This window comes from Pinus tabuliformis, chromosome 2_2 (genome assembly GCF_031772625.1).
Source record: "Pinus tabuliformis cultivar Carrire ecotype Pingquan chromosome 2_2, CPIR1, whole genome shotgun sequence".
NCBI lineage: Eukaryota > Viridiplantae > Streptophyta > Pinopsida > Pinales > Pinaceae > Pinus > Pinus tabuliformis.
Window position 1 is genome coordinate 411587428 of NC_142300.1, and position 288358 is coordinate 411875785.

The 288358-nt window shown below is 39.3% G+C and overlaps 1 pseudogene; it reads right to left on the reverse strand.

Moving 5' to 3' along the window:
* Positions 1–37098: 37098 nt before the first annotated feature.
* LOC149193020 (C2 and GRAM domain-containing protein At1g03370-like) lies at positions 37099–168072 on the reverse strand (annotated as a pseudogene).
* Positions 168073–288358: the final 120286 nt, after the last annotated feature.

The window sequence follows — 288358 nt, forward strand, 5'->3', positions numbered from 1 at the left end:
AATTATAGAACAAGCATATGTTATCCTCCTCAAGCTTGACAAAAATAAAGAGGTACTGGTCAGCAATGACTGGGGAAAAATTGGGAAGAAACTCAAAGAACTTTTATTGGTAGCAAGTCGCTCTTGAACATGACACTTCCGCTCCGTGCCTGAGTCGGGTTGGGTTGTTTCATTCACCGGTCACATCACCATGGTCTCGCCATACCATCCACCTTTGGGGTAAATGCTACCAATCCATCACATAAGTGTCGCCGATATGTTCAAAAGAAGTCATCCAGAGAAGTCAACCGTGTCCCATCCACTACCATACATTATCCTTCATTCTTTCATGACCGCCACCCTGAACCATATATCATCAGATCATTTTCACCTCCATCAAAATCATTTGCTCCGTTGCATGTCACTGATGTGGGATACCTTAAGGCCCTCCTTTAACGGATCGCTTTTGTCGACATCAGCTCATTATCCAAGAAGTTGATCTAGGAACACCCCCTTCAGTACTTTGAAGCTTGCATGCCTCAATGGCAAGTTTCTCACTTCCGGCGACAGGTATACATCAATGACCTTCGACCGAAAGATTTTGCGTGGTGTTCGACGCCAAGTCCTTTATTCACACCACGTGAATTGTACTGCAGTACCTTGAGGGTCATCATCCTTATCGGTGATTCCTCTCGTGCTTGTTAACAGTTTACATCATTGACTGGTAATCAAGCGATGTCTTTCCATGTTCGACTTCAAAACATTTCTCACATGGATCGACTTGTACTTCGAGTGAAGATCAGACGAGATTGAAGACCCCGGATCTAGTTTCATCCATCCGGGCTGCGATATATATTCAGGAAAAATAAAGAAATTGACATGTACAGCACTACAGAACAGATAATCATCCTACCAAAAGGATGATGATTTCATCAGAATCATCAGTCTACCATCAGACGATTGTCTATCCTATGTACATGAAAATGAATTTATAAAGCTGAGCATGGGAATGCCCGCCTCAGCTAGATCATGAAAACAAAATGAAAAATAATGTATTGTATTATATCTTATTACAGGTCTCCTCCCAGCATTGAATGAACTTCAGATCCTCCTAATAAAGCATTTCACCCGATAAATGACCTCATACTTTAGGGGGCAACTGTTATAGACATTTTTGTGCCTTACAGCTATAAGCATGAAATGTCCATAATCCAAGGGATCCAAAGTCCCTAAAGATGTTGTTACAGCTCCTAAAGGAACAAGGTCAACCAATGACAGCTTCTCCCAAAAGTTCTCCACCAAAACCCACTCAGAAACAGTCAATTCAGGATCAATTCAGAAGCTCCACTAGCTGCCTGCGTTGTAAAGCACCCAAATGCACTGGCTAGGTGCATTGCAACGCACTTGGATACACTACCCAGGTGCGCTGAGCGGGAAATGATAAGTGGCAGAGTCATTCAACGAGGTGGAGAGACCATGGAAGCTTCCAGAATCTTCTCCAATGACACTTGCCTCACTGAATTCGACCAAGTGATGAGTAAGAGGCTCTCAGTCTCCAAGTGGAAGAAAGAACTGATAGAGAGAAGCCACAAGTCAAAACATAAGCTGACTCATCCTCTCTGCTTACATCTATATATGGATCCCTCATCCTAGAGATCCTAGGGCTGGAATTTTGTACTTTGCAGAGAATTGCTGTTGGTTTGAGATTGAGATTAGTACATTGGGTGATTTATGCTTTGTTGGAGGAGAGGAAGGGATTCCTTTGCTAGGAGGTAGATGCTGGATCGGAACTCACTTGGTTGTATCTCCTCTTGGACTTTCTTATTCTATCAATAAACTATTTGATTTTCTCCTACATGCTGTGTATCAATGATGTTTTGTTATATTTGCATGTTTAGCTTAATCTGATCTTGAGCTTTTTATGAATGTATATCTATATCTTCGTGTTTTTTCTCTCTTTTGTGATATTGCAGGAATTCGACGAAGCTGGGCCGGTAAGGGAGCTGGGAGCTGGGAGCTACTGAAGAGAGGAGTGATTGGATCAACAAACTAGCGAAAGACACAGGTTAGTTACATCCTTCCTCCTCATTTACATTTCATAAAGAAGAATACTCAATTAGTTTTCCTTGTTTGTTGCTAAGGCACTATCACACCTTAGAGTGGGATAGGGGCATTCTGAATAGATACTTTTCCCAACAACACCATTTCTTCTCGTTCCTCGTGCATCCTTGCTACTAATATTTGGGTGCGCACCTCTGGTGGTGCTTTTGCTAGGATGGTTAGTTCAAGGACCATCTGGCAGGCTTCGTCGAGTATCTGCACCATCTACCTGTTCTAAGACACCACCTCATCGTGCTGCAAGCTCAGCTACTCCATGTTGATCTTCTTCTCACTCAACACCTTCAATGCATAGCTCTCCCGAGCCTGCAGTTCTGTAGTAATCCCATCCTGTAGAACATAGAGTGTCTCTCGTGGCAGGCGCAGCACAACCATGTTGATCCCTATCCCCTTCAGTGTACTAACCATAAGCCAGTCAGCCTCATTTTCTGTAGCTAGTGCCCCTTCTGGCAGCACTATTGTGTTAGTTGTGTGAGCGCACAACATTTCTTCAGTTGTGGCTGTTCCTACTGCTAGGCTGTCGAGAGGGTACTAGCCTAAGAAGCGCACACCTGCAACTCTTGAATTTGTGCTCGGAGGGCCCCCAACACAATTTGAATTTCCTCCATGAAGTTATGGAGGGCCTATGTGGTGATGTCAAGCATCATCTCTCCTATATTGTGTAGATCCCCCTCAGTAAGGGTGATCGGGTCGATAGAAAACTTGGACGCTTTTACGTTCTTGCGCGGTCCCATCCGCTCACTTGGGCGCTGGTGCTTCAATTCTATTGACGTTGTTTGTGGGTCTGCGCCACCCACCTCTTCCTCTGTTTCCATCTCTTTCTCCTACTCAGGCGAAGGTGACTTCTGGCCCTCGCGCACCTTCTCTGCTGCCTTCTGTGCTACTGTTGTTGTGGCCTTTTTTTGTTTTTCTGCTATTTACACAGCGTCCCGCACTTCTAGATCTTTTGTTGCTGCTACTTCCTTCCTTCTTTTTTCCACCAACTGTGCCACACATAGTTTTTCCTCCTCCTTCTTCTTCTGCGTAGTATATTTTTCCAGTGTAGAGATGTTCGCAGCGTGCCACTCTGACAGCCACATCTCAAGCATGTTGAAGATCACATCATCTGTGGCTATATATTGCAGTTTGTTCCACTTCTTTGCAGGGTACTTGTGTGCCCTGAGTTAGATGTGATGAAATTCTACTTTAAATTCTGCAAAACTTTGCAGTTTGTTTTAGATAGTGGGTTATAACTATGGCTTGCGGTTAATCCCCATTCTGATGTTGATCTCCATGAACACCCATAATATTTTACTGTCGCGGATCCGGTTCGCATCCTTAGTGGCCCACAACAAGGCATGCTTCGCGACCTCTGGGAGATCCCTTGCAATTGTGGGGAACTAGCTATCCTCCGGTAATTCTCTAGCCACCAGTACTATGGACAGTAGAAGCCATGCATAGTGGAAAGTTTTTCCTTGTTCCTGTGCCTCGCGGAAATTTTCTAGGAAATCCTTTGACAAGAATTCAAACTAGTTAAACTGGACTCCTTGTGCACACCTTTCAGCAAGTGCCACCCCCAGTGCCGGTAACTCGTTCACGTGGCACTTTCACATGACCTTACCTGCCATTTCCTGAGTCACCACTCTGACTGATTTGTTGTTGATATTGGAGATTTTGTAGCCCTCTTCTTCTTTTCCAGTTTTTATTTCATTTTCATGGCCTCTGCAATGGCAAAATCACTGCTCTTCCCCTCTGAAATGTCTGTTGGGTCCTCTCCTATACATAAGAGCTGGGTAATTCGATGAATTAGGTGGAGCACCAGGTAGAGAAATTGCCTGATGACGAAGATAGTCACTAGGGCGTTATGGTAATGCAACACCTAAAGTAGGATCAAAAACCCTGCCTTTTCAACTTCGCGTAACCACTTGCACAACTTCAATTCTATAATTCCCACCGTAGTGTTCTACTTTTGCTTCATGAGCTGCATGGTTTCTAAGTGAGGGAATTTCTCATGGTCGGTGAGATTCCAGTCTTTGAACTTCAAAATGGGAACCCGTCCCAGGTGCGTGCCTTCAAAAATGATATCATCCGAGAGGAGAGGAGTCTGCAGAGATCTCTTGCTCTCATCGAGGTCCTTGGGAACCTTTGCCTTCCTTTTCTGCGGGGGTACATACGTGGGCAACTTTGTTGGAGGGTGCGCAGCCTCGGTTTCTTCCTCCATGTCCTCATCCTCATCTTCTTCAATTATGAGATCCTCAAGGTCTTATTCCTCCTCATCGGTTTCCACGTCAGCTTCTTTCCCTTTTCCTTCCATTGTTAATTTGGTTTGTAGCGGGTTTCGAGTGGACACACGCATAGGAATCATTGGTTGTTTGTCTTTCTTCGGTCTCGGCATGAGCAGAGATTTAGGGATTTTTGCAACAATCCTAGCGCTCTCAGGGGTATCTTCTATGGTCATGGCCTGCATAGCTTCTTCGTCGGTCATCTCTGAAATTTCCCTAGCTTCCTCAGATTTTGTCATCTTGTTCATCCTGAAATCTCTCAACCCTTCACTCGGGTGCTCAACCAATGCTCTCCATAGGGTAAACAGTTCTCGGTTCGGAATACGCGAGGCGCACGACAACTCAATTCACAAATGACCAAGTGTTGTTTGCTAGGAAACCCTTTGTATTTTATAGAACCTCTTGAATTTGAATTCGAGCATTCCCCCCAAATCTAGTCCATTAATGCTCCCTTGGCGGCAGATTTTCCCAAATGTTGCCCATAAAGCTCATCTTAAATGCCTGCCACCCACTCCATTTGGTCTCAAGTCAACCATCACATTGTGAATAGTGACTAAAACGGTCACTTTCTAGCCAACCCGCTTGACAGTTCAGTCCCCCTTGCACGGTCGCGGACCTTGTGACACTTTGCTTCTGCATGCACCCTCGACATCACGCAGCTCTCAGGAAAAGTAGTTTATAGTCCCACGCCTCCTTTCAATTGTTGGGAGCACTAAGACTGTACTTCCCAGGGTTAGTTAGGTGGCCACGCCACTGGTATAGGGTTTCAACCGGTCATCCATTGCTTTCCCTGGAAAAAATCCATTTTTTATTTTTACTCTCACGCACTTTACCATCTGTAGCATTCCACCATGGGTGATCCCTTTAATAATATGTGGTCTAATCCAGGGCATCAGGCTGATCAACTCTTGGTAGTAGTCCCCAAATTCGTCATTGTAATCATGTGCACCCTATTTTATTGTATTAATTTTCTTATCAAGAAAATCCTTCTTTATTTCTTCCTGAAGCTTCTTGACTTTCATTTCCACCAGAGCGCTTTTCTCCCTTAATAACACCCTTTCTTTCATAAGCTCTTGGAGCCTAAGATCACCCTGTCAGATTTCTTCCTCAGGTCCCAATTGTTCTGCTTTGTTAAGTTGTGTGATCCCTTCTTCCAAGGCTTTGGGAACCATCATATCTACTGGTGTTGCTATTCGCGGTCTAGGCTTACTGTGTGCTATTGGAACTACAATGTTTGCTTCAAAGGCCAACGTAGAAGGCATCTTCCCTGTCAGTTTCTTTCACGTTGTCCTATAAGCCCATAGAACTATTGGTACGCACAGGTACCAATCACTCTGCTACTCATTATATACCCTGTTCATTACTTTGCACACTCTGTTAAAGGCTTCTGCATGGGTAACCTTCTACACATGCGTTCTTTCCAGACTTCGTAATCCCAACTAGAGGGATCGTTCACGCAATTGCCTTGCCAATACCTACTTATTGACCATGTTTTTGAATGTGAAGTCCATGTGCATCCATGCAGGTTGTTTACCATATACATGTACCCACTTGGACAAATGTTTGTGTGGATCATCCCATCCGTCATACTTGTCTTTTAGATGCATCTGAGGCTTCCCAAAATGCATGCGCATCATTCTCCTGCATTTGTGCCAGTCCTCAAAGCTTCCTTGGTGCGTACCCCACCACCTCGCAAGAGTAGTGTAGTACCCATTTCAAATTCTCGAAAGGTTGTTGTTTCGACACCTGTCTTTCAAATCTATTCATGAAGGCATCGAGCTCACTTAACCCATCATACGTAGGGAGATCCCTTACTTTTTTTGATACGCAGTGCAACGATCTTGTCATCATGTTGTAGTTAAGCGTCTTTACCTTGTGTAACCAGTTCTTCCATCGCTCTATCTCTTCATCTGAATCCGACGTACAAGAGATTTTTCGCTCCCGTGAGATTCATCCATCTGCGGTGGGATTTACCCAGTCTTGCTCTCACACAGTTATCTTGTAGATGCACTCTAAGTCATTGTTGCTTTCATAGTCGCGCATTGGCTCTGTGTGACGTGATCCTTCTGCAGGGTCCAAAGGTATGATTATGCGTAGATACTTTTTCTCAAAAATTATCTTGCGCTTCTTTAGATTTATCACCCCATTCATGTCAATGGCCCAATCTATTCCTAATAGTGTAGGGTATGGATTGCTTTCATCATCAATCTCTATCACTTAAAAATCTACCAGTGTGCTTTATCCTTCAATATCTACGGTGATTCCCTGCAATCTTCCCACAGGTAGGATCTTTTGTTGGTTCACCATTCACAGTTGGATAGGAGACCATTGCAATGTAGGCCTTCCCATGTGCTCCCATGTCTATTTCGGTAGAATGTTCGCGTCCGATCCTAAATCTAGAATCACTTGGTCCATCTCATATTCTCTAATCTATGCGGTCAATCTCATTTCTCTTCTCGTCCTTGTCGCATTCTTTCCAATCTTTCGGATTATGAGTTCCTGCAATCCCTTTATAGCCTTGCTTTCACGTAGTAGCTTCATGCATCTTTCTAGGAACGTCCTGAGCATTGATGGGTCCATTTCTAGATCCGGTCTGTCTTTTCTTTCTGAAGTGGAGGCATCAATGAAGCTCTCCGTAGATTCCATGAAGGTTTCCTTGGTGCACTCCAAATCAAACTCTGGTTCTTTCGTCGGAGCCTTGTGAACCCAAGTACTATCTTCAGGCTGCTTGCCTTTATCATCCCCTATCGTAATTCCTCTTTGGAGCACAATGTTCATTTTAGGGTCTTCTTCGCATGGCTCAGACATCATCATTTGCAGGTTCTGAGCAGGGGGAGGTTGGAATGCTCCCTCGTTGCACAATCGTGCTATCAGTGTGGGACAATCCTTCGTCTCATGATCAAACAAAGTACAATACAAGCATGATGGGCATGTTGGATTCATACAATCATGGGCATATTGTCCTAACCCCTCACAATTGTAACATATTAGTTGTATGCGACCTCTTCTAGGTCCTCCTCCACCTCAGCCTCGTCTGCGCCCTTGAAATCTGATTCACGCCACTCCTGTGTTCTGGTCAAGGGGTCGCGTTTCAGCCTGAACTCTGTAGGTGGGAGTCCTATCCATCATCAGCTCATAGCTTCTACAGGTGCACTCATCATGTCCCACTGACCTACAGAAATTACAGAACAACTGTTGCAAATTCTGCATGTACTTCTACAACAAATGGCAGTTGTCTGTAGCATGCTTTCCTCCTATTTGACAAATCGCACACCAAAAAGCAAGCGCCATGCTAGGTCCTGCTTGGGCCTCCGATCTTAATTGTATTGGTCCTCCTCCTGCAAGGTAATTTGTGAACACTGGGCAGTGGCCCTTGTGATGACCCTAACCCTTACATTTAACACACCATACCTCTTCGCACACCTCCGGGCGAGTTATCCTATTGATCAGAAAATGATCCTAGGTGACTTTTCACTCAAAAATGAAAGTCAAAGGATGCTTATGAAAATAGTCCCATTACATAGATCTTTTCAATCTGAATCTAATGTAATTTGAATGGGATAAAATGAACTTCGGATGAAGAAGTTATCACAGAAAGAAGATTGCCATCGTCCTTTGAAAAGGAGGAAAATTATTATAAAAATGAGCTTAAGGCCTTATATGAAAAAATCACATAGGAGATGTTAAAAGGAGGACTTAAAGCAAAGGTGGAAGGACCTTCGATTAGCCATCTCCAACTTATAGCATCGGAGGTAGGCCTTTGCCCGATATCGGTACCCCAGGTAGAGCAATATGCGATATGCGATTAAAGCGATAAGCCGATTGCGATTAAAGCAAAGAGATGATTGCAATATGCGATGATCAGATTGGTGAATTAGCATCGGTGATATATATCTGGTTGGCACAGTCCATGGTATATGGAAAGAACCCCCGAGCTGTTGCGATAGCGATATTTGATGTACAATATCGATCGCCAGATTGAGGAGCAGAATCAATGGTCAAGATCTGATTAGAGTGATCGGCAGTCAGGAGATTGGCAAATCCCCGACACAAAGGGCCAATGCACATTGCAATTTGTGACTACGATATGCCAATAGAAGGTGGACCCGATGGGAATTATGGATGTGAATTCATAATATTTGAAATTTGGAAATGCGGGATTTCTTTGTATTTCTTGTGTATTGGGTTTTTGACCTTCTGCCTATGCGATTGCGATTTGTGATAGAATGGCGGACCCGATGGGTTTATAGATGCGATTTCATATATTTGAGTTCTGGTTAAATGCTCCAATGATGTGTTTTTTCCAGTTTCCTTGCGTATTGTGTTACGTGTTCGAATGCGGGCTTTCTATGGGAGGAATGCCGAACAATTGGGTTTCCTGTGCCCCCCGATTCATTACAATGGGAAGCTGATTCTTTTGTGGAAATGTGTGGTTCCTCAATGATGGAGGACTCTAACTGATGTGTTACAAAAACAAAAAGAGCACAATTGACCGAGGGCTGCTGAAGGTTACTGTGATTCACAGAGGCTGAGAGATAACACAGAGAGTAGAGTTGACAGAGGGTCGCTTGGAGGTCGAGCAAACCCATAAGCTCGTAAGAGCCAAGAGTCGAGAGCTAGAGCCAGAGCTAGAGCCATTCAGAACAACAAAGGGTCAAAATGATCAAGTTGTTGCTAGTGTCCAGATTGTGCTAAAGACAGAAGAAGGAGTTCCAGAGATGGTTAAGAGAATTCTGAGGGAGTAAGAGAAGCTAGAAGCTCAAGAAGCTCAGAGCACTGACTAAAGGAGTCAAGTCTAGAGAAGCCTTAATCTATTTGCGGAGTGAGGACAACCAGGCGTAAGATGGCATTCTAAACCCATAGGGTCAGTGTAAACCAACGGAGTTGAGTGTGGAGCTTGTAAAAGATTTCAGCCATAATCCTAAAGAGCCTAATCGAGTTGATTAGAGCTCAAGGAGACATAGCCCAAGATATCAGGGTGAACTCCATATTAATATTGTTGTCTCCTGTGGTTTTTTAATCTGCTGCATCTTATTGTTATTCTGTGTATGATGCTTATTTGCTGCATTGTTTACTATTGTAAGTTTTATTTCCGGCATAAGCAAATGAACCTACAACACATAAATAGTTAAAAACAAACACAATACATACACCTATTTTCAAGCACTTTTTAATTCCGCAATTGGTTAATCATAATATCTGGGAAATATTTAAACTTTCGAAGTGGGATAGGTTCTTGTAAGCTGAAAAGAAGCCTTTTAGTGCCCCATTTCAGATCAGGTGGTATCATAGCTTAAGCTTGATTAGCCCCACCTTCAAAGAAGGTGATATCAAAGCTGGTTATACCAGAGCAAGTGGTATCAGATCAGAATGCTTGATTGACAGAGAAAAGATTTCTTGTCTAAAAGGTGTTTAAATAGTCAGAGGTTGATTGTATTCTTGTTTGCAGACTAACTATTGTTTGATTTTTCAGAGGTGAAGGGAAAGCTATTGATAGCTTAGTCTAGGAGAGGACAAAAAGGAAGAAGGGCTGAAGGTATTCTTCTTATCCCAAAGACCTCAAGGCAATCCTTGAAGCACAAGACGTTTGTTGCAAAAGATTTCATTCAGGTGGAATGCAATAGCTTGAAAGATCATTGGCAGGATGTAGATGTTCATAAGCATGCACTTGAACCAGAGAGTTGTGGAAACTCTGAAAGCCTTGAAGAGATTGTTGATGTTCCAAAGGGAGCCACTTCTTCATACAATTCACCTCCTCAGGAAGGCAATAAAGGTGAAAGAGAAAGGTGTAAATCTGGTTCTAACCATATTCCTTTTGATTATAATAACCATGATAAATTTCCATGTAAACATTGGAAAAGAGTTGCATGTTCCTTTTGTGGTTTGGGTAACCATATTGTTTCTAGATGTTGGAAGATAATGGCCACATACATGAAACTTTGGAAGGAAAGGAAGCAAGAAGCCAAAGGTCCATTGGACAAGGCAAATCATGTTGTTAAGAGGATGAACATGTGTTGGAATTACTGTCATAAGAAAGGACATATTGCTGCAAACTGTTGGACTCTGAATCCAACAACGCTTCCATGAAACTTGAAGAAGGTGGAAAGAGAAAATGGCAGGAATGGAAAGAAAGATTCCATGATTGATGTGTTTCAAGATGATTCACATGTTGATTCTGATGTGCAGACAAAGGTAGCACCTTTCAAATGGATTGGTAAGAAATGGTTATAGTTCTTATCCAATTAAGATTGCATGTCTTTCTGCATCTATTTGCATTTCTTTGTTAATGGGATGCAAGTTGCAGGATTTTACCAAGAAGGTGAATGAACAATTTGAGTAGGAGACTCACTTTATTTCTGCAACATTATATTCATTTTAGCTTCGAAAGTACAACGTGCTTAAGCGAAATTTGAAGGATGAAATGCATGCATGAGAATGATGTGCTTGAACACAGGGATGTTGATGATTTCCTTGTATTTGAACATGTATGTGTAATTAACTTGCAGGGTTGATTGCTTTGTTGTAAACATGCATGTAATATTGACTTGAGAAATGTTGATGTGGTCTCCAAGATGGAGATAAAGATGAACTGTTTCATCTTTTGAAAAGAATCCTTGAGATACTTTCTACATACTTGACTTGAAGGGTCATTTGTTTTAAAGGCATGTTTTGGGGGCTTGTTATCTAGTCCATAATTTGTATGCAGATGTAAGACATGTAGGTGTTCACAAGATGTGAAAATCTATTTCTTTTAATGAAGCGGGGGCCATCCAGTGGTTATCTGTATTTTTGTTATTGTTAATAGTTGTTGTTGACAGTATATCAAACAGGTACAAATGAAAATTTTGTGAAGTAGATGTAACTTCACATTGGTTTGAGCCTCCTTGGATCGATGATCAAGGAAGAGAAGTTCAAACTACCTTCTGTAACCTTCTCAGTAGGAGTTATGCATGTCAAAGTCAACAAGGAAAACAGTTCTTCCCAAGAGGACTGGCACATCCAAGAAGGAGAGTGGTTAAAGGCTTTGGTTTAGAGGCACTATGTGAGGCAAGTGTATGGAGGTTGAAAGAAGAGGGTACTGCTTAGATCAATATGTCAGTCTTTTTGAGACCAAAAGCTTTTTAGTGGGAAGGAATGATCAGAAAATGATCCTAGATGACTTTTCACTCAAACATGAAAGTCAAAGGATGCTTTTGAAAATAGTCCCATTACATAGATCTTTTCAATCTAAATCTAATGCAATTTGAATGGGCTAAAACGGACGTCGGATAAAGAAGTTATTGCAAAAGGAAGATTGCCATTTTCCTTTGAAAAGGAGGCAAATTCTTATAAAAATGAGCTTAAGGCCTTATATGCAAAAATCACATCGGAGATGTTAAAAGGAGGAATTAAAGCAAAGGTGGAAGGACCCCCGATTAGTGATCTCCAACTTATCGCATCGAAGGTAGGCCTTCACCTGATATCGAGACCCCAGGTAGAGTAATATGCGATATGTGATTAATGAGATAAGCCGATTGTAATTAAAGCAATGAGCTGATTGCGATATGTGATGATCGGATCGGCGAATCAACATTGGAGATATATATCGGGTTGGAATAGTCCATGGTATATGGAAAGAACCCACGGGCTGTTGTGATAGCGATATGCGATGTGTAATATTGACTGTTGGATCGAGGAGCAGAATCAACGGTGAGGATCTGATAAGATTGATCGGCGATCAGGAGATCAACGAATCCTCAATACACAGGGCCAATGCACATTGTGACTTGCGACTGTGATAGGCTGATAGAAGGTGGACTCGATGGGAATTATGGATGTGATTTCATAATATTTGAAATATGGAAATGCAATATTTCTTTGTATTTCCTGTGTATTGGGTTTTTTGACCTCCTGCCTATGTGATTGTGATTTGTGATAGAATGGCAGACCCGATGGGTTTATAGATGCGATTTGATATATTTTAGTTCCAATTAAATGCTCCAATCATCCGTTTTTGCTAGTTTCCCTGTGTATCGCGTTATGTGTTCGAACGCGGGCTTTCTGTGGGAGGAAGGCCGAATAGTTGGGTTTCCTGTGCCCACCGGTTCATTGCAATGGGAAACTGATTCTTTTGTAGAAACGCGTGGTTCCTCAATGATGGAGGACTATAACTAATGTGTTACAAAAACACAGAGAGCACAATTGACCGAGGGCTATTGAAGGTTGCTGCGATTCACAGAGGTTGAGAGATAACACGGAGAGCAGAATTGACAGAGGGTTGCTTGGAGGTTGAGCGAACCTAGAAGCTCGTAAGAGCCAAGAGCCATTTAGAATATCAAAGGGTTGAAATTATCAAGCTATTGCTAGTGTCTAGAGTGTGCTAAGGACATAAGAAGGAGTTCCAGAGATAGTTAAGAGAATTCTGAGGGAATCAGAGAAGCTAGAAGCTCAAGAAGCTCAGAGCACTAATTGAAGAATTCAAGTCTAGAGAAGCCTAGATCTGTCTACAGAGTCAGGAAAACTAGGGGTAAGATGGCATTCTAAACCCATAGGTTCAGCGTAAACCAATGGAGTTGAGGATGGAGCTTGTAAAAGATTTCAGCCATAATCCCAAAGAGCCTAATCGAGTTGATTAGAGCTCAAGGAGACGTAGCCCAAGATATCATGGTGAACTCCATATTAATATTGCTGTCTCCTTTGGTTTGTTTATATGCTGCATCTTGTTGCTATTGTCTGTATGATGCTTATTTGCTACATTGTTTATTATTGTGAGTTTTATTTCCGCATAAGCAAATGGACCTACAACACATAAACAGTTAAAAACAAACACAAGACATACACCTATTTTCAAGAACTTTTTAATTCCACAATTGGTTAATCATATGATTTGGGAAATATTTAATCTTTCAAAGTGGGAGAGGTTAGTATAAGCTGACAAGAAGCCTTTAGTGCCCCATTTCAGATCACCTGTCCTCTTTCAAACTCTGCATCTCAAGGCACAAGTTTTTCAAGTATGTGTGGATCTGCTGAAATACCAGGTTAGGATCCTGTATCGGGGTCTCATGCAGCCTCATCACGATCTCTAAGGCCTCTGCCTAAGTTTTTAACCTTTGTTGTGATAGCGTGTTCCTTAAATGCGGTGTTAGTGATGCTACAAACCATTCGCAGTATTTTCCATCCGTCAAAGTCATGTTAGCTTCGCGAATCATGCACTTCAGTCTCTGATCTAATTCCCAGGGATTTTTGCCTGGTAACATCGTGATCTCCTTGAACCCAATGATCAACTGGGCCTTTGACTTCAGGCTGCTAAATTCTCCGTTCAACACAATTTGGATATCCGTGATCCCTGGATTCAGATTGTCATTAGAATGCTTAATATACCAGGTCAGCACGTGATCCTGCAGAGCGCTGACCAATGTCGCCTTCTTTATATTGTCATTTGTAACTCCCTGCGCTTCCCATACAATGTATATCACGAACCAAAACTGGTCCAAATCTTCATTTACTACTCCCTTGAACACCAACAACTTTATCGCACTTGCGTTATTGACTCGCGGTGGTGGTGGAGGTGGTACAAGCGAATATGGGGGTGAAGGTAGTGAAGTTAGTGGTGTTGTGGGTGGGGGTGGTATGTGCAGAATCCTCTGCCTTATCAAATTGATCACACCTTTTGGTGAGACCTTCACGAGCTCTTCCTCATCCCCTCATGGAGGCGAAATCAAGGGGCTAGTTTCTAGTTATGCACTACGTTCGTTTATGTAAATTCTCCCACTTCGCGTAGCCCCAAACATCAATGTATTCACATAATCCACTTTTCACACAGTAGCATTTTAATCCAAGTGTTCAGAGACTTAACGTACTTACCTCACGGTCCTTTGAGGAAGCGTCACTTTGCCTCGCTATAGCTGATTGAAGTATCTACCGCGAACTTAGTAATGAATCCTCCTATAATTCGGTCGAGCCAGTGATCAACAGCAAGTGCGATCTTATCCTCTAATGCTTCCAATGTGTGCACCAACTTTGGGGTCCACACAATAGGACTGTCGAGCTTGCACCTTCCTTGGCTATATGTTAGCTTCGTGATCCACTCCTATAGCTTAGTAAGGAAATATGCGAAGAAGATTTCATGGATCTATGTGTACAAGTAGCAGTCTAACCACTCTTATTTTGATAGCAGCAGATTCCTATTCTCCTACACCGTGAACACGTGAATTCTCCTGTCCAACCAACCTTCAATTTCTTTCTTAGTTGGATTCCAATGATACAACATCAGACATCTCTATGCCGATTCTGGTCCTGGCAATGGAACCATTTGTTGGCTTGTTGGGGCTTGACCTAGGTTTAGAGTTAATTAGCCAAACAAATCCTTATACTACTGGCTCTTTTAGCAACATTCCGTGGAGCACGGATTGAGGTCCCACCCGAAGCAGTATGGGGGTGATGTTGGAACTAGGTTTCTACACCCTTCATATGTCTGAGGGGTTGGTTTAGTCTAACAATGAATACCTTCACACAGGTTACTTCACGCACTTCCTTGCCATGCAATGTCTTTGTGCCCTATTATATTCGCCTTTGCGTAGCCCTAACCAGGGGCTGTGGGGCTTTCGTGCTGCTGGAGCAGCGATTTGCACTCATTCCCCAAATCACATTATGGATCTTACTTATATCCTTGTAACAGTTAGTTATCTTCGCATAAACATATATCTTGTATTATATTCACTTACTCAACACATTTATATACGTTCATGCAGTAAATAAACACTAAACTTGCAATTCATACCCAATAATACATAGAACAGGAAAAGATACATAGAAATATGGTAAAACTTCTCTTTATTAATGCTTGCAACAGTTATGAACTCGACCTGCCCTGCGCACTTAGCTGTAGGGGTCCGCTCAGTCAACTACGGACTACTAGGCCTCTACACACTCAGCTGCAGAGCCTTCTCCTACTCTACGACCGAAAGACACAACTCTACACTTCAACTTACTGCTTCATTGATTTCTTTCTATACTTATATGATCTTATTCCTCTCTTTACACTTAGAGCCTCACTCTATTTATACGATCCCATGGTTCGCAGACCATGGGTAGATCTCTCAACCTAACACTACATTTACAAAAGTAAGGTTGGACAACCCTATGACTCTATTACAACTTTGTGCTTTGCGCCCGCAACTCACGGAGTCTTTACAATGGACTTAGTCAAAACTTGGGCTTTAAGCCCCAAAACTTGCCTTGGGGGGATCCCACACCCAATAGAAGTCAAACTTTCCAGAAGTGTAACAACTATCCTGTTGCAAGTGTAGTTTGGGGATTTCTCTCAAATCATAATACCTGTGCATAAATTGAATGAGGTTTTTGTTCCTTGGCCTATCATTGACATAAACCTCTTTCAACTTTGTAAAATTCTTCTTCATTTGTGCAGAAACATATTTTGAAGCAAAAATGGACCTATGAGAAATGATGAGACGAGATAGTGTATTGCAACATTGTCTTATTTGAAATAAAACATTACCTTTACCTTTATTTTTATTTCCCTAAGCTGCTAACTCCCTTTACCCACTGAATTACATGATGGACATGGTTTTGTTTTGACATATGGTATCATGATGATACATGGAGTGAAACCCTAGACCATGACCTAAAATGAGGAATTTAACCATTTCATGACCCAAGAGACTTAAATGAAGATATGATACCTCGAAGAAGAAAACGACCATGATGAGTGATGAATACCATGACTAAGTGAAGGGAGCAACAATGACCAAGACATCAATAGCCAGTGATCAAATTTTTATTTGAAGATTCATTGAAATGACAAAAAATTGACTTAACACCCTAACAACACCTTGTAAGAGCATATTTGATCACTGGTGACATGCTGAACTAACTGAAACTAAAAGAGACAACTCTACTAATCCTGTGAAAGGCTTTGGGTCTGTCTAATTTTAGTTAAATTCTAGGAAATTAGTTCTGGTGCATGATGTTATGTATGTACCAAGAATAATGAAGAATCTAGTATCTATATTCACATTAGAAGATAAAGGGATGAGGCTTGCCTTCATCAAGGGTAAAGTTCTAACTTGGCTTTCCTATTCACCTATGAGGGATGCCTTCACACTAGAATTGTGATTTGAAGGATTCTATAGGGTTACTAGAATATCTCTCCTAGCACTAGTCCATAATACCAATCATTTGAGAGAATTATGGCACTGAAGGCTGGCACATATTCACTATGATGCGCTTCTGAAATTAAAGAAATTGGTCTCTGGTATTCCCGACGTTCCGGCTCATCATGATGGAGTTTGTCCAAGTTATGAAAGTGGAAAGAAAACAAGGGGACCATTTCCCTCTAGTAAGAACAAAACCCTTGACATCCTCCATCTCATTCATTCTGATATATGTGGTCCAATGCTTGTACATTTTGTTGGTGGTCATCTATACTACATTACCTTTATTGACTACTTCTCAAGAAATACATGTATATACTATCTTAAGCACAAGGATGAAGCCTTTAAAGATTTCAAGGAATTCAAAGCCTTGATAGAAAATCAATCAAGAAAGAGAATTAGAGTCTTCAGGTCTGACAATGGAGGAGAATACATGTCAATAGAATTCACATCATTTTGCAAGAAATATAGAATCTAGAAGGAAATGATTGTTCCATATACTCCTCAACATAATGGTCTAGCCGAAAGAAAGAGAAAATATATATTAGAAGGTTCCTATGCTATGCTCAATGATCAAAAGGTGTCAAAGTTTCTTTGGGCCTAAGCTACATCAATTGTTGTATACATTCAGAACCGGGTGCCTCATCAAGCATTAAAAAACAAGGCTCTTTAAGAAATATTCACAGGAATTAACCCTGATATCAGCAATATTTTTGTATTTGGATGCCAGTTTATTTTCATATGCTAAAAGGCAAAATGAACAAATTGGAAGCTAGTGGCACAAAATATATTTTTGTGGGTTATTGTGAAAATTATAAAGCATATAGAATTTATATTCTTGGCCAGAGGAAGGTCAAAATTATTAGGGATGTAACATATGATGAATGGGAAACTCTTGAGAAAGCAAGAGATATTCCTCCACCTCCTCCTCCCAAGGAAGAGAATGATGACTAGGATATTTTGGATGGTTCATCTGTACGTGAGTCTAACATGGTTGATGATCCCATAGAACCTATGGATCTGTTAGATCCTCCTCCAAGTGATCCTCCCTCTAAGAATAAACCACTTTGGCTTCACTATAATTTAGAGGATTATGAAAGAAATGTCCCCATTCATAGATCATTTAGATAAAGAAAACAACCACACAATTATCAGGGATATGTTGCTTGTATGAGTACTATGATTCACACTTAACCATCCACATTTGAAGAAGAAGTAAAAGAACAAGGTTTTTAGGATGCTATGGTCGAAGCATATGAATCAATTATGAAAAATGATTTATGGGATATTGTACCTAGACCGAAAGAGAAGTCTATTGTGACTTCAAAATGGCTATTTAAAATCAAACATGGAATTGATGGAAACATTCAGAAATATAAAGCAAGGTTCATAGCTTGAGGCTTCTCTTAGAAAGAGGGAGAATATTATGTTGACATATTTTCTCCTGTAGCTCGATATACAACCATCCATTCTATAGTTTCCCTTGCTGCGAGTTAGGGATGGAATCCTCATCAGATGGATGTAAATACCACATTCCTTCATGGCATGTTATAGGAAGAGGTATATGTTGAACAACTAAAAGGATTTGAAGTGGAAGATCGAAGAACACATGTTTGCAGGTTGAATACTGTATTGTATGGATTGAAGAAAGCTCCCTGAGCTTGGTATGCACGTATTGAAAGTTAGTTAGTGAAGCTGGGATTCACAAGAAGCAATGCCGATCCCAACCTCTGCTTCAAGGTAGCCCAATGTATGCCACTGATTTTGGTTTTATATTTTGATGATATATTTTTAATAGTTAGTGAGTCCCTGATGATCGAATGTAAGAGGAAGCTAGCCTCTGAGTTTGAGATGAAAGACCTTGGTATCATGCACTACGTTTTGGGCCTTGAAGTATGGCAAAATCTTGGTGAGATTCTACATACATTGTAAATTTGTTGGAAATATTTGGAATGAATGAATGTAAATCTGTGGTTACACCAATGGAAATGAACTTAAAGAAGTTATATGGAGATGTTGCAGAACCATACTTAGAAAAACCATCCCATTATAGACAACTGATTGGGGCTTTGATGTTTCTTGTGAACACCCATCTAGACATATGCTATGTAGTAAACACATTGAGTCAATTCATGACCAAGCCCTGCCACTCACATTGGATAGCTACCAAACACATATTGAGATATTTGCATGGGTTGATCACACTTGGCCTGAGATATTATGCAGGAAATGTTCAACTTCATGGATACTCTGATGATGATTGGGTCAGAAATGTTATCGATAGGAAATGTACATCTAGATGTTGTTTTAGCCTTGGATTTGCCATGATATCCTGGATGAGAACAAAACAAAAGTCTGTACATTGAGAACAACCGAAGCATAATATATTGCTGCTATCATGGCTAGATGCAAGGCAATATGGTTAAGAAATGTCTTTGGAGAGTTATTTGAGTAGGTCCTTTATACAATAGTGATATATTGTGAAAACAAGAGTGGAATCTGTTTGGTATAAAATCCTGTGTTTCATGAAAATTACAAGCATATTGAGATTCGATATCACTTCATTCGAGACATGGTGTAGAAAGGAGCTGTCAAGCTCCATCATATATCAACAAGAGAACAAATTGCAAATATTCTCACCAAAGCATTACCAAAGAAAAAATTCTTGATTTTTAGAGAACATCCTGGACTGATGGATGTATCTCCTCCAGATAAGAGGCAACATTGATCGAGGACACTAAGCATACTCTTACCACCCTGCTTGAGCTCCCAGGTTGAGAAGTTGAGATAGAGGGCTCCTGGGGTTGAGGGAACATTGGAAAATATGGTGCTACCCTATATGTTACCCAGGGTAGAAGAATTATTCTCCCTTATCTTCATAGGGTTGGAGAATGTTGTTCCCCTCTTGGTCTTTGCAGAGTATAACCTAGTTGGCATCATACCCTCAAGCAAGCTAGATTGATACGAATATCTCTCCTCATTTTCGCCAACGAGTTGAGAGTGTAATTGGGGTGTAAAACCCAAGTTGATTACGATGCATGTGTTCTACCACATGACTACTCAGGGTCATTGTTGGGAAGATTAGTAGGCAATATGATTGAGCTGGAGATGTGCTCCCCTGTATCATATATAATCCTATTTCTAGGTATGGGTGGAAGATATTTCTCCTTGATTCGTCTTCTTCTAGATCCGGGAAAGTTTCAAAAAATAGAGTTGAGCAGAGACAATCAAATCATTATAGGATGATGTGGAGATCAAATAACATAAATTGAAAGGTGGAATTCTTCCTAGTTGAGAGGGAGTGTTAATTTTTGAAACTAGGGTAAAATTGCACATTGAACAACTAAGATGAGCAAGATGATTCTTTTATTAAATTCCTCTTTTCGAGAGGACCAAAATCAACTCAAATATCACCTAATTTGGTTAAGCGGAGGATACGTTTTGAATTATTTTATTCATTCATTCATTATGGAACAGGTTGGCCCTAACCACTTGGGTAACTGCTTGGGTCAATCTCAATCCCAAGTAAACCCTCAAGAAATTCTATAAAAGGAAGTGGCCTCAAGTTCATTTTAACACACCTTATCAAGATATGTTTCTATTCTTCTATTTTTTTTTGGCTCGCATAGGTTAGGGATTTTTGGATCTCAGTCACTGGCACAAAATAATATTTTTTCGTCCCTAGTCATAGGAATAGAGTAGGTAAGAGAGCTATTCTTGCTCTCAGGTTGCTCAGAGATAGTTTAGTGGGAGCGAATCTAGGTTTAGAGGTAGATCAAAAGGTTCTAGTCCCCAGTTGCTCGCACAAGGTAGCCCTGGGAGTGACCCTGCCATCTGAGTCACTCGCACAAATTCAGTAAGGGAGAGACCCTCCCATCTCTATTGCTCACACAAAAATGATAAGAGAGCAGCTTTCGGTTTTAGTTGTTTAGTGCCACAGTCGCTCTCATCAAGACCTCCCAAGAGCCATGCTGTAGTCATAGTTTCTCCTATACAGTGACAAAGAGAGAGACCAAGGAGTTTCAGTCGCACACAGCCAGTCGTGATGAGGGAAACTAAAGTTTAGATCTAAAATTTGACATATTGGATTCAATTGACTTCAATTATGTTGTAGATTTGGGTTTCTCTTTGTTGTTATAACATATTTGGAGATATGTATATCTAAATTATTATTATTCACCACAAATCATATGTATTGGGCTCATTGTACTCACTACTGAAATATTTTTATGACAACCTACTAAAGAAGAAGATTTGAAAGGGTTCCCCCTTGTGGGGTTTTTGCTTGGTCTTGGACCAATATGTTGTCTCTTATGGTTGTGCTATTGTCTTATCTATCACTGCATATATTGTTCTTTCTTCACTTATGTTTATAATTGATTATATTGCTAATAATTGGATGCATTGTTAATAAAAAGATAAACTGGGCTAAAGTAACTGATACATCATATAACAATAAAAAAATTTAATAAGTCTGATAACAAACAATATCAATTAGATTGAGGAACAACACCGTGAATCTTTTCCCATCTTTCGTCTATCATAAGCTATTAAGTCCTGGAATTTTTGTGAAATTTCACTTCATGGGTGCTTTAATTAGTCCCTATGACCGGGACTATAGTTTTTAGCTAGTGGTCAAGGTCTCTTTACTATGTATTAGTTAATTAAATTTTTATGTTTTTAGAAAGGGCTATTAATTTTATTTTTGTTATAAAGATTTATCCTAACCACGAATCTAGCAATAGTCGAGATGGATCAAATTTCTTGATATGCAAATCTTTTTATAGTGCAAAACTTAAAAAAATTGCACTTCCAAAGATTGCATCCCTCTAAGAACTTGATACATGATGAATCTTTCTCTCTATAATTTTTCATCTTTCAAATTGCATTTTTAATAAATGGATTGAACCCATTGCAAATCTCTTGAATAAATGGAATAAGATAGCTTAAACATGCAATTCCAACAAATATTTGCCCTATTCGATATTAACCCTTAATAAAATGGTCAAAATATAAAATAATGCTATTTGAAATTCTATAACAATAGAAATTTATTTTTTCAATTACTTTATATAGTATGTAGACATTTTATTATTGTTATTATTATTTTAAACCATATACCACATGTTAATTATTGACATTAAAATAATTTAATTAACATGAGTAAGAAGATATTTTATTTATGGATTACATTTTCCACATTAAAACTTTTTTTTCTTTCTATTTTCAAATGCACTATAATATTACTTAATTCTATATATTGAAATATTTTATTTATGTTGTATGTTGAATTTTTTAATTACTATTAATATTTTTTTAAATGTCACATATTATTTTTATATCAAGAATTGAATTAATTATATATCTCCCTCTTATAATTGTTGTGAGGAAGGAATTGAAACTTTTTACTTTGGATTACTTTGCACATTGAAATATTTTATGACGTTTCATACATACATATCTACATACATACATACATACACACACAAAGATATGTGTGTGTGTGTGTGTTCGAAAGCTGGTATTAAAACAAATTAGTTAACATGGATATTAAAATAGTTTATTTATGTATCTAATTGAAATATGAAAATATAAATAATATCAACTTTATTTACTTTTTATTTTAATTACGTTAAAAGAATTCTGAAGTCGATATAAAATTATCCTATTTCATATGGACATGGAAATATTTTATTTATAACTAAGAGTGAGAGTGTAATACTTTGATCATATCTCCTTTGTATTGGGTTGCAATATCAACAACCAATAAAGAAAGAACAATTAGAGTGGGGCTACATTTTACAATACTTTTAAGTAAAACTAACCAAATATGTATATTTGTTTTCTATTTTGATTATAACTAACATTATTTTTTAATTTAAAGATATATATATATATATATATATATATATATATATTAAATTTTAAAAGGGGTATGTGTAAACTCCACATCGAGCACAGACGAAATTACACATCACCCTCATATTGGGATGTAATATGAGCCTCTTGGCTCAATTACAAATTATATTTTTAAATGTTTAAATTTGTATTTTTATTTTTATTTTTCGATTATTTTAGTGAACTTTGATGTGACATAATGTCCCTACTAAGAACAACTTAATTTGATCATTTTTAGAGATTAAAAATTGTTTTGAAATATGGAAAAAGGAATTATGTTATTAGTCCATGCATAGGATTTGACATTTTCTAATGAATGCTTTGAATCTCTATGTAATCTGACAATGGTTGACAGGAAGGTTTAGGGTACCATGCTCTACAATTTGACAATTCTTGAAGGAAGGCATAGGGACCCAAGATTTTTGATTGTGTTATCCCCCACAATACTGCTACAACCAAGGGTTATGAAGCTCAAAGGCATTTGTGTATGTTCATTGCATTTGAGTCCTCATCACCTCTCCACCATAACTGAGTCTCATCACCTTATCACTATTTTACCACTCTTCTCCATAATGGATATGATAATTCACATAACAAATGATCGATCAATATTTATCACATGATGAATCCATGGAAACTTGGATGGAATGTTAATTGTAACATTCTCTTTTTAATGGTTGTAAACATCTATTTTCCCCTACCATAAAAGGTGTAAGAGGAGGGCACCTTTATTTCATCAATTGGATCAAAAGATGGCTCTAAAAAAGGCTAGGTAAAAAGAAATTGAATCAACCCTAGCCATAAAATAGTACTACTTCAAGTGGCAACATCTTCCAACACCCATAGTTGTGATGTTCAATGCCACTCTAGTAATTATTCCCAACAATTCACTTACAAAAATTAACCAATGCTCATAGTGCCGAAGTAGATTACTTCTCTAATTCAGAACACCGATTTGATCAGCAAATCTCCGGATTAGAAGCGATCATTCTCTGCCCTGTAAGAATTCCCCTGTTCTCTGTCTTGGAAGCTCAAGAATTGTAATAGCACGCGGTAGCTGGTTTACCGCCCATTTAAATCTAACCGTTACTGTCCAAAAAAAAAAAACAAATGTAGATCGATTTTGAATGATGAATCTATTTTACTATCTTAACTAAAATTTAAATCTTAAATAGAGTTTCATGAATACGTACCTATCTTACTATCTTTCATCTCACCCTTGATGCTCTTTAGCATGATCTCTATACTACTTAATTGTGAATTTCTCTAATATAAATCCTCAATTATGCTCCTATTCATTGACACTTCATCTCTTCTCCATTTTCTCATGGCCACCCTATCATGGAAAATTTTATTTTGATTTCCCTTAGCTAGAGGTCATAGGGGCCAAACCCTAATCCCATTCACCATATTCCAAATTTGAAAATCCTCACCTTTAGTTTCAAAGTCCCTTGTTTTCCCTTGAGCCTGGAAAGCATAACCCATATTTTCCCTGTAGAAGCCAAATATAAAGCCAAAACATTCACCAATAATATTATTGGAAACATAATCCTCTTGGTATCAAATGTTTCTCTATGTGCGATAAATTCTAAGCTCATAAGACCAAATTACCAACTGGATTTGCCTACCATCTTTGCTTCCTAGTTAGACCTACCATGTTTGTAAAGTTTCTATTCCCCTGCCACATACAACTATGAAAGACATTCCCTACAATGGAACTATCATTCACAATTTTATTTTGTATATATATTTCCTTGAAATGGATACCTATTTAGGATTTCGAGCTAGTTCCATATACAAGAACATAGGCCACTTCATTTTCTAATCATAAAAATGGTATCAGAGAAGGCTAGGCTAGAAATTTTCTAGAGCCTTTCAACTCAGCATCTTTTCCAGGGCCCATTAGTTCTACATATACCATTTCCTTGTTTAGCCTATCAATTCTAGAGATATATTTTCTTTTCTTGACCTAAGTGCTTGTTTCACAAACCATTTCTTTTCACTGTGTACCATTCTACTAAAGATTCATCTACCTCTGCAATGTGTTGAGTGCTTCGGTTTCTCTCCATGAGTTGTAATGCTCTCTCTCTCTCTCTCTCTCTCTCTCTCTCTCTCTCTCTCTCTCTCTCTCTCTCTCTCTCACTGCATGTAAGGTTTACTATTCTTGAATTAGTGTTTCTTATCTTAGTTACCAATAATGTTTATGTTGGCCTGAGTGCTTCTCTTAGTTTCACGCTCTATGAATTATTCAATACAATAATATCCAGAGCATCAGTAGAGCATGAGAAACAATTTACTCAATGTTGTCCCTTAAGCATTTTGAGTGAACCCATGAATCTGTCAGCACTCATTGAAGTGGTTTGTGTTATTGAAACTGTGGTGCATTCTTCTGCCAACATAAAGAGGTTATTTTCGTTGGTGGAAGCTTATCCCTAACCAAGACATTATCACTATTAGAGGTAGTTCAATTTTCCATCACTCTCATAGTGTTATTAATAGTGGTTACAACACACCTTATGCAACTACAATATTCAATAGTAGTAGGAACATTATGAGGGCCCTTGACTTACACAAACTATGGTCAAATCAAACAAATTCGTTTCCTTATAATGGGAGGTGTTGGATAGATGTAGCCCACTAAAAAATAGTAATCATAGTAGGTTCAATGTTGCGAAGTGTAGATGAAAGTGTGCATGACACATAATCCATATTTTATGACTAAAGTTTTGGGTTGATAAAACCCATGCAAAGAGCATTGGAAAAAAACTAATGGAAGATGGTGTGACAATCAATCTAATCTTCCTTATGTGGAAGATTGAGAGAGTTTAAATGAATACAATCAAAATACATATTTCAAGAAAACGAATCTCCTTATGATCAATCCTCCTCACATCACCTTTTTCCATGTAGCGGTTCACAACTGAGGTGTTTGCATAATTTTAAATTATTTTTTCATTGTAATATAAGTGAGAATATAAGTAAGGGTGATGAGATGGTTGTGATTTCCATAGTTCAAGGCCAACCCAAAAGGTATGGATTCATTGTATTTTGTCATAAAGGAGGGGGGTGTCATATTTCAAGCTAGGAACCAACATGCATAGGATATATATAGTAGGCATCCCTCCCTCCATGAGATTACATGACTAGTTGCAAGGGTGCATTCTCTTGCATTGGAATTGGAAGTGATGTGGCAAGGACCTACTTTTTCTTCTACCATCATTAGCTTCTATATACTGAAGGGATGCACTGGCACATGGACTAGTCAACTTGTGGGTGAGTACTGATCTTTATTCCTATTCAAAATTCATAAAACCCTATTCAAATGTCCATGCTCTCAAGATTTGAATTAGTATCTAAGCCACTAGTGTTTTTTGATCAATCATCGATGCAATCTTTAGAGGTTAGTGGTGTAAAATATTTTTTTAAAGTATGATCTTTTCAAGGCTCTCCTAGGACAAGAAATTCTATCACTTCAATAGTTATTGTAAAGAATTTAGCCAAGCAAGGCAATGGCAGTTTTCAGGCTATGTGCAAAGTCAAGGGAGGTAGTGATTTCTACATTTTAATGATGGGTGAATGTTGTTATCATTTTTAGTTGTGGATATAACATACACTCCATGTTTTTTCTAATGGAATTAAGGCTCCATGTTGCATATAATGGAATTAAAATTTGAATTGAGCCATTTACAAATTGATTTGGCAAAGATTGAAATTATCAAATGTAGATGTAAGAATTCTGATGAACCCGTATATAGAGAACAATTAGTCAATGTAGAAAATATTATGCTGAGGTGGTAGCTTCATCAACAAGTTGATATTCATATACCTAAATTGGTTTTTATATTACAATCCTGTTGTGGAAATTAATTTCTTAATAAAAAACAACTAATCACCTGAACACTAATTATCAATCCGAGGAACGAATTTTTGTTTCAAGGAAGTCTCCAAAATATATCCAAGTAGCTACCAACAACTAACACTAGTTCTACATGATTGGGGTTTACACTATCAAGCTCATTCGATCAAAAATAAAATGTAAGACTTGAAAAATAATTCTAAATTAAAAAAAAAAAATGAAAAGTAAATGTGAGGAAAATAATTGTGCTAATCAAACAGTTTGAATGAATACTAAAAAATACCACACCTTGCTGAGTTGGAAATTTAACCAATTGCATCCTACAAAATTTAAATACTAATCTAGAGTAGCAAATTAAATGAAATCTAGAAATTGCAAGAAACAACAAATCAGGAAAATGTAGCAACAAACAAATTACTTGAAAAAAAAGAAATTTACTTTAAGGAACATAAAATAAAATTCAAAGAAACAAGCACACAACTAAACTACATTAGATGTTCAAGGAAACACCTGATCCATGGTAATGGGTTGAACTGCCCAAGAGTTATTTCTACCTTGAAAAATAACTCAAATCAGATTACGAATAGGAGAGGTGGAAGTCAATGGATAACTTCTTTCATTAAAATATCTCAGAGAAATAATTACACCAGAATGAAGTTCTTAGGTTTGCCTCAAATTCAACAATTTTCCATCCTCCTCTCTAATTTTTGTCTTCATTTAAATATATAGAGAGCAAGGGAAAATTATAACTAAATTGATTAAAAAATGATTTCCATTACAATTGTAGATTTTCCACAACAAATTGATCAACAAGATCATATCTGAAATATCTCTCCATCATGATTTAGCTAGAATAAGTCGAATTTGGTATTGCAATTGGGAGAATTTGGAAAACAACCACAACAACAAATATGAGAAAATCGCCTTTAGAGAACATTGCATTTCTCTCAATGTAGACAAAATTTTGGAAAAATACTCATAGAAAACTAATTTGGTCCATTATGCACAAAACCCGTCTTAAATTTCCAAGATTTATCTTCAGTTGCCTGAAAATTCCAACGCAAAATTGTCACCTTTTTTCCCAGTGAACTTCTGAGTTGGAATATATGATTGAGTTGAAGATCAATTTTGTAATTTGGAAGAGATCGTGGAGGTTAAAATCGTGAGTAAAGTTATAAAAAATTCGTTAATAAACCATAAAGGAGAATAAACATCACCACAAGAGCATGAATAATTATAAAATAGAATCAAATGATAAATTATGATAAATAACGTGATAAAAGGATGGTGGAAATGGATGAAATATATGTGAAGAAATGGTAATAATAATGACAATTTAGCGGCCCAACATCTCTCCCAAATTGAACATATTGCATGTCCTCATGCAGCCCAATGTCTCTATATTCACCATTAATCAAAATGCTCACCCAAACACATGATATTGATGGAACATAAGAATTCTTCCCAAAGGCTTCTTCAAAAAAATGGTTATTCAATTCTAGCAACACTGGAGAACATATAGTAATTTCACATTAACTTTCAATAATATGTGTATGAAGTTGCAACAAAATATGATACAAGTAACATCAAACTTCATTAACTATTTTCTCGAAAAGTATAAACCAAATCTTGCTAAAATTTTGTAAGAATATTTATACTATATTAATGATTCTCCACTCTAAAATTGAAAGTCATCTGATCCACAGATCACAAGATATAAGAAAAATTGTTGTAGGTGACAGCGAATGATTTATGGAGTCTTACAAACCGGTTTAGCTTGAAAGTTTCTGGGTTTGTGTATTTTAATGATACCTCTTTGATGTCCAAAAATCACAAGAATCCAGTTCATAGTTTTAACGATATATGCAAATAAATTTCTGTACAGTATGAAAATGAAATTGTATACCTTAAATGAGAAATAAAAGAGAAAACATCCATCATGCATAGAAAATCCTCCCCCAACTAGCAAATTTACATGCCCTCATGCTATAATAGAAAACAATATGAGGTTGTTGCTAGAAATGTGATGAAATCTCTACTTGGTGTAAAACAACATGGAATAAGGGAGGTTTTGCAAATGAATACTGATATCGATGGATGATAAAGAGTATTAATGGCATGGTCATGATAAATAAATTAATAAAAAGATAAACTCCCCCAAACTGAAATCTTTTGTGTCTTTAAAAAAAGGGAAGTAGTCACTATTACAAAATGACTAATTAGTTACTAAAAAAATGACTAAAATTTTTATATAAATGACCATTTTTCAGTCGGTGAGCAATAGTAGCTAATTTATAGTATCTTATAACGAGACCAACTTTTAGTTGTTTTTAGCTTAGTTATTAATTGCTTGTCTCAATTTTATCACCTAGTAGTATATTTAGTCATAAGTTTGGTCATTAATTTAATCATTTATTTAGTCATTAATTGCCACAATTAATGACCAAATATACAACAAAATATACTACTATATGATAACCCGTGAAAATCAATTAATGACCAAAGAAATATCACCAAAATGTTCTTCATGTTATAAGATATTGTAAATTACCTACTAATAGTCATATATATGCAAATTTTAGTCATCGTTTGAAACCAATTAATGACCAAACAAATATGACTGAATTTGGTCTTGTTATAAGATATTATAAGTTAGCTACTAATAGTCGTATATATGCAAAATCTATTTGTCATTTGTAATCACAAATTTATCATTTGCAGTTATCATTTATCTCTTTTTAGTGGTTTCATATTCATTATATAAATGATTACTTTAGTAGTTTATATTTATTTCAATTACTTTCATTAATAATGATTATAAATGACTAATTTAGTCAAATATTATTTTTATTTATGTTCATCATTAATCAGTGTAAACTAATCATTTAGTACTTATACATTCATTTTATTTGTTCATTATTAATCAACATAAATTAATTAGTATGATTTTGTGATTAAATAAAAAAATGTCATACAATGTGCATGTTCATTTAATATGAAAACGCAAAGTTAGATATGTTAATTACTAATTACAATACTAAACAATATCAAGTGCAACTATAAATAATTTTAACCACATAAATTATATTATATGAAATTTCAAGTATTACAATATGAGTTTCGAACTTAATATTAGTTGGACTACAATTTACACACGAAATGTTGTTTCATCGCTTCAAAACATTATCATTGTGTTACCAATGCATTGTGGGTGAATTCACCAACTCGAAAGACTTGACCATCAACCTCTATATGTTTGTCTTATGTGGGATATTGGATCTAAGGGTATCACTAGACCAGTTATTTTATCTCTCTCTTTTTCCATTTGTCACTCCAATGTTATTGTTCTCCTTTTTCTTCAATTATTGCTTCTTACCATCAATACTGAGTTCGTTTTCTGAAAACAAAAGAAGATATAGTATAGAGCGTAAGACATGAAAGACGATGAATACTAGAATATAAACTAAAGTAGACAATAATATATTTATACAACATATACCTCAACATCAGCAATGTCAAAGCCATTTTTCCCCATAAAAGAAAGAAAAACGAATAAGTTTTCTTTAGTTGGGTGATAGTGGTCACTACATGGCCATATGACCTATATAAACAAAGAAAATAAAATGTCACTATAGAAAATAATGTCTTAGTAGCTTAATATTCAACCTCTGGGGAAAGCTTAGGCACAATCATGCCAACTAAGTTACATGTTAGAAAGATAAAGGTGTAGATAACTTGTGAAAACAAATAATCAGAGGTGTGATGTCTAATCCTTGTCATTTTATTTGCAACAACATTTAATTCTATAACACATGAACTTGGTCAAATATATAAACAACATGTGCTCAAATAAAATGAAAGTGATTTTTTCTAATAGTCATGATTTTTTTTAACACAAAATAGTTAAAAGGATTTCAATCAATATCGTGTAATAATAATTTCATCTTCAAGCTTTCGTTGTTGTTTAAATGGACTTTCATAGTTTAAAGACAACAAAATAAAAAAATGTTCAAAATACAATCAAACAATAAAGACAAGATATCATGGAATAGACATTGCAATTATAAAAGATTGTTTACCTATCCATTGATGTCTTGTTTGGAATTACTAAAACATTTTCTTGCTCAAAATAACCATGAGGTGAAAGAATCATATCCAAGACATGCTCGACATTGTCTCCCCATCCTTTTTCCTATCACATTTCATGTAACCTACCCATACCAAAGTACAGTAATAATCAAATGAAGGCATTGACATTTGTTTTTATATTTTATATCTATAAACCGTGAATTTGATTTGTTTCAAGAACATATTAATTCATATTTAAAGCCTTCCCTGTCACGAGAAGGTATCAATCAAGTAGGACATCAGAAAAATTGACCTCAATGAGGTGCTCAAACAATTTCTACAATATCAATATTTTTATTTTGTGATATCTTGGGTAGAAAAATAACATATCTATAAAATAAAAATGCATATATTACTTATTTTCAAACTCTGTATATGGTGTATTCTTAGGCATCTTTTCAAAATGTTCCTTTGCCTTTACCAAAGTAGATAGTAACTTTGTTAAACTCTATATCCTTTCATTTAGCATCATTTTCTGCAAGATAAATGTCACACATTATTCTTTCCCATTTCTCAACATGCTACATATGATAAATTGAAAGTCACATAAAACTAAGAGAAAACCCTTTTCTAACAAAAATAAATAGACAAACAATGCCTCTAATATAATTTCACACCTCATAAATTACTCTACCATGTGCTTAGGCTAAAGGTGAGATTCTTTGAATGACCTTTATGTCATATTTAATGGGATATGCGTATGTTTACAGTGATTTCAATTTGGTGTTAAAACAAATATATAAATCCAAGTTATTATCAGAAATTCAAGCATAATTCAGAAAAATAGCATGATTGCAAGGTAGTGGGGAGAGAAACATCTTCATAATTAAGTGAGACTACAAAGTGTTGAAAGACCAAGCCAAAACTTCAAAGCCAACATGTGTGGGATGCCAAATGCAAAAATAATACAAAAAATTCTTGTAATTATAATGCAATAAAGTAACTTCTTTATGACCTCATTGTTGTATAATGTATATATTTCCTGTACACAAATAAACCTAATAGAAGCACTCATAATCTGTTATTTGCAGGTCATTTCAATGTTTCCATTCACTTTAAAGAGAAATTAATCTATGGAAGTTTCTTTTGCTTACTTTCCACTTCCCTAACATGTTTGTCATTAATGCTAGAATTCTTCATTTAATATGACGTGTAATTTTATGTTGAATCATGCTATCCATGTAAAGGGACATAAGTGATGTTATTTTAACCATAAGCAATACCCTTATAGGTTCTAATGGAATTCCTAGGTAAGCATGTAGTTAAATATCCTAATCCATAAGGGTGGAGTTGGGAAAAGATCTTTGGAATCCCTCGAATATTTGGTGATCTAGTCATTGGGACATGCTTCTTTTACTAGGGGGTGAAAATTGTATATTTGAATAGTATGACAGTGGTTGGGAGGAGATTCTAAAACCTGATCCCAATGCTCATTTTAAGTCACATTTTGTTGAATGTCTTATTAACTATCTAGGTAAGGTACAAACTACAATGATTCTTTCACCTCATGGTTATTTTGAGCAAGAAAATGTGTAGTATACCTAGGGGGGATAATATGGGGTACAGAAGGAGGTACCCAAGGGAATAATGTAATAATGGGATGGGCCATAGTAATAAATAAGGTGGTTAACCCGTATCATGTAAGGGACCAAAAATAGTTAACAATAATGTAATAAGCCCATGGTATTAGATAGATGGTACTGAGGGAACCATGGTAATGACCCATGGTATCATATGTATGAGGCCTGTATAGAGGCTAGAGACTCCCCATTGAGATGTCAAGGATTATTGTATGAACAAGGATATGGCTTGTGGAGTGTTCTCCTTCCTTAAGGAGTGAATATATGGTGCTGCCCTATCTTAAGGGTTTGATTAATAAAGTGAAACATTTCTATCTATTTCTATCTTATTATTTCTTAGCATATTTTTATTATCATATATTTTCATATTAGATCTATAACAAGTGGTATCAAAGCACTTTCTTGGGCAAAGCAAAGATTTTTTATTTTTATTTCTTGTAGGAACTTTTTGGGGCGGCGAGTTTGTAGATCAGTTCTATACATTTTGGAGAAAAATTTGTAGAATCTCATTGTATATCTAGGTTACTTGCAAAAAAAATACCCAATTCGAGAAAAAAATCAGCCGAATCAGAGTCCGGATGAGGGAGATATCCCTGATTTAAAAATTAGTTGTGCGCAGACATTTTTTGGGGCAGCGAGTTTGCAGATCATATATGTAGATTTTGGGGCAAAATTTGTAGAATCTAATTGCAGATCTTGGTTCTTTGTGAAAATATACCCAATTGAAAAAAAATTAGTCGAATCAGAGTCCGGATGAGGGAGATATCGTTGATTTAAAAATCAACTGTGTTGCAGAAATTTTTTGGGGCGATGAGTTTTTAGATCAGTTTTGTATGTTTGGGTGCAAAATATATATAATATAATTGCATATTTTTTTTTTGGCGAAAAAATACCAAATTTGAAAAAAAAAATCAGCTGAATCAGAGTCCGGATGAGGGAGATATTGCTGATTTAAAAATTAGCTATGTTGCAAATATTTTTTGGGGTGGCAAGATTGCAGATCAGATCTGTACATTCTATAGCAACATTTGCAGAATATAATTGTAGATCTGGGTTATTTGCAAAAAAGTACCCAATTTCAAAAAAAAAAATAGTCAAATCAGAGCCCAGATGAGGGAAATCTCTCTAATTTAAAATCAACTCCTTTTTAAGAAATTTTTGTGACGACGAGAAAGCTAAGGAGCGAACCTGAAATTCTAGTGTGTAGATCGGAATTTGATGAAGATGTACAAATTGGATGGCTCTGATCCAGAAATATGGGTAGCACAAATGCAACAATATTTCTCTCTGAATCACATCGTAGATGATGAAACTAAACTGTGTGTGGGAGACCTTTACTTGGACCAAGAAAGATGGCAATGGTGGCAATCACATTCTAAATGCTATCCAAGGACAATTACTTGGCAGATGTTCACAAAATCCATTTGTGCCCACTTTGACCGTAAATCTATTTTTTGGGCCCTCTTACTAAGCTCAGACAGACAGGCACACAACTGGCAAAGATTTTATTTTACAAGAAAGAAAGAAACCAAGAAACCTAAAGGGTTATTTTCTGCTGGTATCCCCTTACTACAGGTTCATGGATTGATTCAGAAGGAGAAGATCATTGTGTCTGTAAATCCTAGTTGCAAGCATAATTTTATCAATGTTAATTTAGCAAAAAATTGCAAGTTCCAGCAAAACACATTGAAAACACACAAGTTGATAATAAGGATGTTCAAGTTTACAAAGATTTGAAGCTTTCTATGGATAAGTATGTGTTGCATTGTGATTTATAATTTAGATATGGATAACATGGATGTTGTTTTGGGATATCCTTGGATGGAATCTATGGGTACTGTCAATATTAATGTGCAAAAGAAATTCCTGAAGCTCTGGTATAAAAAGAAGAAAATTACATTGCAGGATATTTCCATTAAGACCCAAGCAGAGACTATGGAGGTAGAAGCACAAAGATCTAATGACACTGACACATTATATGATGAGCCTGTGATGGTCGACAATCAAACACAAACATCAAACCAAGTACCAGAAAAATAGGTAGTGTCTAAGGAGGTTGAAACAGAAAATGTTATAGGTACTGATACATTAGATAGAGGACTCAATGGTTGAAGTAATATTTGAAGATAAGAAACAACAACAGGCACACAACAACATGCACTGGATACCAATCAGCCTCCATTAGGTGGTGAATTAAAGAAAGATATACCATTGGTTAACACTTCAGCATATGACCACCCACATCACCCCGCAAGAAAACAACCAATAAGATGACAACCAATTAGCCACAATGAAAACAACCCCCGCATGATAGATAGAGAAGGGAAATGATCTACCTACTACACATCAACATAGAAGAGCCACCGGGGTCAACTTCCATCTCAGGTGAGTGACGCACCAGCTAGATCGAGAGTTCACCTTTCTCTGGGACGGCTAGATGCATGCGCATGGTACCAATGGACTACTCTTTTGAGATCTTATTATTTGTGTTCTTCTTATGTTTTGGGGATGGAACATGTTTAAGGGGGGTGGAATGTAGTATACCTACGGGTGATAATATGGGGTACAGAGGGAGGTACCTAAGGGAATAATGTAATAATGGGATGGGCCATAGTAATAAATAAGGCGGTTAACCCGTATCATGTAATGGACCACAAGTAGTTAGCAATAATGTAATAAGCCCATGGTATTAGATAGATGGTATTGAGGGAACCATGGTAATGATCCATGGTATTGTATGTATGAGGCCTATATAGAGGCTAGAGACTCCCCATTGAGAGATGTCAAGGATTATTGTATGAACAAGCATATGGCTTGTGGAGTGTTCTCCTTCCTTAAGGAGTGAATGTATGGTGTTGCCCTACCTTAAGGGTTTTGATATCAATAAAGAAGAATTTCTATCTATATTCAGATCTTGTTATTTCTTGGGTATATTTATATTTCTCATATATTTTCAGGTCAGATCTATATCAAAATGTTTTAGGAATGCAAGACAAGACATTTATATGCAACTTTTTAGTCACTTTTTTAGTAACTAATTATCCTCTTCCCTAGACCTTGGAAATCCCATGTCAACCATCATAGAAATGGTAGCCTCATCAAGTTGATGACCTCTAAAATGTTGACCTGTGCTTCTAGGAATATCAATTCTTCTTCCTTTAACATCAGCTATGGCAATGTATTCATGTGCAATAATGGAAACAACATAGGTAATCAAACATGGACTATAGTGATAAAGCATTGAATTGCACTAGATAGATAGAACGACATTGAGAACTTGATCCTGTAGGGTGCGAACAAAAATATATGGATCCCTTAGAACATTGATAGAGCCTCCAACAACTAGTTTCACTAAAAACTATTATGCAGAGGGAAAAATTAATAGGAAATAAGAATTCACAAGGTACTCCAAAATCCTGAAATAGCTTCATAATGTCTCTAATAACAGAGTTGCATGCTCTAGCTTGTCATTTTCAATACCTTAGTCATTTCTTGTTTCCACTCCTCATTGTGACATAATGGTACTGTCCATGATAAATGACCTGTTGCTTCAAAAATATTCAAAATACTTTTAATTGTACCATGATCATAGAAACAATTCACCGTTGTTATATTGCACATTTCCTTTCAGTTAACATATATAATTGTTTTCATGTCATCCACAACCTTCCCTGAGTAGAGAAACTTTGAAGAAAGTGATGACTCAAACTTAGACGAGCTATAATTCTCATCGACATGAAGATTGTCATGAAAATATTTGGCAAGAAAAACCACCAAACTCTTGGCTACTGCACTAAGAAGTCCTCTATCATCACAATGTTGATTGAGTACTACCAAAACCTTCAGAAGATTCACATAGAACGATGCATTACAGACTCAACCTTATTCATATTTTCTAATTCTAGGAGATCAGGAGACTTCCTTTTAACATTTTTCCTTGAGATGTCAACCATGGATGCATCTGCATGTATCCCAAGCTGACCAAGGCGCATTCTTGAAATCCCTTTGATACCATGGTCACTTCTTCTATGGCAATGAACTCTTGTTTGTATAATAGAAAGATATTTAGGTTCAATGGACTAATGAGAAACAAGTCCATTCCTCATAGACACTGGGTTCATTTACTGAGAAACTTAAACTATGTTAGTATCACTATCAGCTTTTGTACTTACTGAATTTGGTGCCAAATTTCTAGCTGCGGGTTCTTGTTCAAACTCTTTCTTTACATCTACGTTTGAATCACTAACAAGAGATATATGCAAAACTATTTCTTTGTACACCCTTCCTACATCCTTCAATATTTGCATCCCCAGAACCAATTTTAGGCATCATTGTTGTTGTGTTTTTTAGTAGATGTGTTGAAAAGGATAAACACCATCTAGACTTGAAAGGCATCTCAAAATTATCATGTGTTGTGCTACCTCAATATCATGTCAGCTTTGTTCCAACCAGCAAATCCATGAATTCAATTCTAGGTTTCATGTATCCTCTCAGAGTAGTACAAACAATCCTTGTGAGAGGAGATGAGTGCTACAATGAAAAATTCTTAAATGCAACAACAATATGTTGGACACTTAAAAATGATAATGGTTAGAGGGGTAAACCAAATATTTATAACATGACCTCTATAACCGTTTTCTTAGCAAAAACCCCCATATGTATCTATGTTATGCAAATTATTCTCTAAGAGACGTGCATTATTTCTTATACAATCTCGAAAAAGGATTCAATGTTTGAAGACAAATTTTCAGCAAAAGTATCAACCACCCAACTCAGATTTTTCCCTCGATGATTCATCTACATCCACTGAACTAACTCTTTTATTTTCTAAATTCATTTCCATGACAAGAGCAAAATAGATGGCATATTCTTGCAGCGGGGAAGACACTTCATCACTAGATCCAAGTTTTGCAATAGAATTTAAAATTTCTATCAATACATCCAACCCAAGATCCCTCAAAGAAGCATAATTTCACATAAGCTCATCCAAGGCAGATGATAAGGACCCAAGAGTGTCACTTTCCAAATCCAGTAAGTAGGTATTTGATGTAAAAAAATTCACAAAACATCTTAGAGAAACACAATCATTTTTTTTTAACAATGTGGTGAATCGGTAACTGTGAGGCCTAATCTAAGGAAGACCCAGGATCAACCCTCATAGCTTGAATACCAAGTTTATTAAGACACAAATCATCCAAACATTGTGGTATACAAGCTACTGCATTTGCAGAAGGGAGGACACCAACCATGATGGCGTCCAAAAAGACATTAGGAAGACCAACAACATCTAGAACAAAATAGAAAGTTGGATCTTTGTTAATAAGATCACTCATGACTGTAGCTGCAAGTGAAAATACTCCACCACCGAATTCCTTTAATATTCTGAATATAGTGCACAAGAAAAAATGGCAAAGAACTCCCTTTAGATCCATATAGGTAACAAAATTGTCTGGGTAACATACATCACTCATACGCATTTTCTTGCTAGACATAAATTCCAGGGATCCATGAGTTTCAAAATTAAATACATGATCAACCTTAAATATTTTCTCCAAAAATGAGTAATAAGCAGCAAATCCATGGTGTGGACTTGCTGATTTTGCAAAAATAAGGCTCATTGGATCGCCTTCATATATGAAAGTTGGTTGCACTCCAATGAAAATATTGCCAATTTTTTTTCCATATACAAGTAGGTTCTCCCCATAGTAATTAAGGTTCCCTAGAGGTTTGCCCCTATTTTCTTCCAAAGCCTTAGCATAAGGTGTGAGTTGTTAGCACTCTCTCGCATTAATTTTGTAAGAAATATTAAGATTTGGGTTGTTGAAATTAACTTCTTTGCCATGAATTGTGTCTTCAATCAGTGCTTCAAAAGTATCTAGCAAACCTTCTACATTATATCCATCTATCTTTAGTTCATGTAATACACTGAAAATTGAAGAGAATACATTGAGGTAGGTTGCAGTGCCAACATTGGATTTATTAGGTGGGAAGTTAAATACATATACAACTATTTTCTTGTTCTCCTACAAACATGCAAGTAATAATATATTGCATCAAAGAAAACTGTTGTTATACCTAACTTCAATTATCTCAATTAGGTTGTAACATGCAAAACAAATTGAAATGAAATTTTGACATGATCACCTTTGTTATTTTATTTAGCTGAGCCCACTTGATATCCCTTGTACAAAATTGTTCAAAACACTTATGAAGTGCATGGGACTTGCCTACACATCAATATAAAGAAGTTAGAAACAAATTTTTATGGCCACTTCAAAAGAACCCTGCAATGGCTCAAGAGAAACTTTGATCCTACATATGTGTATGGTACCATGACCCCTATTTTGGTATTCTGACATTGATGTAATGATAATTTGAGTTTCACAACAAGTTCAACAATTTTAGATAGATTATATTGTTAAAAAATTATCTAATTGATGAACTTGCAGAAATAATGTTGAGAAAAACAATGAAACCTACCCATTCTTGCATTGCAACCTGAGAAAACAATCGACTCCAAAACACCATCAAGCTCAGGAAGAGAAATCTTCCATGCAACCTGAATTGGATGCAATCCCAAATTGTTTATAAGCCATTCCTTTGTAGTCTGGAACACTAGTGGCAAGGCCACAATGTAGGGAACATCAAGATTGGACAAAGCTTGTATAGAGCGAAGATGATCCTATCTAGGAAACCAAAACATCTACAAGAGATTTCCTTGTTATTGAATCATACAATAAATTCTCCACAGGGGTGGAAAAATCTAATCCACCTAAGAATATTGGCAAAACCTTTGCACCCCTAACTTCCAATTCCATCACAACAATAACATAGTGACTATCATCACCAATAATAATGCGGCTTCATTGCAAGGTGATACCACTGACTGGTGCATTTAGGTTTTTGAGTTTCTTATTTTCATAATTTCTAGTGTCATACAAATTCTAATACTCTTTAACATCATCATACATGCAAGGAGGTAGAGGGTGCCATATTCTTGTGTCCAAATAGACAATTAGATCAAAAAAATCTAGTTGTGTTTTATTGAGAGCGGTCACACACTACCCAACTATCATCTTAAAGAAGTTTTAATATTCTCTAGGGATCCACCTATCAAAAACTGCAAACTCATGATACAGGCTCTATCATCTTGAGCCTTGTTCCTTGGAAAATACTTCAGGACTTTGGGTATGGTCCTAACAAGCTTAAGAATGCTTTACTCAAAGCCCGATGACTTCTTATTTCTTTTAAACATTTGAAAGAAAGGACTTTTGGATTGGCCCAAATAATACATACTAAGCATAGTTACCAGGTATTTGATGCCTTAGAAGGTAGGATTACTATTTTGGATCCTCAAAGATAGAAAATGGCCTTGACTGACTATGATCATGTTGAGTGTGGAGCCTAATTATCTTCTGCATTCAAAGGTATCACCACATTGGACCCCAGTTCGTAACGTGGCGGCAACTCCACCTATAAAATGTGTGCCGCCAGGGGTGTCCAGGGGGGATGATGACGATTATTTGGAGCCCCCCCTGTAGTGGGGGATCGGAGGCAGATACCTGTATACAGAGATCCACGAGATCTTTTTCTTCTCCTTCCCTATTGAGCTATACGAGTGGATCACGAAGCTAGCAGATAGCTAAGGAAGGTGGAAACTTGACAGTCCTATTGTGTGGAGCCCGGAGCTAATACAAAAATTGGAAGTATCAGAAGATAATGTCATCCACGCTATCGATCATTGGCTCAATAGCGTCACAAGAGGATTTGTGACAGGATTCGTAGTTGACACCTCAGTCAGCTACAGTGAGGCTTTGCGACACTTTCTCAAAGGATTGCGAGGTAAGTACGTAAAATCTTTGAATGCCTGGATTAAAATTCTATTGTGCAAAAAATGGGTTATGCAGCTACCTTGATGTTCGGGACTACAAGAATTGAAAAAACTTACACGAACAAAGGAAAAAAGGGTCTGAAGTACAATCCATTAGTTTCACCTCCATGAGGTGACAAGGAAGAAATAGTGAAGGCTTCTTCGCGAAGTGCTATTCAGTTAATAAGACAATGATTCCCACGAATACCACCTCCACCCACACCACCTCCAAATTCACCACCATTGACTCCAACTTCACCTGTACCACCTCCACCTCCACCACAGGTCATTATGGCAAATAAAGTGAAGCTGCCTTTGTTCAAAGGCTTGGAAAATGAGGACCGAGACAAATTCTGGTTCATTGTAAGGGCTGTATGGGAAGCTCAAGGTGTTAAAGATGATCATACAAAGAAGGTGACACTTGCTAGTGCTCTACAAGATTGCGCACTAACTTAGTATATTAAGTACTCTAACAATATCCTGAATGCTGGAGTGGCAAACATCAAGATATCATTGAATAGAGAATTCAGGATGCCTAAATATGAGGCACAGTCAATTGTGCTATTCAAAGAAATCACGATGCAAATAGGCGAGATGCCTTGGGAACTAGATTAGAGGTTGAAATATACAATATGTGAAGCCAACATGAACCTAACAGATGGACAACATCGTGAGTGGATTGTTGCTTCGCTCCTACCACACTTAAGTGCTGCACTATCATAGCAGAAGATAACCACTTAGGCGGAGGCCTTGGATATTGCCATGAGACTACATGAAACTCCAATGCAAGATCCAAATCTACGAGTTTAGCAGATCCATGCACAGTTGAAGAATCTATGCCTTGAGATGCACAGTCTAAAGCAGGACAAGACTGTTCAACCAGAGGTGCACGAGGAGGTATGGTGCTTGAAATGTAAGAGTCAGGGGCATGAAAAGGACCATTGCGAACTATATTGCAGGAGGCAGACTGATGCCTTTAAGGCTAGAAGCTCAAGCAGGACCTAGAGTGGGGCCTGCATTATGGTGTGCTATCTATCAGGTAGCTGGAAAACATGCCATGGATAACTTTCACTTGCTACAGAGGTTTGTATAGACACCGCAACAACTGTTCTGCAGCTTTTGTAGGTCGATAAGGCATGATGAGCATACTTGAAGGAGATATGAATTGATGATGGATAGAACTCCCACCTATAGGGTTCAGACCGAAACACGACCCCCTGACCAGAGTGCAGGGATGGTGTGGATAGGATTTCAGGGGCATGGAAGAGGCTGAGGCAGAGGAAGACCTAGAAGAGGTCAAGGATAGTTTATTTTCTACAATTGCGGAGGACAAGGACACTATGCCCATGATTTCACTAATCCAATGCATTCGTCGTGCAAGTATTACACATTGTTTGATCATGAAACGAAAGACTATCCTACGCTGATAGCTAGGATACGTGACAAAGGGGCACTACCACCTCCGTCGACTCAGAACCTGCAGATGATGAGGTCTGTGCCACGCGAAGAGGATCCAAATGTAAATATAGTGCTCAGAAGTGGAATCACAATAGGAGATTACAAGGGGAAACAACTAGAAGATAGTACATGGATTCGCAAATATCTTGCAAAGGAGGCTGAGTTTGATTTGGAGCACGCATGTGAAACCATCATGGGAGCTAAGAAGAGCTTCACTGAGGCCTCCACCTCAGGATGCAAGGATATGGCCGAGCAGGAGATGGACCCCTCTATGCTCACAACTTTCCTGGAGACCTATATGAAGTTACTACGCGATAGTAAGGATGTGAAAGGGTTACAAGAGCTTATCAATAGATGCATTGGAACTGCATCGGGTGAACCACATGTAGTACGAAAGATTGGAAAGCATAAAACAAGGATAGGATGGGAGATGAGACTAACAGTGCAGATAGGAGAGTATGAGATGGATTAGGTTATTTTGGACCTAGGGTCAGACACGAACGTCCTGCCGAAGCAGATTTTGGAATGAATGGGGATACCCACTTTGCAATGGTCTCAGATTCAACTAAGAATGGTCAATCAACAAAAGATCATCCCCATGGGGTGGTTGTAGGGGGTGACCGTGGATATTGAGGGAGAAAACACGCTAGCTGATTTTGAAGTAATAAAGATAGTGGATGACAGTAATCCCTATCTTGTGCTCTTAGGAATTGACTGGCCCACCGATATGAATGGGGTAATCAATTTGAAGAATTAGAAGCTGATCTTTGAGAAGAAATCACTGTGCATAATAGTACCTGTAGATCCTGCTGAGGGATTGTGCTATATGGAACCATTCCACGATTATGAGAGCGATGACGATTTGAATTGTATGTATAAGATAATGGCGCGAGATCAATATTGGGTGAATCCCACCATGAATGGACAAATTACATGCGATCATGAGAGTTCTAGCACATCAGACTCCAATGAAGAGTTAGAGCGCTGGCAGAACTGGTTACATGAAGTGAATACATTGAACTGCAACATGATGACCCGATTGCTGCGTTGTGTGTCCTTGGAGGTAAGAAATATTTCTACTTGTGATGGTCTGAATGAGGTAGATATCTTTTTGGATGCATTTGAAAGGGAGGTACTAGAAAAGCAGTGCTTCCAGGCATTGGACTAGGTCCATCGCACTATGCCCGCAAGATGGTGGGGTACACATAAGGGAAGATTTGATGACTGGGGCGAATGCAAGAGAATGATGAGAACTCGCTTTGGGAAGCTAAATATGTGAATGATAGACAAGTATGATGGGAAAGATGATCCGTGACCTCATTTGGAAAAAGGACTGAGGCTTATGGAGAAAAGCCTCAACCTGAATCGGTGCATTTGTTCTGTCACACCCTAGATATTGTCCTGATGAACTAGTATGTAGAAATTGAGCTCCACCATGGGATAGGCGAATGGGATATCCTTCGCAAGGGATTCATGATGACATTCAGTTTTGAGGAAGGGTTTGACAGTATTGATGAAGCGCTACAAGAAGTGAAAGTAGCAATCTTTAGGATACCATAGGATCCTTTAGACCTAATTCATCCTGAATGGGATACTCAGTTAATTCGTGAGCTAGAATTTTATCATGTAACTACTAAAGAAGAGAATGAGGATCTGCTGAAGATTAACATTCCAGAAACAGAAGTTCACTGTGAGGTTCAAGGACCGTAGATTGAGAACCCTGATATAACCACGCCACTGAAAACAAAACAAGTAAACATTGGTATGGAGGCAGAACCCAAATTCGTGAATATTGGAGACTACTGGGATGACACGACGATGGAGAAGGTCACTGAATTTCTCCGTGAATACTAGGATTTATTCCCTACCAAGTTTACAGATCTAAAAGAGATAATCGGGGACCTAGGAATGATGAAGATTATGTTGAATCCCGATGCGAAGCCGGTTAAGCAAAGGCCTTACCATCTCAATCCAAAATATAAGGAAAAGGTCTGCTTAGAGCTGGACAAGACACTTGCAGTAGGCATCATTGAGCTTGTGGAAGAATCTGACTAGGTAAGACCAATGGTGGTACAGGAAAATAAGTAGAAGGATGAAATAAGGATATGCATGGATCTTAGAAAGTTGAATGATGCCTGTGTACATTACCCTTTCTCGACTCCGTTCACCGATGAAGTGTTCGAAAATGTAGGTGGCCATGAAGCATATTCCTTCACTGATGGGCTCTCTAGGTACCACCAGATCAAAATCGCACTAGAGGATAGGAGTAAGATAACCTTCACGACCAAGTGGGGTCGTTTTTAGTACACTGTAATGCCATTTGGATTAAAAAATGCGCCTGCGATCTTCTCACACGTAGTTGTTGCTGCATTCAAGGAATTTATTCAGAAGTTCTTGGAGGTATAATTTTGATGATTAGACTATGTTTGGGCTGGTTAAATGCCATGTAGCAAGCTTGTGCCTAATGCTAGATACCTGTCGAAGATACTAGATCACACTCAATCTCAAGAAGTCTCTATTTTGTGTTCCTTTTGGGAACTTGTTCGGGCATGTGGTTTGCAGACAGGCACTGATGGTATGCCCTACAAAGATCGCAGTGATACTAAAATTGGAAGCGCCGAGGAGTTGTGAAATAGCTGCATGTTGCCTTGGGACATACGAGATACTACAAAAACCTTATTAAAGGCTATGCCTAGATAAATGTGCCTATGGAAAAAAATTTCAAGAGGGATGTCACATTCTGTTGGAATGATGACTGTAAGAAGATCTTAGATATACTGAAAGAAAAGATGGTCACCGTGCCAATTCTAGTCTTCCCGGATTGGAAGAAAGAGTTTCATGTACATGTCAATGTGTCATGTATAGCGCTAGGAGCAATACTAACACAAGCTAGTGGAGAAGGCTTGGACCATCCTATCACGTTTGCAAGTGGAAGATTATCCAAAGTGGAGAAGAACTATTCCACTAGCGAGTGCAAGGGGCTAGCCATGGTGCATGTGCTCTAGAAGTATAGGAACTACTTGCTGGGAGGCCATTTTAAGATGTATAACAATCACTCCGCATTGAAGTACTTGGTCAAAAATCCTGTGTTGGGGGGGAGAATCTATAGGTGGCTCTTATTGTTCCAAGAGTATGATTTTGAAGTTGTCGTGAAGCTTAGATGACTGAATGCCAGCCCAGACCATCTGTCACATATCGAAATAGGAAAGGAACCCACTAGCTTGGAAGAAGGATTGCCTGACGCACAACTATTTGCAGTGCACCTCGTGGATGGTAATTTTGAGGATATAGTACATTTCCTAATGGCAGGTGCTGCACTGGAAGGATACACTGTCCAACAGAAAAGGGAATTAGTGGTTCGCGCAGTAGATTTCTTTGTCATTGTTGGGCATCTGTACAAGATGGGGACTAATGTGATATTGTGATAGTATGTACGTGAGCTCGAAAGAAGTAGCATCCTCATGGCCACTCATGGGGGTTATGCGGGAGGAAATTATGTAGGGAGAGTGACCGTGCAGAAGATTCTGCGTGCAGGGTTGTGGTGGCCAACCCTCCATCATGACTCAAAATAATACTGCAAGGCGTGTGATGTGTGTTAAAGGACTGGCAGACCATTGTAGAGGGATGAGATGCCTTTGAATCCACAAATGACGTTGCAACCCTTCGAGAAGTGGGCGATATATTTTGTGGGACACATTCAGCCCCAAGGAAATATGGGAGGAAGGTACATTATCACCGCGATGGAGTATTTGGCTCGTTGGGAAGAGGCGCAGCCGGTGAAGGATTGCATGGGTGTGACTTCCACGAAGTTCCTATTTGAGCATGTACTAATGCAATATGGCTGTCCAAAGATCTTGATGAGTGATCATGGTATGCGCTTCTTGAATGAGATGATCAGTACGCTGACAGAGGAATTTCAGGTATACCACCAGAAGAGCATGCCTTATCACCTATAGGCTAATGGGACGGTGGAAGCGTTCAACATAGTGCTCAAAAATGTGTTAACCAAGGTTTTCAATGCTCAATGAAGTGATTGGGACCGATGCCTACCTATAGTATTGTGGGCTTATCGAACGATATGCAAGAAGTTGACTGGACAAAACCCTTTTAAGCTTGCTTATGGCATTGAAGCAGTAATGCCTATGGAATACATTGTGCCTAGTCTGCACATAGCAGCACTCATAGGTATGACGGTTCACGCAGCCCTCGAGGAGAGGCTTGCATAGATGGATGAGCTCCAAGAAGAGAGATTTTTGGTTGGATTTCACCAGTAGGTCCAAAAGCAGCGTGAATAGGCATGGCATGGTTGACACATTAAGTTGCACTCATTTAAGGTAAATGAACTAGTTTTGTTATATGATAGTAAGTTTGATAAATTTCCAGGGAAGTTCAGGATGCACTGGTTAGAGCCCTATGTTATTAAGGATATTACTGACGGAGGAGTGGTACAACTGGTCAAGTTGATTGGAGAACCCTTCCGCGGAAAAGTGAATGGAAGCCGCTTGGAGCCATACACTAGCAGACCAACCATGTTACTAAATGAAGGTAGAATAGTCTTAGCGCTCTAGCAACTGAAAGGAGGCATGGGACTATAAACTACACTGCCCGAGTTGGGGAGTTGCACGATTGGAAGATGGTGCGAAGCAAGGGATTGTCACTAGGTCCACGACAGCGTAGAGGGAGTTGCGCTACCTAGGGATAAATTGCTCAGGTTGGTCGGAAAGTGACTATTACGGTCACTGTTCATGAAAATACGAAAGAAATAAAGCCAAATGGAGTGGGCGACTAGCATTTAAGATGAAATTTATGGCTTAGATCCTTGAAAATCTTCTGCCAATCTGGCTTTAATGAACTGATTTTGGGGGGAACGGTCGGATTTGAATTCAAAATGCCCTATAAGCTACAAGTGGTTGTCTAGAAAGAAACACTTGGCATTTTGATTATTCAGTTGTTGAGCTCTCAGAAACCTATGGACCCAGAGTTCTTCGAGGATCTCAAATAGACTCTTGCATTTGTGAACTTGCCTAAGACATTGCGAGCACTGATGGAGAGTGTTACGTCAGCACCCCCAGAAGTTATACATACAGAGCAAGTAGTAGAAGAGCCAACACAAGAAATGAAAAAATAGGAAGAAGTAGCTGCTCCCAACGTAGCTACTCCAGAAGTAGCTGAAGTATGGGAGGAGGTCCCTAAATCCTCGAGAACACCAAGGCTGAAGCCAACCCCAACCAAGGAAACCGTGAAGGACAAGAAGGGCAAGCAACCTATCATACTGGTGCATGCCTCACCAAGGTGAAACCCACCAAAGCCCACTACATAAGAGAAAGACAAGGCTATAGACCTAGAAGCCGAGGAGGAAGATATCAAAGACATCCCACTGGATGATGAGGATGTGGGAATGGAAGTAGAGGAGGTTGAAGCCCAGGGTGCAGACCCTATTACACAGTTGCCGGAGTATGTCCCTCTGTGCAAGCCTAAGTCCAATGTCCCAAAGGAAATTGATGAGAATAAGACTTCCCTACAAATCTTTATGCTACTGGACAAAATTGCTTTCGACGGTCTGTGCTTGGCCAGAGTGCCGATACTAAAGCTTGAACACTGGGACTTGGCAAACGATGAGAAGTTCCCACACCTGGAAACCAAGCACTTGATGCACCACATCATAGACATGAATACGGGGATGACTGCATTGGAGCCATGGAAGTGGCTTAGGGGAGTAGAGAAGGCAAGATTTCTCACCCTGCTCTAGGTGCCACACTATAATCGCACCCCAGTGACAGTTTTGGTCATCAAGCAGTTGTTGTGCTTGGTGCATGATGGGTTTCTATGGATGGAGGAGCCAATATCCATCATATATATGTTAATTCACCGAATAACGTGCGTGCTATATACAGGTGAGAATCTAGCGATGATCTTCGAGAACAAGGGCAAAGAGCATGCTCTCACAGATTAAATGAAGGATAAATTCAAGCTAGTGAAGAAGCTGCGTGGGTATGCTATCTCCAGCATGTGAGACCCCGCTGTGAAGGTAGCAATGTAGATCCTTGCAGGGAAGGTGATGTGGAAGTACCGCGCTGATGAGGTGTCAGCACCTGTCATCGTGCTCTCATAATAGTGCGCAAAAGGAGTCCAGTTTAATTGGTTGAACTACCTTCATGGAGAGTTCCTGGCAAACTATCATGAAGCATAAGAGAAAAGAAAGACATTCCACTACGTGTGGCTCTTGCTGTCGATTGTGCTGGAAGCATGGAAGCTACTAGAGGAGAGCCAATTCCCTTCGGTCATGCTAGACCTTCCTGAAGCAGTGAAGTACACTTAGCTGTGGGCGACCAAGGATGCATAGCGAGTTCAGGACAACAAGATCTTCTAGATCTTGATGGAAATGAATATCAAGATGGCCATCAATCGTAAGCCGAAATTGTTACCCATAGTGTATGCCAACCTGCAGGGCTATGCCAAGTTTAAAGCTGATTTCCATTGAATATCAATTAGTGCATGGAAGGAACCTGTGCAAAAGTGGTATGACTTGCCGTATCTGGCCACAGATGATGCCATCGATGCAGTGCTTGATCAATGGCTAGTGGAGTGGCACACTACCATCGACTTGGTGGTGGGTGGAAGCAAGTTTGTTGCATAGAAGAAGAAGGGGGAGGTCAATCTGAAGATGGCGTAGCTGGTCAAAAAGAGGAAAAATGAGGCCGCTGAGAAGGCCCAGGCAAAGCAAGTAGGAAAGGAGGTAGGAAAACATACAAGTGGCATAGAGCATGGCTCTGACAAAGGTGCGTGGTCGCCTTCACTTGGGACCAAAGAGGAAGACATAGAACAACATGGTGAGGACCCTCAGGAGACATCTGCCCACATTAAGTGCTCGAGAGAGCTGGAAAAGGGAGGGTCTAGAAAGAAATCCAAGGAAACCAAGACCTTGTTGGACCCTATCACATTGATGGAGGGTGACTTACATGATATCAATGACACAGTTAGAGATGTCACCGCGGAGGCCCTGCAGCAATTTGAACAATAACAATAGATCATACTAGGGGCTATCTAGACTAGGTTGTAGGAGTTGCAGACCCATGCGTCATAGGCTGGTACAGTGTCTACCAACTCGGCCATCGACACTTCAGAGGCTGCCGATATGCTGTGCACGAAGACTTCTAGTGCAATAGTGCTACCGGATGGAGCACTGACCATGAAAAATGAGGCTGACAGGCCCACTGTTAGTGCCTTGAAGGGAGTTGGGCTAAACCTGGTAGCACTTCCATGTGAATCACTCCACCTCTTGTAGGATGGAGTAATTGCAGAAATGAGGGTGTGAGAGCACCATGCCCTTCAGGTGATCAACGAATAGTGGATCAACAATGAACAAATGACCCTACAAAGAAATGCTTCCATTGCGGCTGAGACTAAGGCGACCAACCAGAGCAAGAAGATCATGCAAGTCACTGAGGAGGCATGTAGAATGGTTGTAGAGTTGGCCATTCTGGAGGAGGATCCATTCGAGGTCCGCATGCGCAAATTGGCCACACGGGTGCGCAACACTCGGACTGAGATGGCGTGGGTTTAGCTGGAGTTAAACCTCTAGATTACAGAGCTGTAGTTGAGGGACCAGCCTTCAACACCATCAGAACTAAAGGAAAAATGGGCAACTGATGTCACATAGGCAGTTGTGATGGTGGAAAGTGCAATAGCAAACTACACGTAGTTGTTTGAGCAATCATTTGAGGTCCTGACAAGCTTACAGGAGGACCCAAATATATAGAGGCTAGAGATGGAAGCACACAAGCTACAATAGCACTATGATGAATTTAAGGGCACAATGCTATCGACGCACTAACACAGAGGCTAGCTAAGCTACAGAAGGCCAAGCAACTGAAGGAACAGGTGGATGCACCACTGCACAAGGAAGCAGTGCTGAAGGCGCAACTAAAGCCCTGGCTGGAGGAAGCTTTCTAAGTCATAGGAAATATTGAAGGAAAGCTTGTGACTTTCCAAGTGACACAAAAAAGTCTTTAGCCTGATAGCGCAGGAGCAATGAATGAGAAGACAGTGGAAGATGCGAAGCAGGCGATAGCTTAGTGCACGACAGAGGTAGCAGTCATATGGGTTGAGTTGGATGGGCTTCGCGCAAAGATCTTCACACCTACGGAGTGACTCGAGTGTGTGTCATGATGTTTGTGTTGGGGGTCTGTTGGGAGTGAGATACCCCAAGGGTAGTTTTGGGGCTAAAAGCCCATGTTTGAGTTAAATTTTGGAATAAAATGGTAAAGTATCCACATTTTGTAGTCACGGTGTGCGAAGGTGTTAGGTGTTATAAGCGCTAGTCCGCCCTTAGTTTTGAAAAGTAAAGTCAGCTGTAAGAGATCTAGAGCTAAGCTCTAAGTAGTTTTGGAGACATGGAATGATGAATAATGTAAGAGAGTCATAGTTCTAAAGTAAGAAGTCTAAGTCTTGGGTTGTAACATAGGTAAAGGCTCTACAGCTAAGTGCGCGGACCCCTACAACTATGTGTGTAGGGTGGATAGAGTCTGTAAACATTTGGAAGATATTAATAAAGAGAGATATTTTGAAATTTCTTTGTCTTTGTTCTGTTGGTGCATTTGATACTTTATGTATCAATTTCCCTTATTTTTCTTATATGATGTGCGAATGACCACAATTACATTGAATAATTGAATGCATATACGAATATCTGTTTAAATTGTGTTAACTATAATTGTCTGATAAGATAAGAAAATCACTTAGATTAATTAGGGAATTTGTAGGGCACGCTTCCATAGCAGCTCAAAAGTACCTGAGCAGTAGGCTAAGGCTGCTCAAAGGCCGATCGTACCCTTTTGCGGGGGTACTGAAGGCTGGAATAGAGGGCTCATCTCGTAGGCCCTAGAACGAAGCAACCTACGTGAAGGAAGGGGTAGAGGGAATGAAACGACATCAAAACCATCTCAGGTTGTGGAAACTTGGTTCCAACATCCCTCTATACTGCATCGGGTGAGATTTCGGTTTGCGCTCCATGGGCTGATGCCAAAAGGTCCAGTAGTGTAAGGATTTATTTGGCTAATTATAGCTGAACTTGGGTCAGGCCCCCTCAAGCCAACACTTACCATTAAGTGCAAAGACAAAGAAGTTGACGAGTATAACAGACACAGAATGGGATATTCTTGATAGAAAGGAACTTGGAACAATATGGCTATGACCAGTGGCATCGGTAGCCTTTAATATTTCGAAGGAAATGGAAACATAGGGTTTAATGTCAGCATTGGAAAAATTATATGAAAAACCCTCTACCTCAAATAAGGTAATTCTTATGAAGCATTTATTTAATATGAAGATGTCAGAAGGTGGATATCTACCTGATCATTTAAATGAATTTAATACAATTACCAGTCAGTTAAGTTTTGTAGGGGTAACTTTTGATGATGAAGTCAGGCCTTTGTTATTTCTATGATCATTGCCAAAAAGTTGGAATGGTTTAGTTACGGAAATTAGTAACTCTCTCTCTCCATCTTGTACTTTAAAGTTTGATGATTTTGTAGGTGCAATCCTTAGCAAGAAAATGTGACAGAAAAGCTCTGATGAGACATCGAGTAATGCTTTGACAATAGAGACTAGGGGAAGAAAAATGGAAAGAGGAAAGAGCCCATGATATCATAGTAAGTCAAGGAAAGGTAGATCCAATTCCAAATCGAGGATAGCGTGCTGGAAATGCACGAAGAAAGAACACCTGAAGAAAGACTACAAGTCTCGAAAGGGAAAAGAAGGAGACACACAACAAGAAAACAATCATGAAGCGAATGTGACAGGTGATGTGCTGCAAGATGATTTGATTCTCTCATTAGAAAATATTATTAATGCCTGGGTGGTAGATTCAGGGGCCTCATTCCATGCCACACCTAATAGGAAATATTTTCAAATAGGTTCGATTAGGTGATGATAAACCCTGTAAAATCATTGGAATGGACACAATTTTCATAAAACGGCAAAATGGAAATCAATGAATATTGAAGGAGGTAAGGAATGTTCCATATCTGAAGAAAAATCTGATTTCAATAGGGCAGTTGGGAGGTGAAGGTTGTGTAACTACTTTTACAAATAAAACTTGGAAGGTCACTAAAGGAGCCATGGTAATAGCAAAAGCAGAAAAGGTTGGTACATTATATTTATGCAATGGTATATCTAATTTTGTTAATGCTTTATCCTCTATAGGAGAAGATATGACATTGTGGAATCATAGGCTCAGGCACATGAGTGAGAAGGGGATGTAGATTATTCACTCAAGGAATTCATTGCCAAGTTTGAAGCATCTTGATTTAAAATTCTGTGAGAATTGTGTTTATGGAAAAAAGAAGAGAGTTAGATTCCTCAGAGTTGGGAAAGAAAAGAAGAGTGAAAAATTAGATCTGGTGCATACAGATGTATGGGGACCTGCTCAGGTATCATCTCTCGGTGGCTCTTGATATTTTGTTACTTTTATTGATGATGCAACAAGAAAAACCTAGATTTATTGTATTCGAAATAAATATGATGTATTTGATACTTTCAGGAAATGGAAAGCTTTGGTGAAACATGAGACAGGAAAAAGGTTGAAGTGTGTTAGATCAGAACATGGAGGTGAATATTGCAGTGAAGAGTTTGATAGGTATTATTTAGAGAATGGAATTCACAAAGAGGAGACAGTTCCAGGAACAACACAAGAAAATGGTGTGTTAGAAAGGATGAACAGGACAATCATGGAGTGTGCAAGGTGCATGAGATTGCATGCAGGATTGCCTTTACAATTTTGGGTAGATGTTGTAGATACTATTATTTATCTAATAAATAGAGGGTCTTCAAGTTCCTTGGATGGTGGTATTCTAGAGGAGGTATGGACAAGTAGAAAGGTAAACTACTCATTTTTAAACACATTTGACTGTGAAGCCTTTCTCCACATTAATAAAGAAAATAGAATAAAGCTTGAGGCAAAATAAAAGAAATGTACTTTTATTGGATATGGTGTTAATGATTTTGGTTGTTTCTTTTATGATTATGAAAAAAAAAATCATTAGGAGCATAGATGTCATATTCAATGAAAAGGTATTGTATAAGGATTAGATGCAGGAAAATAAATAGGAAAAAGAAAACATAGAATACATAGTGCTTGATGATATCACAGAAAAAGTGAAGGTGCCTAGAAATCATAATGACCAATGGACAGAACAAAAACAACAACAAGAAGCACCTCAAACACTTGAAAGTGGTATTAGAAGATCTACCAGGATAAGTAGACCCCCTAAACGATAGTCTCCTTCATTATATTATGTATTGTTGACTGATTTTGGTGAAACCAGAATGTTATGAAGAAGCAGTGCAAGTATAAACTAGGACAAAGTGAGAGAAAGCCATGAAAGAAGAGATGGACTCCTTAGCACATAACCAGACTCAGGACTTAGTCAGGTTTCTTGCAGGTAAAACAACATTGCAGAATAAATTAGTTTACAGGTTGAAGGAAGAAGATGGAGGTAGAAAAAGGTATAAAGCTAGACTTGTGGTGAAGGGGTTTGCATAGAAAAAGGGCATAGACTTTGATGAAATGTTTTCTCCTGCTGTTAAAATGACTTCAATCAGAACTATTTTAAGTCTAGTAGTAACTGAATATTTGCATCTTGAGAAATTAGATGTAAAGAAAACCTTTCTCCATGGGGATTTGGAGGAAGAGATATATATGCATCATCCACAAGGATATGAGGTAAAAGGGAAGGAGAAACTAGTGTGTAGGTTGAAGAAGAGCTTGCATGGCTTAAAATAGGCTCCAAGGCAGTGGTATCTAAAATTTGATAGGTTTATGTCTGAACAAGGTTATAATATATGTCACTCTGATCATTATGTTTATCTCAAAAGGAAAAATTATGGCAGCTATATTATATTGTTATTGTGTGTAGATGACATGCTTGTTGCAGTTTCTAACATGTAGGAAATAAATGTGCTCAAAAGAAAATTGGAAAACTCATTTTCAATGAAGGATTTGGGTGATGCAAAACAAATCCCTGGTATGAGAATAACTAGAGATAGGAAGAATAAAAAATTAACATTGTCTCAGAGTGAGTACATAGAAAAGGTGTTGAAAAGATTGAATATGCAGAATGCAAAACTAGCTAGTATACCTTTGGATAGCCATTTCAAACTAAGTAAGGAGGTGTGTCCCAAGACTCAAGAAGAAATGGATTATATGTCTAAAGTTCCATATGCATTAGCAGTTTGAAGTTTAATGTATGGAATGGTTTGTTGGCTTGTTGGGGCCTGACCCAGGTTTAGAGGTGATTTAGCCAAACAAATCTTGGTACTACTAGCCTTTTCGGCAATAGTCCGTGAAGCACAGAATGAGGTTTCAAGTGAAGTAGTGTGGGAGGGTTCTAGAACCATGTTTCCACACCATGGAGATGTCTAATGGGTTCAAGTGGTTTGTGGTTTGACCCTATGTGCATGTCGCTATGCGCACTTACCCATACCTCGCAGCCTGAGATGTTACATTCGTGTAGCCCTACTCGGGGGCCGAACACTGTTATTACCCAAGTCCTTACTACTATTCCACCATTAGTTGATTAAATTAGCTTACTTGCATGTGTAAAGTATACTTAGCAATATAAATCATTCATACAAGTGCGCATAGTAAATAAATAGTATATTTGCAATTGATATGAAACATGTAATAACTCAAGAATAGATACACAAAATTTGGATAAAACTTCTTTTTATTATTCTCTTATTCGATTACAAACTTGACTCTACCCTGTGCACTCAGCTACAGGGGTCTACGCACTCAACTACGGATAACTAGGCCTCTGTGCACTCAGCTATAGAGCCTTCTGCTACTCTATGACCTAACGACACACTTAGACACTTACGACTCAATCCCTTAGACTTGTTACCTCTTTACACTTAGAGCCTCACTCTATTTATACAATCCCATGGTCTGTAGACCATGGGTAGGTCGATATTACATTACAACCTAGGGCAGATAACCCTATGACTCTAACATACTTCCGCGCCTGCAATTTGCGGGGCTTTACAACATTATTCAATCAAAACATGGGCTTTGAACCCCAAAACATGTGTTGGGGGGATTCCATGCCCAAAAAGCCCCCAACACAAATATCGTGACTTGCCCTCGAGTCACTCTATCAGCGCGGTGATCTTGGCATGGAGTTCCTCCAACTATCCTCGAACTGTACTGATGTCGGCAACGCATTACGCCACTGCTTGCTGAATCTGTTGCATCCTTTATTTTGAGACCTCCAAGTCTAAGGAGCTTCTCCACATTAACATGTGCATCCCTTGTATGTGCATGAGCTTTCCTTCGATTTTTTCTATGATAGTGAAAGCCTCGTCAATCCATGGCTAGACGTGCACTTTGATAACTACCTCCTTATGTCACGTTGTGTCCACCTGCTCCTTCAATGCCTCTGCTTGCTGCATCCTTGCAAGCCACTAAGTGAGGACTACTATCTACGTAGTTCCTATGACACTGTCATATTGTTGTTGAAGTTCTCGCACTCTGTCTCCAAGCACTGGATGTTGGGGTCCTCTTGCAGAGTTGTGTGGACCTCAAGTTCTTGCTCCAACAAAGTGGTACAGTCTTGCACTACACCTCCAATTTCTTCCAATCTCGTTGCGATAGTGCTATCACGCTATTCTCATGCCTTCAGAGGAGTGGAAGGCTGTGCCATTAACCGCAGCTCGGCGATCTGAAGATTCAACTCCAACTAAACCTTTGTCATTTCTTCTTTAGCCTTGCAAATTCTAGTTGTAAACCTGTGGATCTTCACCTCTACTGGTAGATCTGCTAGGATGGACAACTCCGGGATGCATCAACAAGTGTCGTCTACCACCTGCACCAATTGTTGGTTATGCAACACCAATTCATCACGTTGCAGACTGAGTTGTTCCATGTTTATCTTTTGTTCGCTGAGAACTTGGATCGTGCGGCTCTCCCTAGCACGCAGTTCAGCCGTTATCCCATCCTGTAGTAGATACAGTGTCTCTTGTAGAAGGGCAACCAAATTAAGGCCAAGGCCTTTGATCATGTTAACCGCAAATCTGTCGGTCTCAGTTGCTGCTTCTAGGGCCCCTTTCAGTAACACTATTGTGTTTTCCATCCGTGCGTAGAGCATATACTCTATTGCTGAGGATCCTACTGTGAGGTGGGTCGAAAGGGTAGCCACATGAGGGGGCCACACCTGTAACTCTTGTAGCTGCACCCTGAAGGACCCCAATGGGCAACTTCGAGGCCTTGACCTTCTTCCTCGGTCCTGCTCTCTCTATCATGTGTGGGCGCTTCAGCTGCATGGATGTGGTCCCTGGGTCCGCACTCCATTCTGTTGTTTCTGCTTCCTCTGCCTCCTGCCCTTGTGAGGACGTTGCTTGGTCCTCATCTACCTTCGTTGTTGCTTCTTTTTCCGCCTGTGATGTTGTTGCTGCTTCTGCAGCCTTTTTCTACTTGGAGGCTTTTTGTGTCCCTTCCCATGTTGCCCTTTCCTTAGATACTGCTATTTCCTTCCACCTTTTCTCTACCAATTGTGTGACACATAGCTTGGCATCGTCCTTCTTATTTTGTGTTGCCACATTCTCAAGTTCTGTTAGATCTAGGGTGCGCCATTCCGAAGGCCATGTCTTCAAGATAGTAAAAATAGCATCATCAGTGGCTACAAAAGGTAGCTTCTTCCAATGCTTCGCCGGATCCTTAAACACCCTGATAAAAATGTTGTGCATATCAACTTTAAAGTCTGCAAAACTCTGCAGATTATTGTACACCATGGGCAACAAGCGTAGCTTCTGATTGATCCACATCCAGATGCTCATCTCCATGATCACCTAGAATATTTTTGTGTTGCGTATCGTTTCACGTCCTTTGTGGCCCAGAGTGAAGCATACTTTGTGGCCTTCGGTAATTCTCTATCAATGTTGGGGAATTAACTGTTCTCTGGCGATTCCCCTGCTACAAGCATTATGGATAACAATAACCACGCATAGTGTAAGGTTTTACCTTTCTCCTGGGCTTCACTACAGTTCTTCAAAAATTCTTCGCAAAGGAATTTAGACCAGTTGAACTGGACCCCTTTCGCACACTGCTCGGCTAGTGTGACCACCAACACCAATACCTCATCAGTGCAACAATTCCTCATAACTTTACCAACCAGGATTTGGGTTGCTACGCGTACCCCTTTTTCCTTGATGTTGGAGATGACGTAGCCCCTCTTCTTCTTCTCTAGCTTCTATTTTGTCTTCATGGCTTTTGCAAGGGCCAAATCACTGCCATTTCCTTCGGCTATGGTTGCGGGGTCCTTTCCTTTCCCAGGGAGTTGAGAAATGCAGTGGATTAGGTCTACCGTGATGGGGATAGGCTCTTCTAGCCATAGATACCCATCATGCACTAGGCAAAGCAGCGGCCTGATGATGAAAATGGTTATGGGTGCATGGTGGAAATGCGGTACCCATAGTAAGTGCAACAACCCAGCCTTTTCCACACTGCGCAGCCACTTCTGCGGCTCTAACATTGTCACCACCCCCTCAGTGTTCTGCTTCATGAGGTTCTTGGTCTCTAGGTGAGGGAACTTTTCACGGTTAGTGAGGTCCCAATCTTCAAACTTAATGGTTGGCACGTGGCCCAGGTGCATGCCTTCAAACACTATGCCATCCGAGAGGAGCGGGGTCTGTAGTGAGCTCTTGGTTTTGTCTAGGTCCTTTGGCGCTTAGGTCTTCCCTTTTCACGGAGGGACATATGCGGGAAGTTTTGTTGTAGAGCGTGTAGGTAGAATATCTTCTTCCATGCCTTCTTCTTCTTCCTCTACAATGGTCAGGGCCTCCAAATCTTCTTCTTCCTCATTTGCATCGATCGTGACATCTTTCCCTTTTTTTGCCATTGATAGATTGCTACCTAGTGGGTTCCTTGGGGACACACGTACAAGGTCCATTGCTTGTTTATCTTTCTTGGGCCTCGGCATTCGCAGTGATTTCAGGATTTCTGCCACAACCCTGGCACCTTCTGGAACATCCTCCACCATTGGGGTCGCGCGGCCTCGCCGACGGTTACCTCTTCAATTCCCAACCAATCCTTAGTTGTTGTCATCCTATATAGGCTGTATTCTGTTATTCGCGAACTTAGGGGCTCAATTATTTATCGACTCTCAATGCTTAGTGGTCTACCCAATCGCTCAATTCTCAATTGACCAAGTGTTGTTTTCTGGGTAGCCATTTGTGTTTTATAGCGCCTTTTGAATTTGAATTCGACCATTCCCCCCAATTTTGGTCCTTTAATTCTTTCTTGGTAGCAGAGTTTCCCAAATCTTGCCCATAAATCACGTCTTAAATTCCCTCTACCTACTCCATTTGGCCTCAAGTCGCACATCCCATCGTGAATAGTGACCTCAATGGTTACTTTCTGGCCAATCCTTGTGGCAGCGCAACTCTTCATGCATGGACATGGACCCTGTGACGCTTTGCTTCTGCATGCATTCCCAATATTGCGCAGCTCCTGGGTAGAATAGTTTATAGTCCCACGCTCCCTTTCAATTTCCTGGAGTGCTAAGACTATCCTTCCCGTAGCTATTCAGGTGGTCGCACCACCCATGTGGGGCTCCATCCCATCCTCCATGACGGTTCACAGAGAATCCCCACCTTCCATTGTTGTGGTCGGCCTCACGCACTTTACTACTTGCAACGCACTACCCTGGCCACTACATTTGGCGATATGCGGTCCAAGCCAAGGTAGCAGACTAACCAATCCATGGTGAAAGTGCTCAAACTTGTCAATATGATCGCATGCACCTTGCCTTACCATCCTAGGTTTTTCAATGAGAAATGCTTCCTATATTTCATCTTCTAGGTTTTTGACCTCTGCGTTCATCATAACGCTTTTCTTCCTTAATCATACCATTTATTTTACAAGCTCGTAGAGTCTAAAGTTTCCCCATCAGATTTCTTCCTCAAGTCTAATGTGTTATGTTTCTTACGTCTATGTGATTCCTTCGTTTCGAGCTTCGCGGACCGTTGTATCTAAGGGTGTTGCTATGCATGGACTAAGCTTTGCATGCTCCCTAGGAATTACTGCCCCTGATTCATACTTCAGCTTCGGAAGTGCTCGAGCAGTCAGGATTTTGCACATGGTCCTATAAGCCCATAGAACCACTGGTACGCGCAGGTCCGAGCTAGTGCATCTCACATGGTGGACCGTGTTTAGCACTTCGCACACCTTGTCAGATGCTTACCTATGGATAATCTTTGGCGCGCTTAGTCTTAGCATAATTCGTCATTCGTGCCCTCGTCTTACCCAATCCTACTTGTTCTTGTTTACTATCATGAGGATGGTGTGCATTTGTGCAAGCTGCGTACCATACGCCTGTACCCATCTGGAGAGGTGGGCGCACAGGCTGTTTCGTCCATCATGCCCTACTTCCATCTGTAGCTGAGGCGTTCCAAATTGTATAAGCATCACGCTTCTGCATTTGCTTCATTCGTTAAAATGTTGTTGTCGCGTACCCCACCACCTTGTGGATGTAACGAACAGTGCCCATTTCAGAGCACTGAAACGTTGTTGTTCAAGTACTTCTCTTTCAAACTTTTTCAGGAAATCATCCACCTCAGTCAACCCATCATACATAGGCAGATCCATTACCTCTGTTGTCACGCAGTGTAGTGATATTACCATCATGTTGAAATTGAGCGTGGTTACCTCGTGTAACCAGTTTTGCCATCGTTCTATTTCCTCATCTAAATCTGAGGTGCAGGAGCTTTTGTGCTCCCACGAAATCCTGCCATCCGCTATTAGATTCACCCAATCCTATTCCTGAGCAGTTATCTTGTAGATATAGTCTATATTGTCATCGCTCTCGTTATCACGCACTGGCTCTATGTAGCACGATGCTTCTGGAGGGTCTAAAGGTACCACTACATGCAGTGACTTTTTCTCAAAAATGATTTTGCGCTTCTTCATATTTATCACCCTGTTCATATTAGTGGCCCGATCTATTCCCAGTAGTGCGGGATAGGGATTGTTGTCATCGATAATCTCTATTAATTCAAAATCCGCAAGTGCACTCGCACCTTCGATATCGACCATTATTCCCTGCAATCTCCCCATCGGTAGGATCTTTTGCTGGTTTGCCATTCTCAATTGAATAGGAGAACATTGCAGTGCGGGCCTACCCATGCGCTCCCATGTTTGTTTTAGTAGAACGTTCGCGTCCGATCCTAGATCCAAAATCACTTTATCCATTTCATTTTCCCTAATTTGCATAGTCAATCTCATCTCCGTTCCTGTTTGCGTGGTGTGCTTCCCAAGATTCCGGACTACGTGCAGTTCTCCTGACCCAGTGCACCTAGTGATGAGTTCTTGCAGTCCCTTCACAACCTTGCTGTTGCGCGGTAGCTTCATGCATGTCTCCAGAAAGCTAGTAAGCATTGATGGGTCCATCTCCAGTTCTAGTTTGTCTTTAGTACCTAAAGTGGAGGCCTCCGTGAAGCTCTTCTTAGCTTCCATGAATGTCTTCTTTGCACACTCCAGATCGAACTCTGGTTCCTTTGTAGGAGCCTTGTGAACCCAAGAACTCTCTTCGGGTTGCTTGCCCTTGTCACCTCCTGTCATGATACCTCTTCGGAGCACGATGTTTACATTTAGGTCCTCTTCGCATGGCTCAGACCTCATCATTTGTAGGTTTTGAGTTAGGGGAGGTTGGAGTATTCCTTTATCGCGCAACCTCACTATTAGTGTAGGGAAGTCCTCCATCTCATGATCAAACTAGGTACAATATAAACATGATTCTCTCGTCGGATTTGTACAATCGTGGGCATAATGCCCTAGCCCTCTGCAATTGTAACAAATCAGCTGTCGTGACCCCTTCCTGGTCCCATTCCACCTCGACCTCATCTGTGCCCCTGAGATCGACATCCCTGGATTTGATCGAGGGCTCACATTTCGATCTGAACTCTGTAGGTAGTAGTTCGATCCATCATCAGTTCATAACTTCTACAAGTACGCTCATCATGGCCTATTAACCTGCAGAAATTACATAATAACTACTGGGACATCTGTGTATATTTCTGTAATATATGTAAGTTATCTGTAGTGTGCTTCCCTCCTATTGGACAAATCACGCACCATAATGTAGAACCATGCTCATTCTTGCTTGTGCCTATGGTCTCAATGGCATTGGCCCTCCTCCCGCCAAGTAGTTCATGAAGATTGGACAATGGTTCTTGTCATGTCCCTGGACTTTGCATTTTATGCACCATATCTCCTCATGTGCCTCTGGGTCAGTTGTCCTGTCTTGTTTCAAACTTTGCATCTCAAGACACAAGTTTTTCAATTGCTCGTGGATTTGTTGTACTCCCAGGCCAGGATCTATATTGGGGTCTCGTGTGGTCTCATTGCAATCTCCAAAGCTTCAGCCTGGGTGGATAACTTCTGCTGCGATAGTGTCGTCCTTAGATGCAGCATTAGTGATGCTACAAACCATGTGCAATGTTTCCCATCCGTCAAGGTCATGTTAGCTTCACGAATCGTGCCCTTTAGTCTCTAATCCATTTCTTAGGGGGTCTTGCCTGGAAGCATCATGATTTCCTTAAACTCGATAATCGACTGTGTCTTCAATTTTCACCTGCTAAATTCCCTATTCAACGCTGCTTGGATATCCATGATCCCTGTGTTTTGATTATTGTTGGAATGCTTAATGTACCATGTCAGTGTGTGATCCTACAACACGCTTACCTGTGTTTCCTTCTTAATGTTGTCATATGTGATTACTTGCGCTTCCATACCACTAACCAAAATTGGTTTGGATCTTTGTTCCCTACTCCTTTGAACACTAGCAACTTTATTTCACTCGCCATTTTGAACTGTAGTGGTGGCGAAGGTGGTGTGGGCAGAGATGGGGGTGAAGATGGTGAAACTGGTGGTGGTGTAGGTGGAAGTGGTATATGTAGAACTCACTGCCTTATCAAACTGATCACACTTCTTGGTGAAACTTTCGTGAGCTCTTCCTCACTTTCTCGTCGAGGTGAAATCAAGGGGATATTCTCTATCTCTGCGCTACCTTTGTTTCTATAGATCCTCCCACTTTGCGTGGTCCCAAACATCAATTTATTCTCATAACCTGCTTTTCACACAACAACATTTTAATCCAAGTGTTCAAATATTTAACGTAATTACCTCGCAGTCCTTTGAGGAAGCATCGTTCCACCTCGATGTAGCTGACTGAAGTATCTACCCCGAACTCGATGATAAACCATCCTATAATTTGATCAAGCGAATGGTCCATAGCGTGCATGACCTTATCTTCAGAGGCTTCTAGTATGCGCACCAACTCTGGAGTCCACACAATCAGTTTGTCGAGCCTACACCTTCCCTAATTGTCTGCTAGCTTCGCGATCCACTCAAACAACTCAAAGGGGAAGGATGCAAAGAAAATTTTGTGGGTTTCCGTATATATAAGTAGCACTCTAACCATTGTTACTTCGATACTCATGGATTCCTATTTTCTTGTGCCCCGAACTCGTGAATCTTTCTGTACAACCACCCTTCAATTTCTTTCTTTGTCAGATTCCAGTGACACGACATCAGACATCTCTTATCCAGATCCGTGTCTCGACAATGTAACCATTTTTTGGCTTGTTGGGGCATGACCCAGGTTCAGAGGTGATTTAGCCAAACAAATCCCAATACTACTAGCCCTTTTGGAAACAGTCCATGGAGCGCACACTGAGGTCTCACCCAAAGTAGTAAGTGAGGGTGCTAGAACTAGGTTTCCGGCACCCTGGAGATGTCTGATGGGTTCAAGTGGTTCACGATTTAACCCTGTGTGCACATTGTTATGCACACTTACCTATACATCGCAGCCTGAGATGTTGCCTTTGCACAGCCCTACTCGGGGGTGAACACTATTATTACTCAAGTCCTTACTAGTATTCCACCGTTAGTTGATTGACTTAGCTTCCTTGCATGTGTGAAGTATACTTATCAATATAAATCATTCATACAAGTGTGTACAGTAAATAAACAATATATTTGCAATTGATATCAAACATGTAATAACTCAAGAACAAATACACAGAATTTGCATAAAACTTCTCTTTATTATTCTCTTCTTCAGTTACAGACTCGACTCTGCCCTGCTCACTCAGTTGTAGGGGTCTGTACACTTAGCTGTGGAAAATTAGGCCTCTGTACACTCAGCTGCAGAGCCTTCTCCTACACTACGACTCAAAGACAGACTTAGACACTTACTACTCAATCCCTTAGACATGTTATCTCTTTACACTTAGAGCATCGCTCTATTTATACAATCCCATGGTCTGTGGACCATGGGTAGGCCGACATTACATTACAAACTAGGGCGGACAATCCTATGACTCTAACATACTTCCGTGCCCACAATTCATAGGGCTTTATAACATTATCTGGTCACAACATGGGCTTTGAGCCCCAAAACATGCCTCAGGGGGGATTCCATGCCCAACATGGTCTGCACAAGGCCTGATATTGTACATGCAGTGGGAGTTGTAAGTAGGTACATGAATAATCCAGGAAAACATTGGATGGTAGTGAAGTGGATTCTCAGGTATTTGAGAGGTTCCACAAATAAAAAATTATGCTTTGGTGGTTCAAACATTGCTCTATAGGGATATGTTGATTTAGATATGGCGGGTGATATAGATAACAGGAGGAGCACAATAGGGTATGTGTTTATTGTAGGTGGAACAATTTTTAGTTGGGTTTCGAAAATGCAAAGTGTTGTTTCTCTCTCAACATCAAAAGTAGAGTATGTTGTTGCTTTAGAGGCTAGTAAAGAAATGATTTGGTTACAAAGGTTTCTAGATGAATTGGATAAGAAGCAGTAGTTGGGCACGTTATACAGTGATAGCCAGAGTGCCATACATCTTGCAAAGAAATCTGCATTTCGTTCCAAGTCTAATCAAGTACCATTTCATACGGTTAGCGTTGGAAGATGGACAGTTGAAGCTGGAAAGGATACACACTAGCTAAAATCCTACAGATATGTTAACAAAAGTTGTAACCAGGGAGAAACTGAGATTCTACTCAGTTTCAGTTGGTATTCAAGTATGATGAAGAAGATGAGAAACAACCAGGTCCAAAGTAGTGTCCTTGTCCAGCAAATGAAGCAGCGGTGGAGTTGCTATAATAAATCTCTAAGTGGGAGATTGTTGGGTGTGGAGCCTGATTATATTTTGTATTCAAAGGTAGCACCGCATTGGACCCTAGTTCCTAATGTGGTAGCAACACCACCCATAAAATGTGTACTGCTAGGGGGGTCCAGGGGGGGCGACGATGATTATTTGGAGCCCCCTCGGCGGTGGACTAGGGGCACTACCCCAAAGCTAAAAATAGATGTAAAATTTCCTTGTAAAATGTTGTAATTTCGTAGTCAATGTGGCTCGTTCATTAAGCAGAGATCTGACGGTAGAAGTTATGTTTAATTTAGGGTATTTTTCCCTAGAAGGTAACCCCTCGCTATATATGAGGAAATTGTATTGCATCCATGTAGATCTATATTCTGAGTGAGAAAGAGAGAGCATATTGTGTGAGATCAAAGAGGGAATTACAACGGATCTGTTGTAGGTTGTATCTCTTCATTTTGATGGATAATATAAAAGGAATGACTGGTTGATTCTTCGTGGACGTAGCCCAAATTGGGTGAACCATGTATATCTGTGTATCTATTGTTTTATGTTTTTATATTTCTGAAATATATTTTATGTGTTCCATTGCTCTGTAATATATAATTTTCTAACAACTAGTATCAGAGATGAAGGACTATTTTGTTAATAAAATCACAAGAGAGAAGGGTTCCTGGCTCGAGTGGGAGCAATGGCGGAATATGGTAGATTTAGTTTAAAAACATTTAATGGACAAAACTACCAACTGTGGAAGATGTAGATGGAAGATTATCTGTATCAGAAAGATCTGTACCTACCATTAAGCAGAAAGAAAAAGAAGACGATGAGTATGACAGACAAAAAATGGGATACTATCGACAGAAAGGCACTTGGAACAATACAGTTGTGCCTGGCGGTGCCGGTAGCCTTTAATATTTCAAAGGAAATGACAACAGAGGGTTTAATGTTGGCATTGGAAAAATTATATGAAAAACCCTCAGCCTCAAATAAGGTATTTCTTATGAAGCATTTATTTAATATGAAGATGTCAGAAGGTCGATCTCTTGCTAATCATTTAAATGAATTTAATACCGTTACCAGCAGTGAAGTTCTGTAGGGGTAACTTTTGATGATGAAGTTAGGCCTTTGCTATTTCTATGCTCATTGCCAGAAAGTTGGAAGGGTTTAGTTATGGCCATTAGTAACTCTATCTCTCGATCTAGTAGTTTAAAGTTTGATGATGTTGCCGGTGCAATCCTTAGCGAGGAAATGCGACAGAAAAGCTCCGGTGAGACATCAAGCAATGCTTTGAGTATAGAGACTAGGGGAAGAAAAATGGAAAGAGGAAGGAGCCCATGATATCATAGTAAGCCAAGTAAAGGTAGATCCAAGTCTAGTTCAGGGATAGTGTGTTGGAAATGCAGGAAGAAAGGACACCTAAAGAAAGATTGCAAGTCTCGAAAGTGGAAAGAAGGAGACATGCAACAAGAAAACAATCATGAAGTGAATTTGATAAGTGATGTGTTGCAAGATGCTTTGATTCTTTCATTAGAAAATATTATTGATGCCTGGGTGGTAGAGTTAGGGGCCTCATTCCATTCCACACTTGATAGGAAACATTTTCATGATTTTGTTCAAGGAGATTTTGGACAGGTTCGATTAGGTGATGATAAACCTTGTAAAATCATTGGAATGGGTACAATTTCCATAAAATAGAAGAATGGAAATCAATGGCTATTGAAGGAGGTAATGAAAGTTCCATATCTAAAGAAAAATCTGATTTCAATAAGGCAGTTGGGAGGTGAATGTTGTGTAACTACTTTTACAGATAAAACCTGGAAGGTCACTAAAGGAGCCTTGGCAATAGAAAAAAAGAGAAAAGGTTGGTACATTGTATTTATGCAATGGTATTTCTAATTCTATAATTGATTTATCCTCTATAGGAGAAGATACAACATTTTGGCATCAGACGTTTGGGCACATGAGTGAGAAGGGGATGCAGATTCTTCACTCAAGAAATTTGTTGCCAGGTTTGAAGCATGTTGATTTAAAATTATGTGAGAATTGTGTTTATGGAAAATGGAAGAGAGACAGATTCCTCAGAGTTGGGAAAGAAAAGAAGAGCGAACAATTAGATCTTGTGCAGACAAATGTATGGGGACCTGCTTAGGTATCATCTCTTGGCTGCTCTTGTTATTATGTTACTTTTATTGATGATGAAACTAGAAAAACCTGGATTTATTGTATTCAAAATAAATCTGATGTATTTGATACATTCAAGAAATGGAAAGCATTGGTTGAAAATAAGATAGGAAAAAGGTTGAAGTGCCTCAGATCAGACAATCGAGGTGAATATTGAAGCAAAGAGTTTAATAGGTACTGTTCAGAGAATGGAATTCACAGAGAGAAGATAGTTCCAGGAACACTACAAGATAATGGTATGTCAGAAAGGATGAACAAGACAATCATGGAGTGTGCAAGGTGCATGAGATTGCATGCATGATTGACTTCACACTTTTGGGTAGATGATGTAGATACTATTGTTTATATAATAAATAGAGGGCCTTCAAGTTCCTTGGATGGTGGCATTCCAGAGGAGGCATGGACATGTAAAAAGGTAAACTAATTTTAAAAAAAATTGGTTGTGAAGCCTTTGTCCACATTGATAAAGAGAATAGAACAAAGCTTGAGGCAAAATCAAAGAAATTTATCTTTATTGGATATGGTGTTAATGATTTTGGTTATCGCTTTTATCATTATGAAAAACACAAAATCATTAGGAGCAGATATGTCATATTCAATGAAAAGGTTTTATGTAAGGATTAGATGCAGGAAAAGAAATAAGAAAAATAAAACAGAGAATACAGAGTGCTTGATGAGATCACAGAAAAAGTGAAGGTGCCTAGAAATCATAATGACCAATGACCAGAACAACAACAACAATAAGCACCTCAAACACTAGAAACTGGTGTTAGAATATCTACTAGGATATGTGGACCCCCTAAATGATACTCTCCTTCATTATATTATGTATTTTTGATTGATTTTGGTGAAACCAAAATGTTATGAAGAAGCAGTGCAAGCAGAAACTAGAAAGAAGTGGAAGAAATCCATGAAAGAAGAGATGGACTCCTTAGCACATAACCAGACTTGGGACTTAGTCAGGTTTCCTGTAAGTAAAACAACATTACAGAATAAATGGGTTTACAGGTTGAAGGAAGAAGATGGAGGTAGAAAAAGGTATAAAGCTAGACTTGTGGTGAAGAAATTTTCACAAAAAAGGGTATAGACTTTGATGAGATATTATCTCCTGTTGTTAAAATGACTTCAATCAGAACTATTTTAAGTATAGTAGCAACTAAAGATTTGCATTTTCAGAAATTAGATGTAAAGACAACCTTTCTTCATTGGGATTTGGAGGAAGAGATATATATGCAACATCGACAAGGATATGAGGTAAAAGGGAAGGAGAAACTAATGTGTAGGTTGAAGAAGAGATTGTATGACTTAAAACAGGCTCCAAGGTAGCGATATCTAAAATTTGGCAGGTTTATGTCTGAATAAGGTTATATTATATGTCACTCTGATCAACGTGTTTATCTTAAAAGGAAAAATTATGGCAGCTATATTATATTGTTATTGTGTGTAGATGACATGCTTGTTGTAGGTTCTAACATGTAGGAAGTAAATGTGATCCAAAGAAAATTGGCAAACTCATTTGCAATGAAGGATTTGGGTGTTGCAAAACAAATCCTTGGTATGAGAATAAATAGAGACAGGAAGAATTGAAAACTAACATTGTCTCGGAGTGAGTACATAGAAAAGGTGTTGAAAAGATTTAATATGCAGAATAAAAAACTAGTTACTATAGATTTGGCTAGCCATTTCAAACTAAGTAAGGACGTGTGTCCCAAAACTCAGGAATAAATGGCTTATATGTCTAAAGTTCCACATGCATTAGCAGTTGGAAGCTTAATGTATGAAATGGTTTGCACAAGGCTTGATATTGCACATGCATTGGGAGTTGTAAGCAAGTACATCAACAATCTAGGAAAAGAACATTGGATGGCAGTGAAGTGGATTCTTAGGTATTTGAGAGGTACTACAAATCAAGCGTTATGCTTTGGTCGTTCAAACGTTTCTCTACAGGAATATCTTAATGCAAATATGGTGGGTGATAGAGATAATAAGAGGAGCACAACAGGCTATGTGTTTACTATAGGTGGAACAACTATTAGTTGGGTTTCAAAAATGGAATTTTTTGTTGTGCTCTCAATAATAGAAGCAGAGTATGTTGCTGCTATAGAGGCTAGAAAAGAAATGATTTGGTTACAAATATTTTTGGATGAATTGGGTAAGAAGTAGGAGTTGGGCAAGTTATACAATGACAGCTAGAGTGCCATACATCTTTCAAAGAACTATGCATTTCATTCCAAGACTAAACATATACAACTCTAGTACCATTTCATATGATTAGCATTGGAAGATGGACAGTTGAAGCTGGAAAAGATACACACTAGCCAGAATCATGCAGATATTTTAACAAAAGTTGTAATCGGGGAGAAACTGAGATTCTTCTCAGTTTCAATTTGTCTTCAAGTATGCTGAAGAAGAGGAGAAATAGCTAGGTCCAAAGTGGAGTCATTGTCTAGAAAATGAAGCAATGGTTGAGTTACTATAATCAGTCTCTAAGTCAGAGATTGTTTGGTGTGGAGCCTGATTATCTTTTGTATTCAAAGGTATCGCCACATTGGACCCCAGTTTGTAATGTGGTGGCAACGTCTCTTGTAAAATGTGCACCACCAAGGGGGGCCACAATGATTATTTGGAGCCCCCCCCCAGCGGGTGATCAAGGGAAGCACCCTCGAAGATAAAAATAGATGTAAAATTGCCTTGTAAAATGTTGTAATTTCGTAGTCAATCTGGGCCGTTCATTAGGCAAAGATCTAACGGTAGAAATTATGTTTAATTTAGGGTATTTTTCCCTAGAAGGAAACCCCTCGCTATATATGAGGAAATTTTATTGCATCCATGTAGATTTATATTCTGAGTGAGAAAGAGATAGGAGATTGTTAGAGAGTGAAGAGGGAATTAAAGCGAATCTGTTGTAGGTTGTATGTCTTCATTTTGCTGGATAATATGAAAGGAAGGATTGGTTGTTTCTCCATGGATGTAACTCAAATTGGGTGAACCACATATATCTGTATCTCTCTTGCTTTATGTGTTTTCTATTTTTATATTTCTGCAATATATTTTCTGTGTTCCATTGCTTTGTAATATAAAATTTTCTAACAGATTACACTTCAGCTAGTGAAACCTTTGCAAAGAGAGATATCTCTGGAGATCTTCACCAAAAGGAAGGTACATTGAAATTCAACAATGACTCTAAAGGCATCCATCCTATTGATGATGAAGAGGCTACACCCTATCATACTATGGGCACTAAGAATGTATGTGATATCTCGAGATTTCTTTTCCTGATTGTAAGGCTGAACTATCTTCTAGGTCCCTTGATTCATTCAGGAGCTCTAGTAGAAAATCAAATGATAATTTGCAAGACTTGTTGGAAAATAGTTTCAAATCCAATTATTTAAATGGTAATGATTATTGTCTTTAAGGATCTTGGAATGGGTGCAATATAAGACATGAGGAAGCACCTGAAATGGTCTCCAAAAGGCACACCATGAAGGGTAAGAACTTCGTCAATAATCCAGCCATTCCTAGGTAAAAGATTTGACTTTTTGATGGATACTTGTGATCTCTACACTAAACCCAGAAAAATTTCTATTGAACTTGTACTAGATCTGCCTTTGGTATAATTTTTGTTTGTAAATTTCCCATGTTGTGGTTTTGTAGTTCAGACAACCAGATTTCTCCATTATCTCTTTGTCTAAGTGACCCTCATCATATAACTCCATGAGTGACTCAACCTATCATTAGGAATTGCAAAAAAAAATTAGTAGGGATGTCTTTCTGATCAATAAGTAATACTGAATTAGTAAGAGCCACTTTCTGTAGGTTGTTGAGTTTCATTGTTTATTATATCAATGATGTAGCATGATCTTACCAAAACAAACCATCAACACAACAATTTGAACTTTGTCCGAAACAACCTAAATATCAGAACGATAACTTCACAAGAATGTAGAATAGGGTAATGCCTCATGAATTGAGATACTTACACTAAATGGTAATGTTTGTGAATGGACCTTGGTCATGCTTGCTTCCTCGACACCCAAAAAATATCCAAAATCTTCATTTTGGAGATCCCTTGAATCTGTCGGTTCTTCATCCTCTACTATTTTCATATTTTTCTCAAGACTCAGTGCCCTATTCCTCCATAGTGCCATGATTGTCCTATTTGACATATAAATTGTAGTTTCTTAGGAATCAGACAAGAAATATATTTCAAGCTTTGTTCAAAATTCCAAACTAGCTTGTCTCAAATTCATGCACATCCACTCTTTATTTTCAATTTTCTTTATTGGAATTCATGCAAATCAATCCTCTTTCATTGATCCAATATTACTTCTGCCATTTTTACAAGTGACAGAGGACAATGTATGGTTTCTACGATGAGAAAATAACTCAATGTGTACCTTCATGCAACATTGTAGGAAACAAAGGATTGAAAATGGAACTGGAGTCTTCCTCTGTCATTTGTGTACTTTGCATCGTGGCTAGAATAAAGGCCTTTGACTCTGTGAAGGAATATGACTAGAGATGGGCTACCCATTGATGCTAAGGAAGGAGGAAACTCCATTATTTCCTCTATATCTTCCCACAGGAAGGAAAATTTGGTTTTATGTCCAAAGAGATTTGCATAGAAACCTAACATCCTTGCAGATAAGAATAAGCGACCCTACAAAACATAAATTCACTTGAGACCCATGTTTTGTTCTGTTATTTGAAACAACTCATGAAAATGTATCTAGGTGAGGCATAGATACCCAAAGGGTCATTTTACATTTCAAGTAGCAAGAAAAATCATTAACCATTTTACGTTGAATTTTCTTGAGGTGAGCATCTGACAATCTTCATAGAATTATTTCTCATTCTCATGATGTCTATGAAAATAGGGAAATCCATTGAACTATATGTATGTCAAGGAAAAAAAAAGTATCTACTTGAGATTTGATATCGAAATATGAATAAATTTTTCCAACTTCCTTTTCAATCTTTGTTATGTACTGAGTAACAACATCAAGACCCTTTGTATCTGTTAGGAATATCCTAAGGTGCAACTTCGATTGGCAAGTTTGTGGCAGTCTTCCCTAAAGTGGGATGTACAAATCAGCCAACTCCTATGAAGTAAATTTCAGAAAATTGATCTCAACATAGCCTAGAGATGTAGCCTTAGCAAAATGCCCATCAAATTCAAATACTTATACATCCATCACAGAAGGAGGTTGTTGTGTCACATCATATTCAAATATTTCTACAAAATTATTTGGAGAATGAAAGTTAGAATTAAAATCATGAAACAGAAGCATGGAGAAGCATATAATCTCAAGCACAAAATATCTGGATAGTTTTATGACATTTTAGCATGCCATTGAGGATCAAGTGTCTATAGTTTGATTTAACTTGCTCGGGGTTTCCAATTACAAGTAAATAACAATATGGATCTGAATAACCAGTAACATCTACAACAGAGAAATTATCTCCTTCAACTAGGGCAAATGTCAATAGCCATCCATCTACCTATGCTTTAATTCCATGATCACCATTTGTAATCAAGCCATGAATAAGTTTGAGAAACCAAAATATTTTTTAACAATTGTAAGTCTTAATTTTAACTAAATAAGAGCTCTAGGAACTAAAGTGACTCGGAGGATGAATGGCATATTGTCGTATCCTTTTGGAACTGTGCATGCATGAAATGTGAAATCATCTTGAATATATGCTCCACTTGGAGAACAACCCAGATGTAATAACTTCTCTCAAAATCGAGTAAATCCAGCCCACCAAATTCCAAGCCCTGTATCACACTGGGATTAGCCAGGAAGATGTGAAAAAGGAGATATGCCAAAGAAAATAATGTACATACCAAGGTAAAAACCCCAACATAACTAAAAATAAGCTTTCATTCTAATTGGGGATCCATTTGCAAATATAACCTTGGTTGTTCTTGCTCAGAGGCCAAGGATGAAACATCCAGTGGTGTAACATACTAAGAAAGAAACTTGGAAAAATGTTGGTAGTTGTCCTTCAGTCCTTGTCTCACCCCACCTTCAATCATGATTTTCATCATTGTACTTTGAATAAAATTCATTCTCCAGGAAATAGAAAGATGGGAGGATTCCTCTTTGGTTGGTACTTTTGGCCCTGGTGTGATGCAGAAAAGTAATCCACATCTGGTGTTGTTATACTTGCTAATACTGAAAAGACACTCCCATCTCCTATGAGATAAGTTTGTCCTTTTGTAGCTTTGATGGCCTTCACTAGTTTAGTTGCAACTTTGGTGTATGTGACCACTCTTTTCATGGGTTCCCCCACTGCTTTTCTCCAAGGTCCTTCAACAAGGTCAGTTGTCCCCTCTAGTTGTGCTAGCTCATGCTTGAAATCATTGTTGGGCCCAAAGAGAATGGCATTTAGATTTCTAGGACTAGTAGCATAGGTTTGGTCTAAAAGAATTCCTCCTGGTAGAGGGCTAGGAATTTCCTGTTCACCTGAATCTGTGCTATCAAAGCCTTCTTCAAAAAACCCATCTGACTACTCTTCCTTTGAATTATCTTCACAATCATGGTAATTTTCTGACAATTCTGACTCAACACTTTCAATTTGGTTGGTAGTTTCGGTAGTTTTCTTGGTAATTTCTGTAATTTTGTTGGTAGTTTCTATATTTTTGTTCATGAACATTGCAAAGAAACTGCCTGTGAGGGATGGGGTATTCATTTTATCTTCTTGTACAGATGATGCTTCTTCTGATGCTCCAAATCAAAAGGAGGACAGTGAAATGTTGGAAATTATTGCCAATGTTTCCATTAGTTTTGTTGATTCCCTTGTGCTAAGGCTTTCTGCATTAACATATCTAGTCAACCCAGACTCTTGATGAAGAAATATGTTGTAATTCTCTCTACCATATAGAGATACAGTGAGAAGAATCTCCCTTGAATTGCAAACATCACTGAGTGTTTGTTTTTGAGTTTTGGTAATGAAGTATCTGACTAGGTAATCGAATGCATTCTTGAGTCTACCCCCTTACAATCAACTCTATTCCAAACTACAACTAAAAGAGACAAATTAGGGTGCAGAGAAGAATGGATTCAAAAAAACCCTTTCAAGTTCAGGAGTCAAATCAAATCATAGGTGAATGATAGCCTCAATCAAATTTCTGCAAGTGCAAATTATCTTATGTCATTCTTCAGAAATTGGTTTTTAAGCCAAATAAACATTTAAAGAGTGGATACAGATAATTTAACCAGTAAAGTGAACTTAGAAATGTTTTCTTTCTTGAATCCTAGAGAAGATAACAACATGCGTCAAGCTTAGGATTTTAGTGAAGATATCGTTGATGATAGTGTTCATTCATTTGCTGATTTTGTTGGGGAGACATGTAGTATAAAATCCAAGACATTAGATAATTCTTTTACTGAAACTAAAGGTAGAACAATTGGACATCAAGGTGAATAGTTAGAGACATATTCAGGGAAATATTTGGTTTACCTCTACAAGGTATCTCATTGGGTGTTCAAACAGATGAGGAACTGATTGTTGAAGTTGGATCAGAAAGGGTAACTCAAGAATCAAACTAGATATTAAAACACATGCAAAGGTTGGAAATTTGGGATCAGAGGTATAACTTCCTTGAAGACCCTGAATTGTTTGAGAATTATGGGTGTCAATTTTCTGAGGACATGGTTAATGCAGTAATAAAAGCATTGTTAGGACCACCTCAACAGGAAAAAGAGTGCAGACTTGGTCATGAATATTTTGTTACAATTGGAATGAGGGATTTTGTACAAGCTTCAGATATTATTGAAATGTAAAATGAGAATACAAGCATAAAAGAAAGTGAGTTGTGTGACTCCAAAAAAGAAAGTGAAATTAATTCCAAAATTGAGTATGTGCCATTCAGTGCCAGTCCAAACAGTTTGGGGACAGACACAGAGCTTTGTGAAACATCAAAAGGGTGGAAGAGTAATGATACAGATAATTTACATCTTCTTCCAGAATGTGACAATGCCCAACAGACTCATGTTTTTCAAGGTATGCCTTAGTTTGTGTTTACCTTTCACTGCTTAAAATGTTGTTAGACCATTGTAACTTCCAATTATTTTCTTTTTAGTCATGCTATTTTGCAATGAGAAAAAAAAAGTATACCAATTTGTAGCCTTAGAATCCAAACCAAAAATCAGTTTGACAGATCACAAGAATAAGTATTCATGAAAAATACAAACCATGTCTAGCTTGTACATAGACTCACATGCACCATAAAGTGACTTTGCAGTAGTACCATCCACAACAAAGTCCTTTTCCAGTTCCCTGTGAACTAAACATAGTCAGCAAGATCTATAAAAGGAATCCAAATCTAGCATTCAATATTTTCTGAGTCAAGAACATATATCTCTCAATAACACAAAGTAAGCTCCTACGTGTTTCCAAAAGATCCAAAAGTTACTTCATTTAACCCCCTGAATTTAATAAAAATAAATGAAAATGTTGAATCAAAGTCAACAATTCACAGATAAGGAAATAATTTCTTAAGAAGCATATCTAGGTTCCATTTATAATTATCATGAAAGAAATTTACTTGGGGAATTGTACCTTTTCAAAGAAGAGTAAATTCTATTCAAAGAAGCACCTATTTGGTCATGAGACTCATGAACTGTCTCAAACAAGGAAAGAAATTGTTTAAAAAGGTTTCATCATTTCTAGGATATATTCTACTGGAATCAATAATTTCTTTACAGTTGGGAATGATATTTGTAATGGAGTAAAACAGATGACCAATCATAGGGAGTGCCAACAGACTGCCATAAGAATTCAGTAGGTAGTAGCATACATGGCCATGATAGCCCCCTCCTACTCAATAAACAGTTTTTCATGCTCCATTAGACAACCCTAGCTATAGATGTTACAGTTAGAAGCACATTTGTAGTCATCAAGAAGGATCTTGATGAAAGTTGCCCATGCAGATTAATATTTCAACATAGAATGTTAGGAGAACCACTGGTGATGATAGATAGACCAATGTTAGAAGTTAGAACCCTCATGGCCAATTTGTTGCTTGCATAAAGATTTTCTCTTCGTTCAAGAGGTAAAAGGTCCTGGCTTCAAGTTTCCCTTGAAGATATGTGATTGGAATGGTGAATATGTTGCTGCTACTTGTAAGGAAGTCTCTGTGTGTGTGGGTGGGAATTTCTATTTTCATAGTTAGCTCTAGACTAGTTCCTTATATTATAGATAAGGAGCAAGATCCCATGTCTTCGTATTGCAACCATCATACTAGCTGGCACGGTGCAAGGATTTTTTAAGAGCATGCCCCAAATGATCCCATTGGTATAAAACACCTTTAGCAATGGATGGCCCAATCTTTGCCTAATGCTGAGAGGATCTTTGGAGGGGACATTCAACATGTTTGAGTGGGAAGGGGACCATGTGGGAAGGAGTGAAATGACTCTCCACTCAGATGAACAACAAAATTGGAATGATTGCAAATGGATGCTTAGTGTGTCTGACTGAGTGTGGGGAAAATAAGAATCATGCTTCTGCAAGGTGGCACACTAGGTCAAAAATACAAATTCCTCTCCACTTGGACAAACAAAAAACTTGGAATGATTGCAAATGTATTCTTGGTGTGTCTGACATAGTGTGTAGAAAGAAGAACCATGCTGCAACAAGGTGGTACACTTGGTCAAATAGACAAGGTGGAAATCATAGGACCAATCATAGGGAATGCCAATAGACTGCCATAAGAATTTAGTAGGTAGAAATAGATATGCCCCTGATAGCTTCCCTCCTACTCAATAAACAATTTTTCATGCTCCATTAGACAACCCTAGCTATAGATGTTACAATTAGATGCACATTTGTAGTCATCAATGTTGTGGGTGGGAACACCCTAGGGTCTTGGGTTGAAAACCCCAATAGAGTGGAGGGCAATCAACACCAATAAATGCATGAACAAATGATTTAAATGCTTATACTACTGAGCTAGAAAGAAGTGACCTTACCCAAAGGTCCTACATTTGGGTAGATCCCACAAGGTTCAAACCCTCTTCTTCCTCCAATGCCTTTGAAACCTATAAATTATCCAAGAAAAGCATATACAACAGGAGTAACATAAATCATATTTGTGATATATACGTTACATCATAGAAGAAAATGAACAATTACACATTAATACAATATTTATAAACAAATCACAACATGGATCAATGCATAAACATGATAAATGTCAGGAACAAAACAAAATTTCTTTATTGATGTAGGCTATAAGAAAGGTGGAAAACTACAACCTGAGTCTTCCTCTAGCTCCAAGTGAAACCATCCTTCAGATCCATCTTGTCTTGAACTTAGCAATATTCCTCCATCAACATACACAAGGATATCACAAGAGGGATGAAGGATATCTCAAAAGAGGAAATAAGAGTTTCCTAAAGATTGGGGAGTGCAGGAGGCATAGGGATTTCTTTAGACTGGATGAGGGATCAATTAACTATAATATGAATATCTCATCTCTTCTCCCCTTAGGCCTTCCCATGAAGGTTTATTTATACTTCTCCAAATTAGTTTCTTTAGTTTAGAAACATTTTGGCCAAAGGCTATAGTATGTGTCTAACAGGTAAAACTCATAAACCCCACTTGAAATTAAGGAGATTTATTATTTTTAAGTGTTTTAACACATATACACAGGTTGGATATATGCTAACCCACATGTACATGCTTTTAACACAGGGAAAAGTAGCATATAGGAAATAAAACACTATTTTTTATATTTTGTACCAAGTCTAGAAAGGAAGGGTTGCCTTAGGCCATAACCAAAGCATCAAATCTAGAAAGAGTGGTAAATGGTGTTATAACAAATTCCCCCTAATATATGAGGTTAGAAGGGGTACATGATGGCCGAAATGTATTAAGTGTATAGAAGGAATCATGCTGAGACTGAGGAGGAGTTCACTAGAATTTAGCCTGTCATGCCAATGAAAGAGATCAGAAAGAAACTATTGTCTGAGGTGGGGATACCCATGCTCAAAGATAGTAAAGCATGTCTGCATGTCAAGTACAAAAGTGGATCCAATATGCATATAAGTATAAAGGAACTGATAATACATAATGGATCATCTGATCATATCCAAGCAAGTACATGTCTGAATGTCACATACAAAGAACTGATCAATGATTCTAAAGTATGAAGCTTATCATTGAAGTCATAAAGCTGATCCAAAAAGTACCTAGTCAAATGGTGGAATAAATGGTACTACATTGCATCCCAGGTGCCAACATATAGGATGTCGCCGTATGGAACTCCAACATATAAGGTGGATGGTGTCAACTAGCAGTAATAGGAGCAACTGACAAGTGAACCAAGAAATGATGATGCAAACTCGGGGTCTTCACCGACCACCGTGGTACATTTCTACATAATGGGAATAAATGACCTAAAGTTGACCATGTGAGAAATCATTTGATTACTGGTCATTGATGTATACTATTAACAAACATGAGACTACTAACTGATAATGATGATGACAGCCAAGGTATCCAATACAATCTAATAAGTGCGAATCAATGAGTTGTAGTCGAAAACATGGAAGAATCTATCAATCGGGAGACAATGATGTTTTCCCATTATCGATAGCAAAGGAGTCTTCCAGTAATCACCGTAAATCCTAAGGTACTGCCAAATGGAATCTAGATCTCATTCCCAAAGCAATGAGCTGAAGTCTATGGGAAAAGATCTGCTAGAAGGAAGCATTAAGGCATCCTTCATCAATCTAGCGTGAGTGTAACCCGTAGGCCAATAATGTGGAAGGAATCAAACGAATAAATATGTAGTAACCCAATCGAAGCACATTTCTGATGTACACAAGATGTAGTTAGCACATGATAGAAACTGTCTAAACCAACCAGTAATGAAAGCTGACATAGAGGCGAGGAATCCACCAATAGGGCTAAATGTAAACCAAGGTATTGCACAAGTCCCAATGTGTGATAATGAAAGCTGATGTCGAACACAAGGGAAACCACTTAGTTAAAGACCCATGATACTGATCGATGTTGAGCACAAGGTGACCTATCAATAATGAAAATAGGGCCAGGGTGTAGTTCTATATCTGCTCTCAGAGAAATTTGTTGTAGTCGATAAGATCAAGACCCACCGGTAAGAAGTCAATGGAGAATGTCTCAAACCAGCATGAGCAAAGGACCAAATAGCTGATGTGAAAACGAACATGACTCTAACAACTAGGGATGTCCGCGTGAAAAATAGGTCAAGAGACACTGCAGAGAGGCTGACTCAAGTTTACTTCCTTTGAACAAAAGCATGACTTAACTGTGACTAAATGGAAGGATATGATAACTTTTCTACAAGTTTCTCATGCAGGAGGCATAAGAAAACTCTCCATATAATTAGAAGAGATAACCAATTAGAGGAGTACTGACTCAATAACAAGGTTAAGACTCTCTTAAGTCAAACTAAGGCCCATCCAATGGAGCAAAGACTTATTTTTTGAGTGTTTTTTTTAAGGGCGGTGTAATTGACTCGAGCTGCCATCAAATATGGAAATAATGTCCCATTCCCACTCTTTTTAGGGATATATAATTTTTTTGTCTTTTTCATATTTATGAAGCCTGAAAAAGAATAAAATAATGTTATAGTACAGTGGAAAGAACGAGTTTCGAACAAGCAGATTCTCTAGTTCCTGGAAGGGGAACATTCCTATGCTCAATGCAAGGTGGCGAAACTGGTCAATGAAACTCAAAGGAATGTTCTTTCCACGAGTAAAAGGTGATGTCAAGTTGCAGAGGCTAAGTGATTGCAAGGTTGATTTAACAAAAGACATGGTCAATAGATGGCTTAAACACAAGTCCAAGTGAAACCAGCTCAAGGCCAAAAGGTGCAAATGGTGAACATGCAATGCAACATTACAACTCAACACAAAGGAGCCTCTAGGGTATAAAGCTAGAAAAAAGTGAAGTAGAGAGAGAATGAGTCTCCAATGCATAAGTCATGGCGAGAATATAAAGGACTCTTGAGCCTACTCAATATAACAGCATGTGATACAAATTTCAGCAAGGATCTAACTAAGATTCTCATGTAAAGATTGGCTCTACCATCACATCATGATTTATAAGTCGATGAATGAAAATGGTTTGTGAATCAAGACATGATGGGGTTGACCTTGCAGTAAAAAATATCACAGTATGGAGGCTAGCATGGGAAATGTAGTGGAGAGTGATATTCCCTAACATATATTCCAGTAAGAAAGCGATACCTTCCATGATGGGTTTGCAGTCATGGGACCGAAGCAATTTCTAAAAAAAGTATCCAAAATATCATTTAAAAACAACCCATTCCTAACACTCCAAGCCAAAAGGTCAAAAAGTCCATAAGATAAAAATCAACTTTAGAAAAAATAAATTTCATTTTTCAACCTATATAAGGACTTTTGGACTCACAATTTTCTCATTTGTGTTTTGAGCAAGGAACTATGGAGAAAAGCTCAAGCAAGCTCCCTCTGTCAAATTCAACTGTTCAAATCACTTCAAATCTTCCAGGTAACCGTCTAATCATACTTGTTATAATTTTTGATGCTTTTTAGACTTTTTTTCATAAATTTGACCGTAGGAAATTATTCTTAAAATTTCAACTCTGCACACATGCGGGTTGGATACAGGTAACCTATGTATACGAAGGCCCTATAGGCGACTCTATAAAAAACGAACCCGCGTGTGCACAAGTTTAAAATTTTAATCATGGATTTAATAATATGAAACATATTTTTTTGCAGGATGACAATTACCTGGCATGAAAGAGAGCATAGTGCCATTGATAACTAAGTGATGGAGGATCAAAACATATTAGATGGTTTGAGATAGGATGTGGTTTGTTAAAATTCTTCAAAATGCCAAAAATAAAGGTGAATACTCAATTTCTTGAGCTGTTGATTCACTACTGAAGTGCAGAAGAAGATGCATTCTTGATTGATCATATGCGCCAAGGATCGAGATAGAAGACATTTGTTTCATTACAGGTCTTTCCTGAAGGGGGGAGAGAGTGCACTCAACTGGTAGGATGAGAGGTAGTCTCAGTGTAGAAGATTATGTCCATATATACTGTCTTGGAAACCCTAAAAAGGTTGGAAGTTAGATTCCAATTAAGTATGTAGAGAGTTTATCATTGAGAATCCTATTATTTACCATAGCCAGGGTAAACAGTTCTGCTATTCTACATCAAGGTTCACGTGTTTCCATGAACATCACAGTGGATTTCCTCACTATGGTCCTTGATTTTTGTACACCTCTACTAATCAACATGAAGAAACATCTCACTTCCATTTAGAAGGGTTGGATGAAGAATTTTGGATACGAAACTATCTTATGTTCCTTCTTTTTTGAGAGAGTGTTTGGGCTTCATCCCAAGGTGTTATAGACATATTTGGGCACTGTAAACCCAAACTCATATGTCCATAAACCAAGGGCTCTTTAGTCCCTAAAAGTTTTGTTTCGTACCCTAAAGGATCATAGTCAACTGATTACATCATTTCCCAGAAGTTCCACCTGAAAAACTACTCAGAACTAGCCAAATTTGGACCATACTGATCGCTCCATGGTCAGGGTGCAATGCATCTCACTTTCTACACATGGGGGGTGCGATGCATACTGAAAAGGCCTTCTGTAGGGTGTGATGAGTGAGAATAGACAAATGGCAGAGATAGTTTACGAAGTGGATGATCATGGAATCTTCCAGAAACTTCTCATTTGACACTTGCCTCTTTGAATTTGCTCAGGGATGAGTAAGAGATCAATGAAATCTCCAAGTGGAACCAAGAACTATCAATGGGATCACAGTAATAAAAAACCCAGAGCTAACTGACACCCTTGCAAGACATCTATAAATGGATCCCTCATCTGAGAGATCTAGAGGCTAGAATTTTGTATTTCTAAGCAAGTGTTGTTGGTTTGTTGGTGAGAAGAGACTTTGCATTGTTGGGTGATTTGCTTGTTCATGAGGTGAAGAGGGCTTCTACAATTGGGAGGATGATGTTGGATCAGACAGTTAGGTTGTAATCCTCTCTTACATTACTATTAATAAAGTTCTTAGTTTTCCTCCATATAATTGTGTATTTGTGAATCTTATTGTTTATGAATGCAATTGTATGGTCAATGTGTTTCTGATTGTGCATTGTTTATGATGTTTTAGATGGAGATGATTTGATGGTTTTTTGTTACTTTGACTCTATAGGTACTCTTTGAAGAGGAAAAGTAGGAGAGGAGTGACAAGTTCTATCAAGGAAAGGAGAAATCAAGCTAGGATCAAAGCGAAAGATCCAGGTTGGTCCTCTTTTCTTCCCTCTATTCTATCACACTTAAAGGAACTCTTGAAAAGCTTTCATTTTTTGTTTCTAAGATAGCTACCCATCTTAGTGGGACTAGAAGTTCGAATCAACACTAGCTTTCCCTGAAACACAAGGTATTATCTATCAACAATAGCCGGAGAGATCCACGAATGGGCAGGTGAGCTAACTTGATGAAATGACTAGGGGGTGGTGAGGTCCCTTAGACGACTTTGATGATGAGTATTTCCTTTGGTGGGAAAAATAGGTAATCGCAATCCAAGACTACCCTCATTTAAGAATGGATTTTCGAGGAGATTTCGATCTAGTATTTCCACCAGATGCAGCATGGGGTGCCATAGGTATAAATTATTTTTTAATTTTTGAATTTTAAGATTTTCTGGATTTTCAATATAAATGAATTAAAAATATTTTTTATGAGACAAGACACTTACAAAATTATTGATCATGTTTCAGATGTGGGACCAGTGAGACCTGATGGACTTCCTCAACATAGCATCTTGGAAGAGATGTCAAAGGGGCCACAAATGAGATTGAGAGAGTCCTCCATGCTGTCTAGAGAAAATTGGTGAAACTCACCAGGTACCCATGGTCGCCATAGAGGACTTACCAGAGGAGATGCAATAGTGCGTGGTAGGAGTACCACGGGACTGGGTGCGACTATTTCGTTGGGTGGCTAATGTCATCATTTTCTTTCTAGCTGCTTATTGTGAGAAGGATTGTTAGATAAATGATCAAATCTTTTCATGATTAGACATGATGATGGGAATAAGCCCAAATTTGTAGGGCATTTTGTCCCAATTTTTGTATATTATTTTGGACACAAAACTCTATCTATATATAGACGGTTTTATGATGATCATATATACAAATGATACTTCTATTATTTTTTATGTTTTAATGTGATGAATGATTTATGTACCAATCTAATGCTTGATTAGCAATAGAATTTGCTAAGGAATTTTCTGATCGTGGAATGTGAACAAATGTGATGTAAATAAATGATCTTTGCAATAAGTACACTCTCAGAAATTGGCGATACAAATAAGGATCTTGTACCCGATAGATGTTATTAAGTTGTGTTACCACCAGTTGTGAATCCAAATAAACTATTAACGAATCAATATCAAGAAATATCACCTATGATAGTAAATTAATAACAACAATATATTCAGAAATATTATTTGAAGCAGTACTAATACATACTCCTCTAGAAACCATCAACTGGCCAAATGGATAATAAATCACCCAAGCTATGGAGACAAGGTTTCGAGTGTGTCCACTGGCACCATTGGTGAACCCTATGTATATCAAATCGTCCATCAATACCTGCCGAAGCAGATCAAAAAATATCGATATCACTAAAACTGATAGATATATATGTACAATTATGTAATATATACACACAAGTAAATGCTCGAATGAAGCCTACAAAAAGTACTTCTTAAGGTGGAGACCATTTCTGGGCTCTACCAACTTGTTTCCTTCAAAATCAATCAATTCATAGGCTCCCTTTTTTAAAAACTCATTTGACAATGAAGGGATTGTACCACATAGACTTAAACTTGCCTGCCCCCAAGGCATCTTTGTCTTGATCATAGACCAAGACAAGGTTGCCTTCAAAAAAATTTCTAGGACAGAGAACTTTATCGTATTGAGTTTTTACCCTCTTTTTATGAGCTTCCTTTATTGTGGTAGCATCTCGACACTGCTCATCTAGATGTTCCAAATGAACGAGGTGTTCTTCGAGACTAGAAGTCTCAAGAAGAAGTTCAACAACCAGTTTAAGGGAAGGAATTTCACATTCTATAGGAATAATAAATTCTAACCCATAAACCAATTGAAAGAGAGTAAAACTAGTGGCAGTCTTAACTGACATTCTGTATGACCAAAGTGTTGAATATAACATGATGTGCCAATTGGATCTAGCTTTGTTGATCATCCTTTGTAGGATGATTTTAAGGGATTTGTTCATGAATTCGATCTTCCCATTGTCCTCAGGTTAATATGGAGATGAATGCTCCTATCGAAAACCCAACTTAAGAGCCAATTCAGGCATTAGTTGATTTTGGAGATGACTACCATGGTCAGTGACAATATCTTTAGGAATACTAAACTAGGAAAGAACTTGATCAAAGATAAACAAGGTTGTTGTTTCATTGTCATTCTTGAAAATAGCAATAGCCTCAACCCACTTAGTCAAGTAGTCTACGGCCATGATGATATACATGTAATTTCTCGCTAAAGGCAGATTACAAGCAGTAAAATCAATGCCCCACTTTGTGAAAGGACCGACGGTGATCACAAAGAAAAGAGGATTTGGATGTGCATGCATTTTCCGAGTATAAACCTATTAAGGATGGCATCTCTTGACCGCTTCAATGCAATCTTTGGATCTAAGGCCAAAAGTAGCCTGCTCGCAAATTTTTTTGGGTTGTAGCAAGCCCAAATAAATGACCACCACAAGCTCCATGGTGGCAATCATTAAGCACTAACTCGACTTCTTCCAAGGATAAACAACGTCTGAGGATTGAATCAATATTGTGATGATATAAAGTGTCACCTATAATAATATAATTTTTAGTGAGGTGATGCAATTTTCTGTGCTCGTCCTTGGAAAAAGTGGGCAGAAACTTTGAAGTCTGGAGATATATAATGATATCTCCATGCCAAGGATCTTGCAAGGAAATAAGAAATAGATGTTCATTAGGAAAATTTTCTTCGTGAACGATTTCTTCCTCACAAGGTAGCTTTGAGATCAACTCTGCAAATAATAAATATTTCTTAGATTTAGCTGACAGGAATTCAAGGTCGAATTCTTGTAAAGTAAAAATCCATCTATTATATTTGCCCATAATCACTCACCTATTGTGGACAAACTGAAATGGATTGATAGCTACTAAGACGAAAGTTTTTCAAAGCAAAATATAACTTTGAAGCCACTGGATAGCATGAATAGCTTCCAAAGCTAATTTCTCAATGGGAGAATAGCGCGTTTCAGGACCAACCAAGCCTCAACTCAGATAGTAGATTACATGCTCACACAAGGCATTATCTTCTTGAACTACAACCATACCAATAGTTGATTCTATTGCAGCGGGATACAAGAGGAAATATCTGCTATAATCAGGTGGACTCAACAAAGGAGAAGAGGTTAATTCTTTTTTCAAAGCATCAAAAGATTGTTGCGCGAAATCATTCCATAAAAATGGGACGCCTTTCTTAAGAAATCACATAAATCCTTTTTTGGTCTTGACATAATTGGCTATAAATATCCTCAAGAAATTTGCTTTTCCTTGGAGACTCTGAAGTTTACATATAGAAGACAAGGGGGGAAACTGAAGTATTTCCTCAACCTTGAAGGGATCTACACGAATCCCCTTTGTTGACACAATGAATCCCAACAACCGAGTGGATGTGACCATGAAAATGCACTTATTTGGATTCAATCAAATTTTATAAAAGCGACATCGTTCAAAAATCAATTGAAGATGTTTAGGATGATGAATTCTCTTTCAAGAATGAGCAGCTAAATCATCCAGATATGCTTTGATAATGTGCTTTATGTCATGAAAAACATATGACATGGCCCGCTGAAAACTAGCCCCAAAATTTTTGAGGCCAAAAGGCATATTTTTGTACGCAAATGTACCCCAAGGACAAACAAAATCCATCTTGTGATGATCTTCTTAATGAATAGTAATTTGATTATAACCAGAGAATCCGTCCATAAATGAAAAAATCTCATTACCTACACATTCATCAATAATCTGATCAATAAAGGGTGTTGGGTAATTGTCCTTACAGCAAGCCTTATTGAGGTCCCTAAAGTCAATGCATACATGAATTGTTCCTTGATTTTTGTCTACGGGGACTGAATTAGAGACTCACTCAGTTAAAGGAACGGGGTATATAAAACCCACCTTAAGAAACTTCTCAACCTCAGCTTTGATAGTTGCTGCTTTCCTAGGGTTAACTAGTCGAAGTTTTTGACGAATATGTTTTACATTCTCGTACATCTTGATCTCATGCTTGACTATAGATGGATCTATTCCAAGCATTTCCCCATATGACCAAGCGAATACATCACGAAACTCTTTAAAGAGATCGGTATAAGTTTGAATTTCTTCAGGGGAACAGTCAACTCCAATGAACACATTTTCAATAACGTTGGGATTCTTAGAGATGTTCACTGGTATAGTATGTGAGATAATAGACATGTTACCTTTGGTAGAAAATAGTGCTGGGGCAAAGGGTTTTAAACTACATGAACATCACTAGCAGAAGGACTAGAAAAACTTGACTCTACTTCCCGCAAACGAGGGAGGAAATACGAACAATGATGCAAATCATTCCAAGGTCTTTCAACACCCATCATTGCTTCTAGAATTTCTTCTTCAGATGGCAAGATAATATGTAAGAAATCCTGAGAAGAAGTTGAATCTAGAGTCCAAGCCATAACTACATCTCCATCGATCTCCTTTGGTGAAAAATGAGTAGGATTGGAGTCTGCAGAGTTAACAATAGATTGATGAGCAATTCTAGCTGCAAATATAGGACATGTAATTCCACCTACTTTCCCTTCATCTAATGTGGTGGTAGATGCAGGTAAGGGCCAAGGGTTCGAAAAATAACGAGTTCTAGAGAACTCTCTTCGAGAAGGTTCCTTGGAGGATGAAATTGCATTAATTATAGCTATAGGAGTAGGAAGATCAAAAGTACCTATGAAGGAGATTACATTCACACTCCCAAATTCTCTATAGGCTGCTTGGGATTGTCCACTAATGGAACAGTAGAGTCAAAAGGTGGGAGTCTCCTGGAGAATAATCCATCTGATCAACCTTTACAATTCTCCCTTCATGAGGAAAAAAAGGATGCGAAATAATGATGATACAATAGCATCCATCTCATAAATACAATTCCTGCCTAAAGGGAGGTTGTAATCTAGATTCAAATTGACTATATCTACTTCAATATTCACCGCCTTTCCCCCAACATCGGTGGGAAAGGCTAGGATAATCTCATGCGACCTATAAGGATGACCATCAAATGCTATCAACAAAGTTGGTGAAGGAACAACTCGAGGTGATCCAATAGCCTTCCAACATGACATGGACATTACACATGTGGAAGTTCCCTCATCAATTACAGTTCAAAAGATATTGGTCTTTCGATATGTAGACTTTATCTAGACAACCATATGATGTGGGAGTATTTTCTTGGTGTTTAATATATCGAATGTAAGCACAAGATAATTTTTTGGATCAATTTCTCCGATCATAGTGAGTAATGCACTCCTTTGTGCAGGGCATGACTAGAGTACCTCTAACAACAACATAGCATAAGGAATTTAAGCTAGATCTTCTACAATCGAGTAGTTCTGGGCTACCCTAGCATTAGGGTTAGTGGTCGAGTGTTATGTGGAGCCTTTCAGCATTCGCAGTATAGACTTAACAGAGGGCCTCTCAAGATGGCGTGCCTCTGGAGCATTGAAATCAGACTTAGACTTAGATGACTATGATTCACGATAATCACTTGATTGCGTAGCAACGTTGATATGTGAACTCATCATGTAGGCATTTGATGTATTATCCCCTTCCTAGTTGCCCCATGCAGGGGTACCAGTACTAGAGTTCACGCCGGCAAGTAATTGTTTCCCTTGGAGAAAAGGGTTAGTGAGGACAGCTTAGGGGCTAGAAGACCCCTACTGAACTAATAAGCACTGAGCATCTTGCATCTTAGGGAAAATATGAGTCAAATTATCTCCATTGCACAACTTGCATGGAAGTTTTACTTTTTCCTTAGACTCTTTCCTAGTCCCTCCAACATCATTGTTAGGCTTGTTTGCATTACTCTTCCCATCCTGGTTCTTTTTTGTTGGTTTCCTTTGGGGTTTGAGGTTTGGATGACATTTATAGACGTAGGTTGAGAAGGCATAGGTGTTGATTGTGATGCCTGCATAGAAGAAGCAGTTTGTAAAGACAACTGTTGTAATTGATTTAGCAGGTTAGCTGTGTTAGCATCGATCGATATGACTAGCCCGTCGGCATGGGGACCTAGATTTCGCTTGGCTATATCAATGTTGGACCTAAGAGCATCAGGCATAATTTTTTGAAGAACCCCAACTTGAGAATATATAGGTTCTAATTGTTGGGCCCTAAAAATAGCATGTTCTTCGGTGAACACACCGGAGAGTGACACATCCTTAGAGATCTCGGGTTCTAAATATTTAAGAAACCATTCAAGAAGGAATTGTTGTGGAATATCAATTTTAATGAGCCTCTTCTTTCTCCTCCATTCCTAGATGTGATGCAAAATGTGGGTTGCCTGATCCTGGTGAAAATTAGCCAATAGCTCAGTTCCGACATCATAGCATATAGGCAACTAAAAATGGTTCAGAAATATTCTAGCCAAATCACCGAAATAAGCAAAGGTACCCCCCGAAGTTCAATGTATCACTTAGTCACATTTCCCATTAGGGTACATTGAAATAATCTCAAGCTGATTGAATCATCTATCAGGGAGTTTGACAAACACCATAAGTAAAAAGTGGTTACATAGTCACATTTCCCATTAGGGTACGTTGAAATAATCTCAAGCTGATTGAATCATCTATCAGGGAGTTTGACGAACACCATAAGTAAAAAGTGGTTACATGGTCACCTGGATCTTCACCAGTCTTCCCTTCAAATTTAGGTATTTCTGAGGGAATTTTGGTCAAAACCAGAGGCCAATCCGAGTTATATCTAATCAGATCATTAGTCAATTTAGAAATATCTAGCAAGTTTAACGTTGCCAAAAAAGGTAGTCGTGGAGGACCTTAAGGATTCCACTCACTGTGGGTGGAATTCCCAACATTCTAAAAAGAATTCCATGGATTTGTGAAGGCACTAGATTGCCTAAAGTAATTTGTAGACCCACCTGAACCATAAGGAGCTCCTCGTGGTCTAGAAAAAATTGGATTTTGACCAACTCTTGCTGAAAAATTTCCGTACCCAGTGAAATTGCCCCATAGAGAGGTGTTAAAAGGAGCAAAGAGCCCTTGGTAAGGGTTCCATGCATGAGCATAGGGAGAAATGTTATGGAATGAATTGATAGAAGAATACAACATATTCCCCTGTTGGTCGAAGTAAGATTGGTTCTCGGCTTTAAGTCCACTAAATGCAACATTCGTCCAACCTTGAAAAGGATTATAACTTTGACCCGTAGAGGGAAAAGGTACTAATCTTAAATATGGGTTGGAATGTGGTATATGATCACTCCCAAAAGGGAAACCCTAAAAATAAGCTCACCCACTTGCCATGGAAGTCATGGATGTCGAGGAAGCTGATGGAGTACTTAACGAAACTAAAGGAATAACGCTGGTCAGCATTCCAAAAGGGAAAAAACCAATGCTAGAGGCAAAAGCTTGAGTAGCTCCACTCAAATATGGAATGGAAGTAGAGCCAAATATAGTAGTGCTACGAGGAAGGAAGGTATGAAAATCATTCCTCCTCCTTGTGCAGATACAGGAGTTTTCATACTAGCAGCACTCATGGTGGACGCCATGCTTCCAGTAGTGCTCATCGAAGGAAAATATTGAAAGAAACATGGGCTTGAAGGCCTATTGGTCAGAGTCCTAATGTATAATAAAAAATCTCGGTGATTGGGAGAAAGAGGAGAATTAGGACCAAAAGAGACTCTTGAAGCTCCTCGACCTCAATAATGTCTTTCGACTAGAAGAGGACTTTTGACAGAACTGGAGTGCTCCTCTCCAACTCTGTACTTGTACCAGGTCTATCTTGTAAATCAATAACTCCAACCAGAGGATCAATCTCCGATGCATCTACTGCCACTGATTAAAAATCACTGGAATAATTTCTCCTATGCCTTCAAGGAGAAGGCTCAAGACTCATAGGTGAAATACCACAAAGCCTCCTAGACCGATGAAATGGTGGATAAACCACTTTTAATTATTTTTAAGAAATCTTATTAAAGACTAAAAAAAATTGCATAGCTAGGCCAACTAGGAGCAAAGAGAAATCTCTAAAAATCCCTAAAGATAGAATCAATCAAACTACTTGCCAGTATTTTCGCTCCTAGTGATGAGGACTAGACACCAAAATACAAGAAAGTGAAATTCAAGGACCTTCTGAAAATAGTCTGGGGTAATGATGACCCAGGCCTATTGGCAAAGGTAACATAAACAATTATGCTAACCTCCAGACAACAGCCTTTGCCGGTGCAAGCGCCCAAGCTTTGCAGGGGTACCCTCCATATCTACTGATGAATGTGATGCAACATCTGCCTCAGGTGCCACATGATTCCCCTCTGCAGCCACCTATGTGATCCTTGGGAAAGGAAATTGTGGGCACCAATTTGTATCAAAAGCTGAGAGGAATAGTCGTGAGGTAGGATCCAACAAGTAGGAGAGGCAGTATCTCTCTTCCTTGTCTTCATTCTCCCTCGTGCTTAACTCCCCGTCACAGAGCTTTCCCAGTCTTTCTAACGATATTGGATTTCACTCGTTATTCAACTTCTATGTTTTGATAATTTGAGCGGTCTTGGAGAGTTAACTCTCCACTCACCTTTTCCAAGGCCCTAAAGAAAATAAACTTGTTGGTGTTCATTAATGAAAAAATAGAAAAGTTCTAGTTCTTTTTATTAGATTGTTTGATTTTAGATGGTTATTCTTTAAGTCAAGGGTATAACGAGAGTGAAACTGATGATGTTTTTGATGAAAAAGAAACCAATAGAAAGTTAAATATATGCATGCAGTTATTTTCTTTCGGTGAAGAGGGATTCCTACTTGGTTCTACAGAAAAGTTATATAAGAAAAATAAATTTTCTTTTCTTTTCATAAACACTCCACACACAGTCAAAATCTAAAAACACTTAGAATGCTTATGATGCAAACTAACCTAATGAAAATTTAAATGACGATGCAAGATCCTATGAATACTCACAACATAAGTGAAAGTTTTTCTTTATAAGGTCAATAATCCAACTTGACAATGAAGGGGGAACAAAATTTAAAAACAAATTTCCCTCAAACTAAGAAAAACAAATTGACGAAAAGATTACAACTATTCAGAAAACAATACCAAAAGAAACGAAAAAAACCAAAATCTTGGAAAGAAAAAGAAAGGAAAAAGCTATGCTTTTGTCTTTTTTATTTTAAAGAAATTAAAGAAACTTTTGAGGTCACAACAATAACTACTAAATTCCAAAGATCAAGAAACAAGCACAAGGAGCCCTTATACCTTGCAAGTTATAAAACTCATCAATAAATGAAACTTCAAACAGGAAGGACCACAAACTCACACAAAATGACCTGAAAAGTAGTAAAATACTTCAGCAAACTGACAAAATGTCAAGAAAGAAAAACTCTCAAGATTTCCAAAGAGACACCCAAAAATCATGAAAAGCAACAAGGACAAACAAAAAGGAAAGAAAAGCAACACAATTTTAAATCTGGGTTATAAATGAAATCAAAACCAATTTCTTGTTCTGGAAAACTAGAACATCCAAGAACTTTAGACAGAAGCCTTGAACCCAAGACACAAACCAAAAACTTGCTACAAAATCAATCCCAGGACAACTAGGCTTTTCACTGAGAAAGAGATTTGAAAATGAGAACTTGCAAGAGAACTGAATTCTACAGACAGTGGAGGACCAAAAAATAGCAGAATTTACCAGACAACAGACCTAACTGAGAAAAATATTTTGAAAAAACAATCCAAAATTATGTATACATGTCTATGTAAAGACACATAGGCATGAAAACGTGTTTCAAACACGGGAAAATCATGTATACACGATTGTAATTGAGGAAAATAGCTTGTATATGTGACTGTACTCCAAGAAAAAAGTGTATAAAAGACTCAATCAAGAAAAAAGAAAATCAAGGCCTGATCTAGAAGATGAAACTTGATGCCGGGGAAGCTAATAAGTCAAATACATTGTAAAAGCAAGAAATCAAGAAAACAAACCCTGATTGAGAACAAACTACCCAAACTAGGAAAAAAAAGAATGCTTTCCCCAGCTGGGTCGATAATTCTGTTGTAGACGGGAACACCGTAGGGTCTTGGGTTGAAGCCCCAACAGAGTCAAGGGAAAACAATAGAAAGAAATGATAGGAAAACGATTTAAATGCTTATACTACTGAAATGGGAAGAAGTGACCTTACCTGAAGGTCCTATGTTTGGGTAGATCCCATAGGGTTCAAACCCTTTGCATCCTCCAATGCCTTTGAAACTTGTAAATTATGCAAGTAAAGCATCTACAAAAACATTAACATAAAGCATATTCATGATATATACATTAGATCATATAATAAAATGAACAACTACTCATTAATACAATATTTATAAACAAATCACAACATGGATCAATGCATAAAAATGATTAATATCAGGAACATAACAACATTTCTTTATTAATGTAAGCTACAAGAGAGGTGGAAAAATACAACCTGAGTCTTCCTCTAGCTCCAAGTGGAACCGTCCTCTGGATCCATCCTATCCCGGCCTCAACAATCTTCCTCCATTAACATACACGAGGATATCACAAGAGGTGTTGGCTTGAGGGGGCTGACCCAGGTTTAGCATTAATTAGCCAAACAAATCCCTACACTACTGGACCTTTTGGCATCATCCGCAGAGCGTGGACCGAAGTCTCACCCAAAGTAGTATGGGGGGATGTTGGAACCAAGTTTCCGCACCCTGATATGGTTGTGATGTCATTTGATTCCCTCTATTCCTGCCTTCGCGCAGGTAACTTTTCTCTAGGGCTTGCAAGGTGAGCCCTTTTTTATGTCCTTTAATACTTCCACAAAACGGTATAATCAACCTTCACGCATCCCTAGCCTGCTACTCAGGAACTTTTGTGCTGATATGGCAGTGTGTTGTGTAGATTCCCAAATTACTCTAAGTGACTCGCTTATCTTATCCAATAATTAAAGTTATCACCAAATAAACAGATAATCATAATTGCATTCAATTGTTCAATGTAATTGTAGTCATTTGCGCATCATATGAGCATAATAAAGGAAATTCATACATAAAGTATCAGATGCATCAATAGAACAAAGACAAAGAAATTGCAGAATATCTCTCTTTATTAATATCTTCCAAATGTTTACAGACTCTTTCCACCCTACGCACCCAGCTGCAGGGGTCCACGCACTCAGCTATGGACTTCTACCCTAGGCCTCTGTGCACTCAGCTGCAGAGCCTTTACCTATGCTACTACCCAAGACTTAGACTTCTTACTTAAGAGTTACGATTCCCTTATCTTAGTTATCATTCTATATCCCTCTCCAAAACTAGTTAGAGCTTAGCCCTTTTAATACAATCCCATGGTCTACGGACCATGGGTAGATCTCTTACAACTGACCTTAGTTTACAAAACTAAGGGACCACTAGCTTTTATGAAACATAATACCTTGACACTCCATGACCACAAAATGTAGAGTCTTTACATTTTTATTAGAAAATTTGACTCAAACATGGGATTTTAGCCCCAAAACTGCCCTTGGGGGATCCCGCTCCCAATTGTCCCCCAACATAAACATTGTGACTCACCCTTGAGTCACTCGATAGGCACAAAAATCTTTACGTAAAGCCCATCTAGCTCAACTCCTATGACCGCTACCTCGGCCGTGCACTGAGCTGCTTCCTGCTTCGCATCTTCCACTGTCTTTTCAATCACCGCTCGTGCGTTGTCAGCCTGAAACTTTTGTTGCGTCACTTGCAGAGTCACAAGCTTTCCTTCAATATTTTCTATGATAGAGTAAGCTTCCTCTAGCTTGGGCTTTAGTCATCCCTATTATCACTATCAAAGTTTTAACAAATTTGGATAGCCCGTATGGTTCCAAAGTTTTTATGTCAGTCTTGGTCAAGTCATTTCTATTGTTTTGTTTAAGGAGCCTAAAACATAGGATAGAGTCTTGTTCCCATTGTTAAATAAGGTCAAAAATCTTGTTTTAACTATCATTAGTCCCACATTGGCTCATAGCATGTGGATAAGCCATCAAAAAATACCAAAAAATGAAAAAAAAAACTGTGTTCTTGAATCACACAACAGTTTTGTAGCATGCTACGAAACTGCTAAAAATGACATATAATGCACAACAGTTCCATAGTGCATTACAAAACTACTGAAGCTGCCAGGTTTCTTTTTTGAATCAATTTTGAAATGAAAAGGGGGAACCATTATGAAAGAATGCTGTTGTAGAAGATACAAAAGGGCCACCTCAGAAGTTTTGAATACTAGGAAAAAGAAAACTCAAAGAATGAGAGGCATTTAATTACTCCAAACTCTGCGCTACGAAAACAACAATCATTTGGTAGCTCAGATAGTTGTCATACTTCAACCAGCATGTAAGGGGTTTTGTCTTGGCACGAGTATATGAGCTGGACCTTTGGTCTAATTCAAGGCATCACATGTTATTAAAAGGGATAAAATGGTTAGCAAAATTTGAGGAACCACTTGGGAGACCAAAGCAGAAAAAACAGGGGCAGTTTTCCTAGTATCCAGGGACAGTTAAAGGACAAGCAATCAAAGGCCAGCATTAAGTTTAAAGTCATCACTCAAGCCAAAGACGAAGAGGGACAGATGTCAAAGAATGAGTTTGTTTTCATAACTAAGGTTGTTGTCAGCATAGATAAGGAGTTACACTCCTAGTCAAATTAGGTCTCTAAGATTGTTAGTTTACAATCAGTTGTAAGTAATAGATTGTTTAAAGTCCAATAGGTGCCAGGTCTAGAGAAATTTGAATTCCCCTCTTGCTGGAGGAAGGAATTCAAGCTTGTAAGGAAACTCTATATATGACAAGAGATGTAATGCACAAGGGATTAGAAAATGTTATAGAAAAAGACTACTTTTGTAAATGCTATGCAGGGACTGATATATACAGAAGCAGTTGGACTTTTTTGAAGCTGAGATTCATGGTTACTTTAGTGAGCTTTATCTTTTATCTTTGATATGTTTTACTTCCATATCCTTAATGCTTATTACTCAGAATTCATGGAGGAACATGCTCTGACTTCCTTGAAGTGTTAAACTATGGTGAATTGAGTTCTTGGGTCCTATCTTTGGATGTTTTTCTTCAATGTTTTAATACTTATTACTCAGAATTCATGGTTACTAATGCTCTGACTTCCTTTAGGTATTAAACTCTGATCAATCACTTTAAATTCATTCCTTTTGAATACCTTGATGTATCATTACTCAGAATTCATGCCCACATGCTCTGACTTCTAAGAAATTCAAGTTATTGAGAGTTTCCTGAATGTGTCACTTTTTCATTGAAGTATATACAAGCCTCAGCTTTATAAGAAGAGATATTTGTTATCCTTATCTCTGTCACTGACTCCATAGCCCAATGGTATCAAGTCTCCATCTTTCAACCTATAAACATACAAAATCACAAACCATAGAGTTAGCCATCTATCCATATCTTTAATCAATATCATTAACCCTTTGAGAGAGCCCTCTCAGGCTGAGGAGGCTAAGCCCTAGCTAAAAGATTGGTTTGAAATAGTTACACTGAGATAGTCTGATCAACAGCCTATCAGGGTCTTATTTTGTGATAACACTTTGGTGCATCTACTAGGAGTCTGAAGATTACTCATTCCTGAAATCAAGAAGCTGAACTTCTAAAGGTAGCAAGAGCTCAGAAAGTTTTCGAGGCTGTAATCTATCTTGGCAACTCCACACATAAAATAACAAATTGGAAGGTGACTCCACTGCTAGAAGATCAGTAGCTTGATGAAGTTCCAAGATGAGTGACATTGCAAGAATGAATGCCAGGTATGCCCCTATGAATCAGTCTCACATCCCTGGCTTTCCAAATCCTATGCCAAAGGTTGATTGGTTAGATGATCTTCCAATATTCAAAGATGAAAAGAAAGACAATGTTGCTCTTCATTTTGTTAGGTTCCATATGCATGTACATAGTCTTAAGGTTCATTTCCCTGAAGATTATCTCATGAAGATGTTTATCACCACTTTAAAAGGAAAAGAATGGCCTTGGTATAAAAGCTTGGAAAATGGTTCATTATATTCTCTTGTTGATTTCCATCATGTATTCTATGACATGTATAAAGAGTGTCATCCCTCCTTATTGCTGGTCAAAGATAGCTGTAAACATTCTGTGAGTTTTATTCAATATTTGGAGGATTGTTATGATGATGATGAATTCATGGATGAAGAAATTTTAGAGGCTCTTCATAACAATACATTTCAACAACTAGAAGAAAGGATAACATCCCATGACATGCAACATGAAAATCAGTAGGGGTTTACTTATGAAAATCATATTACATCCTCCGAGTTTGATGTAGAGATGCAACCCTACCTTCTCTACTCCTTTGAGGCACCTCTGTAGCTTCGATGCGGTCATTCATGTATTTGTGTCTATGACACGACACATCAGCTGCTTGGTTTCCAAGTACGAGAACTTCTCGTGGTCCACCAAGTCCCAATCTTCAAGCTTCAGTATCATCACCTGTGCCAAATGTGGACCATCAAAAGTAATTTCATCCAGTAGCAGAGGGTTTTGTAGGGGAGTCTTACTCTCATCAATTTTCTTTGGGACCTTAGACAAAGGCTTGTGTGGAGGGCCATACTTTAGCAACCTTATAATAGTGTCCGCACCGTGAGTTTCAACCTCCTCTACTTCAACCCTCACATCCTCATTGTCCATTGGGATGTCTTCGATGTCCTCATCCTCTGCCTCTAAGTTTATGGCCTTGCCCTTCTCCTCTGCAGTGGGTTTTACCTTGGCGAGGAACGCACCAGTATGGTAGGTTGCTTGCCCTTATTGTCCTTCATTGTCTCCTTGGTGGTGGTTGGCTTTGGTCTCAGTGTTCTCAGTGACTTAGGGACCTCTACCAATACTTAAGCAACCTTTGGGGTAGCTTCTTCGACCTCCATATTAATTTCCTGCACATTCTCCTCGGTTGCCACTTCTTTGGTGTCCATAGCTTTTGCGCATGTTGACATGACACCATTCACTACTTCCTATGTCTCCTTTGACAATTTTTCAAACACCAGACTCACTATCAGATCTTGAAAGAATTCACGGTTCATGTGCACCTGAGAGCACAACAACTTAGTTCTCAAAATGCCAAGTGTTTTTTGTTCGACAACCACTTGTAATTTATAGGGCATTTCGAATACAAATCCGATTGTTTCCTACAAAATCGGTTCATTAATGCCGAATTTGCAGCAAATTTTCAAGGATCTAAGTCATAAATTTCATCAGAAATGCAAGCTGACCATTCCATTTGGCCTTACTTCTACTGTCTTTTCATGAAAAATGAGCATAATGGTCACTTTCCAGCTGACCTGCGTGATTTCTCCCTGGGTAGTGCAACTCCCTCTGCACTGCCACAAACCTAGTGACACTTCCTTGCTTCGCATCATTCACCAATCATGTATCTCCCCAACCTGGGTAGTGTAGTTTATATTCTTGTGCCTCCTTTCAGCTACCTGGAGTGCTAAGACTGTGCTACCTTCATTTAGTCACATGGGTGGATTTTCGGTGTATGGCTTCAAGTGACTGCCATTCACCTTTCCTAGGAAGGGTTCTCCATTCAATTTGACTGGTTGTATCGCTCCTCCATTGGTAATCTCCTCAATTACATAAGGCCTCAATGAAATAAGGTCCTAACCAGTGCATCTTGAGCTTCCCTGGAAATTTCTCAAACTTACTATCATATAACAAAACCAGGTCATTTACCTTAAATGAGTGCAACTTAATGTATCGATCATGCCATGCCTCTACTTTTGGACAATATCTTTCTTCCTCCAGTTCATTTAGCTGTGTGAGCCTCTCCTCTAGGACTCCATGATCTGTCATACCTATGAGTGTTTCTATGCACATAATAGGCATAATATACTCCATAGGCATTACTGCTTCAACCCCATAGACGAGCCTAAAGGGGGTTTGTCTAGTCAACTTATTGCATGTTGTTCGATAAGCCCATAATATTGCAGGTATGCATAGGTCCCAATCATTTCACTGAGCATTAAAAACCTTGGTCAGTGCATTTTCAATCACTTTGTTGAATGCTTCCACTATCCCAATAGCCTGCGGGTGATAAGGTGTGCTCTTCTTATGGCATACCTAAAATTCCTCCATTAGCGCGCTGATTGTCTCATTCAAGAAGTGCGTACCGCGATCACTCATTAAGATCCTGAGACAACCAAATTGCTTTAGTACATGCTTAAAGAGGAATTATTCAGTGGTCGTGCCTAAGCAAACCTTCATTGGCTCTGCCTCCACCCAACGAGTCAAATAATCCGTCATGATGATAACGTACCTTGCTCCTGTCTTTCCTTGTGGCTGAATGGATCCTACAAAATCTACTGCCCATTTCTCAAAGGGTTGCAACATCATCTGAGGATTCAAAGGAATCTCATCCCTCTGTGATGGTCTACCAGTCCTTTGACACACATCACATGCCTTGCAATATGCTTTTGAGTCTTGATGGAGGGTTGGCCACCACAACCTTGTGCGTAGAATCTTCTGTACGATCGCTCTCCCTGCATAATGTCCTCCCGTAGTGCCCCCATTAGCATCCGTGAGGATTCTTCTTCTTTCGAACTCTAGTACATACCATCACAATATCTCATTACTTCCCATCTTGTATAGATGCACAAAAATGATGGAGAAATCTATCTTGCGCAACACTAATTCCTTCTTCTACTGGACAGTGTATCCTTCCAGTGCAGTACCTATCGTTAGGAAGTGTATTATATCCTCAAAATGACCATCTGCGATGCACACTACAAATAGCTACTCATCAGAAAATCTCTCCTCCAAATTAGTGGGTTCCTCCCCTTTTTCGATGCACAACAAATGGTATGGTCCCACATTCAATCGTCTAGGCTTCACAACAACTTCAAAATCATACTCCTGGAACAATAAGAGCCACCTACAGATTCTCCCTTGCAACATAGGCTTATTGAACAGGTACTTCAGCATAGAGTGATCTGTATACATCTTAAATGGCCTCCTAGCAAGTAGTGCCTATAATTCTGTAGCACATACACCATGGCTAGCCCTTCGCACCCAGTGGTGTAATAGTTCTTCTCTGCTTTTGATAATCATCAGCTTATGAATGCAATAGGATGGTCCAAGCCTTCTCTGCCAGCTTGTGTCAATACTACTCCCAATGCTATACATGACACATTGACATGTACATGGAACTCTTTCTTTCAGTCCGAGAAGACTAGAATCGATGCGGTGACCATCTTTTCTTTCAATATATCCAAGCCATTCTTGCAGTTATCGTTCCAGCAAAATGTGACATCCTTCTTCAACAATTTCTCCATAGGCGTAGTGATCTGAGCATAGCCTTTGGTAAACTTTCTGTAATATTCTGTATGCCCCAGAGTAGCACACAACTAATTCACATCCCGCAGTGCTTCCAAGTTTAGTATCACCATGATCTTTGCAGGGTCTACCATTAGTCCCTGTGTACAAACCACATGCCCCAACAGGTTTCCAAAAGGAACACAAAACAGACACTTCTTGAGATTGAGCGTGATCTGGTATCTTCAGCAGCTATCCAACATTAGGTGTAAGCTTGCTACATGGCACTTAACAAACCTAAACTTAGTCCAGTCATAAAAATATACCTCCAGCAACTTATGAATAAATTCATTGAATGCAACAAAAACTACACGCGAGAATATTGTAGATGCATTCTTCAATCCGAACGGCATTATGGTGTACTGAAAACAACCCCACTTAGTTGTGAAGGTTGTCTTCCTCTTGTCCTCCAGCGCGATTTTGGTCTAGTGGTACCTAGAGAACCCATCAGTGAAGGAGTATGCTTCCTGACCACCAACATTGTCCAACACTTCATCAGTGAATGGAGTCGGGAAATGATCATGTATACAAGCTTCATTCAACTTTCTGAGATCCACACATATCCTTGTTTCATCCTTCTGCTTATTTTCTTGTACCAACATTGGACTTACCCAGTCAAATTCTTCCATGGGCTTAATGATTCCTACCACGAGCATCTTGTCTAGTTCTAAGCGGACCTTCTCCTTATATTTCATATTGAGATGGTAAGGTCTTTGCTTAACTGGCTTTGCGTAGGGCTTCAACATAATCTTGATAATTACTAGGTCCCCAATTATCCCCTTCAGATCCATGAACTTGGTAGGCGATAAATATTGGTATTCGCGGAGAAATTCAACGACCTTATCCACCATCGCGTCATCCCAGTAGTCTTCAATCTTTGCAAATTTGGGTTCTGCCTCCGTACCAATGTTTAATTGTTTTGTTTTTAATGGTGTAGTTATATCAGGGTTCTCAATATGTGGTCCTTGAACCTCGAAATGACCTTCTGTTTCTGGAATGTTAATCTTTCGCGGAATCTCATCCTCTTCTTCAGTAGTTACATTATAACATTCTAGTGCGTGACTTAGTTGAGTAGCCCATTTAGGCTGAATCAGGTCTAAAGGATCCTATGGTATCCTAAATATTTCTGCTTTCACTTCTTGTAGCACTTCATAGATACTGTCAAACCCATCCTCCAAATTGAATTTCATCGTGAATCCATCCACAGGATATCCCATTTTCCTATCCCATGGCGGAACTCGATTTCTACATACCAGTTCATCGGGACGGTATCCAGGGTGTGACAGAACAAGCGCACCCATTCAAGTTGGGGCTTTTCTCCATAACCCTGGGTCCATTTGGCCAAAGGCATGCGCGGATCATCCTACCCATCATATTTGTCTGTCATTCGCATCTTCGGCTTCCCAAAGTGAGTTCTCATCATTCTCTTGCATTTGCACCAATCGTCAAAGCTTCCAACACCTATAAGCGCTACTTTTCTGGTACCTCCCTTTCAAATGAATCCAAAACGATATCTACCTCATTCAGACCATCATAAGTAGGAAGATTTCTTACCTCTTAGGACACACAGTGCAACGATCAGGTAATCATGTTGCAGTTCAGCATAGTCACTTCATGTAATCGGTTCTGCCAGTGCTCTAACTCTTCATTGGAGTCTGAAGTGCAGGAACTCTTGCAATCCCATGTAATCCATCCATCTGTGGTGGGATTCACCCAATCTTGATCTCACGCCATTATCTTATAGATACAGTCGAAATCGTCATCACTCTCATAATCACAAACTGGTTCTGTATAGCATAATCCCTCAGCAGGATCTAGAGGTACTATTATGCGTAGAAATTTCTTCTCAAAGATCATATTTCACTTCTTCAGATTGATTACCCCATTCATATAAGTGGTCCAGTCAATTCCTAGGAGCGCAGGATAGGGATTGTTGTCATCCACTATCTCTATTACTTCAAAATCAGCCAACGCGCTTGCTCCATCAATATCCATGGTCACCCCCTACAACCACCCCATGGGGATGATCTTCTACTGATTGGCCATCCTTAGCTGAATCAAAGACCATTGCAGTACGGGTCTCCCCATTCATTCCTAGGTTTGCTTCGGTATGACCTTTGCGTCTGACCCCGGGTCCAAAATAATCTGATCCACCTCATACTCTCCTATCTATGCAGCTAGTCTCATCTCCCATCTTGTCCTTATTTTATGCTTGCCAATCTTTCGTACTACATGCAGCTCACCTGGCGTAGTTCCAATGCATCTATTGATGAGCTCTTGTAACCCTTTCACAACCTTACTATCGCGCAGTAACTCCATACAGGTTTCTAGGAAAGTTGTGAGCATAGAGGGATCCATCTCCTCCTCAGGCTTATCCTTGCTTCCTGAGGTGGAGGCCTCAGCGAAGCTCTTCTTAGCTTCCATGCAGGTTTCACTTGCATGCTCCAAATCGAACTCAGCCTCCTTCACCAGAGCTTTGCAAACCCATGTATTGTCTTCTGGATGTTTCCCCTTGTCATCTCTTGTCGCGATTCCACTTCTGAGAACTATATTTACATTTGGATCCCGTTCGCGCGACTCAGACCTCATCATCTATAGGTTCTGAGTTGGCGGAGGTGGTAGTGCCCCTTTGTCACATATCCTAGCTATCAGCATAGGACAATCTTCCATTTCATGATCAAACAACATGCAATACATGCACGATGGAGGTGTTGGGTTAGTGCAATCGCAGGCATAGTGTCCTTGCCCTCTACAATTGTAGCAAATTAACTTTCTTCGACCTCTACCAGGTCCTCCTCTTCCTCATCCTCATCCGTGCCATCCTTATGCTCTGGTCAGAGGGCCGCACTTTGATCTAAACCCTATAGGTGGGAGTTCTATCCATCATCAATTCATAGCTCCTGCAAGTATGCTCATCATGCCCTTTCGACCAACAAAAGTTGTAGAATAGCTATTGTGGTGTCTGTACAAACCTCTGTAGCAAGTGATAGTTATCTCTGGCATGTTTTCCAGCTACCTAACAGATAGTGCACCATAATGCAAGCCCCGCGCTAGGTCCTTCTTGAGCTTCTGGACTTAAAGGCATCGCTTCCCCTCCTGCGATATAGTTTGCAAAGACCAGGCAATGGTCCTTGTCATGTCCCCGACTCTTGCATTTCAAGCACTATACCTCGTAACACACCTCTGGTTGAACCATCCTCTGTTGCTTCAAACTTTTCATCTCAAGGCATAGATTCTTCAACTGCGCATGGATTTTTTGAACTCCTAGATTTGGATCTTTCATCAGAGTTTCATGTAGTCTCATGGAAATCTCCAAGGCCTTAGCCTGAGTGGTTATCTTTTGCTGTGACAGCGCAACCCTTAAGTGTGGCAGGAGCGAAGCTACAAACCACTCACAATGCTTCCCATCTATTAGGTTCATGTTGGCTTCGTGGATTGTACATTTCAAGCTATGATCTTGTTCCCAAGGCATCTCGCATGGTTACATCACAATTTATTTAAATCCCACAATCGACTACGCTTATGATTTAGGCCTACTGAATTCTTTATTCAGTGTTGTCTAGATGTCTACCACTCCAGCATTCGGGTTATCATTAGAGTACTTAATATACCAAGTTAGCACACGATCTTGCAAAGCACTGACCAGCGATGCCTTCTTTATATGATCATCTATAACACCTTGAGCTTCCTATACATCCCTCAGAATGAACCAAAATTGGTTTGGGTCCTCATTTCCCAAGCCTTTGAACAAAGGAAACTTCACTGTGTTTTCCATACTAAACTGTGGTGGAGGTGGAGGTGGTACGGGTAAAGTTGGAGGCGATGGTGGTGAAGTCGAAGGTGGTGTGGGTGGAGGTGGTATTCATGGGAATCCTTTTCTTATTAACTGAATAACACTTCACAGAGAAACCTTCTCTATTTCTTCCCCGTCACCTCACAGAGGTGGAATCAATGGACTGTACTTCAAACCCTTTTTTCCTTCGTTCATGTGAGTTTTTCCACTTCGCATAGTCCCGATCATCAAGGTAGTTGCATAACCGATTTTTTCCACAATAGAATTTTAATCTAGGTATTCAAATATTTTACATACTTACCTCGCAGTCCTGTGAAAAAGCACCGCTTCGCCTCACCGTAGCTGACTGAGGTTTCGACCACGAATTTAATCACAAATCCTCCTATGATGTGATCAAGCCAATGATCGACAGTGCAGGCGATCTTATCCTCCGATGCTTCCAATTTCTGTATTATCTCTAGGGTCCACACAATAGGATTATCAAGTTTCCACCTTCCTTGGCTATCTGCTAGCTTCGCAATCCACTAATATAGCTCAATAGGGAAGGAGAAGAAAAAGATCTCGAGGATCTTTGTATACAGGTATTTGTGCAACCACTGTTCCTTTGTTAGTTTCAGGTTCCTATTCTCCTGTGCTGCAAATTCATGGATCTTCTTATCCAGCCAGTTTCCGATCTCCTTTTTAGTTGGATTCCAGTGATACAAAATCACACATCCCTTATGAAGATTATGGTCCCGGCAATGAAACCATTAGTTGGCTTGAGGGGGCATGACCCAGGTTTAACGTTAATTAACCAAAAAAATCCCTACACTACTGGCCCTTTCGGCATCAGCCCGTGGAGCGCGGACCGAAGTCTCACCCGAAGCAGTATGGGGGGATGCTGGAACCACGTTTCCACACCCTGAGATGGTTGTGATGTCATTTGATTCCCTCTATTCCTACCTTCGCACAAGTCACTTCGCTCTAGGGCTTGCAAGACAAGCCCTTTATTTTGTCCTTTAATACTTCCGCGAAAGGGTATGATCGACCTTCGTGCAGCCCTAGCCTACTACTCAGGTACTTTTGCACTGCTATGGTAGCGTGCTGTGTAGATTCCCAAATTATTCTAAGTGACTTGCTTATCTTATCCAATAATTATAGTTATTACCCCGTAAACATATAATCGTAATTTCGTTGAATTATTCAATGTAATTTTAGTCATTCGTGCATCATATAAGCACAAGAAAGGAAATTCATACATGAAGTATCAAATGCATCAACAGAACAAAGACAAAGAAATTCTGGAATATGTATCTTTATTAATATCTTCCAAATGTTTATAGACCCTGTCCACCTTGCACACACAGCTGCAGGTGTCCGCGCACTCAGCTGCGGACTTCTACCCTAGGCCTCTGTGCACTCAGTTGTAGAGCGTCTACCTACGCTACTACCTAAGACTTAGAATTCTTACTTTAGAGCTACGACTCTCTTACCTTAGTCATCATTCTATATCACTCTCCAAAACTACTTAGAGCTTAGCTCTTTTTATACAATCCCATGGTCCACGGACCATGGGTAGATCTCTTATAGCTGACTCTAGTTTACAAAACTAAGGGAGGACTATCCTTTATGACACATAATACCTTTGTGCTCTGCAGCCACAAAATGCAGAGTCTTTACATTTTTATTACAAAATTTGATTCAAACATGGCCTTTTAGCCCCAAAACTGCCCTTGTGGGATCCTACTCCCAACAAAAGGGATGAAGGATATCTCAAAAGAGGAAACGAAAGTCTCCTAAATCTTGTTGAGTGTAGGAAGCACTGGGATTTCTTCAAAATCGATCAGGGATCAATTAAATATAATATCAATATCTAATCTCTTCTCCCCTTAGGCCTTCCCATGGAGGTTTATTTATACTTCTCCAAATTATTATTATTATTATTTATTTATTTATTTTATTTTATTTTATTTTTATTTTTATTTTTTATTTTTTTTTCAGCTGGGCCACGAGCTATAGTAGGTGAGTAATAGGTAAAACCCATAAAATCCACCAAAAATTAAGGATATTTATTATTTTTATGTTTTTTTACACATATACGCTGGTTGGATATATGTTGACCCGCGCGTACACACTTTTAACACAGGGAAAAGTAGCATATAGGAAATCAAAACATTGTTTTTTATGTTTTGGACCAAGTCCTAAAAGCAAGGGTTACCCTAGGCCATAACCAGAGCATCAAATCTACCAAGAGTGGTAAATGGTGCTATAACAATCAAGAATTATCTTGATGAAATTTTCCCATGTAGATTAATATTTTAGCATAGAATGTTAGGAGAACCACTAGTGATGATAGATAGACCAATGTTAGAAGTTAGAACCCTCATGGCCAATCTGTTGCCTACATAGAGATGTGCTCTTCCTTCAAGAGGTAAAAGGTCTCGGTTTCAAGTTTCACTTTCTGATATATGATTGGAATGGTGAATACGTTGAAGCCACTTGTGATTAAGGCCATGTGTATGTGTGTGTGGGGGGGGGGGAGGGTGGACCCTGCTATTTGCAGAGTTGGCTCTAGAATAGTTTCCTTATATTCTAGATAAGGATCAATATCCCATGTCTTGGTACTGCAACCATCATACCATCTAGCACGGTGCAAGGTGTTTTTAAGAGCATGCCCCAAAATGATTGCATTGGTATAAAACACCTTTAGTAATGTATGTCTCAATCTCTACCTAATGCTGAGAGAATATTTAGAGGGTAACTTCAACATGTTTGAGTGGGAAGGGGACCATGTGGGAAGGAGTGAAATTACTCTCCACTTAGATGAACAACAAAATTGGAATGATTGAAAATGGATGTTCATTGTGTATGACTGAGTGTGGGAAATATAAGAATCATGCTTCTGCAAGGTGACACACTAGGTAAAAATGACAAATACCTCTCCACTTGGACAAAAAGCAAATTTGGAATGATTGCAAATCTACGCTTGGTGTGTCTGATGTAGTGTGTAGAAAGAAGAACCATGCTGCAACAAGGTGGTATACTTGGTCAAATAGACAAGGTGGGAATCATATGATCCAGGCTAGGCTTCATCTGTCTGTGGCATTAAACTTTAACTATAACTTGAGAACATGCAATCCAAAACTACTCATAATGCAATGACACAAATTAAGAAAACCATAGAATATGTGATGACAAGGAGAATTTTTCACCTACAACAAGGAACACCTCCAACCCATCAATACGTCTAGTGACATAATTGTTGTCTTATCAGCCAACATTCTGAATGCAACTACCACAAAGAGGAAATGTTAAATAAAACAAGAATTCAAAATATAAGAATCATGTAAAAAACCTAGACTAGAGTGCAAAATCAATATTCTTTTGTTTGTTGTTATCCTAGTTGCAGATGAAATTTTCATATTGAATTTGTAACTGGTTATGGAAAGCTAAATGAGAGTGACACTAGTATGATAATTATAACAACTTGCTAGTTATGATAATTATAACAACTTTCTTGGTGAAAATAATATGAAAGATGCAAATGACTGGACAAATGTTAAGTTGTCAATGAATAGGAATGTAGAAAGTTTGGCTAGTAATATAAGCAGCAGTGAGTCTGACAATTTTCAACATGGTCACATTAGGCATCCTAAGCATGGTTACTAGGTATCTGATGCCTTAGAAGGCAGGATTACTATTTTGGATCCTCAAAGATAGAAAATGGCCTCGACTGACTGTCATCACACTTCAGCTAGTGACACCTTTGAAAAGAAGGAAATCTTTGGAGATCTTCACCAGAAAGAAGGTATATTGAAATTCAAAAATGACTCTCAAGGTAGCCATCCTACTAGTGATGACGAGATAACTTCCTCTCATACTATGGGCACTAAGAATGTATGTGATATCTTAGGCAAATATTTTCCAGATTTTACGGCTGAACTGTCTTCCAGGTCCCTTGATTCATTCAAGTGCTCTAGTAGAAAATAAAATGATAATAGACAAGAATTTTAGGTAAAGGCTTTCATATCAAATTATTTACCTAGTATGATTATTGTTTTGAAGGATATTGGAATGGTTTGAAGAATGATATAAGACATGATGAAAATATTCCAATTTCAGTGACTAATAATGCAAACTCTTCCAATTCAAAAGCTAGTTTTTAAGCCAAACAAACATTAAAAGAGTGGATACAGAGACATCAACCAGTAAAGTGAACTCAGAAATGTTTTCTGCCTTTACTCCTGGAGAAGATAGCAACATGCATCAAGCTCAAGTTCTTAGTGAATATTCTATTGATGATAGTGTTCATTCATTTGTTGATGTTCTTGGGGAGAGATGCAGTTTGAAATCCAAGACATTAGATAATTCTTTTACTAAAACTAAAGGTAGAACAATTGGACATCAAGGTGGATATTTAGAGACATATTCAGGGAAAGATGTTGGTTTACCTCTGCAAAATATCTCATTGGGTGGTCAAAGGGATGAGGAATTGATTGTTGAAGTTGGATTGGAAAGGGTAACTCAAGAATCAAACTAGTTGTTAAAACACATGCCAAGGTTGGAAATTCAAGATCAGAGGTATAGCTTCCCTGAAGACCCTAAATTGTCTGAGAATTATGGGTGTGCCTTTTCTAAGAAGGACATGATTAATGCAGTAATAGAAGCATTTTCAGGACCACCTCAATAAGAAAAAGAGTGCAGACTTGGCGATGAATATTTTGTTACAATTGGAATGGGGGATTCTATACAAGCTTTAAATATTCTTGAAATGTCAAATGAGTATACAAGAAAAAAAGAAAGTGAGTTGTGTGACTCCAAAAAAGAAAGTGAAATTCTAAGAGCCCTCTTTTTCCTGTGTTTCCTTCGGTACTATATTTTTCTCCTATGGCACAGATGATGGTGGTAGAAATTTCTCATTGGGTTCCCCAAAGGTAGTTCCAGGGATATCATTGGCATACTCTACAGTAATAGGATTATCAACAGCTTCCCTCCAGAACATCATTTCGACCACCATAGGAGCAGCATCCCTAGATGATTTTAGTCTAGACAACTTCACCTTGGCCTCAAATTGTTCCAGTGTGTAGGTATCCCCACTCTCATATACTGATTTTTGGACCACGATCTATAGAGTTCCTGTGGTTTTCTTGGGAATCTATCCTATATGTTGTTAGTTAGTAGTGAATTTTGCAATATTGGTGCCTTTGTTCAACTCATTGGCATATTTATAAGCATTGGACCCTTGATAATTTAAAGGTGCTCCTACAACACAACTATATCATTTTTTTTGCTAGCAAAAGAAGAGGAAAGTTTATAAAGACTACATGCCCTATTCCATAAGGGAAAAATTTAGGATGAGAACATTCCTCACTATTAAAAAATGGTTTGGTATGATATCCATCACTAGCTACAATGTCCATATTGAAGGAAATCACTGACTGCAAGCATTTGCTGCTATGGCCAAGAGAAAAGAAAAGTAGCAAGCATTAGTTGATATGGCCAAGAGAAAAGGAAAATTTGGCTAGTTTAGTCCACAGAGAAGGGGAAAAAGAGATATGTCCAAAGTCCAATGCTTTGGATGTCAAGTGTATGGAAACTATAAGAGTGATTGTCCTAAATTCAAGAAGGACAACAATAAGAGGAAATGGGAAGAAGCCCACATTACCCTAGAAGTAAAAGAAGGGGATAAGAATTTGAAGAAGGAAGATCCATTGGATCTCTGCTATGACTAAGAGAAAACTCTTCACATAAGTCTTCTTTAAAGTTTTGGGTATCATAGGAACATGTAGAAGTATAATAGAATGCATGAGAATGGAATATTTAGGAATATAGGAGAATTATGTAGAGATAGCTTAGATAAATATATTCATTTAGGAAAGATGTAGCCATCCAATGATCTCATGAATAAGGAATGATCATGACTAGGAAGAATCATCTTAGAAAGCCACTATCATCCACAGGAAGGAGCATTTGCAGGATGAGGACTACAAGGATCCTCTGGTGAAATCTTCAATAGAGGGTTCATGACTTTCAGGAAAAGCCAATGTTGTGATAGGAATTCCACTCATGGGGATTGAAGAAAGGATGATATGTAGGAAAAGGAAGATGTAGTAGAGCAAAGAAGATTGAAGGTAATTTCAATCAAGGAAGCTATTAAAGGAAGTTGAAATGATAAGGGAAATACCTAAAATCAGGTATGTATGCATCTATGCTTTTTAGTTAAGTCATGTCATCGTTTGTATTAATGAGCATGGGAAATTTCTCTGGAAGCATGGTCAAGAAAAAGATAAGATCTCTTTCATTAAGATATACATGAAGGCATGGTTCACACACTGAGAAAGGTAAACATGAGAAATATCCTCATATGAAGTATGAGGTGGTTGACAAGAGAACCTATAAAGAAGCATATGGGAAAAGAGATCAGGAATAAAAGGACACCATGGACACTAGGAATCAACATCCAATGATATGTTGAAGACATCTCCCCAAAGAAGGCACAAGAATTCTGACAAAGGAATAAAAAGATCAAAGGACCCTTGACACCTGGAAAGGCCTTAGAGATATGAACATGCAGGATCTTGATGACTCAAGCCAATAAGATGTCATGATGAGAAGCCATCTCATAAGGTACTATTTGATTTAATGTTATATTTTTTATTTCTATAATAATATCTAGATGAGTTCATGTAGGGCTACTAGAACAAGGGTTGTAAGTACAAGTACAACTAGCACTCATGTGGTGGATGGAAATTACTGTAACAAGCATGATGAGAAAGAAGTAGCCATGTGACAAAGGTTCTATATATGTATCAAGAAGGCCACTTTCCATTAAGAAAGGAATGACATGACGAACTAAGAAGGAAAGTGATCAATGGTTGATGCCCTACAAGGAAGAAGCTCGAATGAATTTCATGAAATCAAGGAAATAAAGTGATTAAGCAACTTAAGGACCCACAAGAAGAAGTTGTTGATGAAAAGGAGAGTGTCTAGTTGAGAGTGAGCTCTGACAAGTCCTTAATTAAGAGGGAGCTTGGGTACATTCCTTAATAGGAATGGGATTATCTTCCATAATTGAGAGGGAGAGATAGAAACTACATTCTTTTCTTCACTTGGGAAGAAAGAATGGAAGGATTGGGTAATAATCTGGCATTCAATGCTCTTTCAGGATGTGTAGGGCATCCAAGGTAAGAGTAGGAAAGAGGAATAATATTCTTTGAGGGCTAGGAACCCAAGATAAGAATAGTCTTAGAAGGTCATAATCAATGAACACCTGGGTGGGTACGTACCTTGAGAGATAATGATGAAGGTGTCTATAGGAATTGGTCTTGCAAACATTATGCTCTAATATAATGAGAGATAGATTTGTCAATCAAGGTGTTGTTATGGAAATAATGTTGGTTACTATGACACTATAACAAATGGCCAGAATTCAATCTAAAATAAACATTTTCTGATATCATTGGATCTAATGTTTTGTGATCTATAAATTCAAATTTTTTTGAACATTTGCAGGATATATATTTAGGTAATGGGTAACTATAAAAACTTGGATGATGATGAAAAATATTTTTGTAATGAGGAGTAAGATCCACACATCATAGACATTTCTAGGTATTTCTAGAGGCATTGTAATTGGAATGGTAACCACTTTCTTTCTTCTTCACCGTGGGCATTGTATGTTCCCTTCTTGGCAACTCCATTGCCATTTTCTATTTGAGGACACACAAAGCTCATTCCTTAATAATAGTCTAAGAAGGACCACCTCGTGTCTCCTTGAGATGCTCACATCACCTTTCTTGTTCATTTACCCCAACCAAATCTCATCGTTTTATCATCTTTTCCTAATTCGAACTATCTATTTGACATTGTAACAAGGAGGAGGATACAACCTTGTGACTTGCCAATCTGTTCACACACAAACATATTCTTTGAAAGCTCTAAAATAAATTCCACAACTTTCGAACCCTCTCCAATGTCATGTGCAAGGAACAACAAAATCAATATCATGATCCACCTTAGCTATTTTCACCTTAGTATGATTGTTGTCCTTTATCAGGCTACAAAGTAATGCTAGCATTTTGTTCCTAATCAATGGCTTATTTCGTCACAGAAGGCCAACCAAAATATGAATCTAACCTTCTGATCCTATCCATTGTTTGTGCTTTTCTTTCTCCTTGCTTAACCTTAGTAATTCATTAAGAGCATACAACGCAATCTTCTCCTCATCAAAATCCAGATTAGGTTTCTATGAAGCAATTTTGACCATTGTATTTCTATCCTTCCACTTTTCTATAGACCTTCGAAGAATGATATTCAGTCAGAGCTCTTTTTTGATTAGCATCTGATTAGTCATGGAAAAAGTAGTGTTCCCCTCTGCAAACCATATTTCAATATAACTTCTATCAAATGTTTTACAAGAATAACTCTCAACAAGATCTTCCATTACCTCTCGAAAAATTGGATAGTAAAAGGATTGTAAGGGAGGCAATGAATGACTTCCAAAAAACAGTTTTTTCTTGTAATATATCTTATCCCTCTCTTTGGCAGAAGACGTCACATCTACACAACTAATAAATCCAATGATTTTTTCCATTGGCAAAGCCTATGTTTCATTTTTTTTCTCAATATGGTATCTTCCATATCCCTTTTAAAGTCTTCATATTCATGTTTCAAATTCGATGTATTAGTGGAAACTCCCACTACTTTGGAAATATAGAGATTAATTTATTTGTGTAAACACTATCAATATGCCTTTCTCTGATCTCATATTTAATTTTATCAACTATCCAATGCACTATCTAGAGAGTGTTAATTGAATTGAATGAATTTTAATGACGTTCACAAGCCTAGCAGTATAGGGGACCTAGAACTCCAAACAAAAAAAATCATGTTTTCAAGTTTCTCTCTATTATTATAAGCCCTCTTGCCATTAATCTTGATCAAGAAGTTCACAGTTTTGTGAAGCCCTGCTTCCTCAAACAACTCATTCAAATTGTCCACCTTCAGATTGCTTTCAAACTAATTATTGAATGCAAAGAAATATTTTTTAAGGTAGCTAAAAACATTAAATAACTCACAAAATATGTGAAGAATGAAAATAGTCACCAAAAAGGAAGTTAAGTTATTCAATGGAGGAAAAAAATCAAAATTACTTGAAAATTTAAAAACTATAAATATTTTGGTAGGTAGTGATGATCCAAATAGGGTTTTTACTAGACATGGAAATATAAGAGAATTTAGCAGTTGGGTGTGTGTAATCCATTAATAGATTTTTTCAAACAGTCTGCAATATATATATGATTAATAATTAATGGGTTAGCAGAATAATTGAAAAAACAAACCTGGTAGCATGATAAGAACAAAGATGGGCCAATAAGGGTGCATTTGCTTCTAAGGCACCAAGGAGACTGTAATGTCAACATGTATGATAATACAAATGAAGAATGGGAACCATGATGCTTTTTCTTCTTGGCCACTGAACTGTATACATAGAGAAAGAGGCAAGGGAGGGATGGAAGATACGTTGTAGCATGCAATCAACACTCAAAGCAACAAGTTGGGTAGATTTGAATCCCATGTAATGCATTATGATGTCTATAGATGATGATATTGCTTACGTTGAGAATAAAAGCTGCATCCATGCCCAACAATGAAAAAAATGAATTAGGTAATCTCATTTTTAAATTTCAAGGATTATCATAAGGTTTAAGAGGAATTGAACATTCTATGGCAACATTTGTAGGAACTGAAGGTTGTGTGGTAGAATTGGAAGCAATTAAAGATTTTTTTATCCTACAAAAGCATATAAGAAGTTGAATAATTAAGTTTCTAGGTTGGGCATATTGCAGCAGGTTGGTGTTTCACTCTCTATCTAGGGATGCACACAAGAAAATCCATGAGACACTTATAAATAGGACTGAATAAGAGAATTTTCTTATGTGTTATAAAACAATTTCTTCAACTGGCCTCTAACATTCCATAAATATAAAAGGCAACATTTTGTAGAGTACCTAGACTATTCACGGTAGATAAAAGGGTAATCCATTACCAAAATATACAATTTTTATCTTGTGGTATCAATCAATTAACTGTCTATAAGTGGGACCATCTCCAAATAGTTGTGCTTCCAAAATCGTAGGTACTGCGAACATGAAAAATCAAGCCAAGGCTCAACTCTCTCAAAGAGGATCAAATGATCAAAAGCTTTAGACTTTTAGACTCGTGGGTATAAAATGGCTCATGCTTTGGCTATGTAAAGGCTCTTCTTGCAATTGTGCTCTCTATTTTGCTGTTAACATAAGTTTATCTGCCTATTTGCCCACCAATCCTCCTTGCCGTACAATCTATTTCGCTATAACCTAATGTTTTTTGCTTGGTTTTTCCCTCAATATTCCTTGGCCATGCCTTCTTAAATCTCCCCGCCAATCCTCCTTGGTCTTGCCTTCTAAAATCTCCCTGCCAATGATCCTTAGCCATACCATCTTAAACCTTAAATTTGATGAGTGGGAAAATGAAACTCCAAATGAAAAGCCCCAAAAATTTTACCATAATATAAAAAAATATTTTTCAAATATAATAAATATTTTAATTTTTTAAAAAGTTATCCAATGTTATAAATGTTTTAATATTTTTCTACAAGAAAGGTTGTTGAATTTACAAGTTTTTTTATGTTTTTATTTTTTCATGTTTGCACCTTATGAAATATTTGATTCCTCCATCTTGGCATTTGGTAGATCCAAAGTTAAGATGGATATAGATCAGTTTAATTATTAATTACAGTTATAATTATAATTTTTATTTTATTTTTTACGGAGTCAAAATGTTAAAGAGGACATCAAAACATCTCTACCATGGGATAGGAATTCTATAATTATGGAGAAACCCTATAGACCCATGGAAAATTTGGAGGTAAAGAAAGGGGTGTGGAGTTTCTGACTAGAGCGAAGGGTAGTTTTGATGAAGAGTGAATGGGCTCTGGACAATGCCAGGCTCTAATATCCTTGTCAAAATGAAAAATAAGATTAAATGATAACCATGAGAATTTTATTCACATGGTATATATATTTTAAGTACAAATATTGTTGTCGTGATAAACCATTTGAAGACACACAAATACTCATGAGATGTTGGTTTCCTACTATCAAACCCACATGAAGGAGGAGGAGTTGGTAGATTATGCATTGGAGGAGGGGGTTTTCACAAAATTTGGCCTAGCACAAGGATTTTATCCATTCAAATTTGGTAATTAGATCAAAAGGTCACAATGCCTTAGATTTTAGGCCTACCAGGTCTTTAGAAATAAAAGTTAATAAATTGATAGGTCAATCATCTAGCGATTTAGAAGCCCTAACCCCTACTCCAATTGTGCAATGTTCAGTTCCTCTAGTTTTGGACAACCCAGGGCTCGAGGTCATTTGTGAGGGGATGAAATTTTTTTACTAGAGTTGTTTAGCTTTGAGTTTGGTTTCCCTTTCATCCTAGAGATCCGAGAAAGACATGCAATGTATTATGACTTTCTTAGGGTTTTTATAAGTTTCAAAATTTACGACCTTCTCCGGGTGTTTTTTTGCTTGTCCTTCATCTCAAGTGCCATTGGCCTTGCCCTCCTTGGATGAATTGGTGAAGGAGAGGCTTGCTCCAAAAGTGAAGGAAGTTCAAACTAATGTTGATAATATCTGAATCCATTTGCAGTCTTAAAATTTAAAGACAAAAGGGTATTTAGAATTTTTACATTGTAAATGGATTCAAAGACACCTTTTTCTCTAAATTTTAACACTACAGATGGATTCAGAGACACCTATAGTGAAATGAAACACTTTAGTATCAAAATTGCAATTTTCCATTTCTCGAGTGACAAAATTAAAATTACTAACATAAATCACTAACTCATATACTTGTTGTACTTATTATTTGGTCATGTTTTTATTCTTGGACTATAATAATAATTTACGTTAATCATTATTAATTTTGTCACTTATTATCTAGTCATATATTTTAGTCCTGGACTAAATTAGTAATTTTAGTTAGTCGCTTTTAATTTGCTCACTTATTATCTAGTCATATATTTTATCCCTAAACTAAATGAGTCGTTTAAGTCGGTCATTTTTAGTTCGTTCACTTAAAATTGCTCAAATTTAGTAGTAATTCACTTGAAATAATTGTGGTGACTAACTTTTTTAGTCACCTAGTCACTAATTTCATCATTTTCTACTAGTGGGTGAAGAAGTGGAACTAATGATTTGAAAATATGAGTAAATAATGCTCAATGGTTTTTCATGACGTTCTCCTAAAATTTTAATAAATCAAAAACTTATGTTATTTTACCTCAATTTTTACATGCATGAAAGCATGGAATGACATGAATGGACTAATATTTGTTGAAGCTGATGTAGGTTGAGCTGATGTTGAAAGTGATATGGAAGGTGGAAGCCATGCACACTGAAAGAAAGTAATCGTAAAGTGTAGCAGGGCTTCCTTCCCCCAAACTGATTAGTTTCCCTTCCATCAAGGTTTCTATAACACATCTCATGAGTAGCCTCAATCAGTAATTAATCGACTGAATTGCCTCATTATATACAAAAGTGACATAATCATGTTATGAAAGCCATGGGATAATAATGGATAAAAAGGGAATATAAAAGAGGGTAAAAATGATGAGAAAAATATGCATTTCATATACCCATCAACTTTGGTTTCTATGGGCACAAAAATGGTGAGAATTAGTTATCTCAATATTTGCTTCTCAAGAGCTGACCAATTACCTGATGTTCACAATCAAAATTATGCCTCTTTATTCCACCCCAGAATAATAGTAGTGTTGTTAATCTACAAATAACTGGCAACTGATTGGGTAAAGAAACTATCTTTGATTAAAGATATGAAACTTGTAGAATAAAGGAACGATAGGTTAGATGATACAAAATGTAAAATATAAAATATCCTAAAAGTTTCATCCTAGACATGTAAAGTGAATATTTATAACTCAATAATAGATATAAACCATAACCATGATCATCTAAGAAATAATTAAATATTTCCCCATGAACCATGAGTTCCAACAAACCTTATATATGCAACTATAGGCTTTATCGACAATTAGTTTTGAGAAAACAAGGTAACCAAGCATATCATAGTATTGAACTAACTTCTATACTATAGGCATGGTCGCTACTGCCAGCAGGCGTCCATACCCTCGATAGGGATGCATTTTTAACCCGTTGAGATGCTAGTGTCTCATCTTTTAGAAATATAGACATGGTTACAAGAGAATTTCATTTTACTTAGATGTCTACTAAAGATCATTGTTCTAGATTGGTAACTATTTAATAGCAATTCCATTCATGGGAGCTAACAAAAGTGAACAAGCTGACTAATGATGAGACCTCTTATCATTCAATTTTACAATCGAAGGCCATTACCTTGGCTTCATGACCAGTAGTGGTAATGTCACTTTATTAGGACCTATGATCATGGTAGGTCAACTTGTGATGAGACCTCCTATCCTTCAATTTACTATTTTTATTTACAATTCAACTATGATTACTGTAAATCAACAAAAGATTACTTAATAGATGGGGTGGTAGGTCAACTCCATAAGAGCTATGGATGGCATAAAAAGTTTTGTAACAACTATTTTCAAATTGGTTAGTCTTGCTTCTTGAAAACTAATAACCTTAAAATGACTGTTGATAAATATATTGTGCTTTGTTAAGATTGGGGTTGAGGAAAAACTTGTTATATAGTGACAGAAAGATTTAACTACAGTTTTTTGGTAATCATCATAAATTTTACAAGATTAGGGACTTGAAAAATTAAGAAAGTTGAAAATTTACATGATGAAATCATATTTGCATAATTATTCCATAAAAATAAGATTATGTTTATACATAAACAAATATAAATTGACTACCCAATAATTATGTCAAAGAGGACCTAGAACATTAAATGTATTTCCCATTCACCCAGGAGAAAAAAAATAGAAATACCTACAAGTGTTGAATCAAAAGTGTGGAAATGGGCTAATAACAATAGTTTTGACTAAGGTAACAATGATCGTGACTTAGGTAACAACAAGCATGACTTATATAACAACAACTATAGTAGGGGGAACAATACTTGTGACCTAGGAAACAAAAGTTGTAACCGAGGGAACAATAGTTGTGACTTAGGAAACAAAATTTGTGACTAAGGGAATAGCAACTGTGAGTTAGGAAACAATAGATGTGAGTGAAGGAATAACAATTGTGAGTCAGGAAACAATAGTTGTCACTGAGGAAATAACAACTGTGACTTAGGAAACAATAACTATGACTGAGGGAATAACTGTTGTGATTGAGGAACAATAACTGTGACTGAGGGAACAACAATTGCGAGTCAAGAAACAATAGCTATAACTGACAAAATAACAATTTTGACTTAGGAGACATCAAATGTAGTTGTGGTAGTAATAATTGTGATTCGATCATTATTTATCCAACAATACCATTATTACATGTTACAATATCAAAACTACCCATACCATTTTAAGCTTGTGTACATGAAGTATCAAGCATGACTGTGGAAATCCCTCCAAAAACTAACTTAATGTGCGATCCTAGCAAGATGACATGGAAAATGATTAGTCATACAACAGCCATAGACACTTTACAAAACAATGAGGAATTAAGAGTAAATAATTCCTAAAAAGGCTTACCATAAGTGTGTTTAATATTAGATATGAGGCAACCATATACTTGATAACGCTGGGGAACAAATGGATAGATGTGGAGCAACAATATGAAATTGAAGAACATTCTTATTTTATTTTTATGAAGGAAAAAAAGCTACGAATTTGAAGTAAAAAACACCTGAAACATAAACTCATAAGAGAAATCATAAAAGAAACAAAACTTTATTGAAAAATAATAAATAAATTAATATCTTAAGTTATAACAACTGTGATTTCAGTTGCAACAATGTTGTTTCTTAAGGGAAAAACAATCTTCCAATGGTGAATGAATGTAAACAAAAGATATTTTGGAAAAATACTTTGGTAGAAATGACTTGGATCTTCAAATCAATTCTTCATTTCTATTGTTATGAATCCATCAAGTAATAAAGAAAAGTCTTCACGTTGTTTTCTTCATGTTGGTGGGCAATAGTGGGAATAATTTTGCACCAATCTCTTAGGATCCAAAATATTTTTAGATTTTGGCACCTAGAAAGACTCAATATCATATGATATTAAATTTCTTAATATATGCTTAAATGAAATTCCCTTATTTCATTAACATTTCCTTCAAGTATCACTCACTCATAAATTGATCTTATTTATTCTCCTGGGACTTGTAAGAAAACGAGTGTCTACCACCAATAAAGAAAGAAATCATGGAAGAAGAGAGGTGATAGAGCTCTATTAATCTAATACATATGAAAAAACTAATAAGTAGTTACTCTGTAAAATAAATCCATAGAAATATAAATAAAATGCATTTGTTACCTATGAAGAGTGGTGGCCAACCATACTAACCAATAGTGTTTTAATCATAACTTCTTCGTTTTTTGTCTGATATATATATAGATATATAAATGAAATTTAATTCAAATATTTATATCTAATAGAAACAAGTTTTAAAAATCCCATGAGAGGATGTGTCAAATTTACTTAGAACAACCTGCATGACAAAGTCATTTTCAATTTACCAACTTAGACCAACAATTGATATTTTAAGCATAACTTTTTGATTTTATAACGGATTGAACTGATTAAAATTGGATATTAAATTATATTCATGTATATATCTCCAATATAAATACGTTTTTAAGGAAAGAAGAATTGATGGGTCAAATATGCCAATGAAAAACTGTCAAAATTGGGGTTTTAAGAATGTTGATTTGTGATATGTAGTCAACGTTTTGGCCATAAATTCCTCATATGATGAAAAAATTTGAGTGATTAAAATTTCTTATAAACTATATTCATAATGAAGTATACCATAGATTTTTTTTTTCAAAATATAGTCATTTAGTCCTCCAAACGATGACTGCCCCAAATTTGTTCTTGCGTTTCCTACTATACATGCTGTCAATGTTCTGGTCATCACATTTTCATTTCAAATCCAAATTGAGCGATTCAAATTGAGTTAGAAATTATATATAAATGGATAATTAAGAAATAAAAATGCTTTTAAAATATTCCTATTTGGTCCCTCAAAACATCACTATCTTGGCAATTTTTTCAGAAATTTGATCAAGGTCGCATGGTATAAAATATGATAAACAAACAATTTTTTCCAAATTGGTGATCAAAATGGATATAAGTATTTGTAGAAATGTTATTTTCAATATAATACATCTACATACATAAATAAATTAAAATATTTATCACCAGTGTGAATTTTCACAGCATGTTGCAACAAAAACAACTATTTTTACAAATAAATAAATTTATTTATTTATCTCCTTATTTATTCTATTTTCTACACTAACCTACTCTACTTTGAAAAATAAAACATGCTTATGTATAAGAGTACTTACAGTGGAGACATTTTCGAAATAATGCCTCAAGTATGTACATACCCAAATATGAAAACATGCATGTTAATAAATACTAAGGTATGAGAGACCAACTTCCTTGTTAAGGATAGTGCCAAGAATTACTAAAGTATGAAGTGATGTTGCAAGAAAATAACAGAGTGAAACCAATATTCAATATAGACTTTACTTTATTGATTTACCATAGTTGTCATATCGTGAAGTTTTTGAGTTTCTAATGTCTTATTTATCTTGACAACATGTTGATGAAAACTAGAGGAAACCTCATTTTCTTCCATAACTTCTGCAATTTTTGGATTGGAAACCTTCCCAATCTCAATATATGTTTTGTGCAATGGTGCAAGTGAGATAGAATGGGTGAGAAGGGTGGGTAAATTTTTCAGTTCAACATTGTAAGCATGTTGTACTTGTTTATTATTGTGAGGATGTGTAATTAATTGAACAAGAAATTGTGTAGGGCATGGAGGATTTTGATGATGTAGTTGATTGGGGTTTGTGGCTAATCTTGATAGACAAGAAATTTGTTGTTGCAAAGATGGTAAAGAATATGGATGGTGTGTTTGTGCTACAATATGATGGAGAGTAGTCATGTAAACATAAAATGAGGCCTACCAAGCTTGTGGACAAGATTGGTGGGGGTTATATTGAGATTGTCATGGTTGCCCTCACATAAGAGTATTCCATAATGGATTATCCAAGTAATAACATGGAGAGGAAGTGTTTTGAATCATACATGTAGGCCATAGTTTCTATGGTTGTGATCTTGTTGCAACTTCTCGATCTCTTTGATATGTTGTTTTCATCCCAGGTAAGAAAGAGCAACTATCCATGGGACGCACCTTTCAGCATTGAGGGAAAAAAACTTCTTCAATTTTTTCTTGATTTTTGTTAACCTATAAAACATCCAATTATGAATTAATAATTTTAAAATGTTCAAATAAATCATTGATTTCAACTCCTATATGTAGGTTTTAACCCCATACAGAAATTACCTACATACAAATTCTAAGAACAGAAAATAAACAATGTGAGAGCATAACACATAAAACACATATACACAGATATTTTCCCCTGGATCCCAAAACTGAGACTACCAGCTTGATTTTTCATTATGTTCCTTTCAATGTTACAATACATATTTATACATGTTGAAGCATCCAATACCATGGATGAAAAACCATCGCGTCCAAAACCATGTGCAAAAACCATGCGCAAAACCATAGGTAGGTCTGCCCACCCTATGACCCCCACGCTGTGCAATTGGTGCAATGATGGGGGGGCTTTGGCCCCCTTCTAACTCCCTGGTTAACTAGGGAATCTACTGGTGGAAAGTATATAATACAACCCAACATTCTCCCACTTGTTGTTTTCTTTCCATAGGGGGCCACAGGAGAGCTTAGTCATTTATCCAGCCCTGCAATGCCCATTGTTTCTCTACACCAAGAGAAATTCTCAAAACTCACAGATTTTGTTAATGCATCTACATGTCCACCTTTACCAGCAACACCCTTTTGTCTTCTATAATATCCCTCACAAAGTGATATTGAACATCAATATGCTTTTTCTTTGAATGATAAGGAGGGTTCTTTGTCAATAAAATTGCACTTTGGATGTCACAGTCTATCCTTATAGCTCCCTGCACTAACTCGATACTTTAACACAATCTCTCCAACCAAACTGCTTCCTTGCTTGCATGAGTGGCTGCCATGTATTCTACCTCTGTAGTTGATAGTACCACTACAGATTGTTGCTTACTGATCCAACTGACTGCACCTCCAAATAGGTTAAACATATACCCACTTGTAGGTGTTCCTTAATCCAGATCTCTAGCCCAGTCTGCATCAACAAAGCCACGAATATCCAACACTCTGTCGAATCTTAGTCTTCCTTGGTAGCACAAACCATAATCACTAGTGCCACGCAAATACCTGAAAACCTGCTTCACTACTGTCTATTGCTCCTTCCCTGCTTTTGACATAATCCTTCTCAATACTCCCACCGCATGTGGAATGTCTGGTCTAGTACAAACAATTGCATACATCAGGCTACTAACTACACTTGCATATGGAACACGGGACATGTCCTCTTCCTCTTCTTGTGTCTTGGGACATTGTTCAGTAGATAAATTCACACCTACGGGAATAGGAATCTTCACCAGTTTACTATCCTGCATACTAAACCTCTGTAGTATTGTCTCGAAATACTTCCTCTAGTTTAACCAGGGCTTCCTCTTTTCCTGATCTCTTTTAATTTCCATGCCCAAAATATAGTTTGCAGCACCAAGATCTTTCATTTTGAATTTGGAGGAAAATTGGGTCTTCAAATCCTGGATAATTTCTTTGTCATTTCCAACCAGCAACATATCATCCACATACAAGACTAGATAAATAACATGTTCACCAATTAATTTAAAATACACATAGTGATCTGCTTTGCTTCTGGTGAAGCCAAGTCCTTGTATAAATGTATCAAATTTCTAATACCACATCCTTGGTGACTGTTTTAGCCCATACAGAGACTTATTTAACTTGCATACCAGTTCTTTCTTACCCTTCACCACATAGCCTTCAGGTTGCTTCATGTAGATCTCCTCTTCCAGATCCCCCTAAAGAAATGTTGTCTTCACATCCATCTATTCTACCTCAAAATCAAAAGCAGCAGCAATAGATAAAAGTAATCTAATAGAAGTTACCTTGGCATCAAGAGAAAAAATATCACCAAAATCAATTTCCAACACCTGGGAATAACCTTTTGCTACCAACCGAGCTTTGTATTTCTCCACCTTTCCTTTTGCATTCATTTACTTCTTGAACACCCATTTCCTGCCAATGGGTTTCCTTCCATCCAGCAACTCCACTAGATCCCATGCCTCATTTTTGTGCAAAGATGCCATTTCATCAACCATGGCCTCTTTTGAGAGTTTGCCATCCTCTAAATCTGATGCTTCCTTCATAGTTCTAGGATCATCATTAGTAATAGATAAAGAAAAAATTGAACAGAAATCAGATGGAATATACCTTTCTGGCTGCGTTCTTTCTCGAACTGATCTTCTCACAACTAGAGTTTGTGGCTCTTCATCTTCTGATTCCTCTTCTATTGTAGAGTCTGATTCTTCCTCCTTTAGCTCAAACTCTATATTCTCAGGTTCCTTTGATGGAACCTCATGTTTAATAACATCTTTCACCTCTCTAAACACCACATCTCGGTTGTACACAACCTTCCTTGTTACTGGGTTCCAAATCTTATAACCCTTTAAACCATCCTTATGCCCAATAAATATGCACTTTTCAGATTTACTATCCAACTTTGTTCTTTTATCCTTTGGAACGTGTACATATGCATCACATCCAAATATCCTAAGATGTGAAAGAGATGGTTTCTTACCAGTCGATACCTCTTATGGAGTCTTATCCTCCAACGCTGATGAAGGTGATCTATTGACCAGGTAACATACCATATCCATCGCCTCTACCCAAAATTATTGTCCTAACCTGACACCATCGAGCATGCTTCTTACCCTTTCCATTAACGTCTTCTTCATTCTTTCTGCAACTTCATTTTTATTAGGTGTGTATGGAGTAGTCTTCTGCTGTGCTATACCACACTTGTTATAGAATTCTTCAAATTCCTTCTTGTAAAACTTCCCACCATTATCTGTCCTTGGCACCTTTTTCTTCTTCTCTGTCTGGTTTTCCACAAGAGCCTTAAATTCTTTAAACCTGTCAAAGACTTAAAATTTCCTCTTGAGGAAATATATCCATGTATTCCTTGAGAAGTCATCTATAAATGATATATAGTATATAGACTTACCTAGTGATGGAACCTTCACAGGTCCAAACACATCATTGTGCACAAGCTCTAATATCTGTTTCGCCCTCTTACCACTAGAGGGGAAACTCACCCGATTCTTCTTCCCATATATGGAATTTTCATAGAAATCAAAATCGAGAGAGCTATTACTCATACCTTCTACCATACCTTTACCATGAATTATTCGAAGGCCCTTCTCTCCAATATGTCCGAGCCTTTGATGCCACAACATGGTCTTCTCTGTAGAGACCACCAAATTTTCTGCTCCATTTTCAGGAACCACAGAACTGTTGCACCCATCAACAACAGTGCTACCTTGTAGCTTGTACAGAGTTCCAATATGAACTCCCCACATAAATATCAATGCTCCCCGAACCATCTTGCAGGTATCTTTCTCGAACACTATTTTTACACCTACATCATCTAGCTTGCTTACAGAAATCAGATTTTTGGCCAATGCAGGAATATGGAGAACACCCGGAAGTGTTCTAATCCTTCCACCTTGCAACTTCAACTTTACTTTTCTACGACCAATGATTCTAGCCTTCCTTTCATCCCCCAAGAAGACATCACCACCATTATATTTCTCATACTCGCAAAACCATTCTTTATAGGGAGTGAAGTGAAATGATGCAGCTGAGTCAATAACCATGCCTCATGATCTATATGTGTACTTGAAGAAGCCAAGTACACATCTCCATCTTCATTTGAGGTGGTTTTCACCTCTGTAGAAGGAGCATCATCAAATCCCTTTCCATTATCAGGAGCTTTATATTTATAGTCCCTTTTGTAGTGCCCTTCCTTTCCTCATTTCCAGCACACCACCTTTACAGGTTTTCCTAGAGATTTAGATCTTCCACTCGATGACTTATTTTTGATTTTGTTCTGGGAACTTCCTTTTATAAACAAGGCATCACCATTATGGCTCTCCATATTTTTCCATCTCATCTCCTCCGTCAGCAAGGATGAGACTATTTCATCAAACTGCAAGGAAGTTGCATTGCTACCTATTGCAATAACCAGACTATCCCACGAATCTATAAGAGAACACAACAAACTGATGCACTTATCTTCATCTAAATTGTTAATATCAACAGACAATAATTGACTTAGCACAATATTAAATGCATTCAGATGCTTTGTCACCGAGTCTTCATCTTTCATCCTCCAGTTATACAACTTTTTCCATAGGAACAATTTATTCAGCAGAGACTTAGATTGGTACAAAGTCCCTAACTTGACCCACAAATCCTTAGCCATAGCTTCCCCTGATACATTTAATAATATTGAATCTAAAACACACAAGCATATTGTGCTCTTTGCCTTATGATCCAACTTCTTCCATTCTTCATCGGACACTCTCGTTGATTTAGTACCCAGATCTACCACGATCCACTGATCTTTATCTACCAACAGATCCTCCATCTTGAGTTTCCATAACTCAAAAATTTGACCATTAAATTTCTCGATCTCTATCTTTCCACTACTCGCCATCTTCTTTCCCCACCAGAATTGATCCCGCAAATATCCCACTGAACAGGGTCTAACAGAAGCCCAAGCGAAACCCCTCAGCAACAAAGGCATCCTCTTGAAGCCAAAATAACTCTCATACCAACTGTAGGTTTTAACCTCATACATAAATTACCTACATACGAATTATAAGAACTAAAAATAAATAATGCAAGAGCATAAGACATAAAATACATATACACAAAGATTTCCCCTGGATCCCAAAACCGAGACTACCAGCTTGATTTTTCATTATGTTCCTTTCAATATTACAATACATATTTATACATGCCGAAGCATCCAATACCATGGACTGAAAACCATTACGTCCAAAACCATGTGCAAAAACCATGCACAAAACCATAGGTAGGTCCACCCAACCTAATATAGGGTCCAAAAAAATTTTCCCTAGGGCACTTCCCTGGACCTTGTAGAGGGCGGCTACTCGCCCCCCTCAAACCCCCTGGACAATGGGTGTTTCCGCCCCCCCTATGAGCCCCCCCGTTGTGTAATCAGTGCAATGAAGGGGGCCTCCACCCCCCCTATAATCCCCCGGTTAACTAGGGACTCTAGTCGTGGAAAGAATTTAACATAACCCAACATTATATCTCATGTTCTTATAACAGATTTGGAAACGAAAGAAAAAATTTCTCTAGAATTCCTACCAGCCTTAGAGATTCCTCTTAAATACCTTACGCATAAATCACAAAGATCATCATATGATAGTTGAAAAACATCACATTTTCTTATCAGATTTAAGATTTCTAAAAATTTGTCTTTGATTCCTTTGAGTGTGCATGTTTTCAAGGCCTCTTTTTCCAAATTTTTATACATTGATTTTTGAAGGTTGTATTGAAATCACTCCACACAGTCCTCTAAGTTTTCATATTCCCCTTGTGCCATTCTGAAGATATCTTCATTGGCCTTGCAGTCGTCTTGGTACTTCTTCAAAAATGCATTCTTCATGTCTTCCCATGTTTGAATGGAATTCCCACCAAGGCTCATAAACCATCGGAGAGATGCTCCTTTTAGAGTAAGAGGAAACACTTTCAAGTTTTAAGCATCAATACAATAAACATATCCTCTACAAAGTACTTCAAAATCAAATAATAATGTATTTGGGTCTTCGTTTTCCAAACCATGAAAATTTGGTAGAGTAGATGCAGGAATGATGTGCATTTTTGTCACTCCTCCTAGATCTCTCATAGGGAATTAAAAAGTAGAAATGTGTGCCATTTCTTACAAAATAGCAGATGTTATTCATGTTCTCCTTAAAGGATCATCCTTCGAATGTTCCTGCCAATTGGTTAGTGAAATGGGTAGTGCTTACAACATTACTTGAGTGAAATCCTAAAACACAAATTATTTTTCAAAAGTATACCTATAAACTGCCTACTTTTATCCATGCATGATATATGACCTGGAGCTACCTATAGAGGGAAAGCCTCAACATAAGTTATCTAGGATGCATGCATCGGTTCTTACCTTCCTTCTTTAATATCCAACCCTCTCGGAGACAGAAATGCATCTACAACCAGATATTAGTGTGGTAGTGCTATTTGACTTCCTCCCCGGCAACGACACAAAAATGTTTGGTAAATTAATTGCTTAATAAAAAAACTAATCACCTCAACACTAATTATCAATCTTAGGAATGAATTTTTGTTTCATGGCAGTCTGAAAAATATATGCAAGCAACTACCAACAATTAACACTAGTACTACATGATGGGGTTCTACACTATCATGCTCATTCGACAAGAAATAAAATGTAAGACTCGAAAAAAATACTATATTTAAAAGGCATAAAGTAAATGACAGGAAAATAATTATGCTAATCACATGGTTTGAGCCAATACTAAATTAAACCACACCTTGCTGAATTGGAAATTTAACCTATTTCACCCTACAAAATTCAAATGGTAATCTAAAGAAGTAAATTAAATGAAATCTAGAAATTGCAAGAAAAAACAAATGAAAATGCAACAACCAAGAAATTAATTAAAAAAAAGGAAATTTACTTTAAGAAACATCAATTGAAATTCAAAGAAACAAGCGCACAACTAAACTACTTTATATGTTCAAGGAAACACCTCCTCCAAGGTAATGGGCCCAATTGCCCAAGCGTCAGTTCTTCCTTGAAAAATAATTCACATCAGACTACGAATAACAGATGTAGAACTCAATGGATAACTTAATTCATTAAAATATCTCAAAGAAATAATTACACCAGAATGAAGTTCTTAGATTTGCCTCAAATTCAACAATTGTCCATCCTCCTCTATTATTTTTGTCTTCATTTACATATACAAAGATAAAGGGAAATTTACAACGAAATTGATTACAAAATGATTTCCATTAAAATTGCATATTGTCCACAACAAATTAATTAGCAAGATTAGATATGAAATATCTCTCCATCATGATTCACTTGGAACAAGTCGAATATCATATTGCAATTAGAAGAATCTGGAAAATGGCCACAACAACAATTATGAGAAAATCACCTTTAGAGAACCTTGCATTTCTCTCAATCTTGACTGAAGTTTGGAAAACTAATTTCGTTCATTCTGCACAAAACCCGTGTCTTTTATTTTCAAGATTCATCTTCATTTGCCCGAAAAGTATGTTGAAGAATATAGAGAAAATATGGTTAATGTGATTCTTCTTTTCATGATAACTATTTGTGAGGTTTTTTTCGATTTTCCTTCTTATTCCAATATTCACTTATTATTTTTATAGTGTGCCTTTTTTAGTTCATCAAATAGCTTCCAAAGCATAGAGACAAGAACACAAGATGTTGGCATTTTGCGAAGGCCAAAACCTCTCCCTCTTGGAGATGAAAACTCACACAAAATTATTGTTATAGAGATTCCAATTGACGAATACCAAGGCCATGACCCTTGACCTACGAGGCTACTCCAGGACCAAGACACTAATCATCTTCTTACTATTGAGATCATCATCATCATTACTGCATCGAGATAATCATCATAATACCACAAAGGTCCTTAGTTGCACCATTGTATGCTTCATCATCATGTCAATAAGGTGAGCTACACCGAGAACTCGATAATGACCTTCACCATTGCCTACTTCATCATTATGTCAATGAGGTGAGCGACATGGAGAACTTGATCATGACCTTCAACATTTATTGCTTCATCATTATTTCAATGAGGTTGTGACTGTTTAGAATGTTGAGAATGTATGTGCTACAGTGTGATCCAAGTTCACCTTCATGAATGTGATTTCATCCTTCATTTAGATCAGTATCAAGGAGGAGACTATGACTTATGGAGACTATAATTACCTTGCACCGTGATTTATGCAAAGGAGGAGAACCTGTAGTTATTTACTGTCGATATCACTGAAATCATAGATATGTTTGAGATCTTCTACCCATCTAAGTCTTGTATATTTGTCCTTATCTGAAGTCACTTCTTTAAGATCTCTTACTACACTTTCCCCAAGATTTCAGAGCTCCTATACCTTCATCCAAAATCTTAGAGACATCTGAGATGCTTGTTTTCTGTGGTGACCTCAACAAGCCATGTATAGTAGTTTGTACTCTATAAATAAGCCAACATGTCGCCTTGAATTTTTGTGTCTCTTTATTGAGCCGACATAAAATTAATATTCATTTTGAGGCCAACTTAACTGTTCTCCTCATCATTTTGCAGTTAGACTTCTTCATGCTTGTCTTTGGAAGATCGTGCTTGTCTTGGAGGGTTGTCTTAGCCTTGTATATATTTTACATAGTGTTAAGGGATAAATTCCCCTAGGGTCTTGGGTTGATACCCTAGCAGATCAGAGGTTGTCTATACAAAGAAACACACATTCCATACAGCCATATTGCTAATATAAGCAAATTATATGATAAGGGGCGTACCTGGGGTTTCTTCATTTGAGAAGATCCTGCTAGGGTCCAAACCCTCTTGGAGTTCCTTTTGCTCCTTCAACCTCCAAAACAATCAATTCAAGAAAGTACAATAATATATGGACTAAACATCATAAGGAAATCATCTTCATAATATATTGAAAGGTAGTTAATTATGCAATTAAACAACCATTCATATATGAATCATAACATAGATATCATAAACATGAAGAAGATTTCTGTCAAGAACAAACACAAGTGTTTCTTTTATTATAGAAAAATAAAGTATAGAAAGGAATAATTTCACCTGATTCATCCTTTCACAGGCTCCAAGCGGAACCGTCCTTTGGATTCGTCTAGTCTCAAGCCTTCAACAAACTCCTTCCATGACATACTCCATGATATCTCAAGTGGTAGATAGACATCATCACACAAGAAAACAACAGTTTCCTATAAATGGGGGAAGTGCAGGAGGCACTAGGATCTTCATACCTGGTCAGGGAAATCTTAGCATAGTAACCTTTCTCCCTCTTCTCTCCCTTCTTAGGCCTTCCCATTGGAGCCTTTTTATACTTCTCCCAAAGTAGTTTTTTAGTTGGGAATTTGCTGGGAACAGTTGGGCCATGGGCACTAATAGGTAATCAGCAGGTAAAACCCGCGATCTCCACCCGAAATTAAGGAGATTTAATTTTTTTAAGTGTTTTAAGACATATACGTGGGTTGGGTATACAAAGACCCACGTACACACACATTTAGCTCAGGGCAATGTCGCGTATAGGGAATAAAACACTGTTTTTTAAATTTTCGACCAAGTCTGGAAGGAGGGGTTGCCCTAGGCCATGAGTGCAACATCAAAAACCTCAAGAGTGAGATTTGGAGCTGTAACACATAGGCTCATGAAGATCTCCTTATTCATGACTTTGACTGTTTGACCTCAAATCTAAATCCTAAGGCTCTCAATGAGAGCCATCTATAAAAATAAATTTCTTGCTGATGAAACCCATGCAATATGGAATAATATTTTTTTTTTTCTTTTTTTACAAAAAAAATAATTACAGTTTCATTAAAACCAAACCTAGTTACATTTTCTTCTACAAAGTCCAACACAAAACTATCACTCTTTATCCTAGCGAATTTTTGAGTTGGAATATTTGATTATGAGTTGAATATCAAATTTGCAATCTGGAAGAGGTCTTGGAGGCTAAAATCATGAGTGATGTTATAAAAAATTTATTAACCAACCATAAATGGGAAAATCATACATAATAATCTTCAATTTATTAAAAATAAAAGATAATAAACATCACTAATCCACAAGAGCATGAATAATTATAAAATTCAATTAAATGATAAATTATGATAAATAACGTGATAAAAGAACAGTGTAAATTGATGAAATATATGTAAAAAAATGGTAATAATAATGACAATTTAGTGGCCCAACAAATTTGAATAGAGTGCCCCTCCATAGTGGAGGCCAACTATTCTAGACAAAGTGTTGTATTGTGTTTGAATGTTTGGCATTACAAGCCAGACTACCACTGAAAGATAGTCTTGAAATGATTAAGATATTTTATTGCAAACCTATGATTTGTCATCTTAAATATAATGTGAAATACCAAACTCAATAAAAATCATTAAAAAAGCTATGAATATAAATAAATAACTATAGATAAATAAAGAGAACACAATGAGATTGGTAATGGAGTTCACCCAATGTTGGCTATGTCTTTGGGTTCGATTCCAATGGATTATCCTCTTCAATTATGTTAAAAAATAAATAAAATTACATCAAAATCCTCAATCTAAAAAGCTAGCTCTATATCTTATAGTTGTACACTATCTTCAAAGAACCCCACACAACACTCTCTCTCTTGTTAGAATTTCTATCAAGAAAGGCTTAATTTTACTTGTGTTGTAAAATTGAGTAATTCGATTTTCCACATTAGTAGGATGAATTAGATTGGAGTTATCTAGAGTGACATGGCCTTGTCTACTAGTTAAGTCAGTAAATTCGAGTTATAGGCTTGGAGTAATGGTTGTGCATGTAGTGATTGCTAAAATTTAGCAATCTAGTTTAGTTATTTTTAGTTGAACTCAGTTATCTGAGCTTAAGTAATTAATTGAGTTAGTTGAAGCTTATTTAAGTATTAGAATTATTGTTCACTCATTGATCTCTTAGCTAAACTATTCAATCAACTACAAATATCCCATACATGCATGGAATTTGGATTTCCTAGCTAGAATGGAAGAAAAATTACATTGCAGTTATCAATTGTATACTAGTTGAGTGTACAGGCTTGGTAATTAGGTAGGTGATCAATTCCTTGGGAATTGTGCAATGAAATAAGGAATTCCCCTTTTACTTAGGAGCTCAATTTATCATGAATTGAACAAATAAATAGGAGAAATTTGGAGGCTTGAATTGGCTAAGTGTTTGCCACTGCAGGACAGCCAGTAGGAGGATAGTTTCACAGTGCAAGGTGTGCTTCAAAGTTGAAGAAAGATGTTGTAATAGTTTCTCATTGTTTCACAGTGCAAGGTGTGCTTCAAAGTTGAAGAAAGATATTGTAATAGTTTCTCATTCTCATTTTATTAATGAAATGAAACATAGGGGTTTTTCCCAGTTGGGTTCCCTTGTGAATCATTGTGTTATTGTGCTTTTTATGGTTGCATGTCATTGCATGTGTTTCTAAATTGTGATTTCCATTCCATAGAATTATAGGGGAAATTTTTAATCTCTTGTCTTCACTTCAAATTCATCAGTATTAGGAAATTTCTATTAATTTCTGCATGGCATTATAGCTATAAAACATAATAGAAACTATTCACTAGATCTTCTCCTTCAGAAATTTTGATTTATAGATTTAGTGAAGAAGTTTTTTCTTTCATGTGGGGAAATGAATTTCAAAGGATTAAGCTTGGAGTTTTCCCTCGAGGAAACCTTTAATTTCATAGATTGGAAGGATGGGATGGAAGTTGTACTTTATGATAATGGAGTTCTAGAATACACACAGACTAGCATTCCAAAACTAGTAATATCAAATGCACATTAGTTAACAGAATGGAAGAAGGATATCATAAAAACCAAGAGGATCATCTTGGAGGGTGTGAGAGACCACATAGTCTCGAATTTACATGGAAAGGAGACTCCATTTTCTATGCGGAATAATCTCACCAATTTATTAAAATATGGTAGTGATTCCAAGGAATTGGCATTAAGGGACAAGCTCAAAAACATCCACATGTAGAAAAATGAAACCATTCCACACTACCTCTCTAGATTCACTCAGGTTTTGTTTAAATAGGAAACTATAGTAAAATTACACATTGATAGCTCATTTTATGGATTTAATGATTGCATTGAATTCCAATTTTTGAGCGGACAAAAATTGACCTAAAGATCACTTAAATCGGATAAGGGAAAGTGTACTTATGAAGAAAATCCCACATGTGCATATTTGACAAGGCCAGCCCTAAAGAAAAGTGGACACCCTTACAGGCTATAAATACAAGTGACCCCTACCTCATTTGGACATCATGATGAGACATTATTCTATTCTAATTCTTGTTTTTGTCTCAAACAAGTATGAGGAAGGTATATGGAGGAATGGGTTCACTCTGAGGTGAAATTGTAGGGTCCAAAATTCGCATCTTAGTTTTAGAGTTTTGGGCCTCAATCACTGGCATAGAACAAGAAGAAGTCAACCATAGTTGGTCACATAGAATCTCATATATTTGAATGAAGCCTTCCAGTCACATGGAAAAATTTCCATCCATGCGATTGGGAGTTAGGTTTTTAGAATCTCAGTCGCTCACTTTCTGCAGTCCAAATCTGACCCTAATTGCTTGCATGCTAGGCTTAAGGGAGACACTAGGCATCTATAGTCGCTCGTATGACTCCTCCTCCATGTGATCAAAACCTAAATGATGGAATTTCAATTAGCTGAATATTTCAACTAGTGACCGCAGTTTTCTGGAGTTGACTGTAGATAGTGACAATTCATTACATGCTTTTGAATCAGGATTTTGAGTATAAGCATTGTTGGGTTCATTTCATGGATATTGTGTAGTTTTTTTTTGGTGAATAGTTGTATGGATGAAGATATGAATCATTATACTTTATTTTTCTGAATTATTTGATGATGATATAATAAGAAGAAGAATTTGAAAGGATTTTCCCCATAGTGGGTTTTTCCCTAGTCTCCGACTAATCTTGGTGTTTCTATGTGTGAAGAATTTTCTTCTATTGTTCCTTTATGTTCCACTGCATTGATGATGATGATATTTTTCTTTCTACATAGTTGCATATGCTGCTAAATAATTTATTAAATTTGAAAAATGTTATGATGTTATGGGGTGAATGTAATGTGTTAATGAAGAAATACAATTATCAAAGCAAAGAACAATCTAGCCCAAAGAAAAATTAACATGGTATGAGAGGCAAGTTGAAGGAAAATCATGGAGATCAACCCTATGGAGACACCTTTGATGGAAGCAAGAGAATATGGAGTAGACCTAAAATAATCTTAGGGTTTGAAGACAACCATAAGCAATTTGTGTTTTAGGGTTTGATGGATATTATGAGGTTAGGGTTTGAGAGAAACCCTGGTTTATGGCAAAGATTTGAGATATGAAATCTAAAAACCCTAGCACGGTCAAAGTGAAGATGTTCAAGAACTTGTGATAGAATTGATGAAGCCCTAGATGGGATAGTGTTTATTAGGCTTGGTCGTTTATGGAGTTAGTTGAAATATTTAAGGCAACATTTTATATGGGAAATGGACAGTGATGGCTCTTGAAGGATGGTTCAAGAGGAAGATGATCACCTCTAACTGAAGATACATACTTTTCTATTTATGATGCTTATTTATGTCTTTACTTTTGTTTAGAATTATGGATATGATTATTGTTTTGATTGTTACTTATCCTTCCTGCATATATATTTGAGTATTTGGATGCTTCAAACTTTATATGACAAGTGGATCCTTCTTGAGGATCATGGCTAGTGCAGGAAGATAAATATGATGAAAAGATGACAAAGTGCTAAAACTTGCCTGTGTAAACTAAGAAGGTGCAAAAGTATTTGAATACTAGAAGGTATGCATGATATATTTTTTCAGAGTTATGTTTTAGCTGGAATATTGATGGCAAGGTAAGTCCTAAGGTATTATGATAATGTCTCCTTCTTAAATGGCTCATGTATGCATATGAAAGTGATTTGGATTCATGGTGAAATGGTGCACTTGGTATTGAACAAGTATCTTACCTTTTATACATAATGAATTTCTTGACTCTATGGAGCTATTTGGAAATATTGATCTTTGATATAATGGTATACTTGATGTTTTCTTAACATTTATCATTTTTAAAATCTTGAAGGCCAACACCTTGATTATAATACATGGTAACTTGGTACTATTTATATTATTTATGAAATGTATGGTATCCATGATGATATAAGTGTAACTATGAGATTGATATTAAAGATATTCTGTTGACCATGGTTATGTTTTGATGTGCTTAGTAATCATGGCACTGAATGCTCTGACTTGATGGATTAAGTTATATGACATATAATCTTATTAGTTTTTTCGCACAAACCCTTGATGAAAGATAGATGTAATGATGTGATGGTGAAGTAGCCGATGCTAACATGTTATGACCATGATGGATATATGTATGATCTTTTGATGGATGACAATATTATAGACAGTTTGATGACTTGAATAAAGACAACTGAAGTAGACTCCCATTCAGAGGGAGAATCTATCCATAAGATCATTACTCCTATTACCATTGGAATTATCTGTATATTAATTACTATTTAAATCAGATTTATGGACATGAATACACAAATATCTGACACTGTGGATCTATAGCAAAGTTCTGACACTATGGATCTATAGCCTAAGTTGCATGGAAACAAGCTTATAGGTGTGTTTGTAGCCTCTTAGCTGCATGAAAGTAAGGTCAAGGGTGTGACTGTAGTCTCCCAACCACACAGAGGAGGGTCTATGGTGGCAACTATGCTTGCAGGACACAAAAATGAAGTTTTGTGCATGAAATTCAATGTTCACTTGAAGGATGTTAGTCCTACGGACATGAAGAAAACAACAAAAAGTTATATGAGCTAGGGAGTTTGAATGTTTACAATAATATGAATATGTAGACTAAACTTCTGTTTTCAGGTGACCTTGATATCCATATAGATATGTCATTATGATTTAAACATTGAATTTTTTTCTACTAGAGTTTGACTAGATTTGGCTAATTGATATAAATGAGCAGTGTTTCGAGTTTTGACAAGATGATGATTTTGAACTTTGACTTGATGATTGAGATATTTTTTTGGCTATAGATCTCACTATGATAGAAAATTTGGATTTGACTTGATGACTAATGATCTGATTAGACATTTAATGGTTTGTCTTGATAACAATGCTATATGGGCATAGTGAATTTCAGTGACTAGTATTGGTATTCGATAATGATTTTTTATTTTCCTACTCATTCTTAGTGTAATGGTTGAAGTATTGATATTTGTGATTCAGTATGAAGTAATCTCACAAGAAATGGATGGAACCTATTCTTAGTATATGTGCTTGCATCTAGTGATTTATATTATGATCATGAGGATGAATTGATGAAGCTTGGTTTGATAATTAAATGACAACTTGGTGGCATGATAATAGATGACATCATGACTTCATGAGAGCTCTACCTATCACCTTTTCTAAAGAATATGATAATGTGATATTAATGAGTTTGATATTAGTTTTTATCTGACATCTAAACTTTGATAAGCTGACTTCGTTGATTTGATTGTACAATATCGATTTATGTAAGATTGAACATATTGGTTTGGTAAAGTGTTATGTTGTCTAAAGCAATCTCCTTGATCTTGATGTGTCCACCTTGACTATTATCTAGTGAAGCTAGGATAATGTGTTGATGTATACCTCTAATTCAAAAGTGTTCAAAGGTATGATTTTGATTATGGTTTTGGTTTTATATGCTGACGGTCTACTATTGATAGGTAATGAGCCTTTGATGATCTGAGTAAGAGGGAGATGGCTTCTAAAGCTTGAAATACTTAATCCTGGCATGATGAATGAATTTTTGAAGTCCAAAAAACAAAATATACATTTCAAAGCTATTGAAGAAGTGGAAATGCAAATCCTTGGACAATCTGATTGAATTTCAAGAAGTTGTGAAGAGATATTGTTGAACTCAACTTGGAAACCGATAATTAATTGAAGCATTGATGTTCTTTCTTGAACACCACTCCATATATATACATGATGTTCATATAACTTGAATGAATTTACAAATGAACTACTTCATTCACATTGAGTTTCATGGAATGGACAATTTTTGGACTTAGAAATTCTTCCTGTGATATGTGACTACTTGAATGTAGTGATGATGTTTGGGATTGTTATTGATGACATGAGCACATATGAGTGTTTACATGATGTTTTAGATGAGAGATCTATAGCTTTAAGCACGACCGAGGTTGAGTACGAGTTTGCTAGCATGGCTAGCTATGGGTAGAATGAAAAAGATTTTTGGAGAGATGTTTTAGGAAGTTCTAGATGCATTATGATGAAAAATAGTGGGAACCAATTCGAAACCCATATATAGATGGGACTGAAATACCTTCATATATTGAGACAATATTAGTGTAGGAGACAAGCTTAGGCATTTTTTTGGCATCTCCTTGAGAAGGAGGATGACTATGGTATCATTTTTGTGATATATATGATTATTTATGTTTTGGTATGATATTTTATTTCATGACCTGTATGAATAGGAGACTATTTCTATTGCAACATGATGATCAATATGATACCATATATCAGTATGATGAGAGAATCACTGATTGAGGACACTGAACCAGCTTTTCCCCCTTGTTGAGCTCCCAGGGTGAGGAATTGAGATAGAAGGTTCCTTGGGTCGAGGGAACTCTGGATAATAGGGTCATAGATGTTTCTCCCATATATGTTACTCACAAGGCTAGATATGTTGCTCCCCTATCTAATCTATGGAGAGTATAAACCAGTTCCCATCACACCCACAAGCCAAGCTTGTTAGGAATACTCATCCCCATCTGGCCAATGGGTTAAGAGTGTACTTGGGGTGTATAACCCAAGTTGATTATGATGCTACCACATAACTGCTTAGAGTCATCGATGGGAAGATCAACAAGCAATAGGATTGGGTTGAGATTTTCTCCCCTATGTAGTTATAGGTTGAGAATTAGCTTCCCGACATGATTCCAACGTTGATATGTGGTCCCTTATGTGTTTAGATATATTATTGATTGATATGGGGTTGTATATGTCTAACTCTCCCATGAGATTATGGGTTGAGATGTGCACCTCGATGTGTTTCCATGTTGAAATGTGCTCCATGATGATATGCTCTTTGATGATGATGAGGGTTTTAGAATTGACTTCGTGCTGATTTGATTATGGGTGGTAGCAGTGGCTCCCCAATGAATAGAGAGCTATAAAATAAATTTCTCTCTAGTAACAAATTATTCTTCTTTTAGATTCGAGAATGTTTAGCATATAAGAAGGGACAATCAAGAGACAAATAGGAATAAGCAAGAAATGAATTGAGATGATCAATGATGATATGTGATGGTGATACACTTGAGAATGGATATAATTTGTTGACAAGATACTCAATACATGATGCAGTGAAATTCCCCCTAGTTGAGAAGGAATCTTAAAATATGCAATTGTGGTCAAATTCCACTTTTGATAGCTCATTTAATGGAGATAATGATTGCATTTAATTCCTCTTTTCAAGAGGACCAAAATTTACCTAAAGATCCATCAAATTGGATAAGTGAAAGTGTACTTATGAAGAAAATCCCACATGTGCATATTTGACAAGGTTGAGCCTAAAGCAAAGTGGACACTATTGGGTGCAACCCAACTTGGTCCAAGTTTTGGTCAAAGAATCCACATTTTGAGGAGTGGAGCGTGTGGAGCTGGCGAAGTTTTATTCATCCTGCAGTGTTAAGGGGATTTGGGTGGGTCAAAAGTCCCTTATTTTGTAACAGGTTTTGGGTATTAGTCCATTGTTTTGTCAGATCCATCGTATGTGGACCGTGGTATTGTAGTAAGGAAGCCCATATAAAGAATATGTAATAATTTTTCGAGTATGGAAAAAACTAACTAATCATATTTTTTTCATATTCTCTATCTTGAATCTATATTTTTGGGGAAGGCTCCACAGCTGAGTGTGCAGAGGCCTTGAAGAATATGCATCTAAGTGCACAAAATTACTGCAGCTAGGTTTCTAGGTAAGGGAAGTGCATGTATTGAAGAACCTTATTAATAAAGAAGTAGTTTTGGTGAAGTATTGTGTATCTTTTTGTGTTAATTCTCTATTGTTATTAATATCATTATGCGTGATTTTTACTAAATTATGTGAAATAATACATGTTATATTGTTTTTTGTTATGTCTATGCGTTAAGTACCAATATGTGAAGTTAATCATCAGCAAAGAGTTATTCATGTATGTGAAGTTGTAGATAGATATAATACATAAGTGAATACATAGGCACCATAGTACGCATATAGCTCTGGATTTAGAAACCTGGTTCTTTAACCTCCCATAACCACTGCAGGTGAGACTGCAATTTGCTTGGGGATCGCTATCGAAAGGGCCAATGGTTGAGGGTTTTGTTGGTGCGCAGTACACTATGAACCTGGGTCAAGCCCCCTTAAACCAGCAAATGGTTCCATTTCTAGGACCAAGGCCTGCTTAAGGGATATGTTTTAGCATTCGTCAAAGAAAGAAATCCAGGGGTGGGTTGAATAGAAGGAAAGAGAATTTGCAGAAAAGGAGAATAGAAGCCCTTGATTATTAGCTAAAGATTGGTTGCAGAAGGATATGTTCGAAGGCAAATACAAAATCTTCTTTGGTTTGTTCCACATTGAATTGTATGAGCGGGTATCCAAGTTGACCAAGCATAATACTTGTTTCAAGAATGACGAACCTAAGGAGTGGAATCTTGAATTGAGACGGCGACTCAAGAATGTCAGTAACAATATCTCAAGGGTTATTGATTTCCAGATCGATAAAATTTTGGGAGGATTTATCACTGAGCTTGTGATAGATGAGATCGTGTCCTATAGTGAAGTTGAATGAAGGTTTTTCAAAGGACCTATAGGTAAGTTCTTAAGATATTTTAATCTCTAGATTAAGATGTTATTGTGTGAAGAGGGTATTATGCGAATGCAGTCAGATTAATTTTTGGACAAAGAGGAAATAAGCTTGAACCAGGACCTAAACAATGTGGAAAATGGTATAGAATAGATCCGAAGAATTTTATTGAGACTGACTATAGCCCCTTGTTAGGAGGATCTGAGGGTGAGGAAGAAAGAAGTAACCCCACAACCCCATGGAATTCCCCCTCCGATCCTAAAGGTGCGTCAAAGTTAGGAGTTGAGAAAAATCAGGTTGCCTTTGGGATTCCCCATCCATCCACCCCACTTACACCCCATCCCCCTCCCTATATTTCCCCTACGCCCCCACCCCTTCCCCCCCCCCCCCTCACCTAGCACCCCGAGAAGGAAAATAATTGATGACATTAAGATGCCTATTTTTGAAGGACTGGGATCATAGGATCCTAATCAGTTCTAATTTGTAGCTGATGCAAATGGGCAACAAGATCGATTGCTAGTGATGATGTAAATAAGGCACATCTCGTCACATCACTGCAAGAAAGAGTGCTAACATGGTATATGAAATACTCTATGACTAATCTGACTGCTTTGTTTGATGAAATTAAGAAAGCATTGGTATCATAATTTAAGAAGCCGAAATCAGAATCATAGTGCATCACAGAGCTAAAAGAAATCAAACAAGTTGTGACTAAGTCTATGTGGGAGTTGGATTAGCGATTCAAGGTTTTAATGGGACAAGTACGAATTATCCTACCTTCATAATAGAATAAGGAATGGTTCATAAATACGCTACTACCACATATTAGGTTACGTTTGACACAATAGAATATCACGACTCAAGCTAAAGCATTGGATATTGCGATGAAACTAGAGGGTTCACCAATTGGAGATACTCATGTAGGAGTACAACATATTCTGAGTCAGCTAGCCAATTTTACCTTGGAATTGTAGGATCTCAAGAAAGGCAAAGAGACCAGATCATAATTATGGTGTACAAAATGAAAAGGAGAGGGTCATTATAAGGATCAATTCTCTAAGTTCAAAGATTATTTGCTAAGTGGAGAACCTAATCTAGTAAACCAAAGTCTGTGGTGCAAGATTTGTAGAACAGAAGCCCAAAATCACTCTGAATATTGATACTTATTACAGAAGTATGTGCAAACCCTGAAAGAACTATTTTGTAACTTTTGTAGATTAGTAGGTCATGATAAGAAAAATTGTCGAAGTTATGACTTGATGATGGAGTGCACAGTTGATTCTCATAGACTAAAAGCTAAATGACATATGCACGAGGAGCCAAGTCAACATGTTGGTCGAGGAGGATTTCAAGGACAAGGATGAGAAGGAGGAGGAGGAGCTGGTCGAGGTCGTGGCCAAATTATCTATTATAATTATGGATAGGAAGGACACTTCACAGGAGACTGTTAGAACCCTATGACAACTTGCAACTACTATAAGTATTTTGATCATATGATAGAAGAATTCCATGTCCTTATTGTGAATATGTAGGAGAAAAGGAACCAACAGCTTGCAACAAATATTCAAATGATGACCGTGGAGCCAAGCAAGGATCAACCACGCATTGGAATTCTAACAAGGAGTGGAGATGTGACTTGAACTGATAAAGCCAATGGGAAAAAGGAAACTGAAGCTACATGGGTAAGAAGAACTACTAAAAAATCCCTTGCATTTGGCATCCTAAAGAAAAAGAAAGTATTCATGGAGGTGAGGTGAATCTTTATGGATGATGGGACCTCGACCTCTACTATGCAACCGAATTAGAAGGATAACTATGAGATAGTACTGGTTGCGACACAAAATGTGGATCCAAATATTTTGAAGTCTTTTGTACAGACTTGCATGAAGTTGTTGAGAAATTAGAAGGTCGTAGTGGGATTGCAGGAATTGATAGACTCTTGTTCTCCTAAGGGGATACCACAGAGTGATATGCATGCAATGAATAATCTACATAGACAAAAGAAGTAGACTGGAAAGGAAATGAGGCTTCCAATGCAGATTGGGGAATACTAAATGGATCAGGTTATGTTGGATCTAAATCTGATGCCAATGTCTTTCCAAAGAAAACTTAGGAATTGATGGGTAAGACAAAGTTGCAATGGTCAACTATGCAGCTGAAGATGGTGAATCAACAAACGATTTTCCCTCTAGAAAGGTTGTCAGGTATCACAATAGACATTGATGGACTGCAGACTACCACTAAATTTGAAGTGATTGAGATTTTGGATGAAAGTAATCCCTACCCCACATTACTTGGATTCGATTGGGCATTTTCTAACATTGGTATAATTAACTTGAAGAAAAGGAAAATGATATTTGAGAGCAACAATATGAGAGTTGTTTTTGCATGAGATCCATTGGGGGGAGCGAGATATACTAAACCTTTCAAATAAGAGAACAACGTGGATGACATCGACAACATTTATCAAATAACAAAAAAAGAAGAAGAATGTATTAACCCTACTGCATATGGAAAACTAACCTGGGAGCAAGATAGTTCCTGCACTTCAGATTTAGATTCAGAATTAAAAAATTGGTAGAATAGGTTGCATGAAGTGTCTACAAGGCGATGTGCAAGGATCACTAAAGCAGTGTGCTATATGACAATTGAGGTATGTGATTTACCTTTGTATGATGGTTTGGGTAGTATAAATACTTTCTTTAGAGATTATGAAAAATGGGTACCCAAATGTTAGAGATTGTTAGCTCTGGATCAAGCATTAAGGGCTACTCTTGCTACATGACGAGGTACTCATAAGAAGAATATAGGAGATTGGAAAAAGTGTAGAAGGTTTATGTGGGTAAGATTTGGTCAAGTAGAAACAGAGTCTATAGACAAGTATGATGACCTGAATGATCCTAGAGACCACATACATCTCTCTATGGCAGCATGGGGAGAAATTCTGTGAGAAGAATGGGTGCATGGCTTCATCCATGCCCTGGAGATAATTACTTGGAATTGGTATTTGGAAACCAAGCTTGGACATGGCATTTCTAGTTAGGGAATAAAGGTTGATGGATTTATACTGACCTTTAGATTTGAAGATGACTGTCCAAAAATAGATGCATCTCTGAATGGATTTAAGAAGAATATTCTTAATAATGAAGTTCCAGTTATCTGGCAACCTGATTGGGCTGTGTAGATATGTAATGTAATGGAATGCTATAATCTCACAGTGGAAGAGGATGAAGATCCTCGCAATATTGACATCAAAGAATCAGAAGGTCATCGCAAAGTAAATGGAACTGAGATATATATGCCTTATATAATGAAGCCATTAAAGATGAATAAGGTGAATATAGGGTGAGAGGTTGAACCAAAGTACGCAACAATAGGAGATTACTAGGATGAAGACACAGTCAACAAGATATCATATCTCTTGCATGAATATCAGGAGTTGCTTCCCACTAAGTTTTCAGATATGAAGGGCATATTAGGATATTTGGGAGTTATGAGGATTCCTTTAAATCATGATGTGAATCTTTTCAAGAAGATACCTTATAGACTAAATCCAAAGTATAAGGAGAAGGTGAAAGAAGAAGTAGACAAAATGATAGCAACTAGGATAATCGAACCTGTCAAAGAGTTTGAATGGGTAGGTCCCATGGTGATTCTGGAAAACAAGGCAAAAGGTGAAATTAGAATTTGTGTTGACTTAAGGAAATTTAATGATGCATGCCTACATGACCCCTTCCCTACACCATTTATGGCTAAAGTATTGGAGAATGGAGGAGTCACAGGGAACAGAGAAGGGTACCCACTGTTATCACTCAGGTTGTCCCTTAGATCCTTGAGGGATATGTCTGAGGTAACCACAAACCAATCTTTGGACTGCAGGTGCTAGCCCACCAGCAGTCAGAGAGGGCTCTCTCTTTAGGATTTAGCTTTGTTGATGATGATTTTAGGCTAGTTATTGAGTACAAGGGGTTTTGTTTTAGTTTTGGTGGGATCGATGATGCTTTCAAGTAAAGAGGCATGGATAGCATGAAAGTTTTAGAACCATTGGGCGTGGAGTCAAGGAGTAGGACTGCTGGTGTGTTTTATTGGTCACAAGAGGGAATATGGAGCAAGCTAGCTGCACATGAAACAATCTTTCAAGCTAAAGGATGGAGTGAAGGCTAGGAATGAGAGGCAGTTAAGAATATCTCGTTCAGCTTAGCAGAGGAAAGGTGAATGAGCTCTATCTAGGAGCAGTGAAGAATGCCTAGATAGCTATCAAACATGAGTGAATTAGGGGAAATATGAGCCACATGGAATTCATATTCATTTCTAATTCAGATGAAAACATATAGAAACAATAGAAATTGAGAATGAGGACAATTAAACCAATTCTAAACTATTCATTCTTTTTGCTATTTTGGATGGTACATCAATGGAAAACAAAGGTAAGAAACACTTATTGATTCATGTTGCAGCACAAGAATTCCACATTCAATTCTTCAAAACATTCATACACAGCACACAGTCATTCCTCCAAGCTTTTCAGCAGTCTTTGATTAAGTAAAACATCAGGTATACAGAGTGAGTCTCTCTTGGAGCTATACAACCAACCAACCCTTTAAACAGTGAATTAGGGTCGTTTTTATAAGTAAAATATCTATAAAGATCAGATCTTAGATAGATCTGCTGTAATAAGTGTCTTTTAACCTAACACATGTCTGAAATAATTGCGGGAAAATATCCTTGAGCTGCGCTGGGTGCAGCTGTACCAAAAGGAGTTTAATGTGTTGTCTTTATGGCTCTGTGCTAATCACTTAGCCATAACTGTGCTTTGGGTTTTGATCCATGCTCTTGAGTGGTTCTGAGGTGCATTAAGTGTGATGGGAGAGCCTTGATTGGCTTTTACTACTTTCTTTGACTTTGTTGGAGGTTATTCAATGTTCACCTGCATTGGGAATAAAGGTTTTCATTTAAAACTTTCGACTGATACCCTTTGACACTTCCTTGATATGCTTTGGCACTGAATGCGTGCCTTTCTCACTTCTGATACTCTTTAAACTGTTGCATCGACCTTTCATGGCTACTGTTCGGCCCTCTGTTTGATTTTAAAATTGTGTTTGCCCCTTTCTGAATGCTGCGCAGAGAAATTCATGTCATTCTGCGCCTTTCGGGCCTGCTAGGGGCCGAGCCACGAAAGGGATTTCCATTTTGGCCTATTTCCCGTAGCGATGCGCGATTAGCGCTAGGCGCTAATCGCGCATCAAAAACTGCCTCAGATTTTGATTCTGGGCTTCCTAGGTTGCGATTTGCGCCTCTCGCTCTTTTTGGTGGTGACGTCAGCATGACGTCATGCGGTGGGACCTAGTACGACAGGTGATGTGGCAGGGTGACGTCAGAAGTACAGCGAGTGACGTGGCAGTACGGTGGAGGAGGTTACGTGGCGGTGACATGGCAAGGACACGGCGGCAGGAGGCCGACGCAGGATGATGATGTCAGCATGACGTGGTGCTGATGCAGGAGGAGGAAAGGCGGTATCCGGTTTCAGGCGAACCGATTTTGTGCGTAGGCGGTATCGGAGGAGGGGGCTCCGCCACAGCCGAGAAGGTGATGCGTGGCAGGAGTACGACGGGAAAACTGCCCATCTCCTGGGCGTTAACCCTCGGCACATCGGGTCACAAAAAGTCCCGCCCACCGTAGATCTTGGGCGCACTAGATCTGACGGTCGACGGCACGAGTAAGGCGGCGGACGGTTAGGGACGGGGCCCGCGCGCAATTTTTGTGTGTTTTCATATGGCGGGGGGGAACTTTAATAATGTGGGTTTTTATGGGTTAATGCGGCATGGGTGTGATTCGAACCAACTTTATCACAAAATATGAACGCGGATGGGTTAAATATAGGTCCCAGATGGAATTAATATTTCCCCAGACTTGATAAATGTGTCTAAAAAATGCCAACGGGTGGGAATATGTACGTAGGGGAATTATTAACACATTTTTAGTAGGGGAAGGGGAGATAGATAGGGAGCTACATAGTAAAATTAGTAGTTAATATGACAAGTGATCAGAAAGCGCTAAGTATGTGAATATTAGGCTATTTATGGGGAAAAATGATTCATAGAGGAAGTATGAACATGCCTTGAGCAAAGAAGATCTTTACCAAGGCAAATGATATGGAAAATGATGAAAGTAAGAGGTATCAAGCAGATCTTGACCGCTTCAGGGAAGTTAGTGAGTGATTTGGGAAATGAGAAGAAGGGGGAGTTAGATATGCCTCACTTGAGCTCCTCCGAATGGAAAAATGCATCATAACTATGATCTGTGAAGATATAACACCTGAAAACACGAAATGGATTACAGAGCCTAATTCTGCAACCATAAAACTACTTAGCCAGCCTACTTACCTAGCATTTTTTCTTCTTCTTGCATAGGTGCACTTGGACTTGCAGACCCAGATTATCCTTTTCTCTTTTTGCTGTCCCTCTATCTAAGTCTACATTTATTTCTTCCAAGGGCCCAGATTAAGCAGTTTGGCTCCTTTGTTTCTCTACCTATCTATAAATCTGCCAAGATTGAACTGTTTGGACAGATAATGACTCTCTATATTCTAAAACAAGAAATTGAAACCTAGGGAAGCCAAGATTAGGCTGTTTGGACTTCCCTTAACAGAAACTTCTTCAAAAATGGATAACTCATCAAAATTGGGATACAGTAGTGGCTTTTAGATTGGCACACTTTCATGGCCTCCTCTTTGGCCTCTTTTCAGGAAATATGGAGCATTGCAGCATGCAAAGTATGACATATTTGGCATGTAAAAATGTCAATCATGAAAGATGAACACCTGTTGCAACAGGAGGCTAACAGTGGCTCCACTTGGGGATGGCTTTTCCTTGTGAAAAGCCAAGAACAGAAGGTCAGACTGCCTTGATATTATATTGTTTCTGTGGACTGAAGAATTTCCTTGTGCTGGCTGCTAAAAATGTGAAACTCTGAAATAGGAGCAGCCATCTCCTTCATTGAAATATTGTGAAATACATAGCACTGCCTGCTTTCTTCTGCGTGCTTGCTATTATATACCATATTTCTTGAGCATTGCCTTTGAAATAGAACCAAACATGGATCAAAACTGATGTATTTCCCTTAGCTTCTGGTCTAGAAACAGTTGCTGATGTGAAACTAAACAATGCTCCTCTCTTATTGATACTTTTTGATTGGATACTACAAACTGCAACCAGTTTCCTTTTATCATGAATTGCTGTGATATGACAGCGCTACTCCTGCTGTTTTGCTGAGACTAATGCAGAGATAGAGCCTTAAAAATGGAGTACTTGCACTGGCTGTGTCTTAGCAAACTTTGTTGCTGCTCCTCTAACACTCAGATTGCTAAAAAATAAAACAAAGTGCTAATATATACAAATATTAATGTACAAAGAGATATGTACAGAGCTGCATTGTACCCCTTAATAGGGATCATGGTAATGTTTTAGCATTCGGTCATTAACAGGGCCTTCTTCAACAGTGCTGCCCTCTATAGATTTGAGGAAATATGTGTTATTTCCCTGAACAGCAGAAATAACAAATGGCCCTTTCCATAAAGAATCAAATTTTGCATGTTTGCCCTTGTCTTCTCTTCGTGAGTCCCACCTTAGAACTTTGTTGCCGATGCAAAAATCCTCAGTCTTAGCTCTTTTATCAAACATCTTTTTGAGTTTCTCTTGTAATATTTGAGCTCTATTATAAACTTGCTCTCTAGTTTGCTGAAGATTAATGGTCTGATTGATTCTTCTTTGAATATCATTTAGTTCTGCTTGGATCTCTTGCAACACTTTCATGATAGGAGTGCCCAAGGAGGATGGAAACGTGGCCTCCATGCCATACACCAGCTCATAAGGGCTCATCCCAATGGATTTTTTTGTTGAAAGTTTGTCTGCCCATAGGGCATTTGTGAGCTTTTTATGCCAGTTCTTCTTGTTGTCTTCTAAGACCTTCTTGATAATATTAATCAGGCTCTTGTTAGATGACTCGGCAAAGCCATTACCTTGGGGGTAATAGGATGTGGAGTGGCCCAAGGTAATGTGAAATTTATGGCAAAAACGGATCATCTTTTTGGATTTGAAAGCAGCGGCGTTGTTAGTGATGATCTTCTCAGGGCAGCCAAATCTAGAAAGGATATTGCACTCAAGGAACTGGATAATGATGGAGTCATTGGCCTGTCTGCATGGGATGGCTTCAATCCATTTAGTGAAATAGTCGGTGGCTGTTAAAATCCACTTGTGCTGGCTTGAGGAAGAGGGGTGGATCTCTCCAATGAAATCAAGACCCCATTGTTGAAAAGGTTTCTCGGTTGAGATGGGCTTAAGGGGCAAGGGTAAAAACTTTCTTTTGCCCTCAAAGATTTGGCATTTATGACATGAGATAGCAAATTTCTTTATATCTGCAAATAGAGAGGGCCAATAGAAAATTTTATGTGGACTTCCAATATAGATGTCCTCCACAGTCCCCTGCATGGAATTCTTTCATGACATTGTTAGTTTCATTCATGGTTAAACAATTAAGCAATATACCTTCATGATTTTTCCAAAATAATGCACCATCTATGACACAAAACTTTGAAGCCTTCATTTTTAAAAATCTTTTCTTGGTTCTAGACAATCCTAGGGGGAGAAAACAGGTTTAACAATACAAAGCATATATCAGCATACCATGGAGATTGCAAAAAGGTTTCACTGATCTGTGGAGTCGCCAGCTCCTGTTCATTGTCTAGTTGGTTGATGTCTAAGGCTTGAAAGTTTGTTTCGGACATCAGTTTGGCTAAACCTTGTCCCTTTATGAGCTTGGTTGGTTTAATTTCTATGTCATACTCAAGGATGTTAGCAACCCACTTGCCTCTTTTTCCTTCTAGCCCCTATTGGGTTAATATGTCTTTTACAACAGCATTTGGGACATAGGCAATCACATGTGAATACAAAAAGTAAACTTGGAAATCTTTGATTGCTTTAACAAGGGCATAGGCCTGTTTCTCCATGATTTGGTATTTCAAAGGGGCATCTCTTAAGGCTCGGCTGAAAAATGCAATTGGATTTTTAGCTCCATGATCATCCTTTTGCAAAAGGACAGCAGCTATGGTGTGCTCAGATGCAAATGAAAATATGATGAAATCTTTGTCAAATTGCGGACTGGTGAGGACAGGGGCTTGGGTTAAGGCAGTTTTGATACTCTCAAAGGCTTGCTTGGTCTCAAGAGACCATTTTACCTTAGCATCCTTTTTTAACATGTTGCTTAACAGTCTTATTAGCTTGGCTAGGTTTGGAATAAATCTTCTTAAGAAGTTGATTTTTCCAAGGAATGCTTGCAATTCCTTTATGCTTCTTGGATTATGGGATTTGGAGGATGGCTTGGATCCTTTCCGGATCTATTCTAATACCGTCTTTTGATATGATATGGCCAAGGAGTTTACCTTCATCAAGGCCAAAGAGGGATTTCTTGGGGTTCAAGGAAATGCCATATTTCCTACATGTCATGAATATTTGCCTCAAATGTTTTAGGTGCTCTTGATCGGATTTGGAGAAAGGGGTTAAGTCATCAAGGTAGACAACTAGGAAATCATGTATTTCCTTGGCAAATGCAATATCCATTTCCCTTTGAAAGGTAGCTCCATCGTTTTTAAGTCCGAAAGGCATCTTCACATACTTAAATGTTACCCACGCTGTGGTAAAGGTTGTCTTGCCTTGGTCATCCGGGTGAACCAGTATTTGATTAAAACCTGAAAACCCATCTAGCAAAGAGATTCTAGATGACCCCACTACTCTTTGTACGATGTGGTCCATTTTTGGCAAGGGGTAGTGGTCTTTTAGAGAGACTTGGTTTAAATTTCTTAGGTCTACACATAGCCTAATCTCACCTGTCTTTTTTCTTGTGGGAACAAGATTGGATACCCATTCAGAGAATCCGATGGGTGCTATGATACCTACTTCAAATATCCTTTTCACTTCCTTTTCAATTAAGGGAAGGAGTATGGGATTGATTCTTCTAAGTTTCTATTTGAAGGGCTTTTGGTTTGGTTTTAAGGGAATGGTGTGTTGGATCACTGAGGTGTCATAGGACTTCAAGTCCTCATAACTCCAAGCAAATACATCTTGGAATTATTTGAACAAATCAATATATTTGGGTTTTTGATCGGGTGGTAAAGCTTGAGATATTTTGATCATTTTGGGCTTGTCTGCTGTCCCAATGTTGTGTTCTAATATAGCAGTGTTTAGGGGCTGTATTTTTGGCTTTTTGGGAACATCATTTGCATCAAACATATCTTCTAATGGAGTGAGGCCAGCAGGGAGAAAGTTATCTTTTAGATCAACGATCTCGGCCTCTGTTTCTACTATATCCTCCAAATGCATCTGCTTCAACTCTTCTATGTTTACATTGTCAAAAACTGTTGGGTATAAGATTTTCTTAGCTGTTACAGCGGTTACAGCCTGCTGATTTTCATTTTTTTGCTGTTGTTCATCCGTCATAGCATCCATGTCAATGTTAATATTTGAAAACTCATGCTCAAGAGTGAGGAAGTTGTTAATCTGGGCATCACTTTCAAACACTTGCCAATCTTTAACATTATTTGGGATAGCAGGCCTAAGTTTTATCTCAGCAGTAAAATGGTGATTTGGCTCAAAGGGAAGCTTGCATGTACTAGCAAAAGTGGCTAGGATGTGTGCATGAATGTTATGATCTCTTGCAATCTTGGCAAGCTTGGATTCAGTGAAGGCATTGAGTATATTAGTGGCAGGAGTCCTATAGGCCCTCATTCTATTGTCATAGGTGACAAAGTTGCCTTTCATTTGTTGTATGATTAAATCAAAGTCACCTAGAATAGACACTTTTGCAGCTCCTAGAGATTTGAGTAGTTTAAGGCCTAAAAGGAGAGCCTCATACTCTGCCATGTTATTGGTGCATTTGAAATTAAGTCTGTAGGCATGACCTTCTGCATGATTGTCATGTGTATTGTGAATCCAGACACCTGCCCCTACTCCTAACTTGTTAACAGAGCCATCAAACTCTAAATACCATGTGATTTCTTACTTGTGGTTAGTATGAAGAGTTTCAGTCACTTTAGGATTGGGCAGATTTGAAATTTCTGTTTGGGGAGGTTTTTCTTGTATGTTGGTTGCCTTGATTGTTTTGACAGTTTCATCAGTATGGGCAACCAATTCTTCGTCGGTGTGTGTGTTCAGTTCTAAAGTCAAGGGCTTGTCATCAGTGAGAGTATTTGTTTCATCATTAAATAGAATAAAAGAATCCATATCAGAATGGATTGAGTGAATAGGAAAATTTTGGGGCTTATCCTCACTAGTTACCACATACTTCATCAGTGTTTCTCTATATAGTCTCTTTGGTTTCCCAAAGACAGATATAGTGGCATAAGATAGGTCTAATTGGAGGGATCCTTGGAGTTTTGCTCCCCAAGATCTTGATAATAGCATGCCATACTTTGGTGGAATGTCAGCAACCACCACATCCATGAGGATAGTCTTGTTGGGATATTGGACTAAGGAGACACACAAGTCTTTGATAAGGCCTAAACACTTGACTTGACTTGAGTCAAAGGAGAATAGATCTTTGTAGGGTCTTGTGACATCAATTTTGAGTTTTTCCATTACAGCTTTGGGCATAAGGTTGTGTGAGGCACCTGAGTCAAACATAGCATTGTGCAAGACTTTGTCATGTATGTGTAAACTGACATAAAAAGGTAGAACATATCCATATGTTGATTTTACATTAACTTCAGGACCGAACAACAGTTCAGGTTGATCATCAAGAACATTCACATCATCCTTAACCTCTGGCATTTGAAGTGATCTTTGAATTTGTTGCCTATACACTTCATGTTTGGCAAGTTCAGATAAGGGGATGGAAATCTTCAGTTTACCTATTTCTGCCTCTAAGTCAAATGATTTTTCAAATTGGGTTTTAGTATTTTGGGAGGCAAGCTTCCCTTTTTCTATTGGAGTATTAGCAGTTTGGTCTTGTTTGTCAGCGTTAAGGGAAGTAATTGCTTGCGGTTTTTCAGTTTTAGGAGGGATTTTTGGAACGCTGTTCGAATTCTCTTTCGAGGAAGAAGGTGGCAGAGGCTGATCATTAGAAGATTGCATTTCTGTTATGTCCTCTATGGTGACATCCTTTGGATTAGGGACTGTTTTACCAGCAGTTTCCATGAAAGCAACCTTTTCTTTAATCTTCTTCAACTGCTTGGTATCATTTTCCTTAACCTTTTCAGGCACATCTATGGTTCTTGTCCTTAGCTTATATTGTTTGTGGACCTCATACACAACAGTATCATAGCCTTGTTTAAAATCAAAAGACTCACCAGACTTAGTCTGAAATTGATTAAGGTCATGTTCATCTTGGTCTTGTTGAGTTAGGAAAATTTGTTGCTTAGCCTTCAAATCCACCAAGTTCATGTGAGTATCTTCCGTCTGTTCACTAGATGTAGATGCTTCAGCGTAATTTTTGTGAAAAGGAGGCCTTACATCATGGTCTGGGCTAGACCTACCAGCACTCGTATTCTGAGTTTTCTTGAAATTTGGGTTCCTTATGGTATTGGGTTGTTGTCTTTCTCATGATGATTTCCTCTCAACACTCTCTACTCTGTCTCCCAGCCTGTGCATGCCAGTGATAATAGCATCCAACTTTTGGTCTAAGGTTGAGGGTTCCTCTTTAAAGGTGGTTCTTCTCTCAGTTCTAGCTCTGTTTCTTTTGGCAATTAGATTTGCCTCTACGCTAACAACAAAATTTTGCATGTCTGCAAGGGTTTGAGGGGCTCTTTCCCTTAACTGATAAGCCATGTCAGTGTCAAAACCATCAGGGAATTTATATAAAGAAAGATCAGGTGGAGGTCTTAAGTTCTGTGGTATTGCATTATAAATATTATTAAATCTTGCACAATAGTCCAAGACAGATTCTTGAGGGCCTCTTTTGATGGTGTCATATTCAGAAAATATGTGCAAGGGGTCATTCTTTTTCTCCCATCTGTTGATAAATGACTGATATAAGGCTTCTGGGTCTGCTATGGAATTGGCTGTGAGTGCTCTAAACCAAGTTCTAACATCACCTGTCAAACTTTGGACGAAAATCTTCATTCTGACGCTATCGTCTTCTATCTCGTAGTTCCCAAAATAGTCTTGCATCTTCTTTGTATGCTGAAGGGTTGTGCAAGAACCAGTTCCATCAAAGTATGTGATTTTAGTTTGATAATCCTAAGGCATAGCCCCTAGATTAACAGGTAATTGCAGGGGTGCATATCTATTAGCCATGTTTACGGGGATAAGTGGAACAATAGGAATAGTTGGAACATCTATAACAACAACGGTCAGGGGAGGATGTGCAGTAAATGGAGGTGTGGAAGGAGTGCTTTAAGCGGTGGATGATGAACAAGGGGAAGTGGGGGTTGAACGAAATAAAACCTTGACAGGGGTTGGAACACAACTTGGCTGAACTGTTTCAGGGCTAAAGTTAACAAAATCTTCTCTTTGCTCTAGCTTCCCGATGTTCCTTGGGATTAAATTGGGATTTTCAAAAATAGCTGGGGGGTTTGGGTCTGGATTTGACCTTGTATACCGTGAATTCCTTTTGGGAGCCAGATTCTGAACTTGTTTTGGTATTTTCTGTGAATTCTTTTTTAGAATTAGCAAGGAACTGATCAAATTTTGGAATGCCTATCTATAACCTAAAACTAGCACGAAGTTTGACTGAAGCAGCATTTGCTTACTCCTGTAAATGCAAAGCAAGAACAGTTTCAAAGGCTTCCTGGCTGAGATTCAGGCTTCATCTGTAGTTTTAAGGAATATGCAGCAATTGGAAAATTCATTGTTTTTTTCCCAGTGGAGCTTTCCAACTTGATTTGTGAGATTTAACCGAGGATGGTCCCCAGTGGAGTCGTCATTATGTTATCACTCAGGTTGTCCCTTATCTCCTTGAGGGATACGGCCGAGGTAACCACAAACCAATCTTTGGACTGCAGGTGCTAGCCCACCAGCAGTCAGAGAGGGCTCTCTCTTTAGGATTTAGCTTTGTTGATGATGATTTTAGGCTATTTATTGAGTACAAGGGGTTTTGTTTTAGTTTTGGTGGGATGGATGATGCTTCAAGTAAAGAAGCAGGGATAGCATGAAAGTTTTAGAACCATTGGGCATGGAGTCAAGGAGTAGGACTGTTGGTGCGTTTTCTTGGTCACAAGAGGGAATATGGAGCAAGCTAGCTACACATGAAACAATCTTTCAAGCTAAAGGATGGAGTGAAGGCTAGGAATGAGAGGCATTTAAGAATCTCTCGTTCATCTTAGCAGAGGGAAGGTGAATCAGCTCTATCTAGGAGCAGTGAAGAATCCCTAGATAACTGTCAAACATGAGTGAATTAGGGGAAATATGAGCCACAGGGAATTCATATTCATTTCTAATTCAGATGAAAACATATAGAAACAGTAGAAATTGAGCATAGAGGGCAATTAAACCAATTCTAAACTATTCATTCTTTCTGCTATTTTGGATGGTACATCAATGGAAAACAAAGGTAAGAAACACTTATTGAGTCATGTTGTAGCACAAGAATTCCACATTCAATTCTTCAAAACATTCATACACAACACACAGTCATTCCTCCAAGCTTTTCAGTAGTCTTTGATTAATTAAAACATCAGGTATAGAGAGCGAGTCTCTCTTGGAGCTATACAACTAACCAACCCTTTAAACAGTGAATTAGGGTGGTTTTTATACGTAAAATATCTATAAAGATCAGATCTCAGACAGATTTGATGTAATAAGTGTCTTTTAACCTAACACATGTCTGAAAAAATGCAGGAAAATATCCTCGAGCTGCGCTGGGTGCAGCTGTACCAAAAGGAGTTTAATGTGTTGTCTTTATGGCTCTATGCTGATCACTTAGTCATAATTGTGCTTTGGGTTTTGATCCATGCTCTTGAGTGATTCTGAGGTGCATTAAGTGTGATGGGAGAGCCTTGATTGGCTTTTACTGCTTTCTTTGCCTTTGTTGGAGGTTATTCAATGTTCACCTGCATTGGGAATAAAGGTTTTCATTTAAAACTTTCGACTGATACCCTTTGTCGCTTCCTTGATATGATTTGGCACTGAATGCACGCCTTTCACACTTCTGATACTCTTTAAACTGTTGCATCGACCTTTCATGGCTACTGTTCAGCCCTCTGTTTGCTTTTAAAATTGTGTTTTTCCCTTTCTAAATGCTGCACGGAGAAATTCATGTCATTTTGCGCCTTTCAGGCCTGCTGGGGGCCGAGCCACGAAAGGGATTTCCATTTTGGCCTATTTCCCATAGCGATGCGCGATTAGCGCTAAGTGCTAATCGTGCATCAACAACTGCCTCAAATTTTGATTTTGGGCTTCCTAGGCTGCGATTTGCGCCTCTCGTGCTTTTTGGCAGTGACGTCAGGATGACATCATGCGGTGGGACCCAGTACGGCGGGTGACATGGCAGGGTGACGTCAGCAGTACGGTGGGTGACATGGCGGTACGGTGGAGGAGGTTATGTGGCGGTGACATGGCAAGGACACGGTGGCAGGAGGCCGACGCAGGATGATGACGTCAGCATGACGTGGCACTGATGCAGGAGGAGGAAAGGTGGTATCCGGTTTCGGGCGCACTGCTTTTGTGCATAGGCGGTATTGGAGGAGGGGGCTTCGCCACAGCCGAGAGGGTGACGTGTGGTAGGAATACGACGAGAAAACTGCCCATCTCTTGGGCGTTAACCCTCGGAACATTGGGTCACAAAAAGTCCCACCCACCATAGATCTTGGGTGCGCCAGATCTGACGGTTGGTGGCACGAGTAAGGTCGTGGATAGTTAGGGACGGGGCCCGCACACAATTTTTGTGTGTTTTCATATGGCGGGGGGTGGGGAACTTTAATAATGTGGGTTTTTATGGGTTAATGCGGCATGGGTGTGATTCGAACCAACCTTATCACAAAATATGAACACGGATGGGTTAAATATAGGTCCCAGATGGACTCAATATTTCCCCAGACTTGATAAATGTGGCTAAAAAATGCCAAGGGGTGGGAATATGTACATAGGGGAATTATTAACATATTTTTAGTAGGGGAAGGGGAGATAGATAGGGGGCTACATAGTAAAATTAGTAGTTAATATGACAAGTGATCATAAAGCGCTAAGTATGTGAATATTAGGCTATTTATGGGGAAAAATGATTCATAGAGGAAGTATGAACATGCCTTGAGCAAAGTAGATCTTTACCAAGGCAAATGATATGGAAAATGATGAAAGTAAGAGGTATCAAGTAGATCTTGACCCCTTCAGGGAAGTTAGTGAGTGATTTGGGAAATGAGAATAAGGGGGAGTTAGACATGCCTCAGTTGAGCTCCTCCGAATGGAAAAATGCATCATAACTGTGATCTGTGAAGATATAACACCTGAAAACATGAAATGGATTACAGAGCATGATTCTGCAACCACAAAACTAATTACCCAGTCTACTTACCTATCATTTCTTCTTCTTCTTGCATAGGTGCACTTGGACTTGCAAACCCAGATTATCCTTTTCTCTTTTTGTTGTCCCTCTATCTAAGTCTACACTTATTTCTTCCAAGGGCCTAGATTAAGTAGTTGGGCTCCTTTGTTTCTCTACCTATCTATATACCTGCCAAGATTGAACTGTTTGGACAGATAATTACTCTCTATATTCTAAAACAAGAAATTGAAACCTAGGGAAGCCAAGATTAGGCTGTTTAGACTTCCCTTAACAGAAACTTCTTCAAAAATAGATAACTCATCAAAATTGGGATACAGTAGTGGCATTTAGACTGGCACACTTTCATGGCCTCCTCTTTGGCCTCTTTTCAGGAAGTATGGAGCATTGCAGCATGCAAAGTATGACTTATTTGGCATGTAAAAATGTCAATCATGAAAGATGAACACCTATTGAAACAGGAGGCTAACACCCACAAGATGCAAATGAAACTGGAGAGAATGCAAAGATAGACACAAAGGAAATAGAGCAGGAGCATAAGGAACCCCTCAATGATGCAGGAGTATTAGAGGAGTCACATTTTATTGTTAGAAGGAGAGACACAACAACTGTGGTAGGCAAGAAGAAAAAGCAGAAAGAAGATAAGTCCAAGGACCTAGAAGTGCTTGTCCTCAATGTTACAGGTATATTTGGGCACATCACTCCCGAAAATTAGATCAGTACAAATAGGGCTCATCAAACCCTAATTCAGTTGGTACATTCCCTAGATAGGTCATCATATTGAATGTTTTCATCCATGAGAGTTTCCTAGCTTGAAACCCTGTTGAAATGCCTCATTGGAACACCAATGCAACCTTGGTCAGAAGAAGCTGATCTACATAGTAGGTAGGCCCATTCATACCTGCGCTGCAGTGCACTTAGGCCCACTTTTATCCTGCGCTGGGCGAGCATAAGTGAAATTGACATAGGATTATGGGAATATTCCTTGATTCTAGAGCATTCTAGAAGGATGCCCAGCTCTTATCTCATCCTATGAGCTCATTTCTGGATAGGCTATGGATCAATTAACCCTCTATCCTCTCATCCCTTTCTCCATGGAAACTAACTATCCAATTATGGAAAACCATTTAATGCCCAATTTATGACAAAACCACTTACATTTCCTTATAAATTGACCACTCATCATAGTGATCAGGAGGTTAGAACTTGGATATTGTAGAGAAATATTGTTGGTTTGAGACTTGAAATAATTTTCAAGTAAGGTTATGTTGTTGGATTGATGTGCTATTGGTGTGATGAGGGTTTGGACTAAGTTGGATGAGTGACACGAGATCGAACCACATTGGGTGTAATTTCTCCTTCTATCAATCAATAAAGTTGTTTGTTCCTTTTCCAATACTTTTATCTATACCTATGATGAGTGTATGTTCAAATGTTTTTGATTCCATTTGTTTACATTAGATAGATCATATTCTTTGATTTTGTCATCTTTTGTTGATGCTAGCAGGTACTAATTGAGCAAATTCAATTTGATCAGGGGCAATGAGAGCAATTCAAAGGAGATCAAAGGAAGCGAAGGATCACAAGTAGGTTCCTTTATCTTATCTGTCTATTGTAGGAAAAGGTTAAACATATTGACTTCTGTTGTTCTAAGTGTAACTACCCACTTAAGGAATATGTACTTATCCGTAGGTATAAATTCCATATAAAAAATTACATGTACATAAATCAGATAGTTGTCTATAGATATAGACCCATAACAGGATGACCATCTGTGTAAAGCCATTGTACATATGATTTTTAGTATTCTCCTGAAATCGCAGCTCGGATGGATGAAACTAGATCTGGGGTCTTCTATGTCATCCAATCGTTCACTCAAGTATGAGTCTAACCATGTGAAAATGTGATCTGAAGTCGAACATGAGAAGACATCGTTTGATTACAGCAAATGATGTAAGTTGTTAACAGACCCGAGAGAAATCATCGATAATGATAATGGTTCTCAAGGTCCTACAATACATTCTGCATGGTGTGAATAGGTGTTTTGATGTTGAACACCATACAAAGTCTTTCGGTCGAAGGCCTGTGATGTCAACTTCTCATCGTAAGCCTTAAGGTACTGGAAGCCTTAAGGTACTAGAAGGGTGTTTCTAAGTCAACTTCCTAGATAATGTGCTGGTGTCGAAAAGAAGTGACTCATCACATGAGGGCCTTGACGTATCCCCCATCAATGAAATGAAATGAGTGTAATGATTTTGAAGTCACAATGTGACTGATGACACAATGTTTAGGAATGGCGGTCATGAAAATGAAGGTTTATGAATATTGTAAAGGATGAAGTTTACTGAGTGACTTCTCTTGAACATGTTCGCAACACTGAATGAATTGGAAACATTGATCCAAAACCAAAGTGTTGGATGGTGTGATAGACCATAGGTATCATAACCATTAAGTAGATAACCCAACCCAAATAGTCACAAAGATAAAGTGAAAGTGTCATGTTCAAGAGTGACTTGCTACCGTAAAGTGATTTATCCCTTTTCCAATTTTCCCCAGTCATTACTGACCAGTACCTTGTTATTTGTTAACAAGCTTGAGGAGGATAACATATGCTTGTAGTATAATTCCACCCTTCGGGTGAATCCATTGTATGTGATGTTTTAACGAGTCTAGCAAAGGTGAAACTGGGTCTTGTCATGATGGACAAGTTTGTCACTATTTGATGTTTTAATGAGTTTAAGGACAATGAGAACTCGGTCCTTTTCATGTTTAGAGAGTATTGGGACAATACCATGTAAAGGACCATGGGGAAGATACCATAGGGACAAAAGGATCATTTAGGGAAGATGGTTGACTGAAAGCAATATTTGGGTCAGGAAATGAAAGCTGGTCAATGGTGTCACTTCTGCCTTCATGCAGGAAACACATCACTCGAAAGAGTGTTGAAACAGTAGCTCCCATGTCATAAAAAACGTTGCGTCCAAGAAGTAAATTGTAATCTAAAGGGCCTGGGACTACCATCACATTAAGATAAACAATTTTTCCTCCCAAAGTAATAGGCAACTGAGGAAGGATCCCTAATGGTTGATTGGTTCCTCTATTAAAATCCAACAGATTCTGGGTAATAGGCACAAGTGGCAGTGAACTGAGCGCCAGCCAAGTAGTGGAGGAAAGGATACTCACAGATGCACCCTCATCTATAATAGTGCCAAATACAATCATATTATAAACTTGTATTATGATATGGAAGGGCACATAAGAAGGAAGATGACATCCTTCCAGTCAATTCCAATCAAAGGAAGTGAACAGAATACTTGGAGGGGGTATCGTAAGAACGAGACAATTACCCCCTTGAGTTTCGAGAACAGGAGGATTTTCCTCCTGTATTGATGGAACTTGATCGTTGCCTCCAAGCTCATTGGAATCTGAAGAAACGAAAAGAACTTGAGTGGTATCATACTCACTCTCTATGGGAAAGGTACGATTAACTGAAGGTGAAATTCAGTCAACTGTTTCCTCGACCTATGGTTGGTTAGGTATAGACTCATGGGATTTACATTCAGAGAGAGTAGGTTTGAACGATGGTTGACTTGGTTTAGTCACTTCATCAAATAGTGAAGGATTAAGTGAGAGTCTCTTATAACTAGATGGAAGACGTTGCGGAGAAGCAAGAAAGTTATCCAACACTTTTTGAGCTTCATCCAAATAGGGATAGAGGTGAATGGGGTGATTCCCTTCGCATAACCTACAGGGAAACTTAACTTTACCCTTCTTTCCATGAACTTTACTACCACTAGTTGATGGTGTGTCACCATCATGATTTCTAGAAGTTGATGACACAGGATGATGTGAACAAGAAGACCATTCTTCTAAGATCTGAGGAATACCATAACAATTTCGAAGAAGATGTTCTCGCATACAAATTCTGCAAGGATATCAAAGTTTTTGAGTCTTATCGGACAGTTTATTATTAAAAGTTGCATTAAAAGCAATGGTTTCCTGGTTGCCCCCCTGCCGAATTTTCTTCTTCTTCTTCTTCTTCCATTTCTTCTTCTTCTTATCCACATGGTTACTAGTGTCAATACTTTCACAAGGCGAAGATGAAGAAGGGGAGGAAGAAACAACCAACAAAGAAGGTATAGGGTCAACTTTAGGATCAACTAGAGGTTTATTTTGTCCATTTGTAGGAATATTCAGTTGCAGGGCCAAGGAGGTTGAGAAAAACCATGTTGGCAAGCCGATGGTAAGTCCCAAAAGGGACAATGTAGCCATATAAGGAGCACTAATATTTCCGAAAGGAGGAAAAGGACTAGGATTCCCATCAAAACGAATTCCTTGATCACTGGACTCTACAGTTGTTGCCATATGTCTCAACCTAATATCAACTAAGGAGTGACATGGAGGATGTTATCCATGGTAAATTAATTTTATTTTAATCAAAATAACACAACAAAAAAAAGAGGGATAATCTAGGCGAAAGGATTACCAAGTAACTGTGAACTTCAATATACTGTCTATGTGGAGCCAAGGATTTAACATACGTGCAGGTAATCTCCCCGAATGTTGTTTTTGGTGTATCACAGTATACAAGGTGGATGACTCGGTTACCTATGGATGGATATCAATCTAATGTAGTCCTCCCATATATAATCAAAAGTACGTGGAGGCCCAATCCATGTTAGCACTGTCTAATGCGAAACCACATAGTGAGAGCATTCCTTTATACTTTTCGTACTATAACACCGCCCGATATACCCGAAATTACGTGGATGAGATACGAAATACTTATGTACATGGAATGAGGTATCACACTTGAAATTTATCGCAGACTGATAGCAACAACTGCTATGTTTAACGACGCCGGAACACATCTCTAGCCTAGACCTCTAAATGTTATTCATTAAGTTAGAATGCTCCATTAGGCTAATTGAGATATATTTTAGTTGATCTTGTTTTAAAGTTTGCCTTTCAGGTTCACCACGTTATGTTTCTGAAACTCCTAGAATGCAACTAAAATGAAAAAAATTATTTTCATTTGATTTAAACAATGAAAACCGTAACTAAAATGGATAGAGAAATCAAAATCTTTAAACAAAGAGCATAATCTAATGCAACTTTCCCTATACAATTCCTACAAGCACACACAAAATTCTAAATGCATTATGGATTTTTTTCTTTTCATTCCTTTAATTCTTAGATGAACATAAGGAAAATAAATGCACAAATGATCAATCAATGCTTTTCACAAGAAACAAAGACTTTACGACAATTTCTTTTCAAAGAAATGAAGACTTTACGACAATTATTTTTCAGAAAATACTAATCGATGTAAGATAACTTCGACAAGGAATTGATAATGATAAAGAAATTTCTTAAGAAACACTAAACATTCAAGGTAAAATTAGGGCTAGGAGAGGAAATGCAAACTGATTTCAGAGCCATGAAAACATTGATCTTTCAGCAAACAACATCAGAAGCAAATTTGGAAAAAATCAAGCAATAGATGGCTTTTTTGGCTTGATAGGGATCAGTGCAGCCCTGAGTGGGAGACAGTGCGTTGCGGAGCACTATCTCTAAGCTAAGGTTTCTCTGTAGTGCATTGTGTCAAGAACAACACTGTGTTGGTGCTAGAGAGCCCAATTAACAGACATTTAAGCAGACTTTTTGACAAAAAAAACTTGAAAATGACTGAAAAGAGATCAATGAAATCAAGTAAAGTCTGCTAGGATGTAACATGATAAGGGTAAACTACCAGGAACGATGGTCATTCCCCAGTATGGTCGCCAATTTGTTATATGGAATTTATACCTATGGATAAATACATCTTCCCTAAGTGGGTAGTTACACTTAGAACAATAGAAGTAAATATGTTTAACCTTTTCCTACAATATACATATAAGATAAAGGAACCTACTTGTGATCCTTCGCTTCCTTTGATCTCCTTTGAATTGCTCCCGTCGCTCCTGCTCAAAATGAATTCGCTCAATTGGTACCTATCAACATCAACAAAAGATGACAACAATCAGAGCATATGATCTATCTACTGTAAACAAATGGAATTGACAACATTTGAACATACATTCATCATAGGTAAAGATAAAATTACTGGAAAAGGAACAAACAACTTTATTGATTAATAGAAGGAGAAGTTACAACCAATTTGGTTTGATCCCATGTTACTCATCCAACTTATTCCAAACCCTCATCACACCAATAGCACATCAATCCAGCAACATAACCTTACTTGACAATGATTTCATGTCTCAAACCAATAGTATTTGTCTACAATATCCAAGTTCTAGCCCCTTGATCACTATGATGAGTGGTCAATTTATAGGGAAATGCAAGTGGTTTTGTCATAAATTGGGCATTGAATTGTATTCCATAATTGGATAGTTAGCTTCCATGGAGAAAGGGATGAGAGGATAGAGGTTTAATTGATCCATAGCCTATCCAAAAACGAGCTCATAGGATGAGATAAGAGTTGGGCGTCCTTCTAGAATGCTCTAGAATCAAGGAATATTCCAAGAATACTATTTCAATTTTGCTCATTATCTCCCAAATAGGTTAAAGTGGGCCTAAGTGCACTGCATTGCAGATCTGAATGGGCCTACCTACTATGTAGAGAAGTTGTCCCTGACCAAGGTTGCACTAGTGTCCCAAAGAGGCATTTTAGCAGGGTTTCAAGCTAGGAAACTTTCATGGATGAAAACATTTAATATGATGAATTGTCTAGGGAATGTAGTAGCTAAATTAGGGTTTGATGAGCCTTATTTGTACTGATCTGATTGTTGGGAGTGATGTACCCAAATAGACCTATAACATTCAATGATGGGGACATCTACAAAATCAGGGAAAAGGTCCAGGAGTTCAAAACGGAGACCTGTGATAGAATTGATGATTGTTATAGAATGATCTTGGATGAGGTAAAATAGGGCATCGTGGATCTGAAGGCATTGCTACAAATAGAAAAAGAACCAGAACGAATAACTCATCCACTGCAGGTAGAGTGAAGAATAGAGACAGAGTTCGACGTTAGAATTTTGGAGGTGCCAGTTGGGGCACTACATTTCTACACAATGGAGGACAGAGAACAAGCCAAAACATGGAATACCATCAACATAAATATCTTCACGTTGCCCATTCAGTTGCTGCACAAATTCCACCAAATTTTAACAACTGAGCTATAGGAGTGGGACCAACGAACTTTGGTGTTGACGATGTGCTAGGTGGAAAATGAGAAGGTTGCGATGAAGAAGGAGCTAGATTAGGTGGCTAATGAAAGAGATGATGCATGTCAGTGACAACATCAAAACCATAAAAGTTAGCTGTAGCATAGTCTCGGATGTGAAGGTCGGTGAGGAGGAACCACCAACAGAGAAGGTCGCGAAGCTCGCCTTTGTGATCAAGGAATCAAAGAATTCACTAGCAAAGATTAAATTTGAGTATGATGTGTAGATAGCAGAGTTGCAAATAAGGTTGCATCCAGACATGCCACCATAAGTGCGAGAGTAGAGGTAAAAAGACTTAAAGGCAACATTGAAAGGCATCTCTGACAGAGTGGAAGATTGCAGGAAATTATTGGATGACACGATGCAGATTTGGACCTCACTATAGGAGGATAAAAACATTCAAAATATCGAGGAATAATTATAGGTAAGGAAGAAGTAGCGTAATGAGATCTTGGCAGCTATAAAGAACTAACAAGTCTTGTAGAAACATGTCAGTATTACTAAAGGAAAGAACTTCCAAAAGAAGATAGATGATCTTTAGTGGAAGGAAAAATTTTTCCAAGAAAGGACTCAATCGTGGGAGGATGATACCCTCAAATGTTCTCAGGCAGTGGATGAAAGGATCAAAACATTGAAGAAAAGGGAGGCAAAAATGCTACAAAAGGCTGTTGACCCAACCACATAGGGATTGCTAGAGGAGGTACACAAATAGGAGAAACAAATGGCAGAGATATTCTAGTTGTATAATGTAGTCTACAATGGAATTACAACGAAAATCAAGGGAGCCGAAGCTGAGTGACTCGGGACAAGTCATGGGTGAGTGTTGGGAGCTTGTTGGGTGAAACCCAACTTGCACAAGTTTTGGTCAAAGACTCCACATTTTGAGGAGGGGAGCATGCAAAGTTGGCGAAGTTTTATTTATCGTGCAGTGTTTATGGTCTTTGGGGTTGGTCAAAAGTCCCTTATTTTGTAAGAGCTTTAGGGTATTAGTCCATTGTTTTTTCGGATCCATGGTATGTTGACCATGGTCTTGTAGTAAGGAAGCCTATATAAAGAATATGTAATACTTTGTTGAATATATAAAAAACTAACTGAGCATAGATTGTTTGTATTCTCTGTCTTGAGTCTGTATTTTTGGGGAAGGCTCCGTAGTTGAGTGCACGGAGGCCTTGAGGAGTCTACAACTGAGTGTGCAGAAAACCTACATCAAGGTGTGCAGGTGAGGGAAGTGCATGTATTGAAGATCCATATTAATAAAGAAGAAGATTTGGCGAAGTATTGTGTATCTTTCTGTGTTCATTCTTTGTTGTTATTGATATCATTATGCATGCTTTTTACTAAATTATGCGAAAGAATATATGTTATACTATTTTCTATTATGTATATGTGTTAAGTACTAATCTGTGAAGTTAATAATCACTGTGAAGCTATTCATGTATGCAAAGTTATAGGTAGATATAAGAAATAAGTGAATACACGGGTGCCACAACACGTATATCCCTCTGGCTACAGAAACCTTATCCTGCAACCTCCCATAACCGCTTTGGGTGAGACTGCAATCTGCTTGCAGGTCACTGCCGAAAGGGCTAATGGTTGTGAGTTTTGTTAGTGTGAAACACACTTTGAACTTGGGTCAAGCCCGCTTAAACCCGTGACTCGTCCCGAGTCACTCAGATATGTTCCCTTGATTTTCGCTGCAATTCAATTGTTGACTGCATTATATAGTTGGACTGTCTCTACCATTTGTTTCTCCTATTTGTGCACCTTCTCCAACAATGCCTTTATGGTCAGGCCATGTTCTGAATGTTGGGAAAACTTGTGAATTCTATGCGAGCTCCCTAATCATTATTAAAAATGTGTTTTGGATCGTCTCAAATTAACGGAAATGTGAAGGATTGTGTGTCAAGTATTGAGTGTCTTTTATGAGAAGTTCATGAGGTTAATTATATGTTTAAAAACACATATACAACAAGTAAATGCAGAGAAATAAGATAGAACAAACTCATAACACAAAGCTAATAAAGGAGTTAACCCCTCCTGGGCTACATCTCCTTAGACCTACTTCAATGGCTAGGCCCTCTTTCGATTAATGGTTAATTTCTCTAATTACATGCACCTGTAGTGCTCCAATGGCTTTACAACCTTCTCCATTGGATTTAGAAGACCCAAAAACCCCAAAAATGACTTTCTAATCTCTGGAATCAGACTCTAGCAAATTTAGGCTTGACCTCCTCTCCTGGTGGCTCTAGGCTTCCTTAAACTTCAACGTAGCAAAATCACGTACAAAAGTGCCTTTTTGCCTCTGCAACCTTTTTCCATTGTGTTAAGAGCATCCAAATCATCTAGGAATGACTCTTTCTTAGCCAAAATATGCCAAAGTTATGACCTCTTCAGTTTTTCCTAGGAAATATCCACTAAATCTGGAGCTAACTCAAAATTTGGCAGAGTTAACTAGAGTTTTTCAGATTTAGCCAAAATCTTTCCAAACTAATCCGAAATTAATTAACTGATAAACACTGATTAATTAGCACTAATCCCATTTAGCGCATTAATTTGGTAGCTAGCATCAGTGTTGGTAACATAATGGTGGTTAGTGTTACCTGGCAGTTATGTAACCACTAGTGGTTAACATAAATGCTAGTGGTTTAATGTTTTGAGGTTGGTCACATGCTAGCAGTTACTACTAGCAGTTAACTCGAAACCTCAATGCATTTTACACTTAAATAGAAATTACGCCCTTTACATGTTAAGACATAAGGTTGCTGTATGGCGGTAAGACATGGTGCTTGTTTAGGCAAGGTCACAGATTCGACTCCCTAGTCTACCATATAAACTTTTAACCGACCTTTGAGAGGGCATGTGGTGGCCTCTGGGCTTGCCACATGTCACCCTCTCATTATTCCACCAAAAATTCTTTAACCAATTACGTGTCACCACTTGTGGGAATATTTTAGGAATATTTTAAGGAATATTCCTTTTTCTAACTGGGTTGTATGGATGCCTAGTCAGCATCCCAGTCACCAAATTTTGCATGTTTGACCAAATGAACTACAAGTTCTAAGTTTCTCATACGAACTCCATTTTGAGTGAAACGAGTTGCATTGGGATTGTATCACCGAAATAGATATTGTTGTTTAGGTTTTGATCGATTCTAAGCACTTTGATTTTTGAGCAAATTTTTCCCCTAACCCAGATTTTGATCAGGGCAATAGCCTAACCAATGTGTTTTAAATTTTCTTAGGAACTTCAAGAATTTGCTTTCATATAATAATAAAAGATCTCCTTCTTGGAATGTATTCTTCTTGATATGCCTATCATGTCAGGCTTTCTCCCCTGCTTTTTGTACTTGTTGATGAAAACTTGCAATTTGATGGTTTAAGGGGGTTTGATGTAGGTTTAGAGTGTACTGTTGTTGGCTTATTGGGCCCTGACCTAGGTTTGGAAGACCTTTTAGCCAAACAAATCCGATACTACCGGCCCTTTCGGAAACAATCCGTGGAGCGCGGACTGAAGTCTCACCCAAGGCAGTATGGAATGGTGTTGGAACTAGGTTTCCACACCCTGGGATGTCTTGATGAAGTTTGGTGGACTCGCAACCTGATCTACACACTTACGACTTTCGCACAACAGTCTAACTTTCACAAATATTTGCGAAGGGGAGTTTCTTAGATCCTTAGTCTTATTGCAGTTAATATAGATCTGATTTATTCATCCAGGTCTTTAAGCAAACATTTAACAGTTTAACCTAGTGTGTGCAATCATAAAGCTTTAAAAGTATTCATAAAATCATAACATAAACATAAACATTCAGATCTATGATTAGATACATAGCCATTTCAGAAACACTTATCTTTATTAATCTTCCTCTGAGTACAATACAATTCCACCCTGTGCACTCAGCTATAGGGGTCCGCACACACAACTACGGACTCTATCATGCCTCTGTGCACATAGCTGCAGAGCCTATTCTATCCTCTACTACCCATGACTCGGGCTTACACACACAGATTGCTCTCATTTCACAAACCCATACACTTTAGATTCTTCGACAAAGCTACTATCCAGAACTATCTTCTAATCCTAGATCCTTGCTCTATTTATACATTCCCATGGTCCATGGACCATGGGCAAGCCGACACATTCTACATTAATCTATAATATTTTAGGGCGGACTACCCTTAGACTTTACCCATTACATTTCACACTCCGCGCACTTCACGGAGCTTCTACTATACTCTGACCTAAAATTGCAGGTTTCAAGCCCCAAAACCTATTATGTAGGGGCTCTACTGCCCAACATGCCCCCAACACAATCATTGTGACCCGTCCCAAGTCACTCAGCTAGTATGGTGATCTTTGCGGAGAGGTTATTCAACAACTTCTATGCTTCGCTTACTCCTGCAACACATTCTTTTGCCATCTGCTGTATTTGTTGCGCGCGAGCCTCTGACACCTCATTATCAGCTTCACTTACTTCTTTGAGTTCATATCCTACCTCAATGTGGGCTAGCATTTCCTCAATGCTGGCGGTGACTACGAATGCCTCATCAAGCCATGGTTAGATGCATTCTTTAAGGAGCACTTATTTCTGACAAGCAGCGTCGACTTATGCCTTGAGTGCCTGGGCCTCCCTCATCTTGGCCAATCGCTGAGTAATGGAAACCATCTGCACAGTCCCCTAGACATTATCATAGGCTGTCTGCAACTCCCATGCTTCAGTTTCTACCTGCTGTAGCGCTGGGTCTTCCTACAGTGATGTGAGTGTAAAAAGGGACTAATTCAACAATCCTGTGCAATCCTGTATAGCGTGCTCCATTATTGCCAATCCTTATTGAAGAGCATGGAAGCACTACTCTTTAACTTCCAATGGTGTAGTGGGCTGTGCTTTGAGTCTTAGTTCCGTGATCTACAAGTTCAATTCCCATTGAATTTTGGCAACCTCCTCCTGAGTCTTACGGAATCTTGTGGCTATATGATAAATCTTTTCGGCTACTAGGAGTTCCGCTGGCATAGCCATCTCTGGTACACTGTTTCAAACTTCTTCCATGGCCTATTCCCATTCTTGGTTGCGTGCAACCAAGTCATCACACTAGATACTAACCTAGTCCAGATTTCCCTTTTGCTCCGTCAATATTTGTAGTGTGCAGCTTTCCCTAGCACGAATCTCAGTGGTACCCCATCCTGCAGCTGGTATAGGGTTTCTCTAGGAAGGGCGAACAAATTCAACCCCAAACTTCTCACATTACCTTCGGCTTCTACTATGATTGCACCTGCTGGTAATCCTAAAGTATTCATTGAGTGGGCACACACCATCTCTTCTGTTGTGGATGTATTGTCGGCTAGGTTCGGTATCCTCACTCATGGGGGTCACACTTGTAATGCCTTTAGCTATGCACTGAGAACCCCCAACACAGTTGTTTGCTCTATCATCAACTTCTCCAGATCATGTACTGGTTGCTTGTTAGCAAGAAGATATCCCTCCAAGGTCCTTGCTGTCTTCATCATTTTGCACGCTGGTGGCTGCTCCTGGACACATGGTCTCTTAAGTTGAGTTGATGCTGTGGTCAGGTCCACGCGTTCCTGTGTCTCCACTTCCCCTTGTATGTCCTATTCCATGGATATTTCTTCCACAATCTCTTTAGTTTCTATAGTGATAGTCTCTCCTGCTGCCTCAGGTGCCTCCTGCTGTGTGGGTGTTTCCTTTTCGTTGCGCGTTCTTTCTGCCAACTGTGTTAAGCGCAACTTGAGTTCTTTCTTTCACTATTGAGCCGTAATCCTTTCTAATTCAACCAAGTCTAGAGCACACCATTTTGGGGGCCATACTGTCATAGCCTCAAAAATTGCAACGTCGGTTGCAATGAACGGAAGCTTTACCCATGCTCGAGTAGGATCCTTTCGAGCCCAAATATACAGGTTATGCATATCTACCTTGAACTCGAACATAATTTGCAACCGGTTGTATACTATCGGGGATAAACACAGCCTGCAATTGATCCATGTCCGTAGACTTGCCTCCATGAATATCCAAAACACCTTGATCTCACGAATCCTCGTGGCATATTTTGTAGCCCAGAGTGAATTATACCGCACGGCTTCAGGTAGGTCTTTCGCAATGTTAGGAAATTCGCTGCCCTTCGGCAGATCTCCTGCAACCAATAAGATTGTTAGTAGCAACCATGCATAATTGAAACTTTTACCTTGCTCTTGGGCTTCTCGACAGTTTTTCAAAAATTCATCATAGAGAAATTGTGCCCAATTGAACTGAACTCCTTCTACGCATTGCTCCGCGAGCGTAATGACAGAGGTTGGTACCTCGTCAACACAACATTTCCTCATGAGTTTACTTGGGTGGCGAGGCGCACCCCTCGATCTTTGATGCTTGCTATTACATACCCTCGCTTTTGCTTTTCCAACTTATATTTAACCTTCATGGCTTCGGTGAGGCCCACGTCGCTACTCATTCCGGCTATATCTGCAGGATTGTTTCCCTTAGTAGGCAGCTGGGATATTCAGTTTATAAGATCAACCAGAGATACCTGTCACGTATGAGACATAGTAACTGTCAAATAACAAAAATTGTGATAGTTGCATGGTGATAGTGGGGTATCCACCTTAGATTGAGTAATCCTGCCTTTGCCACACCCCGTAACCACTTCTGCTATAGTAATTTCTCCTTGGCCAGCTGGGGAAACTTCTCACTGTCCACAAGATCCCAATCCTCAAACTTAATATTTGGTATCTAACACATCAGTAGACCATCAAAGCTTATTTCATCTGGAAGAAGCGGGGTTTGGAGTGTGCTCTTTGTGGCCTCTAGGTCCTTCAGAATCTTGGCCGTTCCTTTCCACGGAGAGATATATGGTGGTAGTATTATCGCCGAAGGTACTTGGGGAAAATTTTCCTCTTCCTCATCCTGTGCTTCAATCTAAGCGATTAGAGCTTGGAGATATTCCTCGTCCTCCTTGAGTTCTGTAGTGATGGCCTTACCCTTTTCTACCATTGACAATTTACTGAATCACAGTGATGCCCGGACTGGCCCCATAGCTTTTTTATCTTTTCGAGGTTGCGTCATACGTGGGGACTTTTGAATCTCTAGGGTAGCAGCTGTCTCTCCTGGCTCTTCCTGGGTTAGATAGGGTTCTTCCGTGAAACTCACCCTGGTTCTACACATGATTCTTATCCTGGATTCACTCGGTTACATGGGTGGCTAGTTAGTGTTTTTATAATACTGTGTGAATTCGAAATCAACCCTTCCCTCCACTTCTGAGTCATTAACATATTTTTGGCGGCATATATTTTTGTATCTAATTCTGAATGCTTGTCTTAATGGCTCACCACCCGCTCCTCTTGGCCATAAATCAAACTTCTTGTCATGAATAGTGCAATGGTCATCTCCCAGCCTTTCCATATGGCAGTGCAACCCTTTATTCATGACTACGATTCAAATGACCTACTGGTGCTGCTCAGCTCTTGTGCAGACTTGTTTATAGTCAAGTGCCTTCTTTCAACTACTTGAAGCACTGGGAATGGGCCTCCTATGGATATTCAGGTGGTCAAACCCCCTGTGCAAGCTTCCCTTCCCTGCTAGCTCGAGCTATGGGCACCCTTCATGTACCTTTACATCTAGTAGTGCGTCACGTTCTGTGCTCCCCTGTTCAGTAGGGTGCGGTCACAACCATGATAGCAGGGCCATAGCTCGTTCTAATATTATATAAGAGCCAGCTAGGTCTGGGCCCCTTACGTGGCTTGTTTTTGCGACTCCACTTTTTATTTTGCTGATTTTTCATCCAACCTCGTGGTTTTCCTCCTCAACCTTACCCATTCTTCATCAAGTTCATGAAGTCTTAATCTGCCATGCTAAATAGCTTCATGCAATTGCCTAATTCCTTCACCTAGGTTAGTCCGAGCTACTAGGGCAGTGCACTAGGAAATTTTCTCTGCCTTCCTGGTTTCATCCGATCTGGGTGTTAGCACCTAAATCCGCCTCAGGCTGAAGGAAGGCAAAAATTAGGGTAACCACAAACCATGCTCAGTCTGGTAGCTAGCCCTACCAGAGTAGGAGAGGTTTCTCTCCGAGTCACGCTCAGTGAATAGATGATCGAAAATGGTCTGAGATGACTTACAATGCAATATTTACCCTAGGCTAGTAAGTGAATAGGGATTCTGGAAACAATTTTATGAATGACCGAGCTTCTGGGATGTTATGGGACCGACGCTCAGCAAAGAACAGAGAATTTAATACAAAGGCACAGATTATTCCGTGAGGCAAGGAAGGCGGAAAATGTAACAATTTAGTTTGAGGTAACGCGGCATGAAAAGATTGCTGAAGAAAGCGAAAAGGGCATAGTGACATGAATCCTTTTCAACAGAAGAGAAACACTGAACATGAAATTTTCCCACAAGCAGAGCAATAAAATTGAATTCTACCTAATCTCACTCAAAAAATTTCACTAGAAATGAACATGAATCGAAATGTGAAACATAACAAAATACATATGAAAACATAAGAAACACATTTGCTACACTCACAACCACAAGAATCTCATGAAACAGAGCCGCTACCTTTCATTAATTCTCTGTCAAAAATACACAGTGAAGAAACAAAGTTCTTTCCCACAGTCTCCCAGAAGTTACAAGCCAACCAACCCTTTGCAAATAGCTTGCATACAATATATAGAATGTGTAAGGAAGAGATAGAAAGCCCAAGGGTTGGGGAGTTACTCGAATCATTACAAAATGGAGATGGAGAGCCAACCATCAGCTACAGGTGCAATGCTACAAACATGACATTTGGCTTGGGCAGACCATTTTCCTTCCTTCGCCACTTGGATAGAAGCCAATCTAGATAAAAAAACTCTTTAAATGCTGCCTTTGGTGCCAAAAAACCGAAGTGTAGATGAGCGGGCCCATTTGGAGAAGTCGCGAACCGAAATTTCGCGAAACAGAAGAAAATTGGCAATTTTTCTTCTGTGCGCCGCGCCAATTTCTCTGTGTGTCACGCTACTTTGGGGCCTGTTTTGGGGCACTTGCAGGTGTCCAAAGTGTGCCCAAGTGGGCCTGTTGCAAAGCCTGTCCTATCTACTTCCTAACCCCATTGGAATTTTGAATTTGGTACTCATTTTCCCCTCCAAATCTTCATTCTCCCAAGATTTCTTTCTGTGTGTCAAAGAAGTGGCAGAGAGGCCATTTTTGGGTGTTTCTTGACCTTTAGGAGACTCAGATCTTGTTAAAATTTATTTCCCGGACACCAGTAGTCATGATTTTTCGTGCTGAATCTAAAAATGCAAGCCATTCCTCATTTGGAGCTCTATAATTTTAGCGCCACACCACTGGGAGAAAATCCCTGTTTTTTGCCCAAAAATTTCAAAATTTCAAAATGTGCTCCAAATTTCTTGAAATTTGGTATGGAGCTTCTTCATTAAGTGTTATGGTGGGCCAAGGATTTCCTTGGCCAATATCTGGAATTGATCATGCTCTTTTTTCCTCTTTTTCCTTTTTGATCCCTTCTTTAGGTTTGCCTTCAAATTCCTTATTCGTGCCTTGCAAACCTTGTTCCGTGCCCAATATTGGTTTTTCATGTTCCTGAGCATGTCCTTGTCCTTGTTTGCTTTCGCCAACAGCTTCTATAAGTGGATATGGATCCTCTCGAGCCAAATCTCTCAATCAGACTCTACCTCCTACTGAATAGGTGTTTTCTCATTTAGGCTTCTTTGGGTAGCCTACTGGTCTTCACGGATGTTTTGCAGCTCCATGAACTCGTGCTGGTCCTCAAGCTGCTTCTTTCTCTGCTCCAAATACTTGATGATACATTTGGCCGTCTCCACATTGAGTGAAAAGTCTTGGATCTCCGTGTTCTGCTCCTGAATAGTCATCCTAAGTCGAGCGCTCTCCACATCTGAATCATTATCCTGAAGGAGGATGAAATCGGCCTCCTGTTCACCTGATGGCCCCTCGTCATGCATGGGCTTCTTGTCCTTGTCCTCCTGGGATCCTGTTCTTCTAGGTACTTTGAGTCTCCATCTCATACTCTGATGAACCCTCAGATGCCATGGTTGTTGTTTGTACACTGAGTTTTAGGCCGCCCTTTGATTTAAATGAAGTTGGTAGTTGCTTTGACAATCTGCCACCAAGGGGACAATTATATAAGGAGTATTAGGAAGGGAATGATGTAATGGGAATAGGGGTTGAAGGGAGATATTTTTCAGGTACTTGGGAGTAGTTTGGGTATAGTGTTGATGGGGTAGGGTTTGTGTTGTTTGCAAGGTAGGGTTTGGGTTTTTTTAACAATAGGAAGGGGGGAAAGGGAGTATGATTTTTGGTAGGGTTAGGGAAGTGATTATGGGGAAAATAGCATAGGGGGATGAGTATTAAGGGTAGGGTAGGAAAAACACCTTGGAATCACTCTCGCTATAGCACAAACCCTAGCATCATGGTTTTCTTGATGTCTTCCTTTGTTTGCTTTATAAAAAAATTTTGCATTTGACTACAGGCATAAAAACCCTTATATCACCCATAAAAAATTGATGCGCAAGTGGTGTGTAGAGCCTAGCTTGCAATTTGATGGGCTTCATAGGCAACTTGAGGCAATTTGGCATAATTTCAGGCCTTTTAGCCCTGTGCGCCGCGCTCTCCATGTGCGTCGCGTCAGTGTAAATTTACACTGGAAATTTTCTCCCAGTGCGCCGCACTCCCTCTGTGTGTCGTGCTCTTTTCCAGGTGACTTTAGGAGGCCTTCCTGGTGTCAAAATTGGGTTTAGGATAGCTCATTGGAAAGGTGTTTGTATTTAATTTCCAACCCAACTGGAATTTTTTAATTTGGATTTCATTTGCCCTGTCAAAAATCAAATCTCCCAAGACTGGTCAAAATGTGCCAAATGAGGCTGCCTAAAGGCAGAGTGTTGTTACAGTCAACTTTTGAATGCCTTCCTAAACTACACATTGAGCTCATGATAGCAAGCAAGTCATTTGGCCAACTGAGCTAGGAGAAAATGTGATTTTCCCAAGGTCACTTCAGAGGTGCATCAATTCTCCCGAGGCAATTGTATTTTCGACATTTCTATAAAACCATGACACCTATGTAAAAAGTGAAGGAGGTTTTTCTTCCTTGGCATGTTTTGGACAAAAATCTCTCTCGGGCTTCCCAAATTCATCTGTTATTGCTCAGAAACCTCATTTGAGTGAAACCTATCCCGATGTGTGGAACAAGGGATTTGTCGAAATGAAGCGAAATGATGGGAATAAGGAGCTTCTAAATTCTTGAAGAAATTTTGGGAAGTAGGGAGCGATGTAGGAAGTAGGGGAAAGTGGAATATCAGAAATTGAGTGAGGGGAAGGGGTCCAAAAAGGAAAAACATAGGTGCAACCTAGAAAATTGCCAGGTTGTAGCAAGAAACTAGGGTTTGTGCGAAAATGATGAATTTGGGGGATCTTAGTGATGGGAAGTGTTTGATAAGGTACTTTAAGGATAGGGGAAGGTGTATGAACATCAGGATACAAGTTTTTCCAATGATTTGACCGTCCAAGAGAAATTGCCTTCAAAACCCTAGGAGAGGGAAATGACCTTACCTAGGCGCAACTGAAGCATGAACAAGGTGTAAAATGACCTAGTGGAACTTGACATGATAATGAAAACCTTGTGAATGATGGTACAGTCAGCTGAATAGTGTCATAGAATGAAATTTGGGCGATTTTGGAAGGAGTGAAAGCAAACACTAGACCTAATGCCTAGGGACCAAATTTTGCTTGAAGACTCGCTGAAATGACAAAATTTGACCTTGACACCTTAAAATCACTTTGTAAGAGCATGCTTGATCACTGGAGGAAGGCTGCAAATACTGACACTAACAATGGCTCCAATAGGGATGGCAGCTCCTTGGAGGTGCCAAGAACTGCAGATCTTTGGGTGAGAAGACAGTGCCTTTGTCCATTGGGCTATGGAGTCCATTATTCCAACAAACTAACATGACTCAATTTATTGACTGAAACTTGACTGAAGCTGACTCAATGCGAACTGAAATGACTGAAAAACTTGACTCTATGCAAAAGGAAATGACTCATGACTGACTTAACTAAAACAAGAACTGACAAAACTTATTCAATGGCAGCAGTCCATCAAGATTCGAGGGTTTCAAATCATGATGACATCCACCTGCGTACTAATGAAATATGTACAATCATGTGTAATGTGTCTTCCAATGTAACCAATCAAGTAGATGCCTCCTTGATTGATTCTCCGGATAAGATCTTCTGGTCAACAATAGATACTGGTAACTAGGCCTCCATAAACATAATTGACCATGATCTCCTTCATCACTGAATACTACAATAATGACCTTCACTGCTGACTGTAACAGATTTTCCATTGGATCATGAAAAACATGAAGATTGACCTCCTGCTGAAAGAGCAAGGTGTCTTTCTCCTTTGATACTGATCTTTCTTCACACTGTACTTCAATAAGAGTATGTTCCTGGTCTTGAGCAAAGATCTGAGCTGACTAGATTATTTCTTCATGAAGACTGTGTTCTGATGTCATGATAACGTTTGGATCCAAAAATCTATCTTCTTCTATGGACAGATCCGAAATGACACTTTTTCTTTCATCACTTTCAACCATATGGAATTCTTCAACCTGCTGATCTATAAAGCTGTTCACCAGATTGTCATCCTTTTCAAAAGAGATATTACGAATATTCTGCCTTATAAACTGAAATGCTTCGTAACACAAGGGTATAGAATCCTCTTGCATCATTAAATCATGTATTTCAGCTGCCTCACCTTCATCTGTAATCTGATCTTGAATTGTGTTTGGTGGCTGCAAATCTGGTTCTGTATCCAAAATGATTTCATCAATCATTTTAGTGGAAGATTTCTTATTAACGACCTGCTCAAAAATTTCGCCATCTGTCTCATCTTCAACATTAAAATTGAGAGATTGTTGATTTCCTACAAGCTTTTCATTTGAAGATTTACTATGCAATTTACCTCGCAAAAACTGAAATGATTCAAAACAGAGAGGTAAGGAATCTTCTTGTATTGTCCGATCATATAAGCTATCTTCTATGTCTTCATGTGCAACCTGAATATTAATGGCATTTGGGGGCTGGAACTCTGAATATAAGAAGTTTGAAACAAAGTTTTCATCTCCCTCAAGAGGATCCAAATCAAGATTTGTCGATAGCTGATGTTTGATTGCATGGAAATTATCTATGGTGAACTGACATGAATCAAAGTACAAAGGCAAAGATCCTTCACTTACTTCAAAGTCTGCTGCACTTTCCTCATCGTTTCCATAGCTGATATGCCTCAGTTGATCACTGTACTCGAGCTGCTGTAAGCGAACTTCCTCATCCCATAAACTAGCTGTTGATTTGTCTGCAAGATTAGATTCTGTTTGGAGAGCATAATCATCATCATCATACTGATCAAACTGAGGCAAATCGTCAGTATAAAACACGTTATCAAGCATACATGTCATATCAACAAGTCTTTCTTCTCCAATATGATCTACAAAACAATCCTTATGACTACTGAGATAAGAAACAAAATGTTTTGGATCAGCCACTTGTTCATGAACATCATTTTTCTCATCATCTCTTCTACTGCACTCACCAAAATGTCAAGCTTTTCCTCTGAAGGTGTAGTTTTCTCTAGATCCACGTTTTTCATCTCTTCTTCTTTCAACCTTGCCCTTCTGATCAGCAAATGAGCCTCTACATTTACTGCATTGTTCTGCATCTCTTCAAGTGTTGCGACATTCTTTTCTCTCAGCTAAAACTCCATTTCCGGATCAAAGGCACCCGGGTAGTGCAAGAGAGCAGATCCAGGAGTGGGTCTTATATCAACCGGCATTGAATAATAAACTTGATTAAATCTGGCTGAAAACTGTTGTATTGTCTCCCCTGGCAGTCTTTTTAGCTGATTATACTCTTCTACGATAAGGAAAAGGTTCTGTCTGATCCTCCACCTATCAAGAAAAACTTTGATGAACTGCTGTAAATCTGTGATGCTCACATCCGGCAGGGCTTTGAACCAACTCTTGACTTTGCCTTGCAAAGAAAGCGCAAATAGCCTTATACTAACATCTTCTTCATCAATTTCAAAAAAGTTCTAGAAAAGTCTCAGCATTCTGCACATGTTGCTCGGCATTGACATTCTTGCATTCACCGTTGAATCTTGGCAAGTATAGATCATAGTTTTTGGGGAAGCATGAAGAACAGAAGGTAAAACAAGAGGTTTGTACCTATTTGGGATTATAACAGTTGTAGGAATATGTACAAGAGCGATGGGATCAGGTTTTTTTTTTTAGGCTCATCACTCTGAAGAGAGGCATCATAAGATGTGGGAAAAGTAAGGAGGCGAGGATCTAAGGGGAACTCAATATTTACACTTTTTGAATAGGTCGAGTGAAGATTCTGATCACCTTTATCATATAACAAGTTCTGAAAAACTTTCAGGGCAGCTTCAAGAGCAGCAAAGAAGTAATTCACAAGGAAGCAGAGTAGGTCCTGAATACCATTCCACTTTGGATACCCAAACTTTGTGTAAGATCCTTCCATTTTCGTAGAGAAAAAGTTAGACCTTTAGTGGAGTCACCATGAAGCACCGATTGTTGGATTCTTTAGTGAATGGAGTCGCCAGGTGAATGCTTTCAGCTGTCTTCTTATGTATGATCGTTGTTCACCATCAACCATCAGATATGAGCTTGATAGAAGTACTGGGGCAAAACAATCTTAAAGCAAACCATTTTCTTCCCCAGTGGATTCGCCACTATGTTAGAACCTAAATCTGCCTCAGGCTGAAGGAAGGAAAAAATTAGGGTAACCACAAACCACGCTTAGTCTAGTAGCTAGCCCTACCAGAGTAGGAGAGGGCTCTCTCCGAGTCACGCTCAGTGAATAGATGATCGAAAACAATCTGAGATGACTTACAATGCAATATTTACCTTAGGCTAGTAAGTGAATAGGGATTCTGGAAACAATTTTATGAATGACCGAGCTTCTGGGATGTTATGGGACCGGTGCTCAGCAAAGAACAAAGAATTTAATATAAAGGCACAGATTATTCCGTGAGGCAAGGTAGGTGGAAAATGTAACAATTTAGTTTGAGGTAACGTGGCATGAAAATATTGATGAAGAAAGTGAAAAGGGCATAGTGACATGAATCCTTTTCAACAGAAGAGAAACACTGAACATGAAATTTTCCCATAGGCAGAGCAATAAAATTGGATTCTACCTAATCTCACTCAGAAAATTTCACTGGAAATGAACATGAATCGAAATGTGAAACATAACGAAATACATATGAAAACATAAGAAACACATTTGCTACACTCACAACCATAAGAATCTCATGAAACAGAGCCACTACCTTTCATTAATTCTTTGTCAAAAATACACAGTGAAGAAACAAAGTTTCTTTCCCGCAGTCTCCCAGAAGTTACAAGCCAACCAACCCTTTGCAAATAACTTGCATACAATATATAGAATGTGTAAGGAAGAGATAGAACGCCCAAGGGTTGGGGAGTTACTTGAATCATTACAAAATGGAGATGGAGAGCCAACCATCAGCTACGGGTGCAACGCTACAAACGTGACATTTGGCTTGGGGTGACCGTTTGCCTTCCTTTGCCACTTGGATAGAAGCCAATCTGGAGAAAAAACTCTTTAAATGCCGCCTTTGGTGCCAGAAAACTGAAGGGTAGATGAGCGGGCCCACTTGGAGAAGTCGCGAACCGAAATTTCACGAAACGGAAGCAAATTGGCAATTTTTCCTCTGTGCACCACGCCATTTTCTCTGTGCGTCGCGCTACTTTGGGCCCTGTTTTTGGGAACTTTCAGGTGTCCAAAATGTGCCCAAGTGGGCTTTTTGGAAATCCTGTCCTGTCTACTTTCTAACCCCACTAGAATTTTTGAAGTTGGTGCTCATTTTCCCCTCCAAATATTCATTCTCCCAAGACTGCTTTCTGTGTGTCAAAAAAGTGGCAGAGAGGCCATTTTTGGGTGTTTTTTGACCTTTAGGAGACTCAGATCTTGTCAAAATTTCTTGCCCGGACACCAGTAGTCATGATTTTCCATGCTGAATCCAAAAATGCAAGCCATTCCTCATTTGGAGCTCTAGAATTTTAGCGTCGTGCCAGTGGCGTGGCACACAGGGAGAAAATCCCTGTTTTTTGCCCAAAAAATTTCAAAATTTCAAAATGTGCTCCAAATTTCTTGAAATTTGGTCTGGAGCTTCTTCATTAAGTGTTATGGTGGGCCAAGGATTGCCTCAACCAATATCCAGAGTCGATCATGCTCTTTTTGCCTCTTTTTCCTTTTTGATGCCTTCTTTAGGTTTGCCTTCAAATTCCTTATTCGTGCCTTGCAAACCTTGTTCCGTGCCCAATAGTGGTTTTTCATGTTCCTGAGCATGTCCCTATCCTTTTTTGCTTTTTCCAACAGATTCTCTAAGTGGATATGAATCCTCTCGATCCAAATCTCTCAATCAGCCTCTATCTCCTGCTGAATAGGTGTTTTCTCAAATGAGGCTTCTTTCGGCAGCCTGCTGGTCTTCACAGATGTTTTGCAGCTCCATGATCTCATGCTAGTCCTCAAGCTGCTTCTTTATCTACTCCAAATACTTGATGATCCATTTTTCCCTCTCCACATTGAGTGACAAGTCTTGGATCTTCGTGTTCTGCTCTTGAATAGTCATCCTAAGTCGGGCGCTCTCCACATTTGCATCATCATCCTGAATGAGGATGAAATCGGCCTCCTGTTCACCTGATGGCCCCTCGTCATGCATGGGATTCTTGTCCTTGTCCTCCTGGGAGCCTGTTCTTCTGGGGATGTATCACTTTGAGTCTCCATCTCATACTCTGATGAACCCTCAGATGCCATGACTGTTGTTTGTACACTGAGTTTTAGGCTGCCCTTTGATTTAAATGAAGCTGGTAGTTGCTTTGACAATCTGCCACCAAGGGGACAATTAAACAGGGAGTATTAGGAAGGGAATGATGTAATGGGAATAGGGGTTAAAGGGAGAGATTTGTCAGGGACTTGGGAGTAGTTTGGGTATAGTGTTGATGGGGTAGGGTTTGTGTTGTTTGCAAGGTAGGGTTTGGGTTTTTTGAACAATAGGAAGGGGGGAAGGGAGTATGATTTTTGGTAGGGTTAGGGTAGTGATTATGGGGACAATAGCATAGGGGAATGAGTAATAGGGGTAGGGTAGGAAAAACACCTTGGCAACACTGTCACTATAGCAAAAACCCTAGCATCATGGTTTTCTTGATGTCCTCCTTTGTTTTCTTTATAAAAACTTTTTGCATTTGAGTATAGGCATAAAAACCCTTATATCACCCATAAAAAAAATGATGCACAAGTGGTGTGTAGAGCCTAGCTTTCAATTTGATGGGATTCATAGGCAACTTGAGGCAATTTGGCACAATTTCAGGCCTCTTAGCCCTGTGCGCCGCGCTCTCCATGTGCGTCGCGCCAGTGTAAATTTACACTGGAAATTTTCTCCCAGTGCGCCGCGCTCCCTCTGTGCATCGCGCTCTTTTCCAGGTGACTTTTGGAGGCCTTCCTAGTGTCAAAATTAGGTTTAGGATAGCGCGTTGGAAATTTATTTGAGTCTACTTTCCAACCCAATCAGAATTTTTCAATTTGGAGTTCATTTGCCTTGTCAAAACTCAAATCTCCCAAGACTGGTCAAAATGTGCCAAATGAGGCTGCCTAAAGGCAGAGTGCTGTTACAGTCAACTTTTGGATGCCTTCCTCAACTCCAAATTGAGCTCATGATAGCTCATTGAAAAGCTATTGTGTCTAGTTATCATGTGATGCATCAAGCAAGTCATTTGGCAAACGGAGATAGGAGAAAATTTGATTTTCCCAAGGTCACTTCAGAGGTGCATCAATTCTCCCGAGGCAATTGTATTTTTGACATTTCTCTAAAACCATGACACATGTGTAAAAAGTGAAGGAGGTTTTTCATCCTTGGCATGTTTTGGACAAAAAAATCTCTCATTTTTCCAAAATTAATCTTTTATTGATCATAAACCTCATTTGAGTGAAACCTAACCCGATGTGTGGAACAAGGGATTTGTCGAAATGAAGTGAAATGATGGGGATAGGGAGCTTCTAAATTCTTGAGGAAATTTTGGGAAGTAGGGAGGGATGTTAGGAAGTATGGGAAAGTGGAATATTAGAAATTGAGTGAGGGGAAGGGGTCCACAAAGGCAAAACACAGGTCCAACCTAGAAAATTTCCAAGTTGTAGCAAGAAACTAGGGTTTGTGCGAAAATGATGAATTTGGGGGATCTCAGTGATGGGAAGTGTTTGATAAGGTACTTTAAGGATAGGGGAAGGTGTATGAACATCAGGATACAAGTTTTGCCAATGATTTGACCGTCCAAGAGAAATTGCCTTCAAAACCCTAGGAGAGGGAAATGACCTCACCTAGGCACGACTGAAGCATGAACAAGGTGTAAAATGACCTAGTGGAACTTGACATGATAATGAAAACCTTCTGAATGATGGTACACTCAGCTGAATAGTGACATAGACTAACATTTGGGCGACTTTGGAAGGAGTGAAAGCAAACCCTATACCTAATGCCTAGGGACAAAATTTTGCTTGAAGACTTGCTGAAATGACAAAATTTGACCTTGACACCTTAAAATCACTTTGTAAGGGCATGCTTGATCACTGGAGGAAGGCTGCAAAGGCTGACACTAACACTTGGCGCGGATGCGGTCATCTTCGCATGCTTTGTCTTGTTTATGGTCCTATATGCCCACCGAACCCTTGGTACATGCATATTTACTTGAGGTGGTGGTTGCGCAGCACACAGCTGCATTGTTTGTCGGAAGTTGGTGCCCAAACCACTCCATCTTGGTTGCCCAACCCTCATTCAACACTAAGGGCCTCCAACCCATACATGCAACCACCTTTTACGTTCGCGCTCATTCCACCTAATCTTCCTCGCAGTACCCCTTCTTACTTCTGCACCATAGTTCCCCAGCGATCTACGAATTCTTCCCCATTGGTTGTGCCGTCATTTCCTAATAGCATCCTTACTTCGGTTGTCACTTGCTACAATGATCTGATCATCATATTACAATTTAGCATCGTTACCTCATGCAATCGGTTCTACCAGCGCTCTACTTCTTCATCTGAATCTGATGTGCAGGAACTGTCGCGTTCCCATGAGAGTCTTTTGTCCGCCGTTGAATTCACTCGATTATGGTCTCATTTCGTTATCTGGTAAATGCAATCTAGTTCATCATAAATATCCTCATCGTACACAATTTTAGTGTAGCATGGTCCCTCAGCTGGATCCAACAGCACAATTTCACGTAGCGACTTTTTTTCGAAAATCATTTTTTGCTTCTTCAAGTTGATAACTCCATTCATATTCGTTGCCCAATATATTCCAAGTAATGCAGGGTAACAGTTATTGTCATCCATGATTTCTATTACCTCAAAATCTGTCTGTGTGCTCGTGATATCAATATCCACTATTACTCCTTGTAGTCTCCCCATGGAAACAATCTTTTGCTGATTTGTAATCCTCAATTGAATAGAAGACCACTGTAACACAGGCCGACCCATTCGTTCCCAGGTATGTTTTGGTAAAACATTTGCGTCAGAACCTAGGTCAAGGACTACTTGATCCATGTCATATTCACCAATTTGTGCGGTCAACCGCATTTCCCTCCCTATACACAAAGTATGTTTTCCCATCTTTCTAACTACGTGTGGCTCCCCTGGTCCTGCGCACTTAGTGATCAACTCTTGGAGTCCTTGAACTGCCTCATTATCTCGTAGCAGCTTCATGCAAGTCTCTAGAAAGGTAGTAATCATAGATGAATCCACTCCTGGTTCTGATTGCCTCTTAGTACCCGAGATAGAGACCTCTGCGAAGCTCTTTGTAGCTTCCATATCTATTTCCTTTGCACATCCCGAGTAAAGTTCAAATGCCTCTGTAGGGGTCTTGCGGACCCACGCATGATCCCTAGGTTACTTTTCCTTATCCTCCTTTGTATTCGTCCCACTTCTAAGCACCATGTTCACATTGGGGTCTCCTTAGTGTGGTTCTGATCTCATCATCTGGACATTTTGAGTTGGAGTAGGCTGTAGTACCCGCTTCTCATGCGTTTTTGCATCAAGCAATCTAAGCAGCATGGACAAATTACTTTGGTCGGATTTGTACAGTCGCATGCATAGTGTCCGGGTCCTCCACAGTTGTAGCAGATTAACTGTTTGTGCCCTCATCTTGGTCCCATCCCTCCTCATCCTCGACCTTGCCCTTGGAAGCCACCTCGCACTATTGCTGCAGCTGGATTGGGCCCTCGCATTTCTGTCTACTTTCAATAGTCTGGAGTTCTATCCATCATTATTTCATAACTTCAACACGTTCGCTCATCGTGACCTACAGATCTAAAGAAATTACAGTACAGTTGCTGTGGAGTCTAGGTATATTTCTGCAATAGGTGATAGTTATCCATCTCATGCTTTCCTCCTACTTGAAAAATCGCACACTAGAGAGCGATGGACACACTCAGACCAGTCGACACCTCTACTCTCAATGGCATTAGTATCCCTCCTGTCGAATAGTTCGCGAATATAGGACAGTGATCCTTATTGTGACCCTAGCCCTTACATCTTATACACCACACCTCTTCGCACACTTCTGGCCATGGCACACTATCCTTCTTCAAACTCTACATCTCTAAACATATATTTTGTAGTTGTGCATGGATTTGTTGGACTCCCAGCCCAGGATCTTGTATTGGCGTTTCATGCAACCTCATCGCTATCTCTAATTCTTTGGCCTGGGTGGAGATCCTCTATTGTGACAACACCGTCCTCAGGTGCGGTGTCAGGGATGCCCCAAACCAGGCATGGTGTTGCGCATTTGAAAACATAATATTTTCCTCACGGATCATACTTTTCAGGTGTTGATCCAGATCCCACTGTGTCTCACCTGGAAGCATCACAATTTCCTTAAATCCAATGATCGACTGAGTTTCCAATTTTGGTCGACTAAACTTTTTGTTCAACACATCCCGGATCTCTGCTATTCTGGCATTCAGATGATCGCTGGAGTTCTTAATATACCATGTAAACACGTGGTCCTATAGCATGCTCACAAATGTGGCCTTTTTAATGTTACCATCTGTAACCCCATGCACTTCCCATACTAATTTTACTACGAACCAAAATTTATTGGGATCTTCATTTCTGACTCCTTTGAATACAGGGAACTTGATTTCATTCACCATACTAAACTAGACTCCTTGCGCACTCCACTTCACTTGTAGTGGTAAAATTAACCCTTCAATCCTTTTGAAGCTTCTTCTGCTCGTTATTCCTTCGACAAAACATCTTTGTGGTTTCACTGTTGCTAACAGTTGCATCTATCACGAGTTCAGTGATAAACCCTCCAATCCCATCAATCTTCAACTTCTTTCTTTGTAGAGTTCTAGCATTTTGGCATTAGACATCCCTTAGGTAGATCTCGGCCCTGGCAACAGAATCATTGTTGGCTTATTGGGCCCTGACCCAGGTTTAGAAGAGATTTTAGCCAAGAAAATCCCATACTACTAGCCCTTTCGGCAACAATCCGCAGAGAGTGGACTGAAGTCTCACCCGAGGCAGTATGGGAGGGTGCTAGAACTAAGTTTCCACACCCTAGGGATGTCTTGATGAGGTCTAGTGGATTCGCAACCCGATCTACACACTTATGACTTTCACACAGAAGTCTGGCTTTTGCAAAGATCTGCAAAGGGGAGATTCTTAGATCCTTAGTCTTATTATAGTTAATATAGATCTGATTTATTCTTCTAGGTCTTTAAGCAAACATTTAACAGTTTAACCCAGTGCGTGCAGTTATAAATCTTTAAAAGTATTCATAAATCATAACATAAGCATAAACATTAAGATTTCCGATCAGATACATAGAAATTTCAGAAACACTTATCTTTATTAATCTTCCTCTTAGTACAATACAATTCCAACCTACGCACTCAGCTACAGGGGTTCGCGCACACAACTACGGACTCTATCAGGCCTGTGCGCACACAGCTGCAGAGCCTATTCTACACTCTAATACCCATGACTTAGTCTTACAAACTCAAATTTCTCTCCTTTCATAAACCCATACACTTTAGAATCTTTGACAAAGCTACTATCCAGAACTGTCTTCTAATCCTAGATCCTTGCTCTATTTATACGTTCCCATGGTCCGCGGACCATGGGCAAGCCGACACATTCTAGATTAATCTATAATATTTTAGGGCAGACTACCCTTAGACTTTACCCATTATATTTCGTGCTATGCACACGTCGTGGAGCTTCTACTATACTCTTACACAAAATTGCGGGCTTCAAGCCCCAAAACCTATTACGCGGGGGCTCTACTACCCAACAACTGCACACCAACAAAACCGTCAACTACTGGCCCTTTATGCAACGACCTACAGGAAGATCGCAATCTCACCTGAAGTAATTATGGGAGGTTGCATAACCAAGTTTTAGTAGCCTGAGGGATATGCGCACTTTGGTTCCTATATATTCACTTATGTCTTATATCTACCTACAACTTCATGTAAATGAATAACTTTGCGCTAATTATTAATTTCATAGATTGGTACTTATCGCATAGACATAACATAAAATAGTATAACATGTATTCTTTCACATAAATCTTTAAAACACATGCATAATGATATCAATAACAACAGATAATGAACACAGAAAGATACACAATTCTTCAGAAAAACTTATTCTTCATTAATGTTGGGAACGGGTTCCCCTAAGAGAAGTTTTGGGGCTAAAGGCCATGTTTTGGGACAATTTTGTAATAAAGTTGTAAAGTCTCACATTTTGTGGTTGTGAAGCACGAAGGTGTCAAGAGTCATAATGGGTTGTCCGCCCTTATTTTGTAAAGTGTCAAGTGAGCTGTAAAGATCTACCCATGGTCCGTGGACCATGGGATTGTATAAAAAGGAGCTAAGTAAGTAAGCTCTTAGTATTGAGTAGAAAAGCATGAAGCATTAGAGTTTTGGTAGAGATGTCTAAGTGTTTCGGGTCTTAACATAGGTAGAAGCTCTGAAACTAAGTGCACAGAGGCCTAGGGTTGAAGTCCGCAGCTGAGTGCATGGACCCCTGCAGCTATGTGCATAGGGTGAATAGAGTTTGTATTAAAGTCGAAGATATCAATAAAGGGAAGTATTCTGTAAATTCTTTGTATTTAGTTCTTGTTAATGCATCTGATTATATTGCATTTTGTGTTTAATTTACAATGTTTATTTGATGCATGAATATATATGATTATATTGGTTAATTGAACGCATGTAAGGATATCAGTTTATGCGACACTAATTTTGATAGATTAGTAAGATATGTAAAACACTTAAGATAACTTGGGAACCTATATAATACATTGTCATAGCTATGTGAAAGTACCTGGATTACGGGTTAGGGCTACACGAAGGTTAGTCCTACACCTTCTCGGAGGTACTGAAGGGTGGAATAAAGGGTAGACTGACAAAGCCCTAAGGCTGAACGACCTACGCGAAAGTGGGGCAAAGGGTATAAACCAACATCACGACCATCTCAAGGTGTGGAAACTTGGTTCCAACATCCCCCCATACTACTTCGGGTGAGAATTCAGTCCCCGCTCCACAAGCTGATGTCGAAATGGCTAGTAGTTTAGGGATTTTTTTGGCTAACTATAATTGAACCTGGGTTAGGCCCCGCAAAGCCAACAGATGATTCTGTTTCTAGGACCAGAATCTGCATGAGGGATTTCTGATGTCATATCACTAGAATCCAACTAAGAAAGAGGTCAAAGATTGGTTGGATAGGAAGATGCATGAATTCATGGCACAAGAGAATAGAAACCCTTGGTTGATGAAGGAACAATGGCTGGATATGGACCTATAAACAGAAATCCATGAGATCTTTTTCTATTCCTTTCCAGTTGAGTTATACGAGCTGATCACGAAGCTAGCGGATAGCCAAGAAAGGTGGAGGCTTGATGGTCCTATTGACTGGATCCCGGAGCTGGTACAAATACTGGAAGCTTCTAAGGATAAGATTGCCCACGTTGTTGGTCATTGGCTCAATCGTATCATAAGGGGATTTGTGACTGAATTCGTGGTCGATACCTCTGTCAGTTACAACAAGGTGGAGTGGTGCTTTTTGAAAGGTCTGCGAGGTAAGTACTTGAAGTCTTTAAATACTTGAATTAAGATGTTATTGTGCGAAAAATGGTTTATGCAGCTACCTTTATGTTTGGAGCTACACGAAGTAGAAAGACTTACATGAAAGAAGGAAGAGAGGGTCCTAAATATAGCCCACTGATTTCACCTCCATTTGGTGATGAAGATGGAGTAGCGCAGGCTTCTCCGTGAAGTGCCATTTAGTTAATAAAACAGGGATTCCTATGACTACCACCTCCACCTACACCACGTCCAACTTCACCACCATCACCTGTGACTTTTCCCACACCACCACCACCTCCACCATAGTTCAACATGGCGAATTCAGTAAAGATGCCTTTGTTTAAGGGATTGGGAAATGAGGACCCAGACCAGTTCTAGTTCGTCGTAAAAGATGTATGGGAAGCTCAGGGCATCACAGACGATCACAAGAAGAAGGCAACGTTGGTTAGTGCTTTATAGGATCATGTGCTACCTTCATACATCAAGTACTCTAATGATAACCCAAACATTGGATTAGCAGAGATCTAGATCATGCCGAATAAAAAGTTCACTAGACCTAAATCTGAAGCACAGTTGATTGTGGGGTTCAAGGAAATTGCGATGAAACCAAGTGAGACACCTTGGGAATTGGATCAGAGATTGAAGTATAAAATCCGTGAAGCTAATATGAACTTAATAGATGGACAACACCGCGAATTGTTCGCGGCTTCGCTCCTGCCTCACCTAAGGGTTGTACTATCACAACAGAAGATTACAACTCATGTAGAGGCCTTGGAGATTTCAATAAGATTGCATGAAACACCGATGCAAGATTCGAATCTGGGGGTTTAGTAGATCCATTCGCGGTTGCAAAATATTTGCCTCAAAATGCAAAGTTTAAAGCAGGACAGAACAGTTCGACCAGATGTTCGCGAAGCGATATGGTGCCTAAAATCTAAAGATGAGGGGCATGAAAAAGACCACTGCCCGGTCTTTGAGAAATATACTGCAGGAGGACAACCGATGCCCTTGAGACTAGAAGCCCAAGCATGACCAAGCTTGGGACCTTTGTTTTGGTGCATTATATGTCAGGTAGCAGGGAAACATATGAATGATAATTGTCATTTGCTATAGAAGTTTCTACAAACACCGCAACAACTATTCTACAAATTCTATAGGTCGGTAGGGCATGATGAGCGCAACCACAAAAGTTATGAATTGATGGTGGATAGAAAACTTGCCTATACAGTTTAGGCAAAAACATGACTCCTTGACCAAAGTGTTGGGATGGCGTGAATAGGGTTTCAGGGGCGTGGATGAGGCCGAGGCAGAGGAGGACTTGGTAGAGGTCGGGGATAGCTTATTTGTTACAATTGTGGATGACTAGGATGCTATTCCCGTGAATGCACTAACCCAATGTGTCCATCATACAAATATTGTACCTAGTTGGATCATGAGACAGAGAACTATCCTACACTAATAGTGAGGATCCATGACAAAGGGGTGCTACCACTGAAGCCGACTCAGAACCTCCAGATGATGAGGGTAGAGCCTCTAGAAGACAATCCGAATGTGAATATAGTGCTCCGAAGTGGAAGTGCAGTAGGCAATGATAAGGGGAAACAACACAAAGACATCGCATGGGTTCGCAAAGCTCTAGCGAAGGAGGCTGAATTTGATTTGGAGCACGCACACAAAACGTTCATGGAAGCAAAGAAGAGCTTTGATGAGGCCTCTACCTTAGGGAGCCAAGATAATCTTGATTATGAAGTGTACCCTTCTATTCTTACGACCTTTCTAGAGACCTGCATGAAGCATCTACCCAATAGCAAGGCTATGAAGGGGTTACAGGAACTTATAAATAGATGTGCCGGAAATGCTCCATGTGAACTGCGTGTGGTACGAAATATTGGTAAGCATAAAGCAAGGGCAGGGCGTGAGATGAGACTCACTGCGCAGATAGGAGAATATGAAATGGATCAAGTTATTCTGGATCTGGGTTTAGATCCGAACATTTTGCCGAAGCAGACTTGGGAGCTGATGGGGAGACTCGCGCTGTAGTGGTCTTCGATTTAGTTAAGGGTTGCAAATCAGTAGAAGAACATCCCCATGGGATGGCTACAAGGAGTAACTGTAGATATTGAAGGCACGAGCGAATTGGCTGATTTTGAAGTAATAGAAATTGTGGATGACAACAACCCCTACCCTACACTCCTTGGCATTGATTGGCCTACTAACATGAATGAGGTAATAAACCTAAAGAAGTGAAAGATGATATTTGAAAAGAAATCACTTCACGTAATAGTACCCGTAGATCCTGCTGAAGGATCACGCTATACAGAACCAGTCCGCAATTACGAAGGAGATGACAATTTGGACTACATATATAAAATAATAGCGTGAGACCAAGATTGGGTCAATCCAATAGCGTATGGAGGAATTACATGGGATCGCAAGAGTTCCTGCAACTTATATTCGAATGAAGAATTAGAGCAGTAGCAAAAATTGCCTACATGAAGTAACCATGCTGAGTTGTAACATGATGACCCAGTCGCTACAATGTGTGTCGTTAGAGGTAAGAAATTTGCCCACTTACGATGGCTTGAATGATGTGGATGTGTTTTTGGATGCATTTGAGAGGGAAGTACCAGAGAAGTAGTGCTTCCATGCTTTGGACTAGGAACTACACACTACACCTGCGAGATGGTGGGCTACAAACAAGGGTAGTTTTGATGATTGGCATGAGTGTAGGAGGATGATGAGAACACGCTTTGGGAAGCCAAAGGTATGAGTGACAGACAGGTATGACAGGAAGGATGTTCCATGTGCACACTTGGCCAAATGGGCTAAGGCCTATGGAGCAAAGACCCAACCTAAATGGGTGCACTTGTTCTGTCACACCTTGGATGTCATCCCGATGAACTAGTACTTAGAGATAGAGCTCCGCCATGGCACAGGAAAATGGGATATTCTATGCAAAGGGTTCATAATGGAGTTCACCTTCAAAGATGGGTTTGATTGTATTGAAAAAGCGCTAAAAGAAGTTAAAGCATCAATCTTTAGGATACCGCAGGATCCTTTGGATCTAGTTCAACCTGATTGTACTACTCAATTGAGCCACGCACTGGAATGCTATAACGTGACTGTGAAAGAAGAAGATGAGGACCCACGAAAGATTAATATCCCTAAAACTGAGGGTCACCACGAGGTCAAGGGACCACACATCAAGAATCCTGATATAATAGCACCACTAAAAACGAAACAGGTAAATATTGGTAAGGCGGCGGAGCCCAAATTCGTGAAGATTGGAGATTATTGGGATGACGCAACTATAGATAAGGTTGGTGAATTGCTCTGCGAATACTGGGATTTGTTCCTTGCCAAGTTTATAGAGTTAAAGGGGATAATCGGAGACTTGGGCATTATGAAGATCACATTAAAACTTGACGCGAAGCTGGTTAAGCAAAGACCTTACTGCCTCAATCCGAAGTACAAGGAGAAGGTCCGCTTGGAGTTGGAAAAGATGCTCGTGGCAGGCATCATTGATCCCGTAGAAAAATCTAATTGGGTAAGCCCAATGGTGGTACAAGAAAATAAGTAGAAAGATGAAATAAGGATATGCGTAAACCTCAGGAAGTTGAATGATGGTTGTGTACATGATCCTTTCCCAACTCCATTCACTTATAAGGTATTGGATAATGTAGGTGGCGAGGAAGTGTACTCCTTCACTGATGGGTTATTTGCATACCATCCGATCAAAATCACACCTGAAGATAGAAGTAAGATGACCTTTGTGACTGAATGGGGATTTTTCAGTACACTATAATGCATTTCAGATTGAAGAATTCCCCTGTGATTTTTTTGCGCATAGTCATTGTTGCGTTCAAAGATTTCATTCATAAGTTTCTGGAGGTGTACTTTGATGACTAGGTTGTGTTTGGGTTGTTAAAACTCCATGTGTCTAGTTTGCGCTTAATGCTAGATACTTGTGAAAGGTACCAGATTGTGCTCAATCTAAAGGAATGTATGTTTTTTGTTCCTATATAGACTCTGCTAGGTCATGTGGTTTGTAGACAGGGACTGATGGTAGATCCTGCCAGGATCACAATGATACTTAACTTAGAGGTGTCGAGGAGTGTGAAATAGTTGTGTGCAACCTTGGGACATACTCGTACTATAGGAATTTTATCAAGGGCTACACCCAGATAACCGCGCCTATGGAGAAACTGTTGAAAAAGGATGTCATGTTTTGTTGGAACGAGGACTATTAGAAAATCTTGGATGTATTGAGAGGAAAAATGGTCACCACGCTGATTTTAGTCTTCCTGGATTGGAAGAAGGAGTTTCATATACATGTAGATGCGTCATGTATAGCACTAGGAGTAGTACTAACATAGGCCAATGGTGGAAGGACAACCACGCAGAAGATTCTATGTGCAGGCTTACGGTGGCCAACCCTCCATCAGGATTCCAAATCCTACTGCGGGGCATGTGATGTGTGTCAAAGGACTGGAAGGCCATCATAGAGAGATGAGGTGCCTCTGAAACCATAGATGATGCTACAACCTTTCAAGAAATGGGTGATAGATTTTGTGGGACCCATTCATCCTAAAGGAAAGAAGACGAGAGCATGGTACATTATCACTGCGACTGAGTATTTGACTCGATGGACAGAGGCACAACTTGTGAAGGACTGCAAAGGCGCGACCCCTGCGATGTTTCTCCTTGAGTATGTACTGACATGATTTGGGTGTCCAAAAATTTTGATGAGTGATAGTGGTATCCACTTTCTGAAAGAGATGATTAGCGCGCTGACAGAGGAATTTTAGGTATATCACTAGAAAAGCACGCCTTATCACCCACAGGCTAACGAGACAGTGGAAGCATTCAATAAGGTACTGGAGAGGGCATTGAAAAACGTTTTCAACACTTAATGAAGTGATTGGGACCTACACATACCTGCAGTACTATGGGCCTATCGAACGAAATGAAAAAATTTGATTGGGAAGACACCCTTTAGGCTTGTATATCGTGTTGAAGCAATGATGTCCATGGAATACATTGTGCCTAGTTTGTGCATAGCGGCACTCATGGGTATGACGGATCACAGAGCCATGGAAGAGAGGCTCGCCCAGCTTGGTGAACATGAGGAAGAAAGATTTATGGCTAGATTTTAACAACAGGTCCAAAAGCAGCGCGAAAAAGCATGGGATGATCGACACATTAATCTAAGCACCTTTAAGGTAAATCATCTAGTTTTGTTATATGACAGCAAGTTTGATAAATTTCTAGTGTAATTCAGAATGCACTGGCTAGGGACCTATGTCATTAAGGAGATTACTAACGGTGGAGCAGTTTAGTTGGTTAAATTGATCAGGGATCCCTTCCCAGGGAAGGTGAATGGCATCTGATTGAAGCCATACACCAGTTATCCAACCAGATAACTATATGAAGGTAGAATAGTCTTAGCACTCAAGGCAGTTGAAAGGAGGTGCAGGACTCTAAAATACACTGCCCGAGTTGGGGAACTACACGATTGGAGGATTGTGTGGAACAAGGAAATGCCACAGGGTTTGCAACAACGTGAAGAGAGCTGTGCTACCTAGGGAAAAATCACATAGGTCAGTTGGAAAGTGATCGTTAAATTCATTGTTCATGATTTGACAATAAGAATGTGGCCAAATGAAGTGGACGGCTAATATTTAAGAAAACATTTATGGGTAAGATCCTTTGAAATCTACCACCAATCAAGCATTCATGAACCAAATGTGGGGGGAACAATTGGATTTGAATGCAAAATGGCCTATAAATTATAGGTGGAGGCCCAACAAAAAACACTTGGCATTTTAAACATTGATTTGGTGAGATCTGAAACATGCATGATACACGGATTATTAAAAGCATTGCTTGAGTACTCAGTGTTTGATCGGTTTCCAGAGTCCACCCACAATTTCATCTGTGATTTTATCCCAGGATTCGAAGCTATGGAGATTGAAGCAGTGACAGCTGAGGGGGCTGTGCCGGAGGTTTTTATGGAGGTAGAGGGAGATGCTCCAGAGGTTGCAGAGGTACCAGCTGAAGTCCCCAAGTCACCACGGATGCCCAGACTAAGGCCTACCTCGACCAAGGAGAGTGTGAAGGATAAGAAGGGCAAGCAGTTTGTGATACGACTGTCACAGAGGTGATAGTGGTGGTAGATAGTGCAGTAGTAGACTGCACACAACTTTTTGAACAATCGTTTGAGGTCTTGATGAGCCTGTAGGAGGATCCTAATGTACAGTGGCTAGAGATAGAGGTGCGAGAACTGCAGTAATGCTATGACGAAGTAAAATGTACAACATGCACCGTCACTCTCACACAGAGACTAGCGAAGTTGCGGGAGGCCAAAACATTGAAGGAACAAGTCGATGTAGTGCAACACAAAGAGGCACCACTGAAGGAACACTTGAAGCCCTAGTTGGATGAAGCTTATTCAACCACGACCTCTACTAAAGGCAAGCTTGTTAATCTACAACTGACTTGGTAGAAGCTTCAGGCTGACAGTTCAAGACCAGCGACAGAGTAGTCGGTTGAAGAAGTGAATCAGGTGGCCACACAGTGCACCGCCAAGGTTTCCATCATATAGGATGAGCTGGGAGGTCTTCGCACCAAGATCTCTGTGCCTATAGAGTGACTCGAGGGCGAGTCACCATGTTTGTGTTGGGGGCCTGTTGGGAATGGGTTCCCCCAAGAGCAATTTTTGGGCTAAAAGCCCATGTTTTGGGACAATTTTGTAATAATGTTGTAAAGTCTACACATTTTGTGGTCATGGAGCATGAAGGTGTCAAGCGACATAAAGGGTTTTTCACACTTCGTAAAGTGTCAAGTTGGCTATAAAGATCTACCCATGGTCCACGGACCATGGGATTGTGAAAAGGAGTTAAGTAAGCTCTAAGTAATGAGTATAAAAGCATGAAGTGTTGGAGTTTTGGTAGAGAAGTCTAAGTGTTTTGGGTCTTAGCGTAGGTATAGGTTCTGCAGCTGAGTGTGTAGAGGCCTAGGGTGGAAGTTCACAGCTGAGTGCGCAGACCCTTGCAACTGCGTGTGCAGAGTGAATAGAGTCTATATTAAACTGGAAGATATCAATAAAGAGAAGTATTCTACAAATTCTTGGTATTTAGTTCATGTTAATGCATTTGATTATATTGCATTTTAGGTTTAATTTACAATGTTTATTTGATGCACGAATATATGTGATTATATCGGTTAATTGAACACAAGTAAGGATATCAGTTTACATGGAGCTAACTATGATATATTGGTAAGATAAGTAAAACACTTAAGATAACTTCAGAACCTATACAATACATTGTCATAGTTGTGTGAAAGTACCTAGACCATGGGTTAGGGCTACACGAAGGTCAATCCTACACTGAGGTACTTAAGGGCGGAATAAAGGCTAGACTGATAAAGCCCTAAGGCTTAACGACCTACGCAAAAGTAGGGGCAGAGGGTATAAATCGACATCACAACCATCTCAGGGTGTGGAATCTTGGTTCCAGCATCCCCCCATACTGCTTCAGGTGATACTTTAGTCTACACTCCACGGGCTGATTCCAAAAGGGCTAGTAGTGTAAGGACTTGTTTAGCTAACTAACGCTGAACTTGGGTCAGGCCCCATAAAGCCAACAATTAATAAGGATCTTCAATACATATACTTCCCTGACCTGCACACTTGGCTATAGGTGGTCGACACACTCAGCTGTAGACTCTTCAATGCCTCTATGCACTCAACTGCGGAGCCTTCCCCAAAAATACAAAGTCAAGATAGAGAATATGAACAATATATTCTTAGCTAGTTCTTCTCTGTTTCAACAAAGTACTACATCTTCCTTATATAGGCTTCCTTACTACAAGAGCATGGTCCACATACCATAGTTTCAACAAAAAAAATGGACTAATACCTGAAACCTATTAGAAAATAAGGGACTTTTGACCCACCATGAATCCGCTAAACACTACGCGATGAATAGAACTTTTCCAGCTCTGCACGCTACACTCCTCAAAATGTGGAGTCTTTGACCAAATCATGGACCAAGTTGGGATGCACCCAACAGGTTTCCAACACTCACTTGTGACTCGTCCCAAGTCACTCGGCTGCGGTTCCCATGATTTTCGCTACAATTCCATTATAGAATGGTCCAAGTTTTGGTCAAATACTCTATATTTTGAGGAGAGGAGTGCACTGAGTTGGTGAAGTTTTATTCATCGTGCAATGTCTAGGGGCTTTGGGGTGGGTCAAAAGTACCTTATTTTGTAATGGGTTTCGATTATTAGTGAATTGTTTTTTTGAATCCATGGTATGTGGAACATGGTCTTGTAGTAAGGAATCCTATATAAAGAAGATATAATACTTTGTCGAATATAAAAAAACTCACTAAGCATATATTGTTCATATTCTCTGTCTTAAGTCTGTATTTTTTGGGAAGTATCCGGAGATAAATGTGCAGAGGGCTTGAAGCGTCTATAGGTGAGTGCAAAAGTCACCTACAACTGAGTGCACAGGTCAGGGAAGTGCATGTATTGAAGATCCTTATTAATAAAGAAGAAATTTTGGTGAAGTATTGTGTATATTTTTGTGTTCATTCTCTATTTTTGTTGATATCATTATGCATTATTTTTACTGAATTATGCGAAAGAATACATGTTATAATGTTTTCTATTATGTCTATGCATTAAGTACTAATTTGTGAAGTTTATCATCAACGCGAAGCTATTCATGTACGTGAAGTTGTAGGTAGATATAATACATAAGTGAATACATGGGCACCACAACGTGCATATCCCTCTAGCTGCAAAAACCTAGTTTTGCAACTTCTGATAATCTCTTTAGGTGAAATTGTGATATGCTTGTAGTTTGTTTCTGAAAGGGCTAGTGGTTGCAGGTTTTTTGGGTGTGCAACACACTCTGAACCTGGGTCAAGCCCCATTAAACCCATGACTCATCCCGATTCACTCAGTTGTAGTTCCATTAATTTTTGTTGCAATTCCATTGTAGACGCATTATACTGTTGGATTGTCTCTATCTTTTGTTTCTCCTGTTTGCACACCTCCTTGAGCAATGCCTTTGTGGTTGAGCTAATAGTCTAACCAATGTGTTTTAAATTTTCCTAGGAACTTCACAAATTTGTTGTCATATAATAATACAAGATATGCTTCTTGGAATGTATTCTTATTGATATGTCTGTCATGCCAGGGTTTCTCCCTTGCTTTCTGTACTTTCTGATGGAACCCTGCTATGAACTTGTCTTCTTCTAGAGCTAGTATCTGTGACATTCTTTTCTTCATAATGTCAGGGTCTGCCATATCTATGACAACTGAAATTCTCAAACTTGGCACAATGTATTCCATAGGCATAACTGCCTCTTGTCCATATACCAACCTAAACGGTTTCTGATCTATCAATTTCTTTCATGTTGTTCTATATGCCCACAACACAGCTAGAATCCTTAAATCCTAGTCATATCTATTCACGTTGAATACATTGTTCAATGAATTCTCTAGAATCGTATTGAAAGCTTCCATTATTCCATTTTCTTGAGGATGATAAGGAGTCCTCTTCTTGTGGTAAACCTGACGTGTTAAAGACATCTGTGCCTTAGTCGTTTAGTTTCACTATAGGACACAATCTCATCTATCATGAAGTCAGTGATAAATCCTCCCAAAATGCGATCGATCTAGAAATCAACAACCATTGAGATACTCTTACTAACATTCTTTAGTTGTTGTATAAATTCAGGATTCAACTCCTTAGTTTCATCATTCTTGAAACAATCCTTATGCTCTATAAACTTGGATATCCACTCATACAATTCAATGTGGAACGACCCAAAGAAGATTTAGTATTTCTCTTCAAAGATATAATTCTACAACCAGTATTCAGCTGATAATCAAGGGATTCTGTTCTTGTTTATCATAAATCTCTTTCCTTCTATTCAACCCACTTCTGGATCTCTTTCATTGACAGATGCCAAAATATATCCCTTAAGAAGATCCTAGTCCTAGCAATAGAACCATTTGTTTGTTTAAGGGGGCTTTACCCAGGTTCAGAGTGTATTGTACACAATGAAAACCTTCAATCACTGGACCTTTCAGCAATGACTTGTAAGCATATCATACTCTCTCTTGAAGAGGTTATGGGAGGTTGCAGAACCAGGGTTCTCCAACCAGAGTGATATACGCGATGTGATGGCCATGTATTCACTTATCTCTTATATCTACCTACAACTTCACGTACATGAATAGCTTCGTGTTGATGATTAACTTCACAGATTGGTACTTAATGCATAGACATAACAAAAAACATTATAATATGTATTATTTTGCATAATTCAATAAAAATCATGCATAATGATATCAATAACAACTGAAAATGAACACAAAAAGATACACAATACTTTGCCAAAACTTAATCTTTATAATAAGGATATTCAATACATGCACTTCCCTAACCTACACAACCAGCTGCAGGTGGACTGAGTACTCAGATGAAGACTCTTCAAGGTATCCACTCACTCAGTTGTGGAGCCTTCCCCAAAAATACAGACTCAAGACAGAGAATATGAACAATCTATGCTTAGTTAGTTTTTCCTATATTTGACAAAGTATTACATCTTCTTTATATAAGATTCCTTACTATAAGACCATGTTCCTTACTATAATACCATGGTCCACATACCATGGATCCAACAAAAAAATGGACTAATACCTAAAGCTCATTACAAGATAAGGTAATTTTGACCCACCCCAAAGCCCTAAAAATTGCGCGATGAATAAAACTTTGCCAGCTCCACGCACTTTTCTTCTCAAAATGCAAAGTCTTTGACCAAAACTTGGACCAAGTTGTGCTGCACCCAAAAGACACCCTTGGAGGGCTATAAATACAAGTGACCTCTACCTCATTTTGACATCATGGGGATACATTCTTCTATTCTATTTCTTAGTTTTGGCTCGCATAGGTCTAAGGGAGGTTCGCGGAGGAATCCGTTTGTTCTAAGGTGAAACTGTAGGGTCTGAAGCTCACATCTCAATTTTAGGGTTTTGGGCCTCAGTCTCTCACACAACATAGGAATAACTTGATTGGAGTCACTTGCACAGTATCTCATCTGTGTGACTAGAGCCTTCTAGTCGCATAAAGAACTCGCCATCCATGTGATTGGGTGATCTAAATGGATCCAAGAAACACTCTTTATGTCTTCAAAACTATGAAAACCATGCCAAAAACCAAGGAGAATAGCATAAGGCATCCTTTTAATACATTATCGAGAGGCAAAACCTGTGCAATTAATGAAAAGAACAGAGTAACAGAGGTGGAAACAATAACACACAGTAGCCATCTGATTTGGCCCATCAACGGTCCAGATTGGACCGACAATCGCAATCAGCAGTGACCTTCAGTAAAGATCGGCGAGATCCACATAAGACTTGCGACAACGATCAGCAAAATCGGCAGGATCCACATAAGGCATGCAACAACGATTGGCAAAGTTAATCTGGACCGTCAATCAAGCGCGCAGATTGACAACTCATATTAAATAGCAGGATCACTATCGGGGGATTGTAGAAGCACTTACAAATGGCCTAAAGTGTTATTGCGATGAGCAATTGCGATATATTGCATCGCCGCATCGCATCGGAATTGTGCAATGGAGCAGGGCTGATAACAATGATAGCAATGATGTCACAGACCTGAAAGGGTTTATGAACAATGTTGAACTATATTTCAAATTTGGAAGGTGGGATTTCACAGTGTTTAGTGCATTTTTGTAGTTTAACATACTTTTTAAAAACACAAAGGAATGGGCCCTTCCGATATGCGATAGCAACTTGTGGGCAGACCCGATAGGGGAATGAATCATAGTTGAGGACTTTTGAAGTCTGAGATATCATGTTTTGGCAGAGTTTCTTTGTTTTGAACATATTTCCATGTGTATGGGAAAAAACCGCTGCGTTTGGGAATCCGAAGGATTTGAAGGGACCCGGGCACTATGGCATTACAAAATGGGTGGCCACCTCCTCTCTCAGCGTTAAACAATGATTGTATCATGCTAAGACAGGGATTTGAAGTGGATAGAGGTTGAGGATATTGAGAGACAAGAACATGAAACAAATAGGCAACGCGTTTTTGGTTATAAAGCCACAGATAGAGAGCACAACAAGGGAGCAGTGTTGCAAGAAAATGCGAGACGGAGTTAGCACATAGATTGAGAGTTTTGAGGCAGTCTATGTACTCAGAGGAAGCTTGAGGGATTCAAGTGAAGCTCTTGTGATTGAATCTATTATGTGTGAAGCTCAAATTGAGCTCAATACTGTAAAAACTCTATTTGAAGACTTAATAGAGAGGCCACCACTCAAGGTTGGACCAGGAGATGTAGCCCAGGAGTATTGGGTGAGCTCCTTATTAAATCTGTTGTGTTTTTATGTGTTTGTCTATTATAGTCTTTAACTGCTCAAAGTCTATGTATTTTACAATCTAATCGATCCATTGCACAAAATAACATAGGCAGATCCATGCACATAAGTCTGTAATACCTTATTATTGTCTTAGATATCATTATTAGATCAAGTGGCATTAGAGTTTTAGGTTACTAAGGTCAGACAGGCTTGTGTTGGACTATTTGTTAATGCTAACTAGATCAAAGCTTAAATTAGGAGAAGGAGGATTGGTTGAAACTAACCCAGAAATTGGTAGAATATATCCTAAGAGGAAAATGGTAGAAAAAATTCCCTTGGAATCAGACTCTCAGTTCATGGACAGTTTCATGACCATGAGAGCCATGGTAGAAGAAATGTATAGAGAATTTAAGAAGGTCGAAATGAAGATTCTTCCACTTCCAAACAAGACAAGGGAACATAATAATCTCTTATAGATGGGCATTTTGAAGGCAAATGGAAAGGAAAAAAGGTTCCTCTACCCACACCTCCTAATAGCCCTAAAAAAACAAAGAAGAAGACATATTTGATTAAATTAGATGTTAAATTTGATTTTCCAATATATGATGAAGAGTTAAATTCAGAGAAGCTAGATAACTATATTAGACAGATTGATGTGTATTGCAGGGTGCAGAGCATTGATTCAGAGATAAGTAAAATTCAGTTGCCCAGCCTACACCTTGGAGGAATTGCCTTGGTATGGTGGGAAGGAAGAACATAAGATAACTTGAAGAAGCATGGTAAAATTCACTCTGTCTGGAGTGAATTTGTTTCTGTAATTAAAAAACAATTCTATCCACTAGCTTATATGCAGCAAGCTATGATGAGTTGGCAAACTCTTCACCAATTAAAAGGACAAAGTGTACAATGCTACACTCAAGAATTTAGAAAAAAATCTTTAATTCTAGACATTTCTTTCGACTCACCTGAAACTTTGCTGAAGTATATAGGTGGTCTACATAGTTATTTGAGCCATACCATTCTCATGTTTAACCCTACTAGCATAGATGAGGTATTTGTTCAAGCTACCCATCTAGAGGCTAGAAGCAAGAATGTGAACTGAGAGATTGGCGGATCATCAAAACCCACTGCAAGAAAGAATAAGGAAAAGAGGAAGCAGAAATGGAAAGAGAGGAAGGACAATGTTGTACAAAAGGCCAAACCTTCATGCACTCACTGTAAGAAAGATGGACATGATGATGAACATTGCTAGTCTTTGCATCCAGAGCTGAAGCCCAAGAAGTTCGATGCCAAGAGAAGAAGACTGTTGCTGCTATACAGAAAGATTTGGGGTCGGACTCAGGTGATGAAACAACAATTGCAGCCACAGTTATAGAAGGGAAAATTTTTGAAGCATCTCCTAGTAATTCTGCCCAAACTATTGATAGTGAAGAAAATGTCAGGAAAAGACATGAGCTTTTTCATATTAGAGTTATTTCCAAGCATCAAAAGATTGATACTTTGTTTGATAGTGGCTCTCAAGTAAACTTAATTTCTGAAGAAATTGTAAATAAATTGGGACTACTAACCACACCTCACAAGAAGCCATATCCATTAGGTTGGGTATGTGATAAAGAAAAACTACAAGTGACTAGACAGTGTAAACTTAGGTTTTCTTTTGGGTCAGCATTTGTGGATGAGGTTGAGTTAGATGTAATTCCCTTGGATATATGTGGGATTGTTTTAGGAAGTCCTTACTTGTATGATAGAAAATCCATTTTCTATAGAGCTGAAAATAAGTATCAACTTGTTAAAGATGGAATAAAATATACTGTCAGAGCTCACAAACTCAAAAATAATTATACTCTCATAAATTCAGGGTGGATGAAAAGGATTGTAAATTCATGCAAGAAATTTTTATTGATGGTTGTAAAGGAAAATAAACTTGATAAAACCAATGTATTTGAAGGTTATGATGATAAACAACACGCTGATTTAGAAAAAGTTGTTTCAAAATATGATATCTTATTTCAAGAACCTAAAGGTCCGCTACCAAAAAATGAAATTGTACATGATATTAATTTACAGCAAGATGCTCCATTGCCTAACATCAGAATGTACAGGTTATCTGCTTTAGAGAATGTAGAAATCAAGAAGCAGGTATAGGAGCTACTTGAGAAAGGGTTCGTAACACCAAGCACATCACCATGTGGATCCCCAATAGTGTTGGTGAGAAATAAGGACGGTTCATGGAGGATGTGCATTGATTACTGAGCACTGAATAAAATAACGATCAAGAATCGTTATCCCCTTCCTTGCATTGCTGATCTATTGGATCAACTAAAAGAGGTTGTTTACTTTTCCAAGTTGGACCTACGTAGTGGTTACCATTAGGTCAGAGTAGCAGAGCAGGATGCATGGAAGACTACTTTCAAAATGAAGCAAGGGATGTATGAATGGCTAGTTATGCCTTTTGGCTTAACTAATGCTCCTGCCACTTTCATGAGAGTAATGAATGATGTACTCAGGCCTTTTATTGATGATTTTGTAATTGTATATTTGGATGAAATTCTTGTATTTAGTAAAACATGGGAAGAACATTTGAAGCATGTGAAGCAGACTCTAGATGTTTTGAAAAAGGAAAATCTCTATGTTAAATTACCAAAATGTGAATATGGTAAAATATCTTTGAATTATTTGGGTCATATTGTAGGGGGTAGTGAATTGAAGATAGATCCCTCTAAGGTTGCAGTCATTGTAAACTGGCCTAAGCCCAAGTCTGCTACAGAAGTTAGAAGCTTCTTAGGGGCAACACAATATTCGAGAAAGTTTATTGCTAACTTTTTCTTAATTGTAGCTTCCTTACATGCTTTGATGGGATTGAACAAGGTGTTTCAGTGGGGAGACAAACAATAGAAATCCTTCGACATCTTGAAAGAAAAAATTAGTACGGCACCATTACTAGCATTGCCAAATCTTCAACAACCATTTGAGATCAAAACAGATGCCAGTGATTATGCCATGGGAGCAGTGTTGATTCAACATGGTAAACCCATATGCTACCATTCTGAGACTTTTAATTCTGTAGTAGTTAATTATCCTACATATGATAAAGAATTGTATTCATTAGTTCAGTGTGTGAAGAAGTGGAAACAATATTTAATGGGCAAAGAAACAATAATACATACTAATCATCATCCACTTCAATATTTGCACTCACAAACTAAATTGCAGAAATCAAGACACTATAGGTGAATGGGTTTCCTATAGCAGTTTCATTTAGTCATTAGATATAAAAAGGAAATACACAATAAAGTTGCAGATATGTTGTCCATACCAATCGTAAAAGCATCTACTATACTTAAGCATAACTCAGTAATTCATGAAAGCTACATTAAACAATATGCTCAAGATATAGAATTTAAAGATGTATATGCAGCGTTAAGTAATGGAAAAAAGGTAGGAGAATTGGATTACTATGTTAAGGACCGACTCTTGTATCATTCAGGAAAGCTATGCATTCCACAAACAAAAAGAATTAACATAATTAGGGAGGCACATACTTCTCTGATATCCAGTCAATTTGGGGTAAGTAAAACAGTTGCACAGCTGCAAAGATACTGCTATTGGCCAAAAATGCACGAAACAGTTGCTAGATATGTAAGAGGGTGTACCATGTGTGCTAAAAGTAAGCCTAGCAATGGAAAACTAGGCTTATGTACTCCACTACCAGTCCCCTCTTATCCTTGGGAAAGTGTTTCCATGGACTTTGGTGGAGGACTGCCAAAATCTAGAAAAGTTCATGACTATTTATATGTTATTGTGGACAGGTTCAGCCAAATGTGTATTTTAATACCTTGTAATAAGCAGATTACAGTTGAAAAAACAGTGAAATTGTTCTTTTAGCATGTCTGGGTGCATTTTGGGTTACCCACTTCCATAGTATCTGATCGAGACTCTCGATTTTTTGGGAATTTTTGGTCAATTCTGTGGGAATTAATGGACACGAGACTGAAGAAAAGAACAACCTTTCATCCACAGACAGATGGCCAAACAGAGGTGGTCAACAAGACAGTGATCCAGTTTCTCAGAGGTTATTGCAGCAAGCATCCCAAGCTTTGGGATGAACACTTATGTTATGTCCAACATGCTTACAACCGTACTAAACATTCTTCTACACAGAGATCTCCTTTTGAGACCTGTTTTGGTTTTATACCAAGGTCTCCCTTAGATTTTGTCTTTGAAAAAGACATAGCAGTTGCTGGACACAGTGATGCAGACAAAGCAGCTAGATTCATTAAACAGATTTAGGAGATTCACTAGGAAGTGCGGGAACAACTGGAAAATAGCCAAGCCAAATACAAGGCAAGGCATGATAAACATCGGGTGGAGAACATCTTCCAAGTTGGTGACAAAGTCTGGCTGTATATCGACAAGAACAGAATGCAAGGTGAAGGAAAGAAGCTGAAGCCAATAAGATATGGGCCTTTTAAGGTACTTGAGAAAATTGGTGAGAACACTTTCCGCCTTGATCTGCCAGCATACATGTACATCTATTCAGTAGTAAATGCAGAAAATTTAAGATTGTTTGACCCTTCATTAATTGAATATCATGAAGCGCAAAGTCAATTGCCTTCCATTGATGATCTGTTGCCTAAATACCTCAATGAGTTGTAGGAAGATACAGTTCTGGAGAGGAAGGTGAGGACAACATGTAGAGGGGACATCGAGTACCTAAGAATAGGACTTAGAGGTTGAAAACCCAGCAGTGCAAAATGGATAGAGATTGGGCAAGTGAGGCAACTGTATCCTCACTTAATTGATGCTTGAAAACCAACTTTTGGTGGTCCAAAAGCCTTTTCTGTGGGAAGGCGTGATCCAAATGAATCCAAGAAATACTCTCTATGTCTTCAAAACTATGAAAACCATGCCAAAAACCAAGGAGAATCACATAAGGCAACCTTCTAATACACTATCGCGAGGCAAAACCTGTGAAATTAATTAAAAGAATAGAGTAGTGGAGGCGGAAACAATAATACACAGTAGCCATCTGATCTGGTCTATCAACGGTCCAAATCGGATCAACAATCGCAATCGGCGGTGACCTTTGGCAGAGATCGGCGAGATCCACATGAGACTTGTGATAGCTATCAGTGGAATAGACGAGATCCACATAAGGCATGCGATAGCGATTGGCAGAGTTAATATAGACTGTCGATCAAGTGCGCAGATCGATAGCCCATATTAAATCACAGGATCACTATCAGGGGATTGCAGAAGTGCTTACAAATAGCCCAAAAGGTTATTGCGATGAGTGATTACGATATATCACATCGCCACATCGCATTGGAATTGTGCAATGGAGCAGGGCCGATAACAATGATAGCAATGATGTCACATACCCAAAAGGGTTTATTAACAATTTTGAACCATATTTCAAATCTAGAAGGCGGGACTTCATAGTGTTTATTGCATTTTCGCAATTTAACACATTTTTTAAAAACACAAAGGAATGGGCCCTTCCGATGTGCGGTAATGACTTGTGGGTGAACCCAATAGGGGAATGAATCACAGATGAGGAATTTTGAAGTCCAAGATATCATGTTTTGGTGGAGTTTCTCTGTTTTGAACATATTTCCCTGTGTATGGCAGAAAATGGCTGCGTTTGGGAATCTCAAGGATTTCAAGGGACCTGGGCAATGGTGTTATAGAATGGGTGGCCACCTCCTCTTTGGGCATTAAACAATGATTGTATCATGCTAAGAGAGGGATTCGAAGTAGGCAGAGGTCGGGGAGACCAAGAGACAGGAACATGAAACAAACAGGCAGCACATTTTTTGCTATAAAGCCGCAGATAGAGAGCACAACAAGGGGGAAGTGCTGCAAGAAAATGTGAGACAAAGTTAGCACAAAGATTGAGAGCTATGAGGGAGTCTGTGTACTCAGAGGAAGCTTGAGGGATTCAAGTGAAACTCTTGTGATTGAATCTGTTGTGTGTGAGGCTCAAATTGAGCTCACTATTGTAAAAACTTTGTTTGAAGACTTAATAGAGAGGCCACCATTGAAGGCTGGACCAGGAGATGTAGCCTAGGAGTATTGGGTGAACCCCTTATTAAATCTGTTGTGTTTTTATGTGTTTGTCTATTATAGTCTTTAACTACTTCAAAATCTATGTATTTTGTAATCTCATCGATCCAGTGCACAAAATAACATGGGAACATCCATGCACATAAGTCTGTAATACCTTATTATTGTCTTAGATCTCATTTTTAGATCATTGGGAGTTAGGGTTTCTGAATCCCAGTCGCTCGCTTGTTGTAGTTTAGATCTGACCCCAGTCGCTCAAATTCCACTCTTAATGGAGAAAATGGGTAGCTATAGTCACTCACATGACTCCTCCTCCATGTGACTGGGAGATAAATGATGGAATTTTAGTGTTTTTTGAATATTTTTCTCAATGATTACAGTGTTCAATAGTTGATCACAGATAGTGACTATTCATTATAGGCTTATGAATCAAGATTTTGACTATAATCATTGTGGGGTTCATTTCATGGACAATATGTAGTTTTTTTTGCTAAATAGTTGTATGGATGAAGTTATGGATAATTGTACTCACTTTTTCTTAATTAGTTGATGACAATCTAATAAAAGGAAGAATTTGAAAGGTTTTTCCCCATAGTGGGTTTTTCCTTGGTCTCCGACCAATACTGGTGTCTCTATGTGCGAATGTTTTTCTTCTATTATTCCTTTATGTTCTACTGCATTGAAAATTATGATATTTTTCTTTCTACATAGTTTCATATGTTGTTGAATAATGATGTAAATCTATATAATGTTATGATGCTATGCGGTGAATGTAATGTGTTAATGAAGAATGCAATTATCAAAGCAAAGAATAATCTAGCCCTAAGAAAAATTAACAGGTTTGAGATGATCCTGGAGTAGGAGAAAATGTGTCATCTTTGGATCTACTCAACCTATTTCTCCTTGGCCTCCAAAAATCTTGACACAACTACCATGAATCTATAACTGGAAGGTACAAATTACCAAATTGGGAGAGATTTTGCTCTGATTTTGTGCAGGAACAAATTCAAAGGAACACTAGAGATGGAGTAACATCCAAAGTTGAGGAGGAAGAGATTTTTTCCTTTGTTGGGAAGGGAAAGAAGGCCTAAAGCAAGCCAAATTCCAGCTAGAATAATGGCAAGAAGAAGGACCTAAGCAAGATAAAATGCTTTCACTTCCATGAATATGGAAACTATGCAATAGAGTGTCTACACAAGAATTCTAACAAGAATCCTTTAGGAGGAGTAGGAGGTGAAGCACTTGCCTCACGATTCAAATTAGACTTCACCCTAATTGAATGCATGGCCAACATAGTAATCAAAAGTGTGTGGTACCTAGATTCAGGTTCCTTATTCCATATGATAGGATGCAAATAATTCTTTAGTATCCTAGGGGAGAAGGATATCCAAATTCACAAATGGCTTGGGGATGATGGGAAGTAAAATAAAAAAGGAATTTGAATTGTAACCTTTAAGATGGATTCAGGCTGCCATCTTCATTTGGAAGATGTTATGTATGTACTTGGGTTGAAGAAAAATTTGATATTTGTCACTGTATCATAGGATAAAGGATATGATGTCGTTTTCAGTAAGGGGAAAGTATTTTTGAGACATGTAGCTATCAAGGAAGTGAAATAGATTAGTGTTAGAGTCAAAAATATCTACAAAATTGAGGTGGATGCTTGTACTACACTGAGTAGCAAGGCATACAATGTGTAGATTCGAGATATCATAGAACTCTATCACATGCGTATGGGACACTTACACTATGGGGCCTAAAATATCATGCAACAAATTAGCACCGGTCTCCCGAAATTTACCCTTGACCAACATGATGCTTGCAAGGGATGCACACTAGGGAAATATGTCAAATGCACCTTCTAGGTCTAAGATAACATAGCTAGAGCAATCATGGAGTGAATCAACTCTAATGTATGTGGACCATTTTTGGAAGCCTCTACAACCAAACATAGGTATTAAGTGATTTTTGTTCATGACTTTTCTAGAAAATGTTATATTTTCTTTGTGAGGAAAAAGGATGAAGTTTTTTCCAAATTTATTGAACTCAAATCATTGGTTGAAAATGAGACTAGTAAAAGATTGAAATCCTCGAGAAGTGACAATGGAGGACAATTTATTTCTAGCACCTTTAAGGACTTTTGTGCCAAGGAGGTTATTAGAAGAGAACTGATAACACCTCATAACCCATAGAAAAATGGGGTGGCTAAAAGGAAAAATATAAGCATAATGGGAGTAGTAAGATCCATGTTACATAATCAAGGGCTTCCATTACATATATGGGAAAAATCATGCAACATCGCAATTTATTTACAGAACAACAACCCTCAAAAAATACTTGGCATGATCACACCTCAAGAAGATTTCTTTGGTAGAAATCCAAATGTATCTCATTTTAAAAATTTTTAGATTTACTATGTATTGTGATCTCTCCAAGGATAGTAGGAAGAAATTGGAGCCTACAAATGAGATGGGACTTTTTGTGGGATACACAGAGACACCACATAATTATTGGTTGTATTTTCCCTCACTTAGGGTGACAATGGTGAGGAGAGGTGTCAAATTTGATGAAGATAAGGCTATGGAATGCTATCTAGATTGAGATTTGAGTATCCCACTAGAGGATCTTCTAGCTCCAAAGGAGGAGCTTCATGCAGAGCTTCATGATGTTGTGGAGCAACCACATGTGGAGGAGTAGGAAGGATGCCGAGTGGAGGCACCCGTCGTTGGCTTGTTGGGGCCTGACCCAGGTTCAGAAGTGTTTTAGCCAAACAAATCCTGAAACTACGAGCCCTTTCGGCAATACTCCACGGATTGCGGACTGAGGTCTCACTCGAGGTAGTATTGGAGGGTGCTGGAACCAGTTTTTTGCACCCTAGGGATGTCTTGATGAGATCTGGAAAGTTTGCAAACCAACCCTATGTGTTGCGCTACTTCCACACAACTATCTATTCAGCGCAACTACCATCACACAGCTTGGATGACGAGCGCACATGTTCTTTACTCTTTACAATGCCTATTATCTTTATAGATCATGAATTAAATTAAGTGGGCCCGATACTTTCAGTTACCATTCAACATAAATAGACATGCGCGCAACCATAAACTGTAAAAGATGCATAAAAATATAAAAGAAGCATAAACATACAGATGCACAATATTTCAGAACCAAATTATCTTCTATTAATATTTCATTTCAATTACAGTCCACTTCCTACCCTGCGCAATCAGCTGCATGGGTCTCCGCACATAGTTGCGGAATCTACTAGGCCTCCACGCACACAGTTGCGGAGCCTCTATCTACTACTATGACCCAAGACTCGGACTTACAAACTCATATTGAATATCGTATTTTAAAATCCGTATCACTTAAGATCAGATCTAAAACTGCCTTCTACCCTTAGAGACTCGCTCTATTTATACATTCCCATGGTCCGCAGACCATGGCTAGGCTGACACATTCTGTATTAAATTACAATATCTTAGGGCAGACTACCCTAGACTCTTGCACTATGCGTCCACATTTTGCAGGGTCTTTACAGTACATTGATACAAAACTTGGCTTTAAGCCCCAAAACCATTACGAAGGGGATCTGCTACACAACAAGCCCCCAACACAATCATCGTGACTCATCCCAAGTCACTCGTCGGTGTGGTGAGGTGCACTGCCAAGGCTTTGCGGTCTACCATCCCTATGAGTGACGTACTACAATCTATTGCTCCATCCTTGCCTCCTACAATGCTTCCTCAAGCTCCTGCTGCATTGCCCCTACTAATTCGCTTAATTGTTGATGCTCATTCTGCTCTGCTAGGCTAACAAAAAGTGACCCCTCATAGGATTTTAGCTCTAGCTGAGATGTCAAATGCGTGAACTTTTTGTGCAAGAGCAGCAAGCTTGTGATCTCTAGTCCAGTATACTCAATGTCTACTAAATCTTGTGTTGCATATCTATAAGAGAGTTGTTGTTGTTCGTGAGGTCCCAATCTTCATGTTTTGTCATGGGCACACAACCGAGGGGTGCACTTTTCAACGAAATTCTACCTTTTGTCCCAAGATTCACCATCTTGCCCTTATCTTTCATAGATCTCTTACAAGAATGCAGGTTTTGCAGTGACATCCGGACCAATCCTGCTACCTATCTAGGAATTCCTAGTACATCTCCCACCGTTGGCGTTGGGCTCGGTGCGGTGGCCTTGGCTATCGATATTACACTGTCCTGAAGGTCCTGCATCTCTTTTGGCAATGTTGCAACCACTTGGGTTACTGTCCATACCTATTGGATAGCACAATAACGTAACTCTCGGGATGCCATGGTTTGTTCGGTGGATGACCAGCTATGATTTATAAGCCTGTTGAAATTCAAATTCGTCTGTTCCCTCCTTTTCTGACTCATTAATGCTATATTGGTAGCAGATCATTTCAAATCTAGTTCTGACTGCATGTCTTAATGGCCCACCACCTGCTCCTCATCACCGTAACTTTGAGATATTTCCAGGAACAATGATAGCAATGGTCACTTTCCAGCCTATTCGCGCAACAGTGCAACCCCTTATGTGCGACCATGATCCTTGTGACATACAAGTCCTACACAGAACCCTCTTTCTGTGCAGCTCTCTTGCTGACTCGTTTATAGTCCTGCGCCTTCTTTCAACTTTCTCTAGCACTGAGACTATGCTTCGGTCAGTTAGTCAGACAACCAAGCCCCCCGTGTAGGGATTTAGGTGACTGCCATTTACTCTTCTTGGGAAGGGCTCCCCATTAAGTTTATCTAGCTGGAATGCGCCTCCATCTGTGACCTCTTTTACCACATATGGTCCTAACCAATGCATTCTGAATTTTCCAAGAAATTTTTCAAACTTGTTGTCATACAGAAACACTAAATCGTCTACCTTGAACGTGTGCAACTTGATATGGCGATTGTGCCAAGCTTTCTCGCGCTATTTCTGTACCTACTAATGGAATCCTGCCAGAAACCATTCTTCCTCAAGTTCTTCCAGTTGCACGAGCCTCTCTTCCAAGGTTGCACGGTCTTCCATGCCTGTCATTGTTGTTATCCACAAACTGGGTACAATGTATTCCATTCGCATGACTGCTTCTGTACCATATACTAACCTGAAAGGTGTCTGACCCGTAAACTCCTTGCATGTAGTTCTGTATGCCCATAATATGGTAGGTATGCGCACCTCCCAGTCATTTCATTGTGAGCTACACACTTTGGTCAGTGTAGTCTCCAGAATCGTGTTGAATGCTTCTACTATCACATTAGCTTGCGGATGGTACAGTGTACTTTGCTGATGATACACCTGGAACTCGTCAGTGAGTGCGCTCATAGTTTCATTTAGGAAGTGCATTCTATGGTCACTCATTAAAACTTTTGGGCACCCAAACTGTGTCAACACATTGTCAAACAAAAATTTCGTACCTGTAGCGGTTGTGCAGTCCTTAACTAGCTGTGCAGTCCTTAACCGGCTATGCTTCTTCCCATCAAGTCAGGTACTCTATTGCGGTGATAATGTATCACGTACCCATCTTCCCTTGAGGTTTTATGGGCCCCAAAATTTCTATCTCCCATGTTTCAAATGGCTGCAGTGTCATCTGTGGATTGAGTGCCATCTCATCCCTTCATGATGGTTTCCTAGTCCGTTGACATACGTCGCAGGCCCGAAAATACACTTTCGAATCTCGATGTAGAGTTGGCCACCATAGTCTGGCGCGAAGAACCTTTTGTGCCATCGCCCATCCCTCATAGTGTCCTCTTGTAGAGCCCCCATGTGCTTTTGCGAGGATCTATCCTTGTTCAAATTCAAGTACATATCTTCGTAGTATCTCGTCGTTTCCCATTTTGTAGAGGTGCCCCACGATAACAGAAAAATCCACTGCGTGTACCACCAATTCTTTCTTTTGCTGGATTGAATATCCCTGCGGCGCAGTCCTTGTGGTTATGAAATGGATTATATCTTCAAAGTGGCCATCTGTGACGCGCACTACATAGAGTTGTGCATCAGGTAGTCCTTCCTTCAAATTTGTTGGCTCCTCATCGTTCTCAATTTGTGATAGGTGATCTGGTCGTACATTTAGGCATATCGGCTTTACGATGACCTCAAAGTCATAGTCTTGAAGCAATAACAGCCATCTGCATATGCGCCCCCCCAACAAAGGCTATCTCACCAGGTATTTCAATGCGGAATGATCGGTATACATCTTGAAGTGCCCACCAAGTAGATAGTGGCAGTATTTCTGGAGTGCGTATACCATCGTCAATCCCTCGCGCTTAATAGTTGAGTAGTTCTTCTCGGCTTTGGACAACCGCCGACTTGGAAACACGATCAAGTGATCGATGCCTTCTACACCTTCCTGTGTGAGTACAACGCCCAGCACAATACACGACGCATCAACATGTACATGAAATTCGATGTCCCATTTTTGGAAGACCAAAATGGGAGTAGATGCCATTTTTTCCTTGAGAACCTCCAGAGGTTTCTTACAATCATCATTCCAACAATATGTAACGTCCTTTTTCAACAACAATTCCATTGGTTCTGTGATTTGTGCATAGCTCTTAACAAACTTTTGGTAGTAGCCATTGTGCCCCAACGTGGCACGTAGTTGTTTGACACCTCGCGACACTTCCAAATTGAGAATGACAACAATCCTCCTAGGGTCCATCATCAGGCCTTGTTTGTAGACCACATGGTTGAGAAAATTTTTGAAGGGGACGAGGAAGGTGCACTTCTTAAGATTCAGTGCAATCTGGTGTCATCGACAAGAATCCAACATCAACTGTAAGCTTGCTATATGGTTTTTAACTAACCCAAATATAGTCCAATCATCGAAATATACCTCTAAAAACTTGTGGATGAATGCTCTGAGCGTGGCCACCACTATGCGTGAAAATATCGCTAGCATGTTCTTCAGTCCAAAGGGCATAACAATGTACTGAAAACAACCCCATTTGGTTGTGAAGGTTGTCTTGTTCCTATCTTCCTACACGATCTTGATTTGATGGTACCATGAGAACCTATCCATGAATGAGTAAGATTCTTGTCTGCCAAAATTCTCAAATACTTCATCTGTAAACGATGTCAGGAATGGATTGTGAACACAGGTGTAATTAAGCTTCCTGAGGTCCATGCAGATTCGAATTTCACTCTTCTATTTTTTCTCTTGCACTACCATAGGACTCACCCAGTCAGATTAATCCACTGGTTCAATAATTCCTACTGCAAGCATTTTGTCCAAATCTTCACAGACCTTTTCCTTATACTTCGGGTTCAAACAGTAAGGGCACTGCTTAACTAGCTTCATGTCTGGTTTCAGATTAATCTTCATCATCCCTAAGTCGCAAAGGATCCCCTTTAACTCAGTGATTTTGGTTGGGAACAAATCTTGATATTCACTAAGTAACTCAACGACCTTATCCACCATGGCATGATCCGAATAGTCCCCAAGCATTGCGTACCTTGGCTCCACATCTGTACCAATGTTTACCTGGTTTGTTTTCAGTGGCGCAATGATGTCAGGGTCCTTTATTGATGGTCCTTGAATGTCACAACTCCCTTTAGTTTCTGGAATATTAACATTTCGGGGGTCGTCATCATCATCCTCCACTTGTACGTTGTAACATTCTAGGGCATGGCTTAGCTGAGATGACCATATTGGTTGAACTATTTCATGTGGTTCTGTTGTGGCCAGCAACACCCCCCCCCTTGTTCATTTAAGTGTTGTCCAAAATACTAAATGAATGGGGACCCTTAGTTAAATTTTAGGAAAAAAGTAAGAGTTTCCTTTCTTCAAAATAAGGTTACCATTGTAAGCTTAGAAAGGTCCTTTGAATATTTTTTAACCTAAGTCTATGATAAGGGAAATATCTTTAAATCCGCGTTGCAAAAAAGATAGGAAATGCCTCCATTTCTCTATAATAACGGTATGCGCAAGACTCTCATGTTAAGCATAATATCGCATCGCAATAAAGTGATACTCATAAGGAAAAACTTCAAGATTTGCCGATCTGCAATAACGCCGATCGACAGATCGCATATCGCAGAAATGAGCTGGCAAGATTCGGCAAACATTAAACTTCTGCGACCTGCGATGTTGCGATCGCTGCAATATTATGTTCGCGCGATCTGCGATGGTGCGATTTGCGATGGCGCGATCTGCGATGTTACGTAAGCAAATCATAAATCACTTCATCACGAATCTTTCGGGCACGCTATTCAAAGAAAAGCCACTTACCATAATCTGACTCAAGATCATGTGTTTTTAATGATAGTAAATGAATTAGTTGTCAGCTATTAAATGAAATGAGGACACGTGCTTTTGTAAAGAATTACTTCACGTAAGGTGGCATATTTGATATATCTGTTGCATTTAAAACTCTCCCATCACCTTTCTTGATCAGTCATTTCCATTTCACTCGTAATCTGCAGGAACGAAGAGCTAAGATGATTCAAAGCCAAACGCAGGAAGAAATGGGAAAGAAAAATAAAGCTCAAGGCTCTGAGGCGAAGGAAAAGATGAAGGAGATGGCGCCTTTGTATATAGACACAGCCTGTAACAGAGACGCAGGGATATCGACATGGGAAAGCATGTACAGGCTGCTTGAAGAAGAAAATTCTAGAATAATGAAGGTTGATGCTGTCGCGGGCTCACAACGCTCTTCCGAGGCGTCCTTAGAGGAGCTAGCATGTTCATTTCTTCACTGGATAGCAGCAAGGCCCAAAATTCTACCATATACGGATATGATCAAGTGGATACTTGACAATGCAGAGATGAACAATAGACAATTCAAGGTTCAAGGTCATGGGTTCATCGGATCATTTGCTGCGTAAGATTTAAAGCTTATGTATCATCTTCCTGAACTGCAGGCGACTTACAATGCACAATTCGTTAAGAAATTTGTGGCAGAGAACCCAAACCTAGCAGAGACCACCAAAGATTGGTCCAGAAAAGAGGAGCACTGGTTCCCTCACCTCTCCGTATTGTTTTGCTGCGACCATGCTTTGTAGATTATTTGGGATGCCGGATATCAATAAGTTTTCGTCTGAATGGCTACCATTAATAGATGCTGCCACAAATGCCGATATTATGGATTGGGCCAAGATCTTTTCTGATAATCTGTATACGGCTATTATCAATTACCGGTCTAAAAGATCCTTGTCTCAAAGAATCTATCCTCCTTTTTATTTGTCCGCATATGTTATGGATTATATTTGTTATGTGTCTAAATTTCCCACTATGGGTTGGAAATGGATTACCCAGGACGCATTACCTATCCATGTTTATCATAAGGTGTTATGGGATTCTTAGTTCGTCCCACACTTCTACCAGATTTGTCACGGGCTTATCTTACCCTTGTATAGAATGATGTATGAAGAGACCACCCTGGGGTACCTACCAAATAAACTACGACTGGAAGCAGAATGGAAGCAGAAGGCACAGGAAAAGGGAAAAGCGATCCAAGCATTAAACAGGTTGAATTGGGAGTGTTACTGGGCATACTTGGTCAAGCCGCATAGTCAATGGATGACTGTGAAATGCATCATAAACGCAGCCGAAAAAGTAGTGCTAGCCCTCATAGATTCTGTTTTCGCAGCCCAGCTCCGCGCAGAAGTCAGCCAACCGACTCTCCTCAAGCCCATGATGAACACTTGCAGCTTTAAAGACCAAGTTCAGAAGTAGCCTTATTTTAGAATGTTGTTTTTTCTTTTAAATTAGATTAGAAAAAGGACGGTCATTTGAAAAACACATCCTAAATTTTGTAAAAACACTATTATTAGAATTAGGAAGTAGTATTTTAACCCTTCTCATGCATTTAGAGAAGGGTCCAGAAATTTGTCAAAAACTTGTCCTCGGAACATGCACTTCTGCACCCTCAGAGGAGGTTTTGATGAATGGATGGATCGAGATTTATTAATGTTTGCATTTTAATGTCTGCTACTGATGTTGCACTTTTGTACTCTTAGTAGATGTTAGAACAAGTAGAGATAAATCGTTTTTTCTTGAAGCTTATGAGTAGGATTAGTCATAAATGGTACTTTTATCTCTTGGCCATTTCTGCTTATATTCTTAAAGTGATATACAGTTTTCAGTTATTTATATGTTACTGCATGAATGTATGAGTTACCATTTGAAAACCGCATCCTAAATTTTGTAAAAACACTATTATTAGAATTAGGAAGTAGTATTTTAACCCTTCTCATGCATTTAGAGAAGGGTCCAAAAATTTGTCAAAAACTTGTCCTCGGAACATGCACTTATGCACCCTCAGAGGAGGTTTTAATGAATGGATGGATCGAGATTTATTAATGTTTGCATTTTAATGTCTGCTACTGATGTTGCACTTTTTTACTCTTAGTAGATGTTAGAAAAAGTAGAGATAAATCGTTTTTGGTTGAAGCTTATGAGTAGGATTAGTCATAAATGGTACTTTTATCTCTTGGCCATTTTTGCTTATATTCTTAAAGTGATATACAATTTTCAGTTGTTTATATGTTACTGCATGAATGTATGAGTTACCATTTGGCACTTCTGTACGGTGGAGCCATTTATTTATGTTTGATATATGAATAACTTATTATGTGACATGCTGTTCACAACTGTTTTGCCTAACTTTTTATGCAAAGTAGTTTATCTTAATTGATTTCTATTCTTATGATAGCTGAATGATCTTTATTACCAGTTATTGTTTGAAATCTATTTAGATCGCATAATAGAAGAAATATACCACGGGTTAGCGTAGATTAGATGTGTTGTTTCTCATTAGATTACAATAGCATAGAGTTAGTTTAAAAGTTTGAATTAAATTAGCTTTAAGTACTCTTAGATCAGCAACATCCAACTCTGCACACACACACATACACCCTTAGATTGGGAAACGGGTCCCATTATCCCCAGTCGGACCCGCTATACCAAATGGATAAGGAGCTGCCAACCAAGGTCCGGACTGGGTGGGTATCCCCCTTGTTGTCGACCCGATTTTCGGGGCTTCAACATATTTGGCGCTAGAAGGAGGGCCTGAACATAGTGTCTGTTGGAATGATTTTCAATTGTAACATCTGAATCAGGATGGCTACTCACAAACTTCCCATTTGGATTTGCATCCATGTTCCTACCTCTTCCAACACTCCACCTAAAGTGGTAAGACTCTTGTCTCAGGTAAAATTCAATGGTAAGAATAATTCTTCAGCTTTTAATCATGCTCTTCAATTTATTCAAAGAGTTTCAAGTTCGGATATTCAAAGAATTGATGAAGGCGTTTTATGCATAATTTTTACTCTTAAATTCACGGCAGAAGCTAGAAAATGGTGCAGAACCCTCCCAGTTGCATCAATTCACAGCTAGGACCAATTCGTCAAGACTTTCATTTTTGAATTTGATTGTTATGACTATGACCAGGTATATGATGAAATTTATTATCTACGGAAACAAGATGAATCTGTTAGCGATTTTAATATGCGATTTCATCTTAATTGTCTAAAGTATGATCTTGAAAGTGAACTCATGGATGAAGAATCTTCAGATTATGCTGAGTGTTCCCTGCCTCCTATGTCTGATCAAGCAGAAATTAGTTCAAGATTTGTCTCATTTTCTTCTAATGTGAATGAGGATTCCAATTTGAATATACAAATCACCCATGATGAAGAAATTTCCGAAAGCCTAGGAGACATGCATGCTCTAATGCAAGAAGACAAAAGCGAGAATGCTGGAGGAAAGCCTGCCTTGGAACCAGGAGATGACTTCGATACAAGGTCAGATAATATCGTTGCAAATCAACAAATGCAGATGCCAAGGTTAGAACAGAAAACTATTTCTCTTTCAAAAAGTATCAGTACACAAAGGTATGATCTAAAGCCCGATGTCTATGATGAATCTGATGAACAAATATTTTTCCATGATGGTATTTTCAAATGCATTGTTCCAGAATCGCATTTTTCTCTTTATCCTGATGTTTTTAGTGCTGATAATTTTTCCCATCTCAATATTAAAGATATCTCAAAAAGTACAGAGGATTATTCAAATGAATCATCATTAGGTTTTCAAGATAAAAAGACAGCTATAGAACATCCTTTGATCATTTTTAAACAAGAACCACTTGACCTTCCTTGTCTGATAATATATCACGAAAAAGAGAAATCTAGGGAAACCTGTAAAATCATTTATGATAGCTACTTTGACAACGATGATGTTGTTGATTTATCCCAAGTAACTCAACAAAGCTCAGATAATGAGAGATATCCTAATTCAGAAATCATATCAGTCAATCCTCATTTCAAAGTAAAAGATCATTTGCATGATTTTACTATCCAAGACAATATCCCGATCTATGATTCATATCATGAGGAAACCCCCATGCCTATTCACAATGATAACTTGTCTTCTGATTCACAAGACGAAATTCGAAATTGCTCGAATCCCATAATTCTGGCCAGTTCTTGTGAAAAACAAGATATTCCAAGTCAATCCCAGTTGTGTTGTAACACTATTTGTACAAATAATCATTTCTTTCTTTCTCACTTGCACCCATTTTGTACAAAATCGGATTGTGTTTTAAATTTTCAGACTTTTGATAGATGACTGTGGTATGTTGAGCACCTTATCAAAGAACATTCAAAAGATGTGCTACCATTTTGGAAAGCTAAACTGTGTCAGGGAAGTATAGAACTTTTTCAATTCCAAGATCAATCAATATCAGACTTCCTTAGAAAACTTATTTGGCATCCAAAACACCATCAACGAAGGAAAGTACCTTTCGAAACTTGTCGGCAATTCGCGCCAATTGATAAATCTCTTTCTAGAAATTTCCATCTATTCTTCATTGATTTATTTAGTGATTCATATATGGAAACTTTCCTTTTACAAGAGATTGCTAAAAGCTCAACTTCAACCCACAGTAGGTTACAGGCCATTAAAACTAAAAAATCATATTCGCAACCTGGCTTGTCATCTTTCCTATTACGAGATCATCAATCCATAACAGAAATTCATCCTGATTTTTATGATCCAATAGGTGTCCAATTGGAAAGAAGTTTTCATGAGAAAGAGATTTCAGCCAGAATTCCAACTGAAGTTACACATTCTTATTCCACATCCAACATTAACAGTCCAAGAAAAATTTTGTTCTTAACACTGATGTTTGAAAGTTACATACGTGTAGGAATAAAAATGAAGAGATGGTTCCACTGGAAATATCATTTCACCTAGTTAATTTTCTGTATATAGTTAGAATAGGAGTAGGAGTAATTTAGCTAGGTTATTAGGTTTACTTTTAATATTTGGTAGGCAAAATAAGAGAAGAGATTATCCCTATTCTGTACATAACCCTAGGGAATGTCTACCTCTCATTTCGTTAAATATTTTTCTCCGTAATAAAATTTGCCATGGTTAACAAGCATTTGACATTTCCTAAAGACACCTTTTCTCTATCAAGATTTTGAACTTCTGCTTCTATGAACAGCAAATCTTTTGGAAACTTGATATTTATTATCAATAGAACTTTAACCCAGATATGATACTAGTTTCAACTCCAAGAAATTTGAAGAAAGTTATCTTAGTGAAGAAATTGTTTTATGTCAGTACAATGAAAGGTATCAATACTGAAATAAAGATTCTCTGTAGAAACAGCCATTTCCAAAAAACTCTATTATTGTCGTCTAGAACTTTCTTAAGGAAAGAAAATTTAACTTCCTCCCTGCTAAAGGAAATCGCAGCATTCAGAGGAACAATCCGAAAAAACACTATATCTCAAAGAATAAGAGGTCTCATCACGAGCTGACTTATCATGATCACAGATATTATAACTTGCTGACTTTGCCAATACTGTCCACCAAAACAGGGCAACGACTCAAGATTGTTGCAATCAAAAGACAAGGGGTCTCATCATGAGCCAACTTGTTCAGCAAAAGTGTAAATCAAGTGAATGACTGTGTCATAATTTGGCCACCAAACCAAGACATTGTTCTTTAGAGAATAAAAAAGGCAAAAAGTGTCAAAATGGGTTTTTCTCTTAAAAGTTGTAAATAGCCTTAAGCAGGATAAAGGATCATTACTGGGTAATAGGTAACCCTGTCGAGGCTATGGACGCCTGCTAGCAGCAGAGGCTCTACCTGCGACAAAGGAGCATATTTAAAAGGCTGCTACACAGGGGAAACTTTATTTTATGTTTTACAAGACCAAGTAATGGCTGATGTAAATGCAAGGACAAGCTGAGGATACAAGTAATTAAAATAGAAAGAGGTTGAAACGAAATATCATTGACAGTTTGAAGTATAATATGCTTTATCTTTTTATAATAAAGTTTAAGTTCTCTGAGAAATTTTTTTGTTTCGGAAGTTTGAAAACGTCAATAGAAGATCAGAGATAACTGGTTCTCCCAAGTGAATCGCCAATTGTTGTGGCCAGCAACACCCCCCCCTTGTTCATTTAAGTGTTGTCCAAAATACTAAATGAATGGGGACCCTTAGTTAAATTTTAGGAAAAAATTAAGAGTTTCCTTTCTTCAAAATAAGGTTACCATCGTAAGCTTAGAAAGGTCCTTTGAATATTTTTTAACCGAAGTCTATGATAAGGGAAATATCTTTAAAGCCGCGTTGCAAAAAATATAGGAAATGCCTCCATTTCTCTATAATATCGGTATGTGCAAGACTCTCGTGTTAAGCATAATATCACATCGCAATAAAGTGATACTCATAAGGAAAAACTTCAAGATTTGCCGATCTGCGATAACGCCGATCGCAAGATCGCATATCGCAGAAATGAGTTGGCAAGATTTGGCAAACATTAAACTTCTGCGACCTGTGATGTTGCGATCGCTGCGATATTATGTTCGCGCGATCTGCGATGGTGTGATTTGCGATGGCACAATCTGCGATGTTATGTAAGCAAATCATAAATCACTTCATCACGAATCTTTCGGGCACGCTATTCAAAGAAAAGCCACTTACCATAATCCGACTCAAGGTCATGCGTTTTTAATGATAGTAAATGAATTAGTTGTCAGCTATTAAATGAAATGAGGACGCGTGTTTTTGTAAAGAATTACTTCACGTAAGGTGGCATATTTGATATATCTGTTGCATTTAAAACTCTCCCATCACCTTTCTTGATCAGTCATTTCCATTTCACTCGTAATCTGCAGGAACGAAGAGCTAAGACGATTCAAAGCCAAACACAGGAAGAAATGGGAAAGAAAAATAAAGCTCAAGGCTCTGAGGTGAAGGAAAAGATGAAGGAGATGGCGCCTTTGTATACAGACACAGCCTGTAACAGAGATGCAGGGATATCGACATGGGAAAGCATGTACAGGCTGCTTGAAGAAGAAAATCCTAGAATAATGAAGGTTGATGCTGTCACGGGCTCACAATGCTCTTCTGAGGCGTCCTTAGAGGAGATAGCATGTTCATTTCTTCACCGGATAGCAGTAAGGCCCAAAATTCTACCATATACGGATATGATCAAGTGGATACTTGACAATGCAGAGATGAACAACAGACAATTCAAGGTTCAAGGTCATGGGCTCATCGGATCATTCACTGCGCAAGATTTAAAGCTTATGTATCATCTTCCTGAACCGCAGGCGACTTACAATGCACAATTCGTTAAGAAATTTGTGGCAGAGAACCCAAACCTAGCAGAGACCACCAAAGATTGGTCCAGAAAAGAGGAGCCACTCAAAAAAGACAAAAACGGTATGTAAAGCACTGGTTCCCTCACCTCTCCATATTGTTTTGTTGCGGCCATGCTTTGTAGATTATTTGGGATGACGGATATCAATATGTTTTTGTCTGAATGGCTACCATTAATAGATGCTGCCACAAATGCCGATATTATGGATTGGGCCAAGATCTTTTCTGATAATCTGTATACGGCTGTTATCAATTACCGGTCTAAAAGATCCTTGTCTCAAAGGATCTATCCTACTTTTTATCTGTCCGCATATGTTATGGATTCTATTTGTTATGTGTCTAAATTTCCCACTATGGGTTGGAAATGGATTACCCAGGACCCATTACCTATCCATGTTTATCATAAGGTGTTATGGGATTCTTAGTTCGTCCCACACTTCTACCAGATTTGTCACGGGCTTATCTTACCCTTGTATAGAATGATGTATGAAGAGACCACCCCGGGGTACCTACCAAATAAACTACGACTGGAAGCATAATGGAAGCAGAAGGCACAGGAAAAGGGAAAAGCGATCCAAGCATTAAACAGGTTGAATTGGGAGTGTTATTGGGCATACTTGGTCAAGCCGCATAGACAATGGATGACTGTGAAATGCACCATAAACGCGGCTGAAAAAGTAGTGCCAGCTCTCATAGATTCTGTTTTCGCAACCCAACTCAGCGCAGAAGTCAGCCATCCGACTCTCCTCAAGCCCATGATGAACACTTATAGCTTTAAAGACCAAGTTCAGAAGTAGCCTTATTTTAGAATGTTGTTTTTTCTTTTAAATTAGATTAGAAAAAGGACGGTCATTTGAAAATCGCATCCTAAATTTTGTAAAAAAACTATTATTAGAATTAGGAAGTACTATTTTAACCCTTCTCATGCATTTAGAGAAGGGTCCAGGAATTTGTCAAAAACCTGTCCTCGGAACATGCACTTCTGCACCCTCAGAGGAGGTTTTGATGAATGGATGGATCGAGATTTATTAATGTTTTCATTTTAATGTCTGCTACTGATGTTGCACTTTTGTACTCTTAGTAGATGTTAGAACAAGTAGAGATAAATCGTTTTTGCTTGAAGCTTATGAGTAGGATTAGTCATAAATGGTACTTTTATCTCTTGGCCATTTCTTCTTATATTCTTAAAGTGATATACAGTTTTCAGTTGTTTATATGTTACTGCATGAATGTATGAGTTACAATTTGGCACTTCTGTACAGTGGAGCCATTTATTTATGTTTGATATATGAATAACTTATTATGCGATATGCTGTTCACAACTGTTTTGCCTAACTTTTTATGCAAAGTAGTTTATCTGAATTGATTTCTATTCTTATGATAGTTGAATCTTATTTATTACCAGTTATTGTTTGAAATCTCTTTAGATCGCATAATAGAAGAAATATACCCCGGGTTAGCATAGATTAGATGTGTTGTTTCTCATTAGATTACAATAGCATAGATTTAGTTTAAAAGTTTGAATTAAATTAGCTTTAAGTACTCTTAGATCAACAACATCCAACTCTGCACACACACACATACACCCTTAGATTGGGAAACTGGTCCCATTATCCCCAGTCGGACCCGCTATACCAAACGGATAAGGAGCTGCCAACCAAGGTCCGAACCGGGTGGGTATCCCCCTTGTTGTCGACCCGATTTTTGGGGCTTAAACAGGTTCTTATGGTATTTTGAAAATGGTGGCTTTCATGGCTTGCAACACATCGTCAATAGTATCCGCCCATGGGTCTTCAAATGAGAATGTTAACAAAAATCCCTTTCGCAAAACATCCCATTCGCCCATACCATGTCAGATTTCTATCTCAGTATACTAGTTCCTTGGTATGATGTCCAACGTACGATAGAATAAGTGTACCCATTCAGGCTGAGGTTTTTCTCCATAGGCCTTGGTCCATTTTGTGAGGTGCATGCACAGGTCATCGCATCCATCGTATTTCTCGGTTATTCATGGTTCCGATTTCCCAAACCGTAGCCGCATCATCCTCCTGCAGTTACACCAATTTTCAAAGTTTCCTTGATGTGTTCCCCACCAATGCGCAGGTGTTGCATGCAGTGCCCACTTCAATGCATCGAACCGTTGGTGCTCTAGTACTGTGCTCTCAAACTTATTCAGGAATTCATCTACCACTATCAATCCGTCATATGTCAGTAGATCTCGGGCCTGGGCTATTATGCAACACAGTGATTTAGTCATCATGTTGCAATTCAGCGTTGTCACTTCACTCAACTGATTGTGCCGGCATTCATCTTCTTCATTTGAATCTGAAGGGTAGGAACCTGCACATTCCCACAAGACCCTTCCCTTTGCAGTCGGATTCACCCAATCCTGATCTCACGCAGTTAGCTTGTAGATACAATCTAGATCATCATCACTTCCATCGTCACGCATGGGTTCAGTGTAGCATGCTCCTTCGGCGGGATCTAGTGGACTACACGTAGGGATGTTTTCTCGAATATCATCTTCCGCTTCTTCAGGTTGATGACTCCATTCATATCAGTGGCCCAGTCTATTCCTAGCAACGCGGGGTAAGGGTTGCTGTCATCCACAATCTCTATCACCTCAAAGTCCTTCTGTGTGCTTGCACCTTCGATGTCCAATGTTATCCCTTGTAACCTTCCCATGGGCAAGATCTTTTGTTGGTTCGCCATCTGTAGTTGAATAGGGGACCACTGTAATGCGGGCCTGCCCATGCGTTCCCATGTCTGTATTGGTAACACAATCGCGTTCGAACCCAAGTCTAGGATTACCTGATCCATCTCATATTCACCAATCTGTGCCGTCAATCTCATTTCCCTCCCTGTGCACAATGCATGCTTTCCCGACTTCCGGACTACGCGTGGTTCACTGACCCTGCACACCTAGTGATCAACTCTTGTAGTCCTTTAACTACTTTATTGTCGCGCAACAGCTTCATGCATGTCTCTAAAAAGGTAGAAGCATAGAAGGATCCATTCTCGGCTCTGGTTGATCCTTACTATTTGATTAGAGGCCTCTGTGAAGCTCTTCTTGGCTTCCATAAACGTCTCCCTTGCACATTCCAAGTGAAACTCAGGTTCCTTTATAGGAGCCTTGTGCACCAATGTATCTTCCTTGGGTTGCTTCTGCTTGTCTTCCCCTGTGGTCATGTCGCTTCTGAGCATCATGTTCACATTGGGGTCTTCCTCGTGCAGTTCAGACCTCATCATTTGGATATTCTGAGTTGGAGTAGACTATAGTACCCATTTATCGTGCATCTATGTAATCAGTGTAGGAAAATCTACCATTTCATGATCAAACTACTCATAGTATAAACAAGATATTCTTGTTGGGTTGGTACAATCACAGCTGTAGTGTCTCGGTCCCCTACAATTGTAACAGATTAGCTGTCCACGACCTCTTCTTGGCCCCATTCCTCCTCGACCTCACCCTTGCCCTTTAAATCCAGCACGCGCCATTCCCACGGCTGCATCAGGGCCTCACGTTTCCATCTGCATCCTATATGCTAGGGTTCGCTCCATCATTAATTCATAGCTTTGACATGTATGCTCATCGTGACCCACTGATATACAAAAATTACAAAACAGATGCTACAAAGTCTGTGTATACTTCTACAATAGGTGACAGTTCTCCGTCGTGTGCTTTCCTCCCACCTGACAGATCGCACACCAGAGCGCGGGTGTCACACTTCGCCCTGCCTGTGCCTCTTGTCTCAATGGCATTGGTCCCCCTCCTATAGAATATTTTTCGAATATTGGACAATGATCCTTATCATGGCCCTGGCCTTTACATTTTATGCACCACACTTTTTCACGCGCTTCTAGCTGAGGTGCCCTATCCTGCTTCAAATTCTACATTTCCAAGCATAGGTTCTATAGCTACGCATGGATTTGTTGGACTCCTAACCCTGGATCCTATATCGGTGTTTCATGCTACCTCAACACCATTTCCAATGCTTCTGCCTGGGTTGAGAGCTTCTGTTGTGACAACATCGTCCTAAGGTGTGGTATCAAAGATGCCACAAACCACGTGTGGTGCTACGCATCCATTAGTGTCATATTAGCCTTGCAGATCATACTTTTCAATCTTTGATCTAGATCCTAGGGGGTCTCACCTAGAAACATCGTGATCTCTTTGAATCTGATGATCAACTGTGTTTCTGATTTTAGCCAGCTAAATTCTCTGTTCAGCGTATTCTGGATCTCCGCTATTCCTGCATTTGGATGATCATTCGAGTGCTTAATATACCATGTCAACGTGTAATCCTATAGCACACTTACTAGTGTGGCCTTCTTAATGTTTTCATCTGTGACCCCATGTGCTTCCCACACTGCTCTTACCATGAACTAGAATTTATCTGGGTCCTTGTTCCCTACTCCTATAAATATGGGTAGCTTGATCGCGCTCACCATGTTTAACTACGGGTTTGGTGGCAGTGGGGTGGTTGAAGATGGAGGTGAAGTAGGTGAAGTGGGTGATGGCATAAGGAGAGGTGATAGCTATGGAATGCACTGCCTTATCAAACTGACCACACTTCTCGGGGAAACACGAATGCGCTCTTCCTCGCTCGCTCATCGTCGCGAAATTAAAGGACTGTTTCCTAACCCTTCGATCCCTTTGTAGATCTTTTCAATTCACGTCGTTCCACTCATTAATGTATTCGCATAACCCTATTTTCACATAATAGCATCTTAATCTAGGTATTCAGGGATTTGACGTACCTACCTCGCAGTCCCTTGAGAAAGCGTCATTCTGCTTCACTATAGCTCATGGTTGTGTCTATCACAAACTTAATGATAAACCCTCCTATTATCCAGTCAAGCCAATGGTCCATGGACCACACGACCTTGTCTTTTGATGCCTCTAGTCTGCACTCTAACTCCGGAGTCCACACTATCGGTTGATTGAGCTTGTATCTTCCTTGGCTGTCAGCTAGCCTCACGATCCAATCATACAACTCCGAAGATAAGGTCACAAAGAAGATCTCATGGATTTCTGTATATACATAGATATTGAGCCACCTCATCTCAGATATCTGTGGAGTCATGTTCTCCTATTTTATGAACTCTGAAGCTTTTGATCTAACCAATCTTCAATTTCCTTCTTCATAGGGTTCAATGTTCTAACATTAGACATCCCTTAGGCAGATCTCGGTCCCGACAATGGAACCATTTGTTGGCTTATTGGGCCCTAACCCAGGTTAAGAAGTATTTTATCCAAACAAATCCTGAAACTGCTAACCCTTTCGGCAACAGTCCGCAGAGTGCAGACTGAGGTCTCACCTAAGGTAGTATGGGAGGGTGCTAGAACCAAGTTTTGTGCACCCTAGGGATGTCTTGATGAGATCTAGAAAGTTTGTGAACCGACCCTACGTGCCGCACTACTTCCACGCAGCTGTCTATTCAGCGCAACTACCATCACGTAGCTTGGAAGATGAGCGCGCATGTTCTTTAACCTTTACAGTGCTTATTATCGTTATAGATCATGAATTAAATTAAGTGGGCCTAATGCTTTCAGTTACTATTCAACATAAACAGACATGCGCACAACCATAAACTGTAAAAGATGCATAAACATATAATAGAAGCATAAACATATAGATGCACAATATTTCAAAACCAAATTATCTTCTATTAATCTTTCGTTCTAATTACAGTCTGCTTCCTACCCTGTGCACTCATCTGCATGGGTCCATGCACACAGCTTCGGACTCTACTAGGCCTCCACACACACAGTTGCAGAGCCTCTATCTACTACTATGACCCAAGACTCAGACTTATGGACTCAAAGTGAATATCGTATTCAAAAACCCATATCACTTAAGATCAGATCTAAAACTACCTTCTACCCTTAGAGCCTCGCTTTATTTATACATTCCCATGATCTGCGGACCAGGGGTAGGCCGACACATTCTATATTAAATTACAATATTTTAGGTCAGACTAACCTAGACTCTCACACTCCACGCCCACATTTTGTGGGGTATTAACATTACATTGGCCCAAAACTTGGCTCCAAGCCCCAAAACCATTACGTGGGGGATCCGTTACCCAAAACCCACAAAACCAGAATATTCTAGAGAGGCGAGGAAGAGAACCAGAGAAGTTGAAAAGCTGATGAAAGTTTCTAGGGAGAATGTGGGAGCTCCTACAATCCTTGTGCAAGTAGAGGAGGTCACGATATAGGTATACCAATTACATGTAAATCATGACATAAATAATAGATTTTGAGCCTTCTTCATTAGAGGAAGAAATTTCTCAACCAGTGTGGGTTGATGTCATAGTGGAGGAGTGATGGGGCCCATAAATAGGTACATTATAAGATTCATTGTTCTATATTGGAACCCTTAAAACTCTCCTTTTCTCACATTAATTCACATTTTTAGCCATAATATGATTAGTAAGAATACTAAAGGGTGTTTTTCATATTGCATGGCCTAATGTGATTAATATGTAGGAAAAAGAAGCATTTTGGAGATATTTACTATGCAAGGGCTTGATGGAGACAACCAAAGAGAATATAGGAGGCTTGTCCACCTCATTAGCTCTCCAACTTGGCTTGAGATGACATGATCCTCATCAACAACTCTAATTCACTAATAGATGAGCAACTCCAAGAACATGTGAAGACCAAAGGAAACCAGATCCACAAATCTCAATATTTTGGAGGGAATCACTCCTCATTTCAAGGGAGCTACCCTCAACTACATTTTGTATAAATAAAATAGCCAAAAGGATCATCAGGATTCAAAATTTTGTGGTAGCGAGGAATATAAACTAAGAGCCTATTTCTTGACATTGTTATCATCTTCCATATGATGTATGTGACTCTTAGTTTTTGTTAATGGGAATTGCAATATTGGTCTGCATATGAAATAGTTTTGGAGGGCTAAAACACTTGGGTTTTGGCCCAACCTAGAGGCTTTAATCCCTCTCTTGTATTTCTTTGTTGTTCCTGCTCAAATTATTGCAATGTTTTTTCAGTTTCAGTAAATGTTATATTAAACAATTTGTACTTGTAGACTTCCCTCTCACCTCTCTTGTGGGAAGAGTGATTGGAAGATCTACAATAACAACCCAAAAATATGTGTTTATGATTTCTTGGAAATTGTTAAGTATAGGACTGTAATCCTTTTGCATGGTTAGTTTCTTCACTTTAGCAATTAGTAGCACTGGTTTGCAAATTAAGAGTTGTGTTGTGGGTTAGAGTAGATTTCAATAAAATTCAACTCATATTTTCCTTGTTAATTTACTTTGTGTTATCACTCAGGTTGTTCCCTAGCTCCTAAGGGAATACGACTGAGGTAACCACTAACCAATATTTTAGCTGCAAGTCCTAGCCTACTTGCAGCCAGAGAGGGCTCTCTCTTTATATTTTAGCTTTGTTGTGGAGTAATTTTAGGCTAGTTATGATGTACAGGGTTTTGCTTTAAATTTGGTTGGATGATGAGTTCAGGCAAAACTGGGATGCAGTTTCAGAATAGTCTAGACTATTGGGCAATGGAGTCAATGATGGTATATTGTTGTAAGTGTTTATTGTGGAAAAGGTAATGCTACAGAGCCAGACAGGCACCTATGGAACAATTCTTCAAATCTGGGAATCAATGGCATGAAATCAGGGAATGAAAGGTAGTCAAGGATCTTTCACTATGCTGATAGAGGGAAAGTGTAAGAATATTATCTAGGAGAAGTTAATAATTCCTAAACAGCATCCATAATGAGAGAATCAGTTCAGACATGAGCAATTAAGAATTCATATTTATGACTAATTCAGAAGAAAACACAGTTAGAAACAGAGATTGAGCAGAGGGTGTATTCAAACAAGTACTGAGCTATTCTTTCTTCTCTGTTACTAAGATCATGAAACATATGTGAAATTTGCAAACACAGAAAGACAAAACATGGTTTAGTAACTTATTGTTCCATTAAATGACACAGGAATTCTGTAGCAGAACGCAGTTCATTTCACATCCAGACAGCACAGAGAGCATCAACTTCACCAGCAATCTGCATTAAAAGCCTGAAAATTTACAGTGTAGCTCTTAGAGACAATCACCAACCAACCCCAAATACGTTCTATGGGGAGGTATATATACAAAAATGAGATACAAAATATCTAGATGATGAGTCTTCATGTAATAAATTACATCACCAACTCTTCCAAGGGAGTAAATGAAGAATTAAACACTGCAGTTAATATTGGCTTGCTAGCTGTCTATTTTGTCAGAAAATTTTGACTTTCTGGGCTGAATGAGTCAGCTGCCTGCTGCGCATTTATTCTGCGTGTGCTTTTCTGATGCTGGTACGCTACCTGTTGCTGTCTTGGTCTTCATCCTTGGTGCTAGGTTACTTTACATTTAATGAGTTGTAGTTAACATTCCAATTCTGCTTTACGCTGCTTTGATCCTTTGACAGGTGGATCGTGCCATCTGTATATGCTGAACTGTAGTTTACAAAAAGAATTAATAACCAAAATCACCTGAGCAACGTCTCCATCATTCCTCTCCACCAATATTCTGTAGGTAGCTGATGCCTTTGTATCTTTATCAGTGTTTCATCAGCTTCTGTGTATCTGTAAACGTTTGGCTTGTCTTCAAAGAGATGGTTTATCTCATGTGCAATGTAGAATAAATTTTCTAATTTATCAAAGACACTCTATCCAGATGGAGGCCCTGTCTCTTCTGATGTGCTTGAGGAAGCTCTGATTTGATTGACAGCATAATTGTTAACCCTGTTGGCATAATGCTCATGTGAAAGCAGTTTTCCAGCACTGGCTACTAGGCTAGGTAGCCCTCTGCTCTGTAATGCTGTGATCTTTATTCTGAACTCATCCACCTCTGCTTGCATCTCTAGGAATTTTCTTTCCAATGTCTGCACAAAATTCCTAACGGTTGACACCCTTTTTATTAGCAAGATAGTTTCAGTCCTGTTCCTGATTCCCATTGCTGCCAACTGCCCTTTGGTGTGAGTATTAAAAAATTGGATCATTCTATTAGCTTGCTCGGGCATATTTCCTAAAGATGTTCTAGCCTTTTGGTTTTCAAACTGAGCCAAGATTATCAAATCCATTTGCTCATGAATGGTTTCAATGGATTGCCATTGGTCTTGTTACACAAAAATATCGTCACCATGATTATTTGCAGTGAGTATGGGTCTATCATCACTTGTACTGTCCTCCTAAGCAAGTCTCAGACCTTAGCTCTTCAAATCAATCTTTGAAAATGAGAGAAAGACATTAAAAATCAATGTAACTCTGGTTCCACACTTTCTCTCACTGTCACCTGTGGTCCCGCACCTTCTGTGTACAAAAACTATGGACCTGTCCGCTCTGTCCCTAACAGTGTAGGTGCGGACCCCTGTGAAAGTCAAAAGGCGCAAGTTTTATCTTAAAAAACTCACTTTGGGTTAATTCTAGAGGTTTCTAGAAGGAATTTTGACGTGGATTGTTCGCTCTGAGGTGGTTCATGCATCCCAAAAGAGAAGGAGCTAATCCCTTGATGAGAGGTGCTATCCCTTTGAAGGAGGGCTTTATCCCTTTGAAGGAGGACCTAGTAACCTCCCTCCATTGCACTATAAATACAGGCATTTGGCTGGTTGCTAGAGAGGTTAGAAGCTGAACATTTTTGAGGGTAAATGCTGGTGAAATCAAGACTTCCTAGTTGAGCTTAAGAGGAGAGATCACATACCTTTTTTGCTTCATTGGGGAGTGAGTGAAACTTGTCAAAGTAGAGGAGACTTCTTGCTGGACCCTGGGAGGAGCTTGTACAACGTCAAGGCAAAGGTTGTAAAGTTCTTCTTCTTTTGAATTAATACAATCAAACTCATTTTTCTCAACAAGTATCTCATGTTATTTGTTTCATGGGCTCCTTGACTTTCATGTTAAATATGTTTTATGCAATTGGCTTTTCAGGTGCTATTTAATTTGTTTGCCTTGTTTGTGTTTGCATATTCGCGACAAAGGAGCTCATTTGGATCGAAGGAGCGAGGGCATCCACAAGCTTGCGTTGGACCTAAGGTAGGCCTTAAAAACACTTGTTTGCTATTGTTTATCAAATCATATTTAGAGAAAGATAGTGTCTGGTTGGTTTGCTTGTCATTATGTCTTCTTTAGATTCTAGGAAGGTCTATCTTATCCGCAAGATCGACTTATTCCGTGTGACAAAATGGCGACCATACTGGGGGCTTGATTGTTTTCCTTGTTTTTACTTTGACCTGAGAAACTATGTTTTTGTTTCTGTTTTTGGCTTGTTGTGTGTAAAATTGGGTAGAGTTTGTAGATCCAGGGTTATTTTTTGTTTTTCATAGCTTTGGGAGAGGACCACACCCTAGCCGTTTGACACAGTGCGTACCTACCCGCAGCTTGGCTTTTAGCACAGAGCGGGACCACACCTGTGTCAACTGTGGGCCTGTGGACCGTGTCAAAATTTTGAAAAACCCTAAGATTTCCTCTATTAGTCAGCTTAGTGTTTGTTTAGAAATTGTTATCCACTGCCCAGACCTGCATATAACTTGTCAGAAGCTTTCCTTAGATTGATTTCATTAGTGTTAGGGTTTTAAGTGAAATGCCTAGGAGTTTTGCTTGTTGGGTTTGTTTTTCATTTTGGTTGTGTAGTGGCTCTGAGCTTAGAAGCTGTAGGGACTTCAGATCACCTTAGTGTCTACTAGCCTTCTTATGAGTCTGACCATTTATGAAATCTCCCCTTGTTGAGGAATCCGCTTTGAGTTTTCTCTTTACAAAACTTCGAAAAGCTTGTGTTTGAGAGTTTGGATTTTCATTTTCAAAAAGAAAACAAAATTGGTTGTTCTTGACTTATTTGTGATTCTGCATAAATTGGTCCTTAGCTTACATCTAGCTAAGTAAAACATCCTTAAAAAAGACTTTTAGTAGGCTTTGACTTCAAATAGGTTTTTATAATTTGTAGATCTCAAAGTTAGTCATTTTCATAGTTTTGAGTGTTTTATTAAAAAATATAAAAATCTCTTTTGAAAAATTTCGTTTTGTAGCGATTGAGTGCTTTGAAACGAAAAGGGAAATTTTTGTGAAATAACTAGTTGTCTCGTTTTGAGTGCATTGGAAAAGGACAAAAACTCTTCTTTTAATTTGTTGAATTGAGAAAGATTTGTGTTTACAAAGTATTTTCATTCTCAAACTCTTTCTTAGTTAGAAGTTCATCGAAGAGAAAAAGATTGCTTAGATCATCTTAGGTGCATTTTTAGTGATTTTGAGTCGAGTCTTCATACCATGAGTTTCATCTCCACACCTTTGGACTTAAACAAAAACCACTAAAATTAACGCTTAAAGTAAAATTCACCTAGTAACATTTTTATTTCTAGGGCTCTGGTACACCAACTTAGCTTAGGCTAGTGTCTTGGAGTAGGAGAGTAATTAACTCTCCAAGACAGTAAAAACAAACAAGTAGCTGTATCTTGTGGTAGGGAAGAAATCCAATTGTTGCATTTATGCTCTGGGAAAGCTCCTCTTAAAGGAGAAGCATGAGACCGTGTCCGAACCAGTGTGGGAATCAATCCTTCCTCATTGGGAACGACACCAGATATTCACGTATTAAAAACGGTAAACCTCGGATTAACCATTGTCGAGGAGCCTGGGGTCACTTGTTGGTAAACCTTGGATTATCTCAAGGAGCCTTCAAGGGGATTGAGCTTGCTACTCTGCCCTTGCATGCGTATCGGATTGTAGACTGTTCCCCTAGGTATATTTTTCTCAGTTGGTAACCTTAGTGGCCATATTCTTTAGGACTCGTCCTGAGGTGACAGTGGTGGGAAGATCCCACTGTACCTGGAGCAGACGTCGGCTAGACTCACTTGGATTTTCTGGGGGGTTCTCTTCACTCGAGACGGTTAAGTGGAGAAACTTGCACCAGTCTATTCATTAAGCAGGTTGCTGGGGTAACTATTCCAACCGCCATTTCTGTATTGAACTCTGCGACGTTGGATTTCATCACCAACTAGTGTTTTCAGTACGGAAAGTTACTGTTTGTGTGTGCTTGATTTCTTAGATTCTTTAGGCGTGTGATTCAAATTTGTTTGGTTCTTTAGAGACTTTAGGTGCTTTTCATTGAGATTTTACTTTGTTTTCGTGTGAAGTAGTTAAAAGTTTTCAATTGTGGCTGAATTACCAAGACAGTCCCATAGACTTCGGGGCCAGTCTCCTGAGTTTGTAAACGTGGCTGAGTTACTGAGGAAGTCTCGTAGACTTTGGGGCCAACCTCCTGAGGAAGTACCGAGCCAGCTTGAAGGCTTGAAAGTCCTCATAACTCCTAGAGACAGTAGAGTTGGGTCACCTGAGGAAGGAGAATCTTCTTTGATAGTACATCCTGATTTTCAACCTTTAGTAGCAGATTATAATCCACAGTCAGTGTCTGTTTCGGAAATTGCTGGTAGCTTTTCATCTACTAGTGATATAGGTGAGGAACCTGAAATATCCGAACCCGAAAGTGAATTTGTTGCTACTCCGACATCGGAGTTTGTTTCTCCAACTTCTAGTGGTCCTGGTTCACCTAGGGTAGAAAGAGTAATTACCCAAGATCTTCCTTCTGGACTTATTGCTATTGAAGAACTTGCTCCGGGAGAAGATGTAGGCATCCCTATCCCTGAAAATCAACCTGTTATTGAACTAAGGGAGCGTGAATCAATTTTTTACAGTCCACCTAGGAGCAGTTCTTGGTATCTTTCATTGACTAATTTTTTAGAAAACTTAGGGTTAAGTTTTTCACCACCTCGTGCTCCTTATCACCCAACACCTAGAGGTTTTTATACTCCCGTAAATATGTCAAGACAGTCATCCATGTTTACTCAATCGCTTGAGTCTTTTTTTTACGGCGGTCCTTTTGTTCCCTCCGGGTATCAGTCACTTTCTGGTACTTTTTCGGGAGCATCTCCTCAACCCTTTGAGCAAGGGTTATTAACTAGAAACAATGGTACTAAGCTATTGAGCGTAGAAGAAATTCTCATGATGTCAGGTTCTATTCCCAATCCTCAACCTCAAGGTGGCCAGTTACCGCCTGGGGGTCATCCTCAATTAACGCCTGGGGGGCAACCTCAAGGACAGTACATACCTATGGGACATTACGTTCCTCAAGGTCAACCCCAGACTCAATATGTACCCCAAGGTCAACCCTAGTATCAATTTATACCTCAAGGTCAACCACAGTATCAGTATGTGCCTCAAGGGTATCAACCCCAAGGACAATACTCAAACCAAGGTTTCCAACCACCCTCCGGTCAAACGTATATTCAAGGAACGAGAAATGTACCTTTCAATTATCAATCTTACCCTCAACGTGGTTATGGTCCTCAGTATTCTTAACCAGTTATGGGTCAGTACCCTGGAATGAATATAGTGTGGGATCCATCACAAGCTCAATAGGTATTGCAGCCAAGTGTATAGTTGTCATCTCAAACTGGACAACCCTTAGTTTCTGGTACACCTCAGCAACCAGTCCAGTCGTACCCAGCAACCAGTCCAGTCTAACATTCAAACTTCTGTACCTTCGTAGTTTCTCATCCTGGGCCTAGTACACCTCGTACTCTGCCTCAAACGACTGCTACAACTACCGCAACATCTATTCAATCTACCGCACCTACTTCTGGAGTATCGACAGCTCCGGTTTCTAGTGTTCCTGTATCTACTCCTCAGACATCTTTACCACCATCTGGATCTACAATTCAAACTTCGATTCAGATACCGGTAGGACAACATGGTTTAAGTACGGTTGTCACAAGTCAACCACAATTTACTTATCAACCATACCAGGGACAGTACCAATTCGGTATTGCTGTGCAGCAACCAGTCTATCAGTATCAACCGTACCCTGGGTACACTTATCAACAACCTCAACAACCCCAGTACGGTCAGGTTAATCCTGGTTTTCTGGGAGGATACAATATCCTGAACGCGATTCCTATTCCTAGTTATCCTAGATATCCTCCTCCTGGGGCTGGTCTCATGACCCAAAGTTTTAGGGATCCTAATCGGCAGTTACCGTTTATCGCAACTTTGGACTTACCTGACTTGTCGCACCTAACAAACGATCCCATTAATAATCTTCCGTTCTGGCCGCCAATGCCAAATAAGTTGCCCAGTGACATTCCCAAGTTCGAAGGTAAATCAGGAGAGGACCCGTCGAACCATGTGATGACTTACCACCTCTGGTGTGCATCTAACTCCATTACAGATGATTCAATCCGTCTTAGACTTTTCCAGCACACTCGAATTGGTCTCGCGGCCAAGTGGTACATTGAGTTACCGCGAGGCACTTTTTATAATTTTAGTCAGTTAGCTACCTTGTTTTTAACTCATTTTCAGTTTCCAGTCCGATATGACAATGGCACAGAATTGTTAACTTCGCTAAAACAATCGACATCCACTTACATTTCAGATCATATTCATGAGTGGAGATGTCGACGACGTTTAGTGAAGGTATTTATTCTGGATCAGATCTTGGCTGAGTGGTTTGTAAAATCTTTGTTGCCAAAGATCACTGAAGATGTTGCTAAAGCTGGAGTTGTTACTGAGGAGCAAGTAATTTCTCAAGCACAGTACCTTGACTTGGTCTATACTCAGTCAGGTACGTTACACGAAAAAATCCCGGATCTACCCAAGCAAAATAAAATCACTACAGCTCCTTCGAGATCTCATGCCGCCGATGGTATGATTGGCATGGTTAACACTAAAAGTAAGAAGAAGTCTTCCAAGAATTCTTCCCCTATCATAACCTTGCCTGATTCCCCAACAGGAGATTCTTCTGCAAATATTTCCGCCGATATTCACATTGTAGAGTCATCTACAGCCAAATCAAAATCCGGTGGGAAGAAGAAAGGAAAGAAGAAGAATACAATGGACAAAAGTTCAAAGGAGAAACCTGAAAAGGCAGAATCCAATGATGAAAAGCGCAAACCTCATTATCCTTGTCTCATTTGTGACGATGAACATTTTACAAGAGACTGCCCTCATCATGCAGAGGTTGCGAAGATTGTCAAGGGTTCCCAAACTCCTGTTGTTTTGAAGGATCCTTTTCCGGCTCAAGACAGTAAGATGATAGGTTCATCCTCGAATGCCAATGAAGAACCCATACTGATGATGTCCCATGTTAGGATTGCGACTCGATCGCAAGATTATGGTAGTAAAAGTCCTGTTGATGGTAAAGAAGCAGAATATTCTCATTCTAATCCATCAACCTCAGCTCCCGGTTCCGATCCACTACAGATCAAGAAACCTAATCCAGACTTGGTAATCAAACCGCCCGCCAAGGGTATACTTCGAAAGTCAGCTTTCAATCCACACGCGAGAGCAGCTCAGAATTATAACATTGTTGAGGATTTAGCTGTTTCACCCTCAGCAATGTCGGCTTTGGAAGTGCTGCAATCATGTCCAGCACAACGTAAATTACTTTTGTCGGCTATAGGAGTTGTTGATGTTCAGGACTCGAACCTAATGATTTTCGATCTAGAAAATAGTACACTGCGTTTGCCTCATCAAATGGCTTTCCAGATACCAATGATAGTAAAAAAAAGGCCTATTCATCAGACTGTAATTGATGAGGGAGCCTCAACGTGTATTATGTCGATACAGTGTTGGAGATCGCTTGGTTCTCCTTCACTAAATCAATCCCCGATGATTCTAAAGGCCTTTGATGGCCGTGGGTTTCATCCTTTTGGCATTCTACAGGATTTGCCTATAGGGGTCGAAGGAAAAACCGTTAGTCTAGGTGTGGAGGTGGTTGATGCCCCTATAGATTACAACCTTCTCTTGGGTCGAAGTTGGTCTTACGCTATGACAGCGGTCGTTTCATCGGTCTTTCGAGTAATAAAGTTTCCACATAATGGAAAGATCGTAACAATAGACCAGCTGGCTTACTTTTCATCCGACCCAGCCTCTCCGGAGAGTATTCAGCATGTTGGTAAAACGACTATCCCATATAAGGATGTTGGAGTTGGACTAGTTAAAGATGTCGGTTTGCTGGGAACTTTTCCTTTTCCTCCACTCAACGCATCGCCTTCATTTGCAACCATTCATATGGTTACATCAGACACCATTGTTTATGATGATCCTTAGATCGTTCCTTCTGAATCTGAGATAGACTCATTTGGTAATGCCCTTTGAGTCCATATGAAATTGCCTATGAAGCCGTGCAGTCATTTGCCGATCCATTTTCAACCGAAAATGACTTAATGAATGTGGTCCGTGAGGAATCACTTTTCACATCAACCTCAGATTTAACCACATTTTCTGAACTTGTTCACTCTGATGAGAAAATTCGTGAAATCCTATGTGTAGATGATTTACCATGGGAAGATCTCCAGCACAGATCTTCATTTTTACCTGAGGATGATCGTTTTGAAAATGATTTCTCATCAATTTTTACAACTGAATATGTCAAGGAACCTCAGAATCCAATGAAACATCCCGATTCAGAGTTAAATTTGGGAAAAATCTCTCGAACTATTTCTATTGACATTTCGGTTCAGCCCAGAATTATTGGGAACATTCATATAGGTGCCTCGTGTACAGATGATGAAATTCAGCTATATAAGGCCCTATTTCAAGAATTCCGCGACGTGTTTGCCTGGTCCTATGAGGAAATGCCAGGAATTGATCCCGCGATTGTTTTTCATAAGATCAAGACTTACCCAGACGCTAAACCCATCCGGCAACATTTGCGTCAGATTCACCCACGAGAAGCTGCTACAATTAAAGCAGAAGTTGAAAAATTATTGAAAACATGTTTCATTTATCCGATCCCGTTAACAGATTGGGTATCAAATATTGTTCTGGTTAACAAAAAGAAGGGAACAATAAGAATATGCATCGACTGTAGGGACATTAATCGAGCCTGTCCAAAGGACAATTACCCAACTCCCTATATCGATCAAATTATTGATGATTGTGCTGGCAGCGAAATATTCTCCTTCATGGATGGTTTTTCCGGATACAATCAAATCAATATTCTACCTGCCGATCAACCAAAAATGGCTTTCATTTGTCCATGGGGGACATTTGCTTATTGCAAGTTACCTTTTGGGCTTAAGAATGTTGGAGAAACTTTTCAAAGGGCGATGTCTTATGCATTTCATGACATCAAACACATTGTGCAACCATATCTCGATGATTTTCCTGCTCATTCATTACATCGAGCTGATCACCTCGTCCATTTACAAGCAATCTTTATGAGGTGTAGGCATTATTGGATTCGGTTGAACCCACACAAATGTGTCTTTTGTATAGAAACGAGTCGATTGCTGGGGTTTGTAGTTTCGAAAGCCGGCATTCGCATTGATCCCTCGAAGGTCGAAGCTATCATCAAATTGCCTCCTCCTTCGAGTATTCGCCAACTCCAAAGTTTTCAAGGGAAATAAAACTTTTTACGACGATTCATTCCTAACTACGCCGAGGTTACAAAGGGTTTTACCCGGTTGTTGAAGCAAAATACTACATTTTATTGGGATGAGATAGCTTAGAAATCTTTTGATGCACTCAAACACGCGTTAACCCATGCACCGTTGTTGCATCCTCCCAACTACAACCAGGATTACTTCTTGTATCTCGCTGCTTCTCATTCCACCATTGGAATGGTCTTAGTTCAGGAAGATGAATTCGAAACTGAACATGTGATATATTACCTTAGTTGAACTTTAAATCCAACTAAGAAATACTCACATGTGGAGAAATTGGCATTGGCAGCTGTTCAAGTTGTCCAACGTTTTTGTCACTACATTCTACTACGTAAAACTACGGTAATTTCGAATTGCAACCCTATGATCTACATTTTGACCAAGCAATTGCTAGGGGACAAGTACTCTAAATGGATCATTATCCTGCAGGAGTTTGACTTGGAATTTGAGAAATCTAAGTCTAAAAAATCTTTAGCTTTTGCGGAGTTAATGTGTGACTTCCCGCGTGCTGACACAGAGACTGTGGCAGAGGAGCCCATTGCGGATGAATCCTTGTTTCTAATCAGCACTTTAGATCCGTGGTATGGGGATATCATCGTTTATCTCCAGACCCAATCCTTTCGGCCAGAAATTTCAAGGTCAGAACGTCGAAAAATTCGATTCCAGTCCCAACAATTCAGGATTATTGGAGATAATCTTTATCACCGTGGGGCGGATTCTGTTTTTCGACGTTGCTTAACTCACGAGGAAGCTGAAAGGGTTCTAAATGACTGTCACTCTGGAGCATGTGGCGGTCATATGTCTGGGTTTGCCACAACCCAAAAGATATTGCGCGCTGGCTACTTCTGGCCGTCTTTATTTCAAGATTGTATTACGGTGGTCCGAAAATGCCACAACTGCCAAATTTTTGATCGTAAGATGCACGCTCCACCTACTCCTATCCACCCTATAATTGCCGTTGGTCCTTTTGCCAAATGGGGTATCGATTTTATTACATGTAACCCTCACTTGGCTGGGGGGCATGCGTATATCATCCTTGCGGTAGATTATTTTACTAAGTGGGCCGAGGCGATGCCTACATTTGAGGCAGATGGCAAGACAGCTGCAATTTTCGTATTCAATCATATAATTACTAGCTTTGGTGTCCCGCAAGCAATCATCACTGATCATGGACGTCATTTTCGAAATGTTATGATGACCGAACTTACAGGCCAGCTTGGTTTACGTCACGATAGTTCAACCCCTTATTATCCACAAGCAAATGGTCTGGTTGAATCCATCAACAAAGTTTTAGTTATCATGATCCGACGAATCATTGGGATTCATCGGTCGAATTGGCACAACATGCTATTTTCAGCGCTTTGGGCGTACCGAACTTCAGTAAAAACATCAATAGGGTTCACTCCTTTCCAACTAGTCTATGGTCTGGAAGCTGTGTTACCCATTGAATGCGAAATCCCGTCACTGTAAATGGCCATCGAGTTACTTCCAGCCACTTCCAAAGAGGAAAAGCATTTGTTATACTTGGCTCAATTAGATGAGAATCGACGTGATGTTGCATTGGCGATCGAGACTCACGCAAAACGCATGAAAGCTCAGTATGATCGAAATGTGACCCCTCGAAATTTTTTTGAAGGAGATCTAGTCTTAGTTTATGATCAAGCTAATGATAAATTAGGCGCTGGAAAATTCGTTCCTATGTGGCATGGTCCCTATGTTGTCAAGCGAAAGCTAGCCAAAGGGGCCTATGAATTGGTAGACTTTGACGGGGACTCTTTGGGTAAACCCAGAAATGGCCTTTACTTGAAGAGGTATTATGCTTAAAAGAATGGGTATGGAGATTTTTAGTTAGGATAGTTTTTCTTTCTAGCTGGTGTGTTTTAGTTTAAACAGTGTGCTTAGCTTAGGGAGTGTTTTTCGTCATTATTCCTGCTTATCTTGGTTTTACTCTTGATATTGCAGATGTCGATGCCTCTCCAAACATACATTGGTTTCGCTGATGGTGCTTGTCATAATACATGGAACATCTCTTCCGCAGCTTGGGTTATCTATTTGCCCTCTGACGAGTTAGTATCTATGCATGGGGTAAGCCTCGGTCAAACAACGAACAACATTGCCGAGTATAGTGCAGTGATTGAGTTATTATCTTAATCTATTTCATTTGGGATTCAGAGTTTGATAGTGAGGTTAGATTCTGAACTCGTTGTATTACAGCTTAATAGAGTGTATGCCATTAGAAATCCAGTGTTATTAAGATTATTTTTGAGAGTGTGTCTCTCGGAACATGAATTTGATTATATTGAATATCAGCATATTCCAAGATCTTTAAATACATTAGCAGATGCAATTGCTTCTCAAATGTTAAATAGACATTTGCAATAATCATACATGTAAATTTAAAACCATTCCATAACATGATTTACAAGATAAGCCGGTAATAGTGATATATATAGGAGTGTGTCAAAAAATACATCGTCCTCGATCATAGGTTGAAAAACACCTTATGATCGACAAAAATTATAAGTACAAAAAACAAAAATGTCACATGTGCCCACAATAGGTGATCATCCTATCACTGGTGATGATCTCTATAAGAAACCACTGCACAGGCCACCTTGCAAAGGAACCTCCTAAAAGGTCCCGGGACCCCAATCACATAGCGCCGAATTCGACGAGGAATGTCGTCTATAGTGGTCTCAAGAATATCTCCTGTCAAGCGCTCAAGATGACCCTCCAACTCGGCCAAAACCTCTGCTGATTTGTCCTGTGGGGCTGGCGTGGGTGCAACTAGTTGCTTCCTCTCGTAAGGCCAGAGAGCGGCTGGTCGCTGTGGACCCACAACTGCATTTGAATTTTTTTACTATCAGTTTTGAGACGATGGAAAAAAAAAAAAAAAAAAAAAACAGAAAAAATGTTGAAAAGGATTTTACCTGACTCATCCCACTGCTCTCCTGGTGGAAGAACCATGTCTGGGTCACCACGAAAATCTATCCCAGCGTAAGGGAAGTCCTGAATAGAAAAGACCTGTTTTTCCAGCCATTGGAAATACTCAGGTTTGAATCGAGCAACCTCTGTCCTCTCGTCCGGGTGACGGGCCATAACTGCGACCCATCGCATCAGTTTGGGCTCTCGAGGAAGCCCAGCTCCAACAGTAAGGTGTTGTGGGATCAGCATAGGAACCCTCTCCAGACCAAAACTCATGACCAAAGCCCCATAACCAAAGGTCTTTAGTCATCCGTTCTTGGCCCTGGTCAGTTGGCCTTTCACATTGGCCAACACGGCATCACACCAGTTGAAGATGGTGCCTCGAAAGCAATCAACTGCCATACGCATCTGGGATTCGGTGGCAATATGTAATGCGACAGCTCTGCAAAGTCTGTTGATAGTGAACGCAATCACCATGAGCTCAGGACGGGATATGGTCTTTATGTCTATCCCTTTGTCTCTTGCCTGGCTATTGCAGTACTCTAGCCTGAGGCTATCGACAGACTGGCCACCTGCCCTAGCCCCAAACAGAGTCAAGTCTTCACCTCTCTTAGGCAAACTAGTCAAGAAATATATGTCCGCTAGCCCGATTTCGAGCTGGTGGCCACCAATGAAGAAGCACTGGTCTTGTATGCTCCATCTGTCAACCATCCACTGTAAGAAATCCACCTGAGCCCTCATGCCAGGAATGGCCCAGAATTTGTACAAGCCGCACGCCCTCAAAGCATCAAGTGAAGGCTAATGATTCCATGCGGCAGCATCCACATCCTCATGCTCTCGTTCATGCCAATCTAGCATGATGTACTCTCTGCCTCAAGTATAAAGACAAATTAAATTGCTAGAAATTATTTTGTGTGGTCCATTTTTGAGAATTTTGAGGTTAAAAACCCTTGCGACGGGGACTGCACCCTCCGGGTTAGACACAGTGCATGGGACCGCACTTTGTCTACATGGAAGGTGCGGACCCCGAGCTTTTTCCCAATGGAGAAAAAGTCAGGGTCCGCAAGCCAGCAGTGGTAAACCTGCGGGCCCCGCGCGCGGGTTTTATGCCTAAAAACCCTCCCAAAAGTGAAATAAATGACTGAAACAAAAAATTAAATGGTCAAAAATGAAAAGTGGGATGATGTGGATTACTTGGAGAAGACGGCGTTCAATTCTGACGGTTATATTTTCCGCAATCTTCATGGGAAGTTTTTTAGCAAAATCACTATTTTCTCACCCAAACTCAAACGGTAAAAATGAATTGACAAAGGCCCTTTTTATAAGTTTTTTGAGTAAATAAATTGCAAATTTGTTTATGTTTCACTTTGAAAAGGTATTTTTGCAACATTTTTATCTATTTCAAACAGGTATGAGCAATGTTTGTGTTTTTGTGCAGGATAACGGATTATTTAGGCGAAATCTATCAGTTTCGACGAAAAAACATTTAGAGTCACCTTTAAGCTGTTTTTTGACTCCTGAAACATGAAAAGATTTTCGAGTGTTTCTTTTAAACTCGTTAAAATAGAATTAAAAGACGGTCCACTTACAGCTCTTTTCCGACCGTAAAAACATGAAAATATTGCCGGATTTTTGTCATTTCAAATTCGATATCGATTATAAAACGACGTGTCATTGATCTCTTTTTTACTTTTTCGGATCAAGGGCACTAATGATGAAAAGTAATCCTTGGTCGTAAAAGATCAAGCAGTTCTCTCAAGTATTATTTTATACTTTTTCGGGCTTGGGAGACACAAATTTACGAAAAAGGTCAACCCTGGAGTCTTCTTAAGTTTTTTCAGACTCTCTAAAATTGAAAAACGCCGAGTTTCTCCTATACTGAACTCGTTAAAATTTCACAGTAAAGGACCTGTTCAATTACAAATAGGAGCGAAGCACTCCTTCTTAGGGTTCAAATTTAAACTAAGTTGGACTCATTCGAAGGATGAGCTTATAATCAAGCAAATGTTATCCTCCTCAAGCTTGTCAAAAATAAAGAGGTACTTGCCAGAAATGGTGGGGGAAAGAGAGAAAAATGAGCCTGTTTGTCATACTTTGTAACCACTCTTGAAAACGACACTTTTATTCACCTGGGTTGGGAAATCTTTTGCCTAATAGTTGATCAAACCACATTGAAAGTCTTCAGCAGGTTTCTGGGTATTAACTTTGGGTCAATTGTCACCAAGCCATCTGTCGTGTCATTATGTGTTCAAGACGTCACTGCCAATAAGCCGTTCATCTGCAAAATATCTGTCATCCATCTTGACCATCCCTGAGTCAGTCCTTGCAACTAAATTTCTTCAACTTGATCTATGATTTCGTGTTGTAGGCTTGCCTATGACGGATCGCTTTCTATCGACATCAGCTCATTATCTAGAAAGATGATCTAGGAATTGTCTGTACATTGAGACCTGCATGCCTTAATGGCAGGTTTCTTGCCTTTGACGACATTTTACATCATTGAATTTCGATCAAAGGATTCCGTGACATGTTCGACATCAACACATTTATTTTCATCTCATGGATTGTAGTAGGTACTTTGAGAGCCATTGAAATCACTGGTGGTTTCTCTCACACTTGTTAACAATTTACATCATTGACTGGTAATCAAGTGGTTTCTACCATGTTCGACATCAACACATTCATTCGCATGGATAGAATCGTACTGTTTCGGGAAGTAGAAATGAAGACCTTGGATCTAGTTTCCATAATCTAGGCTGTGAGGAATTTTGTATTCATTATATAATGGACTATTCATAAACAGATGGCTGCGTCCATACTGTGTCCATATGAGTCTTTACTTGTGATGTTTTACAAGATCATTCCTATATCAGAAGCAATAGTTAGTTTTTCTAGTCAGTTTTGATATGAGTATGGGAATGCCTACCTCAGCGATGATATGATCTCATATATATATCTTGCATTAAATGTTTTTACAGGTTCCTACCGGGCTCTCCACAAGATGATCCTCGAAATGATAAAGTACTTCACTCTTCCTAAATGATCAATGAAATCCTCATCTACTACAGAATTCGAACTTTATGGGGCAATCTATTACACAAAAATATCGTCACCATGATTATTTGCAGTCAGTATGGGTCTATCATCACTTGTATTGTCCTCCTAAGCAAGTCTCAGACCTCAGCTCTTCAAATCAAGCTTTGAAAATGAGAGAAAGACATTAAAAATCAATGTAACTCTGGTTCCGCACTTTCTCTCACTGTCACCTACGGTCCCGCACCTTCTGTGTACAAAAACTGCAGACCTGTCCGCTCTGTCCCTAACGGTGTAGGTGCAGACCCCTGTGAAAGTCAAAAGGCGCAAGTTTTATCTTAAAAAACTCACTTTGGGTTAATTCTAGAGGTTTCTAGAAGGAATTTTGACATGGATTGTTCACTCTGAGGTGGTTCATGCATCCCAAAAGAGAAGGAGCTAATCCCTTGATGAGAGGAGCTATCCCTTTGAAGGAGGGCTTTATCCCTTTGAAGGAGGACCTAGTAACCTCCCTCCGTTGCACTATAAATACAGGCATTGGGCTGGTTGCTAGAGAGGTTAGAAGCTGAACATTTTTGAGGGTAAATGCTGGTGAAATCAAGACTTCCTAGTTGAGCTTAAGAGGAGAGATCACATACCTTTTTGGCTTCATTGGGGAGTGACTGAAACTTGTCAAAGTAGAGGAGACTTCTTGCTAGACCCTGGGAGGAGCTTGTACAATGTCAAGGCAAAGGTTGTAAAGTTCTTCTTATTTTGAATTAATACAATCAAACTCATTTTTCTCAACAAGTATCTCATGTTATTTGTTTCATGGACTCCTTGACTTTCATGTTAAATATATTTTATGCAATTGGCTTTTCAGGTGCTATTTAATTTGTTTGCCTTGTTTGTGTTTGCATATTCGCGACAAAGGAGCTCATTTGGATCGAAGGAGCAAGGGCATCCACAAGCTTGCGTTGGACCTAAGGTAGGCCCTAAAAATGCTTTTTTGCTATTGTTTATCAAAGCATATTTAGAGAAAGATAGTGTCTGGTTGGTTTACTTGTCATTAGGTCTTTTTTAGATTCTAGAAAGGTCTATCTTGTCCGCAAGATCGACTTATTCCGTGTGACAGGTCTGTAATGGATTGGCCAATCTTGGCCCACAAAATTTTCTTGATATCCGCTAGAGTCTTATCAAAAGTGAGCTCTTTCTCCAGCTCCTTTATTCTTCTTTCCAAGGCTTTCACTTCCCTTGTCTTCTCAGCTACTTCCTGCTTTGATTTGTCATATTTTTCCTCAATTCTAGCCAGCTTTTCCTTGGTTTCTTTCAATTCTGCCATTTGCAATTCCAAGGCTTCTATTTCTTTCATCATATTGTCCATTCTCAAGCCGGTGCCATGCTCTGTAGGTGTTGAGGTAGTTGTTGAAATTGGTTCTGAGCTTGAGGCACCTGCTTCTGATGTTGTAACAGTGGGAGGGACTATTGTGGTGGTCGTAGGAAGAGCATCTGTGAGAATCTGAGCTATTTGAATTGGCTGAGAGGCCAACTCTCCCTCTCTTCCCTGTAATGATGCCTCCAGGGCACTCTCTGTTTCTACCAACCTTTTATGTAAGGTCATAAGCAAAGTTATGACATCCTGCTCCTCTTTTTGTTGTGCCACCTCTGTAGTTTGAGGATGCAATGTGGGTGATAGATTGATTTGTCTTCTATGGGCAGCTATGTCTTCATCTTTCTTTTTTATCAAAACTTGCACACCCTTGGGATCAGTGGGATCATGTCCCAGCTCTACGATGATCTCTTCCAAGGACTTGATTCTATTTTCCTTGGCCTGTGATGAAGCTTTCTCCAACTCTAGTTGGGCAGCAGTATTGTGCAAAGAGTTTTGCAATCTATGGGCTAACAATGTTTTGTCTGCTTGTGCAATTCAATCTGGTCCATTGGATGGATATCCTTGGCGAACACTTCCATATTGGTTCTAATGTAGTCAGCAACTGATTGGGGTTGCTGAGTTGTAGGTCTGAAGTGACCGAGGGTCATTCTCCCTTCCTGGATGTCATAGGCTGCCATTAGCCTTTACTGATTGGTAGGGGCCATCCTTATTAGTTGGTTGTACAGCTGTAATCTTACTGGCTCATTCCTAGCTTTAATATCAGTGAATGCTTTTTTAATGTCAGAGCCCTATCGGCCCTGTTGCCCGGTGGATGTTACCTCCACCCCCTGTTGTCTCTCTTTCTCCTGTTGAAAGGAGTTGGCCGATGTCTCCATGCTTGCAGGAACTTTCTGTTCTGTGGGTCCCTCTGGAATTTCTTCCTCCGAAAAAGGATTTAACCTTTGTCTCTTTTCTCCTTGCTGCTCTGTGGATGTCCCTGGAGGGGTCTCTTCCTGTCTATCCCTCTTCTTTGCCATTTCCTCATTAAGAGGTGTCTGCAACACAAGAATTTCAGTCACTTTTGCTTGAGTTAAAGGGTCTTGCCCTTGACCCTGTTCATCTATAGAAACCGGCCAATCTGCCATTGTTTCTTGCTGTCCCAAATTGTGCACTTGTTCTGCTGAATGCTGCACCTCTTTACCTTTATCTATTGCTGCAGGTGGGGCACTTACTTGGGCAAGTTGCTGGGGGGCCGTGGCAGATGAGGTGCCTTCTCCAAGGTGCTGAGGAGCTGTAAAAAAGACCTGTCCAAAAGATTCCAAGTCAACAGATTTTTCCAGATTCTTGATTGCTTTTTCTGTTATTTCTTCTTCAGTGAGCTCTTCCATTACGGTGCCTTCTACCCATTCTTGTTGATTGGCATATTGTTCGATTAGAGGGATATTGTAATGTACATATCCTGCAAGCCTATATTTGATTCTTCTAAAACTTATAAAGTGATTGGGATCATATGGTGACCAAATGAAACTTAAATTGAGCTTAAGTTTCTCTCCCAGAATCTGGTCAGCATCCTTCCATGCTTCTTCTCTCTTATTGAAAATAAAGGGGCCCAATTGATGTATGATTTTCAGTTGTGCCTTTTTTCTTTTGCCATGAAAATGAATCATATATGCATTACCAAATTGCCGAAAGTATTCTAAGGCAAAGAGTCTCATAGGGACATACTTTGGCAGTTGGTAGGGGGCTAATTCACAGCCATAAACTCTGATTATTGTGTGGTTTTGGTAAAAGTACCAGTCACAATGCTGTAGCTTTTGGAAAGCTGTAGAATCTTTTGCATCTCATCAATGAGTCTGGGGGGAGGATCTGTTGATAATAAGCAGGTAGCTAGATAGACAAAAAGGTCAATGAACTCACAATATGTGTATGGGGAGTAACTAACATGATGGAATGCTGATGACCAAAATATGACTGACCTCCTCTCCCCCCTAGCATCCAATTTTTTGAGGACGACTGGGAAGCTTTCAGACTGATAATATAGCAACAAATGATAGATGTATGAGGTGTATTTGAATACCCTTTCCCTTTCTAGGTTCATGAATTGCTCATGAATCTTATCAGCTATGAAGGTAGCATAATCATACTGGATAGCAGGGGGCTGTCATGGAGTGAAGATAGACATCAAGGCAAAGACAGTGTTGTCTACAGTTTCACTTGTTCTGAATCCTAGGATGTAGGAGATCATATCTATGAGCATTTTTCCCTCCTCAGTAAATGCAACATGGAGATAGGGGATTGCGAATATGGAGTAACAGTCTGGTGGCATGAACAACTTAGCAATTCGGTCAATCTCAGCAGAGGGCAACTTTGAGGCTTGATCCAACAAATTTTTCATGGAAAGGGGGACCAAAGGCTGAGTTGGTTTGAATTGCAACATCTCATTGATAGACTGAGGAGTAATGTAGAAAAGGGCTTTACCAGTAGGGCCCATCACTATCCTTCGAGAAGGATCACAATTGGAACAACACTGATGGATGAGGTCAGGAAAGACATTTACTGAGGGCAAGTAGTACATGGGCATGTTGAACTCCCATATTCTCAATGGATCAGTTTTGTTTCTGAATTTACTCCTTATTTCATAGAAATCCTGAAGATGAGGCTTGTCTCCTTCCATATCAACAATTTGATAGTCTCTATCTGCTAGTGGAATCCATTCTAACTATTTATGGGGTGCATTTAGTGGTGCAATATTGAGGGAAACTGGGGCCTCCATGTTTTGACTATGATTACAGTTGGATTAGGCTTGTATTTCAGCAAGGGACAGAGTTCTAATGATGGCTTTCTGGGCAAGGAACTCACAGTTTTAAGATCTGTGCAGAGATGTTTTTGAGGAGTAAAACTTAAGGGGAATGAAGAGTATAGAGGGCTTTGCAATAAGTACACTGGAAAGGGAGAAAATAAACGGCTTAAGAAAATTGTCTTTAATGGTTCCACAGGTAAATTGGAGCTGGAATTCGAGCTAGAAATGGCAATTTTATCAGAGGGGACAGAGATGCTAGGTTTTTGCCATAAATCGACTTATACAATGGGGCAGAGGGGAGAAGGTCATAGGTGCCAATGTGTTTCAGGTGAATTTTTAGGTGTATTGGCAAATTTTGCAGAGAAATTATGAAAAACAGGGTTACAGGTGTTTTTTCAAGTAAATACTTGTTATTTTGAGAGATTGCTGTGGTGAATAGCTACAGGTGGAGGCCGAAGAAGTCGGGTTGCAGGTCGAGTAGGCCTGGGTGGTTGACGGGAACATCGAATGCGAACTGGACGTGAGTTGCATGCAAGAGCTTGCGCTGTTTGTTTGCCTAAAAAACAAACAAAAATGAAATTTTCATGAGTTTTAATGCAAATTTGGGTTTTTGCGGCATTTTGGCGCTTTTTTGCTATGACATTAGCATGATGTCATCGGCAGTTCCCGGGTATGGCAAGGTGACTGTAGAGCTATAAAAAGGGTCTTTTCACCTCTAATTACCTCACATTAATATGTCAATCCGGGAGCGCTTGGTTATTTGAAAGAGTGACTCAATCTGAGGCTATTTGTCAGAGTAATGCTAGTAGTACAACGTTCTACAAAAAATACAAGAGTAAACTGATGCTTGTCTATGACTAAGTTACTTCAAATGACTAAAGCACACACTCTTAAAGCTAGGCAACTTTATCAGTCAAGGGTTCGACAAAATAGCCCATCCCTTTGGAAACTGATGGAAAGGAAATTAGAGCATGGACCACGGATTTGGGAGCGAGGCAGTAAATTCTGAGGCTCACTACAGCCACAGATCGTCTCTCACACCAAATGCGAGTAAATGAAACAGCAGATAAAAATGGAATGACAAATAGGAAATTGAACAACAAATCTAGAATGGAAGAACAATGCTTAAAATGGAACAACGATTCTGAAATGGAACAGCAATCGTATAACTAAACCTCGCGAGCAATAATCAAACTTTATCCTATCAACTCAAATGCACTCATTGTAATCAAAACTCCAATCTTTCATTCTCCAAGCAAATCACGTAACCAACTAATGGAACAACGTTAATTACTAATTATGGAATAGCATGTGGAAATCATACACACACAACACTCTGGAAAAGTAATCTGATTTAACACCAATCATCAACAGGAATTACAACTGTGTTTCAAAATGGAACAGCATGAATCCTGAATCATAAAGAACACAACTTTCAGATGATTTCCTTAATACAAATACACAACATAAAAGCTCTATAACCAAATGATAACAATTTTCAATTAAGTCTAATAATATTGAATCAACTCTGAAAGTATTGATGATATAATGCAGATTCAATATAAAGAACTTTAATGAATGAATCTTAACAGAGCATATGATATAACTTATAAAGCATATCAGATTACCAACTATTGATGATAAGCAAACCATGCAGAAATCAAATCGTAGTGATACAGAAGCAATTGTCCTCCGGGGTCGGGCCCTTAGCCTCAAGGGTACACCGCTTTAAGTTAATCCAGACGCAGAGATAAGATAATCACCAAGTTTATATTAATGCATGAAACAGAAAGTACAATGAGCCAAGTTCAACGAGACTCGATGATCAAAGTTCAATCTTTAACAAAAAGTTACATAAAAGCATCGTCCCCCAAGACTAACAGTGTCGTCCCTTTATATAAGGGTAACGACGGAGATGTCTAAGCAATAAGATAAATAAAGCAGCGATTCCTCAGGATCGAAGATCCTGAGGGATTCGTCAAACTGTTAATCCTTAATCACTTCTTTTCTCCTCCGCCGAGCTGGTGCCTTCTCCTCCTTTTCTGGACGAGTTCGCTTCAACCTGCTTAGCCTCATTTGCACTCGGTCCTTCATCAAAGGAACAACAGTTACCCTGTTCTTGTCTTTTTCTTTGGAAGAGCAGCTCCTCGTTTTTACCCTTTCCTGCACAGGAGAATGACAACTATCAGCGGTTAAGTCTTGCATACTAATTCCACATATTTTATCATAATTCTCTATCGTTTTCCACATTCATAATGTAAAAGATTCACAAGTCCCACTGAAAAGCCATTGAAATGATCATTAAAAACATACCTTTTTAGTACTCCACACACCCCCCTGCTTACCGTGTTTCATGCCCTCATGAAAACATTGTAGCTGACATGCAAAGCAGTGAGAGAATAGGCTGGAGAAGGAATCTCATGCGGAGGCCTACAGCCATGGTGAGTGACTAGGTAGTCAAAGAACTGGCCTGTTTGACCCTCAGGCATCTCATATAGGGCTTGATATCCGGGTGCAGGGTGTCAGAATTGGACTGCGGAATCTATATCCTAACCAGGATGGCCCTGCCCTCAAAATTCTTTCGCCATAGAGGCTCAAATGGTTGGCAGCTAATTGAAAATTCTCATACTTAAATGGCTCCCTGAGCTAGATGTTTGGATTAGAGATTCAGTACCGGAATTTGGCTGCATCAATGGAGAGGTCTTTGATAGAAAGAAAATATTCTAAACTTTGTCGAATGAGTGCCTCGTGCATGGTTCCTAACGTTTCGATGACACCTGGAGTTGTCATAAGGTTTCTATGTGCTTTCCATAACCGTACTGGGTCCCTAGGCTCAACCCTTACCCACAAGTCTAGGCCATTTTCCTGTCTCTGGAAAGTGTTATAGGCTTTGAGCCATTTAATCTGATTAACCCCGAATGAGATGAATGCTTTCAATTGAATGTCCCCAACAAAAGGGCCAGGGTTCAACTCAGTCTCCTGATCTAGCATGAGGTTATGCAAATAAAATTCACATAGCAATCTCTGGACCTTCACCCCATAATGTTTACAACAATCTATAAATCAATGACAGTGTTAATTTGTATTGGGGTGCCTGCTTTAACAACCTTTATTTTTAATTGTAAGTATCGTTCCAATAAAAACAGAGCATAGTTTTTGGCAGGGGCCCTACATGCTAAAACATCATTGTATAAAGAACACAAGGTATCCATCTGTTTGATAACAATATCTAGCCTAAGGGTTACCTTTGCAACTTTCTCTTGCTCCTTTTGCCACCCTTCAAAGGCCTGGATTTCGGATTGGTTGACGTTCCTTAGTTGCTGTTCGAGTTCTTCATACTTCTCACGAGGGACTATTTGCTCTCTAAGCCTCTCCATTTCTTGCTGAGCTTGTTTCAATCCCTTGTGCAAGGTCCTCGTCTTTGGATCTCTTTTCCATGCATCAGTGGAGGCCGGGAGTTTTACCTAAACTTTCTTATTGTGTTGTTTCGAGTTCAAAACCCGTATCACCCCTGAGGGTGGTGCCTCTGTTTGAACTTCCTTGTTGTCCCTTTCTTTTTTAACAAGAATACCAGCTTGCAACTATTCCTTTTCAAATGGAACAACAGTTTGTCCCTCAGTGTCATTTGGAATAGTAGCTGGACCTTCAGCTTCATTTGGAACAGCAGCTGGTCCTTCAGCTTCATTTGGAATAGCAGTTGGATCTTCAGCTTCATTTGGAACAGCAGTTGGATCTTCAGCAGGGTTTTGATCAGCAGGGCGATTTTTGGTCCTCCGCCTTTTTATCCTGTGGATTTTTACTGCAATGGTCATCTTTTTCTTCCCGGCAGTCTTCCTTATCCTCTGCCTCACTTTCAGGATCCTGATCTGCTGGTGGAGCTGGGCTATTATGCTCAATAACCTCTGTTGTTCCTTTCGTAATTCTCTAATTTCCAATGTTTTATTAGAAGGAACAGCAGGCTTTCTGCTGCATTCTGGGCTATGACTAGTCCCTGGATCTTTCTCCTGGGGTGCTTCTTCACTGTTTTGTGCTGGCTGTTCTAGGGTAGGAACCCTAACTAGTTCCGTGGCTTCGTTTTCTATCCCTACTTCCTCTGGAATTTCCTCTGGTGCCGTGGGAACAGATTGTTCCCGTTCAGTGTCTCCTATCTCCGTTTCATCATGCACAGGCATATTTCCTTCTTCTGCCTCTTCTGCATGTGGTTTTTTGGGTGTATCTTCTTCCTGGGGTTTGTCGCGGAGGTATGATGGAGTGGAAGGTTGGCCATACTCACCCATATTGGCCAAGATTGCGGCCAATTCCTCTTCTCCCACTGGGTCCTGTGGTGGGCTACCTACCTGCTGTCCCATTTCCTCCTCCTGCCTGGATTGTCCAGCTTCTGCCTCAGAATGCTCAGCTTCCATTTCAGGATGCTCAGCTTCTGTTTCAGGAGGCTCAGCTTCTGTCTCAGGAGGCTCAGCTTCTGTTTCCGAATGCTCAGCTGCTTCATCATTTTCCTCTTCGGATTGCTCAGCCTCCTCAGCCTCTCCTTCCTTTTCTCCTTCGACTTGTTCTTCTTCTACTTCTGGCCGTGAGGGTTGCTCGTCCTCAATTACCACTGGCTGGCTGGTGCTTTCCTGGAGTTTTTCCAGCCTTCCTCTTATCCAGGGTAACCAAACTGATTTTCTGCGTTTCTCTGGCTGTTCCAGTGTATCAATGTCATGCTTACGCTTTTCTGATTCCTGGCGTGTTTCTGGTCGTTCGGATGTGCTCGCAATATGTTTTTGTTTTCTTAATTCTTTGCGTTTTTCCAGACGTTCTGGTGTGCTAGTAGTATGTTTATGTTTTGGGGAGGGTGCTATCGCTCTCCCCTAATTATTGCAATTAATTCTTCCCAGCTGCTTTGTTGTTGGGTGAGGCTATGACTAACTATTAGTCGGATTAATCCATGGTGGCCGACAACTGACTCTACATGCTGTGCCTTTTTCAGGCTTCGTGCGACGTCATTAAGTAAAGAATTCAAAAGTGCAGGAAGATTTACAGAGCATTTCTGCTTTAGAGCAGCTAAGAGTTTAAGATGTCGTTGCCTTACCACGTCTTTTCTCCCCTCGCAGGTGATGTAATTTTGCACTGTTCTTGCTAATTCTGCCCAGGGTTCTCCCAGCGTTGCCAGCAGAACTCCCTTCCCTTTAATCGTTAAGCTCTGGCCTTCATCCTGGAAAATTTTCATGATCTTCTGGAGTCTTTCCTTCTTTAATGTCCATATAGGTCCGGTGGCTGGTAGTCCCGAGACTTCTGCGATTATATCGTCGGTGACCGCTATCCGCTTCCCCCTCACTGTGGAGTGATCCTCCTGCAGGATCTGCAGAAATTCCATCGCCACTGTTTCGTTGGACTCCTGCAGGCGATTGAGATAAGTCAGCCATCCTGCTCTTTCCAGGATCTCCTGAGAAGCAGCGGAGACTGTCAACTCCTGTGGTTCGCTTCGAATTGCCCTGCCTCCCATGGTTTCACTGTGGATTCTCAATGGAACAATAACTACTTGTGCTGTTTGAAACACAGAGAGGGTGGTAATCGTCATATTTAAAAAAAAACACAGAGTATGCAACAGAAATGACTTATGAACATCAACTTGTGTATAAAAAATAGAATATCATGCCGTTAAACCGTGCCATTTCCTGGTACACTATCTTTCCCGAATAGTGAGCTGACACATAACCCAGGGAATAATGAGGTTAACCTCCCCCCCCCACAATGCGATAGGCTGCCCCAACCATCAAAGAAAGGAGAGGCACTCAATCTGTAACCAAGTCATAAAGGAATAGCGTATGAAAATATGCCATGTTTAGAAAAACAATGGATTGCCAAAATCGAGGCGTAAAGTTGGATCGCGTATTATGTAAGAGGCTGTTGTGATATGATGCGAGGCCGGGGGATAGGACGTCTGTCGTACTTGCCAAATCTCAAGTGGTCATTGTCACCTCCTTTGCCATGATTGGTGTAATAAATGTTCATGCGATATATAAGTCGGGAAATAATGTATGATTAGTGCCTAGGATATAAGAAAAAAAAGAGTATTAGTATCCTACCTATTGGTGTAATTAATGTGACTTCGATACCATTAACAGTGCTCTACTGCCGACAGGTGTCCATAACCTTGGCAGAGTTGTTTATTTCACCCCTAGAACCATGATCCTTTATGTGCATATTAAGGAATTTGATGTCAAAGTGTAGGCCATTATGCTGGCTTGGTAACCAGTTAGCCATAATGCCATTCACGAGGAGGGGGCGAAGAGTGGGCAGGCCAGCTCGTGATGAGACCTCCTGTTCCAAGGTTTGTTTATTTGATATACTTTTTAGACCATATCCCTGGTGTGGTGGCCATAGTGGGAAGGCCACTTCACTTCCATCCTCATGATCATGGTAGGCTGGCTCTTGATGAGACCCCCTATCCTGCATTTGACAATTTATAATTCATTTGCTTTTTTTACTTTCTTTTTTTTCATAAAGCACTTTTCCTTATATATCCACAAAGGGTGGTTCAACACTCCTTAAGAGTAGGAATGGTGGAAGAAGTCTTATCATCTCAATAGGAAGATATAAACCCTTTGCTCTTATTCTTAAACAAAAATCAAAAGGAATTAAAAAGAATGGCATGATAAAGATAACCAATCAGGGCAAAATTAGTAAGACAATGACAACAAAAGATAAGTATGTCCTTCCTTCTATCCTCTTACCAATACATAGCCTTATAAAGATAGCGATTTATAATTTCCTGATTTCAGTATGTTGTGATTTTGTATTCATTGCATAAGTGCATAGCTGTCTCTAAAAGACTTTGAAAGAATAGGGGCAAGAAGCATCCTCAAACTTGGACCAGCAAAAGGGATAAGTTGTTTCACAAAGAGAGAAAAAGTATGCTAGAACAATAAAGGAGCATAGGTCTCAAAAGTGCAAATGTCGTTCCTTTTGAAAAAGGAACAGTAGAACACAGCAATGCTGTTCCTTTTGAAAAAGGAACAGCAGAACACACCAATGTCATTCCTTTTGAAAAAGGAAGAGAAGAAAATAAAAATGCTATCTCTTGAAAAACAGTACAGCAAAACACTCAAAATGACGTTCCTTTTGAGAAAGGAATAGCAAAAATCAAAATACTGTTCCTTTTAGAAAAGGAACAGCAAGACAAGCGAACGCCATTCCTTTGAAAAAGGAACAGCAAAAATCAAGAGTGATGTTCCTTTTGAAAAGGAACAACAGAAAAATCAAAAGTGTTGTTCCTTGTGAAAAGGAACAACAGAGAAATCAAAAGTGTTGTTCCTTTTGAATAGGAACAGTAGAAAAATCAAAAGTGTTGTTCCTTTTGAAAAGGAACAGTAGAAAAATCAAAAGTGTTGTTCCTTTTGAAAAGGAACAGTAGAAAAATCGAAAGTGTTGTTCCTTTTGAAAAGGAACAGTAGAAAAATCGAAAGTGTTGTTCCTTTTAAAAAGGAACAGCAAAAAAATTGAAAGTGTTGTTCCTTTTAAAAAGGAACAGCATAAAAATCGAAAGTGTTGTTTCTTTTGAAAAGGAACAACAGAAAAATCGAAAGTGCTGTTCCTTTTGAAAGGAACAGCAAAAAAATCGAGAAATCAAAAATGTTGTTCCTTTTGAAAAGGAACAACATAAACACACAAATGCCATTCGTTTCAGGAACGGCAAAAATTGAGCAAAAGAACACATTTAGTTCAAACATATGTGTTAGCCTCCTATACCAATAGGTTTCATTTTTCATGATTGGCAGGGGAAATTCCAATTATGTTCTACTTTGATGATGCAAAGATCCCATATTTCTGTGGAAGAACATGTCTGTATATAGTTTGGATAGTGTCCTACTTCTGGATGGGTGATCCAACAGCCCAATCTGGATCATGCCATGTTTAAATTGATGTTGTAGAATAGAGAAAGAGAATCTGTCCAAACTGTCTAATCTTGGCAGATTAGTAGATTAGGTAGAGAAGAAAGGTTCCCAACTGCTTAATCTAGGGCCTTGGAAGTGATAAGGGTAGTTGTAGATAGAAACTCAAAAGGAAAAGAAAAGAAAAAGAAAAAGAGCAACTGAGGGTTTGCAAGTCTAAATGAACCCTCCTTGAAGTAATAAAAAATGCTAGGCACTAAGATGGGTAGGTAGAAAGGGGTTGCAGAAGCTTGTTTTCCTTTATATTGCTGGCCTTGACAGAAAGCATATATTGGCAAGAGAAGGTTCACCTGTTTCAACATTTTGGTAACAACACAATGAAGCATGTCTAACTCCCCAATCATTCCCCACAAAACTTCTTTCTAACATTCCCTAAAGGTCCAATGGGATTTCCTCATTGAGTACTAATATCACCTTTTGATTATGGCAACATCAAGCCAAGGTGTTGATTCCTATTACACAAGAAAGCCACATTTCCTGTGTAAAACCCTTGATCATTTTCATCTATTTCTACACCTAAGTTTACTCATTAAACTTAGTATTCAGTTCCTCTCTCTCATCTCAAATCCATATTAACCCCTAATTTTACTATTTAGCTCCCCAATTTTCCCCTTTCCCTATTATTATGCCATTTATTGTGCAAAAATCCCATAAAATATATATCCCCCGCCCCCTCAGGCAATATAGCCTTAATACTCTAAAAGGCGAAGGCGTGATAAAGTCGGGAGCTAATGCAAGTGTGCATGCATAGGTTATTTTGGGGGATTAAATCAACATCTGGTTGATCTAATAGCCCTAGCGCACTTTATAAACCTATATATAGTTTACCCGATGGTCCCTAAAACTTCATAAAACCCACGAATTCGGTTTATCCAAAGTTTATCCCGGTGCGAATTTCCACAAATAATAATTGTTTATTAGATAGGCCCTGCCGTATCACTCTGCCATCTCCACGTCCCGTCATCCGTCGGATCCTCGGCGATTTCGGACCGCCCCCGATCGCTGTCCTTTAGCGCCCGATATTGTCAGAATGATGACGTCTGTCCATGGATGCGTGTCGACTTTTGATTGTATCGGGCGGCTTCCGACACAAACAGGGCCCGTACCAAAAGCGGTCCAATAAAACCGCTTACCACCATTGCCTTTCCGCCTTACGTCATCCTTGCATCACCACCACGTCATTGCCGCATCAGCGTCGTGTCAGCTCCCGTTTCGCCATGGTTTTGACAGCTCCGCCACATCGCTCGTCCAGGTCAACCCACTCACCGGTTGACACGTCATCCCACCGTACTCAACCCCACCAATGACGTCATGCTCACGTCATCTGTCAAAAAGGCGCCAAAAAACTGACTTTTCCATATCTTGCCCAAAAATCATGTTTTTTCATATTTTTCATAAGTTTGAGCACTCTGTTGATTGCATGAATTTACGACGTTTTTCCGCCAACCTCCAGAAATTCGTCCTTGAGCTTTTGCCATCCAGAATTCCGCACGGTCATCTTCCCCCATCGCGCGACAACCAGGTATTTACCCGTTTCTCCCACGAACTGGTTTTTCAGTCTTCCTCTGCTAAAAACGCAAAATAACCAGTATCCGGCATTCTGAACTCCTGTACCTTCAAAAACCGAACTAGTATCCATTGGAGGGCCCAAATTCATCCAATCCCATCACTCACTGCATTGCGCTCAACCCAGACCCTTTGCAAAGTTTTTTCGTGTCGCAGGGCGCGCCACAGCAAGATAATTCACCCTGTTTCACCCCCTTTGACAGCATTTCACCTCAATTTTGCCAAAGCTACCCTGTTTCTCTCTGAAAATCTCTTTCTCTGTCAAAATTCACCACATTCATCCACAATTCAAGTATAAATCTAGTTCAAAGGATAAGTGAAGCATGGAGACCCCTGTGGCCTTGAACATTACTCCCCTGAGTGCCCCACAGAGGAACCTGGACTGGCTGGCCCTTGCTGACCGGGATCATCAAATTAAAGAAACAGTTGAGATAACTACCAAAAATCACATACACACTGTTTGTGAGCTGAAGGAGAAATACATGAGTGATGTTGATGATATAGGTATCTGGGAGTCTCACTTGCCCATTTATTACCTACCCCAAGTTAATGTGTTCCCAGACGTCATCCATCAGTGTTGTGAACACTATGAACCCTCACAAAGAGCAGTTTTGGGTTCATCTGGGAATATTTTATTCCACATCACTCCTCAATCCATAAATCAGATGCTGAACTTTAAACCAACTAAACCTCTGGTCCCCCTTTCTATGAATTTTCTGCTCCAAGAAGCTGCCAAGTTTCCCAGCTTAGAGGTCACAAAGATTGGCCAGTTGTTCATGAAGCCAGAATATCAGCCCCGGCAACCTCCTCCTTATCTACATGTCTGGTTCAATGATACAGGGAGACTGCTAGTGGACATGATATCCTGCATTCTGGGATTCACTACCAGTGAGTTTGTGGATGATACAACCTTGGTGATGTTATCCATGTTCACTCCAGGGCAGCCTCCTGCTGTCCAGTATGATTATGCCACATTCATTACTGACAAGATTCATGATAAATTCATGAATTTGGAAAGGGAAAGGGTATTCAAGATTGCCTCCTATATATATCACTTGATATTATATTTTCAGCCTGATAGTTTCCCTATTTCCTTGAGAAAGCTGGATGCAAAAGGAAACAAGAGGTCAGTGGTATTTTGGTCATCAGTTTGTCACCATATCTCTTGCTCCCCATACAGCTATTGTGAGTTCATTGATATGTTCATTTATCCGGCCTTGTCTCTGCTACAGAGTTCTCCTCCTCCTAGACTCACCGACGATATGCAGAAGATCCTCCAGCTTTCAAAGAATTATAGCATTGGAGATTGGTACTTCTACCAAGACCACAGAGTAATTAGAATATATGGCTGTGAGCTAGCCCCTTACAGACTGCCAAAGTATGTTCCCATGAGACTTTTTGCATTAGAGTATTTCCGGCAATTTGGAAATGCAGATATGATTCATTTTCATAGCAGAAATAAGAAATCACAGCTGAAAATCAAACACCAATTGGGCCCATTCATTTTCAACAAAGAGAAGAAGCATGACAAGAAGCAAATAAAATTCTAAAGAGCTTGCAGCTGCAAAAAAGCTTCCTTTGGTCACCCTATGACCCCAATCATTTTATAAGTCTTAGAAGAGTCAGATACAGACTTGCCAGCTATGACCATGTCAGAATCCCACACATTGAAAAATATGCAAATCAGTTAGAATGGAAAGAGGGCACCCTAGTGGAGGCATGTTCTAGGGAAGAAATGGCACAAAAGCAATGAAGCAGTTAGAAAAATCAGTTGACTTAGAATTTTTTCGACAGGTTTGCTCCCCAGTACTCAAGCATCTTGGAGTAGCTGCTTCCTCTTCTACTACTCCCCAGCAATCTGCCCAAGCCACTACTCAAGCAGCAACTATAGCTAAAGGAAAAGAGATGCAACAAGAGGAGCCACTCTCTAATGTAGAGCAGCAAGCAGAACAACAAGAAGAGATGGCTGAGGCACCTTCAAATACATAGCAGCAAACTCAGGAAAAAGTCCCTCCTAGGCAGGAGGTAACAGTGGAAACCTCGGTGCTACAAGCTCCAGCTAATGAGGAAAGAACCAAGAAGAGAGATAGGTAGGAGGAAACTCCTCTCACTACCTCAACAGATCAGAAAGGTGAGAAAAGACAAAGGCTGAAACCCTTTTCTGAGGAGGAGATGCCTGAAAGACCCACTGATACCATGCTCCCTCCCAACATTGAAACATCGGCCAGTTCCTTTCAGCAGGAACAAGAAATACAACATGGAGGAGAAGTTAGTTCATCAGGACAGCAGACAAGGTCCGAGCCTAGCATCAAGAAGTAGTTTATAGAGATAAAAGCAAGAAATGAGCCAATCAGAGTCCAACTCTATAACCAGCTGCTCAAGATGGCGCCAACTAATCAAGAAAGGCTTATGTCAGCCTATGATATCCAAGAGGGAAAAATGACTCTTAGTCATTTTAGGCCCACCATGCTGCAGCCCCAGTCAGCTGCCAACTATATTAGGACTAACCTAGAGGTCTTTGCCAAGGAAATCCATCCTATGGATCAGATAGAGCTGCACAAACAAACAGGGGAGATGGTTTATGCCACATTGGCTGATAAGACTCTATTGGCACATAGGTTGCAAAACTCCCTGAATAACACTACTGCTCAATTGGAGCTAGAGAAAGCTTCCTCTCAAGCCAAGGATAACAGAATCAAGTCCTTGGAAGAAATTATCATAGAACTGGGGCATGATCCAAATGACCCTAAGGGAGTGCAAGCATTAATGAAGAAGAAAGATGAGGACATAGCAGCTTTGAAGAAGCTGGTTAAGCTACCACCAACCCTTCACCCTCAGACTGAAGATGTTGCCCAACAAAGAAGAGATCAGGATGTGACGGCCATGCTGGTGGCCTTGCCCAAAAGGCTAGTGGAGACAGAGGGTGCCTTGGAGGCGGCCCTAAAGCAAAAGGAAGGAGAACAGGTGACTTAGCCACCTCAGCAAGTTATAAATCTTGAGGATGCTCCTCAAGTAATAAGTCCTCCCCAGGAAAGGACATCAGAAGCAGGCCCTTCAGCACCAGCACCAGATGTGGCAGCACCAGAGTAGGCACCTAGCCTTGACATGCAGAATATGAGGAAGGAACTGGAGGCTCTTGAGGCACAGATGCCAGAACTAAAGGTAGCAAAAGAAAAATTGGCTACACTGGAAGAAAAAAATGATAAATCAAAGCAGAATGTGGCTGAAAGGACAAGAGAAATAAGAACCCTAGAAAAGAAGATAAAGGAGCTGGAAAATGAATTAACCCTGAACAAAACTATAGCTGACGTGAAGAAAATTCTATGGGCTAAAATTGGCCAATCCATTACAGACCAATGGCAGTCCATTGAAACAATTCATGAGCAAATGAATCTTCTAGGCAGAGCTCAAGCTGAAAATCAAAGAGCCAGGGCATCTTTAGGGAGTATGCCTGAAATAGCCAACAGAATGATAAATGTCCTTAACAATCGGACTGGCCTTCAGCTAGCAGGAATGGGCATTAGAGATAGGATTGATACTATTCTGTTGATAAAAAGGGTGCTTACCCTGAGAAGTTATGTCCAGACATTGGAGAGAAAGTGTCAAGAAATACAAGCAGAAATGAATGAATTTATTGAAAAAATCACAGTTTTACATAACAGGGGCCTCCCCAGTTTGGTGACCAGTGCAGGAAGATTGTTATCATATGAATATTATGCCAAAAGGGTCAACACCTTTGCAACAAATCAAATAACAACATCTGTAAGCGCTCTAGAAGAAGCAGGGCCCCCATCTGGGCAGGATCTTTATGATAAGCTGGAAAATCTATTTTTTATTGAGCATGAGATCAGGCACCTTTTTGCAGTTCCTCCCAATTATTACAAATACACTGAAGCTGATGAAACTCTAATCAAAATGCAGAGGCACCAATTGCCCAATGAAGAATGGTGGAGGAGTATGATAGAAACTTTACTTTGATAAATTAATTTTGGCCTAAAGTCATCATTTTCAAATGACTCATGTATCAAATCTACTTAAAGAAACAGTGGAAGATAGCTAGATGAAAAGGACAGTGTCTGGGTACAGCTGGATAATGCAATTGATGTGTCCAACGCAGCAACAGCATGACAGGGCAGCATAAACGCAAGAATTCTCAAAATCAATGCAAAGGTGCTCAGCCGTCCCAAGACGCTCCAAAAGTCAAATATCTCTGATAGGAATGACTAGCTGTAATCAATCTTCTTTAATAGCAATAACTATTGTATCCACTATTTTGAGAGTTGGTAGATAAAGTTATAAGTCAATGACTCATTTTGAGATATTTTGTAAAGATAATTTTGTATATATACGCCCCGCTTAGCTTATTTTGGGGTTGTTGTTTATTTGTTCTGAAGAACTCGGTTGTATATTCTGAGAAGTATAATACAAGAAGCTGTTGGTTTTCTCAACTTGGCTATGCTTGGACGTGTTGTGATGGGATTGTTAGCTGTTGCAGAACTCTCGTGTTCTCTCATGATGAAATAAGTGTTTTCCTAACTGTGTCTATGTTTTATATGTTTACATAACTCATCTATGTTATATGTTTGATAATCTTAGTAGGAAGGAAAATGAATAGTTTAGGATTTGTCCAGTAAGGCACCCTAAACTCAATCATTCCTGCTAACTATGTTTTCTTCAAGATTAGCTGTAAATATGGAATTCTTAATGCTCCTGTTTACTCTAATTTTATGGCAAATTCTATTCGAGAATTCTCTTTTTCTCTTGAATAAGATTCAGCCTTTTATGTTCTGTACCACCAAGAAATAAATATTTGTTGCCTTTCATGGTGTGATTCTATACCGTTTCTTCTTAAATCAAAGGTTTGTATCATGAATACCTATCTGGCTCTGCAGTAACACTCTTTTTATCACAGGCACTAAGTAATAATCAGTCATGGACTCCAATTGCCCAATGGAATAAACCCTCTTTGATCATTGCAAACCCTTCTTCAGACAACAGATGACAACCAAAATTCAAACAAAATTTTATACTTCATAACTAGCCTAAAATCCTAAAAAACAAAGCTAAATCAAAAGAGAGAGCCCTCTCTGATTGCAGGTAGGCTAGAACCTGTAATCCAAAGTTGGTTTGTGGTTACCTCGGCCGTATTCCCTTGGGAGTCAAAGGGAACAACCTGAGTGATAACATAATTGGCGACTCCACTGGGGACTGAACTAATTTCCCAACCACTGCCCGATTCACAATACTTCCTACAAAATTTCAAAGAGGTCAGGAAACATAGAAGCTGGCTCCTAAGAAGAAGACACGTTACACTAGATCTAATCCAGATCCAAATCCATCACCTGTATTTGAAAATCCAAACCTGATTTCGAGGACTCTTAGCAAACAAGAAAAGGAAGAAACTACTGCAGATTCAAGCCCTAAAGTAGGATTTCAAAATAACATTCCTACACCTGCTAAAGTCTCCTTTCATCCTCATATCACAACTTCACAGTCTCCCAGTTCTACATCTACTTCACATAGCGCTTGTTCAACTCCCCCATCAACTACACACACCCCTCTCATCCATTTCCCTCCACTTGTTCCGTTTGTTCTTGTTGTTCCAGTTATCTCAGCAAACATGGCTAACAGGTATGCCCCTTTACAGTTACCAGCAAATCTAGGGGCTATGCCTCAGGATTACCAGACCAAGATCTCATATTTTGATGGTACTAGTTCCTATCCAGCCCTACAACATACCAAAAAGATGCAGGACTACTTTGAAAATTATGAGATAGATGATTATGGGGTTAGAATGAAGATTTTTGTTCAAAGTTTGATAGGAGATGTAATGTCCTAGTTCAGATCTCTTCCAGCAAATTCTATTGCTAATCCAGAAGCCCTCTACCAAACTTTCCTAAACAGATGGGAAAAGAAGAAAGACCTGCTTCACATATTGTCTGAGTACAATTCTATTAAAAGAGGTCCTCAAGAAACTGTCCTGGACTATTGTGCTAGATTTAATAATGTATACAACGCCATCCCCCAGAATCTGAGGCCTCCACCTGTTCTGGCCTTATACACCTTTCCTGATGGGTTTGATTCAGACATGGCATACCAATTGAGAGAAAGAGCCCCCCAAACTTTAGCTGAGATGCAAGATATAGCAGTCAGTGTGGAAGCCAACCTAATAGCCAAGAGAAATAGGGCAAGGACCGAGAGAAAGACTACCTTCAAAGAAGAGCCTTCAGGCTGGGATCAGAAACTAGATGCAATAATCACCGGTATGCATAGGCTTGGAGATAGAGTAGAATCAGTTGAAAGGGAATCATCATGGGAGGGACCACAAAATAATGCTGTCAGAAATCTTGGCTTTAGAAGAAACCAAAACCCAAATGCTGGAAGGGCCAGCCGAGAACAAGACATAAGACCTCATTTCCAAGAAAACTATGCTGAAGCATCCACCTCTAGTGAACAGATAGATGATACTCACATTAATTTGATGGGTCTAAATAATGAACAACAAGTTTTTCTAAGTCAAGAAGATCAGGAAGATGATGATGTTGATCAGTTCCAAACCAAATCTGGTGAGTCATTTGACTTCAAGCAGGGCTATGACACAGCTGTTTTTGAAGTTCATAGACAATACAAGCTGAGAAGCAGGACCATAAATGTGCCACAGCCTGTAAAAACAAAAGATAACCAACAACCCAAGATGTTAAAGGAGAAGGTCACTTTTACAGAACCAATTGACAAAACCAGCTCTATTTCAAACGAAGTAACAGTGGAGGATGTAACTGAAATACACCCCCCAAGTCAACAGCAACTAGTAACATTCCTCAAAAGATTAGTAAAAAAGATAAACCCCAAGATAAAACTCAAAGCCAAGAGGGTGCCTCTGTAAAATTAGTTGAGAAAGAAATAGCTGCTAACCACAATGCCAGGACCCAATCTAAAAAACCTTTTGACCTAGAAGCTGAAATTGGTAAGTTAAAGATAGCCATCCCTCTTTCAGAGCTGGCTAAGCATGACATTTACAAGCAGCAAATCAAAAAATCCCTCCAATTAACTCAGAATAAAGATGATGTCAATGTGCTGGATGATACACCAGAAGTACTTTTTGGTCCAGAAGTTGATGGAAAAACAATAAGCACAGGAGTTTTACCCTTTTATGTTAGCTTGCACATTCATGACAAGATACTACACAATGCAATGTTTGACTCGGGCGCCTCACATAATCTTATGCCTAAATCTGTAATGGAGAGACTAAACCTAGACATCACAAGGCCGTATAAGGACCTATTCTCATTTGATTCCAGCCAAGTCAAATGCCTGGGTCTGATCAAAGATTTGTGTGTTTCCCTTGTCCAATATCCAAATAAAACTATTTTAATGGATGTGGTGGTAGCTGATATCCCACCTAAATATGGAATGTTGTTATCAAGATCATGGGGAGCCAAGCTCCAAGGGTCCCTACAATTAGATATGTCTTATGCCAATATCTCTGTCTTTGGGCAACCAAAGAGGCTATATAGAGAGACACTCATGAAATATATGGTGAGCAGTGAAGAAAAACCTCAAAATTTTCCCATCTATGCAGTCCATTCTGATATGGATTCCTTCATTCTGTTCAATGATAACACATGTCCTACAGCTGATAACAAACCTTTCACTCTGGAACAAAACATGCATACAAATGAGCAATCAGCTACCCAAGGTCTTGAAATTATGCAATCAATTGATCAAACTGTTCTAGAAAACAAATCAGATGAAAAACAAGACCTCCAACTCCCGATTCCAAGTCTTAATGAGTCTCCTAATTCTGCTCTAAATCAAGAAATCCTTTGGTTTCTTGAGTTCGATGGATCAGTTAACAAGTTAGGGGCAGGAGCAGGAGTGTGGATCCACAATAAACAAAACAATCATGCAGAGGGTCGAGCTTATAGGCTAAATTTCAAATGTACTAATAATATGGCAGAGTATGAAGCTCTCTTACTAGGCCTCAAACTCATCAAATCCTTACAGGCAACAAAAGTGTCAATCTTGGGATATTCAGACCTCATTATCCAACAAATGAAAGGCAATTTCATCACCAATGATAAAAGGCTAAGGTCTTACAGAACTGCTGCTATTGAAATACTTAATGTCTTTACTGAATTTCAACTGACCAAAATATCTAGAAGCCACAACCTTCATGCACATAGTCTAGCTACTTTTGCTAGTACTTGTAAATTACCCTTTGAACCCAACCATTATTTTACAACTGAGATAAAACATAGACCTTCCATCCCAAACAATGTCAAAGACTGGCAAGTATTTGAAGATGACACATAGATAAATAACTTTTTAACTTTACAACAAGAGTTTTCGGGCTTAAATGTTGATACTGATGCTGTAAAAGACTCCCAACCACAGAGGAACCAAGGCCAAAGAACTATATCAGTCAAAATAGCAAATCAAATACTTCACCCAACAACCTTTGATAATAAGAATGCACAAGAGCTTAAACAAATCAATCTTGATGAAATAGCTGGAGCAGACGCTGAAGTCATACAACTAAAGGACAATTTTTTACCCACAGGCCTGACCCCTTTGGAAGACATTTTTGATTCAAACGATATTCCTAGGAAACCAAAGATGCAGCCCCTAAATGCTGTCATTGAAGAGTGCAACATTGGAACAATTGAAAATCCCAAGATAATAAAACTATCAAAGTCTTTGCCCCCTAATCAGAAGCCCAAGTATGTTGACCTCTTTAAAGAGTTCCAAGATGTATTTGCATGGAGTTATGAGGATTTAAAATCCTATGATACTTCAGTCATTCAACACACTATTCCTCTCAAACCAAATCAAAAGCCTTTCAAGCAGAAATTAAGGAGAATTAATCCTATACTTCTCCCTTCAATTGAGAAAGAGGTGCAAAAAATGTTTGAAGCAGGTATCATAGCACCCATCAGATTTTCAGAATGGATATCCAATCTTGTTCCTACAAGGAAGAAAACTGGTGAGATTAGGCTTTGTGTTGACCTTAGAAACTTGAATCAAGTTTCCCTCAAGGACAATTATCCCTTACCCAAAATGGATCACATTCTCCAAAGAGTGGTGGGGGCTTCAAGAATCTCACTACTTGATGGATTTTCAGGTTTTAACCAAATCTTGGTCCATCCTGATGATCAGGATAAAACAGCATTCACAACCCCATGGGGAACGTTTAAATATGTCAAAATGCCTTTTGGACTGAAAAATGCAGGAGCTACTTTTCAAAGAGCAATGGATATTGCCTTTGCCAAGGAGATTCATGACTTCTTAGTTGTTTATCTTGATGACCTCACTCCTTTTTCTAAATCTGACCAAGAACACCTTAGACACCTGAGGCAAATGTTTCTGACATGTAGGAAATATGGTATTTCCTTAAATCCCAAGAAGTCTCTGTTTGGCCTGGAAGAGGGTAAGTTGCTAGGTCATATTATTTCTAAAGAGGGAATTAGAATTGACCCTGACAGAATTCGAGCTATTCTAGAAGTCCCACAACCAAGAAACATTAAGGAATTACAAGCCTTTTTGGGAAAGATCAACTTTCTAAGAAGATTTATCCCAAATCTAGCAGAATTGATAAGGCTATTAAACCACATGTTGAAAAAAGATTCCAAAGTAAAATGGACATTAGAGGCCAAACAGGCCTTTGAGGGCATCAAGACTTCTTTGACTCAAACACCCGTTCTTACAAGTCCTCAATTTGATAGAGATTTCATTATCTTCTCTTTTGCCTCCCAACATACTATTGCTGCAGTTTTACTACAGAAGGATGATCAAGGAAGTGAGAAACCTATTGCCTTCTTTAGTAGAGCCCTTAGAGATGCACCCTTGAAATATCAGATTATGGAAAAGCAGGCTTATGCCCTGGTTAAGGCCATCAAAGATTTTAGGATTTATATCCTATATTCTCATGTTATTGCTTATGTGCCAAATGCCATTGTGAAAGACATATTGACTCAAGAAGGGTTGGAGGGCAAAAGAGGAAAATGGATTGCTAGTATTTTGGAGTATGACATTGAAATAAGACCTACAAAACTGATAAAGGGACAAGGTTTGGCTAAACTTATGTCTGAAGCAAACTTTCAAGCCTTGGATATTAATCAACTGGACAATGAACCGGAGCTGGTGACTCCACAGATCAATATAGCCTTTGAACAATCCCCCTGGTATGCTGATATCTGTTATGTATTGCAAAACCTGTGTGCTCCCCCAGGATTGTCCAGAACCAAAAGCAGATTTTTGAAAATGAAAGCTTCAAGATTTTGTGTTATGGATGGTAATTTACTATGGAAAAATCATGAGGGTATATTGCTGAATTGTCTAACAGTCAATGAAACTCACAATGTTATGAAAGATTTTCATGCAGGTGATTGTGGTGGACATTTATATTGGAAGTCCACTGTGGATAAGATATTGAGGGCAGGTTACTATTGGCCTACTCTTTTTGCAGATGTCAAGAGATTTGTTACTTCATGTCATAAGTGTCAGGTGTTTGAGGGAAAAAGAAAATTACTGCCCTTACCTCTAAAACCTATTTCAACAGAAAGGCCCTTTCAGCAATGGGGCTTATATTTCATTGGAGAAATTCATCCTTCATCTTCAGGTCAACACAAATGGATCCTAACAGCCACGGATTATTTTACCAAATGGATTGAGGCTGTTCCATGCAGACAAGCGAATGATTCCATTATCATTCAGTTCCTTGAAACTAATATTTTATCCAGATTTGGTTGTCCTGAAAAGATCATTACAGATAATGTTGTTGCTTTCAGATCCAAGAAAATGGTCAATTTTTTCCATAAATTCCATATTACCTTGGGTCATTCCACAGCATACTACTCTCAAGGCAATGGTTTAGCTGAATCATCTAATAAGAGCCTTATAAACATCATCAAGAAGATGTTGGAGGAAAATAAGAAAAATTGGCATAAAAAGCTTGCAAATGCCTTATGGGCAGATAGGCTAACAACCAAGAGATCTATTGGGACCAGCCCATATGAGTTGGTTTATGGAATGGAGGCCAAATTTCCTTCATCACTAGGGATTCCTGTCATCAAGTTGCTTCAAGAAACCCAAGCTGAACCCAATGATATGCAAAGAAGGATCAACCAAACAATCTGTTTGCAGCAAACCAGAGACCAGGTATACAACAGAGTTCAAGTTTTACAAGAGAAGCTAAAGAAAATCTTTGACAGAAGAACAAAAGCAGAAGACTTTTTCATTGGTGATAAAGTGCTTAAATGGGACTCAAGAAGAGAAGATAAGGGAAAACATGGAAAATTTGATTCCCTTTGGAAAGGACCCTTTGTTATTCAAGCAGTACAAGGAAATAACACATATTTATTGAAAAATTTGGTTGACACTGAAGTTCAAGAGGGCCCTATTAATGGCCGGATGTTAAAGCACTATTTTGACTATTTTCCATGTATATAATCTGACATTGCCTTGTACATTATTACTTAATTGTAGTAGTTTGTTTTCAGCAGATAAAAGGTGTTACAGCTTCACAAATTTTGGAAAGAGAGCAAGGAAAGGCCATAATTTCAAGATTTCTCATTTTTTTGAAAAGCCTCAGTGTTGATCATCAAAAAGCAAAGTTCCCAGTTTTGGCAAGAAATTAAGGACCAAGGCGTTCTGACCTGCTTTTCTTGGTCTTTCATATGGAAAAACCATCCCCAAGTGGAGCCACTGTTAGCCTCCTATACCAATAGGTTTCATTTTTCATGATTGGTAGGGGAAATTCCAAATATGTTCTACTTTGATGATGCAAATATCCCATACTTCTGTGGAAGAACATGTCTGTATATAGTTTGGATAGTGTCCTACTTCTGGATGGGTGATCCAACAGCCCAATATGGATCATGCCATGTTTAAATTGATGTTGTAGAATAGAGAAAGAGAGTCTGTCCAAACTGTCTAATCTTGGCAGATTAGTAGATTAGGTAGAGAAGAAAGGTTCCCAACTGCTTAATCTGGGGCCTTGGAAGTGATAAGGGTAGTTGTAGATAGAAACTCAAAAGGAAAAGAAAAGAAAAAGAAAAGAAAAAGAAAAAGAGCAACTGAGGGTTTGCAAGTCTAAATGCACCCTCCTTGAAGTAATAAAAAATGCTAGGCACTAAGATGGGTAGGTATAAAGGGGTTGCAGAAGCTTGTTTTCCTTTATATTGTTGGCCTTGACAGAAAGCATATATTGGCAAGAGAAGGTTCACCTCTTTCAACATTTTGGTAACAACACAGTGAAGCATGTCTAACTCCCCAATCATTCCCCACAAAACTTCTTTCTAACATTCCCTAAAGGTCCAATGGGATTTCCTCATTGAGTACTAATATCACCCTTTGATTATGGCAACATCAAGCCAAGTTGTTGATTCCTATTACACAAGAAAGCCACATTTCCTGTGTAAAACCCTTGATCATGTTCATCTGTTTCTGCACCTAAGTTTACTCATTAAACTTAGTATTCAGTTCCTCTCTCTCATCTCAAATCCATATTAACCCCTAGTTTTACTATTTAGCTCCCCAATTTTCCCCTTTCCCTATTATTATATCATTTATTGTGCGAAAATCCCATAAAATATATATCCCCCCCCCCTCAGGCAATATAGCCTTAATACTCTAAAAGGCGAAGGCATGATAAAGTCAGGTGCTAATGCAAGTGTGCATGCATAGGTTATTTTGGGGGATTAAATCAACATCTGGTTGATCTAATAGCCCTAACGCACATTATAAACCTGTATATAGTTTACCCACTGGTCCCTAAAACTTCATAAAACCCACGAATTTGGTTTATCCAAAGTTTATCCCGGCGCGATTTTCCACAAATAATAATTGTTTATTAGACGGGCCCCGCCGTATCACTTTGCCATCTCCGCGTCCCGTCATCCGTCGGATCCGGGCCCTCCCATCCGACGGTCCTCGGCGATTTCGGACCGCCCCCGATCGCCGTCCTTTAGCGCCCGATATTGTCAGAATGATGACGTCTGTCCGTGGACGTGTGTCGACTTTTGATTGTATCGGGTGGCTTCCGACACAAACCGGGCCCGTACCAAAAGCGGTCCGATAAAACCGCTTACCGCCATTGCCTTTCCGCCTTACGTCATCCTTGCATCACCACCACGTCATTGCCACATCAGCATCGTGTTAGCTCCCGTTTCGCCATGGTTCCAACAGCTCCGCCACGTCGCTCGTCCAGGTCAACCCACTCACCGGTTGACACGTCGTCCTGCCGTACTCGACCCCACCAATGACATCATGCTGACATCATCCGTCAAAAAGGCGCCAAAAAACTGACTTTTCCATATTTTGCCCAAAAATCATGTTTTTTCATATTTTTCATAAGTTTGAGCACTCTGTTGATTGCATGCATTTACAACGTTTTTCCGCCAACCTCCAGAAATTTGTCCTTCAGCTGTTGCCGCCCAGAATTCTGCACGGTCATCTTCCCCCGTCACACGACAACCAGGTGTTGGATACCTATACCAATAGGTTTCATATTTCATGATTGGCAAGGGAAAGTCCAAATATGCTCTGCTTTGATATCACAAAAATCCCATATTTCCTAGAGAACAAAAGGTGTGTAAAGTGTTTCAATGTTGATGACCTTATTTCAATTTTGGTGGATGATCCAACAGTTTAATCTGGATCATGCCATGTTTTCAATTTTGAGTTATAGAATAGAGAAAGAAGTCTGTCCAAACTGCTTAATCTTGGCAGACAACTAGTTCAGGTAGAGAAGAAAAGGCTCCCAACAGCTTAATCTGGGACCTTGGAAGAGATAAGGGTAGAAGTAGATAGAAAAAGCAAAAGAAAAAAGCCAAAGAAAAGAAAAGGCAAGTAAGGGTCTGCAAGTCCAAGTGCACCCTCCAAGAAGAAATAAAAATGCTAGGCAAGTAGCTGGGTAAGTAGTTGGGGTTGCAGAAAGGTTATCCCTACCATTGCAGAGATGGTAACTGTGGGCATCAAAGCAAAGTCAATTAATTGATAAAGGTGTTCTTCTTCATCAAATCGCAGCAGGAAGCATGACTAATTTCCCTCATTCCCCTCCAATTTCATTTCTAACATCCCCCCATCAGCTAAGATTCATGGAAGAGACTACGGTTTCATGGTGGTTCTTAATCTTTAGAAGCCACATTTCTTGTCTAAAAATCTTTTCATTTTGATCTACTCTTAAAACCAAGTTTATTTCACATAAACTTAAATGGTTTCCCCTCCACTTACCCTATCATCCATATTAACTCTAATTCTACTATGTAAATCCCCTATATTACCTTTCCCCTATTAGTACTAACACCATGGTGTATAAACCCCAAGCATTATATAAATACTCCTCCCCTTGGCAATATAGCCAATAAGTCCTATATCAGGGATCAAAGTGGCATCTGGCCACTTGGATGAACCTACAACTCATCTACCCTCCCTTTCCTCAAGTCATTCCACTCACCAAACCATTATTTGCCAAGAGAAACCTTATAAAAACCCTTTTACCCATGAAAACCCTTTGAAACTGCCAAAATTCCCAAAAAACCCACTTTCTATTCCCTAACCAAAGTTTGCGCATACAATTTGATTTTTGAAATACATTGGAAAAATCTTTCAAAACACGTATTTATGCCTCCGCCCGCTGCCGTATACACTGGTCATGTCACCTTCCCGATGACCGTCCGATCAAGCAACTCCAGATCCGACGGCCCTTATCCCATCGGACCCCTTTCGACGCCCGATCGTTAACTGTACTATCCTCCTGTCGCGTCAAGCTCCCGACAACCGTTAGATCTTGCTCCTCCAGATCCGACGGTCAGCATCCATATCGGAGCAGATCCTCTGTCCGGGCGATACCTTCCGACGGCCGTATTTTGGGTACGTCACTCCGCTGCCACGCGCCCTCGCCACAGCGCGTCGGAGGTACAACTGATAATTACCGCCACCGTACCGTAAGCGGTGCGATACGAAACCGCTGCCGGTTTCCGGTTTCCCCATTCCGCTTGCATTACGTCCTCGCCGCGTCAGCTCCCCGTCGCCTTACGTCACCGCCACCTATGCCGCCACGTCAACTTTCGCTCCAGTCATTGGCCGATCTGTCCCGCCACCTCATCATCCCCGTGGACCAATCAGGGCTCGCCACGTCACCCGATGACGTCAGCATGACGTCATCCGACCTTGACCCCACCAATGACGTCATGCTGACGTCATCGCAAAAAGGCGCCAAATTGCTAAAAGTCTATATTATGGCCAAAAATCGCATTTTTACGTTCTTTTCATTCATTTTTCGTTCTCTCTGCTGCATGCGGTTCACGTCCGAGCTTGCTGTCAACCTGCTAAATCCACCAGGAGACCTCCAGCGTACGAGTCCAGCCTGCATATGCGACCTCTGCTCAGTGTTTTACCAGGTATTCTTCATCATTTACCCTCCGTGCGCCTGCAATTCTCTATAAATCACTCTGAAAGCTTAAAGGACGTTAAAACTTATAAATTCACCAGTGGATTCCTCTGCAGAGCTTCCAATTTCCAACTACCACCTCGAAAAACACCAGCCGAGCTTTGTTCTACCTACATTCTGTTGAAAAACTAAGTTCTGTCTGCGCAATCGCGGCAGGCTCATTTAAACCAAATTTCACCATTGAGAGAGACGAGGAAAAGCCAAACATTGGTCCTAGTTGCTATAAATAGTATTTCAACTGCTATTTTCTAGAATTCCTCTCTGTTCCTGATAATCTAACCTCCCTGGTACAGAGGCATTCCCCTGTGCTGTCCGGCTCAAAACAAAATCCCTTTACACTTGATTCAAAATCCTCCTGTGTAATGGAGACACCTGTAGTGCTAAATGTTCAACCTCTGAATGCTCCTCAAAAGGACTTGAAATGGCAAGCCTTAGCAGATATGGATTACCAAATTGAGGAAGAGAAGCTTATGAGCAGCAAATTCCACCTTCATCTGCTAAATGAATTAAAAGCCAAGCATGAAAATGGGACAGATATACTGGGCTTATGGGACTCTTTTCTCCCTATCTTTAAGCTCCCTCAGGTCAACCAGTTCCCTGAACTAATCCACCTCTGTGCTGAACAATATGATGTTTCTCAGCGAGCTGTTCTTGACCCATCTGGTGCAGTACTTTTCTATGTTACCCCTCAGGCTATCAGAGACATGCTCTGCTTCAACCCTCAGAAGAAATTGGCTCCTTTATCACTGATAAATCTGATAAAACAAGGGGATAAACTTACAGATGCTCAAATTGTTAAATTCAATCAACTATACATCAAAACCAATATTGTAATGGCCCCTCCAATTCTTCATGTATACCTCAATGAGCTGGGCAGAGACCTTGCAGATATGATTTCTCCCATCTTGGGGTATAGTTCAGTCGAGCATATTGATACAACTGTGCTGGTATTGATGCTTATGTTTGCTCCTGGCAAGTCACCAATCTGCTATGACTATGCCACCTACATATCAGACAAGATTCATGAGCAATTGATGAATTTAAGGAGAGATAGGGTGTTCAGATACACCTCCTACATTTACCATTTGATCTTATATCATCAACATCAGAAATTTCACTTTTCAATCAAAAGAATGGATGCCCAAGGCAATCCCAGATCAATAGTCTATTGGTCTTCTGTCTTCCACATCAGACCCGAGTCTCCATACACATACTGTGAATTCATGGATCTGTTCATCCATCCAACTATGGCAATGCTGATGAGCTCACCTCCTCCGAGACTCACTGAGGATATGCAAAGGATTCTTCAGCTGTCAAAAGCTTATAGCATTGGGGACTGGTACTTCTACCAAAACCACACTGTCATCAGGATATATGGGTGTGATCTTCCTCCTTTCAAACTACCCAAGTATGTGCCTATGAGGCTATTTTCCCTAGAGTACTTTAGACAATTTGGCAGAGTTGATGTGCTTCATTTTTCAGGAAAAGGCAAAAAGGCACAGTTGAAGGTCAGAAGCCAACTTGGCCATATTATCTATAATGAGAGGGAGCAAGGATGGAGGGAAGCAGAGAGAATGCTTGAGGCCCTTGGCCTGCAAACCAGTTTCGTATGGGTACCCTATGACCCTAATCATTTCATATCCACGAGGAGGCTCAAATATAAGTTATCTGCCTATGATCACCATAGCATCCCTCACATTGAAAAATATGCAAACCAAGATAAATGGAGGAGAGGGACCTTAGAAGAGCCCTTGTCACAAGAAGAGCTGAACGAGAGGGCACTAAGGAATCTAAAGAAGTTGGCTGACCTTGAGCTTTGTCCACAGGTATTCACACTTCCAACCATACAAACGGGAGCAGCCGAATCCTCCTCAACTGCCAAGCAACAAACTGCCAAGGCCACTGAGAACATATCCAGCAGAGGCAAAGAAAAGGAGATGGAGACAGAGCAGACACATCAAGAGAAGAAGCAGTCACCTTCAGTGACTCAAGAGCAGACAGACAAAGAAGAACAGCGGCAGGCAGAGCAACAACAGCAACAAGATCTGCAGCAAGGAGAAGGGCAACATGGCAGATAGCAGCCCTTACAGCAGGAAAGAAAGGTTGATACTCCAACAACCACCGAGCAACAGGCTCAACAAAGAATATCTCCTAGGCAAGACACTACCTTTGATGCCTCGGTCCTCCAAACCCCTCAAAAGGAGGATACATTTGTCTTTAGAAAAAGGGACAGAGAAACTCCCTTGACATCTTCTATAAACCAGGGAGAGAAAAGGCAGAGACTAAATGATTTTCCAGAGGAGGATATAGCAATAAGAGAGGCATTGGGCATGGGCCCACCCAGCAGAGAAGCTTCAGCAAGTTCCTTCCAGCAGGAACAGGACAGGACCATGGGAGGGGAGGTTAGCTCCTCCAGCCAGCAAAAAGAAGGACAAGTAAGCATCAAGCAGCAATTTATAGACATCAAGAGGAGGAGTGATCCTATCAAAGTACAACTGTACAATCACCTGCTAAACATGGCTCCTTCCAATCAGCAGAGACTTATGTCTGCTTTTGATGTAAGTGAAGGCAAAATGATTATGAGCCATTTTTTGCCCACAGCACTGCAACCCCAATCTACCTCGGATTACCTCAGGACTAACCTGGAGGTCATGGCCAAAGACATACACCCAATGGATAAAATTGAGCTGCATAAACAAACTGGCGAAATGGTGTATGCCTCATTAGCAGATGAAACATTGGAAAATTATAAGCTAAAAAGCAGTCTCAATGCCACAGCCTCTCAACTAGAACTGGAGAAGGCATCATCCCAGGCAAAGGACAACAGAATAAGATCCCTGGAAGACATAATCATTGAAATTGGGCATGATCCCAAAGATCTGTCAGGGGTACAGGAACTCTTGAAGCTGAGGGATGCTGACTTGGCCGCCATGAGGAAGAAAATGAAACTACCAGCCACCATGCACCCTTAGACAGATGAGGTAGCCAAACAAAGACAGGAGAAGGACACCACAGATTTATTAATTTCTATTTATAAACAACTCCTGCAGACACAAGAGAAATTAGGAGAGTCTGAGGCTACTCAAGCGGCCTTACAAGCAGCACTAAAGCAAAGGGAAGAGGGTCAGACCTCTCAGCCTCCTCCTCAAGTTATCAATCTTGAGGATGTTGCTCCTATCACTGTGCCTCCACCTCAACAAACTGAACAAACAGCTACATCCACTTCAGCAGCACCAACAAGTACAGAACAGGCACAGAGCCTAGACATGCAGAAATTAAAGAATGAAATACAAATCTTGGAAGCTCAGATGACAGAGCTGCATGAAACCAGAGATAAGTTGGCCAAGGTCAATGAAAGGCATGATAAGACAAAAAGAGAGGTGGGAGAAAAGGCCAGGGAAATCAAAGCCCTTAAAGATAGGATCAAGGAGCTTGAGAATGAGCTCAAGCTAGATAAAATCATATCTGAGGTCAGAGCAATGATATGGTCCAATATTGGCCAATCCATCAACAACCAATGGCCATATATCGAGACAATCCATGAGCAACTAGAACTCATCCCAAAGGCACAGAAGGAGATCCGAACATCAAGGGCCTTATTAGGAAATATGCCTGAAGTTGCTACAAGAATGATCAATGTGCTTAACCACAAAACAAGTTCTCAGTTAGCCACCATTGGAATCACAAATAGAACTGAGTCTATTCAAATGATCAAGAGGGTTCTTACTCTTAGAAATCTGGTGCAGACATTGGACAGAAGAACCCAGGATATGCAAACAGAGGCAAATAGGTTCATGGAGAAATTTCAGGTATTGCAGAGTAGAGGACTCCCTAGCTTACTGAACAGCGGAGGGAAATTATTCACCCATGAACAGTATGCTAAAAGAGTAAATGTTTTTGCCTCAGCACAGATCAATGAGAAGGCCAGCACTTCGGAAGACACAGGGCCTATTACAGGACAGGTTTTCTATAGTAAAATAGAAAATCTATTTTTCATAATGAATGAAATTAATCACTTGTTTGATGTGGCCCCAAATTTTTTCAAATATACAGAAGCTGAAGAGACAATGGAGGCCATCCTCAGGCATCAGCTCCCTACACAGGAATGGTGGACAGATGCAATACAGAGAATTTTGTAATCACTAAGGCATTCACCAAATTTCTGTTTTGTTACAAATTTTTATAAAAAGCACAGTTCAGCAAAGTCAGCATGCAGCATAAATCAAAGCTGAGCCAACTCAGCGGATGTAGCGGCCAACAAAGCAGAAATAGAAGACCACAGCTGGCAAACCCGAGAATGCACTGCGCAGCCAAAAGTAAATGCGTATTTCCAGAATTAAAACAGAGTAATGCAACCGACTCAGTGACTCTCAAAAGTCAAAACAATCCTCTGACAGACATAAAGGGCATTTACGCTGCATTCAAAATTGTAATAACTCCTTGACTACTTTCTGAACGTAATAATGAAGATATTTTCTCTCTCAGATGACTCAATGCCTGAGATATTTTGTATACGCATTTCTATAAAGTCCCCTTCGCACAAGATTGCAAGGGTTGTTGTTGATTTCTCCTGAAGAAGTTCTTATGCTGTAATCCTTTTCAGAAGTTAATAGAGCAAAGCAATGGAATTTCTCGGATTTCTGAGGTGTTGGATGCGTTCTGGTGTCTGTTGATAACTACTGGATCCCTGTGTATTTCATCATACAATAAGTCTCTGTATCTCTCTCTGTTAATTAGTTGTTTTGTCAAAATCCATATATGTTATCTGTTTTCAATACTAAGCAACAAGGAAAAAGACTAGCTTTCAGGATTTATTCATTGAGTAACCTGAGTTCAATCTGTGTTGTTTATCAATGTTTTCTTCAGCTGTAATCTAGTTAAGTGTAATTCTTAAATGCTGCACTTTCAGAATACATCTATCACAGTGACCTTTGTCACAGGAATTCAAGTTTTGCTCCTGTGCAGTGTCTTCACCTTCACCCACCAGCTCAATAGAAAATTCTTAATTGCTTTCTGTTGATCGACATACATCACCATTTGATCTAGTTTGTCTGTTTAAAATACACAATAGGCCCTGCAGTTTGAACACCACCAAACCAGCGTATCAGATCATTTCACAAACTCCAGACTCCATTGCCCAATGGTATTATACTATCTAAACACTGCATCATAAGACCTGAAAGAAATCCTTCAACCAAAACATAAACCAAAACCTGAGCATAATAGCTAGCCTAAAACACCATCATAACAGAGACAAATCATAAAGAGAGAGCCCTCTCTGGTTGCAGTTAGGCTAGGAACTGTAACCCAAAGATTGGTTAGTGGTTACCCCGGCCGTATTCCCTTGGGAGTCATAGGGAACAACCTGGGTGTTAACATAATTGGCGACTCCACTGGGGACTTCTTAGGATTTTTCAATTACTATCTGTTTTCCAAAGCTACCATCAAACCTGAAACCAGCCAAGAGGCCTTAGAACTGTTTCTGCATCACATTAACAGCTTTAAGGAGGAGCTTGTTTGGGGAATCTTCGTCTTAGCTCTGAGAATATATAGCCATTCCAAAATCTTCATCCAGTCCTTGCAAATATAAAAACTTCCTGCAAAATCCCAAAAAAACAGGTTGGAAGCTGGCTCCTAAGAAAAATCCACGGCATACTAGGGCAAATCCTGACCCTAATCCACCCATCATTGTTGATAATCCAAATACCATCCGAAGAAACATCCGGAGACAGCAAAAGCAGGAGGAGCCTGCTGATGCAAATATAAGTTCGGATCATCCCAGCCTCATTCCCACTCCTTGCAAAGTTCTTTTCCGGTCCACCCCTAGTTCCCCTAGTTCACCATCAACATCGCAAAGTCCTCCTCTCACATCTTCATCCACTGCACATACTCCTTTAACCAGTCTCCCACTAGCTACTCATCCCATTAACCCTGTTATACCAGTGATCCCTGCTGTCCCGTTTGTTCCTATTAACCCTCTAAACCTCATAAATATGGCTAACAGGTATGCACCTCTGCAGATACCAGCTAATGCTGCGGCTTTACCTCAAGATTATCAAAGCAAAATCTCATATTTTGACTCAAATGGCTCTCTAACAGCTATCCAGCATGCTAAGAAGATGCAAGACCACTTTGAGACCTATGAAATAGATGATGACACTGTCAGAATGAGAATTTTTGTTCAAAGCTTAACTGGGGATGTTAGAACTTGGTTCAGATCCCTGAATGCAAACTCCATTACAACCCCTGATCAGCTCTACGAAGCTTTTACTGACAGATGGGAGAAGAAGAAAGATCCTCTCCACGTACTTGGTGAATATGACACTATTAAGAGAGGTCCCCAGGAGACAGTTTTGGAATATTGTGCTAGGTTTAACAATGTATATAATGCTATCCCACAGAACTTAAGGCCCCCTCCTGATTTAGCCCTGTATAAATTCCCTGATGGTTTTGACCCTGATATGGCCTATCAATTGAAGGAAAGAGATCCTCCAACCCTTGAAGAAGCTCAAAGGGTTGCTGTCACAGTGGAAGCTAACCTAATTGCCAAAAGAAACAGGGCAAAGTTGGAAAAAAGGACTGCCTTCAAAGAAGAACCCTCGGGCTTTGATCAAAAGCTGGATGCAATACTAAACAGCATGAAGAGATTGGGTGAAAGAGTGGAATCGGTTGAAAGAAAGTCATCATGGGAAGCACCACAAAACAACCCTCCTAGAAATCCGAATTTTAGGAGAACTCAAAACCAAAACATTGGTAGGACAAGTGCTGACCAAGACATTAGACCCCCTTTCCAAGAAAATTATGCAGAAACTTCAACATCAACTGAACCCAATGAAGACCCTGAGATTAATCTAATGGGTCTAGATGGTAAAAGCCAAGTTTTCTTAACACAAGAGGATCATGAGGATGATGAAATCAAAATATTCCAAACTAAATCTGGAGAATCCTTTGATTTTAAACAAGGATATGATAGTGCTGTCTATGAAGTTCATAAACAGTACAAGCTAAGGAGTAGGACTGTAAATGTAAATCAGCCTGAAAAGATAAAAGATAAACAGCAGTCTAAAGGAACCATAGTCACAGAACCTAATGACAAAACAAACTTGCCTACAGAAGAAGTAATGGTTGAAGAGGTCACCACACTTTTGTCACCACTACATCAGCCTATGGCAACGTCGTCCTCTCACCCTGATTTAGATATTACCCCTCAAGACATGAGTAAACGGGGCAGGTCTCCAAGTCAAGATGAAAACCAACAAGAAGATTTAATGAGCAAAGAAAGGGCTGCTATCCATAACTCCAAAACCCAAGCTGATAAACCTTTTGACCTAGGCACAGAGATTGGCAAGCTAAAGATAGCAATTCCCCTCTCAGAACTAGCTAAGCATGACATCTATAAACAACAGATTAAGAAATCCCTTCAACTCACTAATAGCAAAGATGATGTAAATGTGTTAGATGACACTCCGAAATTACTGTTTGGCCCAGAGGTAGATGGAAAAACAGTAGTTACAGGGATATTACCTTTTTATGTCAGCTTGCATATTCATGACAAAATACTGCATAATGCGATGTTTGACTCAGGTGCCTCTCATAACCTCATGCCAAAAGCAGTCATGGAAAGATTGAATTTGGATATAACAAGACCATACAAGGACCTGTTTTCCTTTGACTCCAGCCAAGTCAAGTGTTTAGGTCTAATAAAAGATTTATGTGTGTCTCTGGTTCAATACCCCAACAAAACCATTCTAATGGATGTTGTAGTCGCTGATATCCCACCTAAATATGGGATGCTGTTATCAAGATCATGGGGAGCCAAACTCCAAGGCTCCCTGCAATTAGATATGTCATATGCCACCATCTCTGTCTTTGGGCAACCAAAGAGACTCTACAGAGAAACACTCATGAAATACATGGTCAGCAGTGAGGAAAAGCCTCAAAACTTTCCTGTATATGCTGTCCATTCAGACATAGATTCGTTCATTCTCTTCAATGACAGCGCAAGCCTCTCAAACAATGACATTAGGACCAAAACACTCATGCAAGAACAAAACATTAATCAAGGAAGTACCACCCATAAAACATCGATCAGTCAAACACTGGACACAACCCCTCCTCTAGTGGTCAAAGATTTTCAATCCAGTGATGAAACTGTCCTAGAACACAAGCCAAAGAAGAAACCCCAACTCCTGCTTACATTGCCATCCCATGAACAGATCTTTAAATCTCCTGTCAAGCAAGATATCCTGTGGGTCTTAGAATTTGATGGCTCAGTCAACAAGTTAGGGGCAGGAGCTGGAGTTTGGATACATAACAAAGACAAAACCCATGCAGAAGGCAGAGCTTGTAGGTTAAACTTTAGATGCACTAATAACATGGCAGAGTATGAAGCTCTGTTACTAGGTCTCAAGCTAGTAAAGGCATTACAAGCTCCTACGGTTTCGATCATGGGAGACTCTGATCTAGTGATTCAACAAGTGAAAGGAAGTTTTGTCACCAATGACAAAAGGTTGAGGTCTTACAGGTCTGCTGTAATTGAAATATTGGACACTTTCTCTGAGTTCCTTATCACAAAAATTTCAAGGGGCCACAATCTCCATGCACACAGTTTGGCAACATTTGCCAGCACTTTCAAGTTTCCACTGGAAACCAACAACTGCTTCACAGCCGAGGTCAAGTATAGACCCTCCATTCCAAACAATGTTAAAGAATGGCAAGTATTTGAGGATGATATGCAAATAAACAATTTTCTAACCTTACAACAAGAGTTTGCAGGATTAAATATTGACACTGACAGAGCAAGTCAATCACAAATATTTGAGTCAGCAAGTCAATCACAAATACTGTTTCAACAAATGGTTCATCCAATATCACCTAGAACAGCAAAACAACTACTGAATCCAACCATCTTCAACAACGAAAACATTCAGCAAATTCACCAAATTGACTGTGAAGAGGTGACCAGCGCTGAAGCTGAAATCATACAACTCAAAGACAATTTCCTTCCAACAGGCCTTACCCCACTAGAGGACATTTTTGATTCAAATGACATCCCTAGGAAGCCAAAAATGCAGCCATTAGATGCAGCCATTGAAGAATGCAATATTGGTACCATTGACAAGCCCAAAATAATAAAGCTGTCTGCTTCTTTGCCCCCTGATCAAAAACCCAAGTACATTGACCTCTTTAAGGAGTTCCAAGATGTCTTTGCATGGGGTTATGAGGATCTAAAGTCCTATGATACTTCTGTCATTCAGCATACCATTCCCCTCAAGCCTAATCAAAAACCATTCAAGCAGAAGCTGAGAAGAATCAATCCTGTACTCCTTCCTTCCATTGAGAAGGAATTGCAAAAAATGTTCAAAGCTGGCATCATAGCACCAATCAGATTCTCTGAATGGATTTCCAACTTAGTCCCTACAAGAAAAAAGACTGGTGAGATTAGACTTTGTGTAGACTTAAGGAATCTAAATCAAGTATCACTCAAAGATAACTACCCTTTACCCAAAATGGATCATATTCTCCAAAGAGTGGTGGGGGCTTCAAGGATGTCATTGCTTGATGGATTCTCAGGCTTTAATCAAATCTTGGTACACCCTGATGACCAAGACAAAACTGCATTCACAACCCCATGGGGAACTTTCAAATATGTAAAAATGCCCTTTGGATTGAAAAATGCAGGGGCAACATTTCAAAGAGCAATGGATATTGCTTTTGCAAAGGAGATTCATGACTTCCTAGTCATTTACTTAGATGATCTTACACCCTTTTCAAAATCTGACCAAGAACATCTGAAACATTTGAGACAGATCTTCCTAACATGTAGGAAATACGAATTTCGTTGAATCCCAAAAAATCCCTGTTTGGTTTAGAGGAAGGTAAACTATTGGGCCACATCATCTCTAAAGATGGCATAAGAATTGATCCAGACAGGATACAAGCGATCCTACAAATGCCCCACCCAAGAAATATAAAAGAATTGCAAGGATTCTTGGGAAAAATCAATTTCTTAAGGAGATTTATCCCAAATCTGGCCGAGTTGATCAGAGTGCTTAACAATATGCTGAAGAAAGATTCAAAGGTCAAATGGACTGTTGAAGCCAAGCAAGCCTTTGAAGGTATAAAACTGGCCCTTACCCAAACCCCAGTGTTGACCAATCCTCAGTTTGACAGAGAATTCATCATCTTCTCTTTTGCCTCCCAGCATACTATTGCTGCTGTTTTATTACAGAAAGATGACCAAGGGAATGAGAAGCCTATTGCCTTCTTCAGCAGGGCTCTTAGAGATGCCCCTCTAAAATATCAAATTATGGAGAAACAAGCCTATGCTTTGGTCAAAGCCATTAAAGACTTTAGGATTTACATCCTTTATTCCCATGTTGTGGCTTATGTACCAAGTCCTATTGTCAAAGACATTCTCACCCAAGAAAACTTAGAGGGCAGAAGAGGAAAATGGATTGCCAGCATACTAGAATTTGACATTGAAATAAAACCTACAAAGCTAATAAAAGGGCAAGGCTTGGCCAAATTAATGACAGAAGCAAATTTCCAAGCCCTAGATATCAATCAGCTGGACAGTGAAACAGAGCTGGCGACTCCAAAGATCAATGTAGCCTTTGAACAATCTCCTTGGTACTCTGATATCTGTTATGTGTTACAAAACCTGTGTGCTCCCCCAGGACTGTCCAGAACTAAGTGTAGGTTCTTAAAAATGAAAACATCAAGATTTTGTGTGATGGATGGAAATCTGCTTTGGAAAAACCATGAAGGTATATTGCTGCACTGTTTAATAGAAAATGAAACTGACAACATCATGCAAGATTTTCATGCAGGAGACTGTGGTGGACATTTGTACTGGAAATCCACCGTGGACAAAATACTGAGGGCTGGTTATTACTGGCCCACCATGTTCTCTGATGTTAAGAAATTCACAACCTCATGCCACAAATGCCAAGTGTTTGAGGGTAAAAGACAATTGTTGCCACTTCCCCTAAGACCCATTGCAACAGAGAGACCTTTTCAACAATGGGGCTTGGATTTCATTGGGGAAATTCATCCCTCATCTTCAGGTCAACATAGATGGATTTTGACAGCCACAGACTACTTCACCAAATGGATTGAAGCTGCCCCATGCAGACAAGCAAATGATTCAATAATTATTCAGTTCTTGGAGAACAATATACTGGCTAGATTTGGCTGTCCGGACAAAATAATAACAGACAATGCTGCTGCTTTCAGATCCAAGAAAATGGTGAACTTCTGCCATAAATTTCACATTACTTTGGGCCATTCTACTGCATACTATCCCCAAGGAAATGGCCTTGCTGAATCATCAAACAAAAGCTTAATAAATATCATAAAGAAGGTGCTGGAAGAAAACAAAAAGAACTGGCATAAGAAACTAGTCAATGCTTTATGGGCAGATAGACTAACAACAAAAAGATCAATTGGGACCAGCCCATATGAGTTAGTTTATGGATTAGAAGCCAAATTTCCTTCATCACTAGGAGTGCCTGTTATGAAGCTTCTGCAAGAGAGTCAAGCAGAGCCAAATGATATGCAAAGGAGGATCAATCAGATAATCTGTTTACAGCAAACTAGAGAACAAGTTTTCAGCAGAGTGCAGATATTACAAGAAAAATTAAAAAAGGCCTTTGATAGAAGAACTAAGGCAGAAGATTTCAGCATCGGTGATAAAGTCCTCAAGTGGGATGCAAGGAGAGAAGAAAAAGGAAAACATGGGAAATTTGATTCCCTTTGGAGAGGACCATTTGCTGTCCAAGCAGTGCAAGGTAACAACACTTACTTCCTAAAAAGTCTTAGTGAAACTAATTTGGATGAAGGTCCTGTGAATGGCAGGATGCTGAAACACTATTTTGAATATCACCCATGAGTGCAACCTGACTCTTCCATTGTACATACCCAAATATATAGATTAATTTCTATTCAAGTTTGTAAAATTGCAGTTTTCTTAGTCTATTGACTGTTGACAAAAGGCAAATAGAATCAGAGGTCTTCCAAGAAAGAAGCACACAATTTTGACGCATCAAAGCAGCAAATTTCAAGATTGGTATGGGCAGTCAAAGAGCAAGGCAATCTGACCTGCTGTTCTTGGTCTTTCAAAAGAAAAACCATCCCCATGTGGAGCCACTGTTGGATACCTATACCAATAGGTTTCATATTTCATGATTGGCAAGGGAAAGTCCAAATATGCTCTGCTTTGATATCACAAAAATCCCATATTTCCTAGAGAACAAAAGGTGTGTAAAGTGTTTCAATGTTGATGACCTTATTTCAATTTTGGTGGATGATCCAACAGTTTAATCTGGATCATGCCATGTTTTCAATTTTGAGTTATAGAATAGAGAAAGAAGTCTGTCCAAACTGCTTAATCTTGGCAGACAACTAGTTCAGGTAGAGAAGAAAAGGCTCCCAACAGCTTAATCTGGGACCTTGGAAGAGATAAGGGTAGAAGTAGATAGAAAAAGCAAAAGAAAAAAGCCAAAGAAAAGAAAAGGCAAGTAAGGGTCTGCAAGTCCAAGTGCACCCTCCAAGAAGAAATAAAAATGCTAGGCAAGTAGCTGGGTAAGTAGTTGGGGTTGCAGAAAGGTTATCCCTACCATTGCAGAGATGGTAACTGTGGGCATCAAAGCAAAGTCAATTAATTGATAAAGGTGTTCTTCTTCATCAAATCGCAGCAGGAAGCATGACTAATTTCCCTCATTCCCCTCCAATTTCATTTCTAACATCCCCCCATCAGCTAAGATTCATGGAAGAGACTACGGTTTCATGGTGGTTCTTAATCTTTAGAAGCCACATTTCTTGTCTAAAAATCTTTTCATTTTGATCTACTCTTAAAACCAAGTTTATTTCACATAAACTTAAATGGTTTCCCCTCCACTTACCCTATCATCCATATTAACTCTAATTCTACTATGTAAATCCCCTATATTACCTTTCCCCTATTAGTACTAACACCATGGTGTATAAACCCCAAGCATTATATAAATACTCCTCCCCTTGGCAATATAGCCAATAAGTCCTATATCAGGGATCAAAGTGGCATCTGGCCACTTGGATGAACCTACAACTCATCTACCCTCCCTTTCCTCAAGTCATTCCACTCACCAAACCATTATTTGCCAAGAGAAACCTTATAAAAACCCTTTTACCCATGAAAACCCTTTGAAACTGCCAAAATTCCCAAAAAACCCACTTTCTATTCCCTAACCAAAGTTTGCGCATACAATTTGATTTTTGAAATACATTGGAAAAATCTTTCAAAACACGTATTTATGCCTCCGCCCGCTGCCGTATACACTGGTCATGTCACCTTCCCGATGACCGTCCGATCAAGCAACTCCAGATCCGACGGCCCTTATCTCATCGGACCCCTTCCGACGCCCGATCGTTAACTGTACTATCCTCCTGTCGCGTCAAGCTCCCGACAACCGTTAGATCTTGCTCCTCCAGATCCGACGGTCAGCATCCATATCGGAGCAGATCCTCTGTCCGGGCGATACCTTCCGACGACCGTATTTTGGGTACGTCACTCCGCTGCCACGCGCCCTCGCCACAGCGCGTCGGAGGTACAACTGATAATTACCGCCACCGTACCGTAAGCGGTGCGATACGAAACCGCTGCCGGTTTCCGGTTTCCCCATTCCGCTTGCATTACGTCCTCGCCGCGTCAGCTCCCCGTCGCCTTACGTCACCGCCACCTATGCCGCCACGTCAACTTTCGCTCCAGTCATTGGCCGATCTGTCCCGCCACCTCATCATCCCCGTGGACCAATCAGGGCTCGCCACGTCACCCGATGACGTCAGCATGACGTCATCCGACCTTGACCCCACCAATGACGTCATGCTGACGTCATCGCAAAAAGGCGCCAAATTGCTAAAAGTCTATATTATGGCCAAAAATCGCATTTTTACGTTCTTTTCATTCATTTTTCGTTCTCTCTGCTGCATGCGGTTCACGTCCGAGCTTGCTGTCAACCTGCTAAATCCACCAGGAGACCTCCAGCGTACGAGTCCAGCCTGCATATGCGACCTCTGCTCAGTGTTTTACCAGGTATTCTTCATCATTTACCCTCCGTGCGCCTGCAATTCTCTATAAATCACTCCGAAAGCTTAAAGGACGTTAAAACTTATAAATTCACCAGTGGATTCCTCTGCAGAGCTTCCAATTTCCAACTACCACCTCGAAAAACACCAGCCGAGCTTTGTTCTACCTACATTCTGTTGAAAAACTAAGTTCTGTCTGCGCAATCGCGGCAGGCTCATTTAAACCAAATTTCACCATTGAGAGAGACGAGGAAAAGCCAAACATTGGTCCTAGTTGCTATAAATAGTATTTCAACTGCTATTTTCTAGAATTCCTCTCTGTTCCTGATAATCTAACCTCCCTGGTACAGAGGCATTCCCCTGTGCTGTCCGGCTCAAAACAAAATCCCTTTACACTTGATTCAAAATCCTCCTGTGTAATGGAGACACCTGTAGTGCTAAATGTTCAACCTCTGAATGCTCCTCAAAAGGACTTGAAATGGCAAGCCTTAGCAGATATGGATTACCAAATTGAGGAAGAGAAGCTTATGAGCAGCAAATTCCACCTTCATCTGCTAAATGAATTAAAAGCCAAGCATGAAAATGGGACAGATATACTGGGCTTATGGGACTCTTTTCTCCCTATCTTTAAGCTCCCTCACGTCAACCAGTTCCCTGAACTAATCCACCTCTGTGCTGAACAATATGATGTTTCTCAGCGAGCTGTTCTTGACCCATCTGGTGCAGTAATTTTCTATGTTACCCCTCAGGCTATCAGAGACATGCTCTGCTTCAACCCTCAGAAGAAATTGGCTCCTTTATCACTGATAAATCTGATAAAACAAGGGGATAAACTTACAGATGCTCAAATTGTTAAATTCAATCAACTATACATCAAAACCAATATTGTAATGGCCCCTCCAATTCTTCATGTATACCTCAATGAGCTGGGCAGAGACCTTGCAGATATGATTTCTCCCATCTTGGGGTATAGTTCAGTCGAGCATATTGATACAACTGTGCTGGTATTGATGCTTATGTTTGCTCCTGGCAAGTCACCAATCTGCTATGACTATGCCACCTACATATCAGACAAGATTCATGAGCAATTGATGAATTTAAGGAGAGATAGGGTGTTCAGATACACCTCCTACATTTACCATTTGATCTTATATCATCAACATCAGAAATTTCACTTTTCAATCAAAAGAATGGATGCCCAAGGCAATCCCAGATCAATAGTCTATTGGTCTTCTGTCTTCCACATCAGACCCGAGTCTCCATACACATACTGTGAATTCATGGATCTGTTCATCCATCCAACTATGGCAATGCTGATGAGCTCACCTCCTCCGAGACTCACTGAGGATATGCAAAGGATTCTTCAGCTGTCAAAAGCTTATAGCATTGGGGACTGGTACTTCTACCAAAACCACACTGTCATCAGGATATATGGGTGTGATCTTCCTCCTTTCAAACTACCCAAGTATGTGCCTATGAGGCTATTTGCCCTAGAGTACTTTAGACAATTTGGCAGAGTTGATGTGCTTCATTTTTCAGGAAAAGGCAAAAAGGCACAGTTGAAGGTCAGAAGCCAACTTGGCCATATTATCTATAATGAGAGGGAGCAAGGATGGAGGGAAGCAGAGAGAATGCTTGAGGCCCTTGGCCTGCAAACCAGTTTCGTATGGGTACCCTATGACCCTAATCATTTCATATCCACGAGGAGGCTCAAATATAAGTTATCTGCCTATGAT